The sequence below is a fragment of the Podarcis erhardii genome (genome assembly GCF_964252035.2).
Source record: "Podarcis erhardii genome assembly, chromosome: 13".
Lineage (NCBI taxonomy): Eukaryota > Metazoa > Chordata > Lepidosauria > Squamata > Lacertidae > Podarcis > Podarcis erhardii.
The window spans coordinates 11,773,012-12,014,893 of record NC_138502.1 but is presented as its reverse complement, the minus strand read 5'-3'; the positions used below and the strand labels follow the sequence as shown (position 1 = coordinate 12,014,893).

The following is a 241,882-nucleotide window of genomic DNA, read 5'->3' as shown; positions in this document are numbered from 1 at the left end:
AGCCCGCATCTTTCTCAAGAGAAAACCTTCGTTTTCTTTTCCTGTAATGCTTATTTTATCTTATTTTCTTAATCTAGGAAAAGACACCAGTATATAGCTACACTTGGCCAAAGCCTCCACCAATCTCACCTTGTGATTCTTACCGTCCCAATGTGCCTTTTCAAATAAGAGAAGCTACCCTTTGCTTGTGAAAGGACTCCTTGAAGAAATGTGTGCAGCAAACAGGCTGAAATCCAACCGGTGGTGTTTCCCCCCTAGTAAGCTGGTGCAGCAACAGGATTTGCACCAGGATCAGAGACTGAATGCCCTGGAAATCTAGCTGCTGGGAATTGCAAATGGGGAGTGTGCTGTTGCTCCCAGGTCTTGCTTTCAGGTTTGGCCACTTTGAGAAACAGGATGCTGGACTGAATGGGCCTTTACTTTTTTTATTCTTGATATTTTATTTCATTTCGAGATTCAAAGTTACACTTTGACGCTTGTTATGTACTGAGTTGAATAGGATCCAAAATGCAGCAGTCTGATTGGTCCTAGAACAATAGGATCCAAAATGCCGCAGTCTGATTGGTCCTAGAACAATAGGATTCAGAATGCAGCAGTCTGATTGGTCCTAGAACAATGCAGCAGTATGATTGGTTGGCAGGAGCCACCCAATCCAGCTCCAGATAGAAGTGAATCCACAACCTGATTGGCCTACAGGAGAATTCCGGAATTAGCCAATCACGTGCAGCCCATTGTGTAAATAATGTATATAAAGCAGATACTTTGAGGGGACTTTCATTCCTCCTCACCACTATGAGCTGAATAAAGAGCATGAAATCCACTCTCGACTCTGAGCATATTTCAACACTCAACATTTATAATCCTATATCCAACACACTTGTCATCCACAAAACTTAAGAATGTTTTTAATTGCCTACCTGTGGTGCACCCAATAGATAAATCTGTTAAGGGCAAAACGGCCATAGTTTCATAGCTGTGAGGTTTGTGGGTGGGGAAGAAATGGAACTTTCAAATTCTGATGTGTTAAGGCTAGACTGAGCATGAAGCTCTTAACCTCAGGGTCGTAGGTTCAAGCCCCACGTTGGGCAAAAGGGGGTTGAGCTAGATGACCCTCATGGCCCCTTCCAACTCTATGATCCTCCCTCCCCACTTCTCCTGAACCTCACAGACAGAGATCTCATATCCACCATGAAGCAGAGGGGAATAAATCTAGGGAGAAAACCTAGAAAGCCAAGATCTACCAGGATGGGATGATCCAGTGGATCTCCAGCTGAGCCAAGAGGTTCCTGGCACACAGCTAGGCGTATGAACTGGGATCCAGCTGGCTGAGATGATCCAGCTGGATTTTAAACTGGATGTGGCACGGAGGACTTAGACCAGATCCTAAGCCCATTTAGCATGGTCATGTGACTTGCTACCATGGTACAAGGTAAGCTGGAAAAACGGGTGGCCTAACTCAAACTCTTATTTGCTGGCCAGGCTCAGGCCAGCAATATTATTATTAATTATTATTATTATTATTTATATACCACCCTATACCCAGGGGTCTCAGGGCAGTATATAAAACACAAGATACCTAATAAAAATAAAACAATAGCCCTGGCTCCTGAATGGAGTCTGGATTTGGTGTACTTTACCCCAGCTTCACATTTGGCCAACTTCTTGTGTATACGATTCCCTGTTCCTTAGGGTAGGGGACTCAATTTGTGAAAACTTTGTGCAAGATTCTCCCTCCGTCCGTCTTACTGCAGGGCTGCCCACAGTGAAGTGACCCGACAAAAAAACCCACAAAGCCAAGCACGTCAAATCTGTTCATTCCAGCTTTTATTATTTACTCACGTCATTTTAATAATTAAAACAGGGAGGCCCATTCATTCATTTAAATAAAACAAAGAAAGTGCAGAATGCTCTACAAAAATATATAGATATATTTATATATCATTTCCAATCCTTCAGAGCCACTGAACGGATATAAATCATTGTGTCCTTCATACCAGAGTTCCTCTTTGCCTCATCAAGCATCTACAGGGTTTAGGGGGGGGAGTTTCCTGGTCCGTGGACTGATATTGCTAATAAAATAATTAAAAATAGAGAGACAAGGAAGAGGCCTTTCAAGCAGAAACCAGGGAGGAAGTATTGAGTGCAGTCAGCAAAGCAGGACAGCAGCTGTACCTGAGTTCATGTATCGCTTTATGTGGAAATCAAGCCCATCTGGGATTGGACAGCTCCCAGATTAACACAGGGCCAGTAAAACCAACTTTCAAAGCAGCCCACATGCAGAGATGTAAGATATCAAAAGCTCATCTGTGCCAGCTTCTGCTCTGCAGGACCGAGAGCTGTGGGCAACTTTTCATCCGGGCCTTAAAACAGGAATTTGACGTGAGATGGGAGGGTTGGGATCTGGCGTTAGTCCTACTCAGAGTAGACCCACTGGAAATAATGGACAGGACAAAATGAGGCCCGACAAGTCATCCAAACTGGATGAAAGGTTCCATGCTGCGAAAATTCTGTGGTGTCGGGTAAAGTTCACCAAAAACAGGCATATGGGAACCTATGGCTCTCCAGATGTTGTCAGACTCCAGCTCCTCCCCACCCAGTCCTAGTTCAAATGGTCAGGGATGATGGGAGTTGTAGTCCAAGAGCATCTGGAGGCCGACAGATTCCCCACACCATGTATGCAAATTTACTTTTTGCCAACTACAAATCCCATCAGCCTGTGCTGGCCAGGGATGATGGGAGTTGTAGTCCAAAACATCTGGAGTACACCAGGCTGGTGCAAGCAACACAGGAAAGCAATTTACGCCTGCTACGGGAACAACTCTCTCTCAAACCAGAAACAGCAGCTGGGGTGTTCACTACTGCGCCAAGACAGCAAAGCTATTGCCAAAAGGGCCCTGGGCAAGTCTTGCCAGGGGTCAAGAGAGTAAGTGATTTATTCTGGCCTCTGTGGAGTTAGCACTAAGCCTTTGTTTGTTCGCTCACTCACTCACACACACCCCTCACAAGCCGCTCCACGAGGCCGTCAAGTCATCTGCTCCAATTTAAAAACTGCTCTGGTGTCACTGAGATGTGAATAACAAGGAGCAATCCAGCCTGGAACGCAAAAGGAGAGATAAAGGGATCGCCTTCACTAACACCAAGCTGCTGCAAATCTGTGTGGCAAGGCACAAGCAAAGCTCTGAATGCAGCCAAATTCAGACTTACTACGGGGCTACAGTATACATTCACAAGTACTCGGATTCCTCAGCATGGAGGCTGCCACCGACCAGGAGGATCCTTGATCCCAGCACCAAAAGAACACGTCTATGTGTGTGTGTGTGTGTGTGTGTGTGTGTGTCACATTGTCACCCTCTAGATTAGAAGCTGGTGTGTCTCAAAGGCCAAGATGTCCAGCATTCGGAGACTGGCTTCAGAACGCCATCGCTTGCAGCAGGCTTGCAATGGTCCAACCATGTTCTCCACCGCAGAATGATTTTTTTTGGTGGTGGGGGGGGGGGGAATATCCATGGGTCAATCCCATGGGTCATAGCAGGAAATCGATCATCCATTCCCACACTACCACTGGTCACTTTCAGTGGAAATCCAGATGGGAATGTTTGTTGGGTTTTGGAGGCCAAAAAAAAGGAGTTGACAGAGAAGCGCATACAATGTTGCTCCTTTGGTTCCTATAGGGGTGGCAACATAAAACCAACTTCATTCACTTAATAATATTTTCGTTTAAAAAAGGCTGGAGATGGGCACAGAGACAGCAGGACCTTGGGAGTAATTTGTCACGAAGGGGTAGAGGTGGCAAAGCTGTTTCAGGTTTCTGTCGCTGAATGCTCCTCTGTGCAAACTAATAAAAAATATTGTTGCATATAGAAAACTAGCAGGTCAGGATTCTAGGCCAGCTAGCTCCATGATGAGCTAGCTTTCCACGTGCAGGGATTGTTTACGCATGGATGGGGCATTCTGTCGTGTCAGCAGCGCACCTGCTGTTTGAAGCTGATCCAAACACAAGCTTGCTACCCCACAATCTGCTGCTATTTGTGAGATTGAGGCCTTGGTGGTTTATTGTGTGCAAATGAACCCAGGTTCTGAGTAATTCATTGGATATTTAGAGTCCGAACGTTAGCCACCTTTGGGGCTGATATGTTGGGGGCAAAGGAAGACTGGTTGCCCCTTAATGTGTTCCGAGTGAACAAAAGTTCCTTACCATCTCCATCCATGAAGCCCTTCTAGAGGAAGTCGAGAAGAAGCAACAGTTATGGAGAGGCAAAGAGTCTTCAAACAGACGAACAAGGGGACTAAATGAAGACACACACACAAACACACACATATCCTGGAAGGAGAAATGGCCATTGCTTGATCTGAGGGGAAGTACTGATCTCTGAGGGGGACAAAGAAGCCATTTCCTAGCAAACTTAAGAGCCTGCAGGGTCAGGCCAAAGGCCCATCGAGTTCAACCAGAAATCCTATAAAGGACGCCTCAAGGAAAAGTGAGCATCCAGACATCCAAGGGACTGAAATCCTGGCCTTCACGATCAAGCGAGCAGCACAGTATTAGCTGGGTTCTACCTAAGGAACCTGCTGACAAGAGAGCGGCCATTTTGAAACGGAAGCTTTCAGGGTTTCAGAAGCCTGCTCTCTGTAGTTCAACCTTTAAAAAGCGAAGTGCCATGAAAGAGGTAAATTAGTAAGAGGCCCGTAAGATCAAAGACGACCGGAACTGGCAACCCTGGCAGGGATTACGAGGAGGGAAACCTAAGAGCTGTACACAAAATCCTGAAATACGAGGGGAGAGACGAGAGAAAGACTCACACTCAAACACACAAAGATGGACCGGCACCGTCTCAGAGGCTAGAGATCAGAAACACAAACAGAGGCGCAGCCCTTGGGCGGCCTGAGACGGTCAAGGTACTGCAGCAGAACGACGTTTCCAACTACCGTCTGGACAGTAGAGGACTCAGCAGCAGGATTCGACAAAGGAAGAATATTTCGGGGGGCAGGGAGGACGGGACAGTCGCCATGCTCTCCTCGCCTGGTCCGCGCACGATCCGCCGTCACAAGACGGCAAGCGGGGTGTGGTCTCCCACTTGGCAAGATGTTGCTGGCGAGAGATCGGCAGGGGGCCGGCGCAAAGTGCGCCACTAGGCCAAGTTGTTGTTGCGCTCGATGCGCTGCACCATCAGGGAGACCAGTTTCTCGAGGGTGCGGGCGCTCTGGCGGCTGGCCTCCAGCACTTCGGCGTGGTTGGCCTTCTCCTTGCTCTCATAGTCGAGGACGGCCTTGTTCGTGATGAGGGAGAAACCGAAGACGCGCATGCCGGAATGGCGGGCAACAATCACCTCGGGGACAGTGCTCATGCCTGAGGGGAAAATAAAGTGGGGGGTTGAGAAGTTAGAGCAGGGGCGGGAAAAAAAATTCAGCCAGAGGGCCGCAATTGCATCTGGGCAGAGTTCTGAGGGCCACATTGAGAGGCCTGAGGGCCTCGTACAGCTCCCAGGCCTGAAGTTCCCCACCCTTGAGTTGGAGCGATAAAACTCAGGGGTCTTGCATCAGAGGCGGGCACCCAGTGGCCCTCCTGATGTTATTGGATTCCAGCTCGCATCAGCCCCCTGGCAGGTTGGTCAGGGATGATGGGAACTGTAGTCCAACAACACCGGGGGGGGTTAAATATGTGTGTGCATTAGGTCATGCCAGGGCACCCCAACTTGCGCTCTGCACAACCCTGCCCTAGAGAGGGCTTTCCCACACCATTTGCTGCAGCTCTAAGTAAAACTGCACCTGCTTAATTGTTGTCTGTTTCGTGGGTAAGGGGGTCACAGAAATGGTTGCCCATGGCAAACACAAGTATAGTTAAACCACAGAGCCTAGGACTTGCCGATCAGAAGGTCGGTGGTTCGAATCCCCATGACGGGGTGAGCTCCCATTGCTCAGTCCTTGCTCCTGCCCACCTAGCAGTTTGAAAGCACGTCAAAGTGCAAGTAGATAAATAGGTACCGCTCCGGCAGGAAGGTAAACGGTGTTTCCGTGCGCTGCTCTGGTTTGCCAGAAGCAGCTTAGTCATGCTGGCTACATGACCCGGAAGCTGTACGCCGGCTCCCTCGGCCAATAAAGCGAGATGAGCGCCGCAACCCCAGAGTCGGCCACGACTGGACCTAGTGGTCCGGGGTCCCTTTACCTTTACCCCATGTTAGAGGCAGCCAAGAGCATGGGGTGGCAAAGAATGCCTCCTTTCAAAATGGCACAACGTACCTCTCTCCCCCCCCAAGCCCCCTTCACTCTGCCCCCAACTGACCCACGGCGTCAGCGCCCAGGCGCTGAAGGAAGCGGCATTCAGCGATGGTCTCGTAGTTGGGACCCCCCAAGGCGCAATAGACTCCCTCGCGCACCGACCCGGAGCAGCCCATCTCCGACGCGACCGTGTGGGCCAGTTTCCTCAAGTCTTCATTGTAGGCATCCGACATGGCCGGGAAACGTACCCCAAACCTGTGGACGAGGAGAGGGAGGAGAAGGAACATTAAAAAAATAACTAGAGCCTGCTGGATCAAGCCAATGGCCCATCTAGTCCACCATCTTGTTGTCACAGCGGCCAACCACTGTGCACAGCAGCTGGGGACTGAGCCTTGAAACTCTTGCATGCAAAGCATAAGCTCTACCCATTGGGCTATGCTGCCTCCCAAACAGCCTGACTTGTGAGTGGGATCAGCGCTGGGTGAGTTAAAAGCCCATCCTCCGGAAGGGAAGCTCAAACAGATGGACTTGGAGGACCACCACCCCTATGTTCCTATGAAGGCAAGGGTGGGCAACCTGCAAGGCTCCAGATATTGCTGGACTTCAGCTCCCATGATCCCTGGCCATGGGCCATGCTGACTGGAGGCTGCTGGGAGTTGGAGTCCAGCAGCATTGGGCGGCTCTCAAGTTCTCCACAACCACCATAATAAAGGAAAAGGGAGCCTCTAGAGCAATGTTTCTCAACCTTTGGTCTCCAGCTGTTTTTGGAATACAACTACCATCATCCCTAGCTAGCAAGACCAGTGTCAGGAATGATGGGAATTGTAGTCCGAAAACACTGCTCTAGAGTCTAACTGAGGCCAACCTGTTGCATCTCATGGAGGAAGGACGAGAGCCATGCCTTACCTGTCGTCATTAGGCCCCACCAGGGGGTTCTGCCCAGCAAAGCCTGGCATGTTGATGTGGTCGCGGATCACCATAATGTCCCCCACTTTGTATTCGGGGTTGAGCCCCCCAGCCGCGTTGGTGACAATGAGGGTCTCAACACCAAGCAGACGGAAGATCCGGACCGGGAAGGTCACCTGGGAGGGAGGGACAGAAGCAGCACTCAGGAGAGGTAGAAGGGCGCTTTGGGACCAACCATGGCTGGTGCCCATTGGGGCCCATATAGTAGGTGGAGCCGGAGTCAGTGAAGGGTGGGGACCAACAAATTCTAGCAACTTATGTACAGTCTGCATATAGACACAGACTTTCTTTGGATAAATGTGATATTTGGAACAACTTTACACAGAATATATAAATATATTTGTACTAGGATAATTATACATATCTGTATACTAATGTATGGAAATGGTATTGAGTATTTTATTTCTATTTTCATTCACGCTTTTATTTATCATTCTTTCTTTTTATAAATGAAATTCTAATAAAGCATTAATACACACACACACAAATTATAGCTTCATCCGCATCCTCCTCTCCGCTGAGTTCCTCAAGCGAAATACTGTGATGTCAGGGGAAGACGCTGGCAGGCAGTGCCAGCCCTCCTGCGTTCAATGCAATTCTCACACAACAGCCCTGCAAGGCGGGCTAGGATGAGGCCATCACTGGCTCAAAGTCACCCAGCTGAGTGGGGATTTGAAATCGGACCTTACGCCCAGTCCTAAGCCAAAACTCTTCCCCTTCAGCTCTCAGGTCCCCTTGCACTCTGCACATGCACAAGGAACCATGAAAATTGATGAGGCTAAATTTTGTGGAACCGTCTTCACCCATCATCCCAGATGTGTTGGGCCAGTAAAGACGCAGAGGACCTTTGCATAGGCTCAGAGACACTATCTTCTTTATCATTGTCAGTTACTATTGACCATCCCGCTCCTGAAATTGTAATCAGCTGGACACCTCTCGAGTTTCAAAAGGTTTGCAGCTCTGTGGAACGACTCACCTTCCAGAGTGGGTACCCTTCGTACATGTGGAAGCGGCCTTGCATCACCACACTTGGAGTTCCACTGAGGCTCCCAAACACCAACCTTCCGGCATGGCCGACAACTGGAATGAGGCAAGCAAAGTGTTAAAGGACTCGCTGCTGCCCCCTATTGGCCACTGGGCTGTACAGTAGTGCCTCCCAGCTGCTGCTTACTAGCCCTCCCCCTAGTGGCTGCCATACAGTTTATCCAACCCCATCCCTGGTTCCTCCATCACCCGTTCCATGGGTTTTTTACCTGTGCTCTCAGGGAAGTTGGGAATTTTGCCATACTCAAAGGCTACTTGATCCTTCAGGAGGTCAGCCAGCCCTCCGAGGCCCGAGCCGCAGATGATGGCGACCCTGGGCCGGAGCTTGGTGTGGGACAGCAGCCAGTCGGCCGTCCGCTTGCAGTCTTCATACGTGTACCTGAGAAAAAGAGATGCACATATTCACATGGTTGGCCAGGCTGGGGCTTGCAGGGCAGACTTCATGCCACTAGGGGGCAGCAACCAAACACACACAAAAAGTGAGAAACAGATTAATCCTGAAGCTTTGTTAAGTACAAACATCAGCCATGCAGCTTACCGGGTCACCTTGGGCCAGTCACTAACTCTCAGTCTGCCCTACCTTTGCAGGGTTGTTGTGAGGATAAGGTGGAATGGGTCAGGAGGGAAAGGATGTCCAGCCCAGCATCCCTGCTTCCCTGGGAGCAGGGCCAGATTTAGGTTTCATGAGGCCCTAAGCTACTGAAGGTAATGGGGCCCTTTATATGTCCAGCTGTCCTTTGTCAACAACAAATTATCGCTGTTTTTTGTGTTGAATATATGCTATAAGGTAATTTATGGACCTAATAGGTATCTTAAGCCATTTGCACATAACAAAATATGAGCCTACACAACACAAAACACTGCTGCTGTATGTAGGTTTTATTTTATTTGTTTTTTACCTTATATTTTGGAAATGTACATCCAGGTTTTTTTCCTTTAATTTTTTTTGGGGGCCCCAAGAGAGTGGGGCCCTAAGTTATAGCTTGTTTAGTTTATACGTAAAGCCGGCACTGGGGGAAAGAGATAAAGTGAAGTAAAATAAATTAACTGGTGCCCCCTTCAAAACTATTCCTTTTCCATGGGAGAAACACAAAACAAACCATTTCTAATTGTTAATTATTAATCAGCATTTGCATTAATTCATAATCCATTTGCATACTGCATGCTTGAGGCACCTCGCCTATACAACTCTAGGGATCCTTCCAATAGCCCTGTCAGGTAGAGCAATATTTATCACCACATACAAAACACCTGGAGGGCATCAAGTTGGGCAGGGCTGCAGACCAAATTTTTTTTATGGATTGACATACTATGTTTACATCCCATCCTTCGTCAGAGGAGGACAGAATGACACAACTGGCCAGATAGATAGATAGATCACACACATACTGCACAACAGCCCTATGAGGTAGGCTATGCTGAGAAAATATCAACTCGGGTCTCCCCAGCCCTCCTCATTCAAAAGTCGTAACCACTACATTGTTCCAGCTCTCGTATTGGTGTGCAATTTGAATTTGAGACACCATGGCTCCCAGTTCCAGCCACCAGGCCACCTTGGCTTTCAAAAATGAAAAACGCTGTTGATCAATTTACTTGCAAGTTTACCTTTTGCTTTCAGATATCCTTTTCATAAAGTTTTCTGCGACTGTCCTCCCAAACTCCATTTTTAAAAAAACCAAACTCTCAAGAATGCCCAGTGCTTCTATCGTTCCTCATGTTCCTATTGTGAATTTGGCGAATTTGGTGGCGCCCTTGGCAATACCTAGCAAATAGTCCCCACTTTTTGGAGAATGTACAGTTCCTTCCTCTGTTCCAAATGCAGATCTTGGGCTGCCATACCATAATCTAAAGGGAGTTCCATTTCAGCTGGCAGTGCCAGCCTCTTCCAAATACTGTATGCCAATGAAACTCCACGCAAATCACATCTTCCTCTGCCGACGCCAACGCCCTTCCCCTCAGGCCATTCCTGCAAATTAAGCTGCGCCACAATAGCTTTGAAAAAATTCCAGTTGGCGAACCGGCCAGGTTGCAATTTCCTTTGTAGCTTTCCATTGCAGGCGACAACCTGCAAACAGAACTCTCCGAAGATAAACCTTCCCTGAATTTTAACCTCCAGGGGAACATTTTGGCTGCATTGGCTGACGTTTCCCAGGGGGAAGTGGGGCTGCGTGCTTGTGACACCCCAATTCTCAGCAGAGAACCTGTGGCCCTCCCTGCCCGATGGTCAAGCTAGCTGGAGTTGATGGAAGCTGGAGTCTAACCATTTCTGGAGGGCCACAGGTTCAAATCTGTCCCAGCCACACAAACAACATTTTGGGCACTCTCTTCAGAACAGTTACAGCCTTTTGCAGGGGAAAAAAAAGGCTTGTGGCACCTTACAGACTAACCATTTTAATTATGGCGTAAGATTTCAGGACCACAGTTCCGAAATACTGATTTTTCCTTCTAGGGATCCTGAACATCTGCATAAGAAAAAAGGGAACTTCCATGCCTTTCTGTGGGCATACAGGATGGAAATCACCTGTGGTGATAGAAAAGGTCTGTGCCCCCTTACTCCCTTCTCCACAACACTGGAAACATACTAGGATTCTCTCTGGGCCCAATCCTGGCAACCTGAACCTAAGGCCAAGGGAAGAGACCTGGGTTTCTACCTCCACCCCTGGCAGCAGCTGGGCCAGGAAGCCACTTAAACAGAACCAAAAATGAGGAAAGGCCCTCTTGAAACCTACAAGGGACCTAAGAGCTGTATCAAAGGACCAGGGAGCCTGGGTTCAAAGACAAGGGAAAATCCACGTGCCTTGCTCCTTGACGTCACCTCCTAATCTGCTTGCTTAAACCTATTTAAATGCCTTTTTGGCGCTGGCAGGACTTCTCAGCGCCACCCGCCGAGCCTTAGGACAAAGACGCAGCAAGAACACACACAGCTGCTTCAGAAGAATGGTGTCTCCAGGGAGAGATGCCAAGGGGGGGGGGGAATAAGATCCTTGGGCCAGAAAATGCAATAAATCAATCAGTCAATCAATCAATACAATACATACCACTTATCAAACTAAAAAGGACAGGTGCCCCGCTCACTTTTCACCGTAAGCTTCAACCCTCTTTTGGGATCCCTCTTGGCTTGGGGGATCTGTATCCCCAACCCTTAGGATGCCATCTTGTTGTCGTTTTAGGGGTTCACCCCCCAAAACTTTACTGAGCTAACAGGGAACAACAGCGCAGAAAGAGAAAGAGAGAGAGACAAAGTGACTGATTCTTTGAGCATCATATGAAAGGACTAAGCAAACAAAAAGGTTTCTCTTAACAACTCCCAGCGCCAGACTTGCCCGAGGACGCTGTTACGCCTTTTATACAGTAATATGTTTTTCTGTCTCTGCTCAGCGGGTTAATACACTATTTGTGCAGAAACACTTCGCAGGATGGCAAGCTGCCTTCCATGGCTATCCTCTGGCTTCTCCCGAGATCTTGTATAAATCTTTTGCCCTCCGCGGATGCCCAATAAAGTGGGAAGCCTAAGGGATGGCAAAATATCCTTTCTCTGAAGAGGCAGACTTCCATGGGGCTCCTGCCAAAGACTAACTGCGTCATCATCTACGCACACAATGGTGCTGCTCATTTATGAACCAATTTTGTTTTGTTTGTTTTTAAAGGCACACATTAGCCCCAGTGCAGATCTTGGAAAGACTCTGCTTCTTTCTTCCACCTGTGCATTTACCGTTTTTATGTGAGGGTAGCTAAACTTTTCCTTCACACCATCCTATGATGTACCCAAAAGGCAGGTGAGGGGCATCTTACTGCACAGGCAGCCATCCTCCTAAGGGTGCAGGAGGAGAATCCCACAGGCAAGAGAGATCCTTGCACAGGGCGCCTCTGAAATTTGAAAAACCAAAGTCTGCATCTGTATCACTTCTCCTAAAAGGACCAGCAATCTTTGTCTCCTCTTCTCTTCTCCTCAAAGTCTCTCTGCTCTGGGTGGTCATTGCAAGAATGCTGGTCATTAAGTAACCGTGCCTGGAGTTTTGTTTTTTTCCTTTTTCCTCCCCAACCCTTTCCTTTTTGTGTCAGGTCTCAGGTTGTAAGCCCCCCTTCTGCAGATACCTAAAGAGCACCACTCCTCTAATGGCTAAACAGACTCAAAATCTTTTATTTTGTTGCCTCTTATTACCTGCTATATATATATTCCTATTCCTTTTTCACAGCGAATGATATTCTCACCCAAACCACAGTCAGTTGCAGCCAAAACTTTTCAATGACACTCAGCAAAGAAAAACCTGAAATGAACACATGGCTGTACTTGAGGCCTGATGAACTGTAATGATAATTTATTTGGTTTTTAAAATTATTTGGGGCCCCATCTGCACTACACATTAAAGTAGCGTCACACCACTTTGCATAGTCATGGATCCCACCAAAATAATCCTGGGAAATGTAGTTTGCAAAGGGTGCTGAGAGCTGTTAGAAAATCCCTTGTTCTTCTCAGAGAGAGACAATTCCCAGAGTTCTTTGGGAAGAAAGTTCGACAGCTAAACCATGGAATCCTGCCTGCCTAGTCCAAAACCTGGAATCCTCAGCATTCCCGAAGCATCTCGAGCAAGAAGCAGGTTCAGGCTGGGACACAACCCCAAAACAGACGGGAGTTCTCCAAAGAAGATTTCATCAGGCAAGGTCAGAGACAGGGCCACATTCCCAGGCAGATTTCTCAGGAGAACTCTCCTCCCTGGCGTGTTCCTTCTCGTTACTATTAAAGGCACAGAAACCAGACAGAAAAATTGGCAACCCAACAGAACATCCGTGGCAGGGGCTCCTGGAAGGCACACTGAGTGTGTGGTGAAGGGACAATGACTAAGTGTGGGTCAGAGATATTTCCCCCTTTCTTTATAATTTAATATGAACAATGTGTCCCAGGATGCCACGATGATGCTCCGTCTGTGGTCACAAACAGATCTTCTCGCATGTCCCTGCAAAGCCACATGGGATTTAGGGGCCATCTAAGTTGCTCTGTACACACATATCCATTTCGATGTATTCAAACGGGGTTTAAATTACAGGCCGGCCTTATTGTCCCACTTAGAAAGCCAAGCAACGCAGGAACACCTGCCTCATACGGTGACATTTAGCACCAAAATAAGCAGAAATGAACTCTAATCCACACACACGCAGGAAAATAAGACTATTGAGGATGGGCCAAACCATTTTAGGTCGCACCATATATTTCAACCACATTTATAGCATTTTAACAGTCACGGCTTCCCCCAAAGAATCTTGGGAGCTGTAGTTTAACCCCTCACAGAGCTCCAGTTCCCAGCACCCTTAACGAAATACAGTTCCCATGATCCTTTGAGGGGGAGCTATGACTGTTAAAGTGGTAGGATAGAGTTTTAAATGTACAGTGTGGCCTTAGACTGCAGGTGACACCTGATGAGAGGGGCAGAGCTAGACCCTTTATTTATAGCAAGTGCCCCCATCCCCAACTCTTTTTAACCTTTCAGGGAACAGCTTCTGCAGTTCCAGGAATGTCCTGGGAAAACCAGGACCCTTGAAGGGTATGCTATTCTTCCAGCTGATTCCCCTGTATTACTTAGATGGGCTCCCTTTTCTTCTCCTCTGGAGTCGGCTGGTGGAGTTGCATGAAAGGAGCCCAATCTGAATGGACTCTACTTGCAGAAAGTCACGTAGAACCATTGTCAGGGACACCCAAAGGGTTTCATCCAAGTCCAACCCACTGCTGTGGAGGAATCACAGCTAGAGAATCCCTGGTGGGCAGCCACCCAAAAACCTCCAGCGAAGGAAGAGTCCAGCACCTTCAACTCAGCTGACTCATAGGTTCGTACAGTAACAAAAACAACAACAATGACAAGCCCTTCTCGGCAATCAGAAACGGAAAAGTGATTTGCAGCACAGCTTTCATGTAGAAACCTGGGGAAGGAGGAGTGCAACAGGAAGTGATTGCCAACCGTGGGTTACGTTTTCCCCACCGCTCTCATGTCTGTCCCTAACACAGTCATAAACAGTTCTCGAAAAGGATGTCTGCAATGTTTTCACGATACGTCACGTACAGGAGCAGCGCTAGGCTTTTGCAAAAGGAAATCCGGCGGGCCAGGGTGTAGCAGGGGCAAAGTTGTGCTCATCACGTCTTGCTACTGACGTCTTCCCCCTGCTAAGGGCAGAGCATTTTCCCACCCGTTTAAACAGCTGACACAACACAGAGTATTGGGCGGGGGGGGGGGGGGAGAGAGAGAGAGACTTGTGCCAGGAACCTGTAAATATCGTGTGTGTGTGTGTGTGTGTGTGTGTGTGTGTGTTGGCGCCATCTTCCTTGTCATGTCGGCTTACAAACTGGCCAGTGGGGGGAGAACAAGAAAAATTGTACTGTACTTATACCTTTCAGGGCAGTTTGATCTGCAGAGAAATCAGCACTGGACATATTTCAGGGCAGGGAGCTAAGTATTATTACCTGCTTAGGATCTGCCACACTGTGAAAGGCAGAAGAGCTCAGGCAGATTTTTTTTAAAAAAGTTGTTGACAAATGATGAGGCTGCAACACATCTGAGGCAGAGGTGTCTCAGGAGAGGAAAAATCTTTGTCTGCTTTGTGTTGCTTGGGAACATAGGAAGGAAGTTGTGTTACACTGAGTCTAGACTCTTGCTCCTTCTAGTTCATTACCGTCTACAGAACACTGACTGGGAGAATTTCTCCAACATTTTAGGCAAGGGAATAATTTTCCCATCCTTTTGCAGAAATGAATGGCCCGCTGTCAGCCACCTTGCTGCAGTGAGGTGTGCAGAAGGATAGCAGGCTCTCGCTGAATAGCCATGTCCAATCATCACAGCCGTGTAATGAGATCAGGGTAATATAGGGCAGCCTTGAGGATAAAGGCAGATTAAAGCAAACACAGAAAAAGGAAGAAGGATACATGCTTGATCTGGCCGTGACAGTTTCTAAGTCTGGTTTATTGCCTTCCTCATAGGACTGCCAATTTGTTTTATTTTCTGGCAGGGTTTCAGCTAAATAATGGGAAATGGCACAGTCAAACCAAAAAAAGCTTCACCTGCTAAACACCTGCCAGAAACACAGGTGCCCTGCTTGAGGGTAGAGGGAGGAACTGGCCGTCCTTCTTGCTTGAATAAGTAAGCTGGGGGTGGGGAGGGATTTACTGTACTTGGCAGCCAGCTTTCCAAATCATACATTTCCTTGGGTTTCTGAGCATGTGCAAAGTGTCTCCGATTAGCAGAGCGACTCTTGCGGGGAGAGAACAGGGCTAGCCTTGCAGAGCAGCAGCATGCAGCAGAGGGATATTCACTGCCATGGGATGTGGCGATGGGCTTTTTTTTTTTTTCCTTTTTTTTAAAGGGCTGTAGAAAGGGAAAGAGTGGTGGCTCAGTGGTAGAGCATCTGCTCCACATGCATAAGGTCACAGGTTCGATCCCCAGCATCTCCAAGCAGGGATAGGAAAGTCCTTAAGTCTGAAACTCAGCAGAGCCCTTGCCAGTCTGTATGTAGACAGTGCAAGATGGACCAGTGTTTTGAAGGCAGCTTCCTATGGTCCTAACCTGCTTCAGGCACCACCAAGGGGAAGAGATGAACAAAAGCAGGAGCTGGTGTCCAAATGGACCAGAAGGTTTTTTAAATGTCAACCCTAGTTAAGGTATGTTAGTTAATGCCTTGGCCAGCACTGAAGGGGAGATCTAGGGGGCGATGGGAGTCCTGCCTTTTTCTCCAGGGACTTCTGCATCCACCCTTAGGCGTAGCTGATTCCCCATTGACCTCAGGGCTCGTTCAACACAGAGACCTGCTCATCACTCAACTTCCCTCCCCAGTGTCTTTCCAGATTAATGACTGACAGAAGCTGGCTGCTGGCCGTGACTGATCCGCCCCTTTTGCGCACAAACTTGAAGCCCGGACACCCTGCTCCATACTGCAGGGTCATTGCCTTCTCTTTGGAAGGGAATCAGAAGCGGGTGACGTGCTGCGTGGCCAGAATGAATCCAAACTACTCCAGAGAGCCTAAAGGGCTCCCCAGAAAATCCCGGGGTCCGTTAGATCTCAAAGTACACAACCAAACGAAAGCACACAAATGTGCATTCCTGGTCACGCAGTGAACAAGTCAGGTGGACCCACTGAAACATGCTGGAAACACCTGACCTCACCCCACACATCCACAGCAACAGTCAATATCCCTTTGTCCCTTACACAATACATAAAGCTCTCCTTCACGTGCTTGTTTACATCAGCCTGTTCCTGGACTTTGGGGGCAAGGGCAACAGCAAACCAAACAGGCTCTGCACCTTACCAATCAGCTGCAAATCCAGTCAGGAACATTTTATGTCTGATTCTCAGCACATGCTCTATAAACATACGACACCATCTCATCTCGCTGAAGCTAAGCAGGTCTGGTCAGTACCTGGATGGAAGAGCACAAAGGAGATCCTGTGTGTACTGCCAATTACAATGGCAGAAAGGAAGGCTGTGTTAGAGCAGGGCTCTTGTTCAACCAGAGGGCTGGATTACCTGAGAGGAAAGCTGTCAAGGGCCGCTCAAGCACTCTTTCTTTCTTTCTTTCTTTCTTTCTTTCTTTCTTTCTTTCTCAATGTAGCCTACTTTACAGGGTTGTTGTGAGGTTAAAATAGAGGAGGGAGAGCCACATAAGGCCCCCCAACCTCATTGGAGGAAGGGGGGGACCAATAGATTTCTGGTGAAGCAGCGGAAAAGAAGCTAGCACGCTGGGAACATTTTCCCCAAAAAGGCATTCCCGAAATCTTGCCACAAAGGCACAGAACCATAGCAAGAGTCAGATCAATGGCCCGTGTAGCTCAGTTTGTTGACATTGCAAGGCAGAAGGAAGAGAGCATTTCACTGCGGGCAGGTAATAAAACACAGGGGCTGTCTCTACGGAATGGGGGGTGGTATGTGAATATGCTTGCCTGGCTGGTTACAGAACAAGCCTCGAGAGCACTGGAAAGAAAGAGGAGGCAGTGGGTTCAGACTGAGGGCATCAGAAAGGGGAGGGAAATGTGGGGTCAGAGAACAAAAAAAAATTGCAGGAAGTTATGTCTTCACATCAGGACTCAGTGCCTTTGCATCATCATTTTGCCTTGGAAGGGAGGGAGAGGAAAGGGGCTGCGGCAGTATCTCTGGCTTCTGATTGGCCTCTCCGCAGGAGGGGTGTGTGAGCCAGGGAAGCTCCTCGTTGGCCGCCTGCCTGTGATGCAATTGAAAGGGGAGGGGGAAGCCAGAGAGCCCAGCAGGAAATTGTGCCATTGCACAGCAGAGAGAGGATGCGAATGCCCAGATCAGGAAGCTTCCCGTGCTTGCTCAATGGAGCAAAGCAGTCCTTCGCCATGACTGTAACTGCAATGCCACCCTTGCCCAGGACATTCGTCATGCTCCGGTTTCAAGTTGAGCAGGAAGGAGCAGGAACGTGGGGTATTGTTCCTGCTCCAACGGGGCTGGCGTTACACGCTGTATCTCTGCGTCAGCACCACTCCTGCTGCCCTCATTGTCTGCTTTGGATAGCTGGAGGGCAGTGAGAGAATGCTGAGCATGGACGGACCTTTGGTCTAATCCAGCAAGCCTGTTCTTAGAAAGAAGAGATCATAGAATCATAGAATCATAGAGTTGGAAGAGACCACAAGGGCCATCGAGTCCAACCCCCTGCCAAGCAGGAAACACCATCAGAGTACTCCTGACATATGGTCGTCAAGCCTCTGCTTAAAGACCTCCAAAGAAGGAGACTCCACCACACTCCTTGGCAGCAAATTCCACTGTCGAACAGCTCTCACTCTCAGGAAGTTCTTCCTAATGTTTAGGTGGAATCTTTTTTCTTGTAGTTTGGAACCATTGCTCCGTGTCCGCTTCTCTGGAGCAGCAGAAAACAACCTTTCTCCCTCCTCTATGTGACATCCTTTTATATATTTGAACATGGCTATCATATCACCCCTTAACCTCCTCTTCTCCAGGCTAAACATGCCCAGCTCCCTTAGCCGTTCCTCATAAGGCATCGTTTCCAGGCCTTTGAACATATGAACGCCAGGAGGACCCAGTTTATGAGCAAATAATAGCCATTGTTCCCTCCAATAGCAAACCCAGGTCATGGAGAACCCAGAGGGAGGTAGCATCAGCATGCAAGCCCAAGATATGCAGAAGTGAACAACATGGTTGAGCCACAGAATATTGATTTGTCATTTGGGAAACAGGAACTGGGGAGGAGGGAAGATTGAAGTGGCCTACTTGGGTGTCTTACAGCTTATGGAATCCTGAGAAGGGAATGGATGGCACCCTGAAGAGGGTTAAGAATGTACTGCAGAATTTTGTTGCAGGTCCCACTGGTAAAGATCGTAAGAGCTAGATCAAACAAAAGAGCCGTTGGCGTGGCCAGTTGTCAGGTGTGATGGGAGGTATTGTTCAATAGCATCTGGAGGGCTTCAGGTTGGGAGAATGCTGTTCTCCTTCACCTGCTAATGAAAACACAGTGTTCCTATGCCCACAGTGGGCACCCCAGGGAATCATAAGAACACAAGAACTGTTTTGCTGAATCCAGTCAGAACTGCACCTAGCAGGTCACACCCACCCACCAATACGGCTTTTCAGGCCTATGGGCTACACACATGCAACTTCCTACACCATACGTGATTGACTCTGCAATGATGGAGGTGAGGCGGAAGCAAGACTGCAGCTGACGCAATCCACCGGAAAGACTGATGGGCACAAGTTCCAGCTCTTATCAGATGCAATGGAGCCAATCGTTATCTTCAGCCTCTAATTTTACAATGCATAAAATGAGCGTGCAGTAAGAAACTGCTACCGTACAGGGTTACTATGAACGTGGTTGCAATCAGAGCAATGGGTTAGTCAGTCAACAGCTACAAGGAAGTGGCACACTCAAGGTTGAATGTACACGCACCATTTCCCAACTGCAACCTGTCTAACAAAGGAATTGATTCTAGGTAGAGAAGGCTGGAAAAATAATTGTTTTCATTTCTTCTCTCTCTCTCTCTCTCTCTCGGCAAGTTTCTAGTCCTCAAGACTAATTGGCAAGAGAGGTGAAATCTCAGAAGCTGGGAGGGGGAGGTGGACAGGGATCTGAGCAGGATTCTGTGGAAAAGGGAGTGGTGTTTCCATGACCTGCATAATTCTTTGCCCCTCCCATATGACAACAAGAAGTAGCATTTATCATGAGAAGGAAGCAAATATATTCAGAAGCCTTCAAATGTGTAAATGAGCCATATTTCAGAATTCTATACAGTATTTGCAGGGACAATGTTACTGCCTTTCAAAATTATCTGGAATATATATATAACCTTGCCTGATTTGTGCTGGAGAAACACCAGAGAGATAATGAGCAATACATTGCCCACATTGTGTTTACACAGCATTAACGGCTGTCAAAACAGGTTTCCGCTTTAATGACTGTAACAACTACCGCGGGATCTCCCTGCTGAATACTGTGGGGGAAGCCTGTGCCTGCGTAGTTCTCAACAGATTGCAGTCACCTCCTGGCAAAGTCTACCTGAGTCATGATGAAGATTTAAAGCTCAGAGGTCCACAGTTGGCAGGATTTTCTCACTGCGTCAGCTGCAGGAGAAATGCCCGGGGGCAGAGGCACCACTTGTGCATCGCTTTTGTGGACCTTGACAAAGGCATTTGATATCATCAGCCAAAAAGGACCCTTATACTGCTCCACAAGATAGGATGCCCACCGAAGGTCCACAAGATGATTGCGTCCTTCCAAGAGGACAAGCACAGCACCGTTCAGTATGACTTATGATCCTTAGACGCCTTCCCTATAAACAGCAGCATTGTGAAACAGGACTGTGTTCTTGCCCCAACTCTCTTTGGCATATTCCTCTCCCCAAGGCCCTCATATGCCTTCAGCTCGACTGAAGATGGTGTGAACATTCATTCAAGGAGCAACGGGAGTCTGTTCAACCAGGCAAGCCTCCAAGATGGAGATCTACAAGGCTTGTGTGCTGAGCATGCTGCTTTATGGAAGTCAGTTGTAAGTAACATAAAACTGTCAAGGAGCAACACCTCAACGCCCTCCACATGCACCGTGTTAAGTTGTTCTCCCCCAAGCTCACATTCCCATGTTTCATATTCCTATCCAAGTGACAACTACGCTGACTTGGCCATGTCCACAGAATGGAAGATGGCAGGATGTGCCCCAAATATGTGCTTTATGGGTGGGCTGGCTTCGGGCACTGGGGCCAATAGGCAGATCAGCTGTGTGTTACAAAGATGTCTGCAAACCAGATGGGAAGGGTGGAAATATCAACCCCACCGTGTGGGAATCCCTTGCAGACAACCACAGGGCCTGGAGACAGACAGTCAGATCATGTATCCACAGAGGAAAAATGACTGCTGGGAGCAGCGCAGGAAGAAGGATCATCATGGTATATCTGTAGCAGCGCAACCGGATGCTTTCATCTGCCCCAGCTGCAACAAAACTTGTCTCTCCTGCACTGGTCTCTACAGCTGTAGGCACTGCAACTCTCCAACTGATTTGACTTCACCCACAAAGGCACACTCCTCCATTGTCTTGCAGACGGATGCCAACCAACAACAACAATTACTGCTGTCGAAACAGGTTTCCACTTTAATGACTACTGCACAGACCTCCTGCATAATCATAAATTCCATTATGCTGTTTCTTGTATGTTTAAGAATCACCACTCAAAAAGTAAGAACTGGTAGTGGCATTTTGAAGAATATACCACAGGAAAGGCTATGGGGAAAGGGTGCATCCAGATACTGAGGCCAAATTCCTTTTACTGAACCCCTCTATTTAGTCCCATGTGTGCCATCCCTAATCAAGCTTACAATAATACAAACTCTACAAAACAGCACCCCTGGAAAGGACTCACACCCCACCTTCCAGTCCCTTAGATCAGCAGTTTCTATCACCTTCGCCCTACCAAGCAGAGTCCAAAGAAAACTGGTTTCTTATTCAGCGACTATGACTAACAGGGTAGAAAACCTGTTAATCCATAAATAACGGTACATTCACCCAACACTCCACCCTCACTCACTGAAGACATTCTGGAAGTGAATTGAAGGTTGTGCAAAAGAAAAAAGAGGTCTCCTTATTTATTAACAATGACTGGTAGAGAAGAAAACTAAACTTGTTGCCCCAAAGGGTGACAGAGCGTCTAATAATCTGTTTCCTTGTAGGACAATAACAGTCCTTATTGAGTCAGCAATATGTTATTCTCCAATGGAAGAACTTCACATTTATTATTTATCTTATGGTTGCTGTTAAAATGTTGCAAGCTTACGGATCATGCAAGACTCTTCAGCCATGGATTATTGGGTTTGTTTCTGGCACAGATTGTTGAACTTAGTATCCCTTCAAATCAGGACTCTTAATCGTGACTAGCTTCCTCCACTAATTTCAGGGGAACTGTGTCAGTTCCTCTTAAGTAAGCCAGCTTGTGCAATCCAGATAATATTTTACACTGACACCGTACAACTTTCTGTCGCATCCATCCTCTGTGCTAAATTCTGGCCCCAACACTAAATTACACAAATTGTACGTTTTCATACTTTAGTATCGGGATCCAGGCAATATTAGTCACACTTTGGTTCCATGCAAATGACAACGTACTTGTCCCCCTGGGACTAAAGTGTGCCTCTCCTCATGGCGCAATTCTATACATGCCTGTAGGGGAGTTCATTTCCAGTCAGTTCAGTGGGGACCAATTCCCAGGTCATTGGGTTCCTAAGGAAATGTCTTAGGGGGAAATTGCCTGGGGGAAAAGGTTGCAGCCTTGGGGGGCTTCTTAGTTTAGAGGAAATGCAAGCAAAAGGCAAGATGATATGACGTTTATAAAATTATACATGGTATGGAGAAAGTGAAAGGAAAAAATGTGTCCTGCCTCTCTCATAACGCCAGAACTTCAAATGACACTGAAGGCTGGAAGATTCAGGACAGATGAAATACAGTGGTACCTCTGGTTACATATGCTTCAGGTTACAGACTCAACTAACCCAGAAATAGTACCTCAGGTTAAGAACTTTGCCTCAGGATGAGAACAGAAATTGTGCTCTGGCAGCGCGGAGGCAGCGGGAGGCCCCATTACCTAAAGTGGTGCTTCAGGTTAAGAACAGTTTCAGGTTAAGAACGGACCTCCGGAACAAATTAAGTACTTAACCTAAGGTACCACTGTAAATTACTTCTTCACGCATTTAAACTACGAAACTCACTTCTAAAAATGGCACTGATGGCCACCAATTTGAAAGGCTTTGACCGAGGATTAGAGCCATGGGTAGGCAAACTAAGGCCCGGGGGCCTGGATCCAGCCCAATCACCTTCGAAATCTGGCCCGCGGACAGTCCGGGAATCAGCGTGTTTTTACATGAGTAGAATGTGTCCTTTTATTCAAAATGCATCTCTGTATTTGTGGGGCATAGGAATTTGTTCATTTCCCCCCCCTTCAAAATATAGTCTGGCCTCCCACAAAGTCTGAGGGACCTCGGACTGGCCCCCTGCTGAAAAAGTCTGCTGACCCCTGGATTAGACAACTGCATGCATAAGGCTATCGATGGCCACTCAGCTATGATGGGTTTGCTCTGCCTCCATAGTTGGAGACATTAATACTTTTGAAACCAATGGCGGGAGGGAAGGGGATCCTGCTTGCAGGTTTCCCACTGGGGCATCTGGTAAGCCACTGAGGGAACAGGAAACTGGACTGGATTGGGCCACTGACTTAACCCACCACAGCTGTTCTTACATTCTTAGCGCTGCGGTCTTCATCTAGATCAGTTGGCTGCCCGTCAAACATTCATAGAATCAGCCCCAGTCAGTGGCCATGGACAATGAGATCTATAGCCCAGGAACATTTGAAGAACCTGTTTCCTCATCCCTGGGTCAAAAAAACAGCTGGAAGTTGAGTTGCCATATTGCAACCCAGATATATCCTCTCCCTCTCTTTAGCAGCTCTGCTACCAAAGAAATGGAGCTGTCTCTGAATCAGCTGTTTCTCCCCCCTGGTCACACCACCCACCTACCCAAAAAAGAAGTTGCTGTTGCTAGATTTCAGTGGATTTCATCGTAATGAAATGAGAAATGAGAAATGCAATGAGATGTTTCCATACTAAGCAGCATATACACAGTACATAGGGCAGTAGCCAAAGTCTGCGCCCAATTTTTTTTTCATGTCTTGCAGCAGGGGTTGCCAAGGTGGTGCCCTCCAGCTGTTTTGGACTACAACCCTTTATCAGCCTCTTCCAGCATGGTCAGTGGTCAGTGATGATGGGTTATTTTTTTGTCTGTGACACATGTTGGCTACCTCTGCCTTAGAGAGTGATCTGAATTAGCCTATTTGTTTTACTTTCATTTGGGTAAACCAAGTTAAACAGTATGGAAACCACCAGGCTTGCCTAATATTGAATTTGCGATTGGTGTACTTTCCTAATGAACTTATGAAAGAGAAAATAAATGGTCGTTCTTGACAACCATTCAGTGCAGACGTTCTGCTTCTGAAAGAAAAAGTGGAAACTGGTGTGGCTGCATAAGGAACTTACAGATGAGCTGAGATGTAAGAGAAATGGAAGTAATGAGAAATCAAGAGGTTGCTTGCAGGGAGGTCATGTTCCCTTCCTGCTTCCTAACCCATAAAGCTCACCTGCTTCTCTCTCTAAACCTCTGCCCCCACCCCCAGCCACCACTGCAAGATAACCCCTTAAATTTGTCTTCCAGAGGTTGGGACAACCAGAATCTGATTTGAATCAAACTTCACCCGGGCTTTGGTCATAAGAACCGGCTTTCCCAGGACGCGGACCAGGGACGGCCAGGGAATGTGGGGGAAGCAGTGCTTTAGAGCTCATGCAGAGTGCTTCCCCACAACCACAAGGGCAAAGGCAGTCTCCACGCTTCTAAACCACAGGGGGTGAGATGAGACAGCATTTGAAGTGCAGGTGGCTGGAGGAACATGAGTCATGAGGGAAACTAGGCTGTAAAGTATTTCATCTTCAAGTGGTGTTATGTCCAGGTCTTTCCCAAGTTAGATCTGACGTTTCATAAACCCACACCTGACTTTCCAGATGCAGTGTCTGTAAAAAAGCCACTTCCTTTCCTCTTCAGAAAGGCACTAGTGTTCTTGATCATGACCTGCTCACCCTTCCCTCTAGTTATTAATAGTGTAAAGTACGAAGATGCCATTCAATCATTCCTGAGCCTTGAAATCAGCGGAATTAAGTAAACTGAGCGCTATCTCAGCCCTTCTTTCCCTCATTCACCAGAAATCTAGAGGGAAATCATTCTAGCCTACTTTAAAGGGTTGTGGTTAGGGGTTCAAGCATTGGACGCGGACCAGGGACAGCCAGGTTCAAATTCTCCCACTCAGCCACAAAGCTCACAGGTGGGAAGGGTTACCTTGAGCTCAGTCACTATCTCTCAGCCTAACCTACCTGTCAGGGTTGTTGTGAAAACAGAAGTGGGAAGAGGAGACCTACCCGAGAAGCTTGTAGGCTGGGTGGGGCAAAGACAGGAAAGCAAGTGTGTGAATACATGTGTGAGAGAGAGGGAGTACTTTTTTTGAAGTGAGGAAAAACTGGGCAAATCTCCCTAAGCATTCCTATTAAAACACTATGTAAACTATCAGCTCCCACTTCATCCCATTGCTCAGTACAATCCCCTATTCCAGACCCCCAACTGGACCCTACCCCTCCAGGCTCTCCCTCGTGTATACAGAAAAGACCCAATCCCCTTCCTCTTCAGCTCTTCTGTCCCAAGAGCTTCAGGCCACAACATCCTTGGGATCCAGGTGTCCCAAATGCCATAACCATAGTCTGTGCTTTGGTCTTCTCCGTAAGACCCCCCCACCCCACCCTGCCAACTCCTAGGGACCAAGGTCCCTTTGCCCCCCCCCATAAAATATTTGAGGGGTCCACCCACCCCCAAATTGATGGGCACTGCTGCCCTTAAAATGGTGTTTGTGTGTGCTGTGTCTTGTTATCGATTATATGTGGTGGGGCTTGCTTGCCACCCCCACCCCAACATTTTCTTCAAGTTGGCACCCCTGCACCCACCACCACAGACAGTGGGGGCATCATAAGAACCCACAACCCTAAATGCCAGGAGAGGAAGGAAGGAAAAATCTGGAAAGACCCCCAAAGCGGATTGGGGGGAGTGGAGGGAGAAAGGGGGATGCAACGCAACCTCCAGTTGACCGCTAGGAGACACGAGGCTGGCAGATCAGGGACCCACCCACCCCCCGCTTCGTCGTTACCCGTCTTGAACGAGCCCCTCAGCTTATTTCGACAATATGGGACGGGGGGGGGGATAACACTAAAACCGCCCTACCTTTCGGGGCCGTCGCTAAGAGATTAGGACCCTGGGGGGAAGGGGGGAGAGAGAGAAAAAATGAAAAGCCCTAGACATAAAGATGCGAGGTAGAAAACGCGGCATAGTATTAAATTTCTGGCTTCAGAGGGGGGGCAGGGTGCTGAAAAGATGGGGCATCGCGCCCCACCTCGCCTGACCCTTTGCAAAGCAACCGATCCAAGGAGAGCCACGTGCAGGCGCGATCTCCCCGGTTTTACTCCATAATCCACATATTATATATATTGCAATATATATGTGTGTGTGCGTGCATATATGTGTATTCAGTAATACCACATATAGCGCAACCGGGATCATTCTGACCTTTCATCTCCGCTTCTCTCCATGTCGGATTCTGACTGATGGGGGATTCGGTGCTTTCCTCGTCCGGACCCTCCGCTCTTTCTTCTCCCGGGAGAACTGCGCTTCTCCCTGCAGGAGGCGGCCGTTTTACCGGCCTCCGGGGAGAGCGACGGTATCGTCACGGGCACGCCGGCCAATGGGACGCCAGCCTCTGCCGAGGGCCCGCCCACTCGCGCGCCCGCCGGCCGGCCGGCCGGCCACAAAGGTTGCCCCTGGCAACGCCGGGGCTCCGGCGCCCGTCATGGCCCTGGACCGCTCTCGCTCTCGCCCTGCCCATCAGCACCAGCATCCTCCTCCTCCTCCCCGGCCGGCTTCCCCTCCAGGACGGAGGAGGAGGAGGAGGAGGAGGAAGGGGCAGGCGGGGTGAAGGCGGCTCCTGGGGCCCCGGGGGTATTGGGTGGGGGTGGCGGCGATCGGGAGACCAGGGAGAGGAGGAAGCTGCTTCCACCGACAAAGCTTCTGGTGACACGCGGGTCACGAGGGTGCTGAATGCACCCAAAGCAGAAGGAATACACGCGTACACCTGACCCTGAACGTTAGGAGGACTCGTCGCGGGGGAATTCCCCTGGCAACGTGTTTCATTCCCCTTGCTAGGTTGTTGTGGTTGTTAGTACTGTAATAAGCGCTTTCTTCTAAAAAAAATGTTTAGGGGGTACTCTCAATTTGACTCAAGAAAATCACCATTTTATAGTTCAAATCGGGAAAAATAAATACAGTAAATGGACAAAAGTACAAAGATGCAGAAAATGTTTAGGGGTATGCGTACCCCTGCGTCGTTCCCCCCCCGAAAAAGCAATTATTATTATTATTATTATTATTATTATTATTATTATTATTATTATTCAGCTATCTTTTCTCTTGTTCCATGCTTGGGTCCACCTCAGGTGCCCAAATATCTTGGGCCTGCCCTGCTAGTACCCACTGATAGCTCTCTCCTCCATTTATGCCCCAGCTTTCCTCCAAGAAGATCAAGGTGGCATGCATGGTTCTTCCTCTCTCTCTCTTTTTATTATCCTCACGACAATCCTGTGAGGTACCTTAGGCTAACTGACTGTTCCAAGGTCACCCAGTGACCTTCATGGCAGAACAGGAATTTGCATCGTCTCCCAAACCGTGATTTTAGGGGGGGGGGGTGAACTTTCTTTTTGCTGTCCAAGTTACTGCGATTGGCTGTGGTTTTTCAGTAATTGTTTGTGTAAACTGTACAGACAATTTGGTTGGATGTGTGGTATACATATAAGAATATTATTACTATTTATTATACAAATTGGAGGAATAATAGATGTTAACAACAGTTTGGATCCACCCAGACTTCATATTCCTCAGACTTCAAACAAACTTTCTGTTGCTATTTTCCTCCTGTTTCTCTTCTGTTCTATCACATCCAAACCTTCCATCACTTAAAAATTTCCACTCAGATTTCATTAAGATCAAAAGCGCTGATAATTTGTGTATAGAAATATTTTCAAGTCGCCCATGGAGGCTGGAACCTTGGCAAACTTCCAGCCTTGGTTTTCTTGAAATGGATAAATATTTCTCCATCCTCTTAGGAATGTATATACAGAAAAACCAATTTGTACATGTCCTTTTTCTATTTTGATACTCAAAACTGAAACATTTCTAGTAACCCTCTTTTCATTTGTAACGTGTTCAGCCTAATCACTGAGATGTTTGTGGCTCTTATTCATACTTAGTTTCTGTTTCCTGTGGCAGAAAAATAACTGGAGGTTTCTGGACTTGGGGGAAATACAGTTTTATTTACACAAACACACACACATATATACAAGCTGAGCCTAAGCTTGGGGTTCACTATCTTTATATACTACAAAATATAACTAAAACTACAAGTACTGATTAGTTCAACACATTAATGAACATTTCACAATGTTCCCAACAAGATGTGTGGATTTGTATTTACTTGCACTTTATTTACACCAGCATGTGATAAAAACTCAGTTTTGTAAGACTGTACCCTCTCTCTTTTGGTCAATTTGACCATGCAAACTATATCCCGTGCTATAGTTGGGCAGATGTCCAGTGTTGGAGTCTTTATCCGCCCCTCAGTTATAATAAATAGTTATTCGTCAATGAATGTTGAACCATTCCTCTAACATCTGTCAGTAGTACCAAATCTTGAACTGTGGAACAGCCTCCACAGAAAAGTTCAGTGTGGTGTAGTGGTTAAGAGCGGTGGACTCATAATCTGGGGAACTGGGTTTGATTCTCTGCTCCTCCACGTGCAGCTGCTGGGTGACCTTGGGCTAGTCACACTTCTCTGAAGTCTCTCAGCCCCACTCACCTCACAGAGTGTTTGTTGTGGGGGAGGAAGGAAAAGGAGATTGTTAGCCGCTTTGAGACTCCTTAGGGTAGTGATAAAGTGGGATATCAAATCCAAACTCTTCTTCTTCTTCTTCTCATGGTGCTGTCTTTATGGTATTTTCAGTGCCAGGTGAAACACTTGATATAGTGCTATCCAGAGCATTATAGAAAATTTAAATGGATGCTCAGAGTCTTGGGTGTCCAATTTGAAAAGCCCAGGGTACTGGGCCTCAGCTGCCCTAGGATGCTAGGTGCGTAAAAAATAAAAGTTACAAATAGAGCAGTTGGAGTGAAAGGGTCACCTCTTAGCGCAGCTTTAGGCATGGAGAGTCCATGATGACTAGAACGATGCATGATCCTATTTTCTGTTTTACCTCTGTGTATGTCCAAGAGTATAAGGGACACGGGTGGCACTGTGGTCTAAACCACTGAGCCTCTTGGGCTTGCTGATCAGAAGGTCGGCGATTCGAATCCCCATGACGGGGTGAGCTCCTGTTGCTCGGTCCCATCTCCTGCCAACCTAGCAGTTTGAAAGCATGGCAGTGCAAGTAGATAAATAGGTATTGCTCTGGCAGGAAGGTAAATGGCGTTTCCATGCACTGCTCTGGTTTCGGTTTTGGATTGCGCTAGAAGCGGCTTAGTCATACTGGCCACATGACCCAGAAAAACTGCCTGCGGACAAATGCTGGCTCCCTTGGCCTGTAAAGCAAGCTGAGCACCGCAACCCCAAAGTTGTCTGCGACTGGACTTAACTGTCAGGGGTCCTTTACCTTTATGTCCAGAGTAGAGAATTACAGGAGGCAATCCAACATGCTGTGTGTGTCCCCACCCCTTCAAAACTAGGAACAGTTTCCTGGGAAGCAAATTAGTTTAAACACATTATGAACCTCTGACAGCACAATGAAAAGTTAACCCTCCTACTGCCCCGGACAAGGCCTGTTCCACGTGCATTCAGTTTCTGCCTTCGTACTTTGCTGCATGTAATTAGATGAGAAGATAGCCTGAAGGCTTCAAACAAATTGGTGGCTGATGGGATCATCTGGGCCCATATTAGACCAAAATTTCCCCTCCAAAATCAAAGGCTGGCAGAATCATGTCAGGTGATTCATTCTTGTAATGAGAATTTGTGGCTTCATCAGGTGTTTGGTTCCTGGAATAGACAGGATATTGGAATGGGATGACTGATCCTGCCCAGCATGGATGACAGTGGCTCTTCCTTCCCTCAGAAGCTGTTTGCTAACCTGCGTGCTTGCCACTTCCTTATAGCCCTGCTCAATGAGTCTATACTAAATGCTTTTTTGTTGCACTATAGTCTCTGAAGGTCCTCCTTTGATCAAAGATCCTCCAGCCTCTCTACACCATGGGTCAGAGAACTGGGCTTTCCCTTTGGGAAGCTGAGAAACCCACCCAAGATGGCCCTGCTTTGTGTGATATAGAAATGTCTGCTCTCTCCAGACAAGGAGACATAGAGGCGCCTCGAGAAAAAGGTAGGGGGAGGGGCAACAGGAATTGCACAGAAGGCCAAACTGGGGTGAAGAAGGCCTGGGAGAGTGGCATGAAGGGAATGAGAGATGGTGAGAGAGAGAGAAGGCAAATCACATCTTGGGAATGCAAGTCTGTATACACACCATACATTTAAAGCACATGACTTTCTGCAAAGAGTCCTAGGAACTGTGGTTAAGGGTGCTGCTCTGTGTGAGGGTAAACTATAGTTCCCAGGATTATTGGGAAGAGTGAGTCATGTATTTTAAATGTGGTTTAAATGTATAGCGTGTATGCAATCTAAGAGGACTGAAGGGTATAGTGGGACATAGCTGGGCAACAGGACTGGGGCCGCTCTACCTCAGGTGGCAGATGCTGTTGGGTGACAAACAGTGGAGAGCTATTGGAGGACTGATCTGTGTGTGCCACGCCGTCTGCTTGCGTCTCCTTACACTACCCTGATGTGGTGGGGAATGCTGTCCCATTGGCTGTGTTCCAGTGAGGTGCACCTGCCAATTCTGTTGGCCTCTGTGGGTGGAATGGGTGGGTGTGTGTGCACCATTTGTCCTTTGCCTCAGGCAGCAAAATATTTTGGGCCTTTCCCTGCACAGGATTGCCCACTCAAACCTTCTTGGGGCTGTTTCTTATTTTAGAGCCAGTTCTCAAACCGTGGGGCACAGTGCCCCCGCATGGTGACTTGAGAAGCTTGGAACCAATGGTCATATAGGATCACATCCATTTTGTCCATCATCACATAGCACCAGATTGAGGGTGGCCAGTTCCCCCCGCACAGGGTGCTGAGCCAAGGGGGCAGAAAATTGAGAAGATCCATAATTGAGAAGATCCAGCAGAGGGAGAGCTGAGGCAAGACAGCCCACTCCACCTGCTCCATTGGTTGAGTTGAAAGAGCAGTTGCCATTGGGGTCCTCTCATCTCTGAATTGTCTGTTCATGCTGTTCATTGTGAGAGCATCTATGCTTACTTTGTCATCATCTATGGCCTGGGGATTAATAGCCAATTTTCCTCTCAGTTTCCTCTATCCCTGCTTTACTAAAATCTCTCTGTCGTTTCGAACCACCACTTTCCCCCTCTCGGTGTCTCTCATTTCTGGTTCCCGTTTCATGGCTACTGCTGTTGTGCAACAGGCCTTTATTATTGCTCGCGGATTTAAAAGCCCAGAGGGTGTTGCCGTTTGTTCCTTTGACTACATGCACATTAGTCAAACATCATTGTTTGGGAAAGGGTTATTGTCAACAGTTCACAGCAGACCTCAGCGTATGAGAAGGCAGGCGCCTGCATGTGCATTACATATGTAGGAATTTGAAGCCATGATACATTTCCCTCTCCCACACTCCCCGCTCTGGGATTTAACTTCCTGGACAGCCTGTGAACCCTGAGGAAGGGCAACTCTAGTTCTCCACACTGATAATTTTAACAAGGTTTCCCTTCCAAAAGAAAACACCAAAGATGTGTGAAAAAGAGGAGCAACAGAAACTTGGAAAGCAGGAACAAATTGTGAAAGTTGGAATATATGGATCACAATATGGCTTTAAAGATGCCCTATGGTTTCTACACAGCTACCCATTTTGGATACACATATGAAAAGGAGCAATCTGCTCATTCAGGGGGTGGGGAGAACCTCAGGCCCATAGAAAACATGGACCCTCCAGATGTCTCTGTGTAGCCTTCAGGACTCTCCCTAGACCACAACCCCATCCCATAGTCCACATCCTCCTTGGGTGCTTTAACCCAGCTGGAATGTTTACCTGAACTATAGTAATGCCTTTTGTTTGCCTGGGAGGAGGAGACAGGTGTGTGCGGAAATCTCTGTCTTTTGCAAGGCAGAAACGTAACCTACTGTACAAAGGTACAGGTCACATGTATTGCTCTGCACACTTTGCCTCTGGCTGGCACACAGCCCCTGGCTGGTTGCTGACACAGGAATGTGGTCCTCAGGCGGGGGGTGTAGTTTCCTCCAACTGTTTGCTAATTAATGGGCCATGGCAGGTCAATGGGAGACACACTTTGCATGAAGAAGCCTCTCTCCAGCAAAAGATCTTAGAAAGACTTCTCCAGGAGCTTCCGGCTCCAGGCGTGACGAGGCCCTTGGCAAGTTGCCCTCTGGCCCTACTGTGGAAGGTCAGCGGTTGAAATCCCCGCGACAGGGTGAGCTCCCATTGCTCTGTCCTAGCTTCTGTCAACCTAGCAGTTCGAACGCATACCAGCGCAAATAGATAAATAGATACCGCTGCAGTGGGAAGGTAAATGGCGTTTCCATGCGCTCTGGCACTCGTCACAGTCCTCCGTGTGCCAGTAGCGGTTTAGTCATGCTGGCCACATGACCTGGGAAGCTGTGTGTGGACAAACGCTGGCTCCCTCAGCCTGAAAAGCGAGATAAGCGCCACACCCCATTGTTGCCTTTGACTGGACTTAACTGTCCAGGGGTTTTTTACCTTTTTACCTTCACACTTAGGCATTTATTTTTAAAGTCTACTGTCCTATGGGACGTATTTTCCTATCTTACACCACTTGAAAGCCTTCCAAATTAAATCTCAGGTCCTTCTGTACTCTGGTGTAGCAAGATACACAGCTAGGTTTGCAACTTCTCTGTGCCACCAAGACATTTGTTAACTGAAATAGTGCTACTAACCAGGCCAGAATTCAAGGTTGCACCTATACCATACCTACATTATAAAGGGGAACCAGGTCGGCCAAAGATTGACCTCACATCTAACTTTTTAATAGAGCTGGAGGTTATGGAAGCAAGATTGGGTGATTATGGGAAGAATGCATATTCCAATTTAGCCAAGAGAAAGTTAAGAAAACATGATCCTAATCTGCATTTTCAGGAAAAGTTCGACGACCCCCTTATCATGCAGCACACTGCCAGCGAGATTGTGCTCTCGTGTTATTTATTCAGCCTTATATAATATCTTGCTTGCTAAACTGAGGAAACCTAAGTCAACAAAGATAGTGGATCACGATATGGGTGGGCAATTTGTTTTACAAAAGAAGACATCAACATTAAAGGGAGGGAAATGCCTTTCACAAGAGCTAACAAAACTGCCCTGTCATTTAATTGCGTCCACAGTGTCCCTGAGCTGGAATTGCAGTGGGACGGAGCCAGTGGTGCCAGATGTGCCAAGCCAATAGCCATGTGCCACGGCGGCCAAAGGGAGGGCAAGCAAGGGGCTGGGCTCAGTGGCATGGATGTGATAGGGCAGCCAGGTGTTAGAAGTGATGTGGGCAAAAGTCCACCTGAGGTCCGGGCACAGCCAAGTCACTTCGTCCCAGCAACGATGAGAGACCAGAAAGCACATCTTTCAAATGGACGTAGAATCAGATTTTAATATCAAGCTGCAGACAAGAAAGATGACAGTGAGACAAGCTATCAGAAAAGCTTGTTCAGAGCTGCATCGCAAGTTGGGGTTTTCTGAACCCCTTTTATACAGGCATGTAAACAATAAAATGTTCTCACAATAGCCAACCATTTCCTATAGGTAAAGGGACCCCTGACCATTAGGTCCAGTCGTGGCCGACTCTGGGGTTGCGGCGCTCATCTCACTTTATTGGCCAAGGGAGCCGGCGTACAGTTTCCGGGTCATGTGGCCAGCATGACTAAGCTACTTCTGGCGAACCAGAGCAGCGCACGGAAACGCCGTTTACCTTCCCGCCAGAGCGGTACCTATTTATCTACTTGCACTTTGACGTGCTTGTGAACTGCTAGGAGGGCAGCAGCTGGGACCGAGCAATGGGAGCTCACCCCGTGGCGGGGATTCGAACCGCCGACCTTCTGATCGGCAAGTCCTAGGGATTCAAACCGCCAACCTTCTGATCAGCAAGTCCCATGTCCCAGCATAGACTTCTTAATACATAAATGTATGCTTAACCATCCTATAGAAGCAACAGCATAGCAAAGCACCTCTCTTATTGGCTTGCCTGTGGCTCAGAAAGTTTCTAGCAAGCATTGTATAACTTGAATCAAGCAAATCAAAGTGGAGTCAGTCTTGCATCTGTCTGCAGTGGTACCTTGGTTCTCAAACTTAATCCATTCCGGAAGTCTGTTCCAAAACCAAAGTGTTCCAAAACTTTCCCATGGAAAGTAATGCAAAATGGATTAATCAGTTCCAGACTTTTAAAAACAACCCTTGAAACTGCAATTTAACATGAATTTTACTATCTAACAAGACCATTGATCCATAAAATGAAAGCAATAATCAATGTACTGTACTATTAAAGAAATAAATCAGTGGTACCTCTGGCTACATACTTAATTCGTTCCGGAGCTCCGTTCTTAACCTGAAACTGTTCTTTACCTGAAGCACCACTTTAGCTAATGGGGCCTCCTGCTGCTGCTGTGCCGCCGCCACACAATTTCTGTTCTTATCCTGAAGCAAAGTTCTTAACCCGAGGTACTATTTCTGGGTTAGCGGAGTATGTAACCTGAAGCGTATGTAACCTGAGGTACCACTGTATTTTTTAAAAAATTCTTACCTGCACTGATGATAGTCATTGTTTGGATGGAGGGCTTTTATCCATTTCTGCAGTCACATAATCAACCAATCAGTAGCTGAACTGGCTTCCACAGAGTCAAGAAAACAAATTAATTGAAAAATCCACAAAAATAAATACAGTAGCAAAAACAAAGGCGCCAAACTTAATCCGTTCCGGAAGTCCGTTTGACTTCTGAAATGTTTGAAAACCCAAGTGCAGCTTCTGACTGGTGCAAGCGCCCCTGAAACAATAGTTGACAGCCACATTGGACATTCGGCTTCCAAAAAACATTTGAAAACCGGAACACTTACTTCTAGGTTTTTGGCGTTTGGGAACCAAGGCGTTTGAGAACCAAGTTACCACTGTATATGAAAAGAGATCTTGCATTTTCCATCTCAGAAAGAATTATGCTCTGCAAATAGGTTTTAAATTACAGTTGCAAATTTCTTAGTGACCATTTTATTGTTTTATCTTCTGCTTTATATTTTTTGTAAAACACTTTCTGTAAAGAAGTTTTTTTCTACACTCAAGCAGTATATAAATTTCATGAAATAAATAAATAGTATAAAGAGCAAACCTATCGGTTACAGTAGCTTGTTCAGTTTAAGTTCAGTTGATGGATTTTGTACATATATGGGTGTTTGTTTGTTAACAAAATAGCTCTCCTAAATTAATACTGTGAACCTGGAACTTCACGTTGAAGAGAATACGTGGTTCCTGGAGTGAAATATATTGTGGGAAGATACAATGGAATATGAGGCAGCAGAGAAGTTTAAAACAGACTTAATTTTCCCTTTCAGTGTCTCTACCTTCTTCCTGTACTCAAAGAAAGACAGAAGTTTGAGGAAAGCTAATGGAGGGACACTGAGACAAACATTGTTGTTTTAAGCAACAGCAGAGGTTTGAGTAAAGCAGGCTTGGAACTCACTCAGCTACATTGGCCAAAAAAAAGTGCTTTATACAGTATGTGTTGTGTACTGTATTCATTGCCGCTGTGGAGTTCCATTTTTGCCAACCCGATTATTCATACAAAGTTTACAACGCGTTTAACTGAAAGGCTTCTTTGATGTGTTTAGATCCAACCTTGGAAGGATGGTGGGTTTTTAAAAATAATAATAATAATAATAATAATAATAATAATAATAATAATGCAAACAAGCAAGCAAACCAATCTCAACAAGGAGAAATAGCGGAGATGTGTGCAGCACAGAAGCTAAAACAAAACAAGCTTACACAACAGAGTTTGAAATTGTCTCTTTCCCTCCTCTCTTTCCTTCCTTTGCGCGTCAATCAAACCTCTGTTGTTGTTTAAAACCACCACTTTCCTCTGTATCCTTCTGCCACTCTATTTCCTTTATCACACTGGCCACACACAGTTACTGTGTTGATAGTTCTCCTAAATTTTCATGGAAAAATTCAGACATGGTCTCTGAACAAGAGGCCCTGTTGAAGGTTAGGATGGTTCCATGTGAACAGTACAGTAAGTCAAAACAAAACAAATTCCTTCCAGTAGCACCTTAAAGACCAACTAAGTCAGTTCTTGGTATGAGCTTTCGTGTGCATGCACACTTCTTCAGATACACACTGTATCTGAAGAAGTGTGCATGCACACGAAAGCTCATACCAAGAACTGACTTAGTTGGTCTTTAAGGTGCTACTGGAAGGAATTTGTTTTGTTTTGACTATGGCAGACCAACACGGCTACCTATCTGTAACTAGTACAGTAAGTGGTGTGCATGTGTGTGTGAACTGCATTTCCTAATGCTTTAAATTAATTATATGCTTCTGGAATTAAAGCATCCTGTTCCTCTCACGCGACTTATTTTCTGCAGCAATGCTGATAGGCTGATTGCTATCTCATTTCCTATGATCATATGATCATAGGAAGGCTGTGGCATAAGGTCAGCCATGACTTGGTTTTCCCTTCTTTTTTGATTGGGGAAAACAGAGCACTTCTAGACTGTCCCTGTTTGGGGGTGAGATTCCAATTGCATGCCAGGGAATTCTGGTTGCACATTTAAGCCTCTGTCCCTTACCCCAATCAACCAGATGGAAATGCTTTGGAAAGTGTGGAGTAACTATTGCTTTGATGCAGAGTCCTGTAATTTCCCCAGAATGGCTGTTCAGTAAGCAGCTGATGTTGACTATCCTCCTTGCAAAAATGGTGTAAATGAATCAGGATGTGCGCTCAATAAAGAGGTCACCTGGAAGCAATCTTAAGACAATTACCGGAAGCTATTAGCTGACAAGCCACTGACTGAGATGATACTGGAACTGAACCCAGTGACTTGCACTCTGTGCTCCCCCACACTTAACCTTTTGCCTTGTGCTTTCTAGGCACAGGAGCACGTATAACTACTTGATGCCTGAGTTGTTCTTCTTCTTTGCCCCACCGCTTTCCCCAGGAAAACCCACACTTTAATGCTGAATCGGAACAAACGGCAATTCAGATTTTTTGCTGATTTCCATTTGCTCCATTTCAGCTGTAAAGAGCAGTTTTTTGCAGGGAAAGTGCTAGCAAAAAAAAAAAAAAGTGCTCAGAGACAGAAGTGGAAAGTCCAGACCTGTGCCTAGAAATGCAGAGCAAAGTTAAGTTAAGTATGGATGAGCCCTGTATATGGTAGACCAGTGGCGTAGCGTGGGGGGTGCAGGGGGGGGGCCGGCAGCACCGGGTGCAACATCTGGGGGGGGGGCGCTCGCACTCGCAGCTCTCTGCCCCTACCTGGCTCACTCTCTCTCTCCCACAGGTTAGGGGGCACAAATTACTTGCCTTGCCCCGGGTGCTGACAACCCACGCTATGCCACTGTGGGAGACACATGGTCAATATGACCTGGGAATTCATGACTGGCCACAGCTTCTTGGGAAACGGCCAGTATATAGATCCATGAACTCATCCTGAAACTTTTGCAGTTATAGTCGTACCTTGGAAGTCTAACAGAATCTGAAACGTTCGACTTCCAAAGCACGGCTTCTGATTGGCTGCAGGAAGCTCCTGGGTGTTTAGGAGCCGAAACGTACGAGTTCTGGGGCGTTCAAGAACCAAGGTATGTGACTGTATTTAATGCCTTTGCACCATGCAGGCCCTCTTGGTATTCAGAATGTGGCTGAATGAATGAAATTTGAAGCACTATTAAAGCATAGGGGCCCATCCTGTTTCCAGCCAGCATTGCTGTGACATGGAAAGTCGCAAAACTGCTGCTGGAACAACTCCTCTCCAGATGACTGTGGACTTTTTTCCCAGCCAGAACTCACTGGAACTCAGTTCTGGCACCTCTCAGATGGGTGCCATTGCCATTATAAGAGAACAAGAGAGGCGTTCATTCTGAGTTCTGGCACCTCTTTTTCTGGAAAAATAGCACTGTGGATAAGTATGCCATCATCGATAGCTACACCCTGCCTCACTGTGTCTGGCAAGTATATATAGCCTAGCAAAAGCTATGCAAACAAGATACACAAGTGCAGCGTACACATAATTCAACAAAGATAATATTTAATGCTTAACATTTGGCATCAACAGAACATGGTGATAAGTAGCTTCCTTGTTTCACATCTTAGCAAAGTTGCAGTTTCGTTGGTTGGCTTTAGCTCATTATTTTTTTCTTGTTTAACTCAGATCCTCACCTGACATTTTGGTTACATTTTGATTTGCATAATTTAATTAAATTATGCATTTTAATAGGTAGGGTGTATATTTGGACTTCTGCATAGCTTTCAGGCTTTCACCTTTTAGTTTGTAGTAGAACATGAGAAAGGGGGTTGAATTTTTTTAATTGGGTCAGTATCTCTTGGTATTAAAACGTGCAAGATTTTTGATCACAATGAATTCCTCAATAGGCATTCTGTATAACTCTGCCTTTGCTCCCTACCTTTGCCATGAGAAACTGACCTGAATATAGTATCACCCCGTACCTAATGAACTTCAGAAGGGACTGGCTGGATCATGCCCATCTGGTACAACATCCTGTTCCATAGCAGCCAACCACATGCCTAAGTACAAACCTTTTATTTTTAAACTTAGTACGCATTTATATTTCAATAAAATGTGTTTTGCATTTAAATGAAAATATCCTGATTTAACTTATAATTCTGTAACCTCAGCATCTGCACTACTGGTCCTCCCAGTTTGGACTCCTAGGATGTGTAACAAAGATTTGCATATATTTGCATATATGCAAATTGACATTTGTGCTCATATGCTTCCGCGGCACCCCCCCCCCCGCGCTTTCAAATGGACTATTGCCTGGGACGTCAATCATTGCTTGAGGGGCGTACCAATACGGAGATACTATAAGAGGCGGGGCAAACTTCAGAGAACATCCTGAGTGAAGGACAGGGGTGAGCTTGAGTCTATCCAATGGGAGAACAGAGTTTTCATCACGTGAAAAATAAGGCCCTGTCTCGGCCAATACACGCAGAGACGTGGGATCATACTATGGAACAGCGACAGGCCTCAGCCAATGAAAATACTCGGCTTGCTTGTCACGTGGGTCAACCGTTCCTCAGTTCGCACCGCTCTGATAGCCGTATTGTAAATCAGCGGAGCGCCGGGAGGAAATGACTCAGGGGACAAGAGGGAGCGGGCTGCAGGAGCAGCCAATGAAAAGGCCAGAGGAGAGTCACGGGATGAGGGTGACACGAGGAGCAAGTGTATGCTGTGGGCGGGCACGTTTCCTGCCCAATCATGGCGCGCAGGAGCTGCACGGGCTCGGCCACGAGTGCCCAATCAGTAAACGAGTTCCCTGGCTCTCTTCACGTGACGAAGCTCTCTGCAGTCAACAGGAACAGGATGTCTTTCGTCACGTGACTAGAGTAGCGCGGGTGGGGGGAGAGAGAGAGAGAGCAAGGGGCGGGGTCGCGCGCTACGGAAGCCGAGAGGGACGCAGAGCAGGGCGGTTGCAGGAGCAACAGTAGCAGCGATGGCTGCGGACGGCGAGCGCTCCCCGCTACTACCAGCCGAGCCCGGGGATGGGGGCGGCCTCGGCGCTGGAGGGCTGGTCGGGCCCGCAGGGCTGGTCTCGGCCTCCGCCTCGAACCCGCCGGGGAAGCCGAACCCGCCTCAGGGTGAGCCACGCCCCCTCATTAATATGCATGAGATTCCAATTGCGGGGGGGCAATGGAGGGGCGTTGGGGGGAGAAGGCGAGGGAAGCCTCCTAAGTAGAAAAAGCGGAGTTAAAGCATCATGGGCGGGGTCTTTAGCTGCGTGGGCGTGGCTACTTCGAATGAGGGCGTGGCCATCTGCTGCAGGGGCTGGGCTGCAGGCAATGGGGGTTCTAGGCGCCCCTGCCCAGCAATTAGTGAGGCAGTAAGTGGAGAAGTTCAGGGTTGGTCTGGGAAGTTTTTTTTGTAGGGTGCTGGGGGGCAGGTAGATAAGAAAAAGGGACAGGTGAGGGCATGATTGGCTTCACAGTAGTCTGATGGGCAACATGTTAGAGAGGTGGATCACCCTGGGGAGGGGTTCCCCCAAGGCTGAGTTTGAGCATTTACAGGAGGCAATAATATGTTGGCTGACACTTGGAGATCCGATTGCAAAAATAAACAAATGAATAGCATCTTTGTCTTTTTCTGATCCACCCGGTGGGGCGCAGTGGGTGAAGAGTTAAGCCAAGTGCCTGCAGATATTGGAGTCTCGTGGGATGAATTTGGGCAGAGCCGAGGTCACATTTATTTTTTTTTAAAGGGATTGTTGAAGTATTTGTGAAAAGCGATGTGTGTTGTTTTGGGAAAAGGCAGCTGAGATGCCGCTCTGGTTGAAGCAGAGTGAAGAGGGGCTGGGACACTGAAACAATAGTCCATGCTCCCTTTCCACAGACACTTCTTTCTTTCCTCTTGAAAGGGTTTCCTTCCTTCAGTGGGGTCAACGATGGGGGCCAGGCAGCTGTGCTTCCCGGAGAGGACCCCCCGCCCTACTCGCCTATGGCGTCTCCAGAGAGCGGCAGTGCTCCCATGATCACTTGCCGGGTTTGCCAGAGCCCCATCAATGTTGAGGGCAAGATGCATCAGCATGTCGTGAAATGCAGCGTCTGCAACGAGGCCACGGTGAGCACTGTTGGAAGGGTGGGTGGTACGATGGCAGTGGGGCTGAGGTAGCGGTGAAGAGGTGGAGATGTGTGCCAGGAGATCCTTGGCTCAGATCTTGTCTCAATTATCGAAGCTCTAGGCTTGTTTCATCTTTAGCTCAACAGCCATTATTTCTCAGCCTCAGCTGCTACCTACAACATCACTTCTAATAGCCAAGTTGTAGCTCAGGTGGCATATTAGGTACACATAAATATAGTTGTGGGGTCTTTTTTTTCTGTAGCAGGACTGTTTATTTAACCATGAGACTGGAGCTCAGGCAAAAGATGCACAACTGATCTAGCTTGGTGTTAAAATACCTGCATTGCATCCATTCTAAAAGATGTGATGTTCCAACTTTGGCATATCCAGGTGGATCTGGGAAAGGCTTCCAGCCTGAAACTCAGGAGAGCCACTGCTAGTCGGTGTATTGAGCCAGGTGAACAAGTGGCCTGACGTGGGATAAATCAGTTTTGTCTTTAAGCTTTTGGTTTGCCAGGTAACTGTTGAGTCAGCCTTTGGCAAGCTGTTTCCAACTACAGCTGATGGGAGTTGTAATCTAAAACATCTCAGGGCACCAGCTTGCTGGTGGCTGCGCTAGGCTGATGGAAAGCAACCAGCTGACTTCATTTTAACTTGGGACATAAAGAGAAAAGAATAAAATGGGTAGGAACTTTTCTCTCTCCTCTCTCATAATATTAGATCCTAGGGTCACACATTGAAAACCGACTGACGTTCAGGATAACCAAGAGGACATACCAGTTCCTGTTCACACCCCTACATAATTAACCATTGACACCAGACCGGGTGTTGGGTCAATAGCTTAGGTAGGTTTAAAAGTGGCTTACGCAGGCACATGGAGGAGGAGAGATTTATAAATTGCCAATGGTGACTATGTAGAATCTCCAGCTACAGAGGCAGCATACCTCTGAATTAAAATTTGCTCAGCAAGAATCTAAAGGAAAGGGCAGTTACTTGCACTTGGTTAGTAAATGTCAGGAAACAGGCATTTTTGTCTCATCTAGCAGCGTTCATCTTCTTATATGGGAAATGGAGATCTTGGATCCACTCCAGGATCCTTTTGAGGTTTTTTATTTTTTAAAAAATATACCCTGCCTTTTGAGGAGCTTCCTCCACAAATGTTGGCTGGGAAGTGCAAAAAAAAAAAAAAAAGGAAAAAAAGGAAAAAGGTGGCAATGAATTTGGATGAGATGAATCACTTTCTGGAATCCCAGTCAACATTTCACCAATCAACCAAACAGAGTGTTAGGCCATCTGACGCAGGTGTTCCCAACCTCTTTGGAGTTTAGGGATACACTTGGGAATTATAAGAAACGTACTCATTTTACAGATGAAAAGTTGGCAGTGGTCAGAAACACACTTAAAAAGCAGGTGTAACACCAACCCCTGCAGAAAAAAAAGAATCTCAAAATACAGTACAGACCAAAAAAGTGCAACAGCAAACACCCTTCCCAAAAAGAAGGCCACCTCCTCCCAACCTCCCCAAAGCCTTACAATAAATAGATATGAAAGGGGCGATTTAGGGAGCCCTAGTCCCAACAGTTTTAATGGAAGGAAAATGGAAGGTGAAAGATGTGCATCCTTGACTCAGTCCCTCTTATATGTTCCCAATATATAGCATGAGAAAAAACTTATCCTGCACTCATGTTGTTACTGAAGGATTTGGGGATGGTTCCTTTCCACAACAGAATTAGTGGGGATTTCCTTTTTCTTCAAGGATGCCTAGGTCTGAGCTTCTGGAGGTAATAATACTCTGACTTACTGGGTTCTTGGAAGCACTACTAAGATAATGCGCATGGACCACTTTGAACACACAGGGTGCCTGGCTGGTGCAAAGTCTTGCTATGAGGACAGTTCCGCAGAGCTTCCTTTCTTGGCTTTGCTTCTCCACATTCTTCCCTTTGCACTGCTCCTTTGTTTAGAATATTCTTTGTTAACTTGAGAGAGAGGGTACGCCTAGTCCGGCGTACGAACATAAATCTTGAAGCTGAAATTGCAGCTCAGCAGTGGCCTTGATGCTTGGACAAGCAGATTCCACAGAGTTGGTGTGATGTGATGCACTGCTGTCTGGGCACCCTCCAAAGTTTTAAATCAGAGCTACAGATCTCTATTCTGTTGTTTCATGTATTTCCCAGAATAATTACCTGGAGTTAATTTGACTTTTTTTAAAATCTCCTGGAGAAACCTGTCTGACCATAGTTAGCTCAGCTTCTCATCCAATAAGTGAAATCTCATTTATGGATGCTGACAAACACAAGAGTGTGGTTCAAGAGGGATGGTCTGTTGGACTTTGGAGCTAGGTTTATACAGGTTTGCTGTGCTGCTGGCACATTCCTGTTGCACTTTCTGCCTCTGGAATCTCAAATTAACAATAACACAGCATCTGTGGGGTAGAGGTACAGTGCAAAGCTTTTCAGACAGTTATTATATTGAAGAAAGAATTCATGTTTCAAGATCGTGAAATGCACAAGCTTATCTAGTTGTTTTAATATGGTACTTTATCATTAAATGGGAATACACTATAAATACCAGCAGCTTAGGGTCAGGTATAAAGATTAAACAAGTCAGCTTTAAGGAAATAATTGCTCTGTTGAAACCCTTTAGTCAGATTGTCCTTTTGCGCTCTCCAATTAAGCCTTACCAGCCTAATTGGAGGCCACCACTAGAAGCCTCTTCTATCAGTCCTCTGCTGACCTATTGGCATTCAGATCTATCTTTCTGTGGTTCCCTGGAAGTCTTCTCTCCAGCACTCCTAACCGCCAGCAGAGCTCAACACTCCAAGCTGCTTCTCTCTCCTTCCCTTGGGGCTGCAGGCAGATTCTCCACTTAACTCACTGCGCCAAGTGATTCAGTGATCTTCAACAAAACCAGATCTCTGGCTTCTTGGACCGTCTGTCGTCTTCCCCAGCCCTCCTTTATTCTGCTGTCCATTTCTTCTGACCAACTCCTCCTTCCAGCTCCCAGACCCCTCCTTTTACTGCACACCAGGCCATATATATTCTACTTCTAACCCCCACTGGTGCAGCCCCAGCCAATCGCACTGTGCAAATGAAAATTCTTAGCCTCCATCCACCAATCAAAATATGCATATCTTCCATCCCTGTTTTGCATACTGTGAATTTCACCACCAGCCCTTCCTCAGAGCTGTCTGTTATCGCCCCAGTGACAATTAAATCACTGAAGCAGAGTGAAGACTTCCAACATAATCATCACATAATCCAATACACATTCAAACCTCATTCACATGTTGATTTCTTCACGTGTTGAAACATTCCTTAATATCGGGCTTCCCCAGCCTGGTGCCCTCCAGATGTTTTGGACTACAACATCAGCAGGGATAATCAAGAGTTGTAATTTAGCAGCAGAGGGAGGCTTGTGTGCCTTAACCCAAAGTGAGGAACTTGCAGTCCTCCAGATGTTCCTGGATTTCAACTCCCATCCTTCCTTGCCATTGTCCATGCTTGTGGCAGGGTTGACAAGAATTGAAGTCCAGCAACACTGTAAGTCTACAGCCCTCATTCCTCTTCTAACCCTTCACAACAGATTATAGGCATATTCACTGGAGTCCAGTGTGACTTAGTTCATTGTGATTTTCATACATTCTCTTCTGCAGTGTAAGTTGAACTAGTATTCCTTCTGCCCTCCTTTGCACGGTCTGCTTAAATTGGGTGGTGTGGGTATTGTTGCATTCCGTACTAGAGTTTAAAGCACTTCACAATACTTATCTCCACTTCTGCATTGGGAGAAGGGGTGTGGCTGCAAGTTTAATGATTTATCTATGACCAGCTACAAAGCCTTATGGCTAAAAGAGACTCCCAGTTCCAGAATACTTGCTCTGAACCCTTGCTTAGCACTGACTGTTGCTTGTCATATAATACATAGTTCAAGATACTTGGGACCAAAAATGGAATAAAAAATTGACCTGGGGTGGAAATCGACCTGCAAATTTCTGTGCCTTTCTCCTCCTTTTGCCTAAAGTCCCATCTCTTCTGCTGCAATGAATACTCCTTTTTCTCAAGCCTTACCTTGCTATTCTGGGTCCTGAGTGAGAATTTCACCTAGCCCCTGCTTCTCACCCTGCTGCCACTGAGCCATCCTCACAGTCCCATCTCTGTGCCTTTTCCTTCCGCAGCCCCACCCCATAAATTACAGAAACCCTGCAAGATCTTTCCCTAGCGAAATAGACCTTTCACGTCCCTAACAGCCTCCTCCCCTCACTCTTAAACCAGGACGTGTGTTTGCTTCTTACAGATTGTGTCTTTTTGCCTTCTTTCTGCTACAGCCTATCAAAAATGCCCCGCCTGGTAAGAAGTACGTGAGATGTCCCTGCAACTGCCTCCTGATCTGCAAAGTGACATCGCAGCGCATCGCCTGTCCTCGGATATACTGGTAATGGAATGGGCTGGGAGAGATGCTGAGAAAGGGGCCCGGCGGCTTTGCTGCAATTCCATTGGGGAGTTTTGGGATGGGACCCCAGTTCTGCAACCCAGATGATTTCTGGACTTGAGATAGGCTTGTGGGGAGGAGGGTACCCTAGAACTCCAGCCCCACTAGGCTCCATGGAGTGGTTGGTGGCTTACAGGTTCTGGCCAGCCAGCCGGGTCCTAAATTTCTCACACATCTGTGGGCCACTATGACAGTTGGGTAGTCCCTCTCACCTGTCAGTCACCTGACACCATTGTTTCAGGTGACTTAACGTCAAAGGAAAGAATTGGGCAGAATTTTTCTTTTTGTTAAGGCAGTCAGAACCTTTTGCTTATCTATTGCAAGTTTATTGCCAGAGATCTGTTGATCCTGACTTCCCTTTTGCCCTCCTGCACCCCGACCTAGACACCAGCTGTTTACCCACTCCTTTTTTTCCAGTGGCATTTCCTTATCTAGGAGGCACCTGTAAACGAGTTGTTATATAAACTCTGAGTTGGTCTGTTTCTGGTGACTTAGTATTTTTTTTTTTTTAAAAAAAGCCTCTTATCATATTGTGCGCACTGTCTTGAGGACCAACCAGCTGACTGGATATAAATGGCTTTAATTTCACTTGAAGCCTTAATCTGAAACCCCTCCCATCCCTGAACAGGATGCGGCCAGGAGCATGGTGGTGTTTGAAATAAAAATTAAGAATCCTTGTATCCTGGGGAGAAAAATGTCTTTACTAGAAAATGTTTGCTGCATTGTGTGATCAGATTGTTGTGTGCAGTAACTGTGAAAACAATGTCACAAAAGCAGGGAGCCATAGATGCTTGTTTTAGGAGGTGAGGAATGGAGAGATGGAGCACCTCTTTTTACTTGCCGTGATCAATCATTGTGTTGCTGGGGAACTGAATTTAGCTGGGCAAGCTGGATCTGTTGGGAGGACAGACCTAGCTGCATGTCGGGACAATATTGGCAACAAACGGAATAAAGGAGTAATGTTGGGATTGGGAAGTGGGTGGTGTGCCAGTTTCCAGGCTGTCCCACTGGTACAGGCACAGAAAGGCTTATGAGAGCAGTCCTCTAATCTAATTCTTATTCTTTCCCCCCCTTGCTCCCAGTAAAAGGATCATTAACCTTGGCCCAGTGCATCCAGGACCCCTGAGTCCTGAGCCACAGCCGGTCGGTGTGCGCGTCAACTGCGGACATTGCAAAAACAACTTCCTGGTAAGGGGTGCTTGGAAGTGAGGCCAGGGTCATTGGGGGTGGAAAGAGAGAAGGCTAGGACTTAGGATCTTCCCACCGTCTCCAGCTTTTGGAAACGAAACAGTAGCTTGTTATTTTGCCTAAAATACCTTTTCTCCAGAACATTGGTGGGATGAAGCCAGCAACTGAACCAGTGGTGTATGTAATGGACAGAGTACAGGTAGTCAATGTGGGGCCTTCCAGTTATGCTCGGACTGCGGCTCAGATCAGCCCCATTGTGGCCGATTGTCAGGGGTGGTGGAAGTTGCAGTCTCAAAACATGTGTAGGGAACTGGGTTGGCTGCCTGTCCCTGGCCTGGTCTTTGGCCTGGGAAGCCCATGATCAAATTGTCAGCCTCAAATCTCACCTCTGGGCAGCCTCTGGGCATCGGGATCTCTCGGCTGAACGTCCCTTGTAGGATTACACAGAAAAATTGGTGGGGGAGCAACTTCCACTGCTCTGGGCTCCCTGGCAGAAGGGCAGGATAAAAGTGTAATTCACAAATCAGTTGGCCCACGTGCTACAGTTAAGGAGTGTCTTGTTCCACTTTTGGGATTCCTTTTGGGATGGGTGGCAAGGGATAATCGTGCCCCCTCTGTTGTGGCACCCTGGGAGACCCGCTTGAATAGCTGGTGCTTGGGAGCCGGGTGAGCAGGTGGTGTGCTTGACAGGTGGGCACCTCTGGAGTTGGAGCAGGCAATTTTTTCTTCAGATTTGGTTGACTAGCTTTACTTCATGTTTTCTTTTTGTTTTTTTTCTCCCTCCCTTCAGTGGACAGAGTTCACGGACCGCACATTAGCACGATGTCCTCACTGCCGTAAAGTGTGAGTTAACTCCACTCTTCCTTAACCCACAAGCTGCACTCACGGGGCAGGGGGAGATGGAGGGAATGCTCTGAATAGCTGCTGTATGCATTTCATAGAATGCATAGATCTGTCAAGTTGGAAGGGACCCTGAGTGTCACCTATAGTCCAGCCCCCTGCAATACAGGAATCCCCCTGCAATACAGGAATCTCAACTAGATCATACATGGCAGGTGGACACCCAACCTCTGCTTAAAAACCTCCAAGGAAGGAGAGCCCATAACCTCTTGAGGGAGACCATTCCACTGATGAACTAGTAGCTGGATTGGGGGAGTGGGATTGGCACTTCTTTTTCTCAGACAGGTGAACCTGGAAGTGTGCCATGTATTCTGAGCCAGGCTGCTCAAGAGCACAAGCTGCATTTTTGTTAGTCACCTCAGCAGAGGTTGGCTGCTTGCTCTGGGCCAGCCAGTGCGGCAAACTCCTCTGAAGTGCTTCCCCAAGATCTGAATGTTCAAATCCCCCCAGAGAACTGAGGCTCCCTAAGCACAGTTTGATGGGCTGCCTATATCTGCCCCCAGATCCTCCATCGGGCGACGCTATCCCCGGAAGAGATGCTTTTGCTGCTTCCTACTAGGCGTGTTGATGGCTGTGACAGCGACAGGACTTGCGGTGAGTGTGAGCAAGAAGGCACATTCCCAGTGCGGCCCTTCCTGGCGTTTGCTGTCTGAAACTGAACTAGCCATCGCTGCTCAATTTTCAGTGCAAAATATTAGGAAGTTGCATTAGATCCGGGCCTGGGGCAGCTTTTGTAGAGGCTGCTAATTTCTCAGTACAGTTGTATCTTGGAAGTCGTACGGAATCCATTCCAGAAGTAGTTCAACTTTCAAAAGGTTCGAAAACCAAATTGCAGCTTCTGATTGACTGCAGGAAGCTACTGCAGCCAATCAGAAGCCCCAGCGGATGTCTGGGTTCCAAAAGAACGCTTACAAACCGGAACACTCACTTCCGGGTTTGTGGCGTTTGGGAGCCAAAACATCTGAGTTCCAAGGTACGACTGTACAACCTGGAGCCAGGGCTCACCGAAACCTTTGGCAAGCTCCCTTCAAGTAGAACACTATGGAATCCTCAATACACTTCCTTATTTGTGAATGGCTTTGTTGAGGTATCAGAATTACGGGGCACGTACAGAAAATCATAACGCTAAAAAGAGGCAGATGACATTTCAAGGGAAATTCAACAGCGACTCCTGAAAAGTCCCTAGGAAGCAAAACTTGGTGGGTATGTTTTGGAGAGAAACATGAGCACGTTGGACCACTCAGATTGTGATTTCCGGAGTTTGGTCCTAACCTCCCCCACATATATCAGCACTGCGGTGTGTGTGAAGCAGCAAGTTAGAACCCCATCCCCTTCTGGCATGGGACTAGCCTATCTGTGCCCCATAGGTGTTTATGCTGCACCCTGAGCAACGGTGTGCCCTTGGGCTCCTCCCAATACCCTCAGTCCCCTCCCTCTTTCACAGAAAACCTTTTTATCTGTTTGACTGGTGGTGAAAGTGAGCTAGGCATCTTCACCATTCGCTGACTCCTCTTTGCCTCTCCTTTTTGTCTCCAGTTTGGTACGTGGAAGCAAGCCAAGATATACGGCGGGATCTACGCCTCTTGGGCCCTGGTTATTCTACTGGCCTTGGTGTGCCTTGGTCGAGCCACATACTGGGCCTGCATGAGGGTCAGCCACCCTGTCCAGAACTTCTCCTGAGCCTTTTCCTCCATTTCCAGTTCCTGCTGCTGCTCCCAGCACATCATCTACTGAGAGCCAGCCCTGTCCGTCCTCATTTATTCCCCCCCCCCATCCGCTTTGGGGATGGGACCTTCCGGGGCCACCCTCCTGCTGTGCCAGCACCCTATTTTTCAGTCATCTCAGCAGCTGCTACAACCCTCACCCAGGAGTCTCTTTCCTGGTCGTTCACCCTGGATCTGGTGGTGCCAAAAACGAACGATCTGACCTGAAGAACTTTCTTAACCTGCGGAAATCGGGGGGGGGGGCTACCCCAGCAACAGCAGAGTTCTCCGGGGGCAACAGAACACTAAATGGGACCAACGTCAAGAGGGACTTATGCGTGATTAGACATTGTGGGTTCCAAGAAACTGGCACAAATTCCTGAGTGCCTCCCGTGTGTGGGAGACATCAGAGCTACGGTGACTGCGCTGGGACATATGAGCAACAGGGGCCGGAGTGGTCGGATGATTAGATTGAAGCGGTCCAATCCCAGCTGTGATGGGCTCAACCACTTGAGATTTAAAAAAAAAACTACAGTGACTCGGCTGGGAGATTTTTGGCAGAGTGGTACGTTTTCAGAATCCGTTGGCTTCTCTTTGAGCTGCTTTTGAAACACTTCCCAGGCTGGAAGGAGCTACAAGACATCAGTGCTGCATCCTTTCTCTTTGCTCTGTGACTTTGGGGCAGCTGCGAAGGACAGCTCAGGCTGCGAGAGTCGAGGCACCTTGCACGTTCCTTTAACGGTGAGCCTGCGATGAGAGGAAGGCGACCAGATCCTCGGCTGCTGGCTTCCCGTGGCGCTTGGGAGAACTCGGTTACTTAATGGCCAGTACCCTGCACCTTGGCGTGGGCGCTCCAGACTCCTTCCAGGCCCTTCTTCTCCCCAGACCCCCCCCCCTTCCCTTAATACCACCTGGCGTTTGGCTAAATGTCCCCTACCCAGTCAACAGCCCTCTATTCTGTGACCAGCGGCAATCCTGAGATCTGGAAGGCTCATGCTGACAGAATCTCCGGTACCACATTTTGACACTTTTTTTTTAAAAAAAGTCCCTTGATCCTACTTCATTTCTCTCCCCCTCTCCGCCCTTTTTTGTTTGCACATTCCATGGTGGAGGAATTTCCCCCTCTTGCCCCTCCAAGAACCAAATCCCTACTTGGGAGGGTGGGGCTGAGGGACCCTCCCCCATCTTACGCATCATGTCACTGATTTGTGCCTGGTTTAACAACCCGCCCCCCCCATCCTAATCATGCACTGCGACTTGTCAAGTTTCACCCTTGGATCCCCTTTCCCGTATTTACTGCTGGGTGGGACAGCTAAGTCCTTTCCCCTCTTCTATCTGCAATTCCGTCTGCGATCTTTCCTCCTGGCTTGAAATTCCAACCTCTTTTGTGTTCTGATCCTGGACATAACTTTTTCGCCCCTGCCCCTTGGACTCGCTTCCAAGAACATGTTTTTGTGTTACCCTATTTTGGGTGGTGGTGGTGGTGGTACTCCTTTCCTTAAATCGGGGAACTTTGGGGCCTCTAGATGTTGCTAGACTTGCAGCTCCCATCATTCTTTGCTGCTGGACCCTGTTTGAAGTGCAGCAGCTGGAGGCCCCAACGTACCCCACTCCCTGGCCTAGGTCATTTGAGGCCTGCGAGAGACATTCATGGGAGGGAGGCCAGTCTTGGCAGTGCAACCAGAGGGAAAAGGGTGTCAGTTCTGCTTCCATGCATGTCTTGGCTTTTGTCAATGGGGTGTTTTTAGGTCCCTTCCTCAGATTCCCCCCTTCCTCGTGCCCCCATGGCTTTGAGCTTGTGGCCCCAAACTTGTTGCTGTTGCAGCTTTGTATATATAAGAATAACTGATGTGTACATAGAGCTATTTAAGATTCGCTCTCCTTCCCGGTGGCTCCCTCGCTCCCTCCCACCTGTGTGCCTGCACCTTGTCTCTCCTTCAGTCATGCTGAAACTTGCCTCTCGCTCTCCTTTGCCTCCACACAGCCAAAGGAGGAATGCAGATTGGATGGTTGTAAATAAAGTAAAAGATTCCATACGTCTTCTGAGAGGCGGATGCCCTTTGGGTGGTTGTTTTCGTGGGAGTGTGGTTTGGACCATATTTGGATTTTGGAGGGGTGTGTGCTAATTGGGGACGTGCCGTTTCCTAATTTGAACCTGGTGCCCTCCAGATGTTTGGGCCCACAAGTGCCCTGCCAACATACAGTGGCCAGGCATGATGGGATCTCCCTTATAGTTGGATTTAATCCTGTGCCCTTCAAACAAAAACTCTCCTGGTCTTGATTCCTTGTTCAGTTACTAATATGGGGCTGCCCTGAATTGAGGGATGAGGGAACCTGAGGCCTTGCTGATGGTGTTGGACTATGAATCCTATCAGCCCCAGCTAACATGGCCGCTGCTCAGGGGTGATGGGAATTGTAGTCCAGCAACATTGGGACGGCTACAGGTCCTCCTCCCCATCCTAGCCCTAAACCATTTTGGGACCGAAATGGGGAAATCTAAATGACAGGTTAAAAAGCCCTTAAACTATGTCAAGACCATCTTCTCCATCAGGCTGGGTTGCTTTTGACTAGCACTGACAGGCATTTAAAGTCGGATGTTCTGCTTGTTGAGAATGTTCCCTTTTAAGATGTGGACACAGTCCACTAGGAAATTCTGCTTGTTGAAAGAGCTCCCTGAATTGCCCCGTAATCATCCAAATTTGCCCCTTAACCATGCCTCACGGGGATTCCATTCCAAGCCTACAGGCAGGGCCTCTACATCACTTCAACAGAAGGCTTGCTGGCAGTGTGATTTGGGAAGAAATGTGGCATTTTATTAACTGCAAAGCCCCCCGGTCTTGTGTTGTCACACCTCCCAACCCTCCAATATGTTTAGATAAGCTTTTTTTAAAAAAAATGATTTCTGCAAACTACTTGGTGTTGCTTACCTGAAAAGCAGTATATAGCATTGAAAATCAACAAATTCAGCTGCAATAGGCTGTATGCATGTGGAGAAAAAAGGTGAATTGGTAAATAGTAATCTAGAGCCAGGGTTGCTGTCAGGCTGAGGCTATTACAGGGGTAGCCAATGTGGGACCCTCCACTGTCCACTCCTATGAGCCCCAGTCAGCATGGCCAAAGGTCAAGGGAGATGATGTCCAAGAATATCTGAACTGAGGGCGCCATGTTGGCTACCCTTGTGTTAGGGAGAGCTGCATTTAAATCTCCATTCGCGTTTGATAGTCACTGGATGACGAGTCAGTCATTGCCAGAGGTCTCCCTCACAGATTTCTTGGAGGACCCAACAGACCGGGAAAGTAATTCCTGTGACTCTGGAAGAGGGACAGGATAAAAATGAAGTAAATAGTCATTAGCAGGGTGCAGGGAGGAAGACCATCACTCATACTCCAACTGTAGTGGCTGAAGCCCATTGGAACGGAGGGTGGGAGCCAGACACTAGGTGGAGCCTGTCCCGATGTCCCCATCCTCTCCCCTATGGAGTGACAGAAGGGGTAACAGAGACTAAATTAGAGAAGGCTGACAGGTCAGGTGACCCCTTGGGCTGGCTGGAAGTGGGAAGGCAGGCTGAGGGTTGGTGTGGCAGTGCCCATTCGCCTCTGCTGCCCCTCCAACCTTGAGAATGATGCCGCAAAAAGAACCAGGACAGCTGTAGAAATTCACATTTTATATATATATAAAGGAAAGTTTAATACACTTTTTCCAGAAGAGTTAAATCTTTTGTCTCGGAGCACCACTGCTGCCTAGAGGAGGGGGGCAGCCTTTTGTAAGGAGAAAACAGATAGCTGCTAGGTAGAAAAATAAGGGAGGGAGGATGGGCAGTTAGAGGCCAAAGGAGTTGGAAAACAGCGTCAGGTTGACGGAGGGAAAACTCCAGCTTTTCCTAAATACCAGAGAAACTTCCACTTTCGAGAACCACATCGCACAAGGGTTGCCAGCTGCTGAACCGGCAATACCAACCTCACATTTAATAGCCCTGAGTCAGAAAGACACCATATGGCTTATCCTGCATCTCCCGCCTCTTCCCTCCCATCTGCTCTACAGTGGAAAACAGGACCCTGCTGACTTGCAATGGGGGGGGGTGTGCATGAAGTTCTGCAGTGCTGGGTTCCCCCAGCGCACTGCACCATTTCACAAGCCCCAACCCATCCTTGGGGAGAGGCGGAATTGCAAAAGAGGCGGTCTCCCTGATCAGGAGCAGGCAACCCAGTGCAGATACCTTGCTGTGAACAAAGAAATAACAGAGAAATTTGTAGCCCCCACTAGAGTGGGCATGAACATAGGCCAGAGTTTGCCACCATAATGCTCTCTAGATGTGGATTGCACCTCTCAAGAACAATACATCTGGATGGCACCATGTTGGCGACCCCTGGCATACTGAAAGAACACGATCTCAAATCCCACAAGCAGGACTTTCAGGTTTTCTAGGGCTGGGTCTCTATCCACCTCTCGGCTCAAGCTGCAATTATCAGAGGACCCATGTTAGTAACCGCCCTCCATCCCCTTGAATCTCCATCACACGGCCAGGTACAGGGTGATGGGGCAGTGGTCGCTCCCCAGGGCCGTGGATCGGATCTTGCTGTCGCAGACGTTCTCCAGCAGGTCTTTGGAGACCACAAAGTAGTCGAGCCGCCAGCCCACGTTCTTGGCCCTGGCGTTCATCATGTAGGTCCAGAAGGTGTAGGCGTAGGGGGTGTCAGGGTAGAGGTGGCGGAACGTGTCGGCAAAGCCGGCCTCCAGCAGCTTGCCAAAACCCTCCCGCTCCTCGGGGGTGAAGCCGGCGTTCTTCTTGTTGCCCTTGGGGTTCTTCAGGTCGATCTCCTGGTGGGCCACGTTGAGGTCCCCGCAGAGGACAAGGGGCTTGCGGGCAGCCAGGCCTTGCAGGTAGGAGCGGAAGGCCACGTCCCAGCGCTGGCGGTACTCCAGTCGCACCAGGCCCCGGCCCGCGTTGGGGACATAGGCCGTCACCAGGAAATAGGAGGGGAACTCCGCCGTGATCACCCGGCCTTCCTTATCATGCTCCTCCTCGCCTGCAGCAGGGGAAGAGAACGGAAACAGTCGCCGGTTACGGGAGTAGCAGAAGGGGCAACTGGATCGGGTGGGGAACCTAGGTCTCCCCCAGGCCTTGCAGGCCAAGTTTGAGTCACAATGTTTGTTTTGATTTCTTACACTTACGTACACCAGCGGAGAGACGGTGGCTGGCCCAAGGTCACCTAGCGAGCTACAAGGCAGAGTGGGGATTCAAACCCTGCACTCCCAGGTCATAGCCCAACACTCTAACCATTACGCCACACCAGCTGTCGCCAGCTGACTTCTTTTCCTTTGGCTACAGAGCTCTTTTCAAAGCACCTCGCCAGGGACTATGCAAGACCCAACAGTTGACCAATTGTCCCAAACTGATTTACAGCGAAAATTGTAAAAATCCTGATGTTTGGGACTACAATTCCCATGATCCTTGAGCACTGTCCATGCCAGCTGTAAAATAAAAAAGGGCGCCATTCAAAAGCAAAAGAAACATAGGACTTGCAGACAAAACAGGATAGATTTGCGGCAGAGGAGAGTGTAGTTTAGGGGTGAGGGGCCTTTATTAGCCCTTGGGCCGCATTTCTGTCTGGACAACTTTCCAGGGGCCACATTCTGGTGGTGGGGGAGGCCAGAGGGGAAAGTGGGTGAAGTAACTCATACAAACTTTACGTTCACACAGTTTCTACACACGTTTCTCTCTATCCTCCACCTGGACAAGTGAAAGCCATCACAGTTCAAGGACACATAGAAACACTTGAGGTGTGAAGACAGGGCCAGACAAGAGAGTCAAGACCTGGTGAGAGTTCTGAGGGCCAGACAAGGGGCCTGAAGGGCCACATTCAGCCCCTAGGGCAGAGTCCCCACCTCCAGTTTGTCATGGGGTTTCAGAAGTCCTTACCGATACCGTAGGTGACATCGACAGGCTTGGCCTTAGAGAGGAGGGCCACCCCACTGTAGCCTTCCTTGTCGTCAGAGCAGGCCCAGTACTTGTGGGGATAGTCGGCCAGATCCCGGATCTCGGCCGGCAGCTGTTTTTCCGCGCATTTCGTCTCTTGGAGGCAGAGTATGTCCGGCTTCTCCTCACACACCCACTGTGGGGAGAGATGGCTTTAGGTCAGGTCTCCCATCTTCTCACGAGAAAGAAAAACGGGATTTAGCAGGGTGGGGAGCAGACTGAGAGAGGGGACTGGGTTAGCTTGCTGATGAAACTAGCTACGTACTGAAGGGATTCCTAGAGTCATAGAACTGTAGAGTTGGAAGGGACCACGAGGGTCATCTAGTCCAACCCCCTGCAATGGAGGAATCTTTTGCCCAGTGTGGGGCTCAAACCCACAACTGTGACATTAAGAGCCTCATGCTCTATCGGCTGAGCTTTAGTGTGGTGTAGTAGCACTGTCCTATCTCAGAAGTCGAACAGAATCCATTCCAGAAGTCCCACTGGACTTTCAAAACATTTGGAAACCAAGATGCGGCTTCATGCAGCCAATCAGAAGCAACAGAAGCTGTGTCGGATGTTCGGATTCCAAAGAATGTTTGCAAACCGAACATTCACTTCCGGGTTTGTGGCATTCAAGAGCCAAAACGTTCGAGTCACAAAGTGCTCATCAACCAAGGTACAACTGTAGCAGTAATAGGGTCAACTTTAAGACCAGAGAGACCTGGGTTCAAATCCCCACCCAGATACGAAGCTTGCTGATTGTGGACTAATTGTTCTGTCTCAGGCAAAATTCCCTCACAGCGGTGCTGTGATGATAAAACGGGGAAGAAAGTGTATTTATTCACTTATCTGCTGTCTTCAACATGCTTCCCCAGCATCTTGAAGAATGGCTGGAAGACCCACATCTGAAACCCGGAAAACCACTGCCAGTCATCACTGACATTATGGAGTACAACGGACACATACCAACAGCCGTCACAGTTCCCAAATTCCTTGGCTCTTATGTACCAAAACAGTACCGCACAGAAACAATAGGAGCATCGAGCAAGATCTGGGGATATTTGCAAATAATCTTTAGGGGAGCAAAAACGTAAGGAAGAAGAACCTCCCTATAAAACAAAACAAAAAACCCAGTCCAATAAAGTCTGAGCATGCAAAGAAATGCTGAGTATTTGAGGGGGGGCGGGGGTAGATGACAAAGAAAGCCAGATGGGAGAACAGAATGGAGCACCCTGCAAAAGGGTGTGGCTGGCTGGCTGGCACCCAGAATGGGAGCATTCTGCACAGCAACATTTTGTTGCAGCCCTCACTTGCACTCCTACATCACTACTGAGAAGTCTGTTCTGGGAGGGGAAAAGCAAAAGGTTGCTTTAAGTCCCAGTCTAACGACCTGCGATAGAGAAGGCCTCACTGTGGCTCAACTCTTCCCTCAGACGCAGAGGAAAGGTAGGATACAAATAGATTGCCCTGTTTGTTGGCCTTCACAGGCTCAGTTGCTTGCTTCCTGCAGTCCCAGGGGCATTCCCCGGTTTACCCAGAAGGATGTCTGGTTGCCATACCACTGGCTCCTAATTGCTTCTCCATGAGAGGGTGGGACTGCAACTCTCCCTTGAGGGGCTACATCATCTCCAAGGAAACATTTAATGGGATGGGTAGCCATGGTGAAGCGCAACTAAGGGGAAACGGCTGTAACGAAGGTGGAAGGGGAGCAGGGAGGGACACAAACTGCCAGGCAGAGGCTTTTCCCCAACGTAGCTCAACTGTGGCCCTCCAGGTCTGGGACTCCAATTCCCATCATACCATGCTGGCTGGGGCTGATGGGATTTGGAGTCCAGCAACAACTGAAGGACCACAAGTCCCCCACTCCTGAACTACACCATGTGAGGCTTTTTCTACTTTAGATACTGGGGTGGGGAAAATCACCAAAGAGACTCAAGATACGCTTTTTACAAAATTATGCTCAAAATAAAGTACAGAGAGAGAAGGGAGGCACATGGGAGGGGAAAAATCTACATCCCACACCATTACTTGCATTCAGGAGGAGTCACCCGAATAAATTAATTGGCGTCAAATCCAGGACACGCAAACAGAAGGACTCCTTCATGGAACCCAGAACCAATCTGTGGAATTCACAGACCACGAGATGTGGCGACGACGGCCTCTTTGAAATGGAATCAAAAAATTCATGGAGGTGGGGGGGGGCAAGATCTATGAACAGTCATGGGATAAATGGATCCCAGGTCATATTCTGGGAGGGTGGAAGGCAGGGAGCCCATAAAGTAGGGGAACGGCCAGTCAAGGAGAGGCCTGGCCAATGCAATTCTCATTTTGTCTCCAGGGGGCAAGACTGAGATGGAGGAGGAAGAAGCTGGAAGTACAAGATGCAAGCAGGAAGGCAGGCAGATGGGGCTGTGAGGGCAGACCGGGGATAACTGGGCAGTGCCCCCCCTTTCCCCTCAGGGGTCAGCCTCTACCAGTTGAGCCTATTCTTATGCCTTACCTCCAGCCCCTTCTTCTTAAACCAGGCTCGGATCCCGTCAACATTCCAGGAGGTGACCTTCAAGGTGTATTTCTTGCCACTGGGAGAGGTGAGTTTGTCAGGGGGGTCTTGGTACAGGATTGGACCATCGGCCTCCTTCTCAACTTTCGCCCCACCTTTCTTAGCCTTCTTAGGCTCTGGTTCTGGCAAGAATAAAGAGTGAAGAATAAGAAACAATTCGCTTTTCCATCAGTCACGAGAAACATTGGGGTTCCATGTAAGGTTTGCAAAGACCTACTTGCCTGATTTCATCTAGCAAACAACATTTTCCTCCAAGCAACTAGGTAAAGGTAAAGGGACCCCTGACCATTAGGTCCAGTCATGGCCAACTCTGGTGTTGCGGTGCTCATCTCACTTTACTGGCCGAGGGAGCCGGCGTACACCTTCCGGGTCATGTGGCCACTTCTGGCGAACCAGAGCAGTGCACGGAAACGCCGTTTACCTTCCCGCCAGAGCGGTACCTATTTATCTAGTTGCACTTTGACGTGCTTTCGAACTGCTAGGTTGGCAGGAGCAGGGACCGAGCAATGGGAGCTCACCCCGTCGTGGGAATTCAAACTGCCAACCTTCTATCAGCAAGTCCTAGGCTCTGTGGTTTAACCCACAGCGCCACCTGCATCCCTAGCAACTAGATAGTGGTGGTTTATAAGCACCAGTTTTTCTTTTGTCCATATATGAATATTGTCAGTGTTGGCATGTAGCCTAGTGGTTTGGGCGGTGAGGCAGGCTGGTTAGTTCTGTGGATTTATTTGCAAGACTGGATCCAAGCACATGTGTGTCATTCATTCATTCACACAAAACACACACACATATAAAGATGCCACACAGGAACCAAGACTGGGGCAGAGAAACACCTCCACCAGAGAAGCGGTTTTAGGTAACTCCAGGGCTAGCAACGTGGGATTACGAGCCAGTGTGTTGGTTAGAGGGTTGAGCTAGGACCTAGGAGACCAGGGTTCAAATTCCTACTCGGCTACAAAACAGTATATAACCCGCTGGGCATGCAATATTATTTATTACATTTATAAATAATAAAATAGATTGCTTGCTTCATTAATACATTTCCTTCACAGAGTTCAAGGCAGTATACAAAGTTCTCTTTCTCCCCCCATCCCAATATTTTATATTCACAGTAACACTGTGGGGAAGGCTAGTTACATTGAAAGATAGTGACATCTCATTGAAAGATGGGCCCACAGCACTAAAATCGAAGGTAAACCTGCCTGCTCTTTGAGGCTTGCAACTGTCAATCACCTGGTGCCATAATGACATCAGGAAATCCACCCACCTATCAAAAATGTCTCACAGAGTTTGGGTAAGCTCTGGATCCAGCCCTCCAAGTTCACTCAATTCCCCACCATGTAGTAGGTTTGAGAGAAAGACTACGACACACAAAACATCTGAAAGATTATTCTTAGTAGTAGTAGTAGTAGTAGTAATAAAAATAACAATTTAATTTCTTATCCATCCCTCACAAAAATAGTACCAAAGCAGGTTACAGCATTATATATATATATATATATATATATATATATATATATATATAACAAATTAAAGCCACAAGAACAGGGTGAGTCCTAAAAATATCTATCTCAAGTGTCATATAAGCCCCGTCCAAATCCATCTTTATTGCCAAGACTGAAGACACTGACCTGCCACTGTCTCCTTCTCCTCAGGAAGGGCTTCACCTTCCTTCTTCTTGCCCCGTTTTGGCATCTTAGGTGCCCAGCTGGATCCTACCCTAGGCAGCTGGCAGCACAACCTCGCCTGCAGCTGGCTATTGAACAGCGACGTTGTCTCCTGGGAAGGAAGGATCATGATGGTAAACACTCCCAAATGTCCTCCAAACAGGCACCTTCAGTGCCATAAGCCCCATTGACTTTGGTGGCTTTAAAAGATTAGGCAAATTCACAGTGGATAAAGATGAGAAGGCTGTGTTCCGCCTCTGAATACCATTTGCTGGAAATCACAAGTGGGGAGAGACTGCTGTTGGCATTCAAGTCTTGCTAGTGGGCTTCCCATACGGAGAACAGGATAATGGATGGGCCTTTGGCCTGATCCGGCAGGCTCTTCTTAAGACGAATCCCATTATTATTATTATTAATAATAATAATTAGTCCCCTAATAATGCTAACCTGAAAACACTGCATGGGCAACTTTTCACCCAGCGAAGTGTATTTTTGCTCCAAATATCTGCTCATTCTTAGCCAATTCCCCCAGATCAAATGACAGTGCCCTGACAAGACCTCACCACTCTCTACTATAGCTGCCCAGAGCACAGAAATATATAAGGCATAGACACTAGACTGGATTAAGCTTCTAGCCAATTCAAGCCTTAGCAAGATGCAGTAGTAGGGGCCTGAACCAGTTCGATTTTTACCTGTCATGCAACCACGATGAATTCTGCCCCAACTGGATTTTTACCTGCTATGCAACTACGATTGCATATGCACCACTTGGTTGCAGGGTCCCCCCCCCCCGCATGCAACTATAATGAATTCTGCACCAGCTGAGGTTTCACCTGCCGCACAACTTTTAAGGGCACCTTCAAAGGCCTTCCAGGGAGAAGAGGGAACAAAAAGCGGGGAGGAGATATTACCATATCAATACACCCTTCCTCTGCAAAGACAGAAGACCAGCTTCCCCCTTCCTTTCTGTATAAATAATACAATCAATAAAATAAAATAATTATGATTTCCAATTATTTCTCCTCCTGCTCTTACCGCACCAGGATCCCTGCGCTCCCCAGAGACAAAGGCGGAGACTGCAGAGCTCGCACGCGCGCCAGGAGAATGGAGAGCCCGGGAGGGCAGCACGTGGAGTGGATTTGTATCACGTGACACAGGCTACTGAAAAGGGCCTGAGAGGGCGGGGCTCTAATGATGAAAGCGAGAGGGGAGATTGCCTTGGTTTTGGTGGAGGAAAGTGTATGGACAGTAGTGACATGAAGGGGTTAAAGAATCATAGAGGGTGTCACGTGGAGAGGGAGTAGAAGAAGTTCGGTGACTGATGACGTAGCGGGATTCTCTCCGGGCAGCCTCCGCCCCAAAGGGGAGTCACAAGTTTTACTGGAGTTATACCAACACCTTAGGTTCTCAGTTGAACTGTTTGGGGGGGGGGGCAAAGCGAAATAAAATAAATCAGGCGTGGCGGAAGAGTTTGCACAGGTTTAAAAAAAAAAAGGGAAAAAAAGATGATAATGTTCCACTGCCGGAGGCAGCAGCGCTCTGACTGCCAGTGAGTGGCTAGAACTCGCAGGTGGGGAGAGCCATGAGTTCATGCCAGGGCTTGGTATCTCGCTGCCTTCTGCGATGATAAGAAGGGGGTCCAATCCAGCAAGGCTCTTAAAAAGAAGCAATGTTTTTTTTAAAAAAATTGTTATTAAAATGCCTATGCTTGCGTTCCCTCCGCATATGGAGGTGGCCGAATGAAAACCAGAAGTCGAGGGCTGATTGACTTTTTTCTATCTCTATATTCTCTGCCTCCTTTTCGTTGTCTATATAATCAAAGAGGAGGCGGCGCTGCAGTTTAAATTTCTCCCGAGTTTCCCCCCTCCCCGCCTTTCCCCCTCCAATCCCCCCCCCCGGTTCTTCCTCTCATCATCATCATCATCATCATCATCTCGCAGTCTTGAGTTTCTGCAGCTGCAAACTTGGATCAGGGCAAAGACACGGAAGCGGGGAGACAGAGAACCCACGTGGAGCCCATCGCCACCCTCTGAACTGGGGGGGAAGAGATTGTAAGCCCGCCTCTGGCTATTTCCTTTGCTCCTCTTCTTTGCAGCTCCCAGTGCGCTACGCTAAGGAAATGCTCCGCAACGCTAGGAGGAAGAGGCAGGGCCCCCGGAGGTCCCCGATTCACACGTGCAATAACTCTCTCCCGCAGATGGGAGACGAGATCAAGGCGAGAACCCTTCATTTCAGGTCCTTGAAAGGGGTTAATCCAACAGCGCACAGTCTATTGGACTCCAACTCCCATCAGCCCTAATCAGTGCAGCCAGCGGTGAGGGGATGATGGAAGTTGTAGTCCACAACCACCTGCAGAGGCAACCTGCTTCACCGTAAAAGAGCCCTTACAGTTAATAAGTGTCCCATAAAAATTTGGCCCAAATCTCTGCGATTTCTACCAATTTATTCTAGTTCTGACCACTAGAGCAACAGAGAACAAGTCTGCTCCATCTTCAAAGTAACTGATGTTTGGAGGCAGCTGCCAACATCTCTTAATTTTCTCCAGGCTAAACTGGCTCAGCCCTTTCAACCTGGTCTGAGTTTGCAAAACCTACACCACCCTGAATGCCCTCTTTTTTGTCAACAACCTTATTAAAACCTGGTATCCAGAGCTGGAACTTCCCTTTTTTCTCTCCCACTGGAACTAAAGCCTGAGCTAAATCTTGGATAGAAAAAGAAACATCTCAGGTCGGACAAATGTCAAGCATGTGCTCTTGTGCCAACTTCTTTCACATGTCCACCAGGGTGGCAAAAAAGTGGACAGGCATCTGTGCCAGTCAACTGCATGGCTATTATACTGCATGCTTATTATAACAGGATGGAGAGCCAGTGTGATGTGTTGTTTAGAGGGTCAGGGTTCTTCCACGAAGCTCACTGTATGACCTTGAGTCTGTCACCACCTCTCAGCCTGGCCTACCTCACAGGGTTACTGTGAGGATTAAATGAGGAGCAGGAGAATCAGGCACACCTCCTTGAGCTCCTTGCAGATGGGACATACACTCTTGTGTAAATTAATTGAAACAAAGCATGTTTTCTGTCTTACTCGTAATCCTGTACTCAAAACAAACACGGAAAGTCAGTTGGTCGTTATGGTGCAGGTCAGAAGCCTGCAGCCAATAGAAGAGAGTTATTTCAGAGCTGGAGAAGAGGTATCCTGACCGTACTGGGATATTGCAGCAGGACCTAGCCCCCTGTCACACATTGAAAGTGGGGAAGAAATTCATGACAGAGCAGCAAATACAGGTACATACTTTGGGTTAAATACTTAATTCGTTCCGGAGGTCCGTTCTTAACCTGAAACTGTTCTTAACCTGAAGCACCACTTTAGCTAATGGGGCCTCCCACTGCTGCCACGCCGCCAGAGCACGATTTCTGTTCTCATCCTGAAGCAAAGTTCTTAACCCGAGGTACTATTCCTCGGTTAGTGGAGTTTGTAACCTGAAGCGTATGTAACCCGAGGTACCACTGTACTTGATTGGCCGGGGAATTCCCTGGACATAAATCCAATTGAGAATTTGTGGGCTATATGCAAAAGTCGCCTCTGTGCTGTAGACTGTATGACTATGGAGAAGCTCATTCAGGCGCTGATTCAAGTGTGGTACAGGGATCCAAAAATCAACAGTGACTCTTTGAAGCTAGTAGACGCCATGCCAAACTGTGTTCAAATGCTGCTTAAAAATGGCAGAGGTCAAATCCATTACTAATGTACGTATATGTGAGTTTTGTACAATAAATTACATTGTTTGTTTCAATTAATATGCACAAGGGTGTAAATGCAATAAATAAATAAATTACCAGGTAGGGAAGGGAAGGGAGAAGTGGGAAACGGGGGGCAAGGGATGGTGGTGGTTCTGATATGTATTTGTGATTGCACTCTGTTTTCTTCATAGTGGCAGACTTAGGCTCTCAAATTTCTATGGCGCCCTGTGCAACATTAAAATTCGGCGCATGCCTGTTGTGCTCAGTTCTACAGCATCGTTGTGGTGCCCCGTGCAGTGCACTGCCCAGTGCAGCCAAACTGGTCATGCTACCCTAAAACTGCCTCTGGTGGGTTGGAGGCAACATGGTGCCTCTTTGCAACAAAGTAAAAAATTCTCTCTCTCTCTCTTTCTCTCTCTCTGTCTTTCTCTGTCTTTCCAGGATGCTATGCCTGTGGTGATAGGCTTTGAGGGCAGTGCCAACAAGATTGGAGTGGGGATCGTGCGGAATGGAGAGGTGCTGAGCAACCCTCGGCGAACATATGTCACTCCTCCAGGGCAGGGTGAGTGTAGCCGTTCTACCATTAGGAGGAACTTCCTGACAGTGAGAGCTGTTCGACAGTGGAATTTGCTGCCAAGGAGTGTGGTGAAGTCTCCTTCTTTGGAGGTCTTTAAGCAGAGGCTTGACAACCATATGTCAGGAGTGCTCTGATGGTGTTTCCTGCTTGGCAGGGGGTTGGACTCGATGGCCCTTGTGGTCTCTTCCAACTCTATGATTCTATGATTCTATCACGTAATTCCTCCGCTCTGTGTTCCCTGCACAAATATACCCTGCACTGAAGGAATGTCCCATTTTGTGCTTCGTCCAAATCCTACGCCGAGCCAGAACCCATACATGAGATGGGAATTGAACAGCTTTGAATAAGTTGCTCTCTCTCTTTTTTCCTGGAATTATATTTTGCATAATTCCAGCTTTTTTTAGCATTATTAATTCATGTTTTGCTAGTTAAGGGCAGGGCACTATCTGACTGTCTCTCTGGCTTCTGAGACCTTGCCAATGCACTTTCAAAGCATAGCTTCTCCACCGTAAGGTTTAGGAACATGGCTGCTGTTGTTGTTTTTTTTTAAAAGCTGCAATCTTCAGGATTTGAATTATCTGCTGCAGCAGAATCTCAGCGTACACAGAGACAGCCCTGAGTATGCTTCTTCCTTGCCATTCTAAGTTCTACAAACATTTGTGTAATGCATTCTCTTGATACACAATTTGGGATTTCGTTAGGTGTGCAGAGGAGTGTGGACAGAGGAGGGTGCAAGATATACTGAATTTACACAGCCCTCCTTAAGAGATCTGCTTTCAGCTTTTAACCTTTTCATGTCTCCCTGTCCTGATGCCTTTTTTCTTCCTCCACATTCCAGGTTTCTTGCCAAGTGACACTGCGTGCCACCACCGGGCTTGTATCCTTGACGTGCTGCAGGAGGCCCTGCAGGAGGCTGGGCTGAAGCCGCAGGACATTGATGCTGTGGCTTTCACCAAGGGTGAGTCCCTCACTAAATTCTTGCTGGGCAGCCACCATTTTGGATTCCTCAAGGAGACTTACCAGACGGGTGACCTTGAAGACCAGGTCCGAGGTTCCTTCAAATGCATCTCTCTGCATTCAGGAAACAAGAGGCAGCATTACCACAGTTCAAGGAAACATTTCAGCCAGGCGCAAGCACTTGAGCTGGTGTGGGGCACGGCCAGTGAGGGGGCAGGGCCTGAGCAGAGGTCTGAGGGCCAGAAATAGAAGCCTGGAGGGCCACATATCCCACCTTGATATTTTATGATAAGGTAGCAGTTTTATGATAATAACACTAATAGTTCTTGGGTGGAAACAATGAAGAGAGTATTGAGGAAAACACAGTCATTATTAGGATGTGAGAAAGGCAAATTCCATCCGGTCCTGTTGGCCTTAAACATCTTTCCCCCTCCCTTATCCAGGTCCAGGCATGGGTGCCCCATTGGTGACTGTAGCAGTTGTGGCACGGACGGTGGCCCAGCTGTGGGGGAAGCCTCTGCTGGGGGTGAATCACTGCGTGGGGCACATTGAGATGGGGCGGCTGATAACTGGTGCCCAGAACCCGACCGTGTTGTACGTCAGTGGTGGAAACACACAGGTAAGATCTTGTTCTCACAGTGGCCAACAAGATGCCTCTGGGAAATCCACAAGGAAGACCCAAACACAACAGCAACTCTCCCCAGGTGTGATTCCCAGCAACTGGTATTCAGAGTTTTGTACTTGGGTGCTTCTCGATGAACCCTTTAGCCATTTTGGGGGGCAAAATGTATATTTCCTGCCCTTTCCACAGTTCTCCATCCCGAGTCTTGCTGTGTTTTGAACGCTGCAGCAAGGAGAGGGCAACCTGTGGCCTTCCAGATGTTGTTGACGTTCTCCAGTTTCCATCAGCCAGCATGGCCTGTGGTCATGGATGATGGGAGTTGTAGTCCCACAAAGCTACTAACTTGGATGGCTTTGCTCTACTGACATTGTAGGAGGCAGTATCTTTCTGGAAACTGCAGGCAGGGAGAGGGCACTTGGGCTCGGGTCTGGCTTGGGGGTTCCCCATCATGGGCGTCTGTTTAGCCACTGTGAGAAGAGGATGCTGGGAGATGAGCACTTGGCCTGATCCAGAAAGGCTCTTCATAAGTTCTCTCTCCTCTGACAGTGGAGGGAAAATATAGGTGTCTCCCCCCCCCTCTTCCAAGCTCTTCCCCCTCTTAATTTATTTCATCTTTTGTATTGGCTGGCTCCTCCCCGTCCCACTGCTTGGAGATTTCAACCCTAGTTCAGCGCTTAAGGTGTTACCCTGCACTCTCTCTCAGTGTGCTTTAGACGTATGGTCTGGAGGTGTCCTGAGCGTCATCTCTTTCTCCTCTCCTCTCCACCTCACACTCAGGTTATTGCGTATTCTGAGCACCGATATCGTATATTTGGAGAAACCATCGACATCGCCGTAGGGAACTGCCTGGACCGCTTTGCTCGGGTGTTGAAGGTGAGCAATTGAAAGGGGAGACAACTAGGATTGGGCGATACCTGGTTTTCACCATCACGATATGTCACCGTGGTATCCTGACACATCACCACGTCTGAAATGAGGATGAAGCTATGTAGAGGCTAGCTTCCCGGTTTTTGCAGCATCATGATTTTTGCACAGCACACAGGTATGATTCGTGATATATCACCAGGTCAAAAATTATGAAACCGATATCACTATATGGTCTTCAAGCCGGTTTTGGATGATATATTGATATACTGCCCAGCCCTAGAGACAACTTCAGATAAAATGGGAAAGAGGAGAAACTTGTTCACCACCAGTGTGGTGTAGTGGTTAAGAGCAGCTGCTGGGTGACCTTGGGCTAGTCACACTTCTCTGAAGTCTCTCAGCCTCACTCACCTCACAGAGTGTTTGTTGTGGGGGAGGAAGGGAAAGGAGATTGTTAGCCGCTTTGAGACTCCTTAGGGTAGTGATAAAGCGGGGTACCAAATCCAAACTCTTCTTCTTCTTCAAGGAAAAAATGGTATATAAATGTAATAAATAAGAGCAGGCCAGTCCGCCCCCCCCCCCGTGCCCATTACCTTACCTGCCTGAGACTGAGAGGGGTGGGGATAGAAGCGACACACAAAGTGATGGAAAAATAATTGGCTGCTTCTCTCCTGTTTACTTTCCCCTTCTCCATCTCTCCTCCTTCACCTTGGTGGCTGATTTTCCTTATAACTTGGAAGGGGGCAGAAAAGGGAACATCAGCTTCCAGAGATGCAGAAAATGGAAGGCGAGAGCCAAGTGATAGCTTCCCTGTTTCTCCTTGTGTGCAATTTCTAGCCCTTTCCACCATTCTCTGACTGTCGCTCAACAGGTGAAACTCTCATTTGGTAGGGCTCCTCTCACGGGATGAGTATCGTACATAGCCAGATGGCTCCCCAAGGGTCGATCTGGCTGGTTCTGTGTGATGGGAAGGGTGATGGTGCCTTATGAGGCTGTATAGAGTTCTGACAGCTGTGTTGCCTCTCTCGATTTAGATCTCAAATGATCCCAGCCCGGGCTACAACATTGAACAGATGGCCAAGAAGTGAGTAATGTAAAAAGGAAAAAAAAAAGACATACACACATTTTGTGCAAACATGTTAAATTTTTCACTAGCTGCATGAGTTGCACTGGGTTTTCTGTTTCATTCTCAACCCCACCCCAGCTTCAGAGAAAGTTGTTCAGTAATAGTTTGATCTACACCCAGCATTCGGGAGAAGAAAAGGGACTAGGAATTGCCAATAAATGTAAAAGGAAAAGTGTCCTGTTTGGGGCACATCCCAAATTGGGATTGAGCCCCAATTGCTAAAAGTCCGTCCTAACAGGCTTCTTTCGAGCTTCCTGAGCTTTCCACAAATGCTATATTCCCCATTTTCAGCCTTTTGCATGCAATATGCGAAATTTATATATATAATTAATTTTACTAAGCAAAGCTGAGATTACAGATTGCAGGGCAGGGACCTAGACCCTGTTCTGCTGGGGATCGGGGCCCCCACAGGGGAAGTACAGTAGTCACAATTACCAGCGCCTCTTCTAGTCTCTTCAAGTCTAGGCAAGTCAGGTCAAGGCCCAGCAGATCAGGACCCTGGACAGCTCCCAGTGAGCCTTGTTGGCTTAGGTATGGAAGATGCTCTCCCAGCGAAGGTCCTAAGTTACCCCAAGGCTGGCAGAGTCTTCTCTTCCAGTGGTTCTATGTCCCTGGGGAGGACTGTCTGCAACCCTTCAAGGGCCCTGTGGCCAGTTCTGCAGTCTTGTGCACCTGCGTGGCTGCAGAGTAGCAGAAGCTACAGAGGGAGTCATTCCCAGAGTCTGAGGATGACAGGAGAACCACACTTGGGGGGGGGGGCACTGCAGAAGAGGATGCTGAAAGTCCTCCAAGTGTGGCAGCTGGCGATACCCTGAAATAGGGGACATGACTCTTGTGCCTTGTTAGCAGCATCACATAGAAGGAAAGTGTGATGATTATAAAAACGATAAACTTAAAAAGCAAAATAATGAATAACAATGATTTAACATAATATAAAATTTATTGTACAAGTAAATAATAATAAAAAATGTGAGTTCACAAGATTATTTGTGGCAGGAAAATCCCTAAGATACTCCCACTGGGTATATTTCTCATCAACAAGGTTTCAGGTTGCCCAATGCCTAGCTATATCCTTGGGAAGACTCATTTTATATATTAAAAATATAACACACATACCACTTCTTTCCTATCACAGACAATTGTATAAATTTGTCCCAAGGTGCACATATTGGATGCCTTTCCCCACAATTTTAATGAGGCCTAGCGCGTTGTGGTGTATTTTTAAAAAACGGACGCAGACAAACTGGATTCTAAGGGGACTGGACACCTATGAAACAACCTTGGGTTGTGAGAGGGGGACTTAACACATTCTGCTTCCTACACAGGGGCCAAAAGCTGGTTGAACTCCCTTATACAGTGAAAGGCATGGATGTGTCATTCTCTGGGATCTTATCCCATATAGAGGTAAGGTTAAATCTTGTTATCTTCCATGTCAGCTTTCTCTCATGTGTTGGGGTTTCTTCTGCCCTTGAATGCTGGATGACAGGCATGGGACTTCTTTCAAACTATAGTCTGACTATAGGCAGGAGAATGGGTGGAGCTTGTGCCAGCTTGTAGCTGCACAGCAGCCTTGCCAGCAAAAACGGTGGCAACCCTTCTTCATTCCCCCTTCTCTTCCTTTCTCTGCACAGGAAGTGGCTCATAGGATGCTAGCTGCAAAAGAATGTAATCCAGAGGACCTCTGCTTCTCCCTACAGGTGAGTAACTAACCAGACCAAGGCCTAGGATGGGGCTGATAAGATGCCTCTAGGGTTGTCATATGAACATAGGAAGTTGCTTGAGACAGAACATTGGTGCATCTAGGTCAATGGCCTCAGTCCAGTATACCTGAAGGAGCATCTCCACCCCCATCATTCTGCCCGGACACTGAGGTCCAGCGCTGAGGGCCTTCTGGCGGTTCCCTCACTGCGAGAAGCCAAGTTACAGGGAACAAGACAGAGGGCCTTCTCGGTGGTGGCACCCACCCTGTGGAACACCCTTCCACCAGATGTCAAAGAGAAAAACTACTACCAGACTTTTAGAAGACATCTGAATACAGCCCTGTTTAGGGAAGCTTTTAATGTTTAATAGGTTATTGTATTTTAGTGTTCTGTTGGAAGCCGCCCAGAGCAGCTGGGGAAACCAGTCAGATGGGCGGGGGTATAAATAAATTATTATTATTATTATTATTATTATTATTATTATTATTATTATTATTATTATTATTATTATTATTTACAAGGACAGGTATTGATGCTCTCCAGGGTTTCACACAGGAGATCTCTCTCAGATCTGTCTGGAGATTATGGGAACTGAACCAGGGATATTCTGATGCTCTACCGCTGAGCTTGTGGCCCTTTCAAGGCCACCCACTGTTGGGCAAAAGCATTTCTGGTCCATCCTCCTGAGCGGCTGCTTTTCAGTCCTATTTGAGGAGGAACGAGCAACAATGGTGCTTTCTAGACCAACTTAGTGTATCAGCTTTTCCAGGTCAACCAAGAAAGAGGCAGCAGGCCTCTTTAGAGGTTGCTTAGCAACTATGAAGGGACTGGTTCCTCTCCTTACCCATCAGGGCAGGCAGGAGAGGGTGACACACTTTGTGCCCAGAGATGGAAGAGGGTGGGACCAGTGGGTGGGCAAGGGCACCCACTGTGGCAGTGGGCGCCTAATTATGATGCCCACATAAATCCAGGGCCCGGGGCTCAACCTGTGGCCTACACGCAAGACTCAAAAATTGATGTCTTCATAATTGTTTTGTCTGTTTTGGTTTCTCTCTGCCCACCAGGAGACTCTGTTCGCTATGCTGGTGGAGATAACGGAACGGGCCATGGCGCACACAGGCTCTAGTGAGGCACTGATCGTGGGTGGCGTTGGCTGTACGTGTCACCAAGCAAGTGTGGTGTGAATGGCTGAAGCCGTTGTTGCCCCGTTCGTGTTCCGAATTCTCCTCCCATCTCTCCTTCCCCAAACAAGTCCTCAGAGCAATTTGACCTACACAGTGGCTCCATCTGCATCGCTCCACCTCCCCAGTGCTTTCTCATTGCTCCCAGTATGTTCTCAAAACTGGGCTGGGACCCTCTGTTTTCAGCCTCTGTTGAACAGTGTCACAGTTCCCCACCGTTTCTGTCTTCAAAATCCTTAATTTTCTCACCTGTGTTTCATCCAGCAACAAATGCTTCTTTAAAAACTCTGATTTGATACTTTCTAATTTGGAGATTTTCACATATGTATTTCAACTCAAGTTACCATTTTTGATCCAAGATGGTCGCCAACTTGGATGCCTTTAAAAAGAGGATTAGGCAAATTCACAGAGGATAAGGCTACTAGATACTGGATACTAGACACAATAATTATGTTCTTTCTCCACAGCCAGAGGCAGTATATGACTCTAAATACCAGTTGCTAGGAATTACAGGTGGGGAGAGGGCTGTTGGCCTGATCAGTAGACTCTTCTTATGTTCCTCGTTTTATACCCACAACTGTTCTGTGGAAACAAAATCCAAACTACCTGTGTCCACCAGAGCAGTGTTCTTTAACCTTGGGTCCACAGATGTTGATGGACTACAACTCTCATCATCCTTGACTGTTGGCTAAACTGGCTGTGGATGATGGGAGTTGTAGTCCAACAAGACCCAAAGTTCAAGAACACTATCCTGATCTTGAAGAAGGCTAAGTTTGCTATAGACAGCCAAGACTGTGACTCACCCACCCACCCACCTGTTAGGTCAGGCCTAGGCAAACTCTGCCCTCCAGATGTTTTGGGACTACAACTCCCATCATCCCTAGCTAACAGGACCAGTGGTCAGGGATGATGGGAATTGTAGTCTCAAAACATCTGGAGGGCCGAGTTTGCCTATGCCTGAGTTAGGTTCTTCCCTCGTTGGAGGTGAGCATTTGCTGAACATACAAAGGTGCTTTTTCTGACATGTTGTCTGTTTGCATTCCTCTCCAGGTAATGAGAGGCTGCAGGAGATGATGGGAGTCATGTGCAAGGAAAGAGGAGCAAAACTCTTTGCTACGGATGAAAGGTGAGCTTCCACTTGCCTGCTTCCATTCCAAGACCCTCCCAGATTGGGGCTCTCATGAATCTGCAGCAGAATGGCTTTCCAAAGCTGTTTTTTTTCAGATTCATAAACATGGTTAATGCAGAGGGGTAGCTGCGCCCTTTTGCTAAAAAGTCTTTTGCAGCAAAAGCAACCAAGAATCTCGGGGCATCTTCAAGCCTTATTTTTGGAAGCTTTTGTGGGCCCACGTTGTCAGATATGCAAATTATAGGCTGAGCAAGTTTGATTCTATTCACCTGGGCCTCAATCAAGACAAGAGTTTGTTCTCCCACTGCAGATGTTAAATCCGTACCGCAAGATAAGGGGACTTGCATTGTGAATGATACTGCATTGAGCTTCACCTAGAAGCACCTAAATGTCATCTTTGCATTTTGTGGATGTGTGGCCCCATACAGCTTATTGTTTTATTAATACAGAGGCAGTAAAACTCCAAGCTAGGAGTGAGCCCAGAAGTCCCAGCATCGCCGACACCTCTTTAACCATTATTCTTCTCTGCCCGTTTTCCATCCAGGTTCTGCATTGACAATGGGGCCATGATTGCACAAGCTGGCTGGGAGATGTTCCGATCAGGGCAAATCACTGCGCTTCAGGATTCGTGGATTACACAGAGGTGACTGTGCCTTGTTTTGTGAGGTGGGGGAGGGTATCTTGAGTGCAGATCTCAGGCGAGGTCTGCTGCAAGCCCAGGCTCGGGCTGTACTGCAGGAGAGCAGAGCTCCGATGTTGCTTCAGCAGCTATCAAACAGAGATGGTGGAACCTTATTTTTGTTGCCAGCCCTGCCCTCAATAGTAGGGAACCATAACATGAAAAATTTTTACAGGTAAGTTGGGAAGACAGAACAAAGCGCTGCCCTAATGCAGCCTCAATCTGGCCTTTTCCCACCTTTCTGCAGGTATCGTACGGATGAGGTGGAGGTGACTTGGCGTGACTGACCACTGCTTCTCTCCACATGGAAGCCATGTCTCCTGAAGGCGATAAACAGCCAGATACATAGACATTGCGGGCAGGAATACCAGGGTTGCTTGAATCGCCATGGACATTTGATGGGAAAATAATTCGAACCAGAATAAACGCTTTGGCTTTTGTTTAGAAGCTCCTGTGGTGTTTTCTGCCCTAGGCCGCAGAAGCTATTAAAAGTAAAGGGACCCCTGACCATTAGGTCCAGTCGTGACTGACTCTGGGGGTGTGGCGCTCATCTCGCTTTATTGGCCGAGGGAGCCGGTGTACAGATTCCGAGTCATGTGGCCAGCATGACTAAGCCGCTTCTGGCGAACCAGAGCAGCGCATGGAAACGCCGTTTACCTTCCCGCTGGAGTGGTACCTATTTATCTACTTGCACTTAGATGTGCTTTCAAACTGCTAGGTTGGCAGGAGCTGGGACCGAGCAACGGGAGCTCACCACCGACCTTCTGATCAGCAAGTCCTAGGCTCTGTGGTTTAACCCACAGCGCCACCCGCGTCCCACCACAGAAGCTGTTGTGTGAATAGAAAAAGGGGGGTGCAATATACCTTCTTCCTTTCGAAAAACTAAGGTGTGATTTGTGGATGGGCTTACTTGAGCAACCCAAGACCTAACCAAGAGGGACCATGGAGGTTAGAGATATTGAATCTCCCTGCCGCCCGCAGCCTGAGGGCCATCTTCTTTGCTGGGGGGGCCACACATGCAATTGTTACCTTTTGTGCAGTCTGCTAGCTTGTACACCACACACCTCTCCATCGTCACCTAGGCCAGCAAGAGGTATTCTCAGGGTTCAAGAACACATTCCTGCGAGGCAGGAATACTCAAGGAGGGTGTGAAGCAGAACTCTTGAGGGGTGTGCCCTTGGAAGACAGTGTGGTGGTGGCTAGGGAAGGGGTGCTGTCTGGGGAGAATCTAGAGGGCCAGATAAACATAAGATGAGCCTTGAGAGCCAGTGTGGTGTAGTGGTTAAGAGCGGTGGACTTGTAATCTGGTGAACTGGGTTCAATTCCCTGCTCCTCCACATGCAGCTGCTGGGTGACCTTGGGCCAGTCACACTTCTCTGAAGTCTCTCAGCCCCACTCACCTCACAGAGTGTTTGTTGTGGGGGAGGAAGGGAAAGGAGATTGTTAGCTGCTTTGAGACTCCTTCTGGGAGTGATAAAGCAGGATATCAAATCCAAACTCTCTCTCTCTTTCTCTCTTGAAGGGATACATTTGGCCCCAGGGCCTGTGTTCCCCACACTCCAGTGTAGGTAGAGAGGATCAGACTCTCATTGGCATTAGATAATTTGCCAGATCTCAGTTTGCCATTCTCTAAAATGGGAATAATACTTCTTTCCAGAATTCCTCTCCTAAACTCACCTTTCTCTCCCGCTTTGCTACATTCGCTGAACCTTCTCTCCCCTGCCTGGGATTTCCACATCAACATCAAGCGTCTAGTCCCTGGTGTTAAAACCTGTTCTGGTACTGCACTCTCCAGCGGCTCCCTTTCTGTGATTTTGGCGGCTTTGCTTGAAAAAGCCAAGAGCAACTCACAGGGCAGGAGCCCTAGACGTCGTTAACCAACAATATTTAAAACGTATTTAATATTTACAGATGCTCCCAGGCTTCTAACCACAGAACCCCCAGGAAAGTGGTACTTTAGAGCTTTCAAGTCCATCAGGTACAATCCTGGAAAATGGAAATGGAGAAGCTTAATGCTCGGTTGCAGAATCCCCTCAGAACATGTCCCTGCTTTTTGGAGACACAGAAACCAGTCCTTTGGCTTATTTTTGCAGGTGTCTCTGGAGTCTCTGTTAGCAATGAGGCTGCAGTGTCACAACTAGGGCTTCAAATAGTCTCTCGCACAGCACTCCCTTGATACAGTGCTGCCTCCTACTGGCAGTAGAGGGTGAGAGCATCCTCCTGGTTGCCTCGGATGAAGACCACCGGCGGGTGGAGGCCCTTGGAGACCATCTCGAGCCAGGCCATGTAGAGGGCGCTTGGGCAGGCCCCTTTCCGTACCACCGGGAGGCTCCTAGAAAAACAGAGGGAGGGTAGGGAGAATGTTAAGAGCATTTAACTAGGACGCGGGAGAAGGGGTTCAAATCCCCAAAGGGCCAGTCGCTCACTCTCAGCCTAATCCTACCTCACAGGGTTGTTCTGAGGATAATGTGGGAAGGAAGAGGAGAACTACCTATGTATGCCTACTTGGAGGAAAGGTGGGATGGATAAATAAATAAAACGGGAAGACGTGTGAGAGGGTGGGCTGCTTGCAACATCTGAAGGCAGCCCTGTTTAGGGAAGTTTTTAATATTGAATGCTGTATTGTTTTTAATTCTTGATTGGGAGCCACCCAGAGTAGCTGGGGAAACTTGGCCAGATGGGTGGGGTATAAATAATAAATTATTATTGTTGTTGTTATTATTATTATTGCAAGTAAGAAATCCATTAAAAATGTTTTCTTTAGAAACAGGCCCTCAATGCCTGTTTTGGCCTATGGCAGCCAACGTTCTGCACTGAGAGAAAGAGAAAGGGGCTACTGCTGTAAGATACTGATGCTTGTCCCACTCTTCTGGAACCAATTATTCCAGGGAAGAGCTATACAGTCATACCTCAGAAGTAGAACAGAATCCGTTCCGGAAGTCTGTTCGACTTCTGAAACGTTCAACTTCCAAAGCACGGCTTCTGATTGGCTGCAGGAGCTTCCTGTAGCTAATCGGAAGCCCCCTCAGACGTTCAGCTTCCAAAACAACGTTTGAAAACCAGAACAATCACTTCCGGTTTTTGATCGTTCGGGAGCCGGGACGTTCGACTCCCAAGGCGTTCAGGAGCAGAGGTACTTGTAACTTAGTAGTAGATTATCCTCTTTCCATGTAGCAGGTCCCAGGTCCAATGCCTCACATCTCCTGGTAGGGCTGGTAACGTCCCCTGAGAGCTGTTGCTGGCCAGTGTGAACTATACTGAGCTAGATGAACCCAATGTTTAGTATCAAGGTAGTTTTGTGTGCTAGGAAACTTGTGTTCAGAAAGCCAAGAATTTTCTTTTCTTTTTGGACCAGCTCCTGATTTTTTGCACCCAGTGTCGAATTCTCTTCATGGGCAGAATTGGAATATATGTGGCCCTTACTATCACCACCACAACATGGGGGACGATGACTGTTGTTTCACCCACCCTTCAGAGAAATGGGGACCAGCAGCTGGTTGCTTGGGGTCACCCTGGGCCCTGAGAGAGTTTGCCACCAGGCCTACAAGCCCCTAGAGCAGGGTTTTCGAAACACTGGTCTCCAGCTTCCTTCCAGTAGCACCTTAAAGACCAACTAAGTCAGTTCTTGGTATGAGCTTTCGTGTGCATGCACACTTCTTCAGATCTTCGTATCTGAAGAAGTGTGCATGCACATGAAAGCTCATACCAAGAACTGACTTAGTTGGTCTTTAAGGTGCTACTGGAAGGAATTTGTTTTGTTTTGACTATGGCAGACCAACACGGCTACCTATCTGTAACTGGTCTCCAGCTGTTTCTGTACTACAATTCCCATCATTCCTGACCACTGGTCCTGCTAGCTAGGGATGATGGGAGTTGTAGTCTAAAAAAATAAATAAATCTGGAGACCTAAGCTTGGGAAACCTGCCCCAGAGCAGGGATGGGGAACCTGTGGCCTTCCAGATGTCATTGACTATGGTTTGCATCAGCCCCAGGCAGCATAGCCAATGGTCAGGGATAATGGGAGCTGTAGTCCAACAAAATCTAGAGGGCCACAGGTTCCCCATTCCTATGAAGGCTGTATCTGTTATGTCTCAACCACCTGGTGTGGCTCTTCTGTCAGAAATCAGAAGGAACCCAATGGGGTGTGTGCACAAGAATCATGGGACAAGGGCAAAAAGGGGCAAAACCACCCCATTCAGGGATCTCAACGTTTGAGGAAGAAGAAAGTAGGGAAGTGACTCACATGACAATGAGGGCTGCATTCCTAGAGTGGTCTTGAAGTATCTCATGTAGACGCATGTGCTGTTCAGACTGAAGACGCCATGTTGGAAAAGGAGGAGGAGACATGTTAAAAGTGAATTTTGGTCACCCCTTCCCCCTTTCGTGCTCCTTTAAACCCCAGTAGACTCTTTCGCCCTATTGGAACCAGAATGGGAAGCTCCCACCACTTTGGATTACGAAGGACGGCTCTCTGTTTTGGATCGCACATTGTTTTAGGAAGCGCGAATTAGGTAGGTTCGGTTTTTAATACGAACTGAATTAAGGCACCCCCTTCACCAGGACCCTCAAACACTGGGGACAGAATCCATTAAAAAGCCCACCTTTTTCTTGTAGACTCGGAGGTCTTCGTCTGTGACCTTCCACGGTGCATCCTTTTGCATCTCTTCCACGGTTTCCTGGCCTTTCTGGCCTTCGTTGAGCCGGAAGGGAGCTATGATGTCCTCAAATTCTTTGCGACTGCCATGGTAGGAAGGTGGCGGAGGGGAAGGGGAACAAGTCAAGCCAACGTTAGGAAGACAGAGCAGAGCAAAATGGATAAACGGGAGGAAGGGCCCAAACCACGTGAAGGAACTGTATTCTTAAGTGGAAACAACAATCAAGGCCTATGGAACAATTTGGGGTTGGAACCTCGAGACTTTTTGCACAGACTCCCAAGTGGGGGAAGCAGGGAGGCACCAAACCTATTGCTTTCAAAATGTATGAATGTACAGAGGTCAGCTTTAAAAATATATAGATATACAAATGGTCTAGACATCTGTTTTCCAGTCTGCCTTTGCTTGCTTGTAGTGTTTCACCAAAACAGTACTGTCAAGAGGGATAGGAAAGTCAAGGGCTGAATTTGTGAGAGTCTTTTTTTAACAAAATGGCAAAAAGTCATAAAGACCCTGAAATGTCCCAACCCAACTAGGGACAGTAGTAAGAAAAAGGTTCTTTCTCACTGCAAAGCTAAGGGCTGCTGGTGACGTCAGATGTAGACAATGACTAATCCTCTCGCTCTGCCCTATTTCTCTCCTGGGTGAAAATTCCAAGCTCAAAATGGCAACTTGAGTAACAGCTGTGTACATCCTCACCCATTTTGTGGAGCGCTCATCATTCACAAAATACACAACCTTGCTAGACTGTCACTGGGGAGCAAGAATTGTAACAAGAGGAACTCGCACTAAATGCCCCTCCAGGCAAGCCTCCTTTTTTATTGCACTTTCGCAATGATTTGTACTCATTATGTTGTTGGGGCAGTTACACATGATCCCACTTTCAATACTGTTTGCGCCTGCAGAGGTTTCCATGCAGACATCTTGCTTCGTTTCCAATCTGTGCATACCCTGTAACTTCCTGTAGCTTTTTTATACAGTGGTACCGCCATGACTGGACCTAATGGTCAGGGGTCACTTTACCTTTACCTTTACCTTTACCTTTACCTTTACCTTTACCTTTACCTTTACCTTTACCTTTACCTTTACCTTGGGTTAAGAACTTAATTCGTTCTGGAGGTCTGTTCTTAACCTGAAACTGTTCTTAACCTTGGGTACCACTTTAGCTAATGGAGCCTTCCACTGCCGCCGCAGCACGATTTCTATTCTCATCCTGAAGCAAAGTTCTTAACCCGAGGTACTATTTCTGGGTTAGCGGAGTCTGTAACCTGAAGTGTCTGTAAGTACTTAATTCGTTCTGGAGCTCCGTACTTAACCTGAAACTGTTCTTAACCTGAAGCACCACTTTAGCTAATGGGGCCTCCTGCTGCCGCCGCGCCGCCAGAGAAAATTTTTTGTTCTCATCCTGAAGCAAAGTTCTTAACCTGAAGCACTATTTCTGGGTTAGCGGAGTCTGTAACCTGAAGCAGCTGTAACCTGAAGCATCTGTAACCCGAGGTACCACTATACTGCAAATGTTCTGGAATTTCTTCTTCTCCTGTCTGCTGGCTACAGTGCAAGGGAGGTGCCCCTCCAGCAACAGCATTGGGGAAGCTTTGCAGAATGATGTGTGGATGGGTATGAATCCACCACTATTATTGGATCAGTTGCAGAAAAAGCCTGCCCACCCCCCCACAAAAAATGCGACTAGCTTTGAGGGCTACTGAGTTAGAACAGGAGTGTCTGTTTGAGGCTGGGGCAGAGGGATTGTGGGACAAAGACAAGACCTCAGGGAGCAGAGAACAAGGGGGGACCCAGGGCATTTACCTTGTTTCTTCGGGCCTCCACATTATTTCAGGCAGCACCACGACCTCGGTGAATCCCAGGCGGAATTTGGTCAACAAAAGATCGATCCTGCAAATCAGGATGAGAAAGACAGAAATTGTAGTGCCTGGGACAATCCGGCACCAAAGGGCAAACTATCTTCCAGTGGACCTTGCCTGAGGTTGTGGAGCAGCCCCCCAGTTATGAGAAGCTCACCAGCTCCTCCTCCTTTACAGCAGAAGCATTTTTATTTGGTTTTCATTATTCCATCCCCCAATCCCAGCCTCTTACTCTTCTCTGTGCTCTTCAGCATTCGCGATCTGCCCACTGATGAAGACCCGGACTTTGCAATGACTCCAACGTTTCCGGCGGGTGAGGAGGTAGGGAATGAGGAGGGTGAGCCCTGTGGAAGCAGGAAGCAGAAAGTCATAAGGATGTAAGTAAAGCCCCAGGGAATCAGGCCAAAGGCCCATCTGGTCCAAAACCCTCTTCTCCCAGCGGCCAACCAGATGGAAGTCCACTAGTAGCACCCAACTTGCAACGGCAGTGCTCTCCACCTTGTTGAGTCTCAGACCACGCAACTCTCCCTTTCTGTTCACAGCTCCTCCACCCACAAAGATGGATTCCGAATTTAGGAAGAGAAGCAATGGCCGTGTGCCCCCTGTAGCCTTTTCTTGGTGCTCAAATCTCTGCCCCCAGAAGGAAATGGGGTGCAAGTCCTCCGCTCCTCTAGAAAGGGAGCACACTGCACCGTTTGGGCTCTCCTTGTGAGACGGTCAGTGAGGGGGGAATTACGTTGCTAGGAAACCAGAGTTGGGGCGGGCTCAGATGTATGTTGTTGTTTGTTGTTTAGTCGTGTCCGACTCTTCGTGACCCCATGGACCAGAGCACACCAGGCACTCCTGTCTTCCACTGCCTCCCGCAGTTTGGTCAAACTCATGATGGATCGCATGTTATTAATTAAACAATCGTTCTAGGACCTTTTAAACTATGCATGGGGGCTGTTGCCCTGGTTGTTAGTATGCTATGTGTTTTGTGTTTTTAATATTGTACACCACCCTGTGATCTTTGGAAGAAGGGTGGTATAGAAATGATGATGATGATGGTGATGATAGGTGCAAACCTAAACTGGGAAGGAACCATACGTACCTCCATCATCGAAGAGCCAATAGATGTCAATGTTTTTCTTCTTCTGGTTGCCCTGGAAATAGGTTTCCAGGTGTGAGTCAGCGCCGACTACTTTATAGCTGTCACCTGCAGAGAAGAGTAAATGAATGGGGGGAGCCTTTGCAGCGATTCCCCTCTAGCACTCCCACATTATTAGTTAATTAACTAATCTAAGGCTTGGTGCCAAAATTGGCTTCTTAGTGGTTTCCTAGCATAAAGGTCAATTGCACAATTGTTAACATATGAACATCCATAATTAAGATATCAACAATTCAAATATGCGCTGCGTGATTAAAACACACAGTAAAAAAACAAAACCCACTAAAGCATAAAAATATCAGAAACCCAAATTAAAATTTACAGTTAAACAGTATGTTTTAAGCTTCTAGCCCTCATTTTTGAAGCTCCTTAGTTTTGGGCCTGGAACACCTTCATTCAAACCCCTATTCAGCCCAAGTAGGGATATAGCCAGAGCACCCCTGCCAGGGAGGGCTTTGTCTACTCAAGAGTCCTTTAGCTCATTCTACTAAACCACATTTTTTCTTTTTAGAGCAGCCTCACTCAAGGCGTCCAACTTACACTTCCGCTTCTCTTTGCCCAGCGCTGCTTCCGAGTCATCAAAGCCCATGTTCACTATAGGGGAGAGAGATGAAGAGAGGATTAGTCGAGGCTGTGTGGTTTTTTTTTTTAAGAAGCCAACAACACCAGAATGAATGTTGCAAATTAAGAGATTTCATCCACTCTTTCTCTCTTTAGACATAGCATTTACTGCTCTGCCAAATCTGTTTTGCTTCTGCTAGCTTTGGAGAAGAACGAAGAAACCACAAGAGCCACTGAGCGTTTTGCCACCAAGGACAGCTCCATCTTTCAAGCACCCTCTTCTTTCAGAACTAGACGGAGGCTTTGCAGCCTCCAGCATTTTCAGGCCCCGCCCCCTTTCCCTGGACACACCCACCTTGCGCTTTCACCTTCCGCGACACATCCAGTCCATCGCGCATCCGGACTAGGCACACTCCAGCGCTGAAATCGAAAGTGTCGCTGCAGCCGGGGAAAGGGGGAGAAGAGAGAGCCATGGAGATCAATATGCAGCATCCGTCCAAACAGAACCTGAAATCCTCAACAGCACGTGGCTGTCACTGTGTTCTTTCCCTACTTTATGAGGTTATCTTGTGAAGAGAGCGCCTCTGAACATGTGCAAAGTTGTATTCCGCCCAATTAGTCCTTTCAAGAAAGCAGGGCCTCTGGCCCAAGGAAAAGCATTGCCAGACATTTTGTATACACTTCGGCCTACCCAACTAAGACACTTTGCTGCTGCTGGAATTGGTTGAAACCAGGAGTGGAGAAGGCTTTTCATCCCGAGGGCCGCACTGCCTCATGGGCAACCTTCCAGGGGCCAGATATGAATGGTGGGGCAAAGGCCAGAGGCAAAGCAGGCGCCTCCATTCCAGCCACTCAATAGCCAGAGGTTTCGACAGACATTACCTCCCTCCCTCCAGGCAAGCCAAGGCATGATGTGGAACAGGTGACCATTCCCCACTGGCCATGCTGGCTGGGGGCTGATGGACTGAGTTCAAAAACAACTAGAACCCCACTGGCTTTGCAAACACACATTCCTCTAAGCATCAGGTAAGTCTTGTTGAAACCCGTTTGAGCCCAGTCTCCTAAACCCTCTGCTGCTTCCCCTTCCCGTTGCCTCCATGCCCTTACTGTATTATGCCCACGTAGTTCTCCAGGTTCTGTGGACTGTCAGTCTGCCAATCCTGCTTGAAGCCCAGGACCATGGTGTTGGGTTTGAGTCGCCCGAGACCTGAGACCTAGAGAGAGAGAGAGCGCACAGGGGCTGCCATTAACTTGTAGTCATATTAAGGACAGAAATCCAGCAGGGCTCATGTCCTTATGCCTGGCAACTGCTCTTCAATATCTCAAGCAGAGGCCTTTCTTCCTGCCCCTTCTTCCTCCTCGAGATCCTTTTCAGAGGGCCTCATGGGCTGATCTCTGAGGTGAGCCGAGAACCAGGAGTGAGGCCAATATTTGGAACCAGAGAGAAGGCAAAGACAAAGGGAAACCCCTGGGACCAGGGTTGAGAAAGGAGGCAGAATTCAGGACCAGAAGCCAAGCCAGATGGCACAATAGGTCTCAGGAAGACCTTGCTTCTTGAGGAAGACTGAACTCAAGCAGGGAACCTTCTTATGGTCCAGGAGGACCCAAGGATCAGTCTTGGTGGTAGGCAAGGCCTGTCCAGGGGCCTGCAGACACTGAATTGCAGGGGGCAGACACTGAATTGCAGGGGGCAGATGTTCCAATGATCAGTTCTGTAGCTCACCACACAGGGGAAGCCTCACGTAGGTCTGAAGGTTCCTCGTTTGAGTCACAGATTGGACCTGGGGCTTTTGGTTCATTCTCACCCAACTTAGATGAGGGGCAGGAATTGGAAGGACAGGAAGGTGAACTCCCTGGCCCCTCTTGCTGCACGAGGGAGCACCCTAGTATCCACATGTGTACAGAGGAATTAAGAGCTCCTCTCTCAAACTACGCACATCAATGTCCTCCATCCCTTCATGATTTTTAGCATCTCTGGACAGATTGTGCCATACATTTAAAGCACATCTGATGCACATTTTAAGCAAATGCCTCCCCCCCTAAGAATCTGTAGTTTTCCCCTCCCACAACTACAATTCCCAGCACCCTTAACATACAGTGGTACCTCTGATTATGAACTTAATTTGTTCTGGGGGTCCATTCTTTCTTAACCTGAAACCATTCTTAACCTGAGGTACCACCTTAGCTAATGGAGCCTCTTGCTGCCGCTGCACTGCCGGCGCATGATTTCTGTTCTCATCCTGGGACAAAGTTCTTAACCCGAGGTACTGTTTCCAGGTTAGAAGAGTCTGTAACCCGAGGTGTTTGTAACCCGAGGTACCACTGTACTGCAGTTCCCAGGATTCTCTGGAGGAAGTTGTGTACTTTGGATGTGCGCTGTAAATCTATGGTGTGGACCTGCCTCTGCCTTTGTTGCCCCACTCCCAAGGTTAAAATGACCCCTTTATGTCAAGACACACCCACACACACCTGCATGAGGCTCCTGGCTCCAGCTCTCAGGTCCCCTGTTGTGATGAAGTTGTAAAAAGAGCGGATCTTGCGCGTGCTGAGCCACTGGAGTTGTTCATTGTAGTTTTCGAAGCATGAGGAGTCACCCAGCTGACCGTGCAATAAAAAGATAGTCTGTTAAAAATGGCAGTATCTCAGCTCGTCAGATTTCCCCAGCCTCTTTTCTTTCCACAAGGCCCTCTCAGGGCAGGTAAACTCACCTCAGCCACGTTCCCACATATCATGAGGCTCACTTTCTTGGTGAAGGCATTGACAAAGTCCACCAGGGCTGGGCGGAAGCTGGGTGGGCCCGAGAGGACCAAACACTGAGGCCTAGGAAGGTGAAAGAGCTGTAACTAGGGGCCACTTAGTTGGTTACTAGGATTTGTAGTTCTGTGAGGGGGGATGCCTCCTAACAACTGCTAACAACTCCTAACCTTAGCAAACTGCAGTTCCCAAGATTTGATTTGATTATTGAATGTATATACCGCCCTATACCTGGGGGGTCTCAGGGTGGTTCACAGAATAAAATCAAGATATATAAAACCACAAAATACATAATAAAAATAAAAACAACAACAACCCAATAGCCCCCCACCAAAAAAACCAAACATTTTTAAAGGGCATAGGATGTAATTCAGATCAGCCAAAGGCCTGGTTAAAAAGGAACATTTTTGCCTTGTGCCTAAAGGTGTATAATGAAGGTGCCAGGTGAACTTTCCTGGGGAGAGCATTCCACAGATGGGGAGCCACTGCAGAAGGAGGAGGAGGAGGAGGAGTTTGGATTTGATATCCCGCCTTTCACTCCCTTTAAGGAGTCTCAAAGCAGTTAACATTCTCCTTTCCCTTCCTCCCCCACAACAAACACTCTGTGAGGTGAGTGGGGCTGAGAGACTTCAAAGAAGTGTGACTGGCCCAAGGTCACCCAGCAGCTGCATGTGGAGGAGCAGGGAATTGAACCCGGTTCCCCAGATTAGGAGACTACCGCTCTTAACCACTACACCACACTGGCTCTCATGTTGCCACCCTCCAGACCTCTCAAGGAGGAGGCTACTCTGGGGGAAGCCATGGCTGTTTAAAACTGTATAAGCGTGCTTTAAATGGATGGCGTGGGTGTGACCATTTTTAACCCCGAGTTTACGCTGAAGGCTGCAATCCTAAAATGAAAGCTCCAGTGAGCACAGTACGAGTTACTTCCGAGTAAACACGATGCACGGGATTGTGCTGTGCCTCCCCAGTCTTTGACTCACCCCACCCCACCCCAGAAAAGGGAACAGCACCAAGGAAATCTGGCTCACAGGCCTTCTGTTCTTCACTTGATAAACTAAAGTAGCTCCCTACCGAAAATTCTTGACGTGGTCCTCTACGTCATTCAGGTTCACAGCATTTGACAGGGCCATATTGTAGGTGCCAGCCTGCACTGAGGAACCCCAGTTTACCTCTGTGGGCAGGGGAGAGAAATGAATAAGAGCTTTAGTCCTACCTTCTGCGATGGATTCAGATACTGGAAGGACCTAGAGGGGTATCCCCCACTGAACGATCTGCTTCAGGACACAGGGAGATTATCTTGCCTAGCATAAGGCTATTTGCCCTCCTTGGCCAGGCTTCCCAACCCTCCAGTAGTTTCAGACTACAATTCCCATTGGCCCTCGCCAGCACACTGCTTGAAAGGAGCTTGAAAGGAGTTGCACATGGTGCTATTCAAGCCCTGGCCATCAGCTGATTGGGCCCCAGCTGCATGATACATCTAAAGCCAAAGGATCCTGGGAAGTGTAGTTTGTCAAGGGTGATGAGAGTTGTTAGGAAACCCCTATCTTTCTCTCACAGAACTACAGTTCCCAGAGTTCCCAGGGAAGAGGGATTGATTGTTAAATTTAATTTCATTGTACACAGGTTGTACATTGACAATAAAGGTATTTTTTATTAAATTACTCTGGGAACGGTAGCTCTGAGAGAGTTCCCTTAGCAACTCTAGGCACCCTTAAGAAACTATCTGAGGCAGGGGGGGAGGAGTCATGGCTGTTTAACGTGGTATGATACTTTGGGATTTGGTGAATTGGTTTAAGAAATAAAATCTCCTCCAGCTGATAAGGTTCCAGTGGTTGGCGCTGGCGAGGCACATGCTGCCTTAAGTGGGAGAGGCATAGCACCCGCAATGTGGTATAGTCCTCACAATGATGAAGAATTCGTAAATAAGCCTTGACCAGAATTCCTTGACATTTGGACCTGAAGCTCACAGCTCTTTCTATAAACTAAGCTGGGAAGGTGTGGAGATCTGGGGCGTGCTACCCCCACCCCAACCTTTGCTTCTCAGATCCAACGCCAGGCTCCCCTCACCTGGTTTCTTGTAGGTGGTGTAGGCCAAGCTGATGACGATGATCCCGATGACAATGAGGGCTGACCACCAATTCAGCAGGAACATGATGACCACGGAGACAATGGCGCCAAACAGGGCTGTCCATTTGCTGAAGTAGCGGAAAGAGGGTCTCCAGCCTGGAGGATGGTGATGATGGGAGAACACAGGTGAGATCAAAAGGCATTGCACGCAGAGAGGGAGCCCAGGTGTCACCCTGGTTTATCCCGTCATTGACCTAGCACAACTCTACACACATGGCCCCCCCCAAAGTATTTGAGGCTACTGATTCCCCTCCAAACATCTGCTGGTTGGCCATGCGGGTCCAGAATCTTGTGCAGAACTCAGAAGACACTCAAATCTCCACTCAGCCATGAAGTTCACTGGGTTAAATTTGGTCTCTCTCTCTCTCTGCCTGACCTACCTCACAAGGGTTGTTGTTGTGAGGATAAAATGGAGAAGACAGAAGAGAATATGGAGAGGAGATCTTTGCTAATGGTTAAATTTACTCTGGGAAAAGTGGACAGGGACTGAATATCCCTGCGAGAACCAGGGAACCAGGCAGAGGGCCTTGTTGGTGCCCGCCCTGTGGAACGCCCTCCCACCAGATGTCAAGGAAATAAAAAACTATCTGACTTTTAGAAGACATCTGAAGGCAGCCCTGTTTAGGGAAGTTTTTAATGTCTGATGTTTTATTGTGTTTTTAATATCCTGCTGGGAGCCACCCTGAGTGGCTGGGGAGGCCTGGCCAGATGCGTGGGGTATAAGTAATAAATTATTATTATTATTACTATCATTATTATTAAGGCTAAAAACACACACACCTTACACACTTCTACACATTTTTACACACACACACACACACACACACACACACACACACACTTCTCTTACCCTTGCATACACAAACCTCTTTTCCAGCTTGCTTTCCTCACTCTGAAGAAAGGGGAGCACAGGAAGGAAATGCCGCAAGCTGTTTAAGCAGGAAGATTCAGATGGGAAGGGGAAGGGGAAGGGGAGGCAGTGTGGCCTAAGGAGAGTGCCGTGGCCCAAATCAGGACCTTCCTCTGCCCCTTTCACTTCTCACCCCAGCCTTCCTGGCAGTGGCTCATCTGAGAAAAGCTCGCTGTGAACGCAATGCAGACCAACCCGTTCCTGCCTGGCACAAGTTGCCCAGCCTGTTGGCTCATTCGTCTTTCCCAGCAGGACATGTTTGCTCTTTCCCGCCTTGTTACCCCCGCACACACACACGCACCATTTCTACCTCCCACACGGCCCACCTGTCCACCACCCACCTTACCTGGGGAGTTGGTGATGGTGGCATGGAAGCAGCTGAAGTTGATGAGGGCATAAGAGCACAAGAAGAAATTGGAGATGACGGGGGCGATGGTGTTCAGATCCGCTGCAGGGGCAAAGAAAGGAAAGGTAAACAAGGAGGTACTGTATTCTGGCACAGAACAGGGGATGGGATGGGAGGGAGTGCTCTTGTATGCTCTACTCAAGCAGCTAGCCCTCAACGCTGCTAATTTCATAGAATCATAGCATTGTGAGGGGCCCTGAGGGTCATTCCCGCAATGCAGGAATCTCAGCTAAAGCAGCCATGACAGATGACCATCCAACCTCTGCTTAAAACCCCCACAAGGAAGGAGAGCCCACAACCTCCAGAGGGAGGTTCATGTCTGTGCTATTTGTTTGTTTATTATTATTTTATTTATTACAGTGGTACCTCCGGTTAAGTACTTAATTCGTTCCGGAGGTCCGTTCTTAACCTGAAACTGTTCTTAACCTGAAGCACCACTTTAGCTAATGGGGCCTCCTGCTGCTGCTGCGCTGCTGGAGCACGATTTCTGTTCTCATCCTGAAGCAAAGTTCTTAACCCGAGGTACTATTTCTGGGTTAGCGGAGTCTGTAACCTGAAGCGTATGTAACCTGAGGTGCCACCGTACACCCATTTATTCCTTAACCCCAAACACACAAAAAAGTCACAAAGTGACTGACAAAAGTAGCATGGCCCCCATAGGGGGGAAAAAAATCAAGTATTTAAGAAAAACGAAGGAGCAAAATCCCTAAAATTATAAAAAGGATTGTTGTACCCCCGCCCTACTAAAAAATGAACACCACGAGACATGCCAGAAAGCATGCAACCGTTTGGGTACTATGCTAGTTTTAGTTAGTGTGGACCTATTTAAATTAAGACACATGGCTGAGTGAGGTCCATTAATTTCAAGAGCTCCACTCTGCATAAAACTCAACATAGCTGAATACCACCCTATGATCTCAACGAATGACCCAAAGCCTGGGAAAATTGGAATGCCTTGGCCTGACACCCAAATGCCAGGGTGGTGTCCTGGCTAGAATATTGTACAATGACTTGGGAGACCAGGGTTAGAATCTCCACTCAGCCCTGAAGCTCACTGTGTCAATCACAAAATAATAGCTTTCGGGGGTGGAAATTGCGGCTCTGATAAACAAGGGAGAGGAGGTGGTCTCGCTTACCAATGAGGATGAAGGCAACAGCTATGAGGAAGGTCAGAGCATAGGCCCTCAGCGGCTCATTGTTCTTTCCATATCCTTTTGCGAAGAAGCCAATGAGGGGGTAGAGATTGTCCTCACAAAGGCACTGGGGGGTGGGGAGAGGAGCACAAATGAGAAGGGAGAAGAGGAAGAAGAGTTTGGATTTGATATCCCACATTATTGCTACCCTAAGAAGTATCAAAGTGGCTAACATTCTCCTTTCCCTTCCTCCCCCACAACAAACACTCTGTGAGGTAAGTGGGGCTGAGAAACTTCAGAGAAGTGTGACTAGCCCAAGGTCACCCAGCAGCTGGATGTGGAGGAGCGGAGATGCAAACCCGATTCACCAGATTACGAGTCCACCGCTCTTAACCACTACACCACACTGGAGGGAGATGTCCAATGGGAGAGATCTTCACAGCTATTTCAAACTCAATGGGTAGTGCCCATTGAGACCGGTAGGCTCATGCTATCATAGAACTGTAAAACTGGAAGGGTACTCTGAGGGTCTTCTAGTCCAACTCCCTGCTCTGCAGGATGGAAGGCAGCAAAGCCTATTGAGATTAAAGCATGGACCTCCACAGCTCCCTTTTTGGCATCTGCTAAAAACATTCTTGTTGAGACAAGCCTAAAGGTAAAGGTAAAGGGACCCCTGACCATTAGGTCCAGTCGTGACTGACTCTGGGGGTTGCGGTGCTCATCTCGCTTTATTGGCAAGGGAGCTGGCGTACAGCTTCCGGGTCATGTAGCCAGCATGACTAAGCCGCTTATGGCGAACCAGAGCAGCACACGGAAAAGCCGTTTACCTTCCCACCGGAGTGGTACCTATTTATCTACTTGCACTTTTGATGTGCTTTTGAACTGCTAGGTTGGCAGGAGCAGGGACCAAGCAACGGGAGCTCACCCAGTCGTGGGGATTCAAACCGCCGACCTTCTGATCAGCAAGTCCTAGGCTCAGTGGTTTAACCCACAGCGCCACCCGCGTCCCGACCCAGACATTCTTGTTGAGACAAGCCTACCCAGACCCTTAGAAAGTTGAAATAACTTTGATCCGTTTTAGTATTTTAACTTTTCTACATTTTAAAGCACTGCTGCAAATTCGATTTTCTCGTTTTATCTTTCCATAAATTGTTTTGAGTTTTTTTTGTTGGTTTTTCATGAAACAAACAAACCATAGGTTTTGCTAGAGCTGATGACAGGCAGGGTCAATTACAGGCAAACACCCCTCCCCCCATTTTTAAGTGGAGTTTATGTTCCGAGGCACTACAAGTGCTGGCGAAATGCCATCAAGAAAGCCTGCAAACTGCCCGTTTTTGAATATCTGGGGGTGAACTTAACATCTAAGAATGTGAATCTATTTAAAGATAATTATGAGAAATGCTGGGCTGAAGTGAAGAAAGATTTCGATATATGGTCAAGATTGAGACTTTCCTTGTTAGGCCGAATTGCTGTAATTAAGATGAATGTATTGCCGAGATTGTTGTTTTTGTTCCAGACATTGCAAATTTTAGATAAGATGGACTGTTTCAAGAAGTGGCAGAAAGATATATCTAAATTTGTCTGGCAGGGCAAAAAACCCAGAATTAAATTCAAGATTTTGACTGATGTAAAGGATAGAGGGGGCTTTGCCCTGCCGGACTTAAAACTTTACTATGAAGCAGCAGCTTTTTGCTGGCTGAAACCATGGCTACTTCTTGAGAATACAGATATTCTGGACTTGGAAGGTTATGATAATAGTTTTGGTTGGCATGCATATTTATGGTATGACAAGGTAAAGGTACACAGAAATTTTAAAAATCATATTATTAGGAAAGCATTGTATAATGTATGGAATCGATATAAAGATTTGTTTGAAAGTAAAACCCCCAGGTGGCTGTCACCAATGGAAGCTAAGGCGGTAAAAAGATTGAACATGGATACAGACTGGCCAAAATACTGTGAAATTATAGAATATGATGGTGAAAAGTTGAAACTACAGAGTTTTGAGAAATTGAAACCTAAAGTCCGAGATTGGTTACATTATTACCAGATTAATGAAACTTTTAAGTAGGACAGAAAACTAGGATTTCAGAAGGAGAGGTCAAAGTTAGAAACAGAATTGCTAGAACCCAATACTAAGAATTTGTCTAGAATGTATAATCTGCTGCTAAAATGGAACACACAAGATGAAACGGTTAAATCAGCCATGATTAAGTGGGCACAAGATATTGGTCATGATATTATGTTTGCTGACTGGGAGCAGTTATGGACCACAGGTATTAAATTTACGGCATGTAGTGCCCTGAAAGAGAACATAATGAAAATGATCTATAGGTGGTACATGACCCCAGTCAAGCTTGCAAAGATATATCATTTGCCCAATAACAATTGCTGGAAGTGTAATGAATGTGAAGGAACTTTTTATCACCTTTGGTGGACCTGCCCAAAGATTAAGGCCTACTGGGAAATGATCTATAATGAAATTAAGAAAATCCTTAAGTGGACATTTGTAAAGAAACCGGAGGCTTTTCTCTTGGGCATGGTCGGCCAATTGGTACCAAAGAAAGATAGGACCTTTTTTATGTACGCAACAACAGCAGCAAGAATCCTTTTGGCGAAGTATTGGAAGACTAAAGAATTACCTACTCTGGAAGAATGGCAGACCAAGGTGACTGAATTTATGGGACTGGCAGAGATGACCGGCAGAATCCGTGACCAGAAGAAAGAGACAGTGGAGGAGGACTGGAAAAAATTTAAAATCTATCTTAAAAATTGTTGTAAAATTTCGGAATGTTAAGATGTCAGGGGATTGGACACTAAGAATTACAGCTATAAATCGAAATTTATAAAGCAGAAACTCTTTTTAAAGAGAATTAAATATAAAAATGGGATGAAGAATTGCTAAAAATTTTGAAATTTGGATGCAGTGAAGGGGAGGTTTGGGGAAGTCGCATTATGTTTGTTTTGTTTTTTCTTTATGTTGTAAAATCAATAAAAATTATTATAAAAAAAAAAAAAACAAACTGCCCGTTTTTGCTCCTGCCACTTTCGGTGAGGTTTGCGGGTCACTTCTGGGTTCAGCGCAATGTGCATGTGCGCAGTCGCTCGAAAAGCATGTAAATGCGGGGGTTTCCTGTAATTTGAGTTCTGTGGGGTTTAGAAGGAAGTTGACTGCCAAGGTCACCTCTGGGGTAGTTGTAAACAAAAAAGACGGGCAAGGCAGGTATGGGCAGACAAGTTGATGGGGCAGTGCCCCATGGGGCCAAGTGGGTCAGCCTCCACAGCCTTCCTTACATCTTGAACTCCAAGTAGAGCTTGGGTATAACACGCACACAGTTTCCCCAAATTACCTGGAAGACCTTGGGGGCAGAGACGAGGCAGGCCAAAGCTGAGGAGAGGGTGGCAGCAAAGATCCCAGCTGTGATGAGGGGGCTGAACGCAGACACCAAGCTCATGGTCTAAGAGACAAGTGAGGCAACGACAAAACCGTATTATGGGAGGTGGAGGAGAACCCCAGTAAACCCAAGATGCAGCTACAAGGCCTCAATCCAGTCCCACAGAGAGCCAAGGGAGGAGAGGCAGGAACACCGGCTTCCCCTACCTGGTAGTCATTGGCCAAGCCATATTCACAGGTCCCAGCCACGGTGCACTCAGTGAAATTCCACCCGAATTCGCAGGCGCGGCCAACGCAGTCCCCGCTGGTGAAGTTGGCGGACGCCAGGGTGTCGTTCAGGTTGCCAGAGGCATCGCGGACCATACAGGTGCCTGGCAAGAGGAAAGGCCGCCATTATTTATTGATTTTAAGGTGAAGGGCTTCTTGTGGCCATGAGAGCCCCATGGGCTGGGCAGGGGAGGGGCAAAGTGAGGAGGTCAAGCAGCTGCTATGGGGCAGGTGGCAGGGAGCAGACCGAGCCGTGCGGCGTGCTGCCAGCCCTCTATGAGATCCTGTTGCCTTCAGGTGCCGTGGGAGACACTATTGCCCTGCCCGTGTCAAAGGACGATTCACCTGCACCTCTGATCCACTTTAATACATGGAATGGAGGCAGGGAGGCACCAGGTAAAAACATTCCACCTCAGACTATGGCTCCATGCACATGGTGCATATGAAGGATGTTCCCTCTACTCCAAAGAATTCTGGGAATTGTAGTTTGTTAATGGCACTGGGTCTGTGAAGGGTAAACAATAGTTCCCAGGGTGTTATGTGGTTTAAATATATGGTGTACGCCAGGAGTCAGCAACATTTTTCAGCCATGGGCCAGTCTCAATCCCTCAGACCATGTGGGGGGGCCGGACTATATTTTTTGCGGGGAGAAATGAACAAATTCCTATGCCCCACAAATAACCCATAGATGCATTTTAAATAAAAGCTCACATTCTGCTCATGTAAAAACACGCTGATTCCTGGACTGTCCATGGGCTGGACTGAGAAGGTGATTGGGCCGCATCCAGCCCACGGGCCTTAGGTTGCCTACCCCTGGTGTATGCAGTGCTATTCTTCTAGAAAAAAGAGGTGCTGGAACTCACCATGAACCCCTCCCTTGTTCTCTTATAATGGCAATGGCGCCCACCTGAGATGTGCCAGAACTGAGTTCCGGCAAGTTCCGGCTAAAAAAAAGCCCCTGGTGTATGTAGTCTTGGATAATTACGTTGCTGTGAAATGTACCACCTGAGATTCCTGTGGCAGTGAGTTACTAAAGCACCCTGCTCCATCCCTGAGGGCAGGGAAGAGGTTTGTTTTGAATATATTTCTAATGAATGATGTGTGTTTTCGTAGGAACAAGTCAGCATTGTAAGGTGTTCACGTTTTAAAATAAGTTGCTGGAAGACCAGGCAGCAAACACGGTCTAAATCCATTGTTGTCTTCGGGCTAGGCCCCTCAGGGTCAGCCGAAGTGTCTTGGCTCAGCCCTGGCATGCGCCATTCTTGTACACAAGCTCTTTACCTATGGTGGCAGCAATAGCCAGGTACGTCAAGGTTGTCAGGAAGATAGCCATGAGTGTCCCCTGGGGGATGGCCACCGCTGGGTCCTGCCGAGGAAACAGCACAATGAGCAATTGTTTAGCAGGGTTTAGGGCGCGACTGGCCAAGGGCATTTCCACCTCACTGCTCTTCGGAGGCAGAAGAGTTCGCACCAGCCACCAGTTCAGCTGAGACAGTTCGCACCAGACAGTTCGCACCAGACAGCTGAGAACTACTAGGTGTTTGACAACACATCCCTTCGCCCCCTTCAGCTGCTGAAACTCCAGTTTCGGAGGGAAAGGCAGAGCAAGCGAAAATACATGCATCACATTCAAACAGTTCCTGGGGCCCAGCAGACCTGGTGAGGGCCCACGGTTACGCATAGCAACCACCTCACAGGGCAAAACTGTCAACTTTTCCCTTTTCTTGCGAGGAATCTTATTCGGAATAAGGGAATTTCCCTTAAAAAAAGGAAAACGTTGACAGCTATGTCACAGGGTTGTTGTGACAATGAAATGGGGAGGGGGAGAACCAACGTTAGCCCCTTGAGCTGCCCGGATGAGAGGTGGGATATAAATGCAATTCATTATTGACTAAATTAAGCAGAAGCAAAACACAGACCCAGAACAATTTACCTTAAGGTCTCCCGAGATATTGGCACCAGCCAGGATCCCCGTAGCCGAAGGGAAGAAGATGGAGAACATGCCGAAAAAGCTGCCAGATTCGCCTCGCCATTCAGGGCCGATATTGTCCAAGAAGTTATTGGCTTTGGAAAAGGAGGAGAGAAAAGGAAAGGTGATTTTCTCAAATGCAATGTGGGGGGGGGAGCAGAATGTTCTAACTTTTAAAAGAGATAATCAAGTCAAACCAAATTTCTGAATTAAAGGTAGTGGTGGTGATGGTGATGATGATGATGATGATGATAATAATAATAATAAAAATACCCCGCCCATCTGGCTGGGTTTCCCTAGCCACTCTGGGCAGCTTCCAACAAACAATTAAAAATAAATTAAAACATCAATCATTAAAAACTTCCCTAAACAGGGCTGCTTTCAGATGTCTTCTAAATGTCAGATAGTTGTTTATTTCTTTGACATCTGATGGGAGGGCATTCCATAGGGCGGGCGCCACTACCGAGAGGAACGTTTAGCCCTTCTCCATTTGACCTGCAAGGCTGTTTTGGCCAAGCCAAGGCACACACCTGATGTCAGGTGTGGGGGAGTCAGATAAAGATACAGCTGGGCTGAAAGCAAGGGGGAGCAAGCCCCAGAAGTCAGCTGATCCCCTGTTTTAGGTAGGCTGGGATTGTTTTGTCCCTGCAGGGCAGATCTTACAGGGTGAATGGTTCTGGGAGGAAGCTGGTTGCCTGGGGCGCAACAGATTGTGGAGGACGTGGCCCTTACTTCGATAGCTGAAGTACCCCTTAGACATTTTCTCTGGAGTGGCTGGGATGAAGGTGCCCACAAAATAATTGATGAAGGAGATCATGATGACGAAGAAGAAGACAACTTGAGCCTGGAAAGAGAGGGATTATTAAATGAAGCCACACTTCCTAGCAAACTTTTTCTTCACCCAACTGGAAGCCAGCCCTATCTGGTCCTGATTCTCAGGGTCTCTTCTTGATTGACACCTTCTCTTCTCTTATCCACGGGACCAGAATTCTTCTTCTGCTCTTTCTAAAATCAAAGCTGGTGCACACACCCAACTGCCACAGCCCCAGGACTCCTGGCTTCCTGAAACTTTGCGCTCTGTTTTAACTGCACCCCGTTACTCAAATCCAAATATGGTTTCTTTTCCAGTTACCTTGGCCTCCCATTCCATGCCAGCCAGGGCGATGCCCAGGAGAACAGTGATGGTGATCACACCCACGATGCGGATGTCGTTTGTTGGGTCGCTCATCACCCCGTCGAACTCCTGTCAGAGGAGAGTGAAGGTGAGATAGGCCTCAAAGGCAGGTCTGACCTGCTCCCCTGGGATTGCCTTCTCCTCTTTGGGTCCTTGGTTCGTGTCCATCGCTGAGAGCACAGGGGAACAGAGCTGCCAGCTCAGGGGCTGAGTGGTGCCCTCTGCCATTGTGCAACCCAGGGTTTCAGGCAAGGGTTAGGGTTAGGGCAGATCTTAGGGGTCCTCTTCTCAACATAAGCGTCTCCACTAGAATATTCTAATGAGCATGTGCAAATTGGGGGAGGAGACTGCTGCCATGTGACGTCACTTTTCTTCCCCATTTTTGCCCCATCCAGGAAATAAACATCTATCTGAGTGTTAGAATACATCTGAAGGCAGCCCTGTACAGGGAGGTGTTTTTTTTTTATGTTTGAAGGTTTTTGTGTTTTGATATTATGTTGGAAGCCACCCAGAGTGCTGGGGCAATCCAGTCAGATGGGCGGCATATAAATCAAAAATAAATATTGTCTTTACTTTTGTTGTTGTTGCCGTTGTCTAAGAAGGGCCTATGCAGTGTTGCCAGTTTGGCCAGAAAAAACACACCACAACCAACACTAGAATAGCCTAGAGCTCAACAGGGCCACCCGATAATTTCTGCAGGTGAAACTGTTGCTAAAGAAATGGATGTGGGGGCCAATACATGGGGCAGGATGGCATGGGAGCGCGTGCCACACGTACCACAAGGAGGTCCTTGACAGTTTCGGAGAAGCCCACCACGTGCATGCCCACAGCAACGGCATTGGCAAAGGAGAAGAGAAGGCCGATGGAGCCTCCCAGCTCTGGGCCCAAGCTGCGGGAGATGAGAAAGTAGGTACCCCCTGTGCCAGGAGACAATTCAGATGTTATTTACTCCTCAGGGCTGGCTCTGAAGATGTGCAGCTAGTGTCAAGCAACTGATTGATGCTGGGAACGCACCTTCAAAGGGGCCAGCTATAACCACCGACCAGCTGATTGGCCGCTACATGGAGTCCCTTAGAAGCCCATTTGGAACAGAGTTTCCCAAACTTGAGTGTCCAGCTGTTTTTGGACTACAACTCCCACCATCCCTAGCTGGCAGGGGTCAGGGTTGATGGGAGTTGTAGTCCAAAAACAGCTGGAGACCCAAGTTTGGGAAACCTTGATTCAGAGGAAGCAATTCGGATTCAAGCCAGTTTCTCCGAAGGAAGCATTTCCCCCAGCAAAGTTGTGTAGCTTAGTGTGGGCCCCATATTTTGAGAGACACTAGGGGAAGATACCCACATTGGGGCTCCTTTCCTGGGTGGACCCCACCCCAGCCCTCATTTGCTTGCCCCCAACCCTGGATTCAATGTGCATCTCTTCCTAGAAGGAAAGAGAAATGCATTTGGAAACTGCTGAGCCTTCTCCTCACTCTTGGAAGCATTCAAACATTTGGAGAGGTCAGGGGAACAGGCAGTAGGGCCGGCAGTGGGCCCCACAGCAAGGCAGGAGTCTGCGAACACTGACTCCTGACTCCAGCTTTGTTGCAGCTCTCTGTGGCAACACCACAGCAACCCACTTTCAGCATATTCAAATTTTGTTTCCACACACTTACCAATTATTGCTCATTCCACCTTTATCAATGGCGACATTTGCTCCATACACGTAAAGCTCCATTTTAAACAATTGTAGGTTTCCTCAAAGAATTCTGGGAGCTGTAGGCTGTTAAGGGTGCTGGCAGTCATCAGGAGACCCTTATCCCCACCCCCTGAGCTACAGTTCCCAAGTTGCCGGTGAAGACGGATTGACTGTTAAACCACTCTGGGAATTGTAGCTGTGTGAGGGGAATAGGGGGTCTTCTATTGACTCACAATATCCTTAACAAAGAATACTTTGGGGGAAGTCACGGCTGCTGAAAGGGGCCTCAAGGTGCTTTAAACCAGGGGTCAGCAAACTTTTTCAGCAAACTGTCCCTCAGACCTTGTGGGGGGCCGGACTATATTTTGAGAAAAATATATGAACAAACTCCTATGCCCCACAAATAACCCAGGGATGTATTTTAAATAAAAGGACACATTCTACTCATGTAAAAACACACTGATTCCCGGACCATCCATGGACCGGATTTAGAAGGCGATTGGGCCGGATCCGGTCCCCAGGCCTTAGTTTGCCCACTCCTGCTTTAAAGGTATGGCGCGAATGTGGCCATTGCCTAGCAAGGGGCAAAATGATTGGCTTCCATTTGGCGAAGAGGAAGATGGCTTACCTGCTTTGACCTTGCCGTTGGTGGAGATGGCGGAGATGGAGAGTCCCGTGATGCTGGTCACCACAGAAGACATTATAATGATCAGCCAGGTTAACCCTGGGGAGGGGGAGGAAAAGAGGTAACTGAGTGAGTTAGCAATCCTGTCAGCATCACCAAGAGACCTCACCAACACCCACTTTCTGAACCTAATGGTTCAGGCCAGTGGTTTTCAACCAGGGTGCCATGGCACCCTGGGGTGCCTTGATTGATGGTCAAGGGTGCTGCAGGTAACACTGGCCTCTGTCCCTCTTTCCTTCCCTCCCTCCCCTGATGCCTTCTCACGTCTCTGCCTCCCAAAGGCTTGTGCGGCTGTTCGTTGCAGCTGTCCTGGCTACAAAGCTCCCCAGGCTAATTGGGCTTCTGGGGCTGGTCAGGGAGAAGGCACCTCTCTTTGGGGCAGGGGGTGGGGGGCAGCTCAGAGGACTCCCAAGGAGAAGGGAGAGGAGCCTGAGTGAACACACTCCACAAGGGAGGGTGCTCAAAAAAGGGTGAGAGGCTGCCAGCTCTGCAGGCAAGGGGTGACACAACTGGGCTCTTGAGCCCCACAGGGGTGTGGTAGAAAGAAGGCAGGTGGTCAAGGGAGCCGAGGACTCAAATACATTGAAAACCTGTTAGGCACCCCTCAAAAAAGTCCCACAGGCAGTGGGGTGTTGAGGGGACCAGCCGGGTGTGAAGAGGCTCGCTGCGATCGCTGGAGCCCCGCCACTGCATCAGCAGCGAGTGGGGGGGGGTGTGAGACAGTGGCCTGAGCCTGCCCATGGCTGCAGCGCAGCTCAGAAACCTGAAACCACCACCTGAAGCAGCATACTTTCAAAGGAAAAACGGTATTGTCAACAACAATGGACTTTTCAAAATAAAAAGAACTGGATTTAATTTAGTTCTTAACCCGAGGTACTATTTCTGGGTTAGCAGAGTCTGTAACCTGAAGCATATGTAACCTGAGGTACCACTGTACAGACTTGTGAATGGGGAAAAAACTTTGGAGACACATCAGTCTTTAGATACTTTTTAAACTGCACTTTGTTACTTTGTTACTTAATAACACTATATATTTTGGATACAAGGAGAAACTATTGCTTTTTGTTCTTTGATTTCTTAAAAGGAAGATACAGGAAGTGATTGGAGTACTCTCAGTTTTTATGAATGGGCATGCAGACCTTATGAATGAAAGTACTGAAAAGCTTCGAAAAATGGCAATTTAAAAAAAAAAATTCTAAACAGGACCCTGGATCTTGCCACGTCCTACCAAAGCTTGGCAGGAGGTAATCTCAGAGAGGGGAAGTGCCTGGTAAGAGCTGGAGTAGGAGAAAGGGGCAGGGGGGGAGAGGATTCCTTTTTAAAGAACAGGGCCTGTATTGGAATAAAAACTGAATAAAAACTGGGAGAGGCAACAGATATTGGATTACAAATATTATTTGGATTACAAATATCATTTGGATTATAAATACATCTGGGAAATTTTTGGAGTTACATTGGAAATATTTTGGATTACAAGACATTTTGTGGATTATAATATAACTAGAAGTTTAGCAAGTGCTAACTCATCATCAAGGAGACAACGTAACAGTGAGTTTGAACAGTGGTAACTATTAGACTTCTATTGTGGTCTGTTTTTTTATTTCTTCTTCTGTAGATTGTATATAAAGGTGATCTTGCCCTCTTTTCTCTTTTTATTTTTTGGATATTGTGGAACTTTTAGAATTTTCTGTAAAGCTGAAAGTGTTGTTATAGTTTGGTTTAAAAGGATGTGGGAATTGGATTGGTGGGAGAACTGTTGTATACAAGACAGGAGTGAGAAGAAGACAGAAGGGCTGAAGTGTCCTTGAGACAGAAGTGTTTGGGAACAGTTTGGTTTGAGAACTGACATGGCAGAGAAATCTAAGCAAGAGCCAGTAAAACAGAGAGGGTCAGAAAGAAGGAGAGGCTCAGCACAGGAAGATATAGAAAGAAGGCAGTTGGTCAAGGGAGCCGTGGACTCAAAAACATTGAAAACCTCTGGTTTAGGCTACTCCTGGTTTCCCCTTCCAAAATCTCCCAATTGTTTTCACCCAAATGTTCCTTATTTGCTAGATAAGGTTGAAATTCTGGACTGGTTTACACAAACACACACACACACGGAAGGCAGATGTGCACAATTTTTGTTCTAAAAATAATCAAAGCCATAATGGAAAAATTCAGAAGAGTTACAAGGGCTGGAATGCAAACAAGAGATCATATCTGACTAAGTAGCCCTGTTGATATTAGGTAAAGGTAAAGGAACCCCTGACCATTAGGTCCAGTCGTGTCCGACTCTGGGGTTGCAGCGCTCATCTCGCTTTATTGGCCGAGGGAGCCAGCGTACAGCTTCCGGGTCATGTGGCCAGCATAGCTAAGCGGCTTCTGGCGAACCAGAGCAGCACACAGAAATGCTGTTTACCTTCCCGCTGGAGAAGGTATTTATCTACTTGCACTCTGACGTGCTTTCGAACTGCTAGGTTGGCAGGGCAGGGACCGAGCAACGGGAGCTCACCCCGTCGCGGGGATTCGAACCGCTGACCTTCTGATCGGCAAGTCCTAGGCTCTGTGGTTTAACCCACAGCGCCACCCACATCCCTTCCTGTTGATATTAATGAGCCTAAAAAGCCCAATCTGCACTATATATTTAAAACTGTGTCATGCCACTTTAATCAGCCACAGCTTCCCCCAATGTGCACTGGAAACTATGGTTTGTTAAAGGTACTGATGGTTGTGAGGAGAGTCCCAGTTCCTTGCACAGAGCTACAATTCCAAGTGGTTTAACAGTCTGTCTTCACAGAGAAGTGTGGAAATGTAGCTCTGGGAAGCTATGAATGTTTAAAGGTAAGCTACTGCTTTAGATGTATAGAGCAGATGGGGGCCTTAGTTATGTTAATTAACTTCCGTGGGTCTACTCTGAGTAGCACCGGCTACAACTCAAGATTTCACACAAATATTTGAAAATGGTTTCATAAAAAAAAATAAAAATCAGATTCTAAATTGTTGAAACCCACTTTCATTAATTACTGATGGTTATCCTGGTTGACGACACAGGTGGCGCTGTGGGTTAAACCACAGAGCCTAGGACTTGCCGATCAGAAGGTCGGCGGTTCGAATCTCCGCGATGGGGTGAGCTCCCATCCTGCTCCTGCCAACCTAGCAGTTCGAAAGCACATCAAAGTGCAAGTAGATAAACAGGTACCACTCCGGTGGGAAGGTAAATGGCATTTCCATGCGCTGCTCTGGTTTGCCAGAAGTGGCTTAGTCATGCTGGCCACATGACCCAGAAGCTGTACGCTGGCTCCCTCAGCCAATAAAGTGAGATGAGCGCCACAACCCCAGAGTCGGTCACAACTGGACCTAATGGTCAGGGGTCCCTTTACCTTTATCCTGGCTGACAGAACAACCTGACAACCTCAACACATTTATATCTCTTATTTCACATATGGTAGCTCAGCTGGTAGAGCATGAGACTCTTCATCTCAGGGTCATGAGTTTGCGTCCCATTTTGGGCAAAAGATTCCTGCATCGCAGCAGATTAGGCTAGATAATATCTCATAGTCTCCAACAACTCTACAATTCTATGGTTCTTCACTCTTCTCCCCCCCCCCACCTTACGCATACATGATGTAAATGTATTTTCAAACATGTACAGGTGTCCACATCAGGAATCAAGGATCAAGCACGAAAGGGCTGTGCGAAACAGTTCACACAAAAACACACCACAAAAAGAGGACAGCCTCTTTTCCTTTTAGTCCCAGCTGTCCATGGGTAAAATGACTCTCACCTATCCCGGCTTGTGCAGTTATCCATGGCAAACGAAGGTAAAGGATCACACCCCAGATGTTCAGCATGCACCGGATCTTCGGAAATAGAAGAAGAAGAAAAAAGCTGAGAACCTAATAGCACACCGACACTAGGGATGGAGGAGAAACTCGGTTCAGTATGAATGTGAGCAAATTCTCAGCTTCCGGAACAAGATGCGAACCAACACCCCACTATCTTTCAAAATTCGCACTTATCCGAATTTTGCTATGCTGTTCTCCAACCCAACGGTGTTTGCACAACTGGGTGCAAAGTCTGCATTAAAAGTGAAGACATTGGTGACAATAACATGCAGAGGTGGATTTATATTGGGTAAAATTGCTTGCGTACATTAGTCCAAACTGCATTCACACTAAAATGCTGGTGAATTTTCATGAAGGGTTAAAATAAATAAATCACAAGTTGCTGCAAAATGTGGAGAACCGAATTTAAGATTTGAAAAGTTAGAAACTGAGAGTTCTAGTGCCTCCAGATGGTCTGGACTACAATTCCCATCAGCACCAGCCAGCACTGATGCCCTGGCTGAGTCTGAGTGGAGCTGTAATTCCAAAACATCTGGGGGGGGGCACCAGAACAGCAAAGGTTGAATCTATGTTGTATGTCTTACTGGTTGCCTTTTATGTACAATGGTACCTCGGTTTAAGAACAGCCCTGTTTATAAACTATTCGGTATAGGAACTCTGCAAAACCGGACGTAGTGTCCTGGTTACCGAACTTTACCTCAGTCTACGAATGGAAGGGCACCAGCAGCGGGAGGCCTCATTAGGGGAAACTTGCCTCGGTTTAAGAATGGCTTTGGTTTAAGAACTGACTTCCGGAACGGATTAAGTTTGTAAACCGAGGAACCACTATATATATAATTCAGGACCAATTCATTGGCTGCTGCTGCTTCGCATGCATCTTCCCAACATTATTTTATACTCCTGGGATGAGCACCCTTCTCCTTTCCCTGCAATCCAATCAATCCACTCATTTTTTTACTTTACCATGACGCCGGTCACCCAGCCAAAGCGGACTGGTTCTGCTTCCGGTTCGTCGGCTTCCACATCTTTCTCCTCTGCCTCCGTAGCACTGGGATCTCCTTTTGTCTGTGAAAAACAACAGTGCAAGGGAATGGGATGAGGGAGTTAACAAGCACACATTGAAATTTAGGGACAGAATAAAACATCTCAAGTTTGAGAGGATGCCAGCATTCTGTTAATTTTGCATTCGCTTCTTGTGAAGTCTTGCTTGGTGCAATAATAATATTAATATAATTTATTATTTATACCCCGCCCATCTGGCTGGGCTTCCCCAGCCACTCTGGGTGGCTTCCAAAAAAATATTAAAATACATCAAATATTAAAATACATCAAATATTAAAAGCTTCCCTAAACAGGGCTGCCTTCAGATGTCTTCTAAAAGTCTGGTAGTTGTTGTTCTCTTTGACATCTGGCGGGAGGGCGTTCCACAGGGAGGGTGCCACTACCGAGAAGGCCCTCTGCCTGGTTCTCTGTAACTTGGCCAGAATGGACAGAAGGAAAAGAGGAGAACTTGGGTAGGTCAGGAGGATGGTATTTTAATTGCCCAAGTGGTCTTCTGTAGAAATAGAAACCTTTGTCTCCAAGTGAAGAGGCCCATCCTATTGAGTTACACCAAGGGTGAGGAACCTCTGGCATCAGAGCCGGCTCAAAACATTTTAGCACCTGAGGCGGACCGCAAAATGGCACACAGCCATGCCTTGCCAGAGAATAAGGGTGTGTGAAGATCTACACCAGCAACACGAGTGGAATAAAGATCTGCATGGGGACCAAGGGTGGGAAGAAACCAGCAGGGCCTCCATTTTGCCAACAGGCCGCTGTAGAGGTGGCTTAAGGGGAAGGCTGCTGAGGAGGAGAGAGATCTGGCCTCCAATGATTGTGCTGGGCCTGCTTCTGTCACTGCGGCAGCAGCAGTGGGCAATGCATCCCTTGCAGGCCGGATCTGCTGTCCTGTGGATCCTGCTGCCCAAGGTGGTTGCCTCACCTTGCCTCATGAGTGGGCCGGCCCTGTGTGGCCCTCCAGAAGCTGATGGACTCCAACTCCCATCAGCCCCAGCCAGCTTGGCCAATGGCCAGGGGTGATGGGAGTTGTAGTCCAGAAAAATCTGCAGGGCCACAGGTTCCCCTCCTCCATTTAACATGCAGCGAAAGGTCCTTCCTTGCCAGCTGTTTTCAAAAGTGTGCTATTGCACCCAGTGATGTACGTTTTGGCGGAAAAGCGTCCTCTAACGGGTCTCACCAGATCTGCGTTTCTGAGCATGTCCAGCGACGGGCGGACCTTCCGCCGCCCAGGAGGCGCTGAAAGGGCGTAGAATTCATAGCGAGGGCAGGCGTCTATCGTGGTCTCGTAATCCGGAGGGTCTGAAAGAGATCCGTTTTCCTCCATCTGCGAAGGTGGCGGGAGCTCCGCCGGGCATTTGGGGGCACTCTTGGCTTGGTCCGAGGGGGGTCCATTCTGCTGCTTGCGGATCTTAAACCGCCCCAGGGAAAAGATGGTCTTATATGATGAGTCCTCCTCCTCCATCGTCTAAGCGGGGTCGTTCTTTTCAGCTGTCAGACGAGAAGCATGGGGAAGAAGCAGCAGAGATGACAGAGTTAAAAGATGGCACTTAATTGTATACCTCAAACCATTCTTGGGCTCTGAAACATTCTTTTTCATTCACAGGACTCAGCCCAACAATATATGAATTCGCAACAAAGACATGACTGTCCCTAAGGTTATGCAGAGTGCAAACCCCCCCCCCCCATCTAAACCAGACATCTAAATATGAGAAAGGGACTTGGGGGACGCAAGATTTGGTGGCAGGGTGTTTATTGCACTAAAATAGGGCCTGTAATTTTGCACCTGAGGAATCAGCTGGACACCGCAACCTGTACGAATGAATAAAGCGAAGGCAAATACATGTGCAATTTTGGTCCTGCTGCTCTTGGAGTGTGAGCGCTATGCAGGATAACGAAGACTCTGACCCCTTGGCTGCTTAAAATGCAACTCAGCAGTCTCTCTCTCCCCCTTGATTCTCTCTCACACACCGGCTGGAGGAGATGAAGAAAGGAAAGGTGTTAAGGCAGGGTAAATGGTTACATGGGGAGCGGAGAGAGAAACCGCACAGGAGAGATGGACAGACAGAGATGCAGGGACAGGTATGTAGATGTCTCCGCTCCCTTTTTTACCTGCTCCTCCGATGTGTCTCTCCACTCAGCCAGCCTTTGGCAACTTATCTCTCTCCAGGCAGCAGGTTCAACTCCTGTCCCCCTTTGCCTTATAAAGGTCCCAGATAATGCCAGGCCTAGCTTTTCCAAAACTGGACCCAACAGCTCCTGGCTGCCCTGATCCCTCCCATATATCCACCCCTTCTCCAAACAGACAAACTTTCCGAGTGCACAGCAGTGCAGGGGGGGGGGAGTGGAGAGGGAGATGATTGAAGGCACATCCTGTCCACTCCTTACACATCGACGCATGACTTAAAAATCCTATTTGCACTGCCTTATCTGCTGCCCCTACAACGTTCTTTCCACTGGGGCCGGTTTGCACAGGGCAATGGAAACTTGAAAAAAGACAATGGGCGACGGGGAGACTGGAGCCACAGGGATCAGCCGGGCTGGGCGCACGCCGGGCCCATGCGCCAGGGGACCCGGCCAATGGGGTCGAGAACACACGTGTCCCAGGTGAGGCGATCGATGTGGCAGGCAGGTTCCATTGGGGCTCTTCAGGGCTGGGGGGGTTCTGTTCCATGCTGCGACTGAGCCGCCTGGGTCATGGGTCGCTGACACAACGATGCAGTCGTTTTCAAATTGCATTCTGGGGAAGCCACGAAACGAGCAAGGGGTTGTTACTCCATTAGGAGACCCATCAAGGCAGACAAACTTTTGAAAAAGCACCCAGCACCCCAGCTGACCTGAGCTGACCTTACAATGCGCTGCCACAAAACAGTCCTGGGTGTCATGACCTGGGTAAGATGTGGGAACTTGTGGGAGCTACTTTCTTCTTTGCTGGAACCCCGAGGTCCACCAACCAATTGAAAAATAATGTTGAGGGAAGCTGGGGGGGGGCATAGCCAGATGCAAAATGGCGGCCCATGGGGGGGGACCAATTATCTCCTGCACCCCATGAGCCACACATACTGGGATGACTCATATGTACAAGTTCAAAGGTGCTATATGTCTGGATTTAATTAGAAGGATTTCTGTACAGTGGTACCTCAGGTTACAGATGCTTCAGGTTACAGACTCTGCTAACCCAGAAATAGTACCTTGGGTTAAGAACCTTTACCTCAGGATGAGAACAGAAATCAGGTGGCAGCAGCGGGAGGCCCCATTAGCTAAAGTGGTACCTCAGGTTAAGGACAGTTTCAGGTTAAGAACGGACCTCCAGAACGAATTAAGTTCTTAACCCGAGGTACCACTGTACTGTAAAAACTCTAAGCGGTATATAATAATGCATTGCTGGGGGTTGGCGTAGATAACCCTCCCAACTCTACATTTGTATGATTCTATGAACGTAAAAGCAGTAAAGCAGAGAGACTATTTAAAAAACAACAACAAGCAGTAAAAACAGTATTATAAAGACAGGGACTCAGCGGTAAGAGGGTCCGATCTTATGCCGCAGGCAAAAAGGATACTGTACAACAAGACACCTGAAGCAATTGATGCATAAATGCTTCATGTATGACTGACTACCTGCCAGCAACAGGAGAGATTTTTATTGCTGCCTCTGCAAACCGGTAATCTCGTTGATTCTTATCTAGGGTGCACCATCAGTTCACGCAGGGCGACAGCAGGGCCTAGCCAGCCTAGCCAACCCTGTGTGAGAACTCATTGTTTACCGAAAATATTTCGCATGGATTTCACCAAGGCACACAAACACACACACACACAGAGAGAGAGAAACAACAACAACAACAACAACAACAACAACAACAACAACAGCCTGGCCTCCTCCTCATGCCTTTAGCAGCAGTTTGGTATGGAAAAATAATCAAGTGAGGCTTTCCATGGAGATCATCTGCAGAGGAAGCTATTTTGTTAAGAAAGCAGAGCAGGGGGATAGTGAATATTATTATTATTAACTCTGGGGTGGGGTGCGGTGGAGCTAAAAGCACCATGTCACACTGTAAGTCAAAAGAGCAAAAACTAACCTCAGCAGGTGACCTGATATTTTTCATTTAAAGATGTTTAAAGTAATAAGCTTGTTTGTTTGTTTGCTTGTTTTATGCCCTGCCTGCCCTTCCCAAAGAAGCCCAGGGTGGCAAACAAGTGATAAAGTGATAAAACAATGAAATGTATTAAAAGCAACTTATAAAGGGCTTCTTGAAAGAGGAAGGTCTTCAACAGGCTCAAAAAAACCAGAATTTTAACAAAATGTGCCCAAGCACCTGTCAACAAACCCAGCTTCTTTGCACTCATTGCCCAGAACCCTAGGGAAGGCAGGAACCGTCGTACTTCTTACTGAGCAGTTGAGAATAAGGTAATCCCCATTTTCCTCCATATATCCCCGTAAGTAAGCTGGGCTATAGCCTAATTCTATCTATCATCTATCTATCTCTATCTATCTATCTATCTATCTATCTATCTATCTATCTATCTATCATCTATCTCTATCTATCTATCTATCTATCTATCTATCTATCTATCTATCTATCTATCTATCATCTATCTATCTCTATCATCTATCATCTATCTATCTATCTATCTATCTATCTAATCTATCTATCTATCTATCTATCTATCATCTATCTATCTGTCATCTATCTATCATCTATCTATCATCTATCTATCTATCATCATCATCTATCTACCATCTATCTATCTATCTATCTATCTATCTATCTATCTATCTATATCTATCTCTATCTATCTATCTATCTATCTATCATCTATCTATCTATCTATCTATCTATCTATCATCTATCTATCTATCATCATCATCTATCTACCATCTATCTATCTATCTATCTATCATCTATCTATCTATCATCATCATCTATCTACCATCTATCTATCTATCTATCTATCTATCTATCTATCTATCATCATCCTCATCTATCTACCATCTATCTATCTATCATCTATCTATCTATCTATCTATATCTATATCTATATCTATCATCTATCTATCTATCTATCTATCTATCTATCTATCTATCTATCTATCTATCTATCCATCCATCCATCCATCCATCCATCTAGTAGTGTTAAAATGTAGAGTAGGAGCCTGAAATTACGTACTTCTGGAAGGGGCCCAATTCCTGCAGTGATCTAGTTGTCTTCTCAAATATTTGTGTGGCTCTAGTTATCTTCTCCAGTATTTGTCTGGGGAAAAGAATGTGGCCAGGGGCATCATCTGGGGAGCCAGGGAGCCAATGCCCCCCAAATTTTAAAGGAGGGGTGCCGCACGAAGTAGGGGCAAGCCAGCAAACTTGATTGTCTCCATATTCTTTTCAGGGTTGGGGGTACAGCTGGGGAAGTTCTTAGAGGTGGGCCTCCCGCCAATGTCTGCCACTATCACCCCTGCCCATTGGCTTATCCTCTCCTCCGAAGCTCAATCCACACCAGTGCCCCAAAGAAATGTTTGGAGCTCAGTGGTTTCCACGCAAGAGGTCCTAGGTTCGATTCCCGGCATCCCCAGAAAGGTCTGGGGATGTCCCCTGAAACCAAGCACAGATGGCATTAGCCGTAATCTATACCTGCCCTGTAGTTTCTTGAGAGATAAATTGCCGCTGGACACATTTCTCCTTGAATCAGCGTCTACCTGATTGGAAAACTTAAGCCAGGCTCATTTAGCAGTTAAGCTGAGGGATGCACATCCAAGGCAGTCTTTACATGTGTGCAGAGGATCGCTTCGTGAACAGGAGTTGGTGGGGTGGGCTGCAGGCAAATATGACTTGATAAAGGGGGGGGGGGGAGACGACACATGACCTGGCCATATTTTTCAGCTTCTCCTCTGTACATACCAGGCCAGTTGAAAACAATAGGATTCTCTTTTCAGCAAAACAAGGCAACTCATTAATCTGAGAGCATTCTCCAGAAGTTATTAATATGTAAATGATTTTAGCTCCTGTTTGTATGTTTAAATGAGAACAACAACAACAACAAAACCCCTAGAGAGCTCGTGTTTTATGTCTCTGTAGACATGTTTTCACCCACACTGTTTGCAATGGCCTGCGGCGACAAGCAATGCATATTTACCTGTCGAAATAAAATAATTAATACACGTGCCCTTTTCGACCTCAAAACTCTTGCTGCTGTTGTGTATCGTAGGCAGGCAGCCAGACGTCCGACGTGGTCATTTGTTAAGGGCTGGTCCTTGGGATTCTCTCCCATAAAGTTATACAAGGCAGACAGTGGTGTCGGAAAATAGTTTTTATGAGTTGCTCGGCTCTATTATTTGAGCAGCTCTCGGATGCCTGAAAAGGTCACAGGTGGTGACATGTGCCTTGCCTCTCTTTCTTGGCAAAGGGCTGCCGGCCACCTTATTTTTTTGGCAATGCTCCTATTGCATTTGTTTTAGAAAACCAACCGGTAAACACCCCACTCCTTTGGAGGGGATGGTGTCAGGGAGCCCTCCTGATGGAAGCAGTCAGGAATGATGGGATTTGTAGTCCACCAACAATCCTCCCCATAAACAAAAGAGTTTAGAGGTGAAACTAATTCGCTGACCTCGGCCCAGCTGCTTGCTCTCTGTCTTGGCCTAGCCTACCTCACAGGATTGTTGTGAAAATAACATCAGGCTGAGGGAAGACAACAGCCCACCACCTTGAGCTCATTGGAGGAAGGGCAGTATAATCATGTCACACATAATAAATGGACTGCTCTGTTAAAAACTCAAACCATATTCCTTTAATCGAGTGACAGCCCATTCGGGTGTCCTTGCCTATGGACTGTATTTTAGATTTTCCACACTCTCAGGGGAACTACGTTTTCTAACTTGGCACCAGTTTTGTGGAGGCACGCCTCCTTTTTTTACATTTGGACTTTATAATGAAACAATTATCAGCTTAGCAGGGCATGGAGGGGGATGGGATTATCCTCCGCTTACCTCTGCAGAACGAATTCCTGGTTAAAGGCAAAAGTTGGCAACACAGCATAAAGCCAAACGTTACATAATATGCAAAGCGGCAATTAGATGACTCTCGTTTTGGAAGATGTACTAGGGGAGATAGTGATGTAATTAAAAGCAGCACTTACACACATAACTACTACCTTACTGAGCGGCATGTTTATTTCTTATCACTCATGTGTTTGCTACGCTGGGCTGCTTTGAGAGGAAGGGCTGAGTATTGATATAAAAGATAAATGAACAATAAAACATTAATAAATAAATCTCCAGGCTCTGAAAAAAATATTAAGGCACAGGTGACCAATTATTTTCTCACCAATTGGCAGCTTCACACAGCAGGTTCTTTATATTTCTGCAGAGAATTTTACGTTTCATAAGTTCATTAGTAGCAACAAATGGGTGCCCAATACAAATGCAAAAAAGAGTTTTAGCTAATGCTAGTCCTACTCTGAGTAGGCCCATTGAATCATAGAATCATAGAATCATAGAGTTGGAAGAGACCACAAGGGCCATCGAGTCCAACCCCCTGCCAAGCAGGAAACACCATCAGAGCACTCCTGACATATGGTTGTCAAGCCTCTGCTTAAAGACCTCCAAAGAAGGAGACTCCACCACACACATAGAATCATAGACACACATAGAATCATAGAAGTTAATGGAAATGGCTCTCTATGACTGACATGAATAACTTAGGTTCCTTAGTTTCAGTGGGTCTACTCTATAGCCCAATATTAGAGAATCATAGCAGTCTCAAAGCTTTTAGCTTTGTTTACTCCATTTGAGGCGAATAAACATGCTTAGTTGGATCAGCGTTTCATTGGTCTTCAGTGGGTGGGCTGTGGACCCACTATTTCAGGCAAAACTGAGATGGGTTGCTGTAACAGCAGCACTACCACCGAACAAATCTATGGTCTAAAAGAAAGAAAGACAAGAAATGAGTAAAAATATATATGCATGTTTGGGTTAAGTGGGTCTGAAAAGGTTGAAGACAGCCGCTCTAGAGCACCAGAAACTATTCCGAAGCAAATTTCCCTATGTGAGTGCCCTTAATTACCTAACCACAGGTCAACAATCCAAAAGGAAGGGAAATGATAATGGTTCTGGAAGTATTGCAGGTGCGCAACAGGGACCGGGAACAGGTGGGCCTCTAGATTTGATGGACTGCACACTCCACCCCTCTCATCCCTGACCATCAGTTATGCTGGCTGGGACTGATGGGAGAAGGACGTCCAGAGAAGGAGTAGGAATTCAACAACATCTGGAGGGCCACAGGTTCCCCACCTCTGGTACACACAGGAAGAACAGAACACATGACTCACGCCAAGGCACACACACACAGTCAATGCTTCCAGGACCTCAGCGAAGGGTGACCAGATGTGCGCACGCACGCACACAAGCAATGCAGCTGCACCTTTAATAGTTGTGTAAAAGAGGGAATTTCAGCAGGTTAAGCTTTCACAACAACCTACACCTGCTTAGGGAGGGGGTAGTTCACGTTCAGCTCACATTTAAAAGCGAACCTACCTATTTCTGAAGCAATGCAAGAAAAGAAAATGATTGGTAGCTGTTCCGATTCAGCAGGTTTTCCCTGAGGAAAGTAAAAATTTGGATGAGCTGTATATTTTGAAAGGTGCAATTCTCTGAATTTTGCAATGCAGTTCTCCAACCAAGTAAATGTGTGCAATATGTCAGGGTAGAAAGTGTGCTTCAAAAGGCATGCATTAGGTGAAATTGACCTTTAAAAATGTGTTATATATGGGGACATTGGTTTGCAGATGTGTGTATATTAGGGAAAACGGCATGCAATAGTGTCTGTTAGGAGAAATTCACACTAAAATGACTTTTTGTTGTTGTTTGTTAAGCAAACTTATGTGGTGAACTGAAGACTGGAAAAAATGAGAAACTGAAAGAAACCAAAATGGACAGCTTTGCCCATCCCTATGGGACCTACTGAAATTCCCTCTATTAAAGGGGCAGGTGCCCTGCGGGTTTCTGTTTTCCATTGGGCCATGTTGCCTCAGGATTGCCATGTATTCATTGTCAGGTGCCTCCATGACAGGAATACATTCAGCACAAGAATGCAATGGCATGGGAACGAAGAAATAAATAAGGCTCACCTTTTAAATTTCTGCCTGCTGCACAGCATTAAAGTCGAACTCTCAAAGCACTCTTGTAGGTAGAACTGCATCAGTCGCAGGTGGGCGAAAAAAGTGGCACCTGGAGAGCTTTTCTCCACAGCTGCAAGGCACAGGGACAGGCCTCGGTGACACACCAACCGGGAGGTCAACCCCAAATCCACTCTTCTACTCACTCAAAGACGCCGCACAGACCACACACTTGATGGCAGTTCACCTCCCTGCAGCGCTGCACGCCAACTCGCAAGTGCAAAGAGGAACGCGCTCCCGACTGATGTGATTCACATCTGATAAACCCATGGGATGAGGCCTAATCCTTGGGGCAGAATCCATGTCCCCGCCCCCTTGCCATGCTCTTGCACACATGCAGCATGTACAAGCCCACGCACTAGTACCGAAACTCCTGCCCCGCCTGAGGCTCTCCTCTTACAACACCCCTTCAGGTTGTCTAGGCTGGAGGAAGCTTGCAGAAGGCTAAGAGCTTTTTGGCAGGCAGCGTAGGGAGCAACCTGTAAACTGAGTGACTCCACACACCCTGGAGGCGGAAAGCATGTTACCGGCACTTGCTTTGTGGTAATAACCACACGCATATTTTGATGAAATAATGAGTCTCACACTCTCCCTGGCACCCCTTCGGCTGAAACTGGTTAGGTGCAAAAGGCGAAATCTCTGCCTTAGAGGGTTGTTGGGTGTTGAGGAAGCTGTATCTACAAACTGCAAAAACATTTCTTTTTTAAAAAAAATAATATTTATTGAAAGTTTAAAAATAACAAAAAGGTTACAAAAAGAAAAACACTTCCAATCTTTTCAGTCTTAACTTTCATTCACTTATTTCATTGACTTCCTCACGCCTCCCTTTTTGTATTCCACTTCAATTAACTGTTTCAGCAACTCCTTTCCATCTTCCTCTGTTTTCTGTCCTGTAATTAATCTTAACATGTTCTAACCTTGTTTTTCCCCTTTAATACATTAATGCATCTGTACCTAATTCCTTATCACCTTTCTGCTAAAGCCATGTAACATCATTACATCATTTTCTAACATTCATTAATTTTACAATATTTCTGTAAATAATCTTTATTTTTTTTCCAATCTACTTCCACCGACTCTTCTCCCTGGTCTCGGATTCTGCCAGTCATTTCCGCCAAAAACATTTCTCTGTGAGGGCAACCGAAACAAAAGGGGAGCTCCCTGAGAGTATATATAAAGAAAGGTCACAGGAAACTTTCCCCTCCCCAAAGCCTGCTGGATCAGGCCCATGGCCCATCTAGTCCATTGGGGAGTGGTGCAGGAAAAACAACTTACTCCTTAACTTAAAGAAAACAAAAGAGATTATTGTGGACTTTAGGAAATGTAAATTGTGATCATGGTATCTCCCCTGCCAGGTATTATTGAGGGGAAGTGCGTGGAACAGGTCTCAGTGTTTCGATTTCTGGGAATGGAGTTGAGAGATGACCTAACCTGGGGAGAGAACAGCAAAGACCTGATGAAGAGAGCACAGCAGAGGTTATATTTTCTGAGAATCCTCTGGAAAAACAATCTCTCAGAGGACCCGTTGATGGCATTTTACCATTGTACTGTGGAGAGTGTCTTAACTTATGGTCTCTGTGTGTGGTTTGGGAGCTGCATGGTGAGGGAAAAACAATGCTGTCCAGGGTTGTAATGACTGCAGAGAGAATAATTGGGTGCACTCTTCCCACCTTGGATCAAATCTGTGCTTCCAGGTGCCATAAGAAAGCTGCAGAGATGGTGCAGGATAGTGCGCACCCCGGAAATGATCTCTTTCAGCTTCTGCCTTCTGGAAGAAGGTACAGGGTTCTTCAGTCTAGGACTAGCCGCCTGAGAAACAGTTTCTACCCAAATGCGATTTTGGTTTTCAACGCATTGTAAGGAGTCTGTATGGGAGTATATTGTATTTAAAAATGGGGTATCAGAGTTTTTAGGGGGTTAACCAGGTTGGGATGGCTGGGATAGCAGGCTTGTTGGTTTTTGAATGTCTGATGTAGATTTTTCAATTTCGTTGTTCTGTATGGGACAATGACAATAAAGATTATCGTATCATGTCATATCGTATTGTATCCTTTTTCCACAGCGGCCAAACAGAGGCTCATGGGAAACCTGTAAGCAGGATTCGAACACAAGACCACTCTCCCCTCCTGAGGTTTCCAGCAACTGGTATTCAGAAGCACGGCTGCCTCCAGCTGTGGCAAAAGAGCATGGCCGTGGCTACTAGCCATCAATAGCCCTCTCCTCTGTGAGTTTGTCTAATCATCTTTTAAAGACTAATGCGGTTGGTATAAAAGGTGTTTAATTCACCTGTAAAACGGAGATGAGAGAGAACCATTGGCTGCGTGACAACAATAAGAATTTCCCCAAATGCTTCAAACTGTTCAGATGAGATCTGGATTGCATCCTATTTTGTACTTTCTTAAACAAAACAAAAAGGAGAATTCCTCTCAGAGTCCAGGGCAGAACATTCAATATTTGGCAGAGGCACCCTCAGATTTAGGGGAGCTCCTATGTAAGACGTCTTCATTAGGGCTTCCTCCCTTCCTTGCAGCAGACCCCAGTTGTGCTACTACACCCATTTTATACCACTGGTCCAGAATAAGAGAAGATGTGGGGGCTGCTGTTTCTTTCCCCTTGCAGGGTGGACACAGGAAACAGGCCTTGTACTGAGTCAGGGCATTGGTCCATGTAGCTTAGCATTGCCTACACTGACTGGCAGCAGCTCTCCAGGTTTTTTTCAGACAGGCAATGTTCCCAGCCATGTCTTGAGATGCCAGGGATTGAACCAGTGACCTTCTACATCAAGAATGGGCTGGTGCAGGAGCCATATACAATTTTACCCCCCTCTAGCCTCTCTGTCTAGCCCTCAGAAATCTCCCCGGACCTCCTATCCGGAGTAGTTTCACCTAGCTGGAATGTGTCCTTAAACTGTTGCAGATCTGTGTAGAAATTTAGGACCAGTGAGATTGCCTTACCACCACACGTGTCCTCTCTCGACTGTTTCGGTTGACGGAATTGGCACTCCTTCAGGTTCCACAGGCCTTAATCGTTGTAAGGCCTCAATCGTTTAGTGTGGCAGGCAGGATAGGCTGAGGTCACCCAGTGAGCTTGGTGGCTGTGTTGGCATTTAAATTTAATTATATAATAACAATTTATTATTTATATCCCGCCCATCTGGCTGGGTTTTCCCAGCCACTCTGGGCGGCTTCCAACAAAAGATTAAAAATACATTAAAACATCAGACCACATTTGAACCGTGGTCTTCCAGGTCCTCATATCCAGTACTCTAAGCTCTGCTCCACACTGGCTCCTCACAGCACGGCCAGTGGTCAGGGATGATGGGAACTATAGTCCAACAACATATTGAGGGGAGCACATTAGTCTGCCTGAAAAATACAGGAGTACAGGAGACTGATTAATTTATGGGTCAGCAAACTAAGGTCCGCAGGCTGGATCAGGCCCAATTGCCTTCTAGATCCAGCCCGGGGATAGTCCGGGAATCCAGGCAGCCGACATAGCGCGCACAATGGTTTTTGCAACTCAGCCAGGCTTGGGGGCTCAAAAGTGAGGCAGGCGGCTGCTCAAGACAAGCCCCTTCTCCGTCTGTTGTGTGCAGCAATCTTTTCTTCCAGGGTGAGGAAGAGGGAAAAGGAACCACAGTTCAGATTTCCACCATGGAGCAGCCAGTGACTGACCTCAGGAAGGGCAGTTGCGGCAGCAGGGGCTTGGAGCCGCCTCAGGAGCAACACCCACTGGTATCTGTAGCGGCAGTGCTCCCCGCCAGAGGAAGTGGGGAGTGCCTGGGCAGCTGCCCTCCAAAGCAGTTCTGCACTCTGCTGGGGAAGCTGCTCATTAGCTACACGGTGCGAGCCATGGAAAGGTAAATAGCCGCTGCTACCTTGTCTTCCCTCACACGGGGAAAAGAACATTTTTGCTTGAGCGGTGCCGGCCTGACTTAGCATGGCCAATGGCTTTTCCCTTCCCCCACACATGTGCACACGCTCTCCAGGGCTGACAGGAATGGCGCACTTACCTCAGCCCCCCACCCTGCCTTACGAGAGACACAATAACTGTCAATGCGTAAAACGCAAAGGAAGCAGCGTGGGTTTTTATGAGGGAACACCCCCCCCATCACATTTGGGCAACATTGGGGTTGGTCACAATAAGGGTTTTTGCCAAAAATGTGGGTCAAAATCATGGCAACATATAGTCCGGCCCCCCCACAAGGTCTGAAGGAAAAAGTTTGCTGACCCCTGGTTTAATTCTTCGTTATATGTCAGAGAGTTTAAAACCCACAGTGCTGTTTCAGGAGGTGGTATAGCCAACAATAAAAGGCTACATACATTTAAAGAACCCCCCAAGAATCCTGGGAGTTGTAGTTTACCCCTGGCAGAGCTACATTTCCCTTCACCCTTAGCAACCCACAGGCTTCTTTAGGGGAAGCCCTGTTCATGTATGCAGCCAGAATTAATGGCTGCGTGTGTTCCAGAAGAAAAGTGCTGAAACCTCACATGTCTTCAGTGGCGTAGCGTGGGTTGTCAGCACCCGGGGCAAGGCAAGTAATTTGCACCCCCTAACCTGTGGATTTGCGCCCCCTAACCCTAACCCCCAGATGTTGCACCTGGTGCGGCCGGCCCCCCTGCACCCCCCACGCTACGCCACTGCATGTCTTCTACTCCTTCTGTGCTCCGAGAAAACTGCACCAAATGTGCATGTTAATGGGTAAACAGTTCTCTCCTGAGAAAGCTTTCAAGCTATGCCACAGAGCAGGTATAAACCTGACAATGCTCACCTCCTCCTTAGAAACGCCACTTTCCCCCTCTGCCCCACGTTTTGTGTGTGTGTGTGGTAATGAGTCACCGGAATGTTGAAGGAGCCGAGTTTTAATTCTGACCCACGTGGCTGTAGCATTGGAGAGAAGAAAACGAGGCCATCTGCAAAGAACAAACTGTCCAGCGGCCCGTCTGCAGTGCAATGTTTTAAGAAATGCTGATGGACTTGTCCCTTCGCTGGTGTGCCAACTGTGTGTCGCAAGGAAGTATTGGGCAAGGTATTGTAAGGGACATCCAAATTATTTTGGAACGCAGATGATGTCCTCAACCCAAATTGTTTTCATTAACATACTTGAGAGACGCTGTTCCAAAAGATGAAAGAGAAATCATTATTGCGTATGGTTTGTAGCAACAAGGATACTTTATGCCAAGTACTGGCGGGGTGGGAGGAGAAAGAAAGGGCGCCCTCAATTATGAGAGGGTTATATGAAGTATATGGGAGCCTGTAACTCCAAGCAGGATGCTTTGGGATAATGTAAGAGGGAAAAGAATGAGCCCTGTTTAATAATACAAATCTGGACGGGTAACCACTGCTCCAGTCTTGAAACTGTTCAGTCTAAATTCCTAAGGCAGATATTCGGCGTCCCCACCTGTGTTCCAAACGCAGCATTACGACTCGAGGCCTGCCTTCCATCTGTAGAAACTCAGACCTGGCAAAGAACATTCAACTATTGGCTTCGTCTTAATCTAAATCCACCTGGTCTACTGCCTCTAGTAATGCAAGACCCTCACAAAAGCAAGTGGTTCAAAACTGTGCATCAAAAACTCCTTACATGCGGTTTGCATTCACAGTCCCTACTATCAATGGGCCTCATTAAAGCAAAGAGTCTAATAGGCCAGCGCCTGAAAGACATTGAACGGCAAAACAACCTGACTATCTTAAAGAAACTGTGCCCATGGTATACCTACTTTCCCCCTTCTCATTTTGACTCTCCAGCTTCATATTTGTATAAATTAACCATCCCAAAATACAGACGTGCCTTTACATTGGCTAGATGGGATGTTCTCCCTTCTGCTGTACTCGAAGGTCGTTATCAAAAGACTCCATTTGAAAAACGTCTCTGCCCATGTGGAGATGGTAACACGGAAACAGTGTCCCACGTCCTCCTATCCTGCCCCATTTACAAAGACCTAAGGAATGAGATTATTACTCCACTCATTCTCTCCAACCCCGGCCGCTCACCAGACATTACACTGTATTTTCTCTTATCTGATACGGATAGTCAGATAACAGAGAAGGTCGCGAGGTACATCGAGAGAGCTGTGAAATTGAGGGCCACCATCTGAGTGACAGACTTGTTCATCTGACGGACCTCCTTTTGCCTGCTCTTTTCTTCTTTTTATTCTTCTTTTTATTTTTAATTCTTGTATAGCTGTGGCCTGTTGGCTTTGCTAATAAAGTTTTGATCTGATCAGTAATAGTAATAGTAATAGTAATAGTAATAGTAATAGTAATAGTAATAGTAATAGTAATAGTAATAATAATAATAATAATAATAATGCCCCGCCCATCTGGCTGAGTTTCTGGGCACCTTCCAGCACAAATAAAAACATAATGTCAAACATTAAAAACTTCCCAATACGGGGCTGCCTTCAGATGTCTTCTAAAAGTTTTGTAGTTCTTTACCTCCTTAAAATATATTGGAGATGACTGCTAGTGCTAACCCTTTTCCAGTTTTGTAAAGCCTGTAATTCACCAGAACCTAGACTGGTTCTTGTTTTTATTTTGCACTGATATGTCTTTTCTCACTGCAGCCAGCCAGCAACTGCAGAGGGCACAACATGGCTATCATAGCTAGTAATCACTGATAGCTATCTCTTCCACGAATTTATCCAATCCTCTTTTAAGGTCATCCAAGTTGGTGGCCCTGACTTGCCTCCTGGGGGAGCAAGTTCCATATACAGTGGTACCTCGGGTTACATACGCTTCAGGTTACATACACTTCAGGTTACAGTCTCCGCTAACCCAGAAATAGTACCTCGGGTTAAGAACTTTGCTTCAGGATGAGAACAGAAATTGCACAGCAGCAGCGGGAGGCCCCATTAGCTAAAGTGGTGCTTCAGGTTAAGAACAGTTTCAGGTTAAGAACGGACCTCCAGAACGAATTAAGTTCTTAACCCGAGGTACCACTTTATACGTAAATATATTTGTTAACTTACTTGTTAACTTTATTTGAAAGCAATAAAAAACGAAGTGCTCCTCTTTCCACCTGCCTTCTCCCCCCCTCCCCCCATCTCAGTTCCTCTCTGTGTTTATGCTCCAGGTCAGGGGTCAGCAAACTTTTTCAGCAGGGGGCTGGTCCACTGTCCCTCAGATCTTGTGGGGGGTCTGACTATATTTTTTTTGGGGGGGGAATGAAGGGATTCCTATGCCCCACAAATAACCAGAGATGCATTTTAAATAAAAGGACACATTCTACTCATGTAAAAACACGCTGATTCCCGGACTGTTCGCGGGCTAGATTTAGAAGGGGATTGGGCTGGATCTGGCCCCCGGGCCTTAGTTTGCCTACTCATGCTCCAGGTGTTTCTGCCCCCACCCCCATGCAAATCCCCTTGTTCTCTTTATGGCCCATTGGAAAAACCAGTCTGGACAAAAAGTTTTCCGAGAGTGTTGAGGGAATTCCCCTATGATGCAAATGAAGCTGGCAAAGAGGAGATTAAAGAGCCCTTTTCCAGAGGTGTAGCCCTGTCCTAAAGAGGGCACGCCCATACTTATTTCTCATTCCGTTCCCAGTTCTCAGGCCAGAACCTGGGCACATTTCTGTCCCCAGCTCAGCCGCCTCCATCATACTCTGCTCCTTCCTCACGTTTTCCAGAGGCTGAGCTCTCCAGTCACATAGAACCACAGAACTTGAAAAGACCCCTGAAGATCATTGCCCCTATCACCTTACTTAAAATTCCATAATCTCTGAATATAAGAGAAAAGGAGGATATTATTCATGGCTGCATGCCCACCAGTCTGTGGAAGAGCATTCAAAGCATATCCACACACACACCCTGCCACCACCAAAAAAAAAAGATTATTCTTCACAGACCTATAATTCCCAGCACCCTTAACAAACTACAGTCCCCAAGTTTCTTTGTAGGGGACAAAGATATGCTTTAAAGGTCATCCTCAGACCCTGGAAAAATGCCACATATAAAAAGCTTCCTGTCTTTTCCAGCCCCACATTTCATAATCTCTAGCTTTTTAGTGACATAAACATTCCCAGCAATGTTCAAGGTGCTGTAAAAGGGGGGGGGGACTTGAATGATTCAGCCTGAATTTTTCGGTTCTTGGACCAGTTAAATCTGGCTTTGACTTCTGCCTGCCCTCTCCTCCTTCAGTAGCTCAGGCCGGGCTATAATTAACCTCACCAGTTTCCACGTGGGCCAAATTCCCCAGAGGTCAACACTCCAGCTACGGGTTCTTCATAGGCTAAGGAAAGCCCCCCCTGCCTGGACAGGCCCAACAGGTGAGAGACTTGAGTTTGGGACCCCCCAGGATGGTACTGAGCAGCTCAGCAATGCCGGGAGTATTTAGAAAGAGCTTTATTGTGGGGCAAGGGGGAGGGTTAGCTGTGGGGGGGGGTGGACTGTCCTATGGGGTTTGGATATATGCACACTGCCTTTTCCCCAATTAAGCTCTCAAGAAAGGCAGGTGTCTTAACCGCATCTCAGCCTAAGGTTTTGCAACTTAAGCGCCTACGGCAGTTTTCTAAGAATGTACCAGGTGCGAAAGCACAACACAAACGGACATCCAGCCCTCCTCCTCGCAAACTGAGTCATACAACACACTCATGCATGCACAACACATTCCAGCAACACAGGTATGTCCCTGAGGAGACACCACAAAAATGCCGCACTGGCTAGAACATTGTGATCACTCTGGTTTCCAAGAAATTTGCACACAGCTTCACCGCATGTTCTCCGATTCGGATCACACACGCATCACGCAAGTGCAACATGCACACTCTTTGCAGCTGTAATTAAAGCACACATGCTTTTTATGCATCATCTACATAACACCCACCCACACCGCTAAAGGTTTTCCAATGTTAACTGCAGGGAAAATGAGGGTGCTAGAAGGCAGGCTGGCAGCAGGGCCAGTTTCCCCTTCCTTTCTCCTTTTCCAGCCATTCTTCTCATTTGGGAGAGAGACACATGGTGATTGAGAGAAGTGGACGATCCTGCCATGTTACCGGTGTCAAAATAGATTCAGTTTTCCACTGAGGCAGCTTTGGTCCACAACACTGTGTTGGGAGGCAACCACCTCAGGTTCAAGGATGGGTTTCAGGGGGCTCAGCAGTTTAATAATAATAATAATAATAATAATAATAATAATAATAATAATAATTTATTTATACCCTGCCCATCTGGCTGGGTTTCCTCAGCCACTCTGGGCGGCTTCCAACAGAACACTAAAGTACAATAACCTATTAAACATTAAAAGCTTCCCTAAACGGGGCTGCCTTCAGGTGTCTTCTAAAAGTCTGGTACTGTAGTTGTTTTTCTCTTGGACATCTGGTGGGAGGGCATTCCACAGGGCGGGTGCCACTACCAAGAAGGCCCTCTGCCTGGTTCCCTGTAACTTGGCTTTTCACAGCAAGGGAACTGCCAGAAGGCCCTCGGCGCTGGACCTCAGTGCCCAGGCTGAACAATGGGGGTGGAGACGCTCCTTCAGGTATACAGGACCGAGGTTGTTTAGGGCTTTAAAGGCTCCTGGCTGTAGTTTTCTATTAGAGAACAAAGCTGTGAGGCCTGGCCTGCTTCTCCATTAGTAGCTTGTTGCCTCAGGTGCAGTGGAGAATACCGGTTTTGCCAATATTGAAATAGTAGTCAGTTGTGCCAGTTTAATTAGATTCTCCACATGGAACAGTACAGACGCCATTTTATCCTTCGCCTTAGGCAGCAAAATGTCTCAGTGAGGAGACACGGGACACATTCACACCATAGATATAAAGCAGGGGTGCCATTTACAGGGGCCGTGGGTCTCCTCCCAATATATTTAAGAAGATTTGGGATCCGCCCCCCCAAATCCCGTGGAAATCCTCAAAAGGACATGCCAGGATGAAGATGCTTGGCCCTGTCGTGTCCTTTTGAGGATCGTCAAAGGGACGCATGGGGCTAAGCATCTATGTTCCGCACGTTCCTTTCACAAAGCTAAGGCAGCTGGTGGTGGGTCGGTGAGGGATGGCGGGCTGAGTTGGCCTGGCCAGGTTGGGGGGGGGTGCCACACGTGTGACGTCATGCATGTGCAACGGGCCCCCACAATGTTGGGTGCAACTTGGCGCCTATGATATAAAGCACAACGGCATCACTTTAGACAGTCATGGCTTCCCTGTCGTCGTCCCCACAGAATCCTGGGAGATGTGGCTTGTTAAGGGTGTTGAGAGTTTGTTAGGAGAGCCCTATACGCTTCCCAGAGCCACAATTCTCAGAGTGCTTTAACAATCAGTACAGGGAACTATGGAGCCTGCCCGCTGATTTTCCTGCAGAGCCCAGAGCCTCCATGGAGGTAGGGAAGGGCTTGAAGAAGCCAAGTGGGGAGATGGAACTACAGGTGAGAGTGAATGAATAGGAGGGTTTGGTTTTGCTACCTAAAAACCAGGCGCTGCCTTTGCAAATGGGACCCGACTCACCCACCCGGAGTGTGCATTTGCAACCCCGACCTTGCCGCAACATGAATGAGTCTCGCAAGTGAGCATGCTGCACATCTTCTTTAAAAGCTTAGTAGGTGGAGCATGGAGAATAGTTTCCGTCCATTTCTGAACTTCTTGCTTGCTCTTGAACTCCTGAACCATGACTCCCGAGTCTACTGTCTGCTGCTATTATTTCTCTGAACTTATAGACAAGTAAGAGCCTCTGTTTGGGGGCAGGACCCAGGACAGTTAAGGGCACTGGGAACTGTAGCTCTGTGAGTGAGGGGGTAAACTACAATTCCCAGAATTCTTTGCGAGGAATGTTCTTTTAATGCATGGTGTGTACACAGCCGTAGACAACTATTTTAGAATATTTTACACTGGAAATCTTTATTATTTTTTGGTGTGAAATATTATCATGGTCGCAGCTGTCGGGAAAGGAAGCTCTGTCACCACACAAGCAATTGCGGTGTGGACTGTGGTAGTGTTTTAAATTTGGGTTACTTGAGGGTGTGTTTTGGGATGCAGCTGTGCATCTCCGTCTCCAGTTCTACGGCATTCCTTCACCTTCAGAAAGTTCTTCCTGGTGTTTAGTCGGAATCTCCTTTCTTGCAACACGAAGCCCATGGTTTGGGTGGGACTCCCTCAGAAGGTGGTGTGGTGGACTCTCCTTCATTGGAGGTTGGATGGCCACCTGTCATGGATACTCTAGCTGAGATCCCTGCAATGCAGGGGGCTGGACTGGATGACCCTCGAGGGTCCCTTCCCCTCTGCAGTTCTATGATTCCCCAGTGCTGCATTGCCTTATGATTTCCATTCCTTCTCTTCCCCCAGGTCAGTCTTCTTTTCAAGAGGCAATGTCATGCACTGACAGCCCCTCAGAGGGCACTGTGGGGCAGCAGCTGGAGCTGCGGAATGAGGGCCACGCCGATGGGTTCTTTGCTGTGGCTCAGCAGCTGAGAGAACAGCGCCATCTCGTGGATGTGGTTGTCACCCTGGGCCTAAGGGACTATGACGCCCACAGCGCTATCCTTGCTGCAGTGAGCTCAGTCTTCCGGCAACGCTTGGAATGTGGGGAGCACGGCACGGTGGAGCTGGATGGTGTGACCACGCCATGCGGCTGGGAGGCCATCTTGAATTTTGCCTACACTGGGGAGCTGGAGGCCACACCGGAGAAGGCTGGGGAGATCTTGGATGCCGCGGAGGCCCTGGGCGTCCCTCGCGTGGCCGAGATTTGCAAGGCAGTGTTGATTGGGATAGAGGCCGAGGACAGGCTGAGTCCAGAGGATGAGAAATGGGAGACACTGCGGGGCCTCGAAGAGCTTTATGAGAAAGGCATCGGCTGGGACCTGGAGCTTAAAGCTGAGGAAGATATCTATCAAGGTGAACAAGGCAGAGCTTGAGGGGAAGCCCCACATACTGATAGGAAAGGGATCTGTGAGGTGGGATGGAATGGGAAGGCTAGATGTTTTGGGTTGGGGACTATAGGTTCCTAACTGAGATATGGCTGTTGGGTCCCCTGATCTCATCTTCCCTCCTTCCAGTTCACCGACTAGCCTTGGCCTGCGGCTGCGAGTTCTTCCACGGCATGTTCACCAGCGGCATGAAGGAATCCCGCCAGGCGGACGCCCCTCTCTGCACACGCTTCACCTCAACTGATCTGGGCCTGGTCATCTCCTTCGTCTACTCGGGAACACTGGCAGGCGGATGGGACAACCTCTTTGATGCTGCCCAGGCTGCCCTCCAGTATCAGGTCTCCGGCATCTTGGAACTCTGCCTGGATTTTTTCCGCCACAAGCTGACTCCCGAATCCAGCTTGGATGTCCTCTCTTTCGCACGTGCCTACGGTCTTCATGATCTGGAAAGCGCCGCCGAGAACTTTGTGCTGAGGAACTTTGCTCACGTCACGAGGACGCCCAAGTTCCTGGACCTTCCGGCCAGCCAGCTTGTGCACTTCCTCAGCTCTGATGCCCTCTATATCCTCAATGAATTGGAGGCCTTCCAAGGAGCCGTCCGATGGCTGGAAGCTGACCGGGAAGGACGGATGGACCGTGCAGAGCAAGTCCTACGTTGCATCAGGTTCCCTCTGATGTCCACCCGGGAGCTCAAACAGGTTCGCGCGGTAGAAATGATGGCCTCCCCAGGCAAGCTCTATAGCCTCATGGTCGAGTCCTTAGCTAGCATCCCGCCAGGCCCTTCCAAGCTGGAGCAACTCCCTTGCCGGGTGAGGTACCCAGAGAAGGTGATTGCCATCAGCGGAGGAGATACGCTGGCAAAGAATATGGCCACTCGCAGCCCTAGCCGGGACTTATGGTTCGCCCACCGGTTCATTAGCAGCATCGGATTGGTCAAGCAGGTTGAGTGGCGTCGTCTTGGGGAGCTCCCAGAGGGGGCACGCTTCCGGCATGCTGTGGCAGTCAAGGACAACGTGATGTACATCTTTGGTGGAAAGGACTACTATGGGACCAGGGACACCATGTGCTCAGTGTTCAAGTGAGACGAGGATTCTTGCCTTTGGAATTAGAGTGGGTGAGAGGGAAAGAACCAGGTTGCAAGTTCCGCGATGTGAGAAGAGTTGTGGGTGGGGCATGGGAAGGATAAACAGGTCTTCAGAATCAGTATTTCAGCTGGGAGATCATCAGTACAGTTGCGTAGGCCAGAGTGGAGGTGGATGTTTGGAAAAGTAGTCTATTGAACAGGCTGATAAGGGGGTGAAGGGGGGGGGGCAAAAGCAGGTGTCAGAGAAGGCGTGCAGCAGTCAGGATGTCCATAACTGGTGCTGGCCTGACCTGCAGAGTTTTATAGGGCTCTCTAGCCAATCAGGGCTGGGAGCCAATCAAAGCCTGGTACACAGGCAGCGAGAAAGATTAGAAGATCCCCTTGCATCTCAGTCCTGATTGGATGCAGCTTCCACCACCACCAGCCCCATTAGGTTTTGGCCCATCCCTGGGTTCCAGTAATATGCGCCCTGGATGTTAGTGATTGACTGGCTCAAGAGAATGAAAAATAGATTGTTGGTGTGCTGCCCTTCTAGCAATCCATTGCTCTCTGACCAGGTTCCTCAAACAGGAAGGGGCATGTTGCCTTTGGCAGCATTTGGCTGTCCAGAAATTTGACATGAATGTTCTAAAGCCACTGTGGAAAAGGTGGAAAGATGTGAAGGACAGACAACATAATGAGGGATGCTTCTGAACCTTTAATTTTAGGAACAGATTCAGAGTTGCGGGGAGGTGGGGTTGCTTCCAAGCGCCGTCTTTGTTCCCTGACACTCCCCTCTTGCAGGTTCGACCCTCTCTGTGGTAGTTGGGAGCGGTTGGCCGACATGACAAGTCACCGGAGCTATTTCCAGGTGCTCTACCAGGATGGCTTTTTCTATGCCCTGGGAGGCAGCTCCAACGATGCCTACTGCCTGGATACAGTGGAGTGCTATGACCCCCAGACCAATGCCTGGAGGTGAGGAATGGTGCGTGGGGGGGGGGGCTTTGTCAAACCTCACCTGGAGTCCAGTACCGGGTGCAGCATTTTCATCTGCATATAGACACATGGAACGGGTTCAGAGGAGGGTAAGCATCAGGAAAACAAGTCCAAGAGTGAAGGAACTGGATAAATTTTAACCCGGGGAGTAAAAGACTGAGGTGGAACCCAGGTAACAAATGATTTTGGGTGAGTGTGTGAGAGAGTGGCAAAGTAAAATATTGAAACGAGGAACACAAGTTTCTCAGGAGCACAAAAAATGACAACAATAGTGCCTGTACATTTTGCTTTAATTTTCAGGTTGTACAGATGCTAGAAACTTAAGATACACTTTTAAAGTGGCATCACATCACTTTACACAGTTGTGGCTGACCCTAAGAAACTCGGGGAATTGTAGTTTCCTAGAGAAGTTAGACTGGCTCCCTCCTTGTGTTCTTCCGCCAGCCGATGAAGACCTTCATATTCCAACACGCTTTGGGGAACTGACTGTTTCTGAGGAAAGGGCTGGCACTGTGATGCTCCTATTGCTGCTGTGGTCGGGGGACCACCTCTTGCCATTATGAATGCCATGGTTTAACCATGTGTTGTGTGAATAATATACATTTCCTCCCTGTTCCTTCCCACTAGGCCATGTGAACCTCTGCCCGCTCCGCTCTGTGGCCATGCAGCCTGCATCCTGGACGGAGTCATCTACGTCTCTGGGGGCAGTGACGGCTCGTGCCGCTGCCAGTCCTCCCTGATCCAGTACCGTCCGGGCGCAGCACCCATCCCACTGGCCATGATGCGAGAGGAGCGCGCAGGCCACAACATGGAAGCTATGGGTGGGCACCTCTACGTGGCGGGAGGCCTGCGATGGCGGGATGGACACGGGGGCTACGCCGACCAGCTGGCCTGCGAAGTGTACAGCCCGGGCCTGGATGTGTGGGCCGCTCTTGCCCCTCTGCCACAGGCCCACGTCATCGCCGCCTCCGCCGTCTTGGACGGAGAGCTCTACATCATGGGAGGCTATAGCCACAACACCTATCGCGACACCCACCTGATCCACTGCTACAACCCGACCCATGACCGCTGGGTCAGCGTCGGGACGCTGCCTCAGGCTTACGCAGACCTCAGGGCCTGCATCTTAGAAGTTCCTCCTTCTCTGAGGAGGAAACAGCCCTCGCCCTTAGATACGGCTAGTGTGGAGATCCCTGCTGATTCTTTGACAGAGTTGCCATATCAGTACTCCTGAGACGCCTCCCCAGTTTTCTGTGGAATCACCTGCACAGGGGCAGAAACGCTAGGAATGGTTCGCACATGCACGCGTGATTTCTCTGTGCTTGTGCAGCAGGGGCAAGGGGAGCTGGCAGTCCTTTGCACATTAACAGGACTCCAGCTCCCTTTAACCGTAGCCAGCATGGCCGGCTGTTGAGGATTATAAGAGCTGTAGCCTAAAAGGACCGCTAATGGGTGCCAGGGTACCCACCTTCTATGGTTCTTGCAAAAAGTCCAAGTGATTATCCCCTCAAAAAAAAAACAACAACCCAACAAGGCACAAACAGAAAGTTCTGTCTCCCTGCTCAACTTGTGGCTGAGCTTCCCCTACATTGAACGCACCCCTTAAATGTGCTCACATTTCATTGGATGCTGAGACTTGACACCCAACCTCTGTTCTGAACTGAGCGGTGCAAAGAGCTTCCCTCTAAGAGTGACTATGATAGTGGCTGGTGTAGGTGATGTGGCAGCCATTTTGGGTCATCTCACCTGCCTCATGGCCCCCAAAAGGTTGGCAATACCTCGTTCCCACACCCCTGCTGTATACTTCAGGGACTAGAGGACCCTCAAGGTCCCTTCCATCTCTACAGTGGTACCTCGGGTTACAGACACTTCAGGTTACAGAAGCTTCAGGTTACAGACTCTGCTGACCCAGAAATAGTACCTCGGGTTAAGAACTTTGCTTCAGGATGAGAACAGAAATTGTGCGGTGGCGGCACTGCAGCAGCAGGAGGAGGCAAGGGAGGCAATGTGAGAATTCTGCCTGAGGTGTTAATACTGTTTGATGCTGCAGTTACCAAGAAATAGCCATGAGTTGTGTGAACTAGCCTGGTGCTTCTAATGGAACCGCACCAAGCAAAAACCAAACGGAAGCAGTGTTGTTTTTAAACCACCACTGCATTTCCACTATTCTTGGTTAAAGCTGCATTGGTTGAATTTCTGTCTGTTGTGCAGCTGTTAAAAAGGAAAGCACTTCTGTGAGGAACAAGCAGAGAGGCAAAATGCTGTGGGCGAAGGTGGGATTTCCCCCACTTCCTTCAGTGTGATGAAGTTATCAGAAGGAAGAGTTGAATTCTTCAGTCTTGATTGGGGTGGAATCTTTTTGACTGGCAGGCCTTGGACTCTGTTAACACCCCTTGCTTGACTGCCTGGAGGAGAAAGAGGGTAATATTTAGGTTCGATGCTGCACCCATTTAGGCCCTGCCTACTGTTGCCCCCTCAGAAGAGAATGCAGCCCACCCTCTGAGAAAAGCTCACCACCCCCTGTGCTAGATAGGGTTCCATGCAAGAGCTTCTCTATTAAGCGATGAGTTGCAAAATGATGTGTATACAACAATTAAGCTGCCCACTATTTAGCTTTAAAACACATGTTATCGTAGGCGGTGTTTTGCTTGTTTTAAAAAATACGGCTGTGATTAATCCTGCTCTTAAGGCACATTACTTCACTTTCCCATTGGGGCTGCCAGCTTTTCTTCCTGGATTTTATAATGCTATTGCAGGGCCCTTGCCAGATTTTCAAACAGGCCACTGCAGCTTTAAAGGCAGTCTGCAGACAATGCTTGTGTTCCTGCTGGTGGAAACCTTAACCTGCTGATTCATGCATATCAAACATCTCCTAAAGGGCCACCCTCTGCTATACATTTAAAGCAATATCATACCATTTTAAACGGGTCAGGGTTTCTCCCAAAGAATCTTCAAGCACATTGGCTATTCTTCTACAGTCCTTCATTGCATATTTGCTGCGAGCAAATATGAAATATGAAAGATCAGAAAAGAGCTTCTTTGTGTTGACGAGATGAGAGTTTGTTTCAGTTTAGACCTCTCATTGAGTCTGTATACATACTTAAGGCACGTATGTAGGAGGCTTGTTTATATTTTGGCAATGTTTTCGCCAAATGTAGCTGCATTGTTGCATACTTTATGGATGTCCCACAATCATTTTATAAAGTAGCTGTGTTCAGTGCTACAAATCAAGCACTGCTAGGGGTTTTTCTTCTTGTTTTCTAATGTATTACTTATCAATAAAAAATTCGGTGTGGTGTGAGCAATTTTTTATTCTGAAAGTGTGGCCCAGAGAAAGTGTGGGGAACTATATACTATAATACGATTGAGAGGGGGGCTCTCAAGTAAAACTTCATGCCTTTGATGCCTCACCCCCCCACCCCCCCAATTCTTTAATTGTGGGCTTAATTTTACAGGGCTCTCTTCCAATCAAGGTCTGATTATGTCCCTTTCCTACTGACCTCTCCACACCTAACAAAGACTTTAAAAAAAAGTTGGGGAAGAGGGGTTATTGGGCTGTTTTTGTTTTTATTATGTATTTTGTGTTTTTATATGGTGATTTTCTGTTGTAACCACCCTGAGACCTGGGGGTACAAGACTGTATACAAATTATTATTATTATTACTACTACTACTACTTATTACTACAGAAACCCATGAGTTATTTTAATTGGCATTTGATTTTATAGTAATAACTGATTCATTTTTTTAAATTATTTTTTGTATCCCATCTTTGTGCACTGCATGGACGCTCTTGCAGTCGAGTGATTTATAAACAAAACGACTAAGTCGAAGCTGGAGCCAGGACTGCCACTTCCTCCCTTGAACGGTGAGTGCGCTCTCCGGATTCAAGAGCCAGGACTCCTGGGTTCTCCTTGTGCAACATGAGCTCTAACGGGTTAAAAGCCGTGGCGCACCAGAGAGGTCAGGCTTCCCGGGTTTCCTCGCCCAAAGCCTCTTCCTGAAACGTGACGCCTTATAAACCACCAACCGGGATCGCCTCCTTTCTCCGGGGGCTCTAGCGCGGACGCGTGGAACAAATCCGGTGACTTGGACACCTGGGTCCCTCCGGAGGTGCGTGGGCTTTTGCTGCCGGGAGGGAGACGCTTCTTGGGCGCAGTCCAGGCTCCGCCTAGGCGGTGCTTACGCCGGCTGTGGTTTCTCCGCTTGAGCTTCCGCGTCCGGGAAGGGCTGGCTGGAGGCGTGCAGGCGACTCGGTTTTCTGGGGTAGGTGAGCACCGACCTCTCCAAGAAAACCGACAAAACAGGGTCTGTTGGTGGGGCTGACCTCCCAGCCCGTACCTCTCCAAAGGCGGTTAGGGGGTGGCGCCGGCTAATATTTCAAGGAAAGAGGCTGTAGGTTGCAGCAGAGGCGGACCTCGCCTTGAGAGTCCTTTTGCAAATTTCGCAGAAGGGGTGGGGGGAATCCCTGATAGAAGGAAAAAGAAAGAGAAAGATTGTGGAATGCGAGAAAGAGAAAGATTGTGATCAGCTCAGGTGGGTGGTATATCATCATCATCATAATAAATCTAAATGGAGGGAGGAAGCAGCTTATAGAGGTGACTCTTTGGCCAACCTGTACCGAATTTGCAAGCCTGAATGAATTCGGGTGGAATTGGTTTCCTGCAACGCGCGGAGGTGGCGCAAACCATGGTTTCTAGTTGCCGACTGGCAAGCGGCGATAAGGGGCTGCTGGGTGTGTGTGTGTGTGTGGCTCCTGTGCCTTTAACATTCATTAACTTAAAGCTGCTCCGAGCGATGGGTGTGGCTCAGTGGTAGAGTTTGGCATGTATAGGTTGCCAGGTTCAGTTGCAGGTATATCCGCTTTGGGGCTGGGGGAGAGAGATCGATCACTGCATGAAACCCGGAAGAGTCGCTGCAGGTCAGTGTATGTATTACTGAGCCGGATGGACCCAGTGGTCTGGCTGTGGTATATATGGTAGTTCCCTATGGATGTTTGCCCAATGCGTTTGTTTGTTAAATGAGCAGAATAGGAGATAAGGGAGGGAGTTTCATTGTGGCGGGCGCCAATGCTCCAGGGAAATACAGGAACTGAAAGCAGGAACCGAGAGACAGTGGCTTCAGATAAACAAGGGAATTAACTGAATTAACCAGGAGGCAGGAAGAGCCTGGGGGTTGTGGCTGGGGGTGGTTGTGCAAAGCCTTGTGACTCAGTGAACATTTAGATAGGGTGGAATGCTGTGGCTGCAGCTATGAGTGGCAGGGTGGGTGGGCCCTGCCTGGGCCTTTGGACTTCTAGGGAATCTTCCAACTTCATTCCCTCAAATTTTCTGCTTTTCCAAAATAAATAAATAATTCTAGTTATTTTCACCATGCTATGGTGCCACAAGGGGGTGCTGTGCTAAAAGGATGCATAACCCTAAACCTGGGGTCTTTTACACACCAAGTGTTGAAAGGATACCGCCCCACAACTGCAATATTTCTCACTGAGAGCCTGTGTGAAGCATTTCCTCAGATCTATTGAGACCCGACAACATTGGGAGAGCCATAGGTTTCTCGTTCCCGGTTGAAACCCAGCAACGTTCGCTTAAAGAAGTGGCAGTATGGGGGTCTAAGAAATGCTTCATTAAAACACCAGCATGTTAAATTCACACTAACAGATGCCTAGTTTGTTCATTAACTTGTGCAGCTGATTTGCAGAAAGCTTTCTAGGTGAGCTCCCGTTGCTTGGTCTCTGCTCCTGCCAACCTAGCAGTTTGAAAGTATGTCAAAATGCAAGTAGATAAATAGGTACCGCTCCGGCGGGAAGGTAAACGGCGTTTCTGTGTGCTGCTCTGGTTTTCTACTAAGAAGCGGCTTAGTCATGCTGCCCACATGACCCGGAAGCTGTACACTGGCTCCCTTGGCAAATAAAGCGAGATGAGTGCCACAACTCCAGAGTCAGTCATGACTGGACCTAATGGTCAGGGGTCCCTTTACCTTTTTTCTACATGCTATGTGCAACTTAAAAGTACAAAGGTAGAAACACAGGAATTGGGAAAGGACCTCAGTGGTCATCTTAGCCCATGCAGGTATTCCACTGCTACAACAGCCTTGATAAGGTGACCAGCCAGCCTTTTAATAAAAACTTTTGAGCAGCCACTGCAAATCTTGCCACTCTTATCTGACACAAATCTGTTGAAGGGTTGCAGAGCAAATACAGTGGTACCTCTGGATACATACTTCATTTGTTCCGGAGGTCTGTTCTTAACCTGAAACCGTTCTTAACCTGAAGCACCACTTTAACTAATGGGGCTGCCGTGCCGCCGCAGTGCAATTTCTGTTCTTATCATGAAGCAAAGTTCTTAATCCGAGGTACTATTTCTGGGTTAGCAATCTTGGTAACCTGAAGCGTTTGTAACCCGAGGTACCACTGTATATGATTTTGCTTGATCGCCATTGGGTATCCTGCTTAACAAATTCGGAATAAACTTTCCCTTGGTTCAGAATGCCAAGAACAGTGTAATAAACAATGATAATGATCTTCCGCTTATTGATCACCATTGATGCAGTTCTGCAAGAATTTTATGCCCCTCTAAGTATTCTGAAGGCATCGTTCGGAATTGCAAAGTCATGAAAACAATTACAAATCCAATACGGGTACTGAGTGGGCTGAAGATCTCCACTTAAGACAGCTGGTTAGAAAAGAAATTACTTTATGGCAGAAATGACTGGCAGAATCCGAGACCTGGGAGAAGAGTCGGTGGAAGAGGACTGGAAGAAGTTCAAAGACTATTTACAGAAGCATTGTAAATTGTTTGAATGTTAAAATGATGTTGGATATAAAGATAATTTGGCATAAGTGACATGGTTAAAAGGAGTATGCAAAGATGATTAAAAGGGAAAGGGGGAAAGACCAGAGTAATATTATGTCAGACGTATATAAAGTGGTACAAGGGATTCAGTTATAAAGAATAGGCAAAAATTGATGTGAAAAGAGAAGAAAAACTGGAGACATAATAGGCTGAAACATATAATTATAAATGAGGTTTGAAAGAGGGCAAGGATTTGCTGAACTTGATTGTGTAAAGGGGAACACAAAAAAGGGAGATGTGAGGAAGTCAAGAAAGAGGGTTATAGAATTATGAACTGAAAAATTGGATTTTTTTTTCTTTTTAACGTTTCTATTGTTTTTTCTTTCTTTTTCTTTTTAGATGTATTTCTTTTTGCTGTATGTCTGTACTATTTTTCTATTACCTATGTTCTTCTTTTCTTTTTGTAAAATCTTAATAAATATCTTTTTAAAAGAAAAGAAAAGAAAAATTACTTTAAATACAATGAAGTTCCTGTCTAATAAATAATGGTGGGGTGGTGGTGGTTTTCCAACAAGTAGGTGCCCCTACACCAAAGGCCCGATTGTGACATAGTGTGGAGCTGACTCACCTGAGGTGATGGCATGTGCAGCACAGCCCTTCTCCTCCAGAGTAATAATAATAATAATAATAATAATAATTTATGTCTTTCTTTAATGTGGTTTCCCCAATCACTCTGGGTGGCTTCCAACAAAAGATTAAAAATGCATTAAGAGTGTAGCATTCAGCTGGTTTTAGAAGGGATGAGATGCTCTTTCAGGTATCCTGGTCTCAAATCTGCATAGGGCTTGTTCGTGTTGAGTTCCAAAGTCTATTCTTTCTCTCTGCAGACGTCCAAGCACCCAGCGGCCTTCCCAGTGAAGTCCATGGATTCCTCTGCCTCTCTCTTTGGGGAGAAGCCCTTGCTTCATGCTTGCGCCCCTGCTTCTCTCACCCTTCCAAAGCTGGAGGAAGTCCAGGCCCGACTCTTGCAGCCCATTACCCCGTCTGCTTCATGGCTAGCCTCGCTGAAGCCCCTCGGTGCCCAGAGCCAGGTCGTGGCAGGCTCCTTGACAACACCAAATGCTCTGGAATTCAAATGGCTTGACTCTGTCCTTGAGCAGACACAGGTAAGCATGGCATACTAGCATAATGCTAGTAGCAATAAGACCACCAACAATAACTATTTCACAAGAGATGGTTTATTTGGATGCATGTCTGATCCATGAAGAAGAAGAAGAAGAGTTTGGATTTGATATCCCGCCTTTCACTCCCTTTAAGGAGTCTCAAAGCGGCTAACATTCTCCTTTCCCTTCCTCCCCCACAACAAACACTCTGTGAGGTGAGTGGGGCTGAGAGACTTCAAAGAAGTGTGACTGGCCCAAGGTCACCCAGGAGCTGCATGTGGAGGAGCGGAGACGCGAACCCCCGGTTCCCCAGGATTATGAGACTACCGCTCTTAACCACTACACCACACTGGGTGTTAATGGTCAAAGCAAAGCCCTCCCCACCCAAAGAATCCTGGGGAAGACACTTTTGTGACCATGCTAGAAAGGCAGTTTTTTCACAAAACGACAATTCTTAGGTGTGCTCAGAAACGGAAGCCACAAGGCGTCATCACTAGGAGTTGATTCAAACGTAGCTGGGGTTTCTTTTCCTTTTCCCCCTTTGGGTGCTCCCAGATGGGTGGGTGCTGTGGGATCAGTTCAGTTCCTGCACATCCCTACAGTGGGTGGGGAGATTTTGATGCAGGAAAAAGGTTTCAACATTTCAGAAGTAGCCTAGTACCAGGAAGTAGGCCCTGTGTGATACACCTGATTGTGTAGATCTGCGCTGCAGGCCGCCGGTGTGCCGCTGCTGCTATACCTGCCCCCCCCCCCGTGTTCTGTCGCCAGCCAAGGGAAGTGAGAGTTGAATGGCAGATGCAAAGGCGAATGGGATTCTGTTTCGCGTTAGGCTTTTTCATGTGTTACGCTCGACACAGGTGCAGGCTGTCTCTATATAGGTACACATGTTTGTGCGAAAGAGTGTACACTTGCTGATTTGTACAGTGGTACCTCAGGTTAAGTACTTAATTCGTTCTGGAGGTCTGTTCTTAACCTGAAACTGTTCTTAACCTGAAGCACCACTTTAGCTAATGGGGCCTCCCGCTGCCGGTGCGCTGCTGCTGCATGATTTCTGTTCTCATCCTGAAGCAAAGTTCTTAACCTGAAGCACTATTTCTGGGTTAGCGGAATCTGTAACCTGAAGCGTATGTAACCCGAGGTACCACTGTATAGCCAAGTGTTTTCCGCACACTGTATATACACTTGTGGGTGGTATTGCATGAACACCCTCATTCCTGCCACTAATTGTTCGTTTATCGTTCCCTACTCCAGGCAAGGCAGCCTGCAGCATCTGACACGAAGAAACTTGTGTCGTATTCTGCCTTCTCTGAACCAAGGCTGCTCTGGTTGGAGAATTCCCTTCTGAAGCAGCCTGCCCACTTGGCTGTTCAGGGGCTGGAGGAATCCAAGGCTCGCCTGCTGTGTCCTATTTCCACCTCTGTTGCTTTATCAAAGCCTTTGGACGTGCAGTTCTCTCCCCGATTGGATCCTCAGGAAAGAATCTGTACCTCAACATCCTTGGGGTTGCCACCGGGTTACACAGCCCAGGATGAGGCTTTTGGACCAAGCACCAAACTGGAAGAACCACAGTTGCAAGTAAGACTTCAGTTGGACAAGGACCTATGCAGGCCAGACCCAGTTGCTGGAGTATTGTCATGGCAACAGGATATTGTGTGAGGGAGGTTTCAGCAGCAGTAACTTTGGCCAGCTGGAGAAGGTTGGGTTGGGTGGCAAAGGGAATGGAGGAAAGTTTTATAACCGGGGGGGGGGGAAAAAACCATCTAGGCAATTAGGAAAACCTGGGTTTTAAGAGTTTTCCTTCCATAAATTCAGGCCAGCAGCCGAAGCAGTGGCCCTCCACTGGACTACAAATCCCATCATCCCTGATCGGTTGCAACTTTGACTAAGGGACAGTGGGGTTTCTTCCCCTGCAGGAGGAAAGGGATGAGGCAGAAGCTGCTGGCATGATCCCAGAGTACGTTCTGACTTTGCCCGAAGATGACCTGGAAGTGCAGTCGGAAGAGGACGATTTTTTGGTTGATGAGCTGCCTGTGGAGAGCAAAGATCAGCAAGTGAAAGATCAAAAGGTGAGAGGTCTTGTGCTGGTAGGAACTAGGGGTTGGGGAGACACTGGATTCACCTTGCAATTAAAAACAGATTGCCTATTTTGCAATTTCCAAAGTACTATGTGAACTGGAATACTGTCTTTTTCTAAGTTCACATTCCTCCAGATTTTGCAGTACAGTTCTCCAGCCAAATAACAGATTGTTATGGGTTGGGGGTCAGTCTGGATGACCATAGGACCCTTCCAAACCTGTGGTTCTGTGCATCTAGTGTTAGAATCTATCAGAGTTGCAGAACAAGTCAGACTAGCTCCTTTGTGGCAGCTCAGCTAATTTTACCCATCACCTGTTTCTTATAGTGAGTTCTGTTGCTATAGAGACAAATGGGTGGGTCTTCTTCCACCACGCTTGGTTGGATGCGGGTCATTCTGGGATGGAAAACAATAGGCCAAACATGTGTGTGTGTGTGTGTGTGTGTGTGTGTGTGTGTGTGTGTGTATGAATGTGAAAGTATGTGTGAGAGAGACACACAGAAAGTGTATTGCTGATGCTGGAGAGACGGAGACCTATTTTGTTCTGTGTTGGATGCAAAACTGAGTTTGCAACTTCTCTGGAAATGTAACGGGAAAGAAAGATCTGCTGGGATGTTAATGCTGTGCTGATCCCCGCCAACCTATGCTTGGGTTGTGTTGATAAAACCAAAATATCCCAAAGACACTGCAGTTTCCATTGACCTTCATTTCAAGGGATCTAAACCCCAGGAAAGCAGAGGCCACTCCTGGAGTCTCTTACCACGAAGAGATTGGAGTGCACACAACAGTATATGAAAAAAAACATATAATGGGGTCAAGTTGCATAAAACTGCATATATTTGTGAAATTAACACGGAATACATTTTTGCGTATGGAAGTACTTGCAAAAAATAAATAAATGTGTGCGGTAGGTGAAATGGCATACAGGCAGGTGTATATTAGGAGAAATTTGCACTGAAATGTATATGAACTTTCTTGAGGGTTGTTTCTTAACTTGCAAACTGATGTTGGGAGCTGAGTTTGGAGAAACAAGAGAAACTGAAATGGACAAATTGGCTTGTTCCTAGTAGGAACACAGTGGTTTTGGATGGGCACTGGAAAACAGTGCACACAATACAACATGGGCCATGCGGCCGAGTGTTCTTAGATATAGAGGTGAAGATTTGCTGTTAGTATTAGGTTTCCATTTCAACTGCTGAGTTGATAGGGGCTTCTTGTAATGGGCAAACTGGAACCAGCACCCACCCACCAAGCCCAAGGCAGTCACCTGCCCCTAAATCTAGCCCTAAGTGAAGCTGGAGCTTCCAGCTTTACATCCAGTTCCAGTGGTGGATTTTTAGAAGCTTAAGAGTGATTGGTGTCCACTGGACTAGAACCTTGAAATTTGAAGGAAACTCTCACGAGAGGCTTCCAAAGGCTTTCTCCTCTAACCACTCCCCCCCCCCTTTTTAGTTGATGTTGTTGAGCCTAGCCTGCTGTTCGCTGGTGGAAGGGCCGAAGTTTGGAAATCCTCCCAGTGAGCTTCAGCAGGCATTGATGCAAGTGTGTGAGAGCCTAGCAGAGCACGATCCTGAATTCATTCTCAAGGTACGAGGGGGCAGTTAACTGGGAGCGTGGATTTCTGGGGGTTGCACCCAAAAAGTCACAAGGGTGTGTGTGAGAGGCACTGAAGTGCAATCATTGGGTCAGAAAGAAAAGCTTGCCTGTTCTCAATGTGTGTTTAATATTTACCTAGATTGTTTTCATGAATGCCATTGAATTCCCCAAGTGCTGACGGCACTCTTGTTGCAAAATGTCATTATAATAATTCTTTCTCTAAAAAAACAAACAAACTGAGGATATTGTCAATTATACAGTGGACTGGCTGTTAATTTGTTGGCGGCAATGTGACTGAATGCCAATTGTTGAGAATCGCAAGTGGGAGAATTTCTTCCAATAGGGTACCTAAATTATTGCATAAGGATAAATGCGAATTAAAGTGCAGAAGAACGTGGCTCTTTTTATCTGTACGCTAGTCTCTTTTGTGTCCTTTCAATGTTGACTCTTATTTTATTTTATTTTATTTTGTGTTTTTATGTCCTGTACTGTCTCCCCTAGGCTCAGAGCGGCATGCAGCAGTTTTCCTAAATGTCGTTAGGCCACATCTCTGTAAACAGCAGTGGCTTCCCCCAAGGAATCTTGAGAACTCTGGTTTATTAAGTGTGCTGAAAGTTGATTGGAAACTTCTCTTGCCTTCGCAGAGCTACAATTCCCAGAGCAGTTAAACAACATTTTCCCCCAGGAACTCTGAGAATGTTAAAAGAAATTTTGCAGAGTTCATTTCATTTCTCTAGAGCTCTTCCCTGGAGGGAGATCTTCTTTCCTAGGCTCTGGGATGCTGTTCCTTTCCAGAAGCTGCCATTGTCCTTGGCAAATTATCTGGTTGTAACAAATTAAAATAGACTGGTTCTGAAACTGTCTCCAGGTGGGAGGTGGGAACTGGTACTTGAAAGATCTTCAGCTGCAGAAGGAATGTGGAAATTAAAGCACAGCAAAAAAAGAATCCTCATATTGATTTGTGTCATTTTTGCTTTTGTTCCTTCTATTGTGTGATCACAGAGGGCTAGAAACTTGCATCTCCAAAAGCATGGAATCTGTGCTAAGAGCATTATCTGCGTTGGAGCTTTCAGTGCTAACCTGGAATTGCTGGGTGCAGTTGCTTGCCCAACAAAAATGATGGTGTTCTATGTCAGGTTTGGCACCGTAGTTGTGCCATTGTCCTTCTTGTGTCAGAATCCGAGAGGTGTGACAAACACAGGATACAAATGAGTTCCACCTTTCTAGGAAAATGTCCAGACCAGCTGCCTCATCTTTGTGTAGTGGTGTCCTCATATTCACTTCAACATCTCTAGAAACCTCCCTGGGCTCTCCTTGACATACTTTTCTGTGCACTTTCTCTCTCCCTCAATGACAGGTTGCCCTGTACACTCGCCAGGAACTGAATATCCGCAGTACGGCCAATTTTCTCCTGGCGCTGTCTGCTCGCCTTTTGCCCTGCCGTCCACATCTGCGACGGTATTTCTGCCACACTGTGCAGCTTCCCTCAGACTGGAAGGAGGTGGCCAAACTCTATCAGGTAAGGAGAGAATGACCGCACAAAATCCTTTAGCAGAGAGTTCCAGTGGTAATCCAGGATGCAGCACTGTTACTCGTCCTGGTGATCACACGGTGCTATTATTTTTCTCTTGCATGCAGAGCCTAGCAGGGGAAGGAAAAGCTCTGGCTCCAATGCCTTGCTGCCTTCGTGCTGCAATGGCTGATAAGTTCCGGCAGTTTGACATGTACCAATTGGCCAAATACAATAACCGCAAGAGCCAGGGGAAGAGAAACCGTCGGCCGAAACCCAGGAAGGTGGGTGCTTTGATTTCAGAGTTCCTGATCATCTTTGTACTTTCTAATATAGGCTAAACATGAGCTGACTTGCTGTGATACCACGGAGTGTTCAGAAACATTCTAACGGCTTGGAGGAAGGTTTCTGCAGCAAGGAATACTCTTAGTGTGAGGGAAGCGAGCTGCAATTTTGATGGTTGGGTGGGGACAGAGCCTGTATCACTGGGCTGGATGAGTTGGGAGGTTTTGAGCCCAGGGCCAGGAAGTGGCTATAGGGCTAAATATGCAAAGGTCTTGTTTTTTGCTTTTTTGGTTTGGAAAGAACTAGCCTATAGCTACTCCTGTGTAAGATGCAGGAATCGCTCGTTGAAAAAATCTTCATGTGGAACGTGACAAACTCTTGTGCTGGAAAAATGTACAGAAATGTCTTGTTCCCTTGGATCTAACCCTGTACCTCTCTCTCTCTCTCTTTCTTTCTTTCTTTCTTTCTTTCTTTCTTTCGGCTCCAATCGGGTATTTATCTTCTGCTTTGTGAGCTTTGAGCACCAGAAACTGTAAAATGCAGACACCAGGCTTATAGAAGCTTATCCATATTGGGGCATATCTGTAGTACCAGGTGTATTTGTGATGTGTAGTTGGCGTAGGGACCCTGCACTGTTTATTTATGTGGCTAATGCTTGTTCATTTCGTTTCCTCAGCAAGAGCCAAGAGCTTCTAACTGGGAAGAGCACTGGCCTGGTCGGAACACATTATTTGCAACAAAAGCCAGATTGCTGCAGAGGAAGGTAAGACATACCTGGGGGAGAAGAGGAAAGTGTTGTCCTGGGTACCACATTCCCTTCCTAACACTAAAGTCTCTAATTGTGTATAGCTCAGGGCTAGGAAACTTTGAAGTGTTGTGTCGAGGTCTCCTGCCTTCAAGGAAAGGGCTCTGGGAGCCCCTTTCAAAATTCTGAAGATGCAAAGTGGCTTTTGAGATTTCTTAGTCCTCTTGTCAATTGCTTCCCACCAGTTTGAAGAGGAGTTGAAAAAGGAAAAGGTGTGTCCAGCAGCCCCCAAGGACCTCTTCTCCCTAAAGGCTTTGATCCAGCGCCTTCACATCTCTGAGCCGGCCCAGCTTGTAATGAGTGTCCTGGGACGCAGGTGAGGCTTCCTGGGTAGCATTGAATCCCCTCTCCTCCTGGCCTTTCGGTTTCTGAAGTGTGAGCAGGTAAGGTCTATGTATTCTCTACTCTGACTGGCAGTGGCTCTTGGAAGCTTTTGGGCAGGAGTTTCTTTCCACCTGATTTAAACGGCTTCAGTCCAGTATACCTGAAGGAGTGTCTCCATCTCCATCGTTCTGTCCAGACACTGAGGTCCAGCGCCGAGGGCCTTCTGGCGGTTCCCTCGCTGCGAGAAGCCAAGTTACAGGGAACCAGGCAGAGGGCCTTCTCGGTAGTGGCACCCACCCTGTGGAATGCCCTCCCACCAGATGTCCAAGAGAAAAACAACTACCAGACTTTTAGAAGACACCTGAAGGCAGCCCTGTTTAGGGAAGCTTTTAATGTTTAATAGGTTATTGTATTTTAGTGTTCTGTTGGAAGCCGCCCAGAGTGGCTGGGGAAACCCAGCCAGATGGGCGGGGGTATAAATAATAAATTATTATTATTATTATTATTATTATTATTATTATTATTACTTCATCTAGAGATGCCACAGATTGAACCTGTGGACCTTCTGAATGTTAAAAGGAATGCTCTGCCACTGAACTCACTCCTTCCGAAAGGAAGTATGTGGCTTGGACTGAACAGCAGGTTCCGAGGATGGGGCTTTTATAGGGCCTGGTGGGCAGGGATTGGCCCTTGGAGGGGGTCAGCTGACGGAATGCTTCAGCTGGTTGTTGAACTGCATCCTAGATGGCGCTGTTGAGCCCCAGAGCTGTGTCAGGCTTACAGTGGAAGCAGAGGCATGCATGACAATTAAATAAATAAACCTTGGTTTGACAAACCCACCTACCCTGTTAAATTTCACGGTTGAGCTAATAAATCATTTTGCAAGAATTCCAGCAATCAGCATATACTAAATGATCCATATGGGCCATGATTCACCAGCCTACCTTCGCCCTAAATCTCCTTCTCTTGCTTGAACTCTCCAGGTACCCCTCGGATTTAAATGCCTTCTCGCGAAGTCGCCTCCCCGGGCCCTGGGACTCCAGCCTTGCTGGCACTCGCATGAGGCTGCCGAAGCCTCAGACCTGGGAGCGGGACCTTAGCCAATTGGGGAACAAGGCCAAGGCCTGGGAAGAGCTGATTGGTAGGTGTGAGAGAGAAGATGATTTTTGTTGTGGTTGTTTCCCCATCTGCTGAAAAGTGGTGTCCCAATATCCCAGTTCACACCTGTGGCAACTGAAGAAAATAATTATTTTGTTCGCTGACATACATTTTTGTGGGAGAAGCAGGACTTGATTCAGTTTGGTCTGCTGAGCAGACCAGCTCCATCCGGCTTCCCCCAGACCCTCAGTTGCTTCTGTTCCAGCCAGTCATGATACAGAAATACAATTTAACTTTCAAGAATCAGCAGCTGTTTTCTCCTCCCCCCGCTTTGTCTGCTTTCCCCCCTTCTGCTCATTCTTGATTGCTTATATGCTGTTCTGGGAACTATTTTGGTTGAACAGTGAGGTACAAATGCTTTAAGTATGTTGTGTTTCTGCTTACCACCAGACCCCTAGGATTCTGCCTGTAGAAGGAGCATTTCTTCCGCAATGTGAAAACTTTGGCCTGGTTTCAAAATTGGGGAACCCTCCAAATCTCAAATGTTAACTAGGCTCTAGGTTGCAGAAAATCTCTAGCTTCAGCATGAGAGGCAGGGGATGTTGGTGCAGAGTTCTGACTTTGGCCCAAAGTTTGAGTCCCTTCCAAGCTTCAGTTGTTGGCCTTTTGCAGATGCAGGCAAGCTGCCTTTCATGGCCATGCTGCGGAATCTGCGCAACATCTTGCGGACCGGGGTCAGCGATCGACACCACATGCAACTGTTGAAGCGCCTGGAGGACAAGGTGAGGCCCTCGTACAGATTTTATTTTATTTATTTTAAATACAATACAAAACAAAAACAGTTTAAAAACATACATCATACCTTTTCCATATTCTATCTTTCATTCCCTTGTTTCATCGACCTCCTCTCACCTCCCTCTTTGTATTCCACTTCCATTAATTGTTTCAGCAATTCCTTTCCATCTTTCTCTATTTTCTATCATATAAATGTCTTAACATATTTTTAATCTTATTTCCATTAAAATTAATATACTTATTTAAGCTTAACTCCTTATAGCATTTCTACTAAGGCCATAAAATTTCATTCCAACATTTTTCTATCACTCATTAATTTTACAATATTTCTATATATAAACTTTAAACTTTTTCCAATCTTCTTCCACCATCTCCTCTCCCCGGTCTCGGACTCTGCCAGTCACTTCCGTCAACTCCATACAGTCCATCAACCTGGAGATCTTATGTCCGAGGCTCTTAACTCTTTTCCAAGTCCCTTCTGCCAGTCTTCTTCATATTCTCGTACAGATTTTATTTTTTAACAGCAGTTTAGGAAGGTGCTCAGGGGATTTGTCTTTCTAACCCAGGATTATGGGGTTAAACCCTCCAGGTTCTTTCCTAGAGAAAGGTCACTTGCTACCTGAATCTCAAACTTCTCATCCCTTTTCTGCCACGTTTCTAGACATAGGTATGTGCTTTAGAGCTCCGGGTCTGAGCGCTGTTTTATTTTTATTTTTGCCTTGACGCTTTGAGCATTCTTGTGTTGCAACAAGAGTATGGCTTCCATTTGCACCTATGGAAGAAATGTTGAAGTATTTTTTTTTTGGGGGGGGGACTATTGGCACGACAGCAAAATCTGCCCCTGATGGACAGCCTTAATTTTCAGTACCTCGGTTGTAATAGCAACTTTAATGTGCAGTGCATTGATTTAATCTGCCCTTTAATCTGCAAGCACTGCCCTTGCTTCTCCTGTTGACATTTTTCTGCCCCTCCCAGGAATCCATCATTCGCAGCAGGCAGCTCCCTTTCCGGTTCCTTTCGGCCTTCAAGGTCCTGAAAGATCTGGAAAATGAACTCAGAGAGGCGGGTAAGGCCTGCACACTACCCAGGTTGCATTAGAGGGCATTTTTGAAAGGCACCAGTGGGAATTGGATAGAAAACAGGGGTGAGGATCCTTGGGCTTGGAACTACGTGTGGCCCTCCAGGCCTCTCTGTATGGCCCTCAGAAATCTCTCCAGGCCACACCCACCAGCAGCTCTGTCCTACACTTGTCTCGAGTGCATTTGCCTGACTGGAATGTGACCTTAGGCTATGCTGGTACCTCTTGCCTTGCCCCGGAGGTAGGGGTGTGTGTGTGTGTGTGTGTGTGTGTGTGTGTGTAAACCTGACTTCTGCATTGCTGTCATGTAGCCTACAGTACAAAAGTAATGGTCCTTTCCATTGCTCCTCCCACTTCTGCCTCTGCCACCAGGGGCCACTGGCATGTAGGCCCTGTAACAGGGCAGTCCAGCTTTGCATACCAGGCGGTCCACAACAGAACTTTGGCACGGAGCCCATGGCCTGCACACTTGTGGGGTGGGTGGGAGAAAGCAAGCCCCAAATTTGATGCCCCTCCAGCTATTGCGCTGCCTTCCCAGAGCTGGATAAGTGAGGCACCGGACTCTTCTAGGATCCTGTCAGAGCCCTCACGCCTCCTTCCCAAAGCCTAGCGGCTTGCTTACCTGGCTTTGGGAAGGCAGTGCAAGGGCTGGGGGTGTGTGAAATGTTGCTGAGGGCCGCCAAAGAAGTACTCAAGGCTGTGTATTGGACTGTCCCTCAGCTTGTCCCAACCTTAGATACGAAATGTATTTTATCACTGCTGGCCTCAGGTGTCGGTGATCTGACTGCGGCACAGGGAAAATTGCAGAGAGGGGAGGTTGATGGTGAGGGGGCAGAGTCTATGAAAGTGAGAAAGGCAGAAAGGATTGATGGAGTTTGGCTGAGTGACTTTCTAGACACCTGAGTGGGGTGGGTGAGTTAGTATGACAGCAAGGGCAGCTAGGTTTTCTGTAGGTTGTACAAATTTGCAGCAGCCTTCGGAGGGAGCGGGTGGGCTAGAAGTTGCTGGCTGGGATAAACACCTTACCAGCCCCCTCTCTTTCCCCCTTCCCTACAGAGACCCCCTTCCCTAGCAACAAAGACATCATCCTCAAGATCATACAGCGACATGGGCTGAACATCTCCTATGGGAGGTCATCGCTATCTTGGACACGGCGAAGCCTGCGTGGGTGTCTGGAGATCCCTGTTATCTTCAGTATGGTGAAGCGTGAGAAGAGGAAACTCCTGAAGGCCAGGTAGCGATGGGGCTGGCTGTGTGGTGAGAAGTGAGAGGCGGACTGTTCACATCAGAAGTGCAGGGAAACAAGAGGGGAAGTACGTGCTTCCACAAGGAGGCAAAATGTCACTCTTGCCCAGCATCCTGCCAACAGCAGCCAATCAAATGCTTCCGAGATGCTTGGAGGCGGGGCCTTCTGTCTCCAGCCTCTTTGACCGAGAGATGCATTGCAATGGAAGATGGGAGTTTCATTTTTAGCTATCAACAGGATTAGACAAATCCTGGAGGGGGATAATGCTATGTTACTCCCTTCACTGTTGGAGAAAGTATACCTCTGGATATCAGTTGCTGGGAATTACAGGAGGGGAAAGGGGTTTTGTGTGTGGGTGGCACTGTGGTCTAAATCACTGAACTTCTTGGGCTTGCTGATTGGAAGGTTGGCGGTTCAAATCCCCATGATGGGTTGAGCTCCTGTTGCTCTGTCTCAGCTCCTGCAAACCTAGCAGTTCGAAAGCACACCAGTGCAAGTAGATAAATAGGTACCGCTGCGGCGGGAAGGTAAATGGCATTTCCATGCGCTCTGGTTCCGTCACGGTGTTCCGTTGCACCAGAAGCGGTTTAGTCATGCTGGCCACATGACCTGGAAAGCTGTCTGTGGACAAATGCCGGCTCCCTCGGCCTGAAAGCGAGATGAGCGCCGCAATCTCGTAGTCACCCTTGACTGGATTTAACCATCCAGTGGGTGTCTGGTCAGCCACTGTGAGAAAAGGATGCTGGAATAGATGTGGATGTGAGGTCCGATATAGAGGGGTACTTGGAGTGAAGAGTACTGTGGCATAGCTATTGTCTTTTTTTTGTTAATAGACACATTCAAGGTTGTTTATATATTTCACCTACTCTTTTAAATAAAAAAAAACACTACATCTCACTTTGCTGCAAAACACTACAGAGGAAGCTTCCATCATTGCAGTGGTGGCATGTGTGTGTTCATTTGCTCGTCTGTCTTCCTTTACAGAGAGATTCGCTGCAGCCACGCTCTCCTGCAACGCTACCAGGAGGCTCTGGAGAAAGCAATCCACATTGCCGTTCGGCACAATCTGCCCCCCATCCCTGGCCGCACCCTCATCCTGATAAAAAACTCAGACATGTTTCAGCCCTACGTGAAGGCCCAGGGTCTCTGCTGCCCCAACACCAATGGGCAGGATGACACTGGACGGGCCTCTCTCCCCCTTACGGTTTGTTCATCTTAAAAGCAACCTTTCTCTCTGTTTTCCCTTCCCTGTTGACTCGTTCCACAACAGGAGCTGCGTTAGGGCAAATGGGACACTTCCTTGCCAACCTTGCTTGTCCCCCACCTGCCTATTTCCTTTCTTAAAACCAGCCTAGAGGGTGTCCCTGGCTGCCATCTTCCTTCCGAGTTCTCTGTATTGCCCTCGTAGAACTCAGGAGGGAGGGGAAACCTTTAACTAGTTGACTCTGCTTGTCGTTGGCTTCGGATCCACTGATTATTCATTTGTATGCCGCTTTCATACCGAATGGCTTCTAAAGCGGTTTACAAATGTAAAATCAATCCTAAAACCCATACCTGATTGAAATGCATAATACTAATTCATCAGAGCATTAAAACATCTTTAGTTTAAAATGTGTACATGAACTAGTTTAAAAGCATGACAAATCAGGTAAAACAATAAGAAATCCTAAGTTCGGGCAACTGCTTGGCTGAACAGGTGTGTCTTCTGGAGCCTGTGGGATGCCAATACTGATGGGGCTTCTTGTACTTCAGCTTCTTGCCTTATTAATATGACAATAGCCCTGCCCCGCCAAACTTGCCCCCCCCCCCGGTACTACCAGATTTCCAGCAAAATGTACCAGTTTTTTGCAGGAACTGTACATTCGATTCATTTAATCTTCAAATATTTATTATTTTAGTATTTGTACCTCCTCTGTTTGACTTAAAAATAATTGCAGATGGTGGCTTATAACCTAATTTTTAAAACAGCTGTAAACTTCAGTTGTTACATTTTTGTTGTTGTTAATAAAAGAAAATAATAATTAAAAAATGAAACGCCCGCTGTACAGGAAAAGGTAATGTTGATTGATGAGTAATAAAATCCTTTGGTCAGTAAAAGAGAATTTTCAGCTTGGTAGGCCAAAAAACATCTTATTTTTCACACAACGCCAGCTCAGAGGCCAGTTTCTGTGGCAAGATGATTCCTGCCAGTCCCTTAATTTTAAAACCTGTGTCTGGAAGCTGCAAGATTATCACATGTAAAACGGCCTCCTGAAATTTCTTCCTGGCAAATCCACTGGCAATTTGAGCTTGCCTCTGGCAGATATAATTATATCTAGGATAATTGAGGGTTGCTTCCAGACTGCAGCTGCTTTTAGGTGGGATTCAGTCATGTGCCAATACCAGCAATTAAAGTAGATTTGGAGTGTTGCAGATGTGCTTCACTCCCCTCCCCCCACCCCAAATCCTTGTGTGACAAGGGAAGTGTGGAATAAGGGCTCCTTAGTTGCTTGACACAACGTCGTCTAAACTCCCTAGAAGCAAATAAATGTGGGTGCTCAGTGAACAGATCTGGAAGCGGTTTGGCTTTTTCCGCATTAGAGCCAAACGAATATTGGGCATGTTGAGGCGACTGCTTCTCCAGCCATAAGGGAGGCCTTCAAAGGGACCAGAGCTTTGCATATATATTTTTAAAGGAAAGACTTACTGTCTCTCCTCCAGAAGCTGGACGTGGCCATGCTGTTGGGCTCCATGGTGCATTTTGCGTCGGAGGAAGCCCAGATTCTCTTCAGCTACGAAGGACAAGAATTCAGGCCTGCTGCCATGACGGGCTCTGTGCTGACGGATGTGCAAGCTCTGCGAGATTTGGTAAGACCTGGAATTGGGGTCTGTGTGGAGTTCATTTTCCTGGTCCAAGGGTGTGACTTCCCAAGGCAGGCTTAATCCTCTTCCTTCCCCCAGGTCCTGAATCATAACAGATGAGGAAGATAGGAAACTGAGTCAGCCCATTGATCCACCTGCTGATTGGCAGATAACAGTTCATAGAGGGTCCTCTCCTAGCCCTTCTGGGAGAGCCCAGGGTGGAACCTGGGACCTTCTGCATGCCAAGCATGTGTTCTGCCACTGAGCTGCAATTGCCTCGTGCCAAATAGAATTAAGCAAATCATAATATGGGAGAGAATCGGTCACATCTCCCTACCCCTTTCTGTACTTACCTGGCATTTTCAGTTTCTTAAGGGGATGTTCTTTACGAACTTTGCATCCCAGATCACAAGGGATAAATTTAAAATGGAGCTGAGTTGTTTGAGTTTGAGCTTGCAAAGAGGAAGTGTTCCATATTTTTTTTTAAAAAAAGGAGGGATGACAAACCTTAGGCCCCTGTTGCAGCCTCCCTTTTTTGTTTTGGCAAAATGCCACCACTGAGCATAGCACCTGAACAACGTTTAAAAAAGAAAAAATAGATGCAAATTAGCTGAGAAAGAGGACAGTCTCTCTCTCTGTGTGTGTGTGTGTGCACGCACCTGGGTTTTGTTTTTTGTTTTTTGTTTTGGACACGACTGCTTTCGTGCAGCATGTGGAAGGTTGGCCAAGAGTGACCCTCTGACCCAACCAAAAGTTTAGTCAACTTCCCTCTCTACCCACCTTTCTTCTCCCCCAACTTTGTACTGTATACAGCCTCTTAAGCATTACAGCATTATACAATATCTCACATTGAATGTAACTGATCTGTAGAAGCTCTTACGACCTGAAAATGGAGACAATGCACATACTTTTTAATAAAACTATTTTTTCAACAACAAAAAACGTGCACAGGAGCCCTCAAAAAGCACTCCGTCTGTGCTGGTTTTGCAATGTATGTTTTTTTATTGCGCCCCCCCCCCCAAATTATACAACATCATGGGAGTTTGTGCTTGCAGTATTTCCTGTGTGAGAGTCTTTTTCAACTGGGTTTCCCTTTTCTCACAAGGAAGGCTTGCCCGCTGCTTCTAGGCGCAACAGGCCTTGCCTCAGGAACCCAAGAAGCAACTCTTAACGCTGAGCCCCTAGACCATTGTTCCATCTAGCTCAGGTTGTCCACAGTAGTGACTGGCAACAGCTCTCCAGGATTTCAGATGGGGAGGCGAGGGGGGGGAGTGTCTCTCCCAGCCCTACCCAGAGATGCCAAGGCTTGAATCTGGGGCTTTCTGCACCCGCTCACTGTCCCTGTTTTGTTTGCTTCCACTGCTAGAATGCATACTACAACTACGAAGAGGATCACAGAGCCAGAGATGTCATCATGGACCTCATCACTCGCCGCCAAAAGGTGAGTCTCTGGGCTTGCATTGTGGATGAATTAATTGACTACAACCTCTTTATTTGGGTGGCTACCTTAAGAATGAAAGGAAGGGGTTAGCTAATTGATTTTAATTTGAACACGACTCAATAGTGCAGTCCTTCATTTCCTTTATAAGTGGTACGTATATCTGTTTCAGCAAATACAGCGTTGGAATTCATTTATTTCAAATGAGTATACGCAGCCTTTCAGAGTGAAAATCTCTGAAAGGTGGCGCACACTGAAACCATAATGCACAGTATCTCTTCCAGGCAACAATACAAAGCTTTCAGTATTGCCAACAAATGAATCTTATTGGATGGAGTCTGCCATTTGCAATTTTTATAACGTATATAATAAAACATGCTGCCTGCTTTAACGACGGGTGCTTTTTAAACGGTTGCGTCTGAACCTACCTTGTACCACACCAGACATTACAGTGGTGCCCTGCAAGACGAACGCCTCGCAAGACGGAAAACCCGCTAGACGAAAGGGTTTTCCGTTTTGGAGGCGCTTCGCAAAACGAATTTCCCTATGGGCTTGCTTCGCAAGACGAAATGTCTTGCGATTTCCTGCGGGTTTTTTCCCCTTCCCCCCCTTTTCCTAAGCCGCTAAGCCACTTATCAGCTGATCTGCTGATAAGCCGCTTAACAGCTGATCCGCTAAAAGCCGCTAAACCGCTAATAGCGCTAATCCGCTAAGCTGTCAGTGGGCTTGCTTCGCAAGATGAAAAAACTGCTATACGAAGAGCCTCACGGAATGGATTAATTTCGTCTTGTGAGGCACCACTGTAGTGTGTGCTTTTAGTGCTAGGTGAAGACCCATTTATTCACCTAGGCATTTAAAAATAATTTGGGATCCTCTTCATATGAGGACTTACATTTCTCTCTTTGGGTTAAAAAAGCGTTACACTTCCATTTATTGATCAAATTTATATCCTTCCTTTGAAAGGAGCTCCTTTTGGGCTTTGTTTTTTGCATTTTAAAGCTCTGCTTTATTCTTCTGTCACTTGTGATGTGCCCAGAGAACTATGTTGTTGGGCAGCCTGTATAAATGGGAGGAGGTGGGGATCCAAAGATTTATGAACAGTGCTGAGAGGGCAGCCCACTTCTGACTTAAGGAATGATGCTGCCAAACAGCAACAGCCACTCCCCTTGTGCAGTGAGCCTCTCCAAGCCTGTCCTCTTTTGGAAGCAGCGTGCTGGGCCGTAGAATTATGACCCTTTGGGCAGTGACAGCGAGGGGATGTTGTGGCCCTGATGCAATGAACCATAGACGATGCTCTTCTAGGGTAGCGTTAGCAGATCTGTGTATCTCCTTTGGCAACAGAGAGCCTTGGTGTGGTGTCCCAACTCCTCCGAGCTTTCCATGGTTTTGCAGAGCGCAGCTGCTGAATGATTTAATTTCAGTTCACCAGTGAACGCTGCCGGTTAATGGGGAAGGCCCTGTGGAGATTAGTCATGCGCTCAGGCGATTTGCTTTGGGCTGCTGATGGGGTTTCTGGTTTCCTACAAGTTCCTAATTCCTGCTTGCTTGCTTCTCACTTCTCCCACACCAGGTGGACAGAATTCTTCTTCTGAGCGCTGAGCCCCACGTCCCGCTCTTTGGCTCTGCCCTTTGGCTGTATCGCCACCATGTGTCCTCCGACTGCCTCTTTGTCAATGTCTGTGCGAATGCAACGTAAGTAGGGGGACTAGGAAAGCTGCCTTATATTGAACCGGAGCATATAATCAATCTTAGAACTGTAGGGTTGGATGGGGGGACCCTAAGAATTATCTAGTTCAATTCCTCCCCCCCTCCAATGCAGGAATCTCATCATGTGGTTCCCCCATCCATTTTGAAACCATAACATACCCTGCTTAGCTTTGGAAATCTGCTTCAGCTATTAGTCTTTCCCAATTCCATCCACGTAATCCAGTGCTCTTGGGAAGAGTGATAGCATCATGTTCTTAAGTAAATGTATCCAAGTTCTTCATGTACATTACTGGCCAATAGGAGCTTCCCCCCCCATATCACTGTCTCTCCCCTGCCCCCCCCCCCCGCCTTGGTAGAGAGAGCTGCAACCCTTCTTTGAAGATATTTATTATATATTTATTTTTCCCCCTGACGGGACTCAAGACATCTTACAGGAACTGCTAAAAACATGGAAAAATCAGTCATTTTTAATTGTATCATTTCATTCAGTTAATTAATTAATCAGTCATTTAATTCTATCACTGTTTAATTGTATCTCAAACTATTTATTAACTAATGAAGTCATTTATTGAAATACTTTCTGCCCTTATGTAGTAGGCAGCTTCCCATTAATATACTGTATTTTTCCGTGTATAACATGACCCCTATTTCTGGGGGAAGATTGCCCAGAGTTATTGAGCTTTTTTGGGGGGGAGGTTGCCCACAGTTGTTGAGCTTGGGGGGGGGATTGCCGACAATTGCTCACCCACCAAACCGCCGCCGCTGCCAATCACATGCATTCACGAAGCCAGTAGCCGACAATCGCACGCCCGGTTGCCTCAGCAGCAGCAAATCGCAAACAGACCTTGCCGCAGCCACCATTCACCCCCTTAAACGCCGCTGACAATCTCCTGCTCGAGGCACCCACCAGTCTCCTGTCCCATCCTTCACTATCCATGTATAAGACGACCCCAAATTTTTAGCATTTTTTTCTAATAAAATAACCTCGTCTTATACACGGAAATATACGGTACTTGCATTTCCCACTTTTATTTTTATTTTTTAAAGCTTTGCCTGGGTTTGCAGTATTAGAAAGAGTGTGGGGGGGGAAGCATGGGGGTCTGGTGGAACACACCCCATAAACTTTACTGAGTACTGTTCCTTCCCCTATTCAATTTTAGGAATCCAAGTACTTCCGGTTCCAGGAATGTTGTGATAAGCGGGTTCAATGAGCAAGTCCTCAGGTGAGTCTCAGAACTGAGCAAATGCAGAGGAAATGCTGGCTGGTGGGACACTATTTACCAATGTGTATTTACTGAGAGAACTTCAGCCGTCTTTGTTCCTTTGGATAGCTGAGGATTAATTCTGCAAATGATTGCTGAAAGCCAGAAAATGATTTTTTAAAAGTGTGTGTTTATGAGCATTGAAGGCTGGTGGCTACTAGCAGTTTGGCATGCAGCCAGCCATGGAAACAGAAACCTGAGAAGTACCTTGTTCATTTTGGGGTTGTTGTTTTTTTGCATTTTTTGCTGGATTAATAACCCCTTTCTGTATTTTGCAGGTTTATGGCTGAATGTGGCAACTCCCGGTTCCTAGAGCACGTTGGGAAGGCCGACGAGCTCCATGGCCTGCCCAAGAAGCGGAGGGCGGTGGCGGCTGAGTTGGAAACTGGGGTTGCCTCCTTGATACCACCCCCCAAGAGCAGGTAACTGTGAACTGAGGTTTATGTATGGGTTGCCCTACAAGTGGAGCTTCGTAAAATTTATATACTGCTTGATTGTAAAAAAAAACCAACAGCAACCTCGAAGCTGTTCACAGAAGGAATAGCAGGTTAAAAACAACTATTTAAAACATCCAAAAAAATTAAAATCAACTATAAGTTAAAATCCACATTAAATGCCAGTCCACATTCTACAAACTGAACAGGCTAAACAAAAATGTATTTAGCAGGCAGCAAAAACAGTACAGTCATACCTTGGTTTTCATTTTTTTTTTTTATAAATATTTATTAAGGTTTTTAAATATAAATGCACACATAATAAACAATCTTACTTCTTTCACAACAATTTCATCACTTCTTTGGGCTCCCTCACGTCTCCCGCTCCCATTTACATCGTTAAAAAAAAATTTTTCCAAACAAATTATCAACTTGTTTACAATCTCATGTCCACTCACATGGCAGGGGAGACACCTTGATCATACCTTGGTTTTCAAACAGCTTAGTTCTCAAATATTTTGGCTCCCGAACGCCACAAACCTGGAAGTGACTGTTCTGGTTCGCGAACTATTTTTGGAAGCTGAACATCCAGCAGGGCTTCCATGGCTTCCAGTTGGCAGCAGGAGCTTCCTGCAGCCAATCGGAAGCTGCGCCTTGGTTCCCGGATGTTTTTGAAGTCAAAAGGACGTCCAGAATGGATTTTGTTCGCCTTCCAAGGTACGACTGTACAGTGAAGGCACCTGCCTGATCAAAATGGCTGAGTGGGCACTTGTGGTGCTTAGACCTCTCAGGGTTATAACTCCTTTTGTATCCTGAATCATTTCCCTCACAGGTGGCGCTCCGTCAAGATTTTTGTCTCCTCCACCTTCCGCGACATGCACGGCGAACGGGACCTGTTGATCCGCTCCGTCTTCCCTGAACTACGAGCCCGGGCAGCCCAGTTCTGCCTGGCGATAGAGGACATCGACCTCCGCTGGGGCATCACTGAGCACGAGAGCCAGCAGAACAAGTATGAGGAGAGGAAGGGACAGACCAGGGTTATTTGGGGGTGCTCAAAACTTCCTCAGTTCTAAGTCAGCTTGTCTGATAGTTGAATTTTAGTTTAGCACAGCACCTTACACTTGGAGAGTAGTAGCCTAGCTTACAGGGTAGAGGGCAGGCCATGTGGTACATACACAGTTCTACTCCTCCAGTCCTTCTTTCCTTCTGCCTGAGGCGGCTGCATCACTTTGCCTAATGTTTGGGCCGGAGCCTGATGCCCACCCCCAGTCTCATGTCCGTAATTTCTCTTGTGCAGTTGGGGGGATCTTTTTGAATTCGTTCTTTGGAAAAGTGAAATGGGAAGCTACCTTATACTGAGCCACACCTTTGGTCCTCTAGCTTAGTACTGTCTACACTGACTTGGCAGCAGCTCTCCAGGGTTTGGGGCAGGAAGTCTCTCCAACCCTCCCTGGAGATGCCAGGGTTGAACTTGGGACCTTCTGCACACAAAACTGGTGCCCTACCACTGGACTGTGGCCTTTCCCCTATTGACAGAATGAATGAAGAAAACACAGCAGCAAAAATTTCTGTGCATCGGAAGCAAGGCAGCATGGGAGTTCTGTCAGAACACCATGACCTGTTTTTCTTCCCTGTGTAACTGTCTCCTATAAATGCATTTAGGAAGGCGGTGGTGGGATTGGAGGTTCAGCAGACAGATGTTCTAAAGGTTCATTATCTCTCTCTAGGCAGCTGGAGCTCTGCTTGTCAGAAGTCTGTCGGAGTCAGCTGTTCATTGGGATCCTTGGGGAGCGGTACGGCCACGTCCCTACGGAGTATTCCTTGCCAGATGAAGCCCATTTTGAGTGGGTGAGTGAAGAGACTGTGAGTTAGCCAGTTCTAGTGCTCAGTAGCACTTAGGGCCCAGGAGGAAGCATTCTTTCCCAAACAAAACGGGCACAGTCTGGTTAGCAGTTTTCTCCTTTTCATACACAAGATAGAAATTTTGCTGCTTGTCCCTTGAATAGCATTCTGGTATGTGCATGTCTGTTCCTGAAGGGTTTTCCCAGCATAGCTTACAGAACTGTGAAAAGAATACACTCCCTATTCTTAGCCTTGGAATTTTAAATAAGGCATGGCACAGAAAGAATACTAATTGGGAGAGGGAGAAGGAACCATATATTTTTCCATGTATAAGACTACGTTCCCCCCCCCTTAAAAATGTCAAGAATTAGGGGGCGTCTTATACTCTGGGTCATCTCCCCGCATTTTCTTAAATCTGAGTCCCCCAAAATAGAGGGCGTCTTATACATGGGGGCATCTTATAGATGGAAAAATACAGTAAGTAAACTCTGGTATCAATTCTTAGTTTTCGAATGACTGTGTGGAATGGGAACAGTAAGCAAGGAAGTGGCAAAAGATGCTGATCTCTCATGGCGTGTCCCTGCTTCCCTCATTCTGTTAGCAACCTTCTCAGAATTCCCTATCAAAGGGAATACTGTCCATGGATATAACACATTGCAGGATAAATATTTTTTAAAAAAATGAATTTGCTGCCCTAGGAGACTTAGGGTTGTTTCTAATGCAGCTCTATATTAAAGTCACTTTGGGGGATACTTGTACCACTGTGAAAATGTTTTGCTCCAGTGGAACATTGTCACACGAGAGAATGCATAGTAGTCAGGTAGCTGGTAACTTTGCACAGCCTGTTGTTTGATTATTTCCTGCAAGCACAGCCATTGCACATTAGAACCCACCCTTGTGCTGGCAGGCAGAGAATGTTGAATCCGACTAAACTTCAATGGGAAGGGGAAGAGGATGTGAGGGAGAACTGACATTAAAAGAGCAAGAATGCTGTCAAAGAGAAGATGACCTCAAAACAGCTCTTAGGAGTCCTTGAGGTTGCGTGTTGCAAAGATTGTATGTTGTCTCTGCAGGTGAAGTCTTACCCAGCGGGCCGCTCCATCACGGAGCTGGAGGTGGTTCAGTTCCTGAACGGTTGTGAGAACCCTGCTGCACCATCCAGGAGCTTCTTCTACCTCCGGCAGCCAAACTTTCTTGAGTAACGCATTTTGTTTTAAAATATTTCCATATGCCTGTAATGTAGTGTAGCTTAATGTTTGTTTTTTTAAAAATCAATTAACCTGCCATAACCTATGATAGTGTCAGGGAGAGGCAAACGGGAAAAGATGAAAGGACAGAAACCAGCAGTTATAGAGAGCCTAAAGAGATTATCAGCAGCTTGTCGTCTGACAGTCAGTCTGACGTCGAGGAGGAGGAGGATGAGCCTGAGACAAGTCATGGTGTACACAGAGGAAGTAAGGGGAGGAGTTTTCGCAGACTTGCATGCTGGGTGCGGAAAAGGAGGAAGTAACATTAGAGGGAGCAACTGCGCACAAGGGGAAGGAGGTTAATGGAAACGCTGGAGATGTACGTTTGAACTTTGTCAAATAAATCAATTGTTTGGAACTGGCTGGGAGCCCGGAGTCTTATCTATGGCCAGCTGGACAGCACTAAGCCTCTGACAGATAGTTATTGCACAAAAGCACCATTAGTTTCGTTCTGCTTTATAGCTCAGTCGGCAGAGCATGAGACTCTTAATCTCAGGGTCACAGGTTCGAGTTCCGTGTTGGGCAAAAGATTCCTGCATTGCAGAGCGGGTTGGACTAGATGAGCCTCGTGGTACTTTCCAACTCTGGTTATTTGCTGATCCCAATGGAAATTGCACTTGGTTTTGATGCAACATTTTCCAGATGCCACGTTGGGCTGAAATTTGGCATTCTGGAGGAGAATTGTGCATCCTGAAGATTCATGTGTTTCTTTTGAGTAAAGTAAGCCTGTCAGATCTCTAGTCTTCTTTGTTAGCTGTAGACAAAATGCTTTGAATTGTGTGAGCATCTGGTGAAACTGTAGGATTGGGCTTGTGGATGGGGCTGTGTTCCTCTGATCCCTCCCTTTTTGTCTTCCTGTGAGTTGTGCTTAACAGAACCTTGATTTTATTCATTTACCCTGTTTCTCTAAGGACATCGGGATTAGAGATGTGTAGACCTGTGGGGGAAGGGATCAGAAAAATTGGCGGGGGGGTGTTAAGAGCAGTAGACTCGTAATCTGGTGAACTGGGTTCGCGTCTCTGCTCCTCCACATGCAGCTGCTGGGTGACCGTGGGCCAGTCACACTTCTCTGAAGTCTCTCAGCCTCACTCACCTCACAGAGTGTTTGTTGTGGGGGAGGAAGGGAAAGGAGATTGTTAGCCGCTTTGAGACTCCTTAGGGTAGTGATAAAGCAGGATATCAAATCCAAATTCTTCTTATTATTATTCTTAGTAAGTTTTTGTGGGCCCCTCAGGCCTTCTCTTCTCTACTCTGGGTACCAAGTTCAAAATCTTCATAACAGCCCTGCAAAGTAGGTCTGGGCGAGAGGTAGCAACTGGCTCAAGAGCATTGTGGTTGAGTGGGGATTTGAATCCCATGTTTCCCTGATCTTACTCTGTCTCCACTACAACACTCGAGCTTTACATCTGGCATACATTATGGACATTAAAAACTTGTGCATGTGTGTATACCATTTTTAGTGCTTCTGCTGGGAGGCAAGGAGCTGTCCAGGGTACTGAAGCTCCACTCCCTCCATAGTACAGTACTGTACTGTACTGTGACAACACCTCTGCTCCAAACATACACTCTGGTTATAGCTATGCTGTTTGTGTTAGCCTCAGAGGATTGGAACTCTAGTGAGAGGTGCTGAGAATTTAATTCATTGGCCTCCTTGTCTCTCTTGGTTATCTCTTCTTTTGCATGTGCTTGCAGAATCACATTTTTCCAGTATCCCTTGGTATGCAAGCATGATACGTACAAGCAAAGCCACAAAATGGTTTGGAAAGATGTTAAATCTGATTTGTAACATGGCCTGAGATTCCTCTAGCTGTAGGCCCACAAGAAGAGAGTGAAAGACAACTGAAATAATCGGGGTGACAAATTTCCCTTCCATTGTTAAATTGCATATATGGTGTGACTGTAGAATTGCTGATCACAAGCAACTCTCATCATAAAAGGGAGACTGAACCGGTACATGTTTATTGGAAAGCAAACTGGTTTCCTGACCGGTTCCTTTGAAGGAAGGCATGGCGCAGGAGGGACAATGGGCTATAGTCATCATCATTATCATTTTGTTTGTATGCCGCCTTTCCATAGTTGCAACTACGCTCAAGGCAGCTGACAACATGACAAGAGTTACATAATTACAAAATTACGTAATTACAAACATAGCAGAAGTCATAAACAATAAAACACATCAAAACGTACACAACTAGATGGAAACAATTTCCACATAAATCATAAGATCTAAAACTAAAGATACAACAATATCAATAACAGCAACGAGCTCTCTCAGCCCTCCATAACCCGCCCACCAATAAACACAGTTGTACTTCGGAAGTCAAATGGAATCAGTTCCAGAAGTCCATTTGACTTCCAAAGCACAGCTTCTGCTTGGCTGCAGGAAGCTCCTGCAGCCAATCAGAAGCCGACGAAGTCCCATTGGACGGTCGGCTTCCAAAAGAAAGTTCAAAAGCCAGAACACTCACTTCCAATTTTCTATCGTTTGGGAGCCAAAACGTACGAGTTCTGGGGCGTTCAAAAACCAAGGTACGACTGTATATGCATATATGTATAACTCATATCCAAACTTCTTGGTTGTCCAGCTTTGGCTTTTCAACCCAAACACCCAGGTTCTTTCGAAAACATGAATCTTGAAAGCAAATCTCACAGAATGTGGGTTTCCCTTTCATTCAGAATTGTGGTCTGTCATAATCTAGTGTCTCTTTGCTCCTCTGTCACTCTTGGCAGCTCCGTGCCAGAAACGTGGAGGGCGGATTTCGTGGCTGAGTCAGAGGAGGCCAAGCGCCGGCTGGGAGACCTGAAGGAGAGCATTGAGAATCATGGCAGCCTGGCTTCATGTAGCAGGTGATGGGAAGGTGATATTGGTGGGGGCAGTGAGAGATCCCATAACCCTTCCGCAAATGTTTTCATTATTTGTGGGTTCTCTCTTCTTCTTCTGTTTTAGATACGTTTGTCAATGGGGCGGGGTAGCCCAGGGCAGGCCGTACGTCAAAGGGCTTGAGGATTTTGGTGTCAAGGTACTGCAGGATGTATGGGAATGCCTCCGGCGCCAGTTTATAGAGGTAAGGACTGAAAAAAGCAAAGACTGGGCAAGCGTGTTTGGTTTTTTTCTTAACGGACTTTTTGCGTAGAGGGAAGCTTGTTCCCAGCAGTTATGTCTACAAACATTCTCTGTAATGGTGAGTTTATGGAGTGGGAAGAGTTCCCCAATATCCCTCTTCCCAACATCAACAACAACATGCCGTCCAGCAAGAAATATAATACGTTTTGATCTCAAGGTCATGAGTTCCAGTACATGTTAGGTGAAAGCTTCCTGAATTGCAGAGGTATGGACTAAATGAGTAATGAGAGAAATGTAATGGAGGCTTTTCAGAGGCACAGTGAAGAACATCAACCACTCTTGCAAATTTTTATTTCATTTTTAAAACACTGCAGTTTGAAGCCACGGGTGTTTGTTTTTAAACCAATCACCCTTGGGTACCTGTCTGCCTTTCTCATCATTCCCGTCCCTGCTTATCCCCCAGGGAGATGGCTCCACTCTGGCCGATGACGAACCAGAAAAGGAGGAAGAAATTGGCCTGCAAGACTCTTTCCAGGAGTTGCAGCAGAGGAAGTTTTGTGCCCGGGCAAAACTCGTCCATTCTGTGGCTGCCCAGCTGCGTGGAGGAAAGCTCTGTATTGTGAACGGCGAGCCTGGCCAGGGGAAGACTGTCTTCCTGGTAAGTAAAGGAAGCAAGATTTGGAGGTGGGAAGGAGTCACTAGATACTAATAGTGAACTCGATTCTCAAAGTGTGTAGGTAGCCAGAACACCATCCGTGCACCAAGGAGATACATTTGCAGGGTCGGGGAAATGCCTTGGTTTGCGGTAGTACAAAAAATGAGACTTTAAGAACAATAAACCAAAAAATGCTGGAGGGGAGGACCTCAAAATGTCCTAACAGGAACTGAGCATGTTCATTGAATGCTGGGTAGGGGTTGGGGATGGAGTGGAGACTGGGTTGATAGAGGAACTGGAACGGAATGGCTGGCTAGAATCTGCTGGTGTGGTTAGCTACCTTTTAAATTAAATTAAATTTTTGTTTACTGACATTGTTCCTGGGAATGACAGCATGCTATTTGCAGGATCATTCCACTGGGATGCTTGCAGTGGGGAACGTTAATTGCTGCTGGGCTTTACAGCTCTGCCACTCTTTTCAAGCAGCAGTAAAGCTTTCATCAAAAGAGGGTCAGTGTTGAAGAGGATTGGACTAGGACCTCACAGACCAGAGTTCAAATCTTGCTCTTGGCCCTGAAAGTTCACTGGGTTGACTTTGGGTCAGTCATCCCCTTCTCTCTCTCTTGTCTTTCGGCCTAACTTCTACTTCACAGGGTTGTTGTGAGGATAAAGTAGGGAGGGGGAAACCTATGTTTATCACCTTGAGCTGCTTGAAGGAAAGGTGAGATATAAATGAATTGAGAAACCTGAGAGCTGAGGGAATAGTGACTTCCTCAACCCATGGAAAGCACATATTTGTCATGACTAAGGGCAGAAACTACTAGAAAATACTGGAAGTTTATAGAAGATTCTGGACTGTACTGGAAGACTCTGGAAGCTTTATATTGTTTTGACTAACTCAGGGTCACGTGGAGCCAGGAGAGATAAATTCGTGGGCTCAGTGAGCTGCTTTATCTCTTTGCTCTCTTACTCTGCTTGTGCATTGTATGGAACGAAATTTTTGCCTCAGTAAGTTTTTCTTTTACTATGGATCTTTGACTCTGCATGGTTCCTTTTCATTTACTGCATGACACTGCTGTTTGTCAATATTAGCAGGGACTAAAAACTAGGAGAATGAGTTATGGGGTTGACACTGGCCAGGTCTGATTTGGCTTGGCTCGGACCTGTTGCTGAATCCTCCTCTTCTGCTGTCTTCCTTTTACCTCAGGCGGCCCTTTCCCAGGTGCTCAGAGCAAAGGCCCCGCAGCAGAAAGAAGATCCTGCTCCCAGTTACCATGTTGTGACCCACTTCACCCAAGCCCGGCCCAATCAGGCCGAAGCCCAGGTCATGTTGGGCCACCTGTGTGCCCAGCTGAGGAAATTGCTGGCGCATCCTCCAGCCCCACCCAAAAGCTACAGGTTAGCATAGCGGCCATTTTGAGGAGCCTGGTTTATCAGGGGTGACGTTCCTTCGGCTGCAAGCTTCTGTGTAAGAGAATAAGAGGGCTGCTCTGTTTCCTTTCAGGGGGCTGGTTGGCCAGTTTGACTCCCTCCTCCATTCTGTGGCCCTGTCTTTGAAGCGACGCCAATCTCTGGTGGTTTTAGTGGATGGTGCTGACCTTACCTACAAGGCCGGTGGGCAGCTGGTTTCTGATTGGCTGCCCGAGGAGCTGCCCCAGGTGAGCTTTATATCTAACCTCACCTGTGTGAATATAGCATGCATCCTTTCCCACCAGCCACATACAGATGATGGCCCAAAGTTCCCTTGCACCTCCTCTTTGCATGAACCTTCTGTCTTTTCTCTGACTCTCCCTGCAGCGAGTTAGCCTTGTCCTCAGCGTCTCTGAGGAATCTGTACTCCTTGGGTCTCTCAAGCGGCGGAAGGACGCCTTCTCTGTTCCCCTTGGACCTCTGGACCCCCCTGACCGAGTTGCCATGGTCCGCAAAGACCTGGCCTTGTATGGCAAAAAGTTGGAGGAGTCGGCTTTCAACAACCAAGTAAATGGAAAAATGAAATGTTGTGTTTGCACATAATTTTGCTCCTTGCACCGTGTTCACTCTTGAGCACCACCTATATCCCAGTGCAGGTTCCAGATCAGCTGTGAAGTGGTTGATCTTTGCTTGTTGCTCCAGCTGTGTTTCTTCCTGATTATTAATGAGAAAGAAGCAGGGAAGAAAAGGAGTGGTTTTCCTGGGCTATTAGGAGCCAGAGGATGGCCTAGTAGTGGCTGGAGAACTATCGAGTCCTGGATTCAAATCCAGACCCTGCTATGTAACTCTGGGTGACGTTGGGGCCAGCCACTGTCTCTCCTTGGCCTAACCTACCGTGCAAGCATGGTTGCGAGGATAAAAGGGGCCACCTTGAGCTCCTTGGAGGGACGGTTGGGGTAAAACATACTAAAGCATTGTGCCCATGCTTTTCCCCTTTACCCCTCCAATGATAAATTATCCAGTGGTTAGAATGGAAATGGGGAGCCTTTTTTAGATTCAAGGGCTGCATCACCACCTGGGCAGTCTCCCAGGGGCCCACATGCCACTGGTGGGCGGGGAAAGTGGGCGGAGCAACATCTGTAAACTGTACAGTGGTACCTCGGGTTAAGTACTTAATTCGTTCCGGAGGTCCGTACTTAACCTGAAACTGTTCTTAACCTGAAGCACCACTTTAGCTAATGGGGCCTCCCGCTGCTGCCGCGCCACCGGAGCCTGATTTCTGTTCTCATCCTGAAGCAAAGTTCTTAACCTGAAGCACTATTTCTGGGTTAGCGGAGTGTGTAACCTGAAGCATATATAACCTGAGGTACCACTGTACATGTTGTATAGTAGCCTGGTTCGTTCACACAATCACACGTTCCTTTCTGTAGGCAAACAAAGGGCATTATTGGAGTTGAAGCACACATTTTAGCTAGGCAAAAACAGCCGGAGGGGCTGGTAAAGGCCCCAAGGGATAAATAGAAAGGCTTGGGGAGCTGCTTTTGGGGGGGTGCCTGGGGCCTGAGGTCATCCCCCTGCCCAAGTAGAGGACGCTTTGAGACTCTTGATTCCCCCTGTTTCCCTACAGATGCGGCTGGTGCTCCTGAAGCGAGGCTCCCGGCAACCTTTGTACCTGACCCTGCTGACTCAGGACCTGCGGCTCTTTGCCCTGTATGAGAAGGTGAGGCAGCTGTTGAGACGGATCGTGGGTTGGGAAGGAGGAGGAGCGACAAGGCATCACATAGCTCCAGACCTCAAGGGTCTTTCTGCACAGTTGGATCATCGGTTTCTTCTCCTTCCCCCTCCTCCCCCCTTATCCACAAGCTCTCGGAGAGGATCCAGAAACTACCTGTGTCCCTTCCTTTGCTGCTGCAGCATCTGCTGGGCTGCCTGGAGCAAGATCATGGGGAGGAGATGGTTTCTGTTGCCCTTGTGTGTCTCTGGGCCAGCAGAGATGGTAAGTCCCACATGAGGGGGAAATTAAACAGTGACATTGCGCACAGAGCAGAGGCTATTGGGCCTGTGAGGGCCACACCAGATATCCTTCCCGTGCTGCCATTTGTGATTATTTCTGTTTGTGATGGTCTCTGGGCAATTGTCTGCTTTCGATAATTCCTCTACCTGTAAATATTTCAGGGAAGACACATTGCTTTGTTTCCAATCTGAAATCCTTCCAACTTTTCAAATACCACAGATGCGACAGGGGAGGCGGTGGGTTATTGTTTTTCTGTTGCACTATAGCACAAGAGTACCCCTCCAGACTTCAGCAATGGATTCACCCTTGCCATCATTTGCAAGGCTGCCTTTGGATCTCTTCTAAAGGTTGCATAGTTTTTTGTCGTCTCAACATCTGATGGGAGGGCGTTCCACAGGGCGGGCAGCACTACCCAGAAGACCCTCTGCCTGGTTCCCTGTAACTTTACTTCTCGCAGTGAGGAACCGCCAGAAGGCCCTCAGAGCTGGACCTCAGTATCGAGGCTTGGGAAGCAATGTAGAATGACAAACAAAAGCAGGATGATGTTTGGACGGTCCGGTTTAAATCACCACTAATGCACTATTATCAGCAAAATCCACCCACAACACACACACACACACACACACACACACACAACACACACACAACACACACACACACACACACACACACACACACACACACACACACACACACCAATCTGCAGGGTCCTACTGTGATGTATCTGAGGCAGAGATGGCCAGTGTATCTGATTATATTTATCTGATGGTGATTATATTTATCTGATGGCCTGCCTTCCAGTTAAATGATTCTCAGAGTAGCTTACAGGCTACATATTCCTCTGGTTGATGCATGAGGCCAGGCCATGTTTCTCTTCAGCTCTACAACCCCAGAGCAGGCAACCTCCAGTTGGATCTGAGTGTTCCTTCTAATGCAGGAATATGCAGCTGTCTCATACGGGGATCAAACTTGCAACCTTGGCATTACCAGCACCATGCTTTAACCAACTGAGCTATTCGGGTTCCAGTGGCACTTGATCTACATCAGGCCAGTTGTTGGGGGATGCTGGGAATCATAGGCCTGGAGGGCGCAGATTCCCCCGCCTACTCTTAGATAGATGACTGTGGTCGTGACCTTCTGCAGGTCTCATGGAGCGAGATCTCTACGCCATCCTTGCTGACTTGAAGGACCTGAATGGGACTGACGTCACCATGGAGCACGCCATCTGTGTCGAAAGACAAGCCAGGAGCCAACCCATGGCCCCCTTCTTTGACTTCTTGCGGAGCCTGAGGGGGTGAGTAGTGACATTAAATTCCCCAGAATAAACATTTGGAGAAATTTCTTGAGAAATTGATGCTTCTTTGAGGGGTGGGGTATTAATAATAATAATCATCACCATCATCAATAATTTATTATTACTATTATTATTCCTGTCATTGGGGAGTTGAGAGTTTTTGGGAAGCGCTGGGTTTATCGCTCTCTGCTGTCACCCCACAGCTTGCTTGGGGCATGTGGCTCCCCCTCAGGGCCTTCAGGCTCTCGGCTGTATCTCTCCAGCGCCCCCTTGAGGATGGCAGTAGAACGGCGCTATCTGAAGAATTCAGGCTTGGACTACACCGCTCATATGCTCTTGGCAGGTAACCCTTCTCACCTTTTTGGTACTATGGAATTCTTGGTCTTTGGCTGCTTTTTTCTTTCTTTTTTAATCAGCTGGTTGAAATGTGCCACCTTTCAGCAGAGCTTGGTAGTACTCCAACCAGTCTCTAGGTGGCAGCCGGCTCAATAGGTCAACAAGGGGTGTTGCAGTTCAGCCAAGTGGCCTGTAGTGGGTGCTAACAGAGCAGTTGTCTCGCATCTCTTTTGTTCTTACAGCTCATTGGTGGAAACTGGTAGGCTTGGACGATTCCTGGAACCAGAACTGTGAGGCAGAGGCCTTGATGGCCCTCCCCTATCACATGGTAAGTGATGACTCTGCTGGCCATTGACGACTGGGGAACTAAAAGGCCATGTTGAATAATATTGAGACTGGAGAAGCCAGTATAAGTTGCATTTTCAGCTGAATTTAGGGAAGCCACTTGAAGCATCTGCTGTGCTGAGCTATTTCATTGATGCTTTTGTTTGATTTGCTCATTGCAAATAGCTCAGTCTGTAAATATTGATAATATTTGCAATGGCAGTTGAATAATTTTGATTGCAACTGGAGATCTCAAGATTACCAAGACGAAAATTGGGGACGGGGTGGAGAAACTTGAGAATAGAGCTGTATGGAGGTGTGGATCTGAACTGTATCCTTCAGCGAAATGAACATCCTCCCGTTTATTTATCAAAATTATTTGTATGCCACCCTCTTGCAAAACCTGAGAGTGGTGTGCGGCAACATAAAAGCAATGTTTTATGTTTAAAAGCAATAATTGCTCTCCATTGTGGAAGGAATTTTGATCCTCAACCTACCTGTTCCAGTCACCCAGTCTTTTTATGTGCGGTTATTATTAGCTTACGGCCTAGAACTGTCAAGTAAATTTGTGAGCTCTGCAGATGCCTTCTTAAACCACACTCTTTTGTCCATTAGGCCCAAAGTGAAAACTTTGAAGTGCTGGGTTCTCTGCTGACGGACCTGAGCTTTGTGAGCGCTCACGTGCGGCTGGGTCTCCTCCACAGCCTCTCTGAGGCCTACGCACTCTATGGTGAGCCACTGATGCCCCCTAGTGGTTGGGATGGAGGCAGCAGTTCATAAAGTGCCATTGTCCCCTGTTGGATTAGAGGTTTGAAGACTAAGCTGCTCTCTTCCTGACTGAGATGAGAAATTTGCAGGCTGGGTATTGGCAAAGCTGCTCCTGGGCTGGGCCAGAATGCAAGGCAGCACTGCGGAACCGCAAAGGGTCGTTTCAGGTCAGATGGGCATACTGAGATGTGAATTCATCCAGTCCGTTGAAAAAGGATTCTTTGGCCTTTTCAGAGACTGCGTCTGACTTGGAGGTTGATGAGACTGTGAGGACCTTCCGGGCCTTCCTGCAAAGAAACATGGGGCTGCTTTCCCAGAATCCTCTGCTGCTTCTGCAGCAGGCAGCCAACGAACCGCACGGCTCGTCGCTGTGTGTTCAGGCTATGAATGAGCTCATTGACAATGGGAGGCCTATCCTGAAATGGGCTAACAAGCCCCAGGAAGCTCAGAAGGCAAACAGGTAATTCTGCAAAGTATTCGCTGTATTTCATCTTTTGCTTTTTCTGTAAGGCTCACGGATCTTGTTTTGGTTCTCTCCCCCCCCCAAATGCCCAACAGCCTTGTCCTGAGCCTGCCTGCCACTCCTTCCTGTGTCTCCATTGCCCCTTCTGGAAAGCTGGCTGCTGTGGGCACTGCTGATGGAATCCTGCACCTCCTGGATGTAGAGACTGGGCAGGTAAAAACCTGGTTTGATGTGTCCCACTTAATAGCACCCCCTCACACAACACACACCAAGTAGCTGCCAGGCCTAAATTGCCGCTTTGCGGAGAACATAAAAACCACTGGTCCATCTTGTCTGCACTTGATGGGCTGCAGTTATTCAGGGCTTCAGACAGTGGCATTCCCAGCCAGGGAATGCTGGGACCTTCTGCATTTTCTACCTGTGAGCCCAGGAGCTTGATTGACATGTGTGTGGATGTGGGTGTGGGTTTGTGATGGTTTACAAAGACTGTTCTGAAGTTCTGACGTGCTCCACATCCCTTCCCCAAATACCTAGGAAGTGAAGTCCTTGCTGAGTGCTTGTGATGGGATCTCAGCCTGTGAGTTCCTGTCGGAGGTAACGGTCTGCCTCGGGGCCTTTAACGGACGCTTGGAGCTGTGGAGCCTGAGGGAAGGATGCAGGTAAGCCTCTCCAAAACGGTGGTCTGAGCCGGTTCCACAGCACAGATGGTGATGGCTGCTCGTTATTTACCTGTGAGGCAAAATGAGCAGCGGTGGTCTGACATGAGGTTGGCTGGAGGGAAATGTCTCCCATGGATTTGTAGTGCTGGAACAGCAGGCAGGGCACCCAGATTTAGATGTTCCTGACAAGGATCTGGCAGTCCACGTACCAATTAATGGCAGACCCAGGAACAATGTATGCTGCAAGTTTCTTCCCTCATGACGTTTATTTTCCTTTCCATTATCAACATCCAAATGGTGTTTAAAAACATTCCTGTTCACCCAAGGATTTGATGATGATGATAATTTTATTATACCCCGTCCATCTAGCTGGGTTTCCCCAGCCACTCTGGGTGGCTCCCAACAGAATATTAAAAACATGATAAGACATCAAACATTAAAATCTTCCCTAAACAGGGCTTCCTTCAGATGTCTTCTAAAAGTCAGATAGTTGTTTGTTTCTTTGACATCTGATGAGAGGGCATTCCACAGGGCTGGCGCCACCACCAAGAAGGCCCTATGCCTGGTTCCCTGTACCTTCGCTTCTCACAGTGAGGGAACCGCCAGAAGGCCCTTGGAGCTGGACCTCAGTGTCCAGGCTGAACAATGGGGGTGGAGATGCTCCTTCAGGGATACTGGGCTGAGGCTATTTAAAATGTATTTATTTTTATTTATTCATTCATTGGAGTGGGATAGAAATTTTGAGGAGAGCATTCCTGGGTCAGGCCTGAGTCCAGCATCCTGTTCTCCACATTGACCAAATAGATGCATGGCTCTAGGAAGTTTGCAAGCAAGACCTGAGGATAATCGAATTCAAAATGGCCGCTGTAGCTAATTTGCTAATTCTTAATTTTTCCGGTATCTTCCGTCCTGCTTCTTGCTTAATATTGCTTGACTAGCTCAGCTGGGTGCCAGCTTTAAGTGACATGTTCCTCTTTTCGTTTTGCTCGCGGGGTGTTTAGGCTCATGGGCACAGATGCCCATAAGACCCAGATCACGGATTGCTGCACCAACGCTGGCTGCAAGCTGCTCGCTACTGTCTCCCTGGATGGCCACCTCAAGGTATTTGCTCTCTTCCAAACTTTTCCTTCCATCTTATTTCTGTCCCAGCTTTGAGGGGGATGACGGCCATTTTGACAAAGGCCACATGCTAGACCACTATTACACTGCTTTAAACAGTTGGAAAAGTTGAAGAATTCTGGAAACTGTAGTTTAAGAGTGCTGAGAGTTGTTAGGAAACCCCTACACACCTCACAGAGCTACAGTTTCCAGAGTCCCCTGGGAATGTGGATTGATTGATAAACCACTCTGGGGATTGTAGTTCTGCCAGCAGTTTACTTGCATAATCAGGGTATAGAGGTGGGGACAGATACTCTGTCGTGTGCAAGTAATTACAGAATGCTTCCCTAAGGGGGTGGGAAAAACTTATGGATTGCCAGTAGTGACACACTTTTATTTTTTAACAGGGAAAGAATCCTTTTAGTATGCAGTAGCGATAATGCTTGTTTGTAATTTTCTTTTTCAGCTCTGGGAATCTACTCATGGTCAGCTGACACATGAACGAGACTGCTTGTGTCCTTTGAACTGTGTGGCCTTTCACCCCGAGGGTCAATTGGTCGCTACCGGAGGGTGGGACAGAACTGTCACCGTCCTGGATGCTAATGAGATGAGTGTGACCTCGGTGAGGAAGGGGGAAATATTCTAAATATTGTTGGTTAGGGGTGGGTTAAAGAGATCAAGACAATGAAAACAGAGGCAGCTTTCAAATTTAGTCTGTTTCAGAGATGGGAGAATCTATGATCTTCAGATGTTGCCAAACTCCTATTAGTAAAGTCATTTAAATAACACAGCTGGAGTCTGGAGAGAAAAGTCCTGATAACACTTGACTGAGGAAAATGAACAAAGCAGCATATAATTTGAAAAACAGAAAATAGGGAGACGTTCAGCCAAATATACAGGGGAAAACTCGCTCAGAACTACACAGCCAATCAGAGCATGGGATACCTCACTAGAAATCATGCCACTCTGCTAAGCCTCTGATAACAGAATTAACCTTTAAGTTACAAATTGAAGCATCCCTGCTGTTTCACTTCTGACAACCACAACTCCCCTGATCCATTGCCTCTGCTGGCAGAGGGGGCCGATGAGAGTTTCACTCCATCCACATCTGCAGAGTCGCAGGTTCCCCATCTTGATGCACCTCCTACAGAACAGAGCAGCTTTTTTGACTCCTGTTTCCCCTTACAGGTGATGAAAGGCCACGATGCTTCCATCCATTCCATTTCCTTCTCCTCGGCTGGAAATGTTTTGGCAGCAGGAACCCTGATGGGATCTGTCCATCTTTGGTCGTGGCAGGAGGCTGTTGTCTTGAAAACATTCTCAAGTCACTCGGGTTGTGTCTCTGTTGCTCTGTTCCTCCCAGGGGGTGAACTGCTCACAGCAGGAGAAGATTGCAAGGTGGTAATAATAATAATAATAATAATAATAATAATAATAATAATAATTTTGTATTGATTGGGAATGGGTGGAATGTTGGGAAGAAATATACGGAGAGTTGGGTGTATCCCATAGCTGTCAACTTACAGATTTGAAAATAAGGGTCCAGCAGCCTCGAAAATAAGGGTCCAGCAGCCTCGAAAATAAGGGACCAGCAGCCTCGAAAATAAGGGACCAGCAGCCTCGAAAATAAGGGATCAGCAGCCAAAATAAGGGATTTTGCTTAGTTTATGAGTTCCATCAGCCCTTCCCCGCCCGAGAGGGAGGGAGGGAGGGAGGGAGAGAGATTCTCGCCCATGCCACCCACGAGCCCGGCATGAGGCTGTTGTGGCGCCATGATGGCCGCTGAAGCGCCGCCCTTCTGCGTCCCTCCCCATCCCCTCCTCTTCCTCCTCCCTCAGGCCGCCTCCTCAGCCACCACTGCTGCTGTGGCCTCCGGCTTCCCTTGGCAGTGCGGTGGAAGTCTTGCAAGAGAGGGGCTTACTGCTCGCCCACCACCACCCATCTCCTCACGACGCGCGCCTGAGGGGGAAAAGGGTGAGACAGAGACGCGGCGGCTCATGCGTGCGCTCTCCTGAGGTGGAGTACCCCGAGCCGCTGTTCCCTCCCGAGCCGGGCGAGTATGAAACCCGGGAAATTTAAGGGATGTCATCAATCTGGGACAGCAGCGGGACATGGAACTGGGATAAGGGAGTTTCCCGCCAAATAAGGGACGGTTGACAGCTATGGTGTATCCTTTCCAGAATCTTGGGAATTGTAGCTCCATGGTGTGGTCACTCTTAACAAACTTCAGTTCTCAGGATACTTTGGGAGGGTAGCAGGGAAGCTATGACTGTTCATACAAGGTGTGACCGGAAAGTTCGGAGAATGGCCACAGAAATCGGACAGCGAGAAATATTCAAACGTACAATCGGCATTGGAAACCCACAAAATACTCACAATTGTGTATGGAGAGGAATCTGTAACTCGAAAGACAGTGTATGAGTGATTTAAGTGTTTCTGTGAAGGGCGGCAAACCATCAAAGATGACCCTTGGTCTGGCAGACTGCCGACAAGCAGAACGTCGGCAAATGTCGACAGAGCTCGTGAGTTATTGATGCAGGATTGACATTTGTCCGTCCAAATGATGGTGAAAGAATTGCATAGTCCATGTGAAATCATCACTGAGGTTACTGAGTTGTCCCACCTTCCATATTCTCCCGATGTGCCCCACCGGATTTCTTTCTTTTTCCAAAACTGAAATCTGTACTGAAAGGGCACAGATTTTCCAACATTTCACATGTCCAAAGTGCTGTGACGAGGGAACTGAAAGCAGTACAAAAAGAGGACTTCTCCAGAAGCTTCCAACAGTTCTACGGACGTTGTCAACAGAGCATTGTATCAGAGGGGTTCTACATTGAAGGCCTGTAAGGCATGTACATTCAAATATTTCTCGCTGTCCGATTTCTGTGACCATTCACCAAATTTTCTGGTCACACCTTGTAGAATCACAGAATTACAGAGCTGGAAGGGACCCCTGAAGTGTTTAAGTAGGATAATAGTGCTTTAAACAGTGTGGATGCGGCCACTGAAGAGAGAGAGTGTGTTAACATTGCAGGAGGGATCTCTTCTCAGTATGATGTGTGCATGTCTTTGTGCCTAGCATAACTGACTTTGTGCGTTCTGAGTTGCATACTGAGAGCCAGTGTGGTGTAGTGGTTAAGAGTGGTGGACTCGTAATCTGGTGAACCAGGTTCGATTCCCCACTCCTCCACATGCAGCTGCTGGGTGACCTTGGGCTAATCACACTTCTCTGAAGTCTCTCAGCCCCACTCATCTCACAGAGTGTTTGTTGTGGGGGAGGAAGGGAAAGGAGATGGTTAGCCGCTTTGAGACTTCTTCGGGTAGTGATAAAGCGGGACATCAAATCCAAACTCTTCTTCTTCTTGCAGGTCCAGCTTTGGGCAGGTCACCAGGGGCAACTGTGGAGAACCTTGCTGTCAGCAGTCTCCTCCCCAGCTCTGTGCACTGCAGCCAATCCCGATTGCAGCCGCTTCGCTGTGGGGCACCATTCGGGAGACCTCCGGGTCTTCACACAACTTTGGCGTACGTTTTGCATTTGTCTCCTTAAGCCATTTGAATCCTCGACGAAACCCTGCGGTCTCCCATATGTTGTTGGATTTCCGCTCCCATCAGCCTTGGCAAGAGCAGCCAAGGCAATATGGGAGGTGCAGTCCAACAACATCTGAAGGGCACCATATTTGCTGTTCCTGGTGTTAATGATGATGATGATGTATATGCTGCCCATCTTACTTGGTTCCCCAGTAAGAATTGCTGCCCAGGTGCAATTTTATCCTGGAGGACTGGTCTTCAGCGCTCCCAAGTTCTTCCATTTTATTTCTGTCTCTCTTAGACGCTCCACTGCCCCACAGTGGTGCAACGGGGGTTGCTTTCTGTAGCCTGGCCTGGCTGGACAGCCTCCACCTGGTTGGGGGCAGCAGCGACGGGTCCCTGTACGTCACAAACACCTCCCAGTACAGCCGCCTTTGCCTCCGTAAGCTGCAAGGCCACAAAGGAGCCGTGACGGGCCTCGCCGTCTTCGAGAAGCTGGTGGCGTCGGTGTCAGGTGATTTGGAGAAGAAGCCCCTGGTGGGCGGCGTTACGTTGCTTGCCTTTTTCCATCCTTGCCTCTCCTTAGGGCTTCAGCCAGAAGCTGAAGATGAAAGGAAGGGAAAGTTTGCAGGGCTGGATAATGCAGGGGTTGATTTAGATGACCTAAGTAGCTTCTCTTTTGCCTTGCAAACTGCATGACAGTGGAAGGAGAGAGGGAAGCTTGTAGTAAGAGGCAGAGCTGATGCGTGCTTTGGGCTTAGGCTCCAGTTATCATGTGGGCCCATTGTGTTTTTCCCCCCGTCTGAAAAACCTTGGTGATCCACTTTCAGTTATTGTAGGACTATATTGAGTTTAGATGGACCCAATACTCTTGGTAAGAGCTTCCTATCTTCCTTCCTTCCTTTTTTCTCCCTCTCCCTCTCTCATTGTATTCTGGCTATACCAGCCTATTCAAGAACCACTTGTGTTGAGATTTCTCCAGAGCCTAGGAAGTGATTGGTGCCTCAGGGATGGGTGCCCCTCCCTGGCTTGCTTCTGCACTTTCTAGAGTAGGCCTACCAAAAAGCTGGCTTTCTTTGCTGGCCCAGTGACTTGGCTGGTCAGGAAAGTGGAGCAACTTCTATCAGAGCAACTAGGGTCCTGCATTGTCAAAAGTCTGTGGGGAGAGCAAGGCCAGAGACCTAGACGGAAGCAGCTTGCTGCAGTCGCCATGTTGTTAGGGGTGTCCATGGCAAAGGAGAAGCTGGCTGCACAGCCCTGTCTTCCATCTGGGTCACTGAGGACTGAGTAGAGTCCCGAGGGTCAGACATAGAGGCCTGGAGGCCTCCCCTCCTGATCCCTCAGTCTGAGGCATCCATTATTTCACCAGAATTTCCCCCCTCATATTCTTTTTCTCTTTTCTAGAGGATTTCACTGTCCAGCTGTGGTTTTCAGAGACTCTGAGGCCAACGGATCCTGCTGCGGATGCTGACATCCTGCCCCTTGCTGTCCTCCGGGGTCACACCGGGGGGGTTACATGCTGCGCCTTCAGCCTTGACGGCCGCTACCTTGCCACAGGAGGCAAAGACCGGGTAAGGCAGCCTTGTCTTGAGGAGAGGGCTCCTCCACAAGGCCCAGCAGGGGTGGCACAGAGCAGCTTCCTTGATCTTCCCCTTACAATGCACACCTTTGAATAGATGTTGATATGCGCTCAGAGCAATTGTGAGTCTCAGCTGGCCTAACTAATATCTCAGTGGGCAAGCCTGTGCACCAAACGAGATGCCCCAGAATCCTTTGCAACATACGTCTTGGCAGAGGAGATGCTGTGGCAGAGGCCGGTAACCTGTTTCAGCCTGAAGAGCTGCATTGCCTTTGGGGCAACCTTTTGAGGGACCCATGCCAGTAATGTGCAGGGCCAGAAGTAAGCAGAGCAACAGATACGAATTTTGCCTCTTGTGCAGTGGGCAAGTGTCTGCACCCCACTCCTTCCTACATCCAGGCAAGCAAGCAGCACTATCGGAGTTCAGTGACACACATTCTAGCCAGGCAAAAGTATTCAAGGGACGGTGAGAGCAGGGACATGGAGTGGGAGTGGCCCGAGGAGAGTCCTGAGGGCCACACAGAAAAACCTAGAGGGCCACATTCGGCTTCCAAGCCAGAGGTTGGTCATCCCTGTGATATGAAAAGGCAGAAAGTGGAGAAAAAAAAATACTGCTTTTGGAGGCGGAGCAGAGTAAGGAACAGGGCAAAAGACTGGTGTAATGTTAACAAAATGTAGATTCTTATTTTATTTCCCCACTGTGTTCTGCTCCGGTTTTCAGGCCTTGTTTCTTTGGGATGTCAGGGACCCCTCCCAGAAGACCCCTTCCCTCTGGCGCTCCATGCTTTTCTGCCACCAGGACTGGATCTCCTGCTGTGCCTGGGCAGGCCCCATGTTGGTGAGTTTGGACGGCCACTGCACGGAGTGGGTGGGTAGGTGGGCTTTTCATGCACGAAGAATCCCAGAAATGGAGGGGGGAGGACCAAACAGAGCCAGCTTACACCCTTCCCAAAGGGCAGGTCTGGGCACCCACCTATTTAACCTAGCAGCTCTTTGCAGTAGCTCATCCTGCATGCAGTTGGCTCCTGCATGCAGTGAGTGGGGAGAAAAGCTAGTGTTTGGGCACAAGGGGAGCTAACAAGCTGCTTTTGGGTTGTCTTGGACTCCCAGCTCTCATCAGTTGCAGCCAGCAGGGCCAATAGTAGACATTTATTATTTGGATTCAAAGGATGGCCCAGTAGGGATGGGAGAAGGCAGGGATTTCAGTTCTGACCTGTATTCATCATACTTGACACTGTTTCCATTACACTGCAGTTTGGTTTCTGCTAAATGTTACATGTTCTCTGTTAAACATAAATTACAAAACTGTTTACATAACTTACGTAACTTACATTTATTTGAGTGTCAAAATGATGGCAAAAAGTAATCAATTACATATCCTTTGTGGACTCCCAAACAACGTGAACGAATCCCACAACAGGCAGACATGTGAACTGCAGTATTTGTTCACTTCCTTTTCTACGTTCCTCTGAATTCTCTGGCATCCCCAGGCCTCAGAGCAGGCACCAGTGAAGGGCCCTTGTCAGGGTGTTGGGACGGTGGCAGCTGCCCCAAGGATGCTAGATGCTGATACTGGCTTTGATGTGTTTGGTACCCTGGTGATAACTTGCTGGCTGATTATTTGGAACATCTGATTCCTCCTGTCATCTTCCAATGGGGAAATTGAGGTGGTTGGGAGTATCACCCACGGCAGGTCTCCTAAACCTAGCAGCCTCTGATGTACATCCCACTATTTCTAACTTCCTGCCTGTCCTTTGCATTGTTCCCCAAACAGCTCACTGGCTCCAACGACTGCACCGTCTGCCTCTGGGATCCCAAAACTGGCCAGCGCCTCCAGGAATTCCTGGGCCACCAAAGCCCAGTATGCAGTGTCATGAGTGAGGTAGGCAATAGAATCCTTCTGAGGCTTCGTCCTTCATTTTCTTACCTTGGCCCTAGACGTGTTCCTGAATTCTGCAAAGCATGCTACGTTGGGCTTTGCGGATTCTAAAATGAAGAGGCAGCAAGTCACAGAACATCCTCTTCTTCATCTGCCTGAAATGGCACCTGAGGGGACAAACCAGATGTTGCATTAAAGACATGTTTGCTTTTAATGTACATATTTTTCTGGGTGGGGCTGGAGGGAGTTGTACTCCAAAACCTCTGGGGAGCGCCAGGGTGGGTGAAGGCTGCAAATAGCAACGGCGGTGGATGGGAGAAAAACCTATCTAGGTTGCCTTCTCTTCCCCTCCTGAAGAGAATCCCTCCTTTTTTGGAAAATGCCATATTTGCATTGGGAGGAAATCTCCCACAGATACCAGCCGCCATAGCAAATCCTTACATTAAAAAGCAAAAACAAAGAAACACTGCTGTACAGGTTAAATCAGAGCATTGCAGAGTTGGAAGGCACCAGGTGCTAGTTTATCTAGTGCAGCCCTTGTCAGTGCAGGAATCTCTTGTCCAGCGTGGGCCTGAGCTATCCCAGCTGAGTACAGATACATCTTACCATCTTGCATAGTTTGGCCTTGAGTGTCTTATGGATGCCATTAAAAAAACCTCAGTGCTGTTCCCAGGTCCTCCCAGGTCCATTCTAGTCTCCCCGACTCTATTATTGACCTTGTGTCTGTGGCCTATCCTGCCTTGGCTCCCCTTTTTCATCCTGGGTACCACATTCCATTCTGGGCAGGCTTCCTGGGGCCACATGCCAGTGGTGGGTGAGGCCAGAGGCAAAAGTGGGTGGAGCAACAAATGTAAATGTTCTCCGCACAACGCCCCCTTCTCCATCCATGCAAGCAAGAAGCACTATCAGAATGCAAGGGCCTGTTCCATCCAGGCAAAACCACTTGGGGCAGTGAAGTGAGGGGTGCGGCCTGCAGGGAGGAATCCAACGGCCGGATGCGGCCCCTGGCCCTGAGGTTCCCCATCCCTGCCTTAACTCTGTGCATGGAACGCTTGTTGCAGTCGTCCTCTGGATAAATATGCATGGCCTTGGTTCATCCCTTGTTGACTGCTACTCTTTCTGGTTCCTGTGACAGAAAGAACACGTGTTCTCCGTGGGCAGGGATGGGATGCTGGTGGCGTGGAACCGACAGGGGCTGGAGATGACTCGCTTCCTGGCTCACCCTGACCGGGCCAACCACTGTGCAGGCTTCAGAGATCCACGTAAGATACTTCAGCCACCACTTTTTGGAAATCCAGGGAAGGGAAATGAGCTCTGAAATTCTGGTCTCTGTTACTTGACCATATGATACATATGATAAATGCAGATTTGCATTTATTTTAGATGAGCATATGGTAAAGGTTCACACGAATATGTACAAGTTTGAATGCTCAAATTGTTCACTGTCCAAGTAAGGTATTGCAAGCAGCCCTTTCAAGACTGTAGATCTGAGCTGTCTAGCAGATTTTGAACTTGGTAATGTAAGAATACCAAGGTCTGACAGGGGGCTGTGGGTTGCTGAGGAGTTTGACCTCTCTGAAGAAGCTTAGCTTAATTACATGACTGAAGACCTTTCTTTGGTTCCTGCAAAGTCACCTCCCCGTGAGAAAGTTGGCTGCTTTTAGTTGCCAGTTAGATGAGGAAGATTTTAGTGAATGTGTAAATAATAATTTTATTATTGGTCAGATATGATTTTATAAATAGCCAGAATTAAAGAAAAAAATGTGAAAACAGATTTTCAAAGTGGGGAAGTATTGCCCTTAAAATTGGGCAGTGAGAGGTATTGTCACTTGGAACAGCTGACCTACCTTTTGCCCTCTGCCCTACCTTCATAAACATGATGTTAGTACATTTCTTTCTTTTTTTTCCACAGGGGAAAAAGAGTTTATTTTGGCTGCAGCTGGCGGTGATGGCACAGTGAAACTTTGGAAGCCCCTGAAGGTGAGAGATGGGGGGAATATGTGTGTGTGTATGTGTGTGTGTGTAGATTTGATGTACTAAACTAACATTCACCAACCTTGTTCTCTCCAGATCTTTTGACTATAACTCCCACCAGCCCCTAGCCAGTGTTCTGTGCTGTCTGATGGGAGTTGTAGTCCAGAACATCTGGAGAGAGCACCAGGTTGGCGAAGGCTGCCCTAAACAAAAATGCCCTTGAAAATTTGGCTGGTGATTTGACTTCTCAAAGATTCTGCAGTTACTTGCGTTAAGGGCAGCCTGTTATCCATAGTTGCCTAATAAATATCTTAACGTTTACCTGTTAGGCTCTATTCCCACCCACCCCCAAAAAACAACCCACAACCTCTTGGCTACACTTGTAAGGCTGGGCAAACCAGCCACAGCAGCAGTTTGAAGGTCTCGTAAATGTCATACACATCACCTCTTCTGAGGCTGTGTACCCAACACACCTTTTAAAGCACATTCCAAGCACACTCTTTCCCTCAAAGGATTCTGGGCACAGTAGTTTACCCCTCACAGAGGGACAAGTCCCAGCAGCCCTTAACAAACTACAGGGCCCAGAATCCTCTGAGGGAAAGTGTGCTTGGCATGTGCTTCAAAGGGTACAGCTTGGGCACACCCTGGGCTTGTCTGCCTCTCACAAATAGGGCATGCATGAGGGGAAAGTGACAAAAGTTGGCTGAACTTCAGAGCTGCTGGAACACTTACTGAGAACTAGGTTAGAATATGGCTTAAACTCTTCTTAACTGATGGATCAAGGTATCATTCTTGTTGTTAGTGGATAGGAGCCAAACTGGTCTGCCCTGCACCTGTTGTTGTTGTTTAGTCCTTTAGTCATCTCCGACTCTTCGTGACCCCATGGACCAGAGCACGCCAGGCACTCCTGTCTTCCACTGCCTCCCGCAGTTTGGTCAGACTCATGTTCATAGCTTCGAGAACACTGTCCAACCATCTCATCCTCTGTCCTCCCCTTTTCCTTGTGCCCTCCATCTTTCCCAACATCAGGGTCTTTTCCAGGGAGTCTTCTCTTCTCATGAGGTGGCCATAGGCGCCGACTCCATGGGGCCTGGGGGGGCCCGAGCCCCCTCAAAAATTCGTTTGGGGGGGCTCTGCCCCCCAATAATTTAAGAAAATTATATTACTGCTGCGAAGAGGCGGGAGGGAGAGGAGGCCCCTTGGGAGGAGCGGGCAGGTGCTGGGGCGGCAGCGCCGGGCGGGGGCCGAGGGGTGGGCGCCCCCCTGCGCGGGCATCGCCTCGCCGCCGCCGCGGGCTTGGCTGGGCCGCCGGCTGAGGGGAAGCGCCAAACAAGGCCAGGATCCAGGCCCGCCCCGCTCTCCTTATTTGGCGCCCGGTTCCGGCTCCCGGGTGGCCTCCTCCCTCCCGCTCTCGCTACCAGTGGAAAGAGAGACGGAGCTGCAGCGGAACCCGCAGCCTTTGCAGGCGCCACCCGGCCGCGGGAGGGGAGCGCGGAGGAGCCCCGCGGGCCTGGGCCCGGCCAGCCGAGCCCTCCCGAATTGCGCCCCGCAGCCAGGATCTTGTGGCGAGGACCCCGGTATGGGCCCCCCCAATATTTTTTATAAGTCGGCGCCCCTGGAGGTGGCCAAAGTATTGGAGCCTCAGCTTCACAATCTGTCCTTCCAGTGAGCACTCAGGGCTGATTTCCTGAAGAATGGATAGGTTTGATCTTCTTGCAGTCCATGGGACTCTCAAGAGTCTCCTCCGGCACCATAATTCAAAAGCATCAATTCTTCGGCGATCAGCCTTCTTTATGGTCCAGCTCTCACTTCCATACATCACTACTGGGAAAGCCCTGCACCTACACCATAATAATCTCTCCCTCGTGGGCAACTCTTGGCACCTAGACCCAAGCCCTGTTCTGCCTCCCAACTCCTTGCTCACTCCTTTCCTGTTTCCTCGCAGCTGGCGGAACCTGACGTCTTCCCTGGCCACTGCGCTGCCATCTGTGGGGCTGCTGCTTCCCCAGCATCTTCCTCTTTCCTGACAATATCCAAAGACAACACAGTCCGAGTGTGGGCTGCCCCCAAGGAAAAGGGTTAGTATCGGGGTAGGGGGCCTTCTCGCAGCTCCCTGCTCTTCCTGCATTTGTAGGTCGAACCAAAAGGTTGGTTGGGAGCACAGTTGCTTGTGTTTTGCGTCCGTTACCAAAGAGCCCATCTGCCTTATATCGAGGGAGGCCATTGGTCCATCTAGCTCAGTATTGTCTATGTGGATTGGCTCTGGGCTCTCCAGAAATTCAGGCAGATTCTTCCTCGCCCTCCTTAGCGATTGAAACCGGGAGCCTTCTGCATGCAAGGCAGTTAAGCTCTCCCACTGAGCTTACAGGCCTCCCCACATTTAATGACCAATTTGGGTGTGTTCATTTGTTGTTAGAATTTTGTGTCCACACGATTAAACCAGCTGTGTTTGGAGTGGAGGGTGGAGAGATTTCCAGCTGACCTCTCACGACGACACATTGTGGCTCCACCCTTTCCCCTCACTGTGCTCATTAGGGTCGCACAAACACCATCCATTTCAAGCACACCCCCCAAGAATCCTGCGAAATACCCCCTCACAGAGCTACAATTCCCAGTGCCCTGGACAAACTACGGTTCTCAGCATTCTTGGGGAGAAGTTGCACGTGTGCATGTGACCAAATACGCTTTTAAAAACTGCAAATTGGTTGGTCCCAGCTGATCATTGTCTTGCTGAGCTGTTTCCCCCCTTGGTCACCAACAGGAGCCGCCAAAGACCTTCCCTCTCACCACGGTGCCGTCACGGCCTTGGCCTGGTCCCCCGATGGGGACTTCGTTGCGTCTGGTGGGGAACGCGGAGACCTGGTCCTCTGGCACAAAGCCAAGGCTGTGGAGAAAGTGAAGGTAAGTCCAAGGGCGCTGGACTCCCCAACATCATCAGAAGGGCCACAGCTTCCTCACCTCTCGCCTCTCCAGTGCCGGAAAGAAGGCTTGGAGGGAGAAGCCACCACCTGGTGGCCATAGAGTTGGAATGGATTCTTGAGGGTCATTCACTCCCAACCCCCTGCAGTGCAGGAATCTTCTGCCCATTGTGGGGCTTGAACCCACGGCCTCAAGATTGAGAGTCTTGTGCTCTACCAACTGAGCTATCCAAATGCACCTTGGGCTTTGTCCGGCCCTTCGGTATAGCAAACGGTTGCATGAGTGGCTTCGCTTCTTTCACCACCCAGGCCGGCCAGCGTTGCATCAGTGCCTTAGCCTTCATTTCCACCTGCACCATCCTTGTGGCAGCTGATGGGATCAGCCTCTGGTACATAAGCAGGCAGCGCGATGGAACCATCAGGTAAGGTTGCACAAACCGTCCCAGGACTGCTGGGTCTCCATTGTGAGCCACTTGTCCTGGGAGTGCCTGCCTGCACGATGGAGCTTTCAGCCCCATAACCAAGAGAGAGCCCCTCTGGGCCTCTGCTTCTCCACAGCTGTGTCTCCACAGCATGTTGCTGATCCTGAGTTTTTTTGTATTCTTCTCTCTGTGTGTATTTCTCCCTTTTCCCCTTGAACAGCTTGACCCGCAGGAAGTGCCTGCGCCAAGCAGAGGAGTCTTCTGCGCTCTGTGTGGGGGTGCTCAGGCCCAGCGGCCCCATAGTTCTAGGAATGGCCGACGGAGATCTGCTGGTGCTGCAGCCTGGAGCCGAGAGCTTCCAGCAGAACCGGTGAGTTGGGAGAATGGCGGCCCTCAAGGGGCCGGGGGAAGACATTTCTAGGTGGTGGAACATTCCATGGCTCCAATACAGATCTTTTTCATCTCCATCCCAGATACACAGACAAAGTGTGGGATATCCAGCAGCACGTGAGCTTTGACATATCTGTGTCCGAGGAAGAGGAGGAGGAGGGGCATATCTTTCACATCTGGGACTCCGTGCACAGCCCGACCTTGTTCAAGATGGTGAGTGGCCACTGAGGCAAGGCCCAGGTGGGAATCGCCACAGGATTTGGCCAATTGCTGAGCTCTGGGCCTGCCAGGCTGCATCTACCTGCATGTTGTTGTTGTTTAGTCATTTAGTCGTGTCCGACTCTTCGTGACCCCATGGACCAGAGCACGCCAGGCACTCCTGTCTTCCACTGCCTCCCGCAGTTTGGTCAGACTCATGTTCATAGCTTTGAGAACACTGTCCAACCATCTCATCCTCTGTCCTCCCCTTTTCCTTGTGCCCTCCATCTTTCCCAACATCAGGGTCTTTTCCAGGGAGTCTTCTCTTCTCATGAGGTGGCCAAAGTATTGGAGCCTCAGTTTCACGACCTTCCAGTGAGCACTCAGGGCTGATTTCCTGAAGAATGGATAGGTTTGATCTTCTTGAAGTCCATGGGACTCTCAAGAGTCTCCTCCAGCACCATAATTCAAAAGCATCAATTCTTCGGTGATCAGCCTTCTTTATGGTCCAGCTCTCACTTCCATACATCACTACTGGGAAAACCATAGCTTTAACTATACGGACCTTTGTTGGCAAGGTGATGTCTCTGCTTTTTAAGATGCTGTCTACCTGCATAACCCCCGCTTATTATTGGTGGATTGATTGCATTGACATCCCATCTTTTTCTCAAAGGGGCTCAAGGTGACTTACATGGTTCACCCCCATTTCATCTCCACAGCAACCCTGTGAGGTAGGTTAGGGTGAAGGGGGAAGTGGCTGGCCCAGGGAGCTCCATGTGGGCGCTTGAGCCCAGATTTCCCAAATCCTAGCGGAAACTCTGTGCAAGTCTCCTGATCCCTTGTAACATTTTGAAAGAAGTGCCCAGGGATAATATCAGCTCAGAAAGGAGCTCTATTGGTGGCTTTAAGCAAGTACATATGTGTCTCTGTGTGCAGGCCTCAGGCCTGGGGCTGGGGGTGGGTAAATGTGGTTCTGCAGGCCTTCCCAGATTGCTCATCCCACATCTGAGCTTCCTGCTACCCACCCTCTTTCCAGGTACTTCCGGTGATGTCTGTTTTTTGCAGGAATTGTTCCACCTAGCTGTCCAGTCCAAAAGGAGATCCTGCAGCTCAGTTGTCATTGTGGCATGGCTGCCTCAGTTGTTCTGTGATGTTGTGCCCTTGGTCTGACCAGCTCAGAACTCCCAAGGCAGGTGGGACGTGGGTCTTCTGCCAGGAGAGGCCTGCTAATTTCTTGAGTTGCCCTTTCCTCACCAGAGCCGTCTTCTGTTTGTTCCTTTAGAGGGTAACCGAATCTGGGAAGTTAGAGGACACAGACGCCCTGGAGAAGATACCATGGGTACCCAAAAGGCCCTCTGTCTGGGTCACTGTTGCCCGGCAGGTCAAAGGTGAGGCCGAGACCAGGTTCCTGCTTATCCCAGTCTCACTTTTATATTTTGAGAGAGACTTTTGCTCAAGCAAAATGCCACTCTTGCACTCAGAAGCTTTTTGTTGCTCAGTGTTGTGTGGACATACTTGAAACTATAGGGGTGTCCCCTGCTTGGCAACCCGAGAGGAGCCCGTGTTGACGGCCTGCCCCTGGAATGAAATCACATTTAATGGGCTTAAAACTTTTGATATCTAAGATTCCAACGAGGTGCAATAATTTCGTAGGTTGTAACTGGGTGGAGATTGGCACAGTGTAGGGGTAGCCGAAGGTCACTCTCCCCAAAACTCCAGACTGCAATTCCCATAGGCCTCAACAAGCATGGAAGTTGTAGTCAAATGAGATCTGGCAGGCACCCTATTGGCTACTCCAGCACAGAATACGAAAAGCCCTGTAAAAGACAGCAGAAATCAGTTTGCATTAGAAAGGTGGATGCGTAAGTGGTAGATTTTGGATACGGGCTTGTGGGCACCTGGTTGGCCACTGTGAGAACAGAATGCTGGACTATAGGCCTGATCTATCAGAGCTCCAGCTGATTTGAAAGGAGTGGCGTTAGGGTTGGAGGGAGAGATGCACTCTTAATTCTGGCTTTTCCATTGGGGCAGGTAAACTCCTATTATGCGCAGACTCTGAAGGATGCCTCTGGACTCAGACCCGGCAGACTGAGGAGAGAGTGGATAAATGGAAGGCTGACGGCTGGCAGAGGAAAAAGGCAAGTCCTAGGGATGGGGGGAGAAGATAGGATGAATGGGGACCCACCTGAATCATCAGCCTGAGCAGCGAGCGGGATGCCTCCCAGGTGCAATTTTGAGTCACGTGCCTGTGGAAGTGACCGGGATTTTGAGCCCTTGCCTACCTCTGGGGCCTGATCCAGTTTGGAGATGCTTCCATAGAGTTCACTTGCAGTGCATCCACATCGAGGGGAACTGCAGTTCTGTAAAGGAAGGTCGTTTTAGGGCTCTTAGCAGGAAATTCTAAGCTTCCTCGACAAACCTACAATGACCAAGGTTATGCAGTGTAAACCAAAAGAGCAGAAGTTGCTTACAAAACGATCTTATGTTTGTGGCATGGGTACACTTTTGTTCTTCTGGTGGAGCAGGAAAATCCTGCCTTGGGGGGAACAGTGAAAAAGTCCACTGGAATTCTGCCAACTTTGCTGTTTTTGTACCACAAACCAGACTCTTACTTTACATGCTATTTTTTAATGAGATGAAATTGTCCTGAGCGCATTGCATACATTCATCATGCTGCATTTAGACTGGCTTATTTTTAAAATGTGAACCACTTTGAGCACAGATACATTTTAGTAAATGCAGTGTAACAGTAGACTGTGAGTATGCAAAGTGACTTTAAAAATGCTCTCGGGGCTTGAGAACTGGGACTTCCTTAATTGGCCTGAATCCTCAGGGTCACAGAGAGGGTGGGGTAAGGCAGTGTGATCTCGCTCTCGCTCTCCCTGTGGCCCCAAGGAAGCACATTCCAAGCCCTAGCAGACTTTAAAAATCCCTCTGCGTCTGTTGTTACTAGATTCACAGTGACAAAATCACAGCCCTGCATGTCCTCGGAGACAGGATTGTAACAGCATCACATGACCGAGATGTGAAGATTTGGGATGGCAACACTATGAAACTGGTGAGTAACTTCACACTCCCCTTCCTCTCCCAGTGGGGCATCTTACATCGCACTTTTAGTATGCACACAGACTTAGCCTTTATGTTCCAAAACTGGCACGGTTAGTATGTTTGGACTAGAGCTGTCCAATATAGACACACTATAAAGCACATGGTTTCCTCCAAAGAATCCTGGGAAATATAGTAGAAGTGTTCTGGGAGTTGTAGCACTGTGAATGGTTAAACTACAGTTCCCAGGATTCTTTTGGGGTAAGGAGTCCTATCTTGTATGCCTTCATGAATGGTTTTTTAAAAACTTGGCTGTCAATTTGCTTCAGGAAGTAAATAAAGCACTATACTGTGTATATATATATATATATATAAGGGACACGGCTGGTGCTGTGCATTAAACCACAGAGCCTAGGGCTTGCCAATCAGAAGCTCGGCGGTTCAAATCCCCGCAATGGGGTGGGCTCCCGTTGCTCGGTCCCTGCTCCTGCCAACCTAGCAGTTCGAAAGCACAAAGTGCAAGTAGATAAATAGGTACTGCTCCGGCGGGAAGCCAAGCGGCGTTTCCGTGCGCTGCTCTGGTTCGCCAGAAGCTGCTTAGTCATGCTGGCCACATGACCCAGAAGCTGCACGCCAGCTCCCTCGGCCAATAAAGCGAGATGAGCGCCGCTGCCCCAGAGTCGGCCATGACTGGACCTAAAGGTCAGGGGTCCCTTTACCTTTTTATATGAATTCAACAAACCTAACCTCTTCCCCATCTTTCATTTCTGTATGCAAAGCTTTTCTCCTAACCTTTCCTTGTTCTTTATCCTGTTTCCTGTACACAGCTGGGCCAGTTCCGATGCCACGGGCCAGTTTCGCAGCTCCAGCCTTGGATCGATGCAGACTCCTCCCTTTTTCTCTATGCGGGTGACACTCTGGGCAACATTTACTCCTTAGAGTGGGGCTCCGTCTCTGCTTGAGGGACATGGCTTCCTGGAGGGAACTCCTGCCAGCAGCCTCTTAAGCCTGGCACTTCTCCTTTCCAGACATGAATGCAGCTGTTTCGCTGCTACCTCCTCAGCCTTGCCCCCCAACCCTCTCAGCAGCTGGAATCTGCAGTTCACGCATGGCTTCTTAGTTGATGTGGAGGCCATGATTCTGCCGCAGCCTATGCTTGCTTAGCAACTGTAGGCCACAGAGTTCAGATAACCATGTGAGGAACCACCTTAGAAACCTGGCTGGAGTCTGGGTTTCAGCCAATCAACCTTTGTAGCTCACCTCTACCTAACCACAGAGGTGAAAGACAAGTTTCAGAAGGGCTAAATCTATTGTGTGTACAGATTTCCCTTGCGTCCCCTTTGCCTTCAAAATACTGTGATGACAAATTTGCAACCATTGATGCCTTCTGTATAGTGTTTTTATTTTGCTAATGTGCCTTCCCTTATTTTACAAGTCAATTAAGAAATAAAATGGAGCAATGTCAATCATTTTTGTGTTCCTCTGTGCTGAAGAACCTGTACTTAGTAAACAGTGAGGAGCAGCAGGGCTGAGAAATGGCAACATGGGCTGGTGCTGCACTTTGAAGCCTGGGTATTAGGCCTTCAAGGCACAGCATAGGGGCATCTTTGAAAGTCCCTGTGCTTTGTGGCAAGACTTCAGAAGCTCCTTTTGGCTTGGCCGGGTCACCTTTATACTTGTCCCCACGTGACATCCTATGCAGTTGACAAAAGGGTTTGTGTGACCAAAATTGCCTTTTGGGTAATAAGAGAGAGGTGTCCTGAGCTGAAACTCTGCTTTAAGGCATGGGATGGGGAAGCTTTCTGAGACAAGAGGCCCCCATTCTTTCATTGCATGCCTTCCTGGGAGGAGGGAGAGAACATGCCAGTAGAGACTCAGGCCACCACTCCACAACCATATAGCAAGAAGGGGAGTCCTGTACCCCCCCCAACACTCAGCTGACTGGGAAACACTCAGCAAAGGAGGCACCTGGGCCTTTGCAATCCACTGTTTCAAAGGCCTTGACCCTATCTGCCTGCGGTCTGTCTCGCCAGAGTGGTACATGCTCTGGTTATCTCCCGCTTGGACTACTGCAATGTGCTCTACGTGGGGCTACCTTTGAAGGTGACCCGGAAACTACAACTAATCCAGAATGCGGCAGCTAGACTGGTGACTGGGAGCGGCCGCCGAGACCATATAACACCGGTCTTGAAAGACCTACATTGGCTCCCAGTACGTTTCCGAGCACAATTCAAAGTGTTGGTGCTGACCTTTAAAGCCCTAAATGGCCTCGGTCCAGTATATCTGAAGGAGCGTCTCCTCCCCCATCGTTCTGCCCGGACACTGAGGTCCAACTCCGAGGGCCTTCTGGCGGTTCCCTCACTGCGAGAGGCCAAGTTGCAGGGAACCAGGCAGAGGGCCTTCTCGGTGGTGGCGCCCGCCCTGTGGAATGCCCTCCCATCGGATGTCAAGGCGATGGACAACTACCTGACATTCAGAAGACATCTGAAGGCAGCCCTGTTCAGGGAAGTTTTTAATATGTGACATTTTAGTGTATTTTTTATCTCTGTTGGAAGCCGCCCAGAGTGGCTGGGGAAACCCAGCCAGATGGGTGGGGTATAAATAATAAATTATTATTATTATTACTTGAGGCATCGCCTTCCTTCACCCTCTCCTCATCTTGCTTCAAGGTGATTCCAGAGCACTTCGCAAGCATCAGAAGAGGCGTGTTACTACTGACCAATCTGCAGAAGCGGCAGTTGTGGGCTTAGAAGGGTGAGGAAACAGGTGAAGCACCTTAAATCCAAGGATGGGAAGGGCTTTTGAAATGACTTGAGAAAGGCTTCGCAGGCCTACAGCCCACTGCTGCTCCAAGGCCTTAGTTGTTCCACAGTCTTCCTAACCCAACACATAGCCTGCTTCCTACAAAAGGGGTGCCTTTGTCAACTCCCTTAACAAGGCCAGTGTATTAAATCAAGTTTCAATCAACTGCACTCTAGGAATAAAATTCTATGGAAGGAGGTCAAGTTCTCGGCTTGAAGGCACTTGAGACGTCAGCTTGGAAAAAACGAGGCCTGTGGTTTTTCTGCTGCCGTCCTCCTCTGCGTTGGCTGCTGAACTTCACCAGAGCTGGGTGAAATTGAAGCGCACCTTGAGGAGGTACTTCATGCGCACCTGCCGTGGGTCGTAGACAATGAACTCGTTGTAGTTCAGGGTGTAGCCATTGGGGTTCACCACCCCGGTTTCTGCAGCAGGGCCCAGGGGGACCAGAGCCCCATGGCTGCCAGGGAACGAAAACAAGAACAGTGTTTAGAAATTCACACAAGCACACATGTTCCTTGCCTGCGCAAGGAGTGCCGTAGTCGAAACAAAATAAAAAAATTCCTTCCGGTAGCACCTTAGAGATCAACTAAGTTTGTTATTGGTATGAGCTTTCATGTGCAAACTTAGTTGGTCTCTAAGGTGCTACCGGAAGGAATTTTTTTATTTATTCAGAGATGCATGGAAATGCCCTGGTCCACAAATCTCTTGGCTGCCTTAAGGACAGCCTTTGAATTTTCAGCCAAATAGGCTTCCTCCACGCACTCCAAACTTACAGTGTCGTGCTGTTGGCCGGGGACGGCGCCATCTTGCCAAGCCCTTTGGTGCAATGTTTGCTGGTCAGCAGTTTCTCCGCTTCGGGGTTTGCCTCCAACAGTTCGTTGCATTCGCCCAGAGCTACCTGCAGAGGAGGGAGAGCAGAACTTCATCCCCAGCTCATGCATACATCACTTGAATAATTAAAACACTGTAGCTGAACTCCTGTACATGGCCTCTAATCTGAGAAGCAAACAGAGGAAGGAGGAATATGTGGCGGTGATGGGTTGTGGGGATATTGGTTTTACAAGGTTGAGCCCCAGGTCTGGCCCAGGCACATCTCCCCCTTTCCCTTGCACATTTTAAAAGTTAAAATGTTTGGTGTTTTTTGTTTTTTTTAAATGCAATATGTCCAGTTGTCCTGTAAGCAATGTATGGGGTAGTGCCATCTCAACTCAATGCCATCTTAACTGCATTGTTTTAATATTAGTTATCAATTCTTGCATTTGGATCCCAAATAGCTCAGAGTGGGGGACATTGTTCTCCCCCATCTCACTTACTCCCCACAACAACCCTGTGAGGTAGGTTAGGCCGAGAGGCAGTAACTCGGCCCAAGTGGGGATTTGAACCCTGGTCTCTCCCAGGTCCTAGTCAGATGCTCTAACCACTATGGCTAATTTGTACTGAACCAGCAGTTCTTGCCAGTAAGCTAAAGGCTAGTCAGAGGGTTCAATCCATCCACTGTCTACAAAGCCCATAACACCCCACTGTCACTCCTCAACAAGTCCTTTCCCACCGAAAGTCAGCCTAAACTGAGCCTACACTCTGCAAATTTGAATCACAGGGCTGCCCCACCCCAAGTCTTTTATGTTCTTATTTACACTCCAGGGAAGGCTAGAGCTGGGGTAAGCAGTTATTCTGGACTACAGTTCCCCTTAATTCCCCTTTTTTCTTTTAATATATATTTATTAATTTTTACATAAAGTTTCCAAAAAACATACATCATGTTTTCTTATCTTATACAATGTTTTGGACTTCCATCCACCACATCTGAAGATTTTTCAGTCTTTATCACTTAAACTGCATTTCATTAGTTTCACTATTACAGTGGTACCTCGGGTTAAGTACTTAATTCATTCCGGAGGTCTGTACTTAACCTGAAACTGTTCTTAACCTGAAGCACCACTTTAGCTAATGGGGCCTCCTGCTGCTGCCGTGCCGCCGGAGCACGATTTCTGTTCTCATCCTGAAGCAAAGTTCTTAACCTGAAGCACTATTTCTGGGTTAGCGGAGTGTGTAACCTGAAGCATATGTACCCGAGGTACCACTGTACTTTTAATAGTCTTTCACTAATAATTCTCTTCATGCTTTTCTCTGCAATATTTCACATAGACCTCCTTACAAAACTTCTTGTAGTCCTACTATCGTAATCTGCTGATTACAATTACTTTTCAAATAATTCACATATTTACTCCAGTCCTCCAAGAATCTCTGATCCTGCAGGTTTTGAATCCTTCCTGTCATTTTATCTAATTCTGCATAGTCCATTAATTTCATCTGCCCTTCATTCCCTTTTTGTGTGTGCATATAAATTGTGATTTTTTTAATTACTTAGCTTTGATACTGCTTGGTATTAAAACACCTCTAAGTGGTGTGCTCACAAAAAAAAAAAAAAAAAAAATCCCTGAAGAAACAACAGACAACTTAAAATGAAATATTACAAAAACACACGGTTACATATACAGCCTGGAGCTGATGGGAATTGTAGTCTATGTGTGCAGGCGCTCTTGCCCCTCCTCCCAAAATGGGATGCAAATCTCACCTCCGACAGCAACAGCAAGCCAACGTCTTTCTCGCGGGTGGCAAAGCAGTAGTTGGCACTCTTGGAGGACATGTCAGCAAAGTAGATCCCTTTCCCAAACTTGAAGGGAAGGAAAGGAAGGTCAGTAAGTCAGCCCTGCCGTGAGGTGAGCCAGGAGCAACAGGCCAAGAGCTCAGCAGAGGACAAAGTGGGGAGACTCACCATGTAGCCAGTGACAGGGGCTTCCGGGGGGGCCACCCGCAACCCGCGACTCAATATCCCTGCCCAGTTGCCCAGGCGCGATCCGTGCCACAGCAGTGTCCTGAGAAAGGGGAAGAAGCCCAGAAGAGAATCACAATGGGGATCTCTAGGTTGAGAGCTAGCATGATGTCTCAACCTGTGGGTCCCCAGATGTTGTTGGACTACAACTCCCATCATCCCTGAGCTCTGGCCTTGCTAGCTAGGGGTGATGGGAGTTGTAGTTCAACCCACAGGTTGAGAAAGGCTGGATTAGAGGTTACAGTGCTGGGCTAGGATTTCAGGGGGGTTGGACTAGATGAGCCTTGGTGCCCTTCCAACTCTACAATTCAAGAATGATATGACTCATGAGAGCCAGGTTCGAATCCCCACTCGAGTCACGAAGCCCACTGCAAGACCTTGGGCCAGTTGCTCGCTCTCAGGCTAATGTACCTCGCAGGGTTGTTGTTGTGAGAAGAGAATCATAGCACTGTAGAGTTCGAAAGGACCCTGAGGGTCATCTAAGTCCAACCCCCTGCAATGCAGGAATACGCAGCTGTCCCATACGGGGATTGAACCTGCAACCTTGGGGTTAGCAACACCATGCTCTAACTGACTGAGCTATCCAGGACAGATATGTAGGCCACACTTTTGAGCTTCTTGGGGGAAAGGTGGCCTATATAAATGCAATAAATAAATAAAAACAGGCTCAAGTGGGGTGTCTCTCTCTCCCCACTCCTTCCACTCACCGGTTGGGGAGGTCAGAGCGGAAGGTCGAGTCTGGATCGGAGCCCTCCTTGTTCAGCACAAAGGCCTCCAGCAGCGTCATGGTGTAATCTTGGTGCGTGGGAGCATGAGTGGACAACAGGTAGCGCTCTAAGACCTGAGAAGGAGTAGGGAGCTATCAGAGGAGAAGCAACAACTCCCCAAATATTTTAATTTTTTTAAAGCATGGGCAGAGTTTTCCTGGGACTTCCCCTCCCAGCCCAGTCCCCTTCCCCTTCCCCTACATACTGTGAAGTCAGGACTATCCCTCTCCAAAGGTTGAATCTCACAGCTGAGGCCGCGATAGTTCCGGTCCAGCGGGTGCTCCTTGTCCAGCTGCTCTGACCGCACCAGTTTAATGGCAGCACGGATCTCGCCAAGAGCCTTGAGGGGCAAAAGGAAAGCAGGCGGGAGTGGTAGGAGCGTTTTCACAGGACAGCAGGACCACCAGCACTACCCAAATTGATCCATCCATGGTGGGCATCATCTGTCTGTTGATTGATTGATTGATTGATTGATTGGGATAGTCTCAACCAGTTCCTTCTCCCACTCCCCATCTGGAATGAGGGGAGTTAGGAGCCTTGAGGCCCAGTCACTTATTGCTCCAAATTTGCATGGGGAGGAAATTCAATTTCCTTTAAAAAGATATATTTACAATTTTGTTGAGACTATTAGTAAAATAAATAAGAATGAAGAACGAAGAAAGAATACGTTATGTCATAGCCTTAATTATATCTTATGGGTTATTTTGTTATTGCTGTTCTTCTTTGCTTTTTATAAAAAATAATAATTATTTTTTAAATGAAATTCCCTTTCCTAGCATGATCTTGGCATTCTGCTGGCCAGATACTCGGGGCATCCCATTCACTCCCCCCACTTCAGTTGTTCGTTTGCATTTGAGCGCTCTTACCTCCAGCAGCTGGGCCTTCTCCTGCAGCTCCTCTTCTGTGCTGATCAGTGGAGGGGTCCTCAGTCTGCAAAAGGTGATGGGGTGGGGGCACAGACTTTAAGAAAGGTTGCAGAAACGAAGGGGAGGGGTATATACATGCACTGGGTTTTGCACTCCTACACACACTGTTCTGCACTTGCAAAGAATTGGTCCTTTCGTGTGGCAGCAACTGCTCTCTGCAACTCCCCAGTTATGAAATATTAGGCAGGTACCTTCACTGTTGATGTTTTCAACTGCTGCTACAAACTTTAAGGAATGCCTATCCACGCTGGGAATTTTACCATACATACTTGGTTTAAAACTGTTGAGTTATCTACATTTTCATACACGCTATTCTAGTTTCTAATGCTTGATTTGATCAATATTTTCTTAAAGCACGCAGAAGATTGTTGTTGTTGACAACATAAAAAGAGCCTGGTGGATGAGGCGATTGGTCCTTCTACATGCACAACGTGGCAGGAAGGTGTGGGGGAGGCATATATTGCATGATTGCGAATGGCTTGGGAAGTGGGTTGAGAAGCACCAAATATCTGTGGGAGGGGATGAACAATGCTGTATGGAGTTCTGAGTATAGAGAGACAACAGAGTCCCATCCCTGAGCCATTGGGAGCTCAAGGTAAGGATGCTTGCTCCTGGCCTGGCAGCACTTACCCGAAATCATGGGGAATCCGCGTGTAGAATTCATTGCAGGCCTCCACCAGGGCACGACCCGTCTGCTTCCGCTTGAGACACGCCTCTACCTTTTGCAGCGATTGGTACCCTGCGCTGATCTGTTCAGCCGTCAGCTTTCCTGGAGGGGACATGGGAGAGAGAGGAACTCAGCCCAAGGTGTTTCTGTCTGTCCCCCAAAAGTTACTGGGCTTTATGCTTAACTTGCCCAAGCATGCAGCCCATTTGAAATGAAATGGAAAGCAACAATTCTCCCAATGGTTTAGAGCAGTGGAATTAAAACAGCAGCAGCAACAACAACTACTAGGGGCTCCCACCCCTGCACATGGCACTCACCTACATGACCCCCTTGCCCAAACCACAACTATTCACCCTTCCCTTTACACTTTGCCGCTGCCACTATTGTGGGGGAAGGAGAAAGAAAGGGCAAAAGTCTACTGGCGGCCATGAGAACTGCAGTGTGACGACATCCTTAGGGTTTTATTATATAGTATAAGACATTTGTTTCCAGATTTCACTCCAAACGTAAGAACACAAGAAGAGCCTGCTGGATCAGGCCAATGGTCCATCCAATACATTCGAGCACGAGAACACTCTCCCCTCTAGCGGTTTCCAGATTTCTGTATTAAAAGATTTCCTCTTTGGCGCTCTTCTCTCTTTAGAGCTCCTGAACTAAGTTAGATAGAAAAGCGACAAGTTAGTGCCACTTGCCTAGAGGAGCCTTCTTGGTATCATACTTCATCTCCACCACCATTTCCTCCATGGTGCGGATACTGCAAATCATCTCCACCAAGGCCTGAACTCGTGGGTCCAGCTGTGACACAAGCTTGTGGCACGAGGCTGTCTTCTGTGAGACAGCTTTTTCCTCATTCTGGAAAGAATGTAAAACAAAAGATTATGAGGAAGAGTGTTCTTCAGCCACAAGACGTCCCCTCCCTGCTCTTTCCCTCCCTGAAGTCTCACTGCATCATTGGCTTCATAGTCCAGGTGGAGAATATCATATTTGCCCGGAACCTTCTGGAAGCTGCAACGCTTGGTCCACTCATTCTTGGTTTTGTCCAAAAACCTAAAAGAGATAGAGGAAAGAAGACGCGAGACCAGTTCAAGGAGGGCAGGCATTGGATGGGATGGAGAAATACCTCCAAAATTCCCAATGTGACTCACTTTTTGGTGAAGATGTCTTTGGCTTTAGCTAAATCTCCAGCACAACTCACAAGCGAGTGCTGACCCGGCTTACCAACTGAGAAGGAAAGAGACAAAGAGAGAATGGGGGAAGGCTAAGAAGAAGAAAACCCACTGCAGAGTGTGGGACAGTGGAAGAGACAACATGTTGCTTTCTGGAGCTGAGAAGAAAGTCCCAGAGCCGTGGCTCCAAGGGGTGGTTTCTACAGAGCCACAACCACACACTTTGGAATGGGGAAACAGATAAGAACTGCTTTGCTCTACGGTGCCAAATGAATGCTCTGTCTCCGACAGTGGTCAACCAAATTGCTGGGGCAAAGCTCACAAACAAGACTTGAAAGTGAGATTTCCCATCTTGTTGCAACCCATCATAAGCAACCAGAGGTTCAACTTTGAGCAGACCCTTTGAAATCAACGCAAGTAAGCGAGCCATGTCTATTGATTTCCATGGGGCTGCTCTGAGTATGACTAACTTTGGATACAACTCCAAAAGTTATACAGCCTCTAGGGGCTCCATCCTCAGCGACTGTGTCATACCATCGCCCCCAAGTTCCCTGTCCCGACTCACCACGCCCCCAACGCATCCAGACGCTGTAGTTCCGGGCTCTGTCATCCTCCAACAACTGGATTAGGTAGTACTTGTTGTTGTTGAACTGGAGGTTTGTCTGGGAGGAACCAAGGAGAAGGAAGAGGGTGAGAGCAGATCAGTGGCAGCAGCACCACATTTATTGAATACCCCTCCCTGGAAAAGTTCATCTGGTGCATATGTTATAGTCATGCCTAGCCCTGACCTGGCATGGGGTCCTTGGAGGACAAACTAGATACTCCACAGACTGAGGAACTTGAGGAGCAATCAGGGTCCCCTAGAACCACAGCTGAGGGGCCCTCAGTTCGGAACTTGCTGAAGAACACTTGCGGCTGTCAGAGGAAGAGGTGGAGCCACTTCCTGGTCTCAAATAGCTCCAGAGCCCCCAAAGCTCCGGATCTGGGCTGTTGTGCAACTTGAGAAAAGTGTCTCATGTCTCGTGAGCAAGTGATGCTCTCCCTTCCCAAGCAAAGTATATATGCCTCCCCTCCCCGCAACTGTTTAATCTTCACACCAACCCTGAAATGGTAGGTTAGGCAGGGAGACTGGCTCAAGGTTTGTGGCCAAGTGGGGATTTGAACACGAGTCTCCCTGTTTGCTTCCATCACCCTGCGCTTTACAGGCAGCTAGTTTAACTATCCATTAAAATGCAAGTGAAAAGTAGCCTACAAGCCCACTCACCTGATTCAACATAACATCGTAAACGTCTTCTCCTTCACAATAAACATGGGCCTTGTTTGGGAAGGAAGAGCAGCAGGAAAGAGAGAAGAAAAAAGATGGTTATTTTCAGAGCAAAATGATTAAAAAATAGCATGAGCAGGGGTGGCCAACCTTTTAATTTTTTTTAGCCAAGCGGCATCAAGCTACCAAGCTAGATTGACCAGCCAACTCTTGTGGCCCAACATGCCTGTTCTTAAGTCCTTGGTAAGCTTTTACTTCAGAATGGAGGTACTTGTCATTGTGCCCCACAACCAACCTTGTTTTTGGGCTCCAACTGCCAACAGCCCTGGGGCAATATGAGGGAATTTATAGTCATTTGAAAGGCCATAGGGAAGGCTCATCCCTGTTACTCAAAGAGTAGTACAATACAGTGGTACCTTGGTTCTCAAACATCTTGGTACTCAAACAACTTGGAACCCAAACACTGCAAACCCGGAAGTAAGTGTTCTGGTTTGTGAACTTTTTCCGGAAGCTGAACCTGCTCTGTTTGAGTGTTATGCTTCTGATTTGAGTGCCACGCTTCCAATTTGAGTGTTATGCTGAGGTCTATCTGTTTTTGCTATTTATTTTGCCTTTTGGTGGCTCTTTTTTGTTTGTTATTCTGACTGTGTGGAACCCAGTTCAGCTACACAGGTTGTACAATGATAATAAAGGTATTATTATTATTATTATTATTACTGATTGATTTAATGTGTTACTGCAGTACATTGTTTGTTGTTTTCATTTTAAGGATTGATGGTCTTGTTAGATAGCAAAATTCATGTTAAATTGCTGTTTTAGGGGTTGTTTTTAAAAGTCTGGAATGGATTAGTCAATTTTGCATTACTTTCTATGGGAAAGCGTGCTTTGGTTTTGGAACGGACTGCCGGAACGGATTAAGTTTGAGAACCAAGGTACCGCTGTAAATTAAAAACCACCTTCCTTCTGTTTTTGAACGTGCATTTTATATGTTTTTAGTCAGGAGGGGGCTGCTATTATGAGGCTTAGCCAAGGTGGTGCTCGCCTCCAAATCCCTTCAGCCCCCAACTGACAGGCCAATGGTCAGGAATGGTAGTCTCAGCAAATTCGGGGCCAACGGTTTTCCATTCATGCCAGTAGGTGCCTTACATTGCCCAGCTTGGCAGAGCATTCTGGATCCACGGGTGCTTTTCCCTTCACTATCAGCGTCCTCACGGCCTCTGCGGAGGGAAAGGAGGAGGTGGGTTGGAGCACAGGTGTGCCGATTAAATTCACCCTGATCCCTCACAAACTTGGCATCTATGACGCTACTAGCTAGCCTCTTAAGAACCTCGGCATTTCTTTAAAAATACACACGGTTCTAGTTCCTGAGAGTGTTAATTCCGAGCTGCTTAAAAGCAGGCAGTACATTCCGGCAATAAACACAGCCAGCAGCCTCCTGAGAGAGGTGCTTCAGTTCATGCTATAAATCATCACCTGCTTATATCCCCAAGGTCTGAGCTGCTAGGCTCAAGTTGTTGGGGGATTTGGCTGATAGGCCAATCCACTAAGACCTGTTCCATTTGGCTGTTACCCTTGTTATCTGTGTCTCCTTGAGATGCTGTGGTATCCCCTCCGCCCCGGGCCTTCTTAGCAGGAACGGGGGTCTCGGTCCCTGAGATGCTGTTGCTTGGCTGGGATCCTCCGTCCTCAGTCTCTGCAGCATCTGAAAGAGAGAGAAAAGCCCAGGATGGAGCAGGCCTGCTGGTTGCAGGTTCTGAAAAGTGGAAGAGAGATTTTGGGAGGCTATGAACTGGTTCTACCTTGGCATAAATATATCCCCATCTATATATCTCCCAAGGACGTGGGTGGCGCTGTGGGTTAAACCACAGAGCCTAGGACTTGCCGATCAGAAGGTCAGCGGTTCGAATCCCCACGACGGGGTGAGTTCCCGTTCCTCAGTCCCTGCTCCTGCCAACCTAGCAGTTCAAAAGCATGTCAAAGTGCAAGTAGATAAATAGGTACCGCTCCGGTGGGAAGGTAAAAAGCGTTTCAGTGTGCTGCTCTGGTTCACCAGAAGCGGCTGAGTCATGCTGGCCACATGACCCGGAAGCTGTAGGCCGGCTCCCTCGGCCAGTAAAGCAAGATGAGCGCCGCAACCCCAGTCAGCCACAACTGGACCTAATGGTCAGGGGTCCCTTTACCTTTATATATCTCCCACACACCCCTCTCATTTTTTCATATCATTTTTATGAAGTCTCCAAAAATATTTCAAAATATTTATCATCATATACATTTTTAAACAAAGTTTCCTCTTGTCTTCCCACCCCTCCTGATTTTTTTTTTTACTTCTTTTTATTAGCTGTTTTATAACACATATTTTGTTGTTGTCTAAACCCTGCTACCATTAACTCTTTCAGTCATCCACTGCTTATTTTTCAAATCCTGCCGGCGACTTCATATATGGGTGATAATCCATCAGTTGTTTCCATTTTGTCTTCTTGATTTCGCTGTTAATTTCACCATTTCAGCCCCGCCCCCCTCTCCATTCTGCACCCGGGCAATGAAAAGGCATTATTGGAAGGGAAGGAAACATTTTTGCCTGGCAAAAACATTGAAGGTGGTTGCAACGCAGGGCTGCAGCACAGGGAGAGTCCTACAGGCATGCTAGGTCCACAGGCCTAAGATTCCCAACCTTTCTTGCTGGCCTTTCTTGCAATGCTGCTCTGAAGCCTCAATGAGGACTGGAAGAATGCAAAGTATTATCACCAACATACAACCCTACATCCTTGTACCTGACTCCCTGCGTTCCATCAGACGTTCAAACCCAGTCCGGCTGTTGGTCTGCACCATGCGGGCTGTGTCCAGCTTGTAGCGTGTCCGCCCAACCATCACTTCCACTGTGGGTTCTCCGTGGCCGTTCCTGGCTGCCTGCAGGGCCAGGCAGGTGTCCGCAGGGTAAGGAAGCCACTCGCCTTCTTCGTCTCCTTGCCAGCACCAAACAAAATCTGGACCAGCACAGTGGCAGGCAGAGAGCAGGAGGAGAGAAGATATCTTGGTCAAAACCTGGCGAAGCAAGTCCTAAGGGACTAGGAAGCATTTTGTAGCAATCCTTCAGTGGGGAGAAATGGGCAAATGAACATGTGCCCAAAGGAACACTTGCCTTCAGGGCAAAGGGCACAATAAGGGTGGTTTTGATGGTGCTGGACTCCAAATCCCATCAGCCCCAGGCAACATGGTCAGGAATGATGGACACTGTAGTCCAACATGGTCTGCAGGGCCACATTTTCCTCATCCTTGCGCTACGGGCCAAACTTGCAGTGATGTTTCCTGCCCAACAAGGCTCTGCCACCCAACATGGGCTGCATTTAACCTGCTGACACACCCCTGTCCGCACTGAGCAGCAAACCTGTCTTGCATTTGGAGTGTGACACTGTAGGTGGTACTGCAGCCAGGGAAGGCACCATGAAAAGCACTTTGCATTTTATTCCAGGAACTCATGGTGGGCTGTCTCTCATCCATGCGCCGACCAGATGGACCAACCTGCTCAGTTTCCTCACGGCAGTTGCATCACTGCACGACTTCAGACCAGACCCCTGAAAGCTTTCAGCGTTTAAACTGCAAATGGACTTCATAGCAAACCCCTTTGAAGGCGTGAACTGTGGCCCTTCTGAAGTTCTGCCTGATGTCATAAGTGTTAGAATTCCTGCCCCATGATTGCAGTCATGGGATTGTTGTCTATCACATGACGGTGTATGTTTTAACTCCACAAAGTGGGAAGTGACGGAGACAGGATGTTTGTGTTACTATGTTCCGTGAAGTGGGACTATTGTCCTTTGTTTTTTCTCTTTGCTGTCTGATGCTAGAGAGGGAGCCATGTAGCAGTGCTCTGTGTGTGTTTATATGTAAATAAAGTAGATTAGCCAACATGCTGAGTTGCTGAGGTCTGTTATGCAAGATGCGAAGACTCTGCAGATCCCTAAGTGTGCAGATATCTGTTGGCATCGGTCGCTGTGATGTTTGGGCAGAAGAAAGCTTTTGAAGCTCCTGAACGATTGACCAGGATGGAGGGAACATGCCAGTCAGGCATGTGTCTCTGCCAAGGTCCTACTCGAGAGTAGGACCAGCGCCTGACAATAAGGACATCAGGCGACTGACAGATGTGTGGGCTTGCTCATCTGTCAAAGTTGGCCCATGGGAAAGGAAAGACTCTTGATCCGCTGGCGGGATCCACTAAGAAAATGCAAGAAAATTAAAAGTTTGCTCACAAGAATCCTGATCCCGCACAGCTGCAGCCACACGCGATTCCAGCCCCGTCTGTTTATTCCGTTGCAGCATCTTGCGCAGGTCCACACAGGACTCCCCGATGTCCGCAGAGAGCTTCCCGGCTCTGTAGGAAACGCAGACGCCTCCAATGTCATCGCCCTGACTCAATTCGGCCTGCCTTCTCCATGTGTGGGGGTCAACAATGGGAGCACCAATGTAGTGAAGGGGCCTGGCTTGGAGAGCAGCTGCTCCACATGCTGAGAGTCCCAGGTTCAATTCCTGGCATCTCCAAATAGAGATTTTTTGGGGGGAGGGGGACCCTTTCTGCCAGTGAATGAAAACAACACTGACTTAGATGGACCAATCGTCCGGCTTGGTATAAGGGAACTTCCCAGGTGAGGAATGATGGGAGTTGTCATCTAGCATCCAGAGCAGCCTTTCTCAACCACTGCCCCCTCCCAAATGTTGTAGGACTACAACTCCCATCATCCCTAGCTACTGGTCAGGGATGATGGGAGTTGTAGTCCAGCAGCATCTGGAGATCCAAGGTTGAGAAAGGTTGATCTGGAGTGCCACAATCCCCAGCATCTCCAGATAGGGTTGGGGAAAGACCCTCAACCCCTGGAGAGATGCTGCCAGCCAATGTCTAGTGACCCAGTGATCCGACTCCCAATATTAAGCAGCTTCCTGCACCGTCCTGCGCCGACTCACCGGGCTGCCTGGCTTAGGATCTCGCTCTGCTCAGGCAAGAACTGCTGCCACCTGTTGCCTGGGGTCTCCCACTCCCAGCGCAGCTCCAACTCAGCCCCGGCAGTGCTGGGCTCCCCATTCTGGCGCTCGGGGGCCTTCCGCTTCCGTCTCATCCCTGTGGCGGCGTCAGAGCATGCAAAGAAGGCTGAGTCGACACCTCACACAATCACCTAAACAAGGAAGCTGAAGTGTCACTGGGGATCATTGCAGATGACCTCTACAGCAAGAAGCTCAGTTGGTTAGCGTGTGGTGCTGATAGCACCAAGGTTGCAGGTTTGATCCCCATATGAGACAGTTGCATTGCAGGGGTTGGGACTAGATGATCCTCAACTTTACAAGTCTATGATTTACTTTACAAGTCTATGATTCTTCAAGCACAGGCTTCAGAACTACATGCCTTACTATGGCAAATACTTACTAAGAGTTTTGTGGCACCTTATACAGGTATAGACCAAAAAAATTATTGCAACAGAAGCCACTGAGATCCCACTTGGCCGTATGTGTGGAAAGTTGTAGCATCACTTCCTGCTTGGGGAGGAGCGCGTTCAGGCCGGGCACAGCCAATGTTCTGTCTGAGTGGGCACACCTTTGTGCCACAGACTGCCTTTCTGCCAAGGCTTCCCAGGCAAGATGCGATTTTAAAATACTAAATCAAATGATGCAAAGTCCTCTCAGGTTGATGGCAGACTTAAGGAACCCTGGGGAAGCAGGGTGGGCTGTCCCAACAGATCTCTTAAGCCACTGGCAGTTCTGTCAGGAGCCGGTGGTTTTTACTCCCTGGCTGTACTGGGTCAGGCCCTCCTTCTGCCTTCCCTCAGACCTTTATGAAGCCACAACAGGGAAGCCTGTGGCTACTCCCCTCTCTCTGGGTCCCATTCCCACTCGGGAGAGGACAAGGAAGAGGAGCAGAAGATTGGCAGAGGGACCCTTCCTAGGCTTGGTAGATGCCTGGCACCCAATGCTGCTCAGATATACATGCACAGGGACAGGAATTGTAAACATGGTGGCCAAAATGTACCGAAATGAAACAAACACAGAAATGTCACAAGCCGTAACTCTTGCACATCACTGCCTTTATGGCCCCGATGCTCACAATTCTTATGTACAAGCACACCCAAGCAAACCATTGCTGTTATGTTCACACAAGAGGGCGTTTCATGCACCCAATGAAAAAGCTCCTGCTGCAATAATCACGCTGGTCTTTTTGCCGGGTTTCACCTGTGCTTTACCTACCGAACTTCACCAACATTTATCTGGCCCAGGAGGACTGTTTCAAATCAGCTGCGGTGAAATGCATTCGTCACATGCCCTCGAGACACCATTTCCGCCCCACTATGATCCCGCAGATAGAAACCCGACTCCGGGGAAGTCCGGATTCCTCAGCCACCGCGGTGATGCCGACCCCCCAGCGTGACCAAACCTTGCTAATCGTAATAAAAACTAAAGATATGGTGACAATCAGTCAATCAACTGGTGTGCATTATTCCCCAGGACCCACCCCTGGCTCTTCTGGGGCTGAGCTCTTGATCTGAATTGCCCTGCCCGACCTGGCCTCTTAACCCCCTCCAGCCCACTTCCCTAATTCCTTGATCCTGAACATCTGAGCCTGTAAGCAAGCTGGTGATCTGCCTCCCGCTTCCTATTTTTTTTTTTAATCTACCGCTCTGTGCAATATTTTCCATCGATTTCCCTCCCTATTTTTATGCATTAACACCCCCCCCCGCGCTTGAATAGGCAGACCCGTTTTTCCAACCTACCTGTTCCGCGTTGCCTTCTCTTTTTTTGCAGCTATTACGCGGCTGCAAACAGCGCCTTTTTCCTGCTCCCGGGGAACGTTCCACGGGCCAACCCCTTTTTACTTCATTTGCATACGTCTGTTTTGCATGCTACGCCTCCGGCGAATCGATAAAAAACAATCTGCGTGCGCACGCGTAGGGGACCTCCAGCTTGTTTGACGCTTTTGCACCATTGAGGAGGCGGGGAAATGCAAATTTAGAAGCGTTGCATGATGGTCGTAGCTCACAGTTTAGCATTTCCCTCCCTAGTGTTTCTTTTATCTCACTATTATTATTATTTGTTACAGTTCCGAGATTGAGGCCAGGAAGGACCGGGCCAATATATGGATTCCAATATAATGGATTCTCCACACCATGACCTTGTTGGCGAGTAAACACCGGACAATATATATTGGAATAAGGCTTCACTTTCCGTTGGCTGGGCGGAAGCTCTCCGAAGAGGCCACGTGCTGGGTGTCTGTCACCCTTGTTGCGCCTCTGGGAAGGTCTGAGAGAAGGGCCGAGCATCACCCTAGCAGGGTGTCGCCTCCTGGAGGTGGGTGAGTCCCCAGCGATGTGGGTCCCGGCGAAGTCCGAGATTGGGCAGGAGAAGCCGGAATGGGGGGAACTCCGCCCCCCTCCCGCGGATGCCTCCGTGGCCCGCCTGGGATTTGGGAATGACTCACGGCCAGCAATCTTGAGTACAATGGGAAGAGGTGAAGCGTAAGCGAACAGCGGCTTCATAACCCAATTCAGACTAGTCTCCATCCAGCATTTTCCAGTTTCCAGCATCACCATAATTTTAATTCTTATAGCGCAAAAGAATCCTGAACAGTGGAGGTATGGAATTGGTGACCTCGGCAATTTGCTCCACAGACAAGGAGAAACTAGTCCCAGCCGAGCCTACGGTATGCAATTCCACTGCTATTTCTACAGTTCTTAAAACAAATTCACTATCATTCACTGTTCATTATCTATGGGCCTTTATCATGTCCTGCAGAAAGTAATCTCTTTAATTGGCCAGAACGGAGTGCGGGGGGGGGGGGAGGGGCACCGAGTTTCACTGAGTCGAACAGGACGCTGCTGAAATATGAGAGCACAAAGTCCACCATGGATGAATAGATATTATTTATTACATACTGCCCTTAATCATAAGTCTGCAAGGGCAGTTCGCAGACTATTGGCTCCCTAGCAATATGTTTATTTTTCTAGAATACCACATTTCAAATCTGGAATATCCTTAACCAGTTAAGGATTTGCAAGGTTGAAAGCAGCACATATGTAAACACAAATATGTATTTGTAACGTAGGAGTTGGAGAGAAAGAAACTGGCGACTTACCCTGTTTCAAAAAAACACACAACAAAGATAGGAAAGGAAGCATGCTTGGATATGATCTCTGAGTGATCCTGAGAGCCTGGCCTCTGCCAGTATTAGCTAAGATGAGCCAGTGGTCTAACTCCATATAAAGATGCTTTGTATGATTATAGGAACCTTTGGCAGGGTTGGGGGAGTTTAAACAATTATGTGGTTGCTGTCAAGGGGCCTCAAGAGCTAGAGCTCACCTGATAAAAGCATCTTTGCTCCTTGTGACCACCCGTGGACCAACTAGGCCCCAACCCCAGAACTGCCAGATTATGTCTGAATCTGTTTTAACAGGATCTGTCCCAACTCTGCTCCTTGATTTATCTCAGGGGAGGTAACCAGTAGCATTTCAGCCATTGTTGGACTACAAATCCTATCACCACTAATCATAGGCCATACTGGCTGGGAGTGCTGGGATCTGTAGTACAGCAAGAAACATCAGTTAGGCCACCGGATGCCCTGATCCTACTTTTCCATGCACCTGCCCCCACCTATTCAGCATAAGGTCCTCAAATATAGAAGGACATAGCACTGGTTTGGATGGGCGGATGGGAACACTAGTTAAAATAAGAAGTTGGCAGCTGGAGCGGGACATATTCTTGACAGGTGGGGCCACTCAACGTGTGGCCACATTCCAGGACGTAATAATACTCGATGTATCCATATTGTGGAGAACATGTGTACCATTGAGCACCAGCCCTGGCCTCCAGATTGTGGGTACACCTCTGCAAAAGTTCATTACCACGCCAGCCATCATTGTCCCAGACTTCTATGTTAATGGGGTTTTCATGCTTCAGCATGACAGTCCCAAAGCCCAGGGTTTCATCCCACCAGGGGTCATTATCAGATGGGACGATGCTGGTCCTCAGCGCTCGACCTTGGAAGACAACTCTGACATAAGCATCGGTGGCTGTGAAGTGGTCGCCCCAAAGGTTGGATCCTCTGACCACAACAAAGGTGAGGTGTGCCCTGCCCCGCTGTCGGGCACAGCACATGTTGTTGTTGAGGCCATCCTTCTGACAAAGGCAGGTGCATCGCTCATCTGAGCTCTGGGAGCTCCAACGTGGACACCGCTGCGGACACTCTTCAGGGCCTTCCAGTTTATATGACTCGCAATGGCTTGCTTCAGCAAATCCCTCCTTGGGTCTTGGTGGTTCAGCAACATGTGCAAGGGCTGGAGGGAATAGGAAACCAGCCCAGGCTGTGCTTTTGCACTGTTCTTCCATTCCGAGAAGAGTTGAGCTCCTCTGGCTTTTGAGAAGAGAATCTCGATCTGTTTATCTCCTCCCTCAACTTCAATTTGCTGCTTGGCATAGTTTTCATGTGAGACTCCATGACTGTAGAACTTCTGGATCGCTTCACACCAGGCATTTTGGGAAGTGGACCCAAATACCTCGTTGTTTCCTAAAGAAAACCCCCACTTTAAGCAGTCCTCGATGCTGGAAGCTGTAACCCCCCACAAGGCCATCTTGCATGTCTGCACAGCCAGCAGGTGGCGAACTCGGCCCCCAAGGTCCACCTGGCTGATGTAGTGGGTGCCATAGGTGTCGATAAAATGCTGGTATTCCTCAGAGTTGTTCTTTATTGGCAGCTCGGCCACATGCTGGGCAAAGTGAGAGGACAGCGGTGAGGGTCTATGGGGGAGTCTCAGCCTGCTCAAGAAGAGAAAAAGAGGAGCAGGATATTAGAAGCAAGGCTAGACGAAAGGGTTTTCCATTTTGGAGGCGCTTCGCAAGACGAATTTCCCTATGGGCTTGCTTCGCAAGATGAAAATGTCTTGCAAGTTCCTGCGGGTTTTTCCCCCCTTTCCCCCCCTTTTCCTAAGCCGCTAATCAGCTGATCCGCTGATAAGCTGCTTAACAGCTGATCGCTAAAAGCCGCTAAACCGCTAATAGCGCTAATCCGCTAAGCTGTCAATGGGCTTGCTTCGCAAGACGAAAAAACCGCTAGACGAAGTGCCTCACGGAACGGATTAATTTCGTCTTGTGAGGCACCACTGTATAAGCAGGCTGGCTGAACCCTTCAGTTCAGTTCAGTTCTGGCCTGTGAATAAACAAGAGCTGTTTGAAAAATCGCTGTGGCGTCTGATATGTTCACCAACAACTTAACAGGGCCCATAACGGGTGAAGCAGGCAGTGCTGGAGCAAAATACTGCTAGCCACTAAGGTTACCTGAGCCTCCAGTGACAGTGTTGACTAAAGATATGGTGACAATCAGTCAATCAACTGGTGTGCATTATTTCCCAGGACCCACCCCTGGCTCTTCTGGGGCTGAGCTCTTGATCTGAATCGCCCTGCCCGACCTGGCCACTTAACCACCTCTAGCCCATTTTCCTAATTCCTGAACATATGAGCCTGCAACCAAGCTCTTGATCTGCCTCCCACTTCCTATTATCCTTTCTTTCTATTGGCTTTGCCCAGAGCAAGAAGAAAGCTTCCTCCTTTGTTTGAGTCTTCAGTAACTCTATGTATGAGAGCTTTGTGGAGTTTTGTGGAGTTTTGTTGAATGCTATCTGAATTGAGAGAGAAGTCTAACAATGGAATAGTAAGAACGAATGAATAACTGAACCCTGTGGGGGCAGAACACAGTTCACTAGAAACCTCTGCTGGAATTGCTATATCTGTTTGATCCAACTTCCAGTTGAGGACACCCGCTCATCATTTACTTTGATTGTATCTCTAGAGGGATACTGATGCTCACCTGTAGTGTGTGCAGTAGACTTCTTGCCTCACAAAGCTGTAACTGTCATGCTGGGATTTCTCATGTGCATAAATAGCCATCCGGGAGTGAGATCCAGCAAGGGCCACCCTCATCTTAGGCAGCTCCAGCCCTACTTTGCTCAGCACTGCGCCGAACCCCAGCTCCATGTCCAATCCCAAATCTGCTTTCCAGTCATTCTTCACCTCCGTGGCCATTGCATTGGCAACATCTACATCCAAATTCTCCACAGAGCTGCTGACTTGCCGATGGCATGAGCGGACCACCTGCCAGTCTGCGACAGCTAAAGGGAGTTTCTGCAGCTGCCCATTCATCAAGGGATTCCGGCAGAGGATGCACGTCCCATTGGGGCCCTGCCATTGGCTGGTGTCCACCACAAACGCTCCCTTTCTCTCCAGAGTGGTGATGTCAACCCCCTGACCAATATAGGTGTGGCCAGGCACAAAGGTGTCCTGCTTCATGCAGATGGAGCTGGGGTGCCGATGGCAGTGGCTGGAAGTTGTTGGTGGAAGTTGGAAGAGAAATAGGAGGAAGGCTGCTAGGAAGAGGTGTTGCTTGGACATGGTTGTTCTGCTGTGATCCTCCCCACCCCCAGTGGGGCAGATGGCTTCAAATTACCATGGGAAATAAAACAGAGAAGACTTATTTGCACCATTCAGGCTTTTCCCACATTTGAGAGTCCCTCTTTTCACATCACCTGTGGCTACCTGACCCTTTCTAAGTGGAGGTATCAGGAACTGAACCTATTGGCTTCTACAAAGTAGATGCTCTACCACTGAGCCATGGCTACTCCTAATGGTATATGCTGGGCCAGGTGTGGGGAACCGCTGGCCTTGCAGATGTTGCTGAGCTAAAGCTCTCACCAGCCCTAGCAACCATGGCTCAATTGCAAGGAATGTAGGACCTATTGTTTAGCAACAGGCTGGAGGACCACAGGCTGGGTCATGGGTCACCAGCATGGAGCTCTTCGTAATAATTATAATTATATTTTATTTATACCCCCTTCCCGGTTCAGAAAACCGGGCTCAGGGCGGCTAACAACAAATTTAAAACACTTAATTGATGCAACAAAAAACCAGCATAAAATACAGTATAAAACGTGAATAACAATAAATTCAGAATTCAAAAATCAATTTAGGGGGGAAATCCATCCAATAGATGATCACCAGAACTAGCTGGCTGAATTAGTCCTATTTGGGCCAGCGAGGAGACCAGGGGAGAATTACCGTAGCTGTGGGATCCCAGAGCGGGTAATCTTCATAAAAAGGGGAGGGGGAGGGAAGGAAGGGGAATAAAAGATCAGGCTAAGTTCAAATTGAAATCAGATGTTGCTGGACTCACAACTCCCATCAACCCCAGCCAGGGCTGTCAATGGTCAGGGTTGTTGCTTTAGTTGAGCACAATGTCTGAACATTGGCTATTCCATAATAAGACTGAAGTTCTAATGATGGCCACCCAGTGAACTTTATGGCTGAGGAGGCGACTGAATGTACAGCAGGAACAGAAATATGAAGAGGAAGCCTTGGACTAACCATAGAAGTCCAGATTTCCATCTAAAACAGGCATGTATAATCTGGGCACCAGATGTTTTCCCTGACCTAGCACTGTTGCCTTTTCTTTCCTAGCTTGGTGACAAGTAGAAGACCAATATATGTCACTTCCTCCAGGATAGAGCAAGGAGGAAAGCTTTAACTGTTGCATCTCTTCACATCTTTGGAACACAGAACATCAGTCTGGTGTAAGCCCAGATACATTCTGCATCTTAAATCTTTTATGCTGGGAGTGTCTGTGGGGTGGGGCTTCCAGCTTGTGTGTGTAATTAGGAGTACATGGTGGAATATAAACTCATTTACAATAATAAATAATGAATATAGTAGCAAACTTACCCGCTCTGTAATTTCCGAACTGCTTTGCCTTCTCTGTGTAGTACGTGGCACCACAACAGCTGCCTTTCGGTTTCTGTTCCCACCAGTTCCCTCCCTTGCCAACCGATCTGCTTTGTCTTTTGCATGTCTCTAAACCAAGATTGGATTGGTGGACACTCACTCACCCCTCCACCCCTGAACGGACAGGACCGCACCCAGTCGCATTCTCAGAAAATTGGATTCTTCTTTTCTTTCCCACTGTTTCAAATTCTTTTTTTTTTTTTTAATAATTTTTATTAAAATTTTCCAATTTAAAACAAATTAAATCCAATTTATAATCTTTTTCCTATAACCAGGACTTCCCCTCCCCTCCCCCTCTTGTCTTCCAGTTTAACAAATCAATTCAACAAATTCTTATCCCCAAATTACACTTATCGTCAATAACCCAATTTTTCGAAAATTCCCATCCCCTAAGATCGACCTAATTCCCTTCCACGAGTTCTCCCCCTTCAAGAATAATACAGATAAAAATAAACAAGATAAAAAATAGTTTTGCACCCTTTGGATTCCAGATTTCCCTCCCCCCTTTCCCGGTTGCGTTCTCAATATCCCTCGACATCTGATATCTTCCTGGGGTTCCCACATCTCACTAAACCCAGACTTCTCTAGTCCTTTACCAGTCATTTTTAAATTCGAGTGTCCAATCATAGAAGGAGTCTATCTCAAAAAGGGGCCCATTTCTTCTATCCAGATTTTTATATCCAGGAGCGAAAACTCCAATTTTATTTCTGTAAGCTTGTCAAATCTGAATGTCCCAAATGTTCCCACTTCCAGTTCTGTCCAGATCTTGTTATTTCATTATTCTTATTAATCACACTCCTCCTTTTTATTTTTTGCTTTTTCCCTGCTCTTCTGCCGAAATGTTCTATTTCCAAAAGTTTCTAGTTTCTCTGCAGAGGCTTGTTATTCAGGAGCAAAACATTACGTCATGTCCCTTTCATTTACATCCATTGTTTTCTGTAGTGTGTAGACCTCTGTAGACAAAATAATGTTCCATTTCTGCAGTTTCCCAGGAGATAAAAAGTTCTGTTCAACTGTTCAAATTTCCATCAAAAACACTTGCAATATCCCTCAGCTCCTCTAGATAGATTTCAGTAACTGAGTTCCCTTCCAGATCACATCCACCAATCCAAGTAGCTTGTTGATCCTTATTTGAAACATTTTATATCCAATTTATAACCAATGTAACCGGCAAAGTCCTCATAACAAAGTCTCTGTTTTGTTCTTCCGTTTTGACAGCTCTTTGACAGCTGTCAAGACCTCCGTTTCTCTTCCCCAGGCATTTTCACCGGTCGCTCCCGGGATTCCGGGGGGGGGGGGTTGCTTTTTAGTTCAAATTCCACTTTTCTCCTCCAGCTCAATCTTATATTTTTCCCTCGCAAAGTCACTAATTCATCAAGATAAGGTCACTCTCGATCTTAGTTGTTAAGTCCTTTGTTTTGGCTCTTCTACAATTGGGGGGGGTGACTTCCTTTTTATACCCCCCCCCCCCGCTCGCTCCGGATTTTAAAAATTTATCCCTCTTTTTAATCCATATTCCAATTACTCACGGGTTGTTCTTTTGGATCCAAATTTTCAATGGAAGAAGCCAGCGCTCTCCACCGAATGGCATGCGGCTTCGCTCGGCAGGGGAAGCGGCGGACTCAAAGCACCCCTCCCAGGCGCCCGCTCCGAAGCCTTTAAAAAGGCTCTTTCGCGGGCCGGGGGGGGGCTCAAAGGTGCCAGCCGAGTCACCATGTCCATGGGGCTCCGTGCCCATGGTTTTTGCGGGTCCCCGCGTCGCCGGCGCGGTAGAACCCAGCCCCTGCCGAGCCGGCTCCCTCCGGAGCACGGAGGGAGCCCGCCATTCGGTGATGGCGCCAACCCGGAAGTCCACTGTTTCAAATTCTTGTGTTAATAGTGTGAATTATAGGAGTCACAAACACCAGTGTATTTTTGTGTGTGTGAGAGAGGGGTGGTGGTGGTGGATGCAGGGGTTTCCTGATGGCGCTCTCTCTCTCTCTCTCTATATATATATATATGGCAAGAAGAGGGATGAACCCCATCTCAAACCCTCTTATCACCCAATTCTTTATCCACTCCATACCTTTGTAAATACCAAAAGCAGTCTGCCATTCCAGTCTGTCATTCCCAGTTCATATCAGTGACTGCTACAGTCATGGAGCCAAGAAGGAAGGCCTTCTTTTGTACATAATAAATATTTTTTTTTTGGAAGGATTGTCCTTTCTTACCTTTGGCAGAGAGCTCCAGTGGCAAAGGAAAGGTTCCGCAGGTTGGTGAGCCTGAGAGGACCGCTTCAGACTCCTTTCTTTTGAGGTTGAAAATTCAAGACAAAACTGAAACCATCATACCAGGATAGTGAGTGGCCACTAAATGGACCGTTTACTTTTGTGAGGAAATTCCTTATAAGGAAGACTCCCCCCCCCCAATGCAAAAAGTTTGGCAGAGGCTTCATAAAATTGTTCTAGGGAGTGGGGGAACATTTTTGCTCCACAGGCCAGATCCTTATTCTTATTAGATCTAGCCTTGTGGGGCAAATGTGACAAAGGGGCGGGGACACCCATCTGTCAGTCACCACAATGATGTCAGGTGATTGGGCATGTTGGGACTTCAAAGCTCCATGTAGAGCAATACCGCCAAAGCCTGCTTTCCACTGACCTTGGCTCAACTCATGGGCTGTGGACCCAACACCTGCTTTCTCTTGCCTCTGCATGATCTGGAGCATACTATAATGTTCCCAATTATGCACTGGCAGTCGTGTCTACCTGTCCCATAGATCAACATCACATATATAGTGGGGGACTGGCATGTTAAGTACAATTGTTTAATTATGATGATGATTCTCATCAGCTCCAGCCAGCATAGCCAATGGCCTGGGATGCAGCCTAACAAATTATTATTGCCAGTTATAGTTTTCAGGTTAAATGTACATAGAGTGGTACCTCGGGTTAAGTACTTAATTCGTTCTGGAGGTCTGTTCTTAACCTGAAACTGTTCTTAACCTGAAGACCACTTTAGCTAATGGGGCCTCCCGCTGCTGCCGCCGCGCCGCCACTGCACGATTTCTGTTCTCATCCTGAAGCAAAGTTCTTAACCCGAGGTAATATTTCTGGGTTAGCAGAGTCTGTAACCTGAAGTGTATGCAACCCGAGTTACCACTGTATTGGTTGGTTTATATCTACTGATCTGACAAGCTTTATTCCTGGAGAAAACATGGTTGACTTGATCCAAAGGGCACTCAATGTGACACAGAATCTGACTTGGGGTGGGGGGGAATTGTCTCTCTAGACACATTCAGAGATTTTGACTATGTGGAGTGGGTGTTTCTGAAAATGTGTTTAAAAAAACAAAAAAACAAAAACAAAACACACCTAAATTTAGAAATGATTTTATCTTTAATTGATCTTGGGGTTGTCTGCAACAACAGCCACAAATGGATTCACTTACCTGAGTGCACATCTTAAGACAGGACCGAAGTAGGACATCCTTTGTTCCCACTGCTATTTGCATTGATCATTGAAACTTTGGAGAATAAAATTAGATTGTATTTATCCAGTAGGTATTCGGGGAGTGGAACACTCCATCAATTTATTTTCCCAACAACTTCCTTTTACGTCCAATCATAAAAGAAGCACTAGAACATGTGCAAAAGGTAAAGGGACCCCTGACCGTTAAGTCCAGTCATGGACGACTTGGGTTGTGGCGCTCATTTCGCTTTACTGGCCGAGGGAGCCGGCGTTTGTCCTCAGACAGCTTGTAAAATGCCGTAAAACATCTGTAAAATGCTGGTGACTTTATAACATAATATGCTGCAAAGAAGAAGGAAATCAACTGAGGGTACTCATCTCTTTCCCTACTCTGATCATTGTCACTTGCAAGCTGTTCCCCCCCCCATCCAATTCCCACCCTCTCCCACAGACCTCCTTTCCTTTTGTATTATTACACAGCACCCCAGTCATTGAGCAGTGCAAAATTCCAAGGGCACCAAGCGTGCTTATCTGGTGTACCATATGGTGCTTACCAAAACATCCCAATTACAGGTGGGAAAACCACTAAGATGATTGCTAAGGACACAAGGCACAAAGAAAAGTGCATAAAACACCATAAAACATGCCCGTAGGAAGGCCGGAAGCAGGTCCTGAGCTCAATAGCAGTGTTCCCACCTCTGACAGTGGAGGTAGAATCTAGCCATCATGCCTAGTAGTCATTGATAACCTTCACCTCCATGAATTTATCTGATCCTCTTTCAAAGCCTCTTTTAAAAGCCATAGCTTCGTCTCTTGGGAGCAAATTGTTCCAGAAGAGGAGCAACTGGACCCAGCTGAGCCTGTGGTGTGGAATTCCACCTCTTCCTCTACAGGTCTAAAAACAAATTCACTTTTGTTACTCTGGGCATTTGTATCAAGAGAGGTGGGATAGACAGGTTTGTCTAGGGAGTTTGCTGTGGGCCTTTATCATGTCCCACAGAAGGTAGTATTTTCATCACCACTATAATGAATAGAGCTCATTATATCTGCTCCCTTGCAACATATTAATTTTTTAAAATACCAAATTTCTAATCCAGAATGTCTGTAATCCATGGAGGATTTTGCAGGGTGAGGTGCATAAAAGCAACGCATGTGTAAACATAAATATTTGTAATGCAGGAGTTGGAGAGAAAGAAACTGGTGATTCAGCCACTCTTGTGGGGCTGGGAATCTCCAGACGCTGAGTCATAGCTGCAGGAAAACAGCAGAGATAGGAAACAGTCTTAGAGATGATCTCTGCCTGGGGATCCTGAGAGCCTGGCCTCTACCAGGCAGAGTATAAGGCCAGACAAACAAGTGGTCTCACTCTGCATGAAGATGCTTTCAGTGGCGTAGCGTGGGTTGTCAGCACCCGGGGCAAGGCAAGTAATTTGAGCCCCCTAACCCGGGGCAAGGCAAGTAATTTGCGCCCCCTAACCCCTAACCTGCCGCCGCTGCCAGCTTCTTCTTGCTGCTGCCTGGTCTGGTCTGGTGTGGTTCTCTCCTGCACTCAGCGCTGCGCTGGGCGGCCGCTGCACTGTCCCTCCCCCAGATGGTCCCTCACTCTCTCTCCGCACCGCACGCCTGGCACCCACCCCCTCCACAGTGGGCGGTGACCCGGCGGCTCGGATCGGATTCACACAGCCAGCACTGCAGTGAGAGAGAGTGAGTGAGCCAGGTAGGGGCAGAGAGCTGCCCCCTCTGCACCCCCCACGCTACGCCACTGGATGCTTTGTATGTTTATAACAATGTGGACCAACTAGGCCCCAGCCCCAGATATGCCAGATTCCTTCTGAATCTGTCTCAATAGAATCTGTCCCAACTCTGCCCCTCAGTGGTGGGGGAACCTGTGGCCTTCTGGCCATTGTTGGACTACAAATCCCATCATCCTGAAATGAATGGAACAAGAAAAAAGCACTGAATTAGCAGGGGGTGACTAGTTGAAATGAGAAGTTGGCAGTCGTAGGGGGACATAATTTTGACAGCTAGGGCCACCCAACGTGCGGCCACATTCCAGCAAGTAATAATACTCGACATATCCATGAGGTGCATAACATCTGTGCCGAATAGTCCCAGCCCCGGCCTCCAGCCGGTGGAAACAGCCCTGCAGAAGATCATCTCGCCAGACGTCTTTGTCCCAGAGCTGAACCTCAAAAGAATTGTGGTCTGCCAATGTGACCGTCCCAAAGTCCAGGGTTTCCGACCACTGAGGGTTGTTGTCGTTTCTGACGACGCTGGTTCTCATTTCTTGACCTTGGAAGAAAATCCTGACATAAGCATCGGTGGCCGTGAAGTGGTCGCCCCAAAGCTTGGATCCGTTGACCACAACAAATGTGAGGCGGGCCCTGCCTCGCTGCCAGGCGCAGCACATATCGTTGTTGAGGCCGTCCTGCTGACACAGGCAGGTGCATTGCTCACCTGAGCTCTGGGAACTCCAGCGTGGACACTGTTGTGGGCAATCCCTCTTGAGGGCTCTCTGGTTGATATGGCCTACAATGGCTTGCTTCAGCAAATCCCTCCTTGGGTCTCTTTGGTTCAACAAGGTGTGTAAGGGTAGAAGGGAGTAGGAAACCATCCCAGGTTTTGTTTTTGCACTCTCCATCCATGCGGAGAAGAGTTGGGCTTCTCCACCTTTGGAGAAGAGCATCTCCACCTGCTTATCTCCTCCCACAACTTCGATGTGCTGCTTGGCATCAGCGTCCTCGAGGATTCCACGGGAGTAGGCCCTCTTGAGATCTTCACACTTGGAGCTCAGGGAAGCGGAGCCGAACAGCCAGTCAACTCCTAGAGAAGCACCCCAGTTCAAGCAGCGCTGGATGGTGGAAGCGGTAACCCCCCACAAGGCCATCTTGCAGGTTTGCACAGCCAGCAGGTGGCGCAGTCGCCCACCCAGTTGCACATGGCTGATGTAGTGGGTGCCGTAGATGTTGATAAAATGCTGGTATTCCTCAGAATTGTTATTCCTTGGCAGCCTGGCCACAGCGCGGGAGAAGTGTGAGGCCAGCAGTGAGGGTCTCTGGAGGAGTCTCAGCCTGCACAGGCAGAGAAAAAGTGGAACACAATCTTGTAAGCAAAATTTATAGCAACTTTATAGCATTCTGTACTGAAGGAGCAAAGATTGTTATTATTTTATTGTCTGCTCTTCATCCTGGAATGGTTACAATTAAAACAGGATGCATAAAACAACAACCACAGAAACAAGGTGGGTCCTAAAAATGTACACAGCTAGTGTCAAAAGGCAGGGAAAGAAGAAAAAGAAGTCCCAGTAAAAGAACAACGGATACAAAAACTTATGGAATATGCAGAAACTTGCTGGAAAAATAAGAAATCAAAGTAAACTTTTTATAACAGAATGAAAATGGTTTATGGAATATTTACAAATAAACTGTAAACAGATAAGAACATTGGCAGGATTCTTGTAATAACCTGCAGTTTTGTAAGAGTATATATTTAAAGTAGAAGAATAAATGAGTAAATTGAGTTAATTTGGAATATACATAAATATATATATATATATATTAAGGAACCGCAAAAAGAGGGGGAAGGAAGTTGAGTTTTGAAATGTTAAAATGTTTGTAAAATCATTGAAATGTATAAAACTGAAAATAATGAATGAATGAATGAATGAATGGCAGGGTAAAGAGGTGTGTCTTCAGCATTCACTGAAAGCTGAATTATGAAGACGCCAGACCCACTTCTGTGGGGAGGGATTCCACAGCGTAGGAGCTGTCACAGAGAATGTTTTCTCCTAGGCCATGCTTGTGAGAGTGGCGGAGAAACCAAGAGGGTCCCCTCTGCTGCTCATAACACCAGAGGGTCTCTATGGGGAAGGAGGCAGTCTTTCAGGTACTTAGGTCCTGAATCGCTTAGAACTTTAAACACTAATGTGAACACCTTAAATTGGGCCCAGAAACGAACTGTCAACCAGGGCAGTTGCTGTACCAGACTACGCAAGTCCCTCTTGAGAGGGCTACTGGTGCTCACCTGTAGTATGCGCAGGAAATCTCTTGCCTCACAAAGCTGTAACTGTCCTGACGGGATTTTTCATGCGCATAAATAGCCATCCGGGATCGAGACCCAGCAAAAGCCATGCGGGCCTTAGGCAGCCCCGGATCTTCTTCCCTGTCATTGTTCGTCTCCATCTCCAAACCCAGGTCTACTTTCCAGTCATTCTTCACCTCCGTGGCCATCGCGTTGGCGACATCCACATCCAAATTCTCCACGGAGCTGCTGACTTGCCGATGGCACGAGCGGACCACCTGCCAGTCCACGCCAGCCAAGGGGACTTTCTGCAGCTGCCCGTTCATCAAGGGATTCCGGCAGAGTTTGCATGTCCCGTTGGGGCCGTGCCATCGGCCGGTGTCCACCACATACGCTCCCTTTCTCTCCAGAGAGGTGATGTCCACCCCCTCGCCAATATAGTTATGGCCAGGCACAAAGGTGTCCTGCTTCATGCAGATGGATCTGTGGAACGTCTGGCAGTGGCTAGAAGTTGTTGGTGGAAGTAGGAAGAGAAATGGGAGGAGGGCTGCTAGGAAAAGGTGCTGTTGCGACATGATTGCTCTGGTCAGATCCTTCACTCCAAGAGGCAGGAGGTTTGTAAATAACCCTGCGGAACAAAACAGAGAGGGCTTCTTTGCACTGTCTAGGCATTTCCCACACCTGTGAGCCCCTCTTTTCAAACAAAACACTCAGCCTTGCTTAAAGGAACTTTTATCTCATCGTACTGGGCGTCAGGGAGCTGTGTTTTACCAAGTCACACTATTTGTCTATCTAACCCAAGGCTGTCCACTCTGGCAGCTTCTCCCCAGGGTCTCATGCAGAGGGTGTTTCACATCACCTGTTCCTACCTGATCCTTCTGAAATGGAACTACTAGCCGGTGAGCCTGGGACATTATACATGCCAAGTAGGTCTCCCCCCCCGCAACCCATGGCCACTGCTAATGTACCTGAGGCCCAGTGTGGGGAACCTTTGGCCCTACACTTTGGTTCATGACAGCCCCCATTAGCCCCAACAAGTATGTCCCAATGGCTAGGGATGATGGGAACCTGGAAGGCCACAGCTTATCCACATTGGTTTAAGGGCACGGGTGACCAACATAGTGCTCTTCGGATGTTGCTGGACTTGCAACTCCCTTCAGCCCCAGCCAGGACCACCAGTGGTCAGGGAAGTGACTGTAGTCTAGGAATGTCTGAAGAGCACCACATGGGCTATTCCCTCATTAGGATGAAGTTCAGCAACTTGCCCAAGGACTGGCCACCCAGTGAACTTCATGGCTGAGGAGGCCACCAACCGTACAGCAGGAACGTAAACATTAAGAGGAAGCCCTGGAACTATGCATGGAAGTTACGACTGCAATCTAAAAACTGGCATGTACCACCTGGGCACCAGAAGCTCTTCCTGACCTGGCACCATCGCCTATCCTGCCCTCTATCTTTAATAGCTTGGTGACGGGCAGAAACCCAGCAGATGTCACTTCCCATGCCATAGAGTTGCAACAAGGAGTAATATCTTTTCATCTTCGGAATGAAGAACATCAATTCAGTGTAAACCCAAATATACTCTGCATAATATTCATTTGGGCAGGGGGGGAGGCTTCTAGCCTGTGAATTTAATTAAGGGTATACGGTGCAATATAAACTCATTCATCATCATAATAATAATAATAATAATAATAATAATAATAATAAATGAATGCAGTGGCAAACCTTACCCGTTCTGTCATTTCCAAACTGCTTTGCCCTCTCAGTATATATTACATGGTGCTACAACAAATTGTCTTTCCATCTCTGTTCCTACCCGCAGGCTATTTTTCCAATTCCCTCCCTCTCCCACTGACCTACTTTCTCTTTCATATTCTTGCTAAACAGTGATTGGACGGGTAGAAACTCACTCACCCCTCTGCCCCGAAAACAAACAGGACAGTTTCCAATCACCACCTTAGCAAATAGGATGCTTCTTTGGCCTTCCCGCTTTCTTCTTTTGCAGCTGCTTCCAATTCTGGCACACATGTCTTGGATTATAGGAAAATAACAAAGGCCTGTGTGTTGTGTGTTTCTGTGTCTGCGTGAGAGGGAGGGGTTTCCTGGCGGCTTTCCTGAAAAGTGGTTTGTGTGTGAGAGAGAGAGAGAAGGAGGAGGAGGAGAAGAAGAAGAAGGGTGAACCCCAATCTCAAACCCTCTTAACACCCCATATTTTCGTCTGCCCCACTTCTGCAAACACTAAAGGCCTCTTCCGGGTGTGATTTAATGTTTCCAGCCTGCCATTCAAGGACTGCTACAGTCACAAAGCTTTTGCACATTAAAAAAACAAGAGAGTTTTGAAGGGTGGTTCTTTCTTACCTTTGGCAGAGTCCAGTGGAAAGGAGAAGCTTTCTACATGGGTGAGCCTGAGAGAACCGCTTTGAACTCTTGTCTATTTGAGGTTTAAAATTTAAGACAAAACAGGAACAATCATACCAGGATAGTGAGCGGCCACTACTGGGGAAAAGGGACTGTTTATTTTTGTGAGGAAAATCCTTATAAGGAAGCCATTTTTAAAAAAAAAAATAAAACAAAACCCAAAATGTCTGGAGGGGACCTCATAAAAAGAGCTGCAATGGTGCCAGGAAGTGGAGAAACCATTTGGCTCCAAGAGGCCATATCTTTATTTATCCTTATCACAGCTAGCCTCATGGCCCAAATATGACAAGTGGGCAAGTCTGCCAGTCGCCACAATGCTGTCAAGTGATTGGGCGCTTTGAAGTCCTAAAGTTGGGACTTCAAAACACAATGCATAGCTGCATCGCCAAAGCCTGCTTTCTGCTGACCTTCGCTCAACCGCCCATCAATCCATCAGCATGCACGATAAGGAGCCTAATGTAAGGCTCCTGATTATGCACTGGCCGCCACATCTCTGTCTGCCCCATACTGACATCACATATACAGTATATAGTGGGATGGGTGTGTATGGTTTGGGGGGAATGGCCCTGCAGGCCAAATTTGAACCCCTGGTGACTCACATTTGACCCACAGGTCAGAGGGACCCCACCTGTTCTGCATGCAATGCAAACTAAAAAAATATAATTCCATGGTGAAGAGAGGGACTCAGGTTGGATGCTAAGCTTATCGTACCAGCTATCTTTGTCCCAGACCTCTAGCTTGACCTCATTGTAGCCTGTCAGCATTAAAGTCCCAAATCCAGGGCTTCAGACTACCAAGGGTTGCCATTATCTACAATGAGCCTGGCCCTCCTTTCTTGACCTTGGAAGAAAATTTTGACATAGCCATCGGTGCCACTGAAGATGTCACCCCTAAGGTCGTATCCTCTGTGCACAATAAATTTGAGGTGTGCTTTGCCCCGCACCCAGGCATAGTCCCTGTTTGATTTGATCCAGTGGTAAAATGTGGGCTTCTCCAAGGAGGTTGTATCTGCTCTCATGTGCAAGCCATAGCTAGGTTACACATAATATATGGACAGCTAACCTCTACTGAGCATATTCCAGGAGTTTCTTAAGCCAATGAATTGAAATGTGTCTTTTCAAGAGTGAAGGGAGAAGCTAGAAACAAATATTATAGTTTCATCCTGCAGAGTAATTCAAATCCATCTTCTAGGGGAGTCCTTCAAACCCCTTATGGACTCATGAGGTAATTATTTATTTCAAATGGCAGCAATTCAGAAGTGCCAACTGCCCTTTTAAATGTTTCCACAAATAGGAGCCTCTATATGTTGCTCTGCTTTTCTTTGGACCATATCAGCAAGGCTGAGAGTGGAGCCCTGTCTTCTGGACATACACACTGCCCAGGCTTGCACACTATTGAATATCACTTCAGTGCTGCTAACACAGCAGTTTGACTTCACCCCCGGAAGCACACTCCATTGTCTCTTAAGACAGATGGATGCCGATAACAACAACCACCTGCCCCTAGGGTGAAAAACTTTTTGATCCTGAAATTCTAGCGCCTTCATAGTGGAGGGGGAAAGTGGGGAAACTTCTCAGCTAGGAGATTATTCCCATACCTCTACCCAGTTGTCTCTTTTGAGAACTGTCCAACCTCTCAACATAAACAATATCAGAACTTATTAGATTCCTCACCACACATCTCACCCCTTAAGTCTCTAGAGGGAGGACCTGGCAGAGATGACCTGAAGGTTTGAGGAAAGTGCTTTGTTTTTTGTAACCCCTTAAAATGGAGAAAAAAACACTGGATGTTCTGATAAAGACATTCTCTCTGTGTGTGTGTCCCTCACTCTCTCACACACTGTAGCAATATTTCATTTTGGTGGTTTCAGCTAAAAAAACAGAGCAGTTGTGCAACAGCAGAGAACTGGAATGTTTTCCCTTGTCCTTTATTATTTAAGCCAGGAATTTTCGTTTCATATCCATAGAAACACATGACAAACCTGCTGAAGCAGACTGTGTGGGGAACAGAGCTGAAACAGAGCTGAATATGCTCAGCAATTATTTGTAAACAAACCTTTTGGCTAAAAAGCCCCCCTATGCAATGACTTTATTGTGGATTTTGATAAAAGCTTCTAAATCTAATCACATTAGAAGCTAAAGGGGGAAAGGAGCACTTGCATCAGAGAGAGTGCAGTCACAGGATTTGCCCTTTGCTACATCCCACCTCAGATGTTGGTGGGACACCCAAAACAGCTTCCATAGGAAATCACCATTCATGGACCATGTCTGTATGGATGAAGCTGCTTCTTTAGGTATCCTGGTCCAAAGCCATATATAGCCTTGGAAATCAGAACCAGCACTTCTGAGTTCCTCCCAGAAACTAAGGCATGTGTCACCGTGACCAGAACTATATTCTCAAGGAACAGGAGTAACTCTTGAACCATCCTCATTTGGGTGATGGGCTCCCCTGACTATGGCTGTCCCCTACAGATTCAGGTTCAAAGCCAGTTTCAGCAACATAACCCTGTCCACCTATCAAATTTGGCCTGTGAGGCTCAAACTGATAAACATCTGCAGAGCCAAAAGGCCCTTCACCCCTGGCATGGAGAATTCACATTGCAACTCTTTTTATGAGGCTGCCTCCAGATTTTAATTTTTTAACAATGGCTTCTTTATAAGGAATTCCTCACATAAACAAACAATTCCTTTTCTTCCTTCTGGGGGCCTTTATCTCTGTATGATTGTTCCTGTTTTCCTGGTTTGACTGTAATTTTCAAACCCAAAAAGAAAAGGGTTGGAAGAGGTCCTCTCAGGCTTGCCAACTTGGCAAGTCTCTGTCCTTGCCACTGAGCTCTGCTACGGAGAACAAAGAACAAACTGCCCAAAATCCATTTTGGAAAAAATGCGGAAAGGAAGGCCTTCTTGACGCTATGATTTTAGCAGCCCTTGTTCCAAACTGGGGATGGCAGAATGGATAAGTTGCACCCAGATGCCTTTAGTGTTTGCAAAGTAGAATGGGTAAGGATAGGGGGCTGACAGGGCTCAACATTGGGGTTCACCACTCTTCGTCTTGTCTTACACACACACACACACACACACACACACACACACACACACAATGTTGTCAGAGAAGCTGCCAAGAAAGCCCTTCCTCCCCTTACCACCACATTCAGCCTTTGTGACTCACTTATAATTCAAACCTTGTTTTCCAGAATTGGAAACCGCTGTAAAGGAGGCAAGTAATAAAGCAGAAGAATCTTAATCCTGTTTGATTAGGGGAGCCATTGTCCCCGTTGTATCCCATGTAACTATCAGAATTTTAGCTTGGGGTTTGAAACTTGAGATCTGTGCTAGACGTGCCTAGAGCTCATGATATCCAGAAATCATGAGTTCAGCCCAGAAATGTTTTGCTCAAATCACACAGAGGTTAAGGGGTTCTGCCCTCCTTGCCATCTGTCCACCACTATTCATTCTTGCATATTGCATGAGGTCCATATTTGCTTCTGTTCTTGAATCAGTTTTTCAAAAATCCTTAATGCACTCTATCTTAAGCACTTTTGTAACCATGATAAATTAAAGGCGATATTTACTGTTCCTTTCTGTTGGGGATAATTCAAACTGAAATTCCCAGGTGTCAAAAAAGGTTGTTTATGTATGCTACTACTGCGGCTTGTGTTTTGTTAGCCCCCAAATGGAAAACGAGCAAGGTTCCAATTAAAGAAGAATGGCAACTTAAGTTGACAGTTTATGCGCAGCTTGCAGACTTAACATATGGAATAAGAGAACAAGAAGAACATATGTTTATAGAAGATTGGAAAACGTTTATTGAATATATGGAAAATAATTGTGTACAGCTGAAAATGCTGGCAGCATTAAGATAAATTCAATAGTGAAAACAAGTTTTGATGGATGCAATAAAGGAATACTGAATGGTATAGTTGTTGTAAAATATGCAGGGATTTATGATATGTACAGTGAACCATGGAAAGAGAAGAAGGGAAATCATTGATATCTTAAGAATGTAAAATGAGTATTTTAAATTGTAAAACAAAACAAAACTATACCCATATTTACTGTTGTTCATCTTCACCACAGATTGCAGTAAGCAGCTATTAAATGCAGATAGGGTAGCTGTTAAGTAACTTTGGCTGATTCTTTCAATGAACCTGCCTACTTCTTCAGCATAAGGTCCTGAAACATACGGAAAAGGATGGTTGGGGAGGGAACTAATTGAAATAAGAAGTGGGCAGCCGTAAGGGGACGTAATTATGACAGGAAGGGCCACTCAATGTGTGACCACAAACAAGCGTGTAATAATAATCAAAGTGCCCATGTGTCGCAGGACATTTGTGCCAGATAGTACCAGCTCCAGCCTGCAGGTTATGGCCACAGTGGCCTAAAATACGATCGCCCCACAGGTTTTTGTTCCAGAGCTGCACTTCAAAGATGTCGTGGCCTGACAGTGTGACAGCCCCAAAATCAATAGGTTCAGTCCACCAGGGGTTATTGTTATGTGGGATGACGATGGTCCTCCTTTCCTGACCGTGGAAGAAAATTTTGACATAACCATCAGTGATACCTAACCAGTTACCCCTAAGGTTGTATCCTCTGTGCACAATAAATTTGAGATGTGCTCTGCCTCACTCCCAGGCACAGCACATATTGCTGTGGAAGCTGCCGTGATGACAGTGGCAGGTGCATTCCTCATCTGAGCTCTGAGAGCTCCAGCGCGGACACGGTTGTGAACAGTTCCTCTTCAGGGCCCTCTGGTTTATATAGTGCATGATGGATTGCTTCAGCAAATCCCTCCTTGGATCCCTTTGGTTCAACAAGGTGTGCAAGGGTAGGAGAGAATAGGAAACCAGCCCAGGCTTTGTTTTTGCACTCTCCATCCATGCAGAGAAGTTCTGGGCTCCAGGTTTAGAGAAGAGAATCTCTGCTCGCTTCTCTCCTCCCACAATTTCAGTGTGTTGCTTGGCGTAAGCATCATGGAAGATTCCACGAATGTAAGTCCTCCGGAGATCTTCACACTTAGAACTCAGGGAAGCGGACCCAAATAACCACTTGTGTCCCAGAGAAACCTCCCAGCCCAAACAGCTTTCAAAGCTGGAAGCAGTAATGCCCCACAGAGCCATCTTGCATGTCTGCACAGCCAGCAGGTGGCGCAATCGCCCGCCCACCTGCACATTGCTGATGTAGTGGGTGCCATAGATGTCGATAAAATGCTGGTATTCCTCAGAGTTATTCCTCCTTGGCAGACTGGCCAGAGCGCGGGAGAAATGGGAGGCTAGGAGTGAGCGTCTATGGCGGAGTCTCAGCCTGCTCAAGAAGAAAAAAGGAGGAGCAGAATAAGCAAAGATAAATAGTGTTATCCACAACCACATACTTCCATCTGTATGACAGAAGAGAAGCCTGAGGTGTCCATCTTTTTTTTATTCTAGCTCCCATCAGCCCAAGCCAGCATGGCCAATGGTCAGGGACGCAGCCTAATAAATTGTTATTGGCAGTTATAGTTTGCAGGATAAAATGCACATATTAGTTTATTTATATCTACTGATCAGACAGGCTTTATTCCTAGACAGAACATTGTTGACATGATCCAAAGGGTAAAGATAAAGAATTTGGAAATTATTTATCTCTCTAGACACATTCACAGTTTGACAGTGTGTAATGGGTGTTTCTGGAAATGTTGTTTTAATTATTATTATTATTTATTTCAGGAAACAATTTTATATTTAATTGGCCAACAATACTTGGGGTTGTCATCAGAAACAGTCACAAAGGGGTTCTCTACTTTAAGAGAAGTCAGGGCATCGTTTGTTCCCAGTGCTATTTGCATTTGTCATAGAAACTCTGGATAAAAGAATTAGATCCATTCTAATATCACGGGGGTATGCATTCTGGGAGTAGAACATTCCATAGGTTCATTTGCTAATGACATCATTGTAATGTTGTCCAATCCCAAGCGAGCAATCTCTCCCCTTTGTGAAAATTTATATGGTTTTTATGCCATTGCTGGCCTTGAAATAATTGCTCCATATCTATTAAGCATTTCAATTTCCCCATATTAGAACAAAACATATATTTGCCAATTCAGAGTTTCATCCTGAACAATCCTGGAATTTGTTATTTATTAAGGGTGCTGGGAATTGTAGCTTTGTGAGGGGGAAATTACAGTTCCCTGGCTACTTTGGGGGAAGTCAGGTGTTCTTCCTCCTCCCAAAGATACTTCTTCCCCTCGTAAAGGCTTCCTTGAAATTCTTGCAACTCAGAAAACGAGAAGCACAAAAACACTGATTTTACCTAAAACACATGTATCAATTTTCTGCTGTCAAATGTTGGTAACTTTACAGCATATTGTGCTTCAACGAAATGGGCTGTCTCTATCAAGGACCCCTATAGAAGAGTTTGGATTTGATATCCCGCTTTATCACTACCCTAAGGAGTCTCAGGGCGGCTAACATTCTCCTTTCCCTTCCTCCCCCACAATAAACACTCTGTGAGGTGAGTGGGGCTGAGAGACTTCAGAGAAGTGTGATTAGCCCAAGGTGACCCAGCAGCTGCATGTGGAGGAGCGGAGACGCGAACCCGGTTCACCAGGTTACGAGTCCACCACTCTTAACCACTACACCACACTGGCTCTTATCTTATTACTTACTCTGACCAGCCAACTATGGCTCTGTAGGGTACTGGTGCTCACCTGTAGTATGCACAGGAGACCTCTTGCCTCACAAAAATATGGCTGTCCTGGCAGGATTTCTCATGTGCATAAATAGCCATCCGGGAGTGAGATCCAGCAAGGGCCACCCGCATCTTAGGCAGCTCCAGCCCTGCTTTGCTTAACACTGTGCCTAACCCCAGCTCTGCTTTCCAGTCGTTCTTCACCTCCTTGGCCATTGAATTTGCGACATCCACATCCAAATTCTCAATGGAACTGCTGACATCCTGATGGCACGTATGAAGTACTCGCCAGTCCACGCCAGCTAAGGGGAGTTTCTGCAGCTTCCCCTTCATCAAGGGATTCCGGCAGAGGATGCACGTCCCATTGGGCCCTGCCATTGGCTGGTGTCCACCACAAACGCTCCCTTTCTCTCCAGTGAGGTGATGTCCACCCCCTCGCCAATGAAGCTGTGGCCGGGCACAAAGCTGTCCTGCTTCATGCAGATGGATCTGTGGAATATTTGGCAGGGGCTGGGAGTTGTTGGTGGAAGTTGGAGGAGGAAGAGGAGGAAGGCTGCAAGGAAGAGGTGCTGTTTGGACATGACTGCTCCAATCGAAAAGCTTGTAAATTACCCTAGGGAATAAAACAGAGAGGTCATGTTTACACCGTGTGGGCATTTCTCATCTTTTTCAGTTCAGCTCATGAGGGACTTTCAGCCTGTGGGTCTCATCAGGGGTATTTGGTGAGGTATACATTCATTCATAAACAGCAGCAACAGCAACAGTAGTGGAATTAGTGGCAGCTGCAGTAATAATAATAATAATAATAATAATAATAATAATAATAATAATAGTGGCAACCTTACCTGTTCCTTCTTTTCCAAATTGCTTCTCCCTCTCAGTGTATTACACCGCGCTACAAGTGGCTTTTATCCCATGTTCTTACCCATATGTTGTTGTTGTTTTCAGTTCCCAGCCTCTCCCACCGACCTTTCATATTCTCTATGAACCAATACTGGATATGTGAACATTCGCTCACCCCTCCTCCTCTAAACAAACAGGACATTCTCAACAAATAAGATTCTTCTGCCTTGCTGCTTTTCTCCTTTCTAGCTGTTTCCAATTCTGGACAACAAGGAGTGAGAGAGTCAATGGCTGGATGTGGTGGTGAGAGGAAGGGCTTCCTTGGCGGCTTCTCTGAAAACACGTGTGCGTTTGCGTGTGTGTGTAAGACAAGATGAAGAATGGTGAACCCCAATGTTGAGCCCCCTCAGCACCCTGTCCTTATCCAGTCTACTATTGCACAAAAGGCATCTGGGAGCAATTTAATGCTTCCAGTGTGCCATTCCTGGTTCGAAAGAAGGACTGTGAGAATCATGGAGTCAAGAACGCCTTCCTTTGCACATTAAAAAAACAAAACAAAAGATTTTGTAAGGGTTATTCTTTGTTTGCCTTACCAGATCCCAGTGACTAGGAAAGGTTCCTTGGGCTAGCAAGTCTGAGAGGACAACTTCAAATTCTTCTCTTTTGGGGTTTAAAATTTAAGAAATCAAAAACAATCATACTGAAATAGAGAGAGGCCCCTGGTGTGAAAAAAAATCTTTTTGTGAGAAACTTCCTTATAAAGAAGCCATTGTTTTTGTTTGTTTTTAATAGAAGAGGCGTCATATGCCTCATAAAAAGAGTGGCACTGCCAATGCTCCATGCCAGGGCGTGGGGAACATTTTTGGTTCCACAGGCTAAATTCTTATCAGATCTAGCCTCATGGGGGAAATTTGACAGGGCAGGGCTGAAAGGAGCACTTCCTTTGAAAATGTTGTTTCACAGTCTAGGGATGCTGCTGATTCTGGCTTGGAACCTGACTACTCAGGTGAAAACCATGGTCAGGGGAACCCTTTACCCAAAGTTTCTGGGAGGAACTCAAAAGTGGAGGTTATGATTTCCAAGGCCATATATAGCTTTGGACCAGAACACCTTCCTCCATATTGACATGTCCCTGAATGGGTGATTTCCTTTGGGGGCCATTTTGTGTGTCCCACAACATCTGTAATGTGTTTGAGTCAAATATTGGTTGGGATGTTGTGCAGGACATTTCCTGTGACTGCAATCTCACTGATGCAAGTTCTCCTTTTCCACCTCAGCTTCTAATGTGATTTGATTTAGAAGCCTATATCACAATCTAGAATGAAATCATTGCACAGCTGGACTTTTTAACCTGAAAGGTTTGTTTACAAATAATTGTCAGATGTATTCTGCTCTGTTTCAGCCATGCTCATAAAACTGCATAAACAGCACACAGCCTGCCTCAGCCCTATGGTTTGTCATGTGTTTCTGTGGACAATATGAAAGAGAAATTCCTGGCTTAAAAAATAAAAGACAGGAAGGCACATTCCAGTTCCCTGCTGATGCACAGTTGCTCTGTTTCCTTAGCCAAAATCAGCAAAATAAAAACTGCTACACACTGACCCACTATTAGGATTGTGGGTATCTGAACATCCAGGGTGTTCTGTCTGTGTTGGGGGGTTACAAAGAGATTCCTTTAAGCCTTCCACCTCTCTATGTCTGTTCTCTCCTACCTCAGGGACTTAAAGGGTGAGATGTGAGGAATCTAACAAGTTCCAGTTCCATGTCTATGTGGAGAGATTATGGTTGCCATTATTTCAAAAAGTGAAAACGGTTGTTGAGCTTTTTTTGGCCAAGTTGTTGAGCTTTTCCAGATGTATGGTAACCCTATTTCCTCAGAACAAACAGGGATGTGAGCAAACTGGGCAGAGACATTGGGATTGTTCTTTAGTTGAGGAGCCTTTCCACTTTCCTCCTCCACTATGAAGGTACAAAAATTTCTAGATCAATATGTTTCTCTCAACAAGAGAGCCGCTTCTCTCTCTCTCTCTCTTCCAACAGCCTCTAAAGGGGTAAAATAAAGGTAAAAACACTCATTCACCCAGGATATTTTTTTTTCATGAGGCTTCAAAAGGTCTCCCCTCTCCTTTTTCACCCTAGGGGTATGTCCTAGGCCCCTATAGATGGAAGCATTTCCAAGGGCAATTGGTCCTTCTAAGTAGCTGCAGTTTGAAATAAATAAATATAATTACCTCATGAATCTGAAGTTTGAAGATGGATTGGATTGACCAACTACAAGATAGGGTTGTCATTTTTCTAGTTTTGTGAAGCTTCTCCTTTAGTTTTTGTAAAGGTACAGTTGCTCCTCTTCCCTCAGGGTTTTCAATTCATTGGCTTAAATTCCTGGAATATGCTTGATAGAGGTTAGTTGTCTGTACAGTATGCTTAACTCGGCTATGGCTTACACATGGAAATGTTAGTGGGGTGTTGGTTTTTTTTGACAGCTCAGTATTAAATTAAGTGTGCTCTTTAAATGTAAAATAATGTGTCTCCATTCCTTTCTTTGGCAGATAGTCCCCTTTGGAAATGTTTCTGATAGATTCAGGACAAGAAGATGGTTCTTTCTATATTGCCTGTTTCATAAGAACAGCAGCCCCCAAGCTTTATACAGTGGTTACATACCTCGGGTTACATACGCTTCAGGTTACAAACGCTTCAGGTTACAGACTCCACTAACCCAGAAATAGTACCTCAGGCTAAGAACTTTGCTTCAGGATGAGAACAGAAATTGTGCTCCAGTGGCGCGGCAGCAGCAGGAGGCCCCATTAGCTAAAGTGATGCTTCAGGTTAAGAACAGTTTCAGGTTAAGAACGGACCTCCAGAACGAATTAAGTACTTAACCTGAGGTACCACTGTAGTAGTCTATTAAAGAGGTAAAGGGGACCCCTGACCATTAGGTCCAGTCACAACCAACTCTGGGGTTGCGGAGCTCATCTCGCTTTATTGGTCGAGGGAGCCAGCGTACAGCTTCCGGGTCATGTGGCCAGCATGACTAAGCCGCTTCTGGTGAAGCAGAGCAGTGCACGGAAACGCCCTTTACCTTCCCGCCGGAGCGGTACCTATTTATCTACTTGCACTTTGATGTGCTTTCAAACTGCTAGGTTGGCAGGAGCAGGGACCGAGCAACGGGAGCTCACCCCATCGCGAGGATTCGAACCTCCGACCTTCTGATCGGCAAGTCCTAGGCTCTGTGGTTTAACCCACAGCGCCACCCGCGTCCCAAATAATCTATTAGGTCTCTTTAAATGGTAGTTCGGAGATGGGGATGGCTGGCGGTGCCCTGGTTCTTATGGTATGGCAAGATCTTGCCAATGCACAGAGATCTGAGAAACTTCATCTAGACAGAGAAGGTTCTTCCATATAGTTCTGGCTGATGCTAAAATGCTCAGGAGTATGGGTAGCTTCATGTACTGGGGTCCATTATGCATGTTCATTCTCCTACGATGTCTTCTCGGGCGACAACATCTATAAGGCGATGTGGTATCAAGTGACAACCTGATCTAGTGGTTGTAGTTTTCACTCTCGGTCCCCTTCAGCAGCTCTGTTTGCATCCCAAATTCCCTTCCCAGGGAAGATGAGAATCCAGACCTGCAATGCAGTGAAATGGAGCAGTGGTTCCTTCCTCAACACTTGTTTTGCCAAATGCAAGTGTTCTTTGAGGATTCAAAGGCAACAGCAACACAAGTGGAAGGAAGTTCAGTGCTTTTATTAAATAGGCAGCACGACCAAAACAGTCTTTAAGCAAGATAACACACAGCACAAACAAGATAGAATACTTCCCCATTCATTTATCAGGAGCTCTAGGGATCGATAACAGAGAGACTCCAGTGGCTGGAGTCTGGGCCTACATCAAAGCACAAGGATCAGAGCCCATTTGAGAAATTTATCTTTCCTCATCCTGCTGTAACTGATCCCTGGAGCCCAAGCAGTAAATCCAATCCAAAAACGCTTGCCAGTTCCCAGGGTGACAATAAGCAGGGAGGAAGATTAGTACAAACCAATACCTATCTCCTCAAGATACAAACGTCTTCCTCGTAGATTTCCTTACAATTGTGGTGCGGTGGATGGAGAGACCTCATATTACTTATTTGTTTATGTAGTAAAGTTTATTTTTTAAAAAAATATAAATTTTATTTACAGTTTTCAATATTACAATTTCCAAAACCACATTCACATGAAAATAAGCATTTCCCCCATTCATATCTTTCTTTAAAATGAAACAATTTATATACCGCTTGACTGTAGAAAAAGCCTCAAGGCAGTTTACGAAAAAGATAAAATACAGTGGTACCTCTGGTTACGTACTTAATTCGTTCCGGAGGTCCATTCTTAACCTGAAACTGTTCTTAACCTGAAGCACCACTTTAGCTAATAGGGCTCCTGCTGCCGCCACGCTGCCACCACACGATTTCTGTTCTCATCCTGAAGCAAAGTTCTTAACCCGAGGTACTATTTCTGGGTTAGCAGAGTCTGTAACCTGAGGCATATGTAACTTGAAGCGTATGTAACCCGAGGTACCACTGTAATAAAATTTGCACTAAAGAATTTTCAACCATAATTTTAAAAAGAAAGTTAAGGCTACAATAAAATAGACTAAAACAGATTGCTTTTCCCTCCAAAATTAATAAATAAATTTTCTTGATTTGTTATCAAAGATGTGGAGACATAACAAAAAGAAAGGAAACGCAGAGTCAAAAGAATTAGAACATTAAAGCACAAGAGTCTGGAAAAGCAAAAGTACAAAGTTACAATGCAGCTCCAAAAGGATGACAAAGTAGTAACATATACAAAAATTGCTTTGCAAATAGGAAAATCAGCCCAGGCTTTGTTTTTGCACTTTCCCTCCATGCTGAGAAGTTCTGGGCTTCTCCGGGTTTTGAGAAGAGCATTTCCACCTGATTATCTCCTCCCACAACTTCAGTGCTCTGCTTGGCAAAAGCCTTGTGGAAGATTCCAAGGATGTAGTTCCTCTGGTATTCCAGTGAGTACACTCAAATAACCAGGTGTTTCCCAGAGAAACCTCCAAGCTCAGGCAGCTCTCTAATTTAGAAGCTGCAACCCACCCCCCTGCGATCTTGCATGTCTGCACAGCCAGCAGGTGGCGCACTTAGCTGCACATCACTGATGTATTGGGTGTCATAAATGTTGATAAAATGCCTTAAAAAATTTCTTCCTTGGCAGTCTTGCTATGTCCCAGGAAAAGTGGGAGGCCAGCAGAGAATGCCTCTTGCAAAGTCGCAGCCTGCTCAATAAGAGAAAAAAGGGCAGAAGAATATTATAAGCAAAGACTCTAAGGGTTAATCAAACCACTGACACTCACAAACCTCCCTCATTATAAGGGAAGGGAAGCCTGTGAAATCCACATATTGTTGGACACTTAATTCCCATCAAACTCAGGCAACATGGTCAATAGTCAGGGATGCAGACCCACAAACTGTTATTGGCTGTTATAGTTCACAGGTTAAATGTACTGGTCAGCTTATATCTATTGATCAGACAGGAACTAAGCAGGGCATCCTTTGTCCTCACTGCTATTTGTATCGGTCACTGGAACTCTGGAGAATAAAACTAGACCCAGTTGTCATAAGAAGCAGGTAGGCATTCAGGTAGCGGAACATTCCATCAATTCATTTGCTGATGAGATGGTTTTTATGTTGTCTAATCTCAGGAAAGCAATTCCTCCACTTTGTGAAACTTTAATTGTTCATGCAGTTGCCAGACTTGATAGTAATTTATTCAAGTCTATTTTGTGCTTCAGTCTTCCTAAACTAATATTTGCTAATTCAGGGTTTCAGTCTGAAGAATTTTGGAAATCATAGCTTATTAAGAGTGCTGGGACTTGTATTATAGAGAGGCAGAAACTACAGTTCCCAGGATTCTTTGGGTGAAATCATGTCCTTTAAATGTATAGTGTGTACCTAGGTGAGGGCACTTCCTCCTCCCAGAGATGCTTGCTCCCCCGTAAAGACCTCCCTGAACTTCCTGCTACATTGAAAATGGGAAGGACAAAATACATGGAGATCCCCGATTTAACATGTCACCTAGAACATGTGCATTAATTTTTTTGCTGCCTGATACTGGTAACCATCATAATACTAGCTGCCATTCTAACCAGAGTTCTTGACAGCTTGATTGCATTAGTGTTGGATTCCACCCTTTGTGTTTTATAAACTGTTAAGTTGTGGGTGAACATATCAGACAACACAGCGATTCTTCAAACAGCTCTTGTTTATTCACAGAACAGAAGTGACTGAAGGATTCAGCCAACCTGCTTATATAGAGCTCCACCACAAAGCAACAGTAACAACTTTATGTAACTATCCAATCACTGAATGTCACTTTCATTTCCTTATTTGCATATGTGGACCTGAGTGAAAACTATCTACAGTATCCCCCTGCTGGCCCAGGGTGAGAACTTCAGTACATAAAATAAACTGTGTGTGTGGAAGGCATGCCCAGAAAGGCAGATTGAAATGAATACACAACAAACACGACAACAACCACATGCTGCCCGTACATGGAGGGAAGCCAGTGAACTCACATTGGTGGTGGGACCTGCCACTCAGGACAGCCTCCCGTCTCCTTACACAACAACATACATAATGCAGCTACAGCACACATCTACAGCCCACTCCTGCATGAACTCCTGGGGCACAGGCAGCAAAGACCGCAGCACTACGAGTCCTTGGGCATCTCATCAGGGTTCAAATCCCCCTTTGCTACTTACAGCTCATGATAAGTGGCAAAAGGAGGAAAGCAGATACCATGCAGCTCAGCACCAAAATATCTCTCTCGGAAGATGGTCTGCAGAGAAGACACATAGCCCGTCCTGGGACTAGACATGGGTGAATCTGTCAGTTTTCAGGCTCTTTTCATGCGCTCATAAACATGCATAATAAATGTGGTTGGCTCAGAGCATCTGGGCAGCAGGCTCCATCCCTCTCATAGAAGCATGGAATTGTAGACTTGAAAGGGACCTAAAGGGTCATTTAATCCCACCCCCTGCAATGCACTCTGTATTTGGTGTCTCACTACATGAGTGTTATGGGGAAAAAACTGCTCCTTTCCCCTTATGGGGTACCCAAGAGCCCATATAGAGTCCTTCTGTAGGTTCTCTATTGGTGGGAGAAAATAACAGAGACCAACCAGAGAATATTGAGAAGCAAAGCCGCTAGTAAGCCTGATCTTTATTAAAGGTGTTGCAGCAGGGTGCTCCCCCCCCACACACACACACAGGAGGGGGGGAAGGACCCAGAACAAAGGTGTGCCCGCCCATATATAGACTTTTTAAATTGCCCGCCCTCAAACTCCAGACCATCCCCAGAAACATCATACATACATCACAGAAGGGGCAGACTACAACAGAAATCTGAGTGCGTTGTTCCCCCCCCCCCCTTGTCTGCTAGGTTGCTTGACTGGATTACCTGGGCATCCTGGCCACTCTTTTGTTAAAGGTAAAGGTAAAGGTAAACTCTTTTGTTACTCAATTCCTGAATACAGGTCACAGGCTCACACCCTATTCATATCTTAAATGTGCCCTTAAGACAGGATTTGTGAAAGAGACAATGGGGAGATTTCCCATTTCCTTCGACCTTGCAGAGAAATGTTACAGATAGGTAGCCGTGTTGGTCTGCCATAGTCAAAACAAAAAATTCCTTCCAGTAGCACCTTAAAGACCAACTAAGTTAGTTCTAGGTATGAGCTTTCGTGTGCATGCACACTTCTTCAGATACACTGAAACAGAAGTCACCAGACCCTTCTATATAGTGAGAAGGTGGGGAGGGGTATTACACCTTCTCACTATATAGAAGGGTCTGGTGACTTCTGTTTCAGTGTATCTGAAGAAGTGTGCATGCACACGAAAGCTCATACCTAGAACTAACTTAGTTGGTCTTTAAGGTGCTACTGGAAGGAATTTTTTGTTTTGCAGAGAAATGTTTGAGGTCATTTTGGGAGAGAGAAAATGGTTTCAGGACTTTTCTGTGGGTTTCAGACATGTGGTTTACATATTCATATGTGTTTGCTTGGTACATTTATGAACATCTATTTTATATAAGACCTTAAAATTCTTATAACATGAGTGTCTGCAGGTTAGAAGCAGAGCCTACTTCAAAGAGACCATCACTCATACTCCTGTTAATAGCCCACATCTAGAATGCCCTAAAAGAACATCAGTGGAGTGTTTAGCTATGCTAGGCTTAGGGCATGATGACTCAGGCTGGGTGATGCGGTTTGTTGTTGTCATTTGGACTGTCCTCTCAACTTTCCATTCAGCAGCAGAAACAAATAATACAAACCGTCTGTCTTCATTTGCAAAGCTGGCAGAACTGAATCACAAGTGGTGGGCAGCATGAGGCATGACTGATCCCGGTGACTGCGATCATATCCGTGCATGCAAATTTGTCATGCACATGAATCTCTTGCATAAGTCAGGAAATGAAATTAAGAAGAGGCATTCAGAGCTGAACAAATGCAGGCGGGAAACACAGACAGCAATACCCGCCTAAGACATTTTGCTATCTGATGCAGAATAGCATATGGACACCCCACCCCCACCATTTCAGACACAGGTTACCCAGGACTGGCCATGTTGCTGTGGCACCTGAAACAATATCCCACAAGCACCTCTCCCTTGGAGGAAAATAATAATAATAATAATAATAATAATAATAATAATAATAATAATAATACCTTGGGTTAAGTACTTAATTCGTTTTGGAGGTCCGTTCTTAACCTGAAACTGTTCTTATCCTGAAGCACCACTTTAGCTAATGGGGCCTCCCGCTGCCGCTGCGCCGCCAAAGCACGATTTCTGTTCTTATCCTGAAGCAAAGTTCTTAACCCGAGGCACTATTTCTAGGTTAGCAGAGTCTGTAACCTGAAGCGTCTGTAACCTGAAGTGTATGTAATCCGAGGTACCACTGTAATAATAATAATAATAGAAGCAAGCATAAAATTTCCTAATGCTCAGAATGAGTTGTCAGAGGTGGTCTCCTCCCTTTACCTAATGGTAGGACTGCTCCTTCTCTGTTTTTAAGGTTATTGTATTGCAAGTAACAGAAATGTATTCCTTCAAATATATTGTTATGAGTTGGGGGGGGGGCAGATCCCACTAAACTTCAGGATCTAATTAAAGTTAGACCCCAAATCGAAATTTGGGACATTGAAAATACAAGACCAGCCAAACCAGTTTTTCCAGTCCAGGAATCTGCCTGGCAGAGGAACCATTAAGGAGAACAAAGCCTGCTGATCCTGCATTAAAGATGATTCATTAGCTGGGACAATGGAGGGTCCCTGTGCCAGAGGGCAAATGTCTCCCTCCTTCATGGAAGACACAAGATCTACCCACCCGGGAAGAATGGCAGATGATGGTGATGGAGTACATGGAACTGGCGGAAATGACTGGCAGAATCCGAGACCTGGGAGAAGAGTCGGTAGAAGAAGATTGGAAGAAATTTAAAGACTATCTACAGAAACATTAAGGAATGTTAGAAGGATGCTGGAATGAAGCTATGTGGTTTTAGCAGTAATGTTACAAAGGAGTATGTAAAAATGGATTGTTAATAGGTGAGAATGTAAAGTTATAATATATTAAGATAAATTATTAAGATAAAAGCAAAAATGGAAAGGATTTGCTGAAATCGCTAATTGAACTAGAATACAAAAAAGGGAGGTGTGAGGAGGTCAGGGAAACAAGCAAATGAAAGACAAGACATGGAAAGGTTGATTTGTTTTTAATTGTTTTTACTTTTCTGTATTTTGTATTTTTTGCTTCTTTTTCTTTTTTTCTTTTCTTATTCTTGTAACTTTTTTGAAACTTTATTAAATATTATTTTTTTAAAAAAATGTCTCCCTCCTTCAACAGCTGGTTAGTTAGAAAGGAAGAAAGGCCAGGAGAGAGGGTCAGAACTGCAGTGGGTACAGATGCAAGCAGAAGAGGGGAAATATCTGCATTTTGCAAGAGAGAGCCGGGGAGGGGGTCGGAGCACCATGGAGGCTGGCAGCTTTAGATCCAACTTGGCACCATGAGAGAGACAGGACCTGCTTGGGGCATAATGCTGGAAGCCCTTCCACTGTAGATCCAGGTTACATATGTGTAAATAAACCATACATCATAAACACACCACCATTTCCACTGTGCCTAATTTGCAAAGGACACATAGGCCCTCAATAAGTGCCTGCCACTCCCTGGAGGTTGCAGGTGGCATGTAACACTGTAAGTGGTTAAACTACTCAACAGCTTTATATAGAAGGACCTTCTCCACGGATGCTCCTGGACTCTGGATCTCCCTCCTTGCTGTCCTTCTGCTGGCAGGTATAGACCAGCAGGCTTGTGGGAACTGCCTGCTTTTAATCAAAGGGCTGGTGCCTTGGTGTTTTCCCATAAAATTTTATTAAGCTTTTTTTTTTCATAATTTGTTGTTGTTTAGTCGTTTAGTCGTGTCCGACTCTTCATGACCCCATGGACCAGAGCACGCCAGGCACTCCTGTCTTCCACTGCCTCCTGCAGTTTGGTCAGACTCATGTTTGTAGCTTCGAGAACACTGTCCAACCATCTCGCCCTCTGTCATCCCCTTCTCCTTGTGCCCTCCATCTTTCCCAACATCAGGGTCTTTTCCAGGGAGTCTTCTCTTCTCATGAGGTGGCCAAAGTACTGGAGCCTCAGCTTCAGGATCTGTCCTTCCAGTGAGCACTCAGGGCGGATTTCCTTAAGAATGGATTCGTTTGATCTTCTTGCAGTCCATGGGACTCTCAAGAGTCTCCTCCAGCACCATAATTCAAAAGCATCAATTCTTCGGCGATCAGCCTTCTTTATGGTATTTTCATAATACAATACCATTAAAAACAGATTAATCTAAATAAAAACAGAGAAAGAAAATAAAATGCAGAGTCCTCTTTCAAAATTAGCTCTTAACCCCTGTCTCACACAGAAAGTATGCATTAAACAGATTTTTTTTATTTGTATGTTTTAAACAAAATTTATATATCAAAATAGTTTAAATTTTATCGGTGTGTATCCCCCCCATTATTGGTCCCCCCCCCCTTGTTTTTATCTGGAAGCTGTCTTGAGTCCTGCCAGGGATAGAATAAATGTCATACAGGAAGAACAATGATACAGTATGAGATCTTCACTTGTAGTCTTGTAAATCATTTAAAGTGTCAACACTTATAAATACTGCAGTTTATAATATAAGGGATTATTATCATGACTGGAATGTAATTGAAATCAATAAGATTTTGGAACGCAGAAATAAAGAAAACCATCAAAACAATCAATTCCGGCACGTGGAGGCCCCATCTTATCCTAAATTATATAATTTTCTATTTGAATAATTGATATTAGTAATTGTATTTTAAATTGGCATTATGAGGCTATCACTGGATTATAATTGGAAAACTAATAAAAATTATTATATTTTTTAAAAGGAAGTGCATCTGTGTGCATTTCAAGTAGTGTAGCGGGATGCTGGAACTGAAGTTTCTGGGATCTATCATCAGCCTTGAAAATTCGGCAGGGTCAACACCCTTAGCAGAATCCCTGCATGCAGAAACCAAAGAGACGACATGAAACTGACCCCTGACAGTATACCAGCTCTATAAAGGCAAGGCGGGGAGAGGGGGGACGCGACTCTAGAATAGGATCTTTTAAACATGTTAATCTGAAGTATGTCTCTCTTCTAGGTGGAATATTAAATCACTAAGTGCTATAGGTAAGATCATGCAGTAACTGTTGCCTCAATAGTGGGATTAAACATTCACTTACAGGTAGCTTTTTATGTTTATGAGCCATCTAAGGCCAGGTTGCTCTTACTACATTTGTACAGGTGTAGGAGACTTAATATGCAAGGAAGAAGGAGGGGGGAAACCAGCAAGATATACAACCCATGGTTTCTGATGGCTAATATACCAGCCTTCCCCAACCTGGTGCCCTCCAGATATTTTGGACTACAATGCCCATGTTTCCTGACCATTGCCTATGCTGCCTGGGGCTGATGGGAATTGTAATCTGGAAAGGTTGGAGAATGCTGCTCCCTTTGCACAGTGGACGAGAAAGGATTGGGGAGGTGGGTTAGTGGTCCACTGTGCATAGCCAGCTTATGCTGATACCACACAGAGCACATGTCCTCTGAGCTTAATCCACACTAGAAAATGGAATGTTGCAATAATAAATGCTCCCATATTAGGATCATTGCTCAAACTGTATATTTGCACAGAGTCAAAACTTTTTGTCTGCCTCCAGCCTAAAATGCATAGAGATTATGACAACATTTATCCACTAAGCGTCAGTGTAAGCACATTTGTTGGCTCTTAGTTGCACAGATTGCAGAAAGGGAGAAGAATTGATTTGGGGAGAGGGAGCTCTTCTGTTTGCCGTAACATTTTGGCTGTCTCTGATTAGACTGGTTAGAGTTATGCAGAAATCCACTGCAACCATATTGTGATATTATTTGGCAGCCTCTCCCCATCCTAGAAAATTAGACATGCTGTTTTGAATTTAGTCCATCTTGTGTGAGGCCACCCCCCCCCATAAATGTTTCCTCTCCGCTTTTTCGTTTTAATGTTCACAACATTAAAAAATTGCCTGACAGCACACTATCTTGAAGGGGAAAAGCAATCTGTCCATGTTTTCTTTTTTATTTCGGTACTGCAAATGTGTGGAGGTTGAGGCTGAAAGAAGTTATGCCCATGTTTCAGTAGGTAAGGCTGAGGGGAAAAAGTGGCTTGCAATAATTCTGCAATGTAGTTTATATCCTTACATTGAAGATTTGGGGTGAAGGGAATCTGAGACAAGGGTAGAGTGGCTTGCAACACCCGTGTAACGAGTCTTTATGCTGGATCAGGAAGTCAGCTAGGTTAGTGCTGCCAGTTCTGATGAGCAGCGATTCTCAAAGATCTAGGGCAGAGCTGCCACAAACTGAACTGACAGCCCTCATGTAAAAGTGTGGGTTGTGTCCAACTAAGTTATACCATGTTTAGACCCACTGAAATTAATGGGCCCAAATTAGGCATATGCAGAATAGAGCCATTGGAATAAACACTGGACACAACCCCATGTGTTGAACGACAAGCTACAGCCCTTTCTCCTTTCCCAACTCCTAAAGCATCCATGAACAATACACAGGCAAAAATTGTTAAGTTGTGGGTGAACATATCAGACAACACAGCAATTCTTCAAACAGCACTTGTTTATTCACAGGCCCAGAACAGAACTGGGCTGAAGGGTTCAGCCAACCTGCTTATATGGAGCTCAACTACAAAAGCAACAGTAACAACTTTCTGTAACTATCCAATCACTAAATGTTACTTTCAATTCCGTATTTGCTTATGTGGACCTGAGTGAAAACTATCTACAGTATCCCTCTGCTGGCCCAGGGTGAGAACTTCAGTACATAACAAAAATGAACACGGAAATCAGACACCTTTTGTGTTAACATAGTACAGCAGTATAGTACTCATTAAATCATTTTCTCCCCCTAGAGGCAGTGGGTTTATGTTGTCTGGAGGAGGAGTGGGGATGAAAAATGGTGTTGCCACCTATGAAGTTATAAGACTTTTAAGGTGTTAGATATAGATATATATATATATATATATATATATACACACACACACACACACACACACACACACACACACATATACACAGATGTTCATAAATGTATCAAGCAAACACATACAAATACGTAAGCTACATGTCTGAAACCCACAGAAAAGTCCTGAAATCATTTTCTCTCTTCCAAATTGACTTCAAATATTTCTCTGCAAGGTGGAAGGAAATGGGGAGCCTCCCCATTGTTTCTTTGCTCACAAATCCTGTCTCAAGAGCACTTTTAAGAGATGAATAGGGTGAGCCTGTGACCTGTGACCTGGATTCAGGAACTGAGTAGTTATAATAATGAAAGAGTGGCCAGGATGCCCAGGTAATCCAATCAAGTAACCTAGCAGACAGGAGAAAAAACAAAGCACTCAGATTTCTGTTGTCGTCCGCCCCTTCTCTGATGTATTAAGGGGGTGGTCTTGGGCTACACCTCTTCTGTGATGTAGGTATGATGCATCCGTGGGGTGGTCTTGAGCTACAGGGTGGGCAATTTCAAAGTCTATATAAGGGCTTGCACACCTTTGTCCGGGGTCCTCCTCCTCTCTCCTGTGTGTGCATGGGGATGCAACCTGTTGCAACAGCTTTAATAAAGATCAGGCTTATAGCTGCTTTGCTTTCGTATATCCTGGTCTGGTCTCTGTTCATTTCCCGACCGGTTTGAGCCTTAAATGGTACGCTCTCTCCGAAGATCCAGTCTTCCTTAAGAAGCTGAATCCCTTGAAGGGATCCCTCAATATTCTTATTTCAGAAGCAAAGGGGAAGAAGCCGATACAACCATTTGTTCCCAGCCAGTCAGTTGTCTTTGTGATATATTTTTGATGACCATGCATACCCTGAATACCTTCTGTGGAACAGAATCTTGATGGTGACTTTATAAGGGAGTAGAAGGGACACAAATACAATTTTGTAGTGAACTTAGGGGTTTGGAAAGATGTATGAATTCCAGACTAGAAATGGGAGAGATTCCTTTTGTGTTTTGCTCCGTGAGGATAAAAATGATGCAAAAAGGTGAGGGTCACCGACTGTATAACAGCATGGATTTATTTTCAGAGCTCCCAACTCCTCCATATGCTTCAGACAAAGCTTCTGGGAAAGGAAAAAAGTAGTTGTGTCTTCTGGAAAAAATATGTTCTAAATCATGTTGTCAGAAATATGAAATGCAGATCAGCACAGATGTTTAAGCCATTTATTAATAATTTAATTCTTTTATTATTTAAACCCCCGCACATCTGGCTGGGTTTCCCCAGCCGCTCTTCATTTAATTTGATTTGTATTACAATAGTGTGACAGGTTGAGAAGTTCAGCAGATACAATGCAAAATAAAGGCACAAGTTTGGCAAAGGGATATATGGGGACATGGAAATGGCAGCCTATCTAGATGGTGTTCAACTTGGGTCCCCTGAACTATACACAAACTTGGGCGTACTTTTCTAGATGCAGCCTAAAATAACCCCAAATGGAGGGGAAGCCTTTGAGGGTTCCTGTTGACCTACCATATTTCATTTATTAGAAGGTGGCAAGGGAATATCTGTAGGTGGAGTAGAATCAGCTGTAAATTTAATATCACGGCAAAACAAGACCGCTTCCTTGCCCAAACCCAGATGGTATTGCCATATGTACATCTTCTCATTGGGCTCCAGGGTCAAATTAAGAGATTCTTCAATCTCAGTGGCTTCATTCCAGTCTTCCTGCTCTGTGTTTTTTTATTAATTTTTTTTTTTTAAGGGGTGAAAAATGAAAATTAGTTTGGCCTGATCGAACACAGCATCACAGAGGGAGTGGGGAACTATTGTTAGGTTACATAACTGTGCTTAAGTATTATGTCACTACAGTGGTACCTCGGGTTAAGAACTTAATTCGTTCTGGAGGCCCATTCTTTTTTTTAAAAAAAAATATAATTTTTATTAACCGACCAATCAAACCAAATCAAATCACATAAATTCCAAATTACAAAGCCAAATTTTTTTTTGGGGGGGGGGGGTACCCATGCTTCTTGATTGGCAGGAGTCCAATCCTCAATTATTTCTGCTGCTTTCATATTTAGAATGATATTTTCAGTCCCTCTTCACAATCCTTGTCGTTATTCATTTTCCTTTCCATTCACCCCCGAATTATCTCCGCAAGTGGGTGAAAAAAACAATCATTTATATTTCTGTGTGGATTCTTTATTGCTCTCTCGTGAATCACTCTCCTCCAATAGTCCAGGCGTTTCCACTCAAGCAGGCGATCGCCATCTTGTCATTCCGATGAAATACAGTCTACAGACCTGTTGCATTGTAAATTAGTCTTTTCCAGGAGGGCTGCCCCTTCCAGTTCACAGTACGATCCAGATAACAAATCTTCGGCTTGCCCTCCCTAAGACGAAACTCCCTGCAATAGATGTCTGTCCTTCTGTATCAAAACTCAATTCTTGCTGCGTCACAAATAGAGCCTTTGTTTTTCCAAGTCCTTCACAGAATAAAACCTTTGAGTTCATATTATGTCTTCCCACACAGCTCATTTTTAACCCCATTTGCCAATTAATTATTGTGACAGATCTTCTAAGGGAGGTGGTTATTAGGTAATCACATGAAACAAAAAATAAAAAGTCGTTTCCCCCCCCTTCCGTTCCGTTGCCTTCCACATACCAGCATGTCTGTAGTGCTTTGATGTAATCTTCCATCTCCATCTTCTTCCTTTCAGTGGCAAAATTATTAGCAGATAAAACCTCCTGCCTCTCTTGAAGCATGTGTATTAGCTTTCTCCAAATTTTTCCTCTAATTGTTTATTTCGAGCTGCTGCAACCAGTGCGCAATCAGAGACAGTGTCCAGGAGAAGCCAGACCCACACGAGGGCTTTGTGCCTAGTGCCCTCACCCCCTTCTTTCAAATCTGGGGGTGATTTATGGGCACAGCAGGCAAGGCAGCGTCCCCCATTCCCTTGGGGCGACGAGGGAGGCTGCATACTCCCATATCAGCCCCTTAATTACCTCGTGTGAGCCGGAGAGATGGTATTGTCGGCCATCTTCCAATGCACCCCTAGCGGTCCCCCTCTGGAGGCCCATTCTTAACATGAAACTGTTCTTAACCTGAGGTACCACTTTAGCTAATGGAGCCTCCCGCTGCCGCCGCATGATTTCTGTTCTCATCCTGAAGCAAAGTTCTTAACCCGAGGTACTATTTCTGCGTTAGTGGACTCTGTAACCTGAAGCGGCTGTAACCCGAGGTACCATTGTATGCTTAAGTATTGTTACACGCTATCCCAGTCTCTTATTCTCGTTCTTCAAAATTGGAAAGGAGGAAAGAAAAAGAGGGTGATTCTGCCTCTTGGTCACATCATGCTCACTCCCTGCAAGGTGTTTCAAGAAATCCAGATGGGAGTGTGTGCATTGGACCTACCAGAGGCACCAATCTGTAAAACTTAATGGAAGGCACCATGTCACTTCTATATAGCACAGAAAGCATCATTGTCATTAACATTTTTAAGGTCATTAAGCAGTCAGAAGTTAGGCTACAGGTCCACAAAGATACACAGCGCTCCAAACTGAGTTTTGTGACATGTTAGTGTGTCGGCTGCAATGTGCACAAATGCTCCCCATGCTCCTCCTGGGGCTGGAAAGGGGTTAAGTTGAACCTCTGGTTTGCTAGTAAAACTGAATTACTATGGCACAAAATGATGCATGTCTAATAAATGTGTTGCCAACATGAAAAGTTTGGAAACTCTGCCCCAAAGTGGAAAGTAGTCGTTCTTCCCTCCTGCCAGTGTCCCTCCAAGTCCTGCCCGTAATCGCGTAGAGTAGGGTTACCAGACATCCCCGTTTACTTGGGATAGTCCCCAGATTTGTGAATAAGTCCCTGGACAAATTCCATCCCGGAATGTCCCCGGATTTCTTTTTCTTTTTTTTTTTAATTTTTTAGAAAAGTTTTTCTTTTACAAATTTAAATAACACATACTTTCCAATATAATACATAAATTCTTTTAGACTTCCCCCAGCTCCCTCCACAATCCTCATGATTTTAAAATTTAATTCACATTTCCTTTATAATTGTATTGCAAGTTAGTAAATCTTTACAGCTCTTTCCCCTCTTACAACACCCTTTCTCCTCACAAAGCCTCTTTAAAACCGACTAGCGTTGTCTGTTCATCACATATATTTTCCAGATAAATCGTAAACTTTCTCCAGTCCTGTATGAACTTGTGATCCTTTTGGTATCTGATTTTTCCTGTCAGTTTGTCTAATTCAGCAAAGTCCATCAATTTCCGTCTCCATTCTTCCAATGTTGGTAAATCTTCTTGTTTCCATTTTTGAGCCATTAAAATTCTTGCCGCAGTCACTGCATATTGAAAAAGTTTATAATCACTTCTATTGATCTCACTTCCTGTAATTCCTAACAAAAAGGCTTCTGGTTTCTTCACAAACGTATATTTAAACATCTTTTTCAACTCATTATATATCATTTCCCAGAAGCCTTTTACTTTCTTACACTCCCACCACATATGATAGAACGACCCTTCCTTCTCCTTACATTTCCAACATTTATTACACGTCTTATACATTTTTGCAAGTTTAACGGGAGTGATATACCATCTATATACCATTTTCATGATATTTTCCTTTATCGTCATACATGCAGTGAATTTCATATTTTCCTTCCATACCTTCTCCCAATCTGTCAGCTGTATATTATAACCAAAATCCTTGGCCCAATGTATCATAACCGATTTAACTTCTTCGTCTTTTGTTTGCCATTCCAATAGCATTTTATACATTTTTGACAAAACCTTATAATCATTATTTATTATCTCTTTCTGAAATCTAGACTCTCCTTCAATATATTTCCTCTCTTTACAATCCTTTTTAAACATTTCATTTGTTTGGAAGTAGTGCAACCAATCATATACATATTTTTTAACTTGTTCATATGGCTTCAATTTCCATTTCCCCCCCTCTTTAATTACAATATCTCCATAAGTCATCCAATCCTCTCTCATGTTTGTCTTTTTAACACTCATGACCTCCAGTGGGGATAACCAATGAGGTACATTTGGTTCCAAAATATTTTGGTACCTATCCCATATTTCTATTAGGGCACCTCTAAAAATATGATTGGCAAAACTTTTGTGAGCTTTCTTCTTTCCCAACCATAAGTAGGCGTGCCAACCGAACCTGTTGTCAAACCCTTCCAAGTCCAATAACTTATTATTTTTTAGTGTTATCCAGTCCTTTAACCAACAGAGACAAGATGCTTCATAATAAAGTTTCAAATCTGGCAGGGCGAAGCCACCTCTTTCTTTCGCATCAGTTAGTAACTTAAATTGTATTCGTGGCTTTTTGCCCTGCCAGATATATTTGGAAATCATTCTTTGCCACTCTCTGAAGATCTTTGTCCCCTTGATTATTGGAATCATTTGAAATAAAAACAACATCTTTGGAAGCACGCTCATCTTAATTGAAGAGATTCTGCCCCAAAAAGATAATTTCATCCTACTCCACACTTCGAGGTCTCTCTTAATAATGTTCCAAGTTGTCACATAATTGTTTTGATATAAATCAATATTTTTTTGAGTTAACCATATTCCTAAATATTTTACTTTTTTCGCCACTTCCATCTCTGTTTCTCTTTGCACTTCTTCCATCAGACTTTGGTCCAAATTCTTCACCATAAGTTTAGTTTTCGTCTTATTTAGTACAAATCCGGCTACTCTTCCAAATTGGTCAATTTCTTTTATAACTTCTTTTAAACTTCTTGTCGGATCTTCCACTGTAATTACCAGATCATCGGCAAAGGCTTTAACTTTATATTGATTTTGACCTACTGTTACCGTCCCCGGATTTCATCTCATGTCCCTGGGAAATGCAGCAGCGGCAGTCTCAGCAACCTGCAGCAGTTGGCTCTGGCTGGCTTCAGGTGCTCGGAAGTCCCCATATGATGGTGGTGCAGCGGCTCTAAGTTGCAGCTTCCGGGCTGCCTCCACCTTCCCTGACCCCAGCAACTAAGCTGTGAAGGGAGGCTTCATGCTGCCTATCGGAGCAGCCTCCCAACTTCTACCCCACCACCTCCACCACCACCAAAGAATCAACAACTCAGGGGCTGCCCGGGCTCATGGAGAAAGGAGATAGAAGTCTCGGAGGAAAGGGAAACATGAACGTATAGTATTGAT

General features: G+C 47.1%; 11 protein-coding genes and 1 long non-coding RNA gene across 22 annotated transcripts; 5 read left to right on the top strand and 7 right to left on the bottom strand.

Annotated features, from left to right (window-relative positions):
• Positions 1 to 1,807: 1,807 nt before the first annotated feature.
• Positions 1,808 to 26,009, bottom strand: PNP (purine nucleoside phosphorylase). The gene is made up of 6 exons (XM_081835293.1): positions 25,865 to 26,009; positions 8,436 to 8,605; positions 8,159 to 8,262; positions 7,123 to 7,298; positions 6,281 to 6,471; positions 1,808 to 5,347 (listed from the first exon to the last, which is right to left on the bottom strand). The coding sequence occupies exons 1-6, from the start codon at positions 25,885 to 25,887 to the stop codon at positions 5,130 to 5,132; spliced, it is 882 nt and encodes a 293-aa protein (XP_081691419.1). The 5' UTR covers positions 25,888 to 26,009; the 3' UTR covers positions 1,808 to 5,129.
• A 13,023-nt stretch (positions 26,010 to 39,032) lies between these two features.
• On the top strand, positions 39,033 to 50,548 carry PIP4P1 (phosphatidylinositol-4,5-bisphosphate 4-phosphatase 1). The gene is made up of 7 exons (XM_081835297.1): positions 39,033 to 39,260; positions 40,034 to 40,236; positions 44,558 to 44,664; positions 45,804 to 45,909; positions 46,700 to 46,752; positions 47,313 to 47,403; positions 48,346 to 50,548. The coding sequence occupies exons 1-7, from the start codon at positions 39,116 to 39,118 to the stop codon at positions 48,487 to 48,489; spliced, it is 849 nt and encodes a 282-aa protein (XP_081691423.1). The 5' UTR covers positions 39,033 to 39,115; the 3' UTR covers positions 48,490 to 50,548.
• Positions 50,549 to 52,159: 1,611 nt separating this feature from the next.
• On the bottom strand, positions 52,160 to 59,838 carry APEX1 (apurinic/apyrimidinic endodeoxyribonuclease 1). 2 transcript variants are annotated; one of them, XM_081835284.1, is made up of 5 exons: positions 59,734 to 59,838; positions 58,663 to 58,810; positions 56,972 to 57,153; positions 54,433 to 54,625; positions 52,160 to 53,539 (listed from the first exon to the last, which is right to left on the bottom strand). In XM_081835284.1, the coding sequence occupies exons 2-5, from the start codon at positions 58,724 to 58,726 to the stop codon at positions 53,025 to 53,027; spliced, it is 954 nt and encodes a 317-aa protein (XP_081691410.1). In that variant the 5' UTR covers positions 58,727 to 58,810; positions 59,734 to 59,838; the 3' UTR covers positions 52,160 to 53,024. The 2 variants fall into 2 exon arrangements, with proteins under 2 accessions (XP_081691410.1, XP_081691409.1); XM_081835283.1 differs by lacking the exon at positions 59,734 to 59,838 and adding an exon at positions 59,435 to 59,694.
• LOC309326536 lies at positions 57,161 to 58,439 on the top strand. The gene is made up of 2 exons (XR_014150324.1): positions 57,161 to 57,294; positions 58,144 to 58,439. It is a non-coding gene; the product is annotated as an uncharacterized lncRNA (long non-coding RNA).
• Positions 59,839 to 60,515: 677 nt separating the features above from the next.
• OSGEP (O-sialoglycoprotein endopeptidase) lies at positions 60,516 to 71,718 on the top strand. 2 transcript variants are annotated; one of them, XM_081835279.1, is made up of 12 exons: positions 60,516 to 60,749; positions 62,878 to 62,998; positions 63,852 to 63,971; positions 64,414 to 64,589; positions 65,370 to 65,465; positions 66,491 to 66,540; positions 67,908 to 67,986; positions 68,214 to 68,279; positions 69,347 to 69,437; positions 70,514 to 70,589; positions 71,137 to 71,235; positions 71,519 to 71,718. In XM_081835279.1, exons 2-12 carry the CDS (start codon positions 62,884 to 62,886, stop codon positions 71,556 to 71,558), a joined length of 1,008 nt encoding a protein of 335 aa, XP_081691405.1. In that variant the 5' UTR covers positions 60,516 to 60,749; positions 62,878 to 62,883; the 3' UTR covers positions 71,559 to 71,718. The 2 variants fall into 2 exon arrangements, with proteins under 2 accessions (XP_081691405.1, XP_081691404.1); XM_081835278.1 differs by lacking the exon at positions 60,516 to 60,749 and adding an exon at positions 61,866 to 61,980.
• Positions 71,719 to 73,144: 1,426 nt separating this feature from the next.
• Positions 73,145 to 110,274, bottom strand: LOC309326449 (solute carrier family 12 member 3-like). Its single transcript, XM_081835191.1, has 27 exons — positions 109,984 to 110,274; positions 102,050 to 102,360; positions 100,777 to 100,878; positions 99,753 to 99,828; positions 95,933 to 96,028; positions 94,408 to 94,547; positions 93,589 to 93,699; positions 93,189 to 93,300; positions 92,421 to 92,551; positions 91,769 to 91,853; positions 90,428 to 90,591; positions 90,177 to 90,284; positions 86,830 to 86,953; positions 85,634 to 85,735; positions 84,318 to 84,473; positions 83,322 to 83,421; positions 82,202 to 82,313; positions 81,963 to 82,091; positions 80,601 to 80,707; positions 79,849 to 79,931; positions 79,473 to 79,526; positions 78,876 to 78,980; positions 78,018 to 78,129; positions 77,730 to 77,816; positions 75,873 to 76,008; positions 75,515 to 75,582; positions 73,145 to 73,603 (listed from the first exon to the last, which is right to left on the bottom strand). The coding sequence occupies exons 2-27, from the start codon at positions 102,332 to 102,334 to the stop codon at positions 73,462 to 73,464; spliced, it is 3,027 nt and encodes a 1,008-aa protein (XP_081691317.1). The 5' UTR covers positions 102,335 to 102,360; positions 109,984 to 110,274; the 3' UTR covers positions 73,145 to 73,461.
• Positions 110,275 to 118,267: 7,993 nt separating this feature from the next.
• On the top strand, positions 118,268 to 127,238 carry KLHL33 (kelch like family member 33). Of its 2 annotated transcripts, none has more exons than XM_081836115.1 (5): positions 118,268 to 118,300; positions 121,301 to 121,849; positions 122,011 to 122,959; positions 123,749 to 123,919; positions 124,568 to 127,238. In XM_081836115.1, exons 2-5 carry the CDS (start codon positions 121,324 to 121,326, stop codon positions 125,169 to 125,171), a joined length of 2,250 nt encoding a protein of 749 aa, XP_081692241.1. In that variant the 5' UTR covers positions 118,268 to 118,300; positions 121,301 to 121,323; the 3' UTR covers positions 125,172 to 127,238. The 2 variants fall into 2 exon arrangements, with proteins under 2 accessions (XP_081692241.1, XP_081692242.1); XM_081836116.1 differs by lacking the exon at positions 118,268 to 118,300 and adding an exon at positions 120,293 to 120,387.
• Positions 127,239 to 127,890: 652 nt separating this feature from the next.
• Positions 127,891 to 182,962, top strand: TEP1 (telomerase associated protein 1). 4 transcript variants are annotated; one of them, XM_081835133.1, is made up of 56 exons: positions 127,891 to 128,049; positions 131,618 to 131,896; positions 133,145 to 133,468; positions 133,807 to 133,959; positions 135,420 to 135,554; positions 136,921 to 137,082; positions 137,202 to 137,357; positions 138,035 to 138,121; positions 138,349 to 138,479; positions 139,471 to 139,628; positions 140,258 to 140,367; positions 141,356 to 141,446; positions 142,515 to 142,692; positions 143,689 to 143,908; positions 145,405 to 145,551; positions 146,912 to 146,986; positions 148,554 to 148,675; positions 149,851 to 149,913; positions 150,231 to 150,374; positions 151,219 to 151,395; positions 152,114 to 152,234; positions 153,302 to 153,426; positions 156,206 to 156,322; positions 156,423 to 156,540; positions 157,003 to 157,197; positions 158,402 to 158,592; positions 158,699 to 158,852; positions 158,992 to 159,171; positions 160,232 to 160,324; positions 160,468 to 160,600; positions 161,762 to 161,912; positions 162,116 to 162,255; positions 162,491 to 162,576; positions 163,188 to 163,302; positions 163,575 to 163,800; positions 163,899 to 164,016; positions 164,338 to 164,462; positions 165,464 to 165,563; positions 166,027 to 166,182; positions 166,749 to 166,958; positions 168,929 to 169,082; positions 169,390 to 169,602; positions 170,493 to 170,659; positions 171,389 to 171,505; positions 172,442 to 172,549; positions 173,682 to 173,808; positions 174,459 to 174,526; positions 176,466 to 176,598; positions 177,282 to 177,421; positions 177,748 to 177,860; positions 178,081 to 178,230; positions 178,334 to 178,463; positions 179,731 to 179,836; positions 180,480 to 180,586; positions 181,402 to 181,506; positions 182,321 to 182,962. In XM_081835133.1, the coding sequence occupies exons 2-56, from the start codon at positions 131,654 to 131,656 to the stop codon at positions 182,453 to 182,455; spliced, it is 7,803 nt and encodes a 2,600-aa protein (XP_081691259.1). In that variant the 5' UTR covers positions 127,891 to 128,049; positions 131,618 to 131,653; the 3' UTR covers positions 182,456 to 182,962. The 4 variants fall into 4 exon arrangements, with proteins under 4 accessions (XP_081691259.1, XP_081691258.1, XP_081691257.1 ...); XM_081835132.1 differs by lacking the exon at positions 127,891 to 128,049 and adding an exon at positions 128,103 to 128,202; XM_081835131.1 differs by lacking the exon at positions 127,891 to 128,049 and adding an exon at positions 128,150 to 128,472.
• A 1,373-nt stretch (positions 182,963 to 184,335) lies between these two features.
• PARP2 (poly(ADP-ribose) polymerase 2) lies at positions 184,336 to 198,824 on the bottom strand. Of its 2 annotated transcripts, none has more exons than XM_081835239.1 (19): positions 198,668 to 198,824; positions 196,872 to 197,080; positions 196,163 to 196,284; positions 194,690 to 194,902; positions 193,489 to 193,620; positions 193,065 to 193,135; positions 191,919 to 191,969; positions 191,220 to 191,316; positions 190,634 to 190,709; positions 190,433 to 190,535; positions 190,181 to 190,340; positions 189,452 to 189,590; positions 188,762 to 188,825; positions 188,101 to 188,235; positions 187,836 to 187,969; positions 187,072 to 187,171; positions 186,871 to 186,969; positions 185,069 to 185,193; positions 184,336 to 184,752 (listed from the first exon to the last, which is right to left on the bottom strand). In XM_081835239.1, exons 2-19 carry the CDS (start codon positions 197,021 to 197,023, stop codon positions 184,593 to 184,595), a joined length of 2,133 nt encoding a protein of 710 aa, XP_081691365.1. In that variant the 5' UTR covers positions 197,024 to 197,080; positions 198,668 to 198,824; the 3' UTR covers positions 184,336 to 184,592. The 2 variants fall into 2 exon arrangements, with proteins under 2 accessions (XP_081691365.1, XP_081691366.1); XM_081835240.1 differs by lacking the exon at positions 198,668 to 198,824 and adding an exon at positions 198,144 to 198,389.
• Positions 198,825 to 199,816: 992 nt separating this feature from the next.
• LOC309326468 (perforin-1-like) lies at positions 199,817 to 204,904 on the bottom strand. The gene is given in 4 exon segments (XM_081835248.1): positions 199,817 to 201,133; positions 201,136 to 201,701; positions 202,750 to 203,259; positions 204,654 to 204,904. Coding segments are annotated over 4 exon segments (1,728 nt in total). The 5' UTR covers positions 204,779 to 204,904; the 3' UTR covers positions 199,817 to 200,606.
• A 5,026-nt stretch (positions 204,905 to 209,930) lies between these two features.
• LOC309327581 (perforin-1-like) lies at positions 209,931 to 216,257 on the bottom strand. 4 transcript variants are annotated; one of them, XM_081836870.1, is made up of 4 exons: positions 216,204 to 216,257; positions 214,541 to 214,613; positions 212,183 to 212,807; positions 209,931 to 211,230 (listed from the first exon to the last, which is right to left on the bottom strand). In XM_081836870.1, the coding sequence occupies exons 1-4, from the start codon at positions 216,240 to 216,242 to the stop codon at positions 210,135 to 210,137; spliced, it is 1,833 nt and encodes a 610-aa protein (XP_081692996.1). In that variant the 5' UTR covers positions 216,243 to 216,257; the 3' UTR covers positions 209,931 to 210,134. The 4 variants fall into 4 exon arrangements, with proteins under 4 accessions (XP_081692996.1, XP_081692997.1, XP_081692999.1 ...); XM_081836871.1 differs by lacking the exons at positions 214,541 to 214,613; positions 216,204 to 216,257 and adding an exon at positions 214,097 to 214,419; XM_081836873.1 differs by lacking the exons at positions 214,541 to 214,613; positions 216,204 to 216,257 and adding an exon at positions 214,136 to 214,419.
• A 2,220-nt stretch (positions 216,258 to 218,477) lies between these two features.
• On the bottom strand, positions 218,478 to 222,339 carry LOC309327582 (perforin-1-like). Its single transcript, XM_081836874.1, is given in 4 exon segments — positions 218,478 to 219,900; positions 221,282 to 221,633; positions 221,636 to 221,875; positions 222,108 to 222,339. Coding segments are annotated over 3 exon segments (1,239 nt in total). The 5' UTR covers positions 221,844 to 221,875; positions 222,108 to 222,339; the 3' UTR covers positions 218,478 to 219,221.
• Between the last annotated feature and the right edge of the window lie 19,543 nt (positions 222,340 to 241,882).

Bases quoted from the DNA above. Each gene is read 5' to 3' on its own strand.
- TEP1 (XM_081835133.1), top strand. From the start codon at position 131,654: ATGGATTCCTCTGCCTCTCTCTTTGGGGAGAAGCCCTTGCTTCATGCT. The intron at 140,368-141,355 runs GTGAGGCCCTCG...TGCCCCTCCCAG, and splicing joins TGAAGCGCCTGGAGGACAAG to GAATCCATCATTCGCAGCAG. The intron at 179,837-180,479 runs GTGAGGCCGAGA...CCATTGGGGCAG, and splicing joins TGTTGCCCGGCAGGTCAAAG to GTAAACTCCTATTATGCGCA.
- PNP (XM_081835293.1), bottom strand. From the start codon at position 25,887: ATGGAGAGAAGCGGAGATGAAAG. The intron at 8,263-8,435 runs GTAAAAAACCCA...GCCTCATTCCAG, and splicing joins CAACTTCCCTGAGAGCACAG to TTGTCGGCCATGCCGGAAGG. The intron at 6,472-7,122 runs GTAAGGCATGGC...CCTCGTCCACAG, and splicing joins GTGGGGCCTAATGACGACAG to GTTTGGGGTACGTTTCCCGG.
- OSGEP (XM_081835278.1), top strand. From the start codon at position 61,960: ATGACAGAGCAGCAAATACAG. The intron at 61,981-62,877 runs GTACATACTTTG...CTGTCTTTCCAG, and splicing joins TGACAGAGCAGCAAATACAG to GATGCTATGCCTGTGGTGAT. The intron at 62,999-63,851 runs GTGAGTGTAGCC...TCCACATTCCAG, and splicing joins TGTCACTCCTCCAGGGCAGG to GTTTCTTGCCAAGTGACACT.
- PIP4P1 (XM_081835297.1), top strand. From the start codon at position 39,116: ATGGCTGCGGACGGCGAGCGCTCCCCGCTACTACCAGCCGAGCCCGGG. The intron at 40,237-44,557 runs GTGAGCACTGTT...TTTCTGCTACAG, and splicing joins GCGTCTGCAACGAGGCCACG to CCTATCAAAAATGCCCCGCC. The intron at 47,404-48,345 runs GTGAGTGTGAGC...TTTTGTCTCCAG, and splicing joins TGACAGCGACAGGACTTGCG to TTTGGTACGTGGAAGCAAGC.
- KLHL33 (XM_081836115.1), top strand. From the start codon at position 121,324: ATGTCATGCACTGACAGCCCCTCAGAGGGCACTGTGGGGCAGCAGCTG. The intron at 121,850-122,010 runs GTGAACAAGGCA...CCCTCCTTCCAG, and splicing joins TGAGGAAGATATCTATCAAG to TTCACCGACTAGCCTTGGCC. The intron at 123,920-124,567 runs GTGAGGAATGGT...CCTTCCCACTAG, and splicing joins CCCCAGACCAATGCCTGGAG to GCCATGTGAACCTCTGCCCG.
- PARP2 (XM_081835239.1), bottom strand. From the start codon at position 197,023: ATGAGACGGAAGCGGAAGGCCCCCGAGCGCCAGAATGGGGAGCCCAGC. The intron at 190,710-191,219 runs GTGAGTCGGGAC...TTTCCTTCTCAG, and splicing joins CTGGATGCGTTGGGGGCGTG to TTGGTAAGCCGGGTCAGCAC. The intron at 188,826-189,451 runs GTAAGTGCTGCC...CACCTTTTGCAG, and splicing joins CGGATTCCCCATGATTTCGG to ACTGAGGACCCCTCCACTGA.
- LOC309326449 (XM_081835191.1), bottom strand. From the start codon at position 102,334: ATGGAGGAGGAGGACTCATCATATAAGACCATCTTTTCCCTGGGGCGG. The intron at 86,954-90,176 runs GTAATTTGGGGA...CCCACCCCCCAG, and splicing joins CTGCCCCCAAGGTCTTCCAG to TGCCTTTGTGAGGACAATCT. The intron at 80,708-81,962 runs GTGTGTGTGGGT...CTCTCTCTCTAG, and splicing joins GAGCCAGGAGCCTCATGCAG to GTCTCAGGTCTCGGGCGACT.
- LOC309327581 (XM_081836870.1), bottom strand. From the start codon at position 216,242: ATGTTGAGAGGTTGGACAGTTCTCAAAAGAGACAACTGG. The intron at 214,614-216,203 runs GTAGAGGTATGG...AACCTCAAATAG, and splicing joins TTCTCAAAAGAGACAACTGG to ACAAGAGTTCAAAGCGGTTC. The intron at 211,231-212,182 runs GTGAGCACCAGT...CTGCCTGTGCAG, and splicing joins ATTTCCTGCGCATACTACAG to GCTGAGACTCCTCCAGAGAC.
- APEX1 (XM_081835284.1), bottom strand. From the start codon at position 58,726: ATGCCAAAACGGGGCAAGAAGAAGGAAGGTGAAGCCCTTCCTGAGGAG. The intron at 54,626-56,971 runs GTAAGGCATAAG...CTCTCCCCACAG, and splicing joins TTAAGAAGAAGGGGCTGGAG to TGGGTGTGTGAGGAGAAGCC. The intron at 53,540-54,432 runs GTAAGGACTTCT...CCCCTGCTGCAG, and splicing joins CGATGTCACCTACGGTATCG to GCGAGGAGGAGCATGATAAG.